The following is a 246,663-nucleotide window of genomic DNA, read 5'->3' as shown; positions in this document are numbered from 1 at the left end:
CTCTGCCTGCTGCACAGCTGCCCTGCTGGCATGTCTCGGGCTTCAGGTAGACCGTGAACTTCTTGAGGGCAGAGAGGGGCTTGTCCTCCTTTTCTGTCCTCTACCATACCTAGTATAGTGCTGGAACCACAGCACGGCCTCAGCAAGCCGCTTGTCGGGTATTTTAAGTGCAGAATCCTAGAGTGGCTCCGCTTGCAGGTGGGTCGGTTCCAACAGTCACTGCCACTCAGCGGAACCAGGTCCTGGCTGTGCTCGCACAACACAGTCATCTAGTGAGAGTGCCCTGTCTCCGCCAGTGGAAGACAGACCCTCACTCGCTCTATACACGCTTGGTGAGAAGTTGAACCACGAAAACCTCCTGAATATTCAAACTACGAGGTTTGTGTGAAGCTAGCGTTCTCCCTCAGGCTCGGGATAGAACATAGGTTCCTCCATCAGTGTTGGCATGACCCTTCTACAAAATCATGCAGCTTTGAGATGACGGAAGCATCCAATTTGGTTTTCTTTTAAAGGCAATTTGAAATTTACCAGCTTCCTAATATTCTCCTCCAACCCTCTCCTACTTTACAGGAGACAGACTCAGGATCCAAAAGAAATGCTTATGGATGAGTTCTAGAAAAAAATAAATGAAAAATATATGACTTGCATTAAAAATGTAACTGGAACAAAATAGAATAGGGAAAACATGACTCAGCCACAAGACATGGAAATGAAGTGGGGATTAGAGTTGACGGCGACATCAATGTGAGACTGGGTGAAGAGGAATGTCTGCTGCCCTTAGGACGAGGTCCTGCTCTGCCCACCCTGTGCTCAGTTCTGGGAGCTGCACCTAAAGAAGCCTTGGAAAGGAGCACTGAAAGCGGCAATGTCAGGAATAGTTGAAAAGTTTGGGAACACTGATTCTAGAATATAATGGAAATTAATTAAAATACTTAGCAATATTTAGCTGGAGAAGTGACATCCCGAGGGAGTCAAACTAGGAGTCTGTTTTCTTCTCTGCATCCCACCCGTCTGAAACCTCTCCTCCTCTCCGCTTTTCCAACTCCTACCCTTCCTTCAAGTCATACTTGAAGTGCAGGCGCATCCCTCGGATTCTTGGGACCTGGGGGAGGAGAGCAAACGGACACCCACACACCATATGTTGAAATGTTTCAGAATTAAATCAAGCTAACAAACTATTGAGTTAAATATGCTTTACCCTCCTACCTTGGTCATTATGACTTATAAGCACCCAAAAGGCCGGGTTCAAACTTCCAGTTCTCAGATTCCTTACATTTCCTACCAGAACGTGGTGGCATGGAAAGACTTGACCTCTGACCTCTCCTCGCCCTCTCTTCCCATGCTCAGCTCCATCCTGCCTCGTGTGTGCCCATGTAGCTGTCCTAGCTCTCATGTCCAAGCATCACAACTGCAATCAGCTGCACCAGGAGACCAAGGTAGGCCCTGCACTTGAGCTTGGAGCCATTTGGGCAGGGGCTTCTGGAATTCTGGGGTCTGTGGATTCCTTACTCCCTGGAGAAGGGCCTGGACAAAGGAAAGCCGGAATGGGACCCCTCTAAAACTGGGGGCCCAGAGAAGGGGGCCCTATTACGTGAGCTTTCAAGCAATGTTATTTAAGTGACTCCTTTTCCATGAAGCTTTCCCAGCATCTCCTCTCAATAAGTGTTTCTTCCTCTGACCTCCTTGACCATTTGATACTTGCTATATGCTTCCTCAAGAACAAAACAATGGAACTTTTGGAAGGATGCACCCCGTGCCTTACTGCTGGGGGCCAGCTCTGAAATCACGCTGCACTGGAGGGCAAGAGGCAAACAGAAATACTTAGTGAAGGCTGCTGTCTGTTTTGACCCCATGATCCATTTTCAACGGAAACTTCAGCTTCTTAGACCCCGTGTCTTATTTTCTTTAAAATTTAATTAACTGCAAGTTTAATTCTTTTATCATCCTATCCGTATTAGCACAGCCATACTTCAGGAGAGAATGCAGTCAGGCCTTCCCCCAAAGTAATCACCTTATGGGGGAGGGGCCCCTAATAATATCATTATACATTTTTTAAATGAATGTATTTTGGAATTGACTTACTGGAATTTTAGGAATTGATTCATTACCCCTACGGAAGCCTTAATGTCTAAAGTTTTACTATTTATTTTTAATGCACTGTGATGTTATTAAGCAAAGTTTCCCCTTCGGCTTACTCATTTATCGTTTGTGTCTGGGGTTTAACTTATGTGCCATAAGCACTTCATTACAGGATGAAGTTCCGTGAGACTCACTTTCCAATTTCTCACGTCGTTAGCGCCACTCCAGCATCCTTAGTCACTTAGGAGTGCGCCTGTTTGCCGGGAGTCTGCAAAGCCCCGAAGCCACGCACCTCAGACTCTTTTGAGAACTCACTCACTTCCGCTCTGTTTCCAGGAAAGAATATATAGAAGCCCTCTTACTGTGCCATGCTGCTGCTTTACAATTTCAGAGAGTAGCAAAACGCTAGAGCTGATAGGGACCTTCGAGCTTATCTATCTAGTTCAACCTACTCGTTTTACAGATGAGAGAGTTTGCTGTGTTCCTTTCCTTGTTCCGAGAAGGATTGAGACCAAACGTCTGGTATTAAGAAACCCATACATGAAGAAAAGGCATGAGTTCTCTGTGCTACAGTGAACATTTTTCTCACCCAGGTGTGGAGAAGCGAGGTCTATTTGCTTTAATGCAACCAAATCTATCATCCCATTCATTTATGCATTCTAAATCTCTCTATTAATCCTTCACTGTGACCTCATTGGAAGGAATGTTCTCATACATGGATATATTTTTAAATTTTTTTGGAAAATTGTAAAATTTACCACGTTAACTATGTTTAAGTGTACAGTAGCATGAAGCACACTCACAGTGCTGCCTAGCTATCACCACTGGCCCGTTTTCAGAACTTTTCATCATCCCCAACAGAAACCTTTTACCTATGAAACAATAATCTCCCATTCCCTCCTACCCGCAACTCTTGGCAATATTTATCCTTTGTGACTGGCTTGTTTCAGTTAGCAATGTTTTCAAGGTTCATCCGTCCATATTACAGCGTGTATCGGAATTTTCTTCCTTTTCAAGACAGAATACCATTCCATTGTATCCATACCACATATTGTTTATTCATTCATTCAGTGATAACATCTGAGTTGTTTCCATCTTTTGGCTATTATAAATTATACTGCTATGAACATGGTTGTGCAAATATCTGTTTGAATTCCTGCTTTTAATTCTTTTGGATCTATACCCTGAAGTGGAATTGCTGAATCATGGGGTAATCCTGTGTTTAACTTTTTGGGGAACTGCCATACTGTTTTCCATAATGGAAAACATTCCCACCAGCAATGCACAAGAGTTCCAATCTCTACATATCCTTGCCAACATTTGTTATTTTCTGATGTTTTTGCATTTTATTCTTTTATATAATAGCCATCCTAATGGGTATAAGTGGTATCTCACTGTGGTTTTGTTTAGTATTTCCATAACGGACGGATAGTGATGTTGAGCATTTTTTCATGTGCTTACTGGCCATTTGTATTTCATCTTTGGAGAAATGTCTATTTAAATCTTTTGCCCACTTTTGAATTGAGTTGTTTTGTTGTTGTTGAATTGTAAGTGTTCTTTTTAATATATTCTGGAAATTTAACCCTTATCAGATATATGATTTTGCAAACACATTATCCCATTCTGTGGGCTATCTCTTCACTTTCTTGATAGTGCCCTTCGATGCACAAAAGTTTTTAATTTTGAATAGACCCAATTTTATCTATTTTTTTTCTTTTCTTGCCTTATCTAATAACTCATTGCCAAATCTGATGTCATGAAGATTTGTACCTGTTTTCTTCTAAGAGTTTTATAGTTTTATCTCTTAGGTTTAAGTCTTTAACTCATTTTGAGTTAATTATTGTATGTGTTGCAAGGGCAGGCTCCAACTTCATTCTTTTGCATGTGGATAACCAGTTTTCCCAACATCACTTGTTGAAAAGATCATCCTTTCTCCATTGAGTGGCCTTGGCATCCTTGTCAAAAATTAACTGACCATATATACGAGGGTTTATCTTCGGCTTTCTGTTTTATTCTTTTGGTCTACATGTCTGTCTTTCTGCTAGAATCACACTGCTTCGATTACTGTAGCCTTTATAGTAAGTTTTGGAATTAGGAAATCTTAGTTCTGCAACTTTGTTCTTCTTATTCAAATATATTCTTTTTAAATTGCATACATTTCTGAAAGGTATTTTCAAGAGTGGCAAAATCAGAATCTTTAAAACTTTAATACAGAAACTAAACTGTTTTCTTTCCTTTCTTTGCTGCACTAAACAGGCTAACTGACAATACATCTTGCTTCCCTGTTCCAAAACCCACCTCGTCTCCCCACAATCTCTCTGGAAGTGTTATAAGAGTAAGGGAGGAGTTGATTCTGCGTGAAGAAGCAGGAGAAAAGGTGAATAGGTAGAGGAAGGCAATGCTCCTGAGAAGGAAACGAGCTCCCTGCTAAAAAGAGGATGGAGGGTAGGATATTGCTAAAAAGAAGGAAGCAGACGGTTTACTGGAGATGGCTCCCAGGGTCTAGGAGTAACTCCAGGGATGTTACCAAAAATAAAGAGGACCCTCCTGCCCAGGTTGGTGGAATTGGCACAGGACCACTGAGGAGCATCGGTCAGGCCCCTGTGCCAGGTTCTGGTGTGTGGCAGTGCTGAGTGGAACTAGTTGGAGACCAGCTCAGCTGGAACAGTGGTTTCTGATGACACCTCTGCTAAAGTTCACTCACTACATCGATGTTCCCCATACCCAGTACCATCACAGGAAGAAAAATATTCCTAAAAATATTTTATTTCTGGTATAATTTTCACTCTCTCCTCCTACCTCCTTGCTTTTTAAAAGTTTGCATCAAGTGGCAATCAGTGATGCCTGCAATCTGGGACTTCTGCTGGAGCAGAGAAAGAGTTAGATAACAGGAACAGCCAGCTGCTTAACTCCTCCTAAGTGAGGATGAGGTAATGACTTTCAGGCTGGGCAATGAGACAAGGAAGGGAACAGAGCAATAAGTAAGGCAAGGAAGGCCCAAAGTGTGCCAAGGGCCAGCAATGAGACTCCCAATCAGCCATGAGAGCCAGGTCCGGGCTGTTAGAGGAGGCAAGAAAGCTGTAATCAAGGGGAATGGAGCAGCAAAAAAGGATAGCAGGGAGGCAAGCAAGAATCAGAAGTTTGGTTAAGACTGGCTTGGGGGAGTGGGGGAATTACTGGCACCAGGCATCTACGGCAAGAAGGCAGTTGGCTCAATCAATACCTCCTGAGGCCAGGAGAGCATATGTGCTCCAGGGGGGAGGAAGAGAACTCAGTAGGTACCCAGGGAACATGTTCAAAGAACTGCTGACAATGCGAATCTGTAGGCCAGAAGGAGGTTGCCCTGGAGATGTGCTTGGGAATCATCAGCATCTAGATAGTAAAGCCATCATGGATAATGGATGAACTCACCCAGACAAAGTATATGGAGAAGGGAAAAAAGAGGTCAAGAAAAAAATCCTGCGGGTACACCAGCATTAAGGAGCAAACTAAACAAAAACCAATGTATGAGAATGAAAAAGACTAAAGTGGTAGTACGAGGGACTTCCCTGGAGGGCCACTGGTTAAGACTTCACCTTCCAATGCAGGGGGTGCAGGTTCAACCCCTGGTGGGGGAGCTGAGATCCTACATGCCTTGTGGTCAAAAAACCAAAACATAAAACAGAAGCAATATTGTAACAAATTCAATAAAGACTTAAAAAAAAAACAAAAGGCCCACATCAAAAAAAAAAATCTTAGGGCTTCCCTGGTGCCGCAGTGGTTGAGAGTCCGCCTGCCGATGCAGGGGACATGGGTTCATGCCCCGGTCCGGGAAGATCCCACATGCCGTGGAGTGGCTGCATCCGTGAGCCATGGCTGCTGAGCCTGCGCGTCCAGAGCCTGTGCTCTGCAACGGGAGAGGCCACAACAGTGAGAGGCCCGCATACTGCAAAAAAAAAAAAAAAAAAAAAATCTTAAAACATAAAGAGGTAGTACAAGATTGGAAGACCATGGTGCCATTAAAATAAAATAGGAGAGGAAGATGACCAGTCTCGGATGCCACAGAGATGCTAAGTGAGGTGAGGGCTGAATTTGGCAGTTAGAAGGTTATATTAGTCAGGATTTTTCAGAGAAACAGAATCAATAGGAGATATATATATATATACAGGTATATATATAGAGCTATGTATATAATGATATACATATGTGTATAAAGTGTATAATGATGTGCACAGCTATGTAGATGGAAATAGATACAGTTATATATCGATACCTACATATCCATATGTTATCTATATTTATTATAAGGTATTGGCCCATGTGACTATGCAGACAGAAGTGCCCTGGTCTGCTGTCTGCAAGCTGGAGACCCAGGAGAGCCAGTGCTGTAGTTTGAAGACCCAAGAGCCTCAGGGGCTGCTGGTGTAGATTTCACTGGGGATCTGATGGGCTGACAACCAGGGATGCTGAGGGCATAGGAGATGGATGTCCCAGCTCAAGCAGTCAGCCAGAGAGGGCGAATCCAATCTGTCTCCACCTTTTTGTTCTATTCAACTCTTTAGCACATTGTGTGATGCCCACTTACCTTGGGCAGGCCATCTGCTTTACTCAATCCATCAATCCAGTTGCTAATCTCTTCCAGGAACCCCTTCACAGGCACATCCAGAAATAACGTTAATAAGATATCTGGGCACCCCATGGTCCAGTCAAGTTGCCACATAAAATTAACCATCACAGGAGTTGTAGGTCACTTTTGCAAGAATAGGTTCACAGAAGCCAGCCTGGGAAGTACTGAGAGAGTGGCAGTGAGGAAGTGGCATGGCAAGTGCCCCAAGGATTTTTTTCTTAGAAGCATCACTTTTAGGAAAAGGATATACATTTGAAAGAAGTTTCTTTCTGTTTTTTTTTTTTTTTTTTTTTTTTTTAAATGGAGGAAGAGGCATGTTTTTAGGCTGAGAGGAAGAAGAAAGAAGAATATAGAAACTGAAAATCCAGAAGAGAATGAACAGTTCAAGCTGTAAGATCCTGGAGAATATGTGTGTGCTGGGGGGAAGGTTTATGTAAAATAATAACCTGACCATGAATGTGGTTATCAGCTCTGTGAAGGATGAGGAAGAAGTAGCAGGTCAAGAAGCCTGAGGGCTCTGGGAGGAGTGCAGCAGCCCTGAGACAGTCAGGGGGGTGGGGGGCGGCTGGAGGGCAGCATGACAGGCGTGCAGAAGCCAGGGAAATGTGCAGGGCCACCAGGCCAGGACGCAAGCCAGAGACAGGCCTGAGGGAAGACATCAAACAGGTATTAAGCAGGAGAGTGATATGATCCGAATCCTTGCTGGATAGTTTCAATGTTCTTCTGATAAACAACAGTCACTTACTGAGAGTGAGAAGGGTAGGGGTGTGAACTGGGGGCCTGAGGAGAGCGCATAGAATCGCAGCCCCCTTGGAGGATGAATAAGAGACGCCTGGGAGCCCTCTCGATTCCTCCTTCAGATATTACGACCTCACAATTCATCCAAGAGTGGTTTCCTTTTCTTTCTAAAATTACCTCTGGTACTTTATTACCAAAATCTAAATATATGTATGTATATATATATATATATATATATATAAATATTTCCAAATACAGATTTCTTTATATATTTTATGTCTCTAATTATATATACATTTCTAAATATATATAATTTATATTTCTGAATACAAACACACGTGCATGTCAGATGACTAAATTTTTTTTTTAACATCTTTTTTGGAGTATAATTGCTTCACAATGGTGTGTTAGTTTCTGCTGTATAACAAAGCGAATCAGTTATACATATACAGATATCCCCATATCTCCTCTGTCTTGCGTCTCCCTCCCACCCTCCCTATCCCACCCCTCTAGGTGGACACAAAGCACCGAGCTGACCTCCCTATACTATGCGGCTGCTTCCCACTAGCTATCTATTTTATGTTTGGTAGTGTATATATGTCCATGTCACTCTCTCGCTTCATCCCAGCTTACCCTTCCCCCTCCCCGTGTCCTCAAGTACATTCTCTATGTCTGCGTCTTTATTCCATCCTGCCCCTAGGTTCTTCAGAACCTTTTTTTTTTTTTTTTTACATTCCATATATCTGTTAGCATAAGGTATTTGTTTTTCTCTTTCTGACTTACTTCACTCTGACAGTCTCTAGGTCCATCCACCTCACTACAAATAACTCAATTTCGTTTCTTTTTATGGCTGAGTAATATTCCATTGTATATATGTGCCACATCTTCTTTATCCATTCATATGTCAATGGACACTTGGATTGCTTCCATGTTCTGGCTATTGTAAATAGAGCTGCAATGAACATTGAGGTACATGACTCTTTTTGAATTATGGTTTTCTCAGGGTATATGCCCAGTAGTGGGATTGCTGGGTCATATGGTAGTTCTATTTTTAGTTTTTTAAGGAACCTCCATACTGTTCTCCATAGTGGCTGTATCAATTTACATTCCCACCAACCTTGTAGGAGGGTTCCCTTTTCTCCACACCCTCTCCAGCATTTATTGTTTGTAGACTTTTTGATAATGGCCATTCTGGCTGGTGTGAGGTGATACCACATTGCAGTTTTGATTTGCATTTCTCTAACGATTAGTGATGTTGAGCATCCTTTCATGTTGGCATGAAAAACGATTAGTGATGTTGAGCATCCTTTTTTGTTGGCAATCTGTACAGCTTCTTTGGAGAAATTTCTATTTAGGTCTTTTGTCTATTTTTGGATTGGGTTGTTTGGTTTTTTTAATATTGAGCTGCATGAGCTGTTTATATATTTTGGAGATTAATCCGTTGTCCGTTGATTCATTTGCAAATACTTTCTCCCATTCTGAGGGTTGTCTTTTCGTCTTGTTTATGGCTTCCTTTGCTGTGCAAAAGCTTTGAAGTTCATTAGGTCCCATTTGTTTATTTTTGTTTTCATTTCCATTACTCTAGGAGGTGGATCAAAAAAGATCTTGCTGTGATTTATGTCAAAGAGTGTTCTTCCTGTTTTCCTCTAAGAGTTTTATAGTGTCTGGTCTTACATTTAGGTCTCTAATCCATTTTGAGTTTATTTTTGTGTACGGTGTTAGGGAGTGTTCTAATTTCATTCTTTTACATGTAGCTCTGCAGTTTTCCCAGCACCACTTGTTGAAGAGACTGTCTTTTCTCTATTCTATATCCTTGCCTCCTTTGTTTTAGATTAGTTGACCGTAGGTGAGTGGGTTTATCTCTGGGCTTTCTATCTTTTTCCATTGATCTATGTTTCTGTTTTTGTGCCAGTACCATATTGTCTTCATTACTGTAGCTTTATAGTATAGTCTGAAGTCAGGGAGCCTGATTCCTCCAGCTCCGTTTTTCTTTCTCAAGATTGCTTTGGCTATTCGGGGTCTTTTGTATTTCCATACAAATTGTGAAATTTTTTGTTCTAGTTCTGTGAAAAATGCCATTTGTAGTTTGATAGGGATTGCACTGAATCTGTAGATTGCTTTGGGTAGTATAGACAGTTTCACAATGTTGATTCTTCCAATCCAAGAACATGGTAAATCTCTCCATCTGTTTGTATCACCTTTAATTTCTTTCATCAGTGTCTTGTAGTTTTCTGCATACAGGTCTTCTGTCTCCTTAGGTAGGTTTATTCCTAGGTATTTTATTCTTTTTGTTGCAGTGGTAAATGAGAGTGTTTCCTTAATTTCTCTTTGAGATTTTTCATCATTAGTGTATAGGAATGCAAGAGACTTCTGTGGAATTATTTTATATCCTGCTGCTTTACCAAATTCATTGATTAACTCCAGTAGTTTTCTGGTAGCACCTTTGGGATTATGTATGTATAGTATCATGTCATCTGCAAACAGTGAGAGTTTTACTTCTTCTCTTCTGATTTGGATTCCGTTTATTTCTTTTTCTTTTCTGACTGCTGTGGCTAAAACTTCCAAAACTATGTTGAATAATAGTGGTGAGAGTGGACAACCTTGTCTTATTCCTGATCTTAGAGGAAATGGTTTCAGTTTTTCACCATTGAGAATGATGTTGGCTGTGGGTTTGTCATATATGGCCTTTATTATGTTGAGGTAAGTTCCCTCTATGCCTACTTTCTGGAGGGTTTTTATCATAATGGGTATTGATTTTGTTGAAAGATTTTTCTGCATCTACTGAGATGATCTTATGTTTTTTCCCCTTCAGTTTGTTAATATGGTATATCACATTGATTGATTTGCATATATTGAAGAATCCTTGCATTCCTGGAATAAACCCCACTTGATCATGGTGTATGATCCTTTTAATGTGCTGTTGGATTCTGTTTGCTAGTATTATGTTGAGGATTTTTGCATCTATGTTCATCAATGATATTGGCCTGTAGTTTTCTTTTTTTGTGACATCTTTGTCTGGTTTTGGTATCAGGGTGATGGTGGCCTCATAGAATGAGTTCAGGAAGGTTCCTCCCTCTGCTATATTTTGGAAGATTTTGAGAAAGATAGGTGTTAGCTCTCTTCTAAATGTTTGATGGAATTCACCTGTGGATCCATCTGGTCCTGGGCTTTTGTTTGTTGGAAGATTTTTAATCACAGTCTCGATTTTAGTGCTTGTGATTGGTCTGTTTATATTTTCTATTTCTTCCTGGTTCAGTCTCAGGAGTTTGTGCTTTCTAAGCATTTGTCCATTTCTTCCAGGTTGTACATTTTATTGGCATATAGTTGCTTGTTGTAATCTCTTATGATCCTTTGTATTTCTGCAGTGTCAGTTGTTACTTCTCCTTTTTCATTTCTAATTCTATTGATTTGAGTCTTCTCCCTTTTTTTCTTGATGAGTCTGGCTAATGGTTTATCAATTTTGTTTATCTTCTCAAAGAACCAACTTTTAGTTTTATTGATCTTTTCTATCATTTCCTTCATTTATTTCTGACCTGATATTTATGATTTCTTTCCTTCTGCCAACTTTGGGGTTTTTCTGTTCTTTCTCTGATTGCTTTAGGTGTAAGATTATGTTGTTTATCTGAGATGTTTCTTCTTTCTTGAGGTAGGACTGTATTGTTATAAACTTCCCTCTTAGAACTGCTTTTGCTGCATCCCATAGGTTTTGGGTTATCATGTTTTCATTGCCATTTGTTTCTCGGTATTTTTTGATTTCCTGTTTGATTTCTTCAGTGATCTCTTGGTTATTTAGTAGTGTATTGTTTAGCCTCCATGTGTTTTATTTTTTACAGATTTTTTTCCTGTGATTGATCTCTAGTCTCATAGCGTCGTGGTCAGAAAAGATACTTGATACAATTTCAATTTTCTTAAATTTACTGAGGCTTCCTTTGTGACCCAAGGTATGATCTATCCTGGGAATGTTCTATGAGCACTTGAGAAGTAAGTGTAATCTACTGTTTTTGGATGGAATATCCTATAAATATCAATTAAGTCCATCTTGTTTAAAATATCATTTAAAGCTTGTGTTTCCTTATTTATTTTCATTTTGGATGATCTGTCAATTGGTGAAAGTGAGGTGTTAAAGTCCCCTACTATGATTGTGTTACTGTCAATTTCCCCTTTTATGGCTGTTAGCATTTGCCTTATGTATTAAGGTGCTCCTATATTAGGTGCATAAATATTTACAATTGTTATATCTTCTTTTTGATTGATCCCTTGATCATTATGTAGTGTCCTTCTTTGCCTCTTGTAATAGTCTTTATTTTAAAGTCTATTTTGTCTGATATGAGAATTGCTACTCCAGCTTTCTTTTGATTTCCATTTGCATGGAATATCTTTTTCCATCCCCTCATTTTTAGACTGTATGTGTCCCTAGGTCTGAATTGGGTCTCTTGTAGACAGCACACGTACGGGTCTTGTTTTTGTATCCATTTAGCCAGTCTACGTCTTTTGGTTGGAGCATTTAATCCATTTACATTTAAGGTAGTTATCGATATGTATGTTCCTATGACCATTTTCTTAATTGTTTTGGGTTTGTTATTGTAAGTCTTTTCCTTCTCTTATGTTTCCTGCCTGGAGAAGTTCCTTTAGCATTTGTTGTAGAGCTGGTTTGGTGGTGCTGAATTCTCTTAGCTTTTGCTTATCTGTAAAGGTTTTAATTTCTCCGTCAAATATGAATGAGGTCCTTGCTTGGTAGAGTAATCTTGGTTGTAGGTTTTTCCTTTTCATCACTTTAAATAGGTTTTGCCACTCCCTTCTGGCTTGCAGAGTTTCTGCTGAAAGATCGGCTGTTAACCTTATGGGGATTCCCTTGTATGTTATTTGTTGCTTTTCCCTTGCTGCTTTTAATATTTTTTGTTTGTTTTTAACTTTTGATAGTTTGATTAACATATGTCTTGGCGTGTTTCTCCTTGGATTTATCCTGTATGGGACTCTCTGCGCTCCCTGGACTTAAGATTGACTATTTCCTTACGCATATTAGGAAGGTTTTCAAGTATAATCTCTTCAAATATTTTCTCAGTCCCTTTCTTTTTCTCTTCTTCTTCTGGGACCCCTATAATTTGAATGTTGGTGTGTTTAATGTTGTCCCAGAGGTCTCTGAGATTGTCCTCAATTCCTTTTATTCTTTATTCTGCTCTGCAGTAGTTATTTCCACTAGTTTATCTTCCAGGTCACTTATCTGTTCTTCTGCCTCAGTTATTCTGCTATTGATTCCTTCTAGAGAATTTTTAATTTCATTTATAGTGTTGTTCATCATTGTTTGTTTGCTGTTTAGTTCTTCTAAGTCTGTGTTAAATGTTTCTTGTATTTTCTTCATTCTGTTTCCAAGATTTTGGATCATCTTTACTATCATTACTCTGAATTCTTTTTCAGGTAGACTGCCTATTTCCTCTTCATTTGTTTGGTCTGGTGGGTTTTTACCTTGCTCCTTCATCTGCTGTGTGTTTCTCTCTGTCTTCTCATTTTGCTTAAGTTACTCTGTTTGGGCTCTCCGTTTCGCAGGCTGCAGGTTTGTAGTTCCCGTTGTTTTTGGTGTCTGCCCCCAGTGGGTAAGGTTGGTTCAGTGGGTAGTGTAGGCTTCCTGGTGGAGGGGACTGGTGCCTGTGTTCTGGTGGTTGAGGCTGGATCTTGTCTTTCTGGTGGGCAGACCATGTCTGGTGGTGTGTTTTGGGGTGTCTGTGGACTTATTATGATTATAGGCAGCCTCTCTGCTAATGGGTGGGGCTGTGTTCCTGTCTTGCTAGTTGTTTGGCATGGGGTGTCCAGCACTGTAGCTTGCTGGTCGTTGAGTGGAGCTGGATCTTAGCGTTGCGATGGAGATCTCTGGGAGAGCTTTTGCTGTTTGATATTACATGGGGCTGAGAGGTGTTTGGTGGACCAATGTCCTGAACTCAGCTCTCCCACCTCAGAGGCTCAGGCCTGACACCCGGCCAGAGCACCAAGACCCTGTCAACCACCTGGCTGCAAACATAGAGTCATTTCCAATCTCAGCTCCCAAATGGCTAACTGTTTACTTCAGATGGGTAATTGCTGCCTTAAGCTGTTGGTGGCACTGTACCACCTATGGGTAAAATGCATACAGCACCATCAGGAGTTAGTCTTTGCCTTTCAGTGAGGGGCACTGTGTTAGGCCTGATGTATATGAGGATGGAGAAGACAAGGTCACCTTGCCAGGAGTTTATAGAGTTTGTTTAGGAGATAAGATGTATCCACAGGAATCAACATTATCCCAAGATGGTGACAGCCAAGTGCAACTAAGGAAGTTCTTAGTTCAAAAGGAAAGTGACACTAAGGAAAGAGTTAATATTAATTGAGCAGCTGTCAGTGTATTTGCTTATTTAAATCCTCCCAAGGGATCCATGGGATTATATTATCCTCTTTCTTGGACCCAAGGAAGCTTCAGCTCAGAGAGGTTAATTTGCCCAAAACAAATCAGGTGGAGAGATTGTGCAGGCTCCCTCTGTTGCATGTCGTGTTTTCATTAGTTGCTGTCTGCGATGACCCCCTCCCCCCAGCCAGTTCTTGATTAAATTGTGTTTTTGATGTCTCTCTATGTTCTCCATCCTGGATTACTAGCACTGCTGGTTCTGCCAACACTCCTTACGTCTGTCACCAGTCAGACCAAGCTGACCTACCTTTATCTGAACTAAACCTAAAGGTATTGACATAATTGAGCCTTTGGTTCTGTGTCTTCACTCTTGCTAAGTTAGGTCGCCCTTTTGTTTTTGTTGAGATACTGTGTGGTGTTTTGTTCTAGTATTCCTGTTTTTAATGGGCAAAGCTGCACTATTTTTACTGTTTGTGCCTCAGCTGGAAATGAGGCTTCAGCTTTAATTAACCCGAGCAATCTGCTGCTGCACTGACCAGAGTCTTCAAACCTACCTTTGAAACTTGACTGTGATGCTCTGGAATTAAGTGATGATGAAGTGGACAATGTTGTTGAGATTTAAGTGGGATTTAAAGATGGAAGAAGGATCAAGTCCTCCCATAGTTTAGAGATACCTTTTGAGGTTACTTTGAATTACTGGAAAGTTAAAAACTACACTGATGTAAAAGATGGAGCTTTAAAACACAAATAAGAGCATAGTTTATTACTGTATTACCAATTTATCAGTGTTATTTTACATCTCTTTATAATTATTATTATTAATGGTATAATCAAAGTTTGATGTTTTCTTTTTTTAATTACTCCCTCCTGAGTGGATTGTCATGTCAAGGGTTTTTAAACAGTTGCTAACATTTTAATATTATATTCTCATCACATGATTAACTGTCAATATGTTCCTTGTGTGGAAAAAGTTTACGTGAGCTGAGTGTTCATTATCTTCACTTCAGGCAGTTTCAACAAGAAAGGAAATAAAAAAGAGCTTGGCAAGCATGTGGGCTTCTTGTCTTATGTAAGCTGGCTTACATCCCACCTCCTGTGGGTAGAGCAGAAAATGGAAGGGCAAGAAATGGTGGTGCTAAACTCCTACCCATGGTTCCAGATGGAAAGAAGTAGGAATCCATCATGTTTATAAACTAGTGAAAGAAATGAATACATGCTCCAAGGCCACAATGTTTGCCCTTTCTGCTCCATACCTCCGATGGCTTACACATTTTAAATCCCCAAATGCTCTTCAAGAAAGAGGAGCAGTTTATCCTGGTCAAAGCACTTAGATAGAGTTATACAAACTTCATAGTCAAGAAATGAGACCTAGGACCTGGCTACATTTCAGAATTCCATTGCTGGCTTTTACTCTACAAAGATTCCAGGAGGTGGGAGACTAACAGGGTGTACTCCTAGATGTATACAAGATCCTGTAGGACTCAGGAAGCCACAAGGAATATGTCCTATGAATTTATCTGAACAATTAAATCCCTCAGCGTCCTTCCTCCAGGAGAGGGTGTCCTGGCAGGGATCTTGGCCTAAGCATGAAACCTTTTTTTGTTTTTATTTTAAATTTATATTTTGTTGTTTTCCCTTCATATTTTATTAAATTTCTAAACGGTTATTATAAACATTATTTTCAATGTTTCCCCCTTTTTCTTTTTTAAAATTTATTTGGTTACACCGAGTCTTAGTTGCAGCAGGCATACTCCTTAGTTGTGGCACATGTGCTCCTTAGTTGTGGCCAGCGGGCTCCTTAGTTATGGTATGTGAACTCTTAGCTGCAGCATGCATGTGGGATCTAGTTCCCTGACCAGGGATCGAACCTGGGCCCCCTGCACTGGGAGTGTGGAGTCTTAGGCACTGAGCCACCAGGGAAATCCCTCCCCCTTTTTCTTTATCTTGAAAGGAAAGAAATACTGAAAATGGGAAGGCCTTGAAGAATAACAAAGAAGTGTTGCCTTTCTTGTCCAATCTCCCTGATCTCATAATTTTCACTCACAAAGAAGAGCAGAAGAACGTACCAGGCAGAGTGAATTATAGGAGCTAAGAACCAATATACATGACATGAAAGGAACAAAGGGAGTAAAACATGAAAACTTGGTCTGGGGACAAGTTGTGAAGGGTCTTGAATGCCATAATAGTTGGAATTTGGACTTTTTTCCATGAGTAATAGGGAGCCCTCAAAGCTTTCAAAAGAGGTGGGATCATACTTTTCCTTTAATTAACTGGCTTTGGAATTAGTGTAGAGAATGGATTGGGAAGGCGTCCAGAATACCAGTTAGGAGGTGGTTGAAATAGTTCGGGAAAGAAGATGACGGCACAAATTAAGGCAGTTTTGGTATAAATGAGCCATACTGGAAAAATTATGTTGGAGAAAGTATTTATGAGACTTAGTCATATGAGAGGCAAAAAGATAACTTGGAGAAAAATAATGCCCTAAATGATGAGACTGAGAGAAAAGCCTCATTAATCAAGAAGGAATTCATTGTAGGAGAGAAATTTAGTGTGTTTTGTGTTAGAAATGTTGAATTTGAAGTGTCCTTGTGACATCCAAATGAAGGTGTCCAGACAGTTAGAACCTTGGAGTTGGGGTTCAGCAAAAACGTTGAGACTGAAGATGAATATTTGCAAGTCATCGGTATAGTCGAGATAGGGGAAATCTCCTAAGTGGATGAGGTTGCCCATAGGGAGAGGGTCTAGCGTGGAGGAAGAGATGGCCCAGGACAGAACCCTGTCGTGGAAGAGTTGCCAGGGGAGACTAAGAAGGTGCCATCTAAGATAAAAGGACCACATTGCAGAAGCCGAGGGAATCAACTCAAGAAGGAGCAGTTGTTGAGAAAGCACATTCAAAGGAAACGCTAAGTTTTGGCCGTAAGGAAGTCACTGGTGGCCTTTTGAGAAAGCACTTGTCAAGGAACGAGAGGCCAGAATGGGGTCTTAGTTGTTGAGGCATGAACGGGAAGCAAGGAAGCATACAGGAGCACAAAGGCTGCTCTTGGGAGACTCTGTAGTGAAGGAAAGAAGGGAAATGTGGCTTGAAAGGAAAAAATTGCTATTTTCATAGTTCTCTAGTTTTTAAGCTTAAGGCATTAAGCTCCTTCTTATAGGGGTTTTGATCTTATCTGGGGGGTAATGGGGGGCCACCGGAAGGTTTTGTGCAAGAGAAGGACATGTTTAAGTCAATGCCCGAGGGAGACAAATCTGGCAGTGAGGTGTAGGTTATCTTAGCGGAAGAGACACCTCAGGGGTAAACCATTAGGACGTGGCTTCAAACTGGGACACAGCTTAAATAAACATCAAATTACATGCTGAGAAAGTTACTTCCCATTCAGTTCTGTGGATCTTCTGTTTGTGTTAAGGAGAGGGACTCAGCTTGCCAGTATCTTTTTACACCCCTCAAACACTCTGTAAGCTCTTTTTTTCCCCCTAAATTCCCTTTTGAACAAAGAGAGAACAAGCCTCAGGCTGAGAACGTCTTCAAGAAACTGTATTTTGCTAGACCTGAATTACATCGTTTTGTGTTCACTCTATTTTATGTGCACTTTCCAGTTGTGACAAGTAGTACTGATTCCTCACCTATTACAATGATAGAAACATTACTATCAATACATCTAAGTAAAAAAAGTCAGATTACGGAAAAACATTAAGTCAGTTTTGAGACAAATAGTGCATACATATGGGAAAGAAGCACTACGAACGTGCATTCTCATGGCTATAAAGTTGGGGAACTTCTGGTCTTGGAGACTTATAATAGGAGTAACGAGAATTTAGTCCAGGGTGGGATGGTGGCAGTGGAAACAAAGGAGGCTCTGATAGACATTTTAGAGGAGAGGACAGTTATCTATGTGGGGTATTTTCTGCATAATTTCCCAGGATGCTTATGGCTGCAATAAGAGAAAACTTAAATGAAAAAGGCTTGTGCGATGCATTGAACTTATTTTCTAACAAGAAGCCCCAAGGTAAGGGGGCTCCAGGATTGGTTAAATCAGTGGCCCTTTGACATCACTAAGGACTCAGCTTCGCTCCACCTTCCAACCTCAGCAAATAAGCTCTGTCCTCAGGGCCGCAAAGTGGCTGACGGTGGTTGGAGCAGTCCTATCCTGACATCTGATGCTTCAATGCAAGACGAACACATCTCTTCGGGAGATGAAGAGCAGAGGATGAAGAAATCTTTTCTTGAAGGCACCTCTACCAAAAGATTTTCCTGCAGGAATCATGTCACATATCAGGTGTAAACATTCACCGCAAAGGAGAATAAAAGTAGCATAACTAATCTAGACTAATTAGGATTTATTCTCTGAGCTAGGGATACAGATCCTTTCCTGAGGGATGGCTTTCTCAAGGTAACAGGAGCTCCATTAACAAATATGGCCGGTAGGCAGTCAACCATTTACAAATTATACCAGTGGTTCTGAAATTTCTCGAATTAACCCTTGAACATAAGTGGGAAGTTCTTGAGGCTTGTGGTTCTTTATTTTCAAAAAATTATTTGTCTTGGCTCTCCATGTGTTGGATTACGGCAGAACGGAATACTTCCACTGCAAAATCAACTTCTGGTTTAGTGATGCACATCGAGGGTGCGATGCGGAATGTCTGAGGAGATAAAGTAAAATAGAGCGACGGATCATCATAGACTCAACTATGACTTCAAGGAAATGCATTAGATTAAGAATCGAACACCTTGTTTTCATGACATTCCTTATGTTTGCCTCAAGGGTTTGTCTCCTCCCTCTCCAGTGCTGTATCCAGGCCATTCATCCTCTAGTCTCAAAAATTCTGGTACCATCCGCTCGGCCCCTTTTCCTTTTTGTCACCTGCTGACCTCCTGGTCCTTCCACCACCTCCACTGAGGTCTTAGACCTCTATCTACCCTCCATTTCGACCATCACCGAGGTTGCCTTCTGTGGCCCCGTGTGCAGCCCAACAAACTAGCGTCTCAGTTTCTTGATCGCCACGACGCCAGGAACCTTCATCTGTACCCACTCACACCCCAGGCCAGCACCACGGGCCTCCTCTTCACTAGGGGTTCTTCCATTTCTGATTCCCACTGCATCTGCCCTTCGCATGAAAACTTCAGTCTCCTCCTCCCTCCATGAGCTTCAGGTCCGTCACCCCACTCAGATCTCGTCCTCCTGTTCCTACCCAGCTTGGAGCACAGGCTTGAGGACATGACCCCCTCTCTCACCTGCCCCCTCACTCTGCTTGCCTTCCTACCCTTCCGCTGCTGCACACACACAGCCAAGTCCCAGGTCCCGTCAAAGCTCTAATAGAACTGTTTTGCTCCAACATAGAGAGCTGAGAAGTGGGAAAGAAAATCACACCGCTGGTGGACAGACACCACAAGGAATGCAGGGTCCTACTTCCGCTGGTGTCCTAAATGTTCAGGTCCTCTCGCCTTTGCCATTCTAATTTCCATTCCTCTCGCTTTCCTCACTCAGTTCCTACACCCCTCACTCTGTTTCATAGACAGTCTTGCCTCACGCTCCTCAGACACTGTCAAGCAAGACCTTTCTATAAACTTGCTTGCTCCCACGTGCATTCTTATATCCTAGGCTTAAGGTTCAAGGAACAAACCATCTACGACACAACTCCAAATTTTCTACCTGTGCCTTTGGCCCTTGCTTCTCCCATCACCTTCCCTCCAGGAAATATCCCTGCATTCTCTTGCATCTTCACCTTCTCCTCAACTTCCCCTCAGCCTATAAACAAGCAGGCTTTGGGCTTCCCCAGTGGCGCAGTGGTTGAGAGTCCGCCTGCCGATGTAGGGGACACGGGTTCGTGCCCCGGTCCGGGAAGATCCCACATGCCGTGGAGCGGCTGGGGCCGTGAGCCATGGCCGCTGAGACTGCGTGTCCGGAGCCTGCGCTCCGCAATGGGAGAGGACACAACAGTGAGAGGCCCGCGTACCACAAAAACAAACAAAAACAAAAAACAAAACAAAAAAAACAAGCAGGCTTACAGCTCTCATAATCTAAATCCAAACCACACATAAAATCACAGATAAATATGTGTTGGCCCTCCTGGTCTCTTCCAGCTACCATACAAATACTATCCTTCCTTTCATCAAACTTATAAAAATAAAAGGACTGGTTGATGCTATTGGCCATTATTTTCCACTCTGCCTTCCCTCTATTCACATCTCAACTCATTGCAGCCTGGTTTGTGTCCCATCAACCTTCTGACCCCACCCTGGGGAATCTGATGGGCACGTTCCAGCCCTCATCCTTTCTGGCCTTCTCCTGCATTTGGCACTTCTGTCACTCCCCGTTCCAGAACCTCCCCACACTCTGGCTCCCATGACTCCACACCCTCCTAGCTCTCCTCACAGCTCTCCACCCATTTTGTGTCTCCATCTGGGTACCTCTTATTCCACCTGCCCTTTAAAAGTTGACGTGACCCAGGTGTCTATCCTCATCCCTCTGCATTTCGCATCTAGACTCCTTTCCCAGGAGATTTCTTCCTCTCCCCACTTCTATGCTGATGACCCCCAAATCGTGATCCTCACCTCGATTCTTTCCTCTGAGCTACAGACTTGTCTATAGATAGAAGGAGAGCAAGTTCAAAGCAGCACTCATCCCTTTATACCCAAGTCCTGGGCATTTCACTGCCACATTGCTCTCTGGATGTCTCCTCTATCCCTATGGCTGCTGGTCAAGTTCAGACAGCATCATTAGCCTCCACCTGGACTCCCGGCCTCCAGTCTCGTTCCCTCGGGTTTACTCTCCTCCGAGGACAGATTCAGAAATCAGACTGCCTGAATTTGGATCCTGGTTCTGCCACTTACTAACTGTGTGACTTGGGCAATTTACCTAGCCTCTCTGTGCCTCTTTTTCTTCATCTGTAAAATAAGGATAAGAGTACTTATTTCATAGGTGTGTTGAGAGCATTAAACGAGTCAACATATGAAAAGCATTTAGCAGTGTATACTATCCCTTCGTGTGGTTATCGGCAAGCTTACTAGATTGTATTATCATTTTCTGTTTAAGTCTTTCTCCTCTGCCAGTTCCGTGGAGGGAGGGACAGATCTTATTTCTCATTGTAGCTCTAGTATCCAGCCAAGCAGCGGCTGCTTAGGACTCAAGGGTGTGCCGGACGACTAAGGACTAACTAAGCAAGTAAACAATGAATTGTTTTCTGTCTTTATAAGTAGCCCGTCTTAGGATTTTGAATCATTAACTTACTCTGTCTGATTCATATAGAAAAATATCTGGGACCAGGACTGGAAAAAACTCAGCATTTCCCAGCAAAAGCGCTCATTCTGGTTTTGTTTGCTATGGTTTGGTTTGGGCTGGAAGAGCTTTCAGTCTGTTTGTTCACAGGCTGAGGGGAAGTTGAAATAAACTGCAGAAACAAGAGAACACAGACCTGTTTCCCTAAGTGGAGGGTCAAGAGCACGGAGAGACATCTCATTCTCTAACCTTTAGGAAAGGAGGTGGGAAAAGCCTCGGGGGACAGATGAGCTTCTATAGGGATCTTGCCTAATAGCTTCCATTTTCTCTGTGAAGCACCAGGCGAGGGTGTTCGCTGAAATCAAGTGAGAGGCAGCAGTGAAGGAGGGAAACTAGGAAGAATGACGCATATTTAAAACGGGAGAGAAGGATGCCGAAGGCCGAGAACAAAGTAGGGGATGAGTAGGAGTGACCCTACATCTTAAATCTCGGCCCCGGAGCGAATCCCTGGAGAGGGTCCTGCTGTTGTGACGGATGGAGGAGCAGATCACTTTACAGTAGCAGCCCATGCCCATGGCAGGGCCACACCAGGGTCCCGACCGTGGGGCTTGTACTTGGCTTTCCCAGGAAGGGGGCGGGGAGAGCTTGTTCTCTGCCTCTGCCAGCCTGAGAGTGAAGGGCACTGGGAGTGGCTGATTTTGAGTTCTGCATTAGGGACCTGACCAGGCTGCCAGCACCGTGACGTTGCTCCTGGCCACAGCGGCCACTAAGGCTTAGCCGGCTTGCGGGTCACGGAGTCAGAGCCCAGGGCTGAGTTAAAAAAGACTAGGACTGAGTTTCAGAGGTTAGAACTAATTGACACGTGAGACAAACTGGGTACGCATGACTGTTATGACACTATTATGACCTGTCGTGTAAGCCCTCTGCTTTGTCTGTGCTGCTTTTTCTGCCTCCTTATACTGTCCCCTGTGTATATTCCCTGCCGAGCCGCGGTAACCAAACCATTTCACACAGCGCCCTCTAGTGGCCCGAGGGCTTCACTGTCCCTTTCTTTTGAAAACGTGTGAGCGCTAAGCCTAGAGGAAGCGGAACTGGGTCCCCTAGCATAAGGGTGAAGAAAATGGGCCAGCACTGGAACCTCAGGGAGATGCCTACCTAAAGTGATAGGTAAAGGCCAGCCTTCTTGTTACCTGAGAAAAAGTGCCACCCCTGCCAATCAGAAGCCCCATGCGTTTGCAGTCCTGGTGGATTTGATTTACTTCTTCACGGGGAAGAGGCTGGCGGCTCGTCTGCAAATACATTTAAAAAACATCTGGCATTTGAATGATTCAAGACATTATTTCTAAGAGGAATAAAAAGCAACCCAAGCAATCAATGCTCTTCTCTCCCTCTCAACCTCTCTCCCCCAGTAATTGAATAAAGCTATTCATTGCTGAATTGGATTTCTTTCTGGGGGGGGTGTAATTGAAAATATTTGTTTTTATCCCAGTTCATCCCAAATTCCCAAAGACAAGATGAAGCCAAATGCAGACCGTCAGTGAATCTTGGCTCTGCAGTTGGTTACCCTGGGAGCTTGGTTCTTTAATTTGGAGTTTGCTTTATTTATGTGGAAATTGTCCTCGGTTCTTCGCTTTGTTTTGTCCATGTAAAAAATTCATTTCAAAATCCAGGAAATGGCTGTGAAGTTGCACAAGGGCATAAACGGTCCAAGCTTTCTCTGGGCCATAGTAGGGCCTGGGCAACTGGGGTGGGTCTGTTTGTCCTCATCTTCCCTACTTGTGGAATTTGCTCTTTCTCACCCAAGACTTAATCCTCCAGGGTCAGGAAAGGTAAGCTCTCTGGAGCCTAGAGGCTGTTTCAGGTCACCTGGCATCTGAATGTGGTCCCTTCCTGTGGGCCCAGGTATTCCAGTACCCTTTTGATGACACTGGGCTGGAGACTTCTGAGTCTGTGAGCACAAATGCTCCAACTTAGTCAAGTCTGTTGTGAAGCTTTAAGATAAAGAAAATACTATTCAGACTTTCCCACTACTAGATAATGGAGGAACAGGATGGGGAAAAGACCAGCATTTCCTCATTGATCCTAAAATGTCATCCTGCTTGCCCCTTACGTTCTCATGAGGAAAGTCTAAAACATGACAATATAATTTAGGGCTAAACTGTGAAAGCTGGAAAGAAGTCAAATATGGTTTGGGGGATGAGAGGTCAGAGGTCAGAAAGGGTTCCTCAGGGGCAGTTGGGTTGGTGGGCCTTGGTGGCTATCAAGGGTCTGGAGAGGTGGACTTTGTTTGGCTTTTGGCCTGGTCTGGGCCAGCACGCTCCCTGCTCCTTTGTCCATTTTATTACCCACAGGGCTCAACTGCTATGACTAGTTGAACATCTTGTAGGCATTCCGAAGAGAAAAGCACGGTCAGAAAAGCTAATGAGGCAAAGCCACAGGACAGCCTGCCCGGGCCCTGTGCTCGAGTCTAAGTCCCAATTACTCCATAATCAAATGGGCATGTTAGTAACTAACCTCTTCTCAGGGATGTAACGTAGCTTCGTGTTTATTTAGTTATTTATTTATTGCTGTTTTTGAGGGATAAATCTTCATTTAAACAATTATAAAAGTAATGCAAGGTTATTGGGAAAAACTCCTGAAAGCGATATGGAAATGCACTAAGTAAAAATGAAACGTTTCCCCTTCTCCAATCCTACGCCTAGGGATACCGCCTGTTGGTAATTAGTGGGAACTAGACACTTTTTCTATGCATATCCATACATTTAAATGCATACTTTTTAAAATGTCATACTTTATAATGTTCTGCAATTTGCTTTGAACAATTTACAATGTATCCCGAACATCTTTCCATGTCAGTGTATTTGGACCTAGTATTCTTTTTTTTTAAATTTTATTTAGTTATTTTATTTCTTTTTGGCTGTGTCAGGTCTTAGTTGCAGCACTCAGGATCTTTCGTTAAGTCTCCCGGGCTCTTCGTTGTGGTGCACGACTTCTCTCTAGTTGTGGCTTGGGGGTTTTCTCTCTGTAGTTGTGGTGCGCGGGCTCCAGAGTGTGTGCGCTCTGTAGTTTGCGGCACGCAGGCTCTCTAGTTGAGACGTGCGAGCCCGGTAGTTGTGGTGCACGGGCTTAGCTGCCCTGCAGCATGTGGGATCTTAGTTCCCTGACCAGGGATCAAACCTGTGTCCTCTGCATTGTAAAGTGGATTCTTTACCATTGGATCACCAGGGAAGTCCCTGGACCTAGTCTTTTTAAAGATTACCTAGTATTTTGTTGTTTGTTGGTAGAGCAATTTGTTTAATCTCTTATTTTTGGACATTTATGTTATTTTCCATTTTTGTTTATGATCATAAGGAATGCTGCAAACATCCCCACTCATTTATATCTTTACACACTTCTGTGAATATTTCTTTAGGACACATCACTCTAAGTGGAATGGCTAGGTCAAAATGTATACATTTAAAATTTTGATAGATACAGACAAATTTCTGTCCAAAGGGCTGTATCCAATTCACATCCTTACTAACTGCTCATGGGAGTTTTGATTCTGGGTTATACTGTATAGCATTAAAGCCAAGTTCTGAGCTGTTTTAATTACATGAATGTGGTCTGAAGTGTTGCAGGGGCCGGAAAGCAATCAACAAACATGGATAAAGCACTCACCGTCTGTGTATTTCCTGGCCTCGAAAGTGTACAGTTTATTTAGGAAAAGAAGGTATTTATACTCGTGAAAACCGAGTCAACAAATACATGATTTGAAAGAGCCTTTCAAAGGAGCTCTTTAGACGGTGAGTGTGAGAGAGATTTTCTGAAGGCTGCAGCCCCTTCTACGGGAGAAGCAAAGGCAAGCTTCAGGAGATGTGGTGAGGAGTTGGATCTTGAAAAGGCCTAGGATTCCCATAGCTAGAGACAGAGAGGAGAGGACTGTATTCCATGCTTAGGGAAAAGTTTGAGTGATCTTTGGATGTAGGAAAGTGAACGGTATTGAGGGGACAATGAATAGAATTAAGGAATGGAGAAGCTTTTTCAGAGCCCATGCTTAAAACTACTGAAGGGCAGGGGGAAGAGAAAAAGAGCTCATTCTATACATACTATTTTATAGCCTGCTTAATTTTTTCCGTAATACAGTTTGCACATCTTTCCATGTCACATGTATTTCTGTGCCATGTAGTATGGACGTACCATCCTTTAGCTTGCTCTGTATCAATGGGATTCTGATGTTTTACCATGACAACTCAAGTTCTGAAGGGCATCTCTGTTCACACGTCTTGGAGTACACAGAAGTTGGCTTTGGATTAGTGGGAAGGGGACCAACGCCTCCTCTTTCACTGGGCTTTCTTTGGTGGAGTCTGGGCTTTGAGGCATCTAGGTATCCTCGAGGGACCTCTTGCGGGGGGGAACTGGAATGGACTCTTCCGAGCCTTAAAACAGCCCTTGATGGAGCCCCAAGCTGAAGGTATGTTACGGCCTGCGAGCCGGAGGGCCTAGTCTCATGTTACTCTTATTTTCCTGCTGTCTTCCCTTAGCTTTCAAATCTGGTTCAAACGTTCCTGCTTTTCACGGGCTCTGCTGTGTGGTACTAATGGGAGAGTGTTATATCCATGGTCTAGTCTGAATATTGAGAGAACTGAACACAGTCCTTCTAAACTAGGGTGGTGTAGTGAGAGCCAACAGCAAGAAGTCACCCACGGATAAGAATTAGGGTGAAGGGGCTGGTCTGACTATTGATTCCTGTGCCAAGATTCCCCTGCTGTCACTCCCCTCAGAGGATCTAGAGTTTGCATTTATGGAGGATTGGGACAATTTCCTACTGACATGGACCCTAGGGGCAGCAGTAACAACAGAGGGAAAGATTTGAGAAACACAGCAAAGTAAGAATCAATAAAACTTGACGTTAGAACTAAGGAGAGGGAAGGGGTCACAGATTATCTTGTGGTTTTGAGGCTAGGGAATTGGGAGAACAGTGGAGGGTGAAAAACAGACACAGGGACCTTGCGAAGAATCACTGGCTTAAGGGCAATGCTGAGTTCAATTGTCATATCGAGTTTGAGGTCACCTTGCAGTAGGTCATCAGAAAGTCACATTCCGCCCTTGTTACTTGGGAGATTGAAGTCCATTCACAAACAAACAAACAAATACAAAACCCTATAAATCTTTAACATCCTCACCCCAAGACAACACCACAACCTTCTCCTGGCCCTTCCCCCTTACTTCCACTAGCTCTCTGTCCCCCTGCCCCTCCCCCAATAATTTCCTCCCTTCCTTATATTTCTAATTCAAAATATTCTAATTCAAAATATTCGTTACCATTGCTCTTTGCCTAGTCTGGCAAGAATAACATCAACTCCCTTTTGCAAATGCTCTTCTGCACTCTAGGACTCTCGATGACCGGCTAGCCTGTCCTTCGTACTCAACACTCCCGACTCATCTCTAATGAGCTTTGCTCAGTCTTGCTGTCCTTGTGTGCTCTCTTCCTGAGAATGAATGAGCTTGTAGCTGAGGCTTCCTACTTTAACTCTTGCTGCCCCGAGAAGCTGCAGAGAGAACAGCAGATCACAGCCTACCTTATCCTTCACCATCTCTATTCCTATCATGAGGCCTTTGCCTCGGACGTCTCCAACGATTTCAAATTCATCCCTCAGTTTAGCAAACTTCAGTAACATATAGGTGCCAACTTCCTGGCTGTTTTCTTGTAGATTTTCTTCTTTAATTACCTGTTGAGAGAAAGCCCCAAATGACCTTGCATTAAAAAAGTTTTAAAATGGACTGAGAAACATGGAGAAATAAATGTATGTGACCCTCTTTACAAAAACTTGACCAGACAAATGGAACCCAAAGTCTAGTATGGCCATAACTTGTCCTACAAAAAGATCTGCTGCAGGGAGAAAAAAAATTCTTGGTAGAGGGGATGCTTCCCCCCTACCCTCCTCATCTTCAGGGGTGGGTAAAAATTTAGGAAAAAATAAGAGAGACGTCTCAGTGTTGAGCTCTTTGTGGGCCCAGAGTCAGGGCACTTGAGATATGTATTCAGTAAAAGGCTTTTCACCTACTTCCACCCATAGCAGAGACCTGTGATTCCTGACCAAACACAAGCAGTATACTACACTTATAACCAGCTGATAATAACTGTATGACTCCAGGCAGAACCCGATGTTTTTAAGACCTACTTGTTCGCCTAAATCTTCTCTATCTGCTAAATTGGTTGAGGCGACACAGGACTTAAAAAATGTAAGCTGGCAATGTCTACAGAATGAAATAAATGACACATCCTACTTACACTTTCTCATTTTGAGATTTAATCATATTTGAAGATACTTTTTAATTTGCAAGGGCAGCTTTTACTTACTTGTTTTTATTGAAAAATAGTTTTAAATTTAATTTTTTTGAATAAGTGAATCACGTGCCTCGTTCAAACATCAGAAAGTACAGAAGCGTAGAGTAGAATGAGCCTCACTGATCCCTGTTCCCCAGCCACCAAGTTTCCTTCCCCACAAACAACCATTGTTATTAATTTCTTGGACATTATTCCAGAAAGACGTTACACTTTTAAGCAAACGCTATTATGCATATAAGCAAGGGCATCTAAAAAATCTTTTCAACAGATGAGACCCCAGGCAAAATCAATGGCCTGGAGCTGAACCACAGCTGAATCACCTTGTTGGAATTGCATAGAACTCACTTGCTCTTTACTCTTTTATGACAGTACAACAAAAATAAGGAAGCATATACAAGACAGGACCAAAATTAAACTGAAATCAAGGATAGCCATTGGTAAATATCCATAAAATACTGCTCAAATGACAAAGAAATTTCAGTGCTACCAGCTAGCTAGGGAAATTCTTGTATTTCCCATGTGTGTGAGTTTATTACATATTATTTCATATCCAATACTTGAAGCACACACAGTAGATCTTAAAAAGGGGGAGGGGGCAGAATAATAACTGGAAATCTAACGTAAATTCATGGACTAGGAATTAACTCTTCACTTTAATCATGAAATGTGATAGAATTCTGATAATGTGTGTGTAGTTTTGAGGTAGTTGTTTGGTGAAATGAGTGATGTTGATGCGGTTGCTGGAAAGTACCTCAAGCACCGATGATCCAACGGCGCAGGCCATGGGGTTCCCTCCAAAGGTATTGAAGTGAAGCAGGCGTTTAGCCAAAGACTTGGCAATCTCTGGAGGGGGTGGAGAATAAAAGTGGGTAAAGGGTGACACATTCCTATCTATAATCTCCCATCATGCATTTGGATTATATTTACCTTCATGTTGTATATGTACGTGTAATATATTTCATGGCGTCCAATTCATTCTTCACTCACCAGATAGTGGATGTTATGGTTGGAATTGTGTCTCTTCCCTCCCCCACCCCAATTCATACGTTGAAGCCCTAACCTGCAATGTGACTGTAATTGAAGGTAGGGCCTTTAAGGAGGTAATTAAGGTCATAAGGGTGGGGCCCTAATCCAATAGGATTGGTATTCTCCTAAGAAGAAGAGACATCAGAGCCCTTTCTAGCTGTGGAAAAGGACATGTGAGGACACAGCAAGAAGGTGTTCACCTGCAAGAGAGATCTCACCCAAAACCAACTCTGCTCATACCTTGATCTTGGATTTCAGCCTCTAGAACTGTGAGAGAATAAGCCCAAGCTGACTAATACAGTGGATAAGGAAAAATTGCTTATTTATTCAATGAGAAGTTTAATAATATAAATCTTTAATGTGTTGTATGAATTGAAAAGTACTTTAAAACTTGATTTATGGGAACATACATGGAACTTTCATTAGCTAAGCCTTTTTTCTATATTCCACTCTTGGGACTAAGAAGGAAATATTTTTTTTAAAATCTCATATCAAGGATTTCATAATATAATTCAAGATTGTTTCAGGGTTAGTATATATTCAGTTCATTATACTTCACATTCTACATCCACATTTTAGTAACTTTCTTCATTCAATAAAAACACTGAGGGATTCCCTGGTGGCACAGTGGTTGAGAGTCTGCCTGCCGATGCAGGGGACATGCGTCTGTGCCCCGGTCCGGGAAGATCCCACATGCCGTGGAGCGGCTGGGCCCGTGAGCCATGGCCGCTGAGCCTGCACGTCTGGAGCCTGTGCTCCGCAACGGGAGAGGCCCCAACAGTGAGAGGCCCGCGTACCGCAAAAACAAAACAAAACAAAACACTGAGCTCTTACAAGGCACTTAATTATCCTTTGGAGCCTCTCAAGTATGCTTACTATTGGTTGGAAAAACAAATGAAATAATTTTAAGATTTTCAACACTAAATGATTCATAAAATTCTTTTCTGTAAAACCTCACTAAAATGGGAAATACAGTTAATTCTAATGTTCATTTTATAGAATGTTATAGCAAAGTGAGATTGTATTGTCTTTAGCTGTGTTGTTGATGATCAACAGAAAACTATCACCTGGACCTTGAGTCTATTGCTTATTGGTGTGGCAAGACTAGGTCAGGGTGTCCTTCAAGGATATGATTCCCTTGGAAACTTCAGCACTGGCTTCAAGTTGTTTAGCAAGGATCTCTTGTGTTGGTTTTTTTTTTTTGTGGCACGTTTGCCTAGACATTGTCAGTAGAGTAGAACCCTGCATTTCATTGTGGGTCTGGGAGAATTAGTCTTCTCTACAGCAAGAGCAAAAAGGGCTGGTTTTCTTCCATCTCTTCCACCATCTGGCAGACAGTTTCCCTTTTTCACTGCCTGGGAATCCCATCACTGTCTCTAGCCCACACAAGTTCATACACATGTTTTCTGCCATTGCTGATGCAGGAGACCCAGAAGCAGACAAAAACTGCCTGTAGTTCCTACCTGGAGTTGTCACAACTGCTGCCATGGGAAAGCCATTCCCAATCCCTTTAGCCATGGTGACAATATCCGGCAGGACACCGTGCGTTTGGAAGCCCCAGAAGTGAGAACCCAACCTTCCAAATCCTGTCTGCACCTGTGAAAACAAGTCCCAAATCATTGGAAATCTTTCAAAGAAATGTTGGTTTTTTCTTGACTCTCTGGTCTCTTCTCTTTTCTCCTCTTCCATCTCCTCCTTCCTAACATCATCATCATCATCATCATCGTCAGTCATCGTCATCACCATCTCATACTATTATGGAGAAAGCACTTATTCTGCACCTGACCTTTTATTTTTATTTTTTAAACATCTTTATTGGGGTATAATTGCTTTACAATGGTGTGTTAGTTTCTGCTTTATAACAAAGTGAATCAGTTATACATATACATATGTTCCCATATCTCTTCCCTCTTGCGTCTCCCTCCCTCCCACCCCTCCAGGCTGCACCTGACCTTTTAGGCACCAAAAGCCGGTTACTAGCATTGTGTGGTTCTAGACATGGTTTTTAACTCCTCTGAATCCATGTTAACTCTGTTGAGTGGAAACAATAGCAATACATCACAGGGCTGCTGTGAGGGTCATATACATAATGCATGTGAAAAAGGTGATTGTGATTAGCAATCCTTGATAAGGATCTCCTATGTGTAAGGCTGCGTCTGCCCCAGGCTGGATGAAGCAGGAGTTACAGTAAGCAAATTGGCGCTGGGGTGCCCACCACCCAGCCCAGACAGGCTGGTTGTCCTCTTCCCTATGATTTCTTTTTCCTCCTGAGAATTAGTCATGAGGAGGACCCAGCTGAGTCAGTTAAGTCAGGATGGAACTAAGTTGAACTTAGTTGTTTTGTGCATGCTGTTTCCTCTTTCTAGAAAGCCCTCTCCCCGCTTCTTCATCTCACTGACTCCTCTTCTCCTTCAAGACACAGTTTCATCATTATTCGGGATAGGAAGATTCTCCTGAGCCGCACTAGGGCCCCCACTCAAGGCACCTAAGCTGCCGTCAGAACCTCTCACCTTGGACTACTATCACCAGCATACACGTATCTTATTTTTCTCTTTATCCACAATATGTAGCAGAGTGCCTGTTAAAAGTAGACACTTAGTGTTTGTAGAATGGATAAAAAAGTGGCGGAAGTGCTTAAGTGAATAAAGCCACACAAACACTTCCATGCAAATTTTCGCCAGAGCCTTTTGGTGAAGGTTCCTTGATCTCCTTCTGGTTCTCAGTCTCCTGGGCTGTCTGTCTATCTCTCTCTCTACACATACACACATTGCAGGTCTGGGGTAGAGGTGTGGGCACTTGAAGCTGATTCTGAAATGCACTTGAAAGAGCAAGGGTCCTTCTCAGGCTTCCTGATTATTTTCTTGCTCTCTCCAGGGTGCTGCTGCAAAGGCAGATGTTGGGGGTTACAATTAGACGAGAGTGAACAACGTAGGAGAAGAGCTTAGACGTGGGAGTCAGACAGACGTGGGCTCGAATCCTGGGTCTCCGACTTCCTAGTTACAGGCCTCTGGACAAGCTGATGAATTTGCCCAAATGAGATAACGTAGGAAGAGTTCATGGCAAATCCATCCATTTTGCCTTTCTGCCTATCTTAATTTTTCATTTCATCTATCAAAGTACCATCAATGAATGGTGAAAGATCAGACTGCTTGGACAACACGTGAAATTATGTAGGACCATAAACCGTGTTTAGCCACCTAGGAAGTATCAGTTCCACAGAATCTTTTAGTTGAACAGGGATGATTCATTCTTTTTTTTTTTTTTTTTTTTTTGGCGGTACGCAGGCCTCTCACTGTTGTGGCCTCTCCCGTTGTGGAGCACAGGCTCCGGACGCGCAGGCTCAGCGGCCATGGCTCACGGCCCCAGCCGCTCCGCAGCATGTGGGATCCTCCCGGACCGGGGCACAAACCCATGTCCCCTGCATCAGCAGGTGGACTCTCAACCACTGCACCGCCAGGGAAGCCCAAGAGATGATTCATTCTAATGTTCATAAACTCAAATGTCTTCAGGGATGAGGAGCATATCGTCTTGAGAGAAGCAGGCTGGGTCTACATCAATGAGTGGGGATGGAACTATGGGCGTGCACACCCTGCCTAAAAGCAGTGAATTTAAAATTCAAACCCAGCCCATGCCAGACAAGCAAAGACTGAGTGCCCATTGTGGTCCTAGCAGTGGCCTATTTTTATTCAAATTCCATATTCCTCATTTTAAAGAAGAGAAAGCCAAGGTTAGCTAATTAAGAAGACACGTAAGATCACTGAGTGGCAGCACTGGCCCCACACTCAGGATTTTCTTCTGTTCCCTCATTTTCTGCTATCTTTGTCTTTCTACACTGCTGTTCTGTCATTCTTTTTTTTTTTTTATACAGCATGTTCCTATTAGTGATCAATTTTATACACATCAGTGTATACATGTCAATCCCAATCTCCCAATTCAGCACGCCACCCCCCCCACCCCCCGCCGCTTTCCCCGCTTGGTGTCCATACATTTGTTCTCTACATCTGTGTCTCAGTTTCTGCCGGTTCATCTATACCATTTTTCTAGGTTCCACATATACGAGTTAATATGCGATATTTGTTTTTCTCTTTCTGACTTACTTCACTCTGTATGATAGTCTCTAGATGCATCCATGCCTCAACAAATGACCCAATTTCGTTTCTTTTTATGGCTGAGTAATATTCCATTGTATATATGTACCACATCTTCTTTATCCATTCATCTGTTGATGGGCATTTAGGTTGCTTCCATGACCTGGCTACTGTAAATAGTGCTGCAATGAACATTGGGGTGCATGTGTCTTTTTTTTTTTTTTTTTTTTTTGCGGTACGCGGGCCTCTCATTGTTGTGGTCTCTCCCGTTGTGGAACAGAGGTTCCAGATGCGCAGGCTCAGCGGCCATGGCTCATGGGTCCATCCGCTCCGCGGCATGTGGGATCTCCCCAGACCGGGGCACGAACCCGCGTCCCCTGCATCGGTAGGCGGACTCTCAACCACTGTGCCACCAGGGAAGCCCACATGTGTCTTTTTGAATTATGGTTTTCTCTGGGTATATGCCCAGTAGTCGGATTGCTGGATCATAAGGTAATTCTATTTTTAGTTTTTTAAGGAACCCCCATACTGTTCTCCATAGTGGCTGTATCAATTTACATTCCCACCAACAGTGCAAGAGGGTTCCCTTTTCTCCACACCCTCTCCAGCATTTCTTGTTTGTAGATTTTCTGTTGATGCCCATTCTAACTGGTGTGAGGTGATACCTCATTGTAGTTTTGATTTGCATTTCTCTAATAATTAGTGATGTTGAGCAGCTTTTCATGTGTTTCTTGGCCATCTGTATGTCTTCTTTGGAGAAATGTCTGTTTAGGTCTTCTGCCCATTTTTGGATTGGGTTGTTTGTTTTTTTTGATATTGAGCTGCATGAGCTGTCTATATATTTTGGAGATTAATCCTTTGTCCATTGATCCGTTTGCAAATATTTTCTCCCATTCTGAGGGTTGTCTTTTTCACCTTGTTTATGGTTTCCTTTGCTGTGCAAAAGCTTTGAAGTTTCATTAGGCCCCGTTTGTTTACTTTTGTTTTTATTTCCACTACTCCAGGAGGTGAATCAAAAAAGATCTTGCTGTGATTTATGTCAGAGTGTTCTTCCTATGTTTTCCTCTAAGAGTTTTATAGTGTCCAGTCTTACATTTAGGTCTGTAATCCATTTTGAGTTTATTTTTGTGTATGGAGTTAGGGAGTGTTCTAATTTCATTCTTTTACATGTAGCTGTCCAGCTTTCCCAGCACTACTTATTGAACAGACTGTCTTTTCTCCATTTTATATCCTTGCCTCCTTTGTCATAGATTAGTTGACCATAGGTGCATGGGTTCATCTCTGGGCTTTCTATCTTTTTCCATTGATGTATATTTCTGTTTTTGTGCCAGTACATATTGTCTTGATTACTGTAACTTTATAGTATAGTCTGAAGTCAGAGAGTCTGATTCCTCCAGCTCTGTTTTTTTCCCTCAAGCCTGCTTTGGCTATTCAGGGTCTTTTGTGTCTCCATACAAATTTTAAGATTTTTTGTTCTACTTCCGTAAAAAATGCCATTGGTAATTTCCTAGGGATTGCATTGAATCTGTATGTTGCTTTGGGTAGTATAGTGATTTTCGCAATTGATTCTTCCAATCCAAAAACATGGTATATCTCTCCATCTGTTGGCATCATCTTTAATTTCTTTCATCAGTGTCTTATAGTTTTCTGTATACAGGTCTTTTGTCTCCCTAGGTAGGTTTATTCCTAGGTATTTTATTCTTTTTTGCAATGGTAAATGGGAGTGTTTCCTTACTTTCTCTTTCAGAATTTTCATCATTAGTGTATAGGAATGCAAGAGATTTCTGTGCATTAATTTTGTATCCTGCTACTTTACCAAATTCATTGATTAGCTCTAGTAGTTTTCTGGTGGCATCTTTAGGATTCTCTATGTATAGTATCGTGTCATCTCTAAACAGTGACAGTTTTACTTCTTTTTTCCAATTTGTATTCCTTTTATTTCTTTTTCTTTTCTGATTGCCATGGCTAGGACTTCCAAAACTATGTTGAATAATAGTGGTGAGAGTGGAAAACCTTGTCTTGTTCCTGATCTTAGAGGAAATGGTTTCAGTTTTTCACCATTGAGAATGATGTTTGCTGTGGGTTTGTCATATATGGCCTTTTTTATGTTGAAGTAGGTTCCCTCTATGCCCACTTTCTGGAGAGTTTTTATCATAAGTGGGTGTTGAATGCTGTTGAAAAATTTTTCTGCATCTATTGAGGTGATCATATGGTTTTTCTTCTTCAATTTGTTAATATGGTGTATCACATTGATTGAGTTGTGTATATTGAAGAATCCTTGCATCCCTGGGATAAATCCCACTCGATCATGGTGTATGATTCTTTTCATGTGTTGTTGGATTCTGTTTGTTAGTATTTTGTTGAGGATTTTTGCATCTATATTCATCAGTGATATTGGTCTGTAATTTTCTTTTTTTTAGTATCTCTGTCTGGTTTTGGTATCAGGGTGATGGTGGCCTCATAGAATGAGTTTGAGAGTGTTCCTTCCTCTGCAAATTTTTGGAAGAGTTTGAGAAGGATGGGTGTTAGCTCTTCTCTAAATGTTTGATAGAATTCAACTGTGAAGCCATCTGGTCCTGGACTTTTGTTTGTTGGAAAATTTTTAATCACAGTTTCAATTTCATTACTTGTGATTGGTCTGCTCATATTTTCTATTTCTTCCTGGTTCAGTCTTGGAAGGTTATACCTTTCTAAGAATTTGTCCATTTCTTCCAGGTTGTCCATTTTATTGGCACAGAGTTGCTTATAGTAGTCTCTTAGGATGCTTTGTATTTCTGCCGTGTCTGTTGTAACTTCTCCATTTTCATTTCTAATTTTATTGATTTGAGTCCTCTCCCTCTTTTTCTTGATGAGTCTGGCTAATGGCTTATCAATTTTTTTATCTTCTCAAAGAACCAGCTTTTAGTTTTATTTATCTTTGCTATTGTTTTCTTTGTTTCTATTTCATTTATTTCTGCTCTGATCTTTAAGATTTCTTTCCTTTTGCTAACTATGGGTGTTGTTTGTTCTTCTTTCTCTAGTTCCTTTAGGTGTAAGGTTAGATTGTTTATTTGAGTGGTTTCTTATTTCTTGTGGTAGGCTTGTATAGCTATAAACTTCTTTTTTAGAACTGCTTTTGCTGCATCCCATAGGTTTTGGACCATCGTGTTTTCATTGTCATTTGTCTCTAGGTATTTTTTGATTTCCTCTTTGATTTCTTCAGTGATCTCTTAGTTATTTAGTAACGTATTGTTTAGCCTCCAAGTGTTTGTGTTTTTTACATTTTTTCCCCCTGTAATTCATTTCTAATCTCATAGGGTTGTGGTCAGAAAAGATGCTTGATATGATTTCAATTTTCTTAAATTTACTGAGGCTTGATTTATGATTCAAGATGTGATCTATCCTGGAGAATGTTCCATGCCCACTTGAGAAGAAAGTGTAATCTGCTGTTTTTGGATGTAATGTCCTATAAATATGAATTAAATCTATCTGGTCTATTGTGTCATTTAAAGCTTCTCTTTCCTTATTTATTTTTATTTTGGATGATCTGTCCATTGGTGTACATGAGATGTTAAAGTTCCCCACTATTATTGTGTTACTGTAAATTTCCTCTTTTATAACTGTTAGCAGTTGCCTTATGTATTGAGGTGCTCCTTTGTTGGGTGCATATATATTTATAATTGTCATATCTTTTTTGTGGATTGATCCCTTGATCATTATCTAGTGTCCTTCCTTGTCTCTTGGAACATTGTTTATTTTAAAGTCTATTTTATCTGAGTGTAGCTACTCCAGCTTTCTTTTGATTTCCATTCACATGGAATATCTTTTTCCATCCCCTCACTTTCAGTCTGTATGTGTCCCTAGGTCTGAAGTGGGTCTCTTGTAGACAGCATGTATATGGGTCTTGTTTTTGTATCCATTCAGCAAGCCTCTGTCTTTTGGTTGGAGCATTTAATCCATTTACATTTAAGGTAATTAGTGATATGTATGTTATTATTACCAATTTCTTAATTGTTTTGGGTTTGTTTTTGTAGGTCTTTTCCTTCTCTTGTGTTTCCTGCCTAGAGAAGTTCCTTTAGCATTTGTTGTAGAGCTGGTTTGGTGCTGCTGAATTCTCTTAGCTTTTGTTTGTCTGTAAAGCTTTTGATTTCTCCATTGAATCTGAATGAGATCCTTGTCAGGTAGAGTAACCTTGGTTGTAGGTTCTTCCCTTTCATCACTTTAAGTATATCATGCTACTCCCTTCTGGCTTGTAGAGTTTCTGCTGAGAAATCAGCTGTTAACCTTATGGGAGTTCCCTTGTATATTATTTGTCATTTTTCCCTTCCTGCCTTCAATAATTTTTCTTTGTCTTTAATTTTTGCCAATTTGATTACTATGTGTCTCGGCATGTTTCTCCTTGGGTTCATCCTGTATGGGACTCACTGTGCTTCCTGGACTTGGGTGGCTGTTTCCTTTCCCATGTTAGGGAAGTTCTCGACTGTAATCTCTTCAAATATTTTCTCAGGTCCTTTCTCTCTCTCTTCTCCTTCTGGGACACCTATAATGCAAATGTTGTTGCATTTAGTGTTGTCCCAGAGGTCTCTTAGGCTGTCATGATTTCTTTTCATTCTTTTTTCTTTATTCTGTTCCACAGCAGTGAATTCCACCATTCTGTCTTCCAGGTCACTTACCCCTTCTTCTGCCTCAGTTATTTTGCTATTGATTCCTTCTAGTGTAGTTTTCATTTCAGTTATTGTATTGTTCATCTCTGATGGTTGTTCTTTAATTCTTCTAGGTCTTTTTAAGACATTTCTTGCATCTTCTCAATCTTTGCCTCCATTCTTTTTCCGAGGTCCTGGATCATCTTCACTATCATTATTCTGAATTCTTTTTCTGGAAGATTGCCTATCTCCACTTCATTTAATTGTTTTTCTGGGGTTTATCTTGTTCCTTCATCTGGTGCATAGCTCTCTGCCTTTTCATCTTGTTTATCGTTCTATGAATGTGGTTTTTGTTCCACAAGCTGCAGGATTGTAGTTCTTCTTGCTTCTGCTGTCTGTCCTTTGGTGGATGAGTCTATCTACTCTCCTGTCATTCTTGAGAGGCAGGTTTACCCAGTGGTTAGTGTGGTCTTGGCTTAGTGTGGTTTGAATTCTGGCTCTGTCCCTACTAACTGCATGATCTCAACAGGCAAATTAACCATCTTGGACTCAATTCACTCATCTGTAAAATGGGCATACTTACAAACTGGACACTCCTTACAGAACCGTGATGAATATCAACTTAGTTGTTACATACAGAGCATTATGAACAGCACCTGACACTTAGTAAGTGCTCAGAAAGTTCTAGCTATTCTTATCTTTACTACTCATTAGGACAGTCCTTCTGAAGGTCACCTGTGTTAGTTTCCAATTAGGTTGTTGAAAATGATAAAAACATATACCATAGGAAATTCTGAAATCCATTACTTTCTTTGAATTCAATCTACCTTCCCGCTAATTAATCCAATGGTGGCAGCTTCACTGTGGCTGATTCCAAAGGTTAAAGCTTATTCTCTTCACCAGTGTAGATAATTATAAACTGACTGAATAGACTTTTCTTCTTTTAATAGCAGATTAACTTTCTTCAGGACTTTGGTTCACTTTCCCTAAACTTGTACGGGCAGGATGGGAAAGGGAGGATGGACACAACGGGAGGGGCTGGCCCACGCTTCTCTGTGCAATGCCCAGGGGTCATCCAGTTCATCTGGGGATCACAGAGACCTGGCTGCACGGGAGGAAACTGCAAAAGAATTCTGCTGAGGAGGCAGCCCATTGTCCCCTATAGGGGATGTTTTAGTTGAAGAAAACTCTTTAGGCAAAGATGGCAGGACTGAAACAGGTATGAATCATTCAAGTTCTCCACCTGTTTTTTGTGGTCTAACCAGTTGTTAGAATCAGGACCCAGAAATGATTCAGGAGCACTTTGGAGGCCGTGGCAACTACCCTCTGGTCTTTTGATCTCCATTGCTATTCTCAGGAGGTAGAAGACCAGATACACTCCAATAAGGGATGTGATTATAATGTAAATTAATCCCTTTAGGAAAGACACAGGCTACAGCTCACAGAGCCCATGGATTTTATTCCCTTAAAGTGTCCCCTTAGAGGTACTGTATGATTATTCCAACAATGTTGCCATAACTATTTTAGAATTTACTTTTTGGAACTACTTAAAAATTTTTTTAAATTTTTTTGGCCATGCAGCATGGCATGTGGGATTTTAGTTCCCAGACCAGGGATTGAACCCATGACCCTGCAGTGGAAGCATGGAGTCCCAACTACTGGACCACCAGGGAAGTCCCTGGAACTACTCTTTGAATATCTATGATGGTGGCCCTCTTCTAACTTAGAGGTGGGACCTTTTCTTTTTAAGTATGATTTCCAAACAAATTTTGTTATTAAGGTAAGATGAATGCTTCCAGACTGGTTAATACTATTTTGACAAAAATTAAGAAGAAAACTTGGTTATGAGATTAAACTAAGGTTAAGCTGCTCCTGACATGCACTCCCCAAAAGGAATTTTAAAAGTATGTTGAGGAATGGAAGCATCACCTATGCCTGTTAACAATTTATTTGATAGAGTTCAATTTGGATGTTTAAGTTCTGTTGTACTTGATTAAATGGGCAAACTAATCCAATAACGAACTAACCAGTCAACTCGCCAAATCTTCATTAACTTATACCCACGTCTTGGAATCCCCAGAGTGGTTGCTTTCTGCCTGGACCACAGAGGAGGGTTTAAAGAAGTTTCTCCTTGTGCTTTTCCTGTCCCGGCTGCACTGAATCGCACCTATTCCATGACCACTCACTTCATCTGCGATGCACACGCCTCCCCGCTCACGAACCAGCTCGAAGGCTTCCTTTAGAAACCCCTTTGGGTACTGGACAACGCCATTCACCCCCTGCAAAAGACCAAACCAAGAAGACTTAGAGTAACAGCACAGCCCTTGAAAGTACTAAAAGAGAATTGAAGATGGATTATGATCAATATTAGCGTTAGTGATATTAGCAATTTTTAAAACAGTCTCTAGAACTGATTCAACTATGGGTGAAAAGAGGGGCCATTACTCTTATGCCATGCCTGCTGAAAAAGGATGCAAACATATTCTTTCCTGAGAGTAGAGGAAAAGTAGATTAGGGGATTTAGTAAGATTATAGAAAGGCTCCCCCTGACAGTGTGGGTGATAAAGAACTAAAAATTGCTGGGGTTGTCTATTTTTACAGATTTAGGGATTCAATAGTTTCATCTATCTCTCTGTTCAGTCTGGGAGTGCAGGAGATGGTTTCTTCAAAGGTCAACTGAAAACCAGTGCCCCCCCCCCTTTTTTTAAAGGGAACCAATGGAATGAATTAAGTTTGGAGAGGGACATAGCAGTGGTCACTTAAATAATTTGGAATTCTCTAGAATGTATGAGTTTAAAATCTGATAATTTAGAACTGAGCTCAATTAATGTTTGGTTAATACACTCACTTGAATCGGCTCTGCAAAAAATCCAGCAATTGATTGGCCACAGAAGTGTTCAGAGTATCTTTGAATTGTTCAATATACTGGTCTTTAGCTTGGCAGCAGTCTGCAACAAACAAACAACAGCAACAGAAAACACAGCATTTGAAGATGTGAGAATGGCATCCAGAAGGAATGGGGGGAAAACAGGAAAAAAAGAAAACAGGACAGTAAATTGAATAGAGTCCCTCAAGATACAGTAAACCAGGATATGAGGATATAGGTTTCTGGAATGTTCTGAACATTCTGTCAGAATGACTCATACTTTGTTTCAAGCAGCTAGACTAGCATAGCCACAAAAGTATAAGCAAACCACTTCAGTTGTTTCCACCTGGAGAAGCAGCGCTCCAAAGCATCATTGAGTCTGGTATCGATAGCTGTTTTATCTAAGGATACTGATCCTCTCAACGGTGTAGATTTAATTCAACGTAACTGCTGTGTGGATTTAATCTATTTGGAAATAACCATGTTTACCTTTCATTGCTACTTAATCTGGTGTGCAATTTTAAAGCGACAAAGTATCTCAGTCTTTATGGTTAATAAATATGTTTATATAGCAATCAGAATTCAGTCTAAAGAGGAATGTACTACAGTCAGATAACTTTCATCCATTATAGCAGGCAGAGAAGCTTTCTCCTCTGGAATACCAAAGGTCCAAGATCAAGTACATCCATATATGACTGAACCTTCAGAATTTTTATCCACACCTGTAATTTGGTTCTAAACAGCATCACATAGTCCTCTGAATCTAAACCCACATCCACGGATAGCAGAAGAGATGCAGAGAGAGAGCTGGGTGTGATGGGGGGTTTCTGCTGAAAGCAGTCTGGGAGGCAAGTCACCATCTACCGACATGAGGCTTGCTTAGAGGCATGGATGCGATCCTGTCTGCTGAAGGCTAGAGATAAGGGATGGAAACCTTCAGTTATCGTCTTCAAAAGTGAACCATAAATATCTTTTATATTGAATACTTCAGCTCTTCATTAAAAAGTGGGAAAAACATGACCTGGCCCAAACATACTTTGAGGATACATGCGATGTTTGGGAAGCTTGCTTGACAGAATTACCTGATCTTTAGTTAGTTGGAATTGAGGTTGGGGGGTTTGAAGAAGGAAGTAATGACATGAATAGCAAAACCCAGAAAGTACATTTTTTTTAGCATCACTTATGTTGTATGATGGGTAGGATATAGTAGACAAATAAATCTGTTGCCCCTAGAGGTTGAAATTTCCTATTATTATTAAGAAAGGAAGAGAAAACAACCTAGGATGGCCCTAAAGGATGAATTAGACATATGTTCAAAGGATATAATTTGGGAATTTTAGATCATTTGTAACTAGAGAAATCAAAGGGTGGAGCAAAATCAACCCTAATGGCTTAAATTTGGACAAAACCAAACCATGGAGAAGGTTTTGCTTGAACCTGCGCTAGACCTTTCATAATCCCCCCCCCCACTGCCCATAAATTCAGTGATGAGAGGTCATCAACTGTCATTGGCTTTTTCCTTCATTTCGCATTTACTTCATTGGCTCGTTGCTGTGGCTTCAGGTCAGGTCGCCTCTGGAGAGAGAATTGGTGCAGTAGTGTCACCATGACATCAAGCGAGTGGAGAGGGGATGCTCTCCTGGATGCCATCCAGGCAACGGAGTAGAGAGGGAAGAGTTTTCATTTTAGCTGGTGGTAAAGAGAGAGTTAAGCAGAGTGAGGAGGCCAAGAAAGAACAATTTTTTTTAAGAAAAAGGAAACTTGTCTTGCAAAAGGAGAAAGAGAAATGACATGATCAGTACCAGGTTTGGAACATTGTGGGGTAGTGGGTTGGGAGGTGCTTTTCATCCCAAGTTACATCTGAAATTCAGGGACTGGAATGACCAGTGGGAAAGAAAAAATCCTGAGGAGGGGGTGGAGGAAGGGAATGAAATCTACCACATAAATATCTATATTAGGCTAAAAAATGGATGCCTATGTGGGGAATGATGACATATTTTGAGGTGAAAGAAAAGCCCCCAACCAAGACTGGCACCTGGATGTGCCCACTGAATGAACTCTAAGAGGAACGGAGAACTGGAACCTTCCATACTCAGAATAATTCACACTTTGGGATGCATTTATAAACATATATGAATATGCCTTTTTACAGCAAATACCAAACTCTTCTCAGGCCCTAATAGCATCAGAGGAGGCTGAAGTCCCTTTTTTTTGCGATACGTGGGCCTCTCACTGTTGTGGCCTCTCCCGTTGCGGAGCACAGGCTCCGGACGTGCAGGCTCAGCGGCCATGGCTCACGGGCCCAGCCACTCCGCAGCATGTGGGATCTTCCCGGACCGGGGCACGAACCCGCGCCCCCCGCATCAGCAGGCGGACTCCCAACCACTGCGCCACCAGGGAAGCCCCTGAAGTCCCTTTCTGTATAAAGATATGATATCAGTCTTGTCTCTTGAAGATATGCCTTAAGAAAACAGCTGACTTCAGACGTGCCAAAGATCACAGTTCCGAGAAGCAGAAATGTCTGCCTGTCACTATCATTTAACCTCTAGAGGCCACTAGAGAGATGACCCTGGGGCTCTGGTATATTCCAGTTGGCCTGAGGGAGAGAAGACCTCAGAGAGGGAGGGACACAGAGCTGGGAGGGAAGGAAGTGACCATGTCTTGAGGGCTTCTGTCGCTGAAGCTCTGTGCTGGTGCTTTTGATGTCTGTGAGGTTCATCCAACTGATCTTAGTTGTTGGTGCCACGTGGATATGAGATACAGTCATGACTGTACTTGGCATCACTATTGTCTGCCTGCCTCTACAAAAGCTCTCTTCCTTGGTCTCTTGAAGGCCTGGGATGAGGGGCCATGGGGGCAGGTATTGCCGCCTCCATTTCATAGATGAGAAACGGAGGCAAAAGATGGAACTTTTGCTTGCAGCTGAGCCACTGTAGGGCTAAAAGTCCAATCCAGGGCTCCTGACTTCATGTGTCTCTTCAATCCTGGCCAGCAGAGCAGGAATCATGTTTAAGCCTGGGTTCCTCCTGCTGGCATATCGATGTGAACAAGGGTGGTCATGGCTGGGGAGTACTGGCTTTGAGGGCAGAAGAATTGGGGTCAATTCCTAGCTCTCGGCCTCCTAGGTGTGGACGTGTTTCTCCATCTTTAAAATGGAGAGTGTGAAAGATAGCTTTAAACTTCCCTATGGTTTTAAGTTCGGTGACTATGACATCTTGTTCTAAAGCTCATTCTTTCATCCTCCTAACTCCGTATTGCCATTATCCCGTTTGAATTTTAAGATGACTGCGAATTTTCTTCCTTTCGAAGCTGATTTTTAAGGCTTCCATTTGCATTCTTCCTCTCAGCCCAGTGACACCCTGTTCCATTAAAGATCTCTCGGCTGGAGCGTTTAGTGATTTCCTTCAGCACTGCTTAGGCGCAGCTGTCCAAAGGGTCCTGCCCTGGGATGACAAGTGCGAGGTGGGCCTTGCTGATGAGCAAAGAACAGATGCTGACGCCTTTCCAACTTTTGAAGAGATGTCAGCAGCCTTCAGGAACGGTCTTCTATTTTTTTTTTTTTTTTTTTTGCGGTACGCGGGCCTCTCACTGTTGTGGCCTCTCCCGTTGCGGAGCACAGACTCCGGACGTGCAGTTTCAGCGGCCATGGCTCACGGGCCCAGCTGCTCCGCGGCATGTGGGATCTTCCCGGACTGGGGCACAAACCCATGTCCCCTGCGTCGGCAGGCGGACTCTCAACCACTGCGCCACCAGGGAAGCCCTGGTCTTCTGTTTTGACAAAGGCTCTCATTTGGCTGGTACTCTGAGTCCCTGGGGAACTTCCTCATTGGAGTTTTGAGATTTCTAAGTGTTCTTTCCCCTTTCCCCTTCTCCCATTGGGAAATGGCAAATAATGCCTCAAAAAACCCCTTGTTTTCTTTTAAAATTGGTAGCAGAGCTATTGCTGGGAGAGCTAAGAGAGCGCCTTTAGTGAAGGACCAGGTGATAGTCTGTTTTTGGCTTAGCTCTGATAGCATGAGATGCAGAGATGAGTTTCCTAACAGGAGATGGATGCTCTGATGGTATAGTGGTCATTGGCATAAGAGGTGTTAGTTCAGTGAGGGGTGATTTCCTAGTTGTATCTGCCTTGGCTTTCCCTTTCCCACTTTTTTGAATCTGTTCACCCAGGAATGGTTCTGCCTCTCTCCACATTCCTTACCCCTCCTGACCTTCCACCATGTGCCTCCCTCCCAGCCCAGCTGAACCTGGTGCACAGCTGCATTTCCTAATTGTTTGCACTGGAGAATCTCGGCAGTGGCTTCCTCCCCAAGGGCCACAGAAAACATCCGGGCACATCGTCTGCAAATGACAAAAGAGGGAGTTTAGCAAGATGTGAACACAAGACAGCCAATTTGGGGCAACCTATGGTGCCAGTTAAGGCAAGAGGGCTTCTTAATTTGATACTAAGATTCCTCCTTTACTCTTCTCCCACTTAGGACAAAAACCTAATATTCTGCTTTGAAGAGGTAATTTTTTTTCTTGGAAATCAATTATGAGGGCACTCTACAAAGCAAACTGATTTCAGTGTCAGCCTGGAAACAAGTTGCTCAAGGGTCTGGTCGGTAAGGGCATCTGAAAGGATAAGAATAATTAGGTACCCGATTCTGATGCTGAAAATGTGGAAACAGCGAGTGAGAACAGAAGGTGAGTACAGGGATGACTCTATGGAAATTTTATGCATTCAAGGCTCTGGGAAGTTATTTCAGTGCATTCATTTGCAGTTGACTTGATTTTATTTAAAAGCAAAACAAAACTAAAAAAATCTCTGTCATTAATTATTACTCAGACTCTGAAGGTCTTCCTAAGAAACATTTCCCTTAAATGGTCTTTAATTCGATTAAGTCAAATTGAGCCCCTGATTCATTATAGTTATGTAATATAAGCTAATTTGTATTAGTTTCTAGTCCTAATGCCTGGAAAATCTGATAAATGATTCCACACACCCAGGAGTTTTTAGAGAAATATGACAAAAATCTCACAACTTACTGATTGGCAGCCCATCCCACTGGGGAGTTCCATTTTGTAGAACCCTACATTTGTCAAGCCAAGTGTGTAAGGACTACATCCATGGTAGGCTCCTCTGCAGACAGAAAACAGTGGGAGGACTGGGTTAAGTTTACTTTTCTATGATCACTGGCCTGTGGAACACTGGGTAGGACAAAAAAGAAAGTCCATGTAGGCTATTCAGGCTATGGCTCCTTACCATAAGCAGAGATGAAAGTGGCCCAGTGTCATATGGCAAAGTCATGAGCTTCTGGGGGTGCAGACCAATCATTCACTATTTGGCGTAGGTTATAGTCAATGCCATAACTTTTTTTCAACTTTTATTTTTTTTTATTTTAATCTTTAATTTTTATCTTATATTGGAGCATAGTTCATGAAAAACGTTGTGTGTTAGTTTCTATACCATATCTTTAAAGTGAAAAAGCTGTCATGTCACCTTCTTTTTAATTCCATAGGAGAAACTATGACAAAACTGGGACTCCAAACTCTTGGTTACCTCGGTCAGGGACCCCTACCTTGGATCAGGCCAATTTGGATGGTGTTATCCAGACATAAAATTCATTTGACTGACCCTACCCTAAAATCTAAAATTAGAAAAACACCCCAGGAAAGCCCCTCTCCTGCTTTAGGCTATATTTTAAAGATAAACATGTAATATTGGGGTGAGTCGATGTTAAAGTTGAATGTTCCAAGGTGTGGTTACCTGAAAGAAATGATATCTGTGTTATTTGAGTGTGCTCTGGCCATCAGCATGGCTAGGTCATTGGCTTCTGAGCCACTGTTCATCAGGAAAATGACCTGGAGAAAAACAAAAGACACATGGTCATGATTACCCAATTCATTCGAAACTGTTAAAGACAGTGTATCCCAGCCTCTGATTATTAAGGAGAGTTCCCTTGGTACCAGCAGTCCCATCATTGAATTACTATATTAATTCTACAGCTATTCACTTAGCAGCTGCTAAACACTAGAGATACAAAAATGACTAAGGGATTGTCGGAGTTGTGAAATATTCCAGATTTTCATTGGTTTTACCTGATTCTCTGCAGAGTGCTAAGATGGAGAGACGTGCTGAGACATACAGTGGTTAGTGGCTGAGGGGATCTGAGGACCAGGTCTCTTGGTTCTTGAACCTGAACTGCCCCACCTGATTCTGAAGGCTTGAGACAAGACAGGCTCCCAGAGGAGCCTGTTCGGTGTTTGTGAATGTTAAAACAAACGAGCAACAAACAAAAAAGTGCAGCTCATCCTGGTTGAAAGAAAGGGGAGAACTGAAGGGTACTGGATCCTCCAGGCTCGGGGACTGGGAGGCTAGGGCTGTGCCCTCGCGGGCTTCCTCGCCTCTACTCATCCATGAGTGGTCTGCCCTGAACTGAGGTTGCAGCTCTTGCAATGTCCTCCATCTCTTGTAGATAACATAGTAAATATGGTACCTAAATAATACAGGAAGATGATCATAATAGCTAACACCAGGTACGGCTCACTGTTCTAAATATGTATTAACTCATTGAATCCTGAAATGAAAACCTCGGCCAACACTGTAACATCTCAATTCAGTTAAAAAATTCAATCATTTCAGATGCAGGAAAACATCTCATTTAGCAAAAATATCAAAGTGCATCTCAGACCAAATGAACTTAATGGTATATTAATTTTCTAAAAAAATGGCTCCACTCTTTGTTAAAGAAGAATGGTTAACCAACAAGGACCTACTGTGTAGCACAGGGAACTCTGCTCAATATTATGTAACAACCTGAATGGAGAAAGAATTTGAAAAAGAATAGATACATGGTTATGTATAACTGAATCACTTTGCTGGACGCCTGAAACTAACACAACATAGTTAAGCAACTCTACTCCAGTATAAAATAAAAAATTAAAAAAAAAAGAAGAAATTCCAATGACTTTGCAGAGGGGCTCTGGAGCAAAGAGATGAAAACTTCCTGAGGAACACAGAGGAGAGTGTCAGGAAGCCTGGGGCTCCCGCTAAGTGATTTCTGCAAAGATGTGGTGGTGAGGAGAGTGACCAAGGAGAGGCAGATGTTTGGAACTGATGAAGTGAACATCGGCTGGTTTCACCAGTAATTCATCAATTCCTTTCTTCTCCTAGAGTGCTTTCCGATATGGCCACTAGCGCACTCATTTTGGATGTTCAAAGAACAGACCTGATTCCCACCCATACTCTCATTTCCTAAGCCAGCTTCCCTGAGATCATGAGACTCCTATCCCTTTGAACTGGAAGCATCAGACCTTCAGAGGTTCAGGAAGAAGCGCTGAAAGCTTCTCTGCATATTCGTGAATCGGCGGGTGGAAGAAGACGGCACTTGTGTGCCACAGGCGGCCAAGCTGCTTTTGTGCCACTGCGTTTACTTTCCTGGATAAACAGAAGAGCAGAGTTAACCACAATGCCAGCGGGCATGTTCCTCCCAACACAACACAGGTCATTGAACTCAAACCCACGGCTATTTCTCAAAGCGTTTCAAGAGGCTGATCTAATCCCCACACAAGAAAGAGTTTCTCTCACCACCAGAGGCATCTGGCAATGGGATATGTTGCCTCAAAATGTAATGAATTCCTCACCAAGAGGAGTGTTCAAAAGGAGACTTATGCGCTGGGGATTTTATTTTATTTTTATTTATTTATTTTTAACATCTTTATTGGAGTATAATTGCTTTACAATGGTGTGTTAGTTTCTGCTTCACAACAAAATGAATCAGTTATATATATACATATGTTCCCATATCTCTTCCTGCTTGCATCTCGCTCCCTACCACCCTTCCTATCCCACCCCTCCAGGCGGTCACAAAGCACCCAGCTGATCTCCCTGTGCTATGTGGCTGCTTCCCACTAGCTATCTACCTTACATTTGGTAGTGTATATATGTCCATGCCTCTCTCTCGCTTTGTCACAATTTACCCTTCCCCCTCCCCAAATCCTCAAGTCCATTCTCTAGTAAGTGTGTGTCTTTATTCCTCTTTTACCCCTAGGTTCTTCATGACATTTTTTTTTCTTAAATTCCATATATATGTGTTAGCATACGGTATTTGTCTCTCTCTTTCTGACTTCACTCTGTATGACAGACTCTAGGTCTATCCACCTCATTACAATAGCTCAGTTTCGTTTCTTTTTATGGCTGAGTAATATTCCATTGTATATATGTGCCACATCTTCTTTAACCATTCATCCGGTGATGGACACTTAGGTTGTTTCCATCTCTAGGGTATTGTAAATAGAACTGCAATGAACATTTTGGTACATGACTCTTTTTGATTTATGGTTTTCTCAGGGTATATGCCCAGTAGTGGGATTGCTGGGTCATATGGTAGTTCTATGTGTAGTTTTTTAAGGAACCTCCATACTGTTCTCCACAGTGGCTGTATCAATTTACATTCCCACCAACAGTGTAAGAGGGTTCCCTTTGCTCCACACCCTCTCCAGCATTTATTGTTTCTAGATTTTTTGATGATGGCCATTCTGACTGGTGTGAGATGATATCTCATTGTAGTTTTAATCTGCATTTCTCTAATGATTAGTGATGTTGAGCATTCTTTCATGTGTTTGTCGGCAGTCTGTATATCTTCTTTGGAGTAATGTCTATTTAGGTTTTCGGCCCATTTTTGGATTGGGTTGTTTGTTTTTTTGTTATTAAGCTGCATGAGCTGCTTATACATTTTGGAGATTAATCCTTTGTCAGTTGCTTCATTTGCAAATATTTTCTCCCATTCTGAGGGTTGTCTTGTTTATGGTTTCCTTTGCTATGCAAAAGCTTTGTAGTTTCATTAGGTCCCATTTGTCTATTTTTGTTTTTATTTCCATTTCTCTAGGAGGTGGGTCAAAAAGGACTTTGCTGTGATTTATGTCATAGAGTGTCCTGCCTATGTTTTCCTCTAAGAGTTTGATAGTTTCTGGCCTTACATTTAGGTCTTTAATCCATTTTGAGCTTATTTTTGTGTATGGTGTTAGGGAGTGATCTAATTTCATACTTTTACATGTAGCTGTCCAGTTTTCCCAGCACCACTTACTGAAGAGGTTGTCCTTTCTCCACTGTACATTCCTGCCTCCTTTATCAAAGATAAGGTGACCATATGTGCGTGGGTTTATCACTGGGCTTTCTATCCTGTTCCACTGATCTATCTTTCTGTTTTTGTGCCAGTACCATACTGTCTTGATTACTGTAGCTTTGTAGTATAGTCTGAAGTCAGAAAGCCTGATTCCCCCAGCTCCATTTTTCATTCTCAATATTACTTTGGCTGTTCGGGGTCTTTTGTGTTTCCATACAAATTGTGAAATTTTTTGTTCTAGTTCTGTGAAAAATGCCAGTGGTAGTTTGATAGGGATTGCATTGAATCTGTAGCTTGCTTTGGGTAGAAGATTCATTTTCACAATGTTGATTAATCCAATCCAAGAACATGGTATATCTCTCCATCTATTTGTACCATCTTTAATTTCTTTCATCAGTGTCATATAATTTTCTGCATACAGGTCTTTTGTCTCCTTAGGTAGGTTTATTCCTAGATATTTTATTCTTTTTCTTGCGATGATAAATGGGAGTGTTTTCTTGATTTCACTTTCAGATTTTTCATCATTAGTGTATAGGAATGCCAGAGATTTCTGTGCATTAATTTTGTATCTGCTACTTTACCAAATTCATTGATTAGCTCTAGTAGTTTTCTGGTAGCATCTTTAGGATTCTCTATGTATAGTATCATGTCATCTGCAAACAGTGACAGCTTTACTTCTTCTTTTCTGATTTGGATTCCTTTTATTTCCTTTTCTTCTCTGATTGCTGTGGCTAAATCTTCCAAAACTGTGTTGAATAAGAGGGGTGAGAGTGGGCAACCTTGTCTTCTTCCTGATCTTAGTGGAAATGCTTTCAGTTTTTCACCATTGAGGATAATGTTGGCTGTAGGTTTGTCATATATGGCCTTTATTATGTTGAGGAAAGTTCCCTCTTGCCTACTTTCTGCAGGGTTTTTATCATAAATGGGTGTTGAATTTTGTCAGAAGCTTTCTCTGCATCTATTGAGATGATCCTATGGTTTTTCTCCTTCAATTTGTTAATATGGTGTATCACGTTGATTGATTTGCGTATATTGAAGAATCCTTGCATTCCTGGAATAAACCCCACTTGATCATGTTGTATGATCCGTTTAATGTGCTATTCGATTCTGTTTGCTAGTATTTTGTTGAGGATTTTTGCATCTAAGTTCATCAGTGATATTGGCCTGTAGTTTTCTTTCTTTGTGACATCCTTGTCTGGTTTTGGTATCAGGGTGATGGTGGCCTCGTAGAATGAGTTTGGGAGTGTTCCTCCTTCTGCTATATTTTGGAAGATTTTGAGAAGGATAGGTGTTAGCTCTCTTCTAAATGTTTGATGGAATTCACCTGTGAATCCATCTGGTCCTGGGCTTTTGTTTGTTGGAAGATTAAAATTTTAATCACAGTTTCAACTTCAGTGCTTGTGATTGGTCTGTTTATATTTTCTATTTCTTCCTGGTTCAGTCTCAGGAGGTTGTGCTTTCTAAGAATTTGTCCATTTCTTCCAGGTTGTCCATTTTATTGGCATATAGTTGCTTGTTGTAATCTCTTATGATCCTTTGTATTTCTGCAGTGTCAGTTGTTACTTCTTTTTCATTTCTAATTCTATTGATTTGAGTCTTCTCCCTTTTTTTCTTGATGAGTCTGGCTAATGGTTTATCAATTTTGTTTATCTTCTCAAGGAACCAACTTTTAGTTTTATTGAGCTGTGCTATTGTTTCCTTTATTTCTTTTTCATTTATTTCTGATTTGATTTTTATGATTTCTTTCCTTCTGCTAACTTTGGGGTTTTTCTATTGTTCTTTCTCTAATTGCTTTAGGTGCAAGGTTAGGTTGTTTTTTCGATATGTTTCCTGTTTCTTAAGGTAGGATTTTATTGCTATAAACTTCCCTCTTAGAACTGCTTTTGCAGCATCCCATAGATTTTGGGTCATCGTGTCTCCATTGTCATTTGTTTCTAGGTATTTTTTGATTTCCTCTTTGATTTCTTCAGTGATCACTTCGTTATTAAGTAGTGTATTGTTTAGCCTCCATGTGTTTGTATTTTCTACAGATCTTTTCCTGTAATTGATATCTAGTCTCATAGCGTTGTGGTCGGAAAAGATACTTGGTACAATTTCAATTTTCTTAAATTTACTAAGGCTTGATTTGTGACTCAAGATATGATCTATCCTGGAGAATGTTCCATGAGCACTAGAGAAAAATGTGTATTCTGTTGTTTTTGGATGGAATGTCCTATAAATATCAATTAAGTCCATCTTTTTTAGTGTGTCATTTAAAGCTTGCATTACCTTATCTATTTTCATTTTGGATCATCTGTCCATTGGTGAAAGTGGGGTGTTAAAATCCCCTATTGTGATTGTGTTACTGTCGATTTCCCCTTTTATGGCTGTTAGCGTTTGCCTTATGTATTCAGGTGCTCCTATGTTGGGTGCATAAATATTTACAATTGATATATCTTTTTCTTGGATTGATCCCTTGATCATTATGTAGTGTTCTTATTGTCTCTTGTAATAGTCTTTATTTTAAAGTCTATTTTGTCTGATATGAGAATTGCTACTCCAGCTTTCTTTTGATTTCCATTTGCATGGAATATCTTTTTCCATCCCCTCACTTTCAATCTGTATGTGTCTCTAGGTCTGAAGTGGGTCTCTTGTAGACAGCACATATGTGGGTCTTGTTTTTGTATCCATTCAGCCAGTCTATGTCTTTTGGTTGGAGCATTTAATCCATTTACATTTAAGGTAGTTATTGATATGTATGTTCCTATTATTTGGGTTTATTTTGCGAAGATTTTGGGTTATTGTTTTGGGTTTATTGGGTTTGGGTATTGTTTGGGTTTATTATTGTAAGTCTTTTCCTTCTCTTGTGTTTCCTACCTAGAGAAGTTGCTTTAGCATTTGTTGTAAAGCTGGCTTGGTGGTGCTGAATTCTCTTAACTCTTGGTTGTCTGTAAAGGTTTTAATTTCTCTGTTGAAACTGAATGAGATCCTTGCTGAGTAGAGAAATCTTGGTTGTAGGTTTTTCCCTTTCATCTCTTTAAATATGTCCTGCCACTCCCTTCTGGTTTGCAGTTTCTGCTGAAAAATCAGCTGTGAACCTTATGGGGATTCCCTTTTATGTTATTTGTTGCTTTTCTCTTGCTGCTTTTAATACTTTTTGTTTGTATTTAACTTTTTATAGTTTGATTAATATGTGTCTTGGTGTGTTTCTCCATGGATTTATCCTGTATAGGACTCTCTGCACTTCCTGGACTTCATTGACTATTTCCTTTCCCATATTAGGGAAGTTTTCAAGTATAATCTCCTCAAATATTTTCTCAGTTCCTTTTTTTTTTCTCTTCTTCTGGGACCTCTATAATTCGAATGTTAGTTTGTTTAATGTTGTCCCAGAGGTCTCTGAGACTGTCCTCAATTCTTTTCATTCTTTTTTCTTAATTCTGGTCTGTGATAGTTATTTCTCCTATTTTATCTTCTAGGTCACTTATCTGTTCTTCTGCCTCAGTTATTCTGCCCTTGATTCCTTCTAGAGAATTTTAAATTTCATTTATTGTGTTGTTCATCATTGTTTGTTTGCTCTTTAATTCTTCTAGGGCCTTGGTAAACGTGTCTTGTATTTTCTCCATTCTATTTCCAAGATATTGGATCACCTTTACTATCATTACTCTGAATTCTTTTTCAAGTAGACCGCCTATTTCCTCTTCATTTGTTTGGTCTGGTGGGTTTTTGCCTTGCTCCTTTATCTGCTGTGCATTTCTCTATCTTCTCATTTTGCTTAAGTTACTGTGTTTGGGGTCTCCTTTTCACAGGCTGCAGGTTCATCATTCCTGTTGTTTTTGGTGTCTGCCCTCAGTGGGTAAGGTTGGTGCAGTGGGTAGTGTAGGCTTCCTGGTGGAGGGGAGTGTGTGTGTGTCTGTGTTCTGGTGGATGAGGCTGGATCTTGTCTTTCTGGTGAGCAGGACCACGTCTGGTGGTGTGTTTTAGGGTGTCCATGAGCTTATTATGATTTTAGGCAGCTTGTTTGCTAATGCATTGGTTTGTGTTCCTGTCTTGGTAGTTGTTTGGCATGGGGTGTCCAGCACTGTAGCTTGCTGGTTGTTGAGTGGAGCTGGGTCTTAGCATTGAGATGGAGATCTCTGGGAGAGCTTTTGCCATGTGATATTACATGGAGCTGGGAGGCCTCTGGTGGACCAGTGTCCTGAACTCACCTCTCCCACCTCCTAGGCTCAGGCCTGACACCTGGCAGGAGCACCAAGACCCTGTCAACCATATGGCTCAGAAGAAAATGGAGAAAAAAAAGAAAGAAGGAAATAAAATGAAATTAAATTATTAGAATAAAAAATTATTAAAAATTAAAAAATTAAAAGTAATAAAAACAAAGAAAGACAGAAGAGAGCAACCAAATCAATAAACAAATCTAAAAAAAAACAAAAAACAAATCTACCAATGATAATAAGCTCTAAATACTGAACTAAGATATACATAAAACCAGAAACAAATTAGATGCAGAAAGCAAACCCCAAGTCTACAGTTGCTTCTAAAGTCCACCTCCTCAATTTGGGATGATTCGTTGTCTTTTCATGTATTCAACAGATACAGGGTACATCAAGTTGATTGTGGAGATTTAATCCGCTGCTCCTGAGGCTGCTGGGAGAGATTTCCCTTTCTCTTCTTTGTTCGCACAGCTCCCGGGGTTCAGCTTTGGATTTGGCCCCACCTCTGCGTGTAGGTCACTGGAGGGCGTCTGTTTTTCGCTCAGACAGGACGGGGTTAAAGGAGCAGCTGATTAGGGGGCTCTGGCTCACTCAGGCCGTGGGGTAGGGAGGGGTACGGAGTGTGGGGTGAGCCTGCGGCGGCAGAGGCCGGCGTGACGTTGCACCAGCCTGAGGCGCGCCGTGCGTTCTCCCAGGGAAGTTGTCCCTGGATCCCGGGACCCTGGCAGTGGCGGGTTGTACAGGCTCCCCAGAAGGGGGCTGTGGATAGTGACCTGTGCTCACACACAGGCTTCTTGGTGGCAGCGGCAGCAGCCTTAGCGTCTCATGCCCGTCTCTGGGGTCCACGCTTTTAGCCGCGGCTTGTGCCCGTCTCTGGGGTCCGCGCTTTTAGCCGCGGCTCGTGCCCGTCTCTGGAGCTCCTTTAAGCAGCACACTTAATCCCCTCTCCTCGCGCACCAGGAAACAAAGAGGGAAGAAAACGTCTCTTGCCTCTTCGGCAGCTCCAGACTTTTCCCCATACTCCCTCCTGGCTAGCCGTGGTGCACTAACCCCCTGCAGGCTGTGTTCACCACGCCAACCCCAGCCCTCTCCCAGCGCTCCGACCGAAGCCCGAGCCTCAGCTCCCAACCCCGCCCACCCCGGCGTGTGAGCAGACAAGCCTCTCAGGCTGGTGAGTGCTGGTCAGCCCCGATCCTCTGTGCGGGAATCTCTCCGCTTTGCCCACCGCACCCCTGTTGCTGCGCTCTCCTCCGTGGCTCCGAAGCTTCCCCCCTCCGCCACCTGCAGTCTTCGCCCGTCAGGGGGTTTCCTAGTGTGTGGAAACCTTTCCTCCTTCATGGCTCCCTCCCACTGGTGCAGGTCCAGTCCCTATTCTTTTGTCTCTGTTTTTTCTTTTGCCCTACCCAGGTACGTGGGGAGTTTCTTGCCTTTTGGGAAGTCTGAGGTGTTCTGCCAGAGGTCAGTGGGTGTTCTGTAGGAGTTGTTCCACGTGGTGTATTTGTGGGGCGGAAGGTGACCTCCGCGTCTTACTCTGCCATCTTGAAGTGCCCCCCTTAACTGAGGTTCTGAATCATGAACATGATCATTAGCCTGTTTATCGTATATTTTTCTGGCGTGAAAATCCCAGAATTTTAAGCATACTCACGGGTGGCAGTGACCAACACTGACAGTGACAATCCCAGAAAAGAAATCCAGGTATCTGTTTCCTTCATAATCAAAGAGCCACTCCATGTGCCCCTGGTGGAGCAACAAGGGCTCTGAGAAATAGGCCGTCAGCACAGGAGAAAGATGTTGCTTGTGGATCTCCAGGACTCGATTATAGGCAAGGGACTGTAGGTAGGCAAGATTTAAGCGTTGAACATCTTCCTTATCCCCACATTGCTTACAACATCACTAGCAGGTCCGTATAGCAGTGCCTGGCCTCCCACCACCCCGGCACGGGGCTGCTGCTATTTGCCCAGTGACCTCCTTGAGGGACAGACACTCAGGTCCTTCCTCTCAAGTGGAGGAAATTATTCATGTAGCCCTTTAATTCCTTTCTAGATCAAACATGGAGAAGGGGGATGGAATTTTCTACCTCTCAATGGAAAGCCTTGGCTTTGAGTTAATTCTAGCTGTGAAAAAAAGTAAAAGACTTCGGAAGTAAATCTCTGAAATAATGTGTTTTTTTTTTTTTTTTTTTTTTTGAGAATAAAAGAATGGGGCTTCCCTGGTGGCACAGTTGTTAGGAGTCCGCCTGCCAGTGCAGGGGACACGGGTTCGTGCCCCGGTCCGGGAGGATCCCACATGCCGCGGAGCGGCTGGGCCCGTGAGCCATGGCCGCTGAGCCTGCGCGTCCGGAGCCTGTGCTCCGCAACGGGAGAGGCCACAACAGTGAGAGGCCCGCGTACCGCAAAAAAAAAAAAGAATGAAGTGCTTGTGGTGTTTATGTCTTTAATTACAAAGCCTCTGTCCTATAGTTCTCTTCTCTGTGGGTGCCTCCTGACTCTATTAATTCTACAATTTCTAACTTATGAATATCATGTAGGATGAAGGGGCGTTGGGGAGAGAGGGAGACAGAGACAGAGAGAGAGGGAGAGAGAGAATGAGTCCAATATTTATTAGCCTGAGAGCAAAATGATAACTTTATATTTTTTGGTGGAGGACTCAGGAAGGTCAGATTATGCATTGACATATGAGATAGAATAAAACGTGAGCCTTCACATTTGTGATCTATGTATTTCTTTGTGTGTGTACATCTATGCCTACATCCCTGTGATACATATATTGCCATGGACAGTCTCTTCCTTGTACTCTCTGTCTGCTTCTGTTTTGTCTCTCCATCTCTGCCTCTGTCTGTCTCTGTCTCACACACACACCAACACCTGCAATGCCACTGAATGGGGTAAGAGAGTCCAGATGCTCCCAGTGACTTGACGGATAGGACATCTGAGACGGATGGCTCAGTGGCAGGCAGGACCGTCTGTGGGTCCTTCTTGAGGAAGCAACTACTTGAGGCCTCCCAGGAAGAACCACCTCGCTGGGGTATTCCTAAAGCTCTTACTCTCACCTGGTATCTTTCAGGTGTGAAGTCACACGGAGGCATGCTGGGCTTTGTATGAAGACCGAGCTTTGTTACAGATGTCCAGAAAGCACCTACTGAAAGTGAAGTGTTAGTGTCCTCAGCTAAACATCACACAGGCACGTTCGTAAGAATCATCTATAGTTACTTGAATCAAAGTCCTGATGCACTTTTATTTCTTATTTAAATCAGCCTTTGGATTTAAAACTGAGGTTTTTTTGTTTTGTTTTGTTTTTTTTTTTTTTTACAGCTCAGAAAGAGTTTTACTCACAAGGCAGCCAAGCGAGGAGACTGGAGGACAAGTCTCAGAACTGCCTCCCCAGTTGGGATATTTATGGAATAAGCAGGGTGGTCTTAGATGTGGGGAAAGGTAATCGGAGGTAGGGAAGAAGGTGAGGTAATTGGTGCTCTGCGCAGGTGCATCTCGGTTACGAAGTCTGCATATTCAAAACGGAGGCGCCGAGCGGCACGGATGGTGGAGTTTCCCAGCCTCTGACGTCACCAGGCCAGCGAGCGCAGGCCCCAAACTGAGGTATCTCAATAATGAATTTTCTTAAACCACAAGGTCCTACTGTACTGCACAGAGAACTATATTCAATATCCTGTGATAAACCATAATGAAAAAGAATATGTAAAAGAATGTATGTGTATAACTGAGTCACTGCTATAGAGCAGAAATTAACACAACATTGTAAATCAACTATGCTTCAATAAAATTTAAAATTAAAATTAAAAAGTAATGAATTTTCTGGAGAAAAAAAGAGAGCTCCTCTCAAATCTAGTCAGGAAAGGCACAGAGGATACTGGGGGAAGTCATGGTTTCTCCCACCTTGGTCCCTCACAAGCTTGAGAAGTTCCTCCCTCTGCTGCCTGTATGGATTGTAATTCTCTGTTCAGTTCAAACTTCTGCCAGGGCCGGGGGTTGCAGGAGTCCATTCTCTGTCAATAGAGGTGCTTTCTAAGCTTTGACCTTCCTAGTCCCTGAATCCTAGTGCCTAGCCCAGTTCCCAGTACCGGGTTGGCTCCAATAAACAAAGAACAAATGGCTTTTGACTATTCTTGTAGAGCATGAGGAGAGAGAGGTGCTAGGCCATGTGCTATGATAATAAATACATGCAAGGAGATCTGGAAGACAAAACCTTCCTGTAAAACACAACTTGAAGTCCGTGACAACACAAGACCGTGGCAAAGAAAAGATAAGCTGAGCCAGAGGAATCATTAAATATTTGGAGCTAGAAGGAAGTTTAGATTTTTTTTTTGCGGGGGGGGGGGGTGTCAAAATGCTCATTTTATAGATGTAGAAACCAGCCTAAAGTGGTAAATTAATTTGTTTAAGATCACCAAGCTAGTTAGCTGCAGAACAAGAACAAAACTCCCAGTTTCTGACTCCCAGCCTGGTACCGTTTCGCTCATTCACTGGCCACCTCCATCCTCCCCTGCCAGCGCAGATTTTGACCCCTTTATAGCAGTGGGATGGAATAATAGAATCAGAGGACATCGGGGCTGGAAGAGACATCTAGAAACCTTATAAGTACTCTTAGAAAAGAATGCTGCTAATTTTGAGGATTCAAGGTCAGTATCGAGAAAATTTTACAGGAGAACTGAGAAATGATGTCTCTTGTTCAGCATGAAGGTTTGAATCCATGGATGTAATGTTGGTGTTTTGTGTGGCTATAAAGTCACCCTCCTGAGAAACACAATGAACAATTGTGTTTTTAAATGAATCTGGAAAGTAATGACACTGACTCTCTTTCTTTCAGAGAAAACGCATCCACTTTTCTGCTCTAAATAATCACAAATGTCGTTCATTTGCTTACTTTAAAAGCAAGTGGCTTTTGGCTATCCATACATAGAAATGACCCAAAAAATAATAGCTAAGTTTTCTGAGAATTCCACATTTTCAAAAGCTTTTCATTGTGTCTCTCTACATTAGTTACTGTTCTGATATGGGGAAAAAAATTCTGAGTGTTCTAAGAATTCGAATTCTCTTCACTCCCGCAGTCTCATTTTCCTTTCTGCAAAATTGGAGTTACCCATTGAGGAGGCTGAAAGGTCTCTTGACTCCAAAGTTACAGGAAATTAGGAAAGTAGTCTGGAGGGGGAAGAAAGAGAGTTGGAAAAATTTGATAAAGAAAAGCTTGAATTTTAAATGGTCAAGTTAGGTATACTCATTCATTCATTTGTTTGTTCACCAAACTGATAGGAATATGATGGCTGAATGAGTGCTCAAAATGAAATACATAAAATTCTGCTCTCAGGAAGGATGGAAGGAAGGAAGATTAGCAAGCAAGTAGGAAAAATAATAAGTCAGTAAGTGAAATAAGTCTCGATTACATCTCACACTTGTATGTGGAATCCAAAAAATGAAACAAATGAATGACTATAACAAAACAGAAACAGACTCACAGATGTAGAGAACAAACTAGTGGTTACCAGTGGGGAGAGGAATCAGGGGGAGGGGCAAGGTAGGGGTAGGGGATGAAGAGGTACAACTACTATCTATAAAATAAATAAGGTACAAGGATATATTGTAGAGCACAGGGCATAAAGCCAGTATTTCATAATAACTTTAAATGGAGTATATCTATACAAATATTGAATCGCTATGTATTGTCAGTCAACTGTACTTTGATAAAAAAAGGAAAAAAGTCTACACAACATCTTCAAACAGCTGAAAACCTGTCTCGCTAAATAATCCAAACTCAAACATAACAGTACATATAATAGTTGATTGACAAAAAGACAGAAAATGCTTCTGTTTTCATTATTTGCTGGAAGAAATTCAAACCTAAACATGTTGATGGTCGCCTGCATTCTTTATTCAAAATAGCCTATGCTTTGAGGATGACATAGAGTTGAGGGTTGATAAAGCTTCTCTTGGGCTCCTGGAAATTGTGTGTGCGTGTGTGTGCACCTGGCTGTTTGCACGCCTGGGGCCCGGGAGGGTGGGGCTAGTGGTGGTGGGGAGAAGGCAGCACCAAGGGGGTCGGGGAAGGGAGAACTGAAATATGGGTTCATAAAACTGAGTCCCACGTCTATTTCAGCATAGAAATTTTTTGGTCTCTCTTTTATCATTTTGGCTGGTCTGATGCTGCCTTTTTAAGCCTGATGCTGAACATGGATGACAGCTAATGATTTTCATTAAATTCATCAACTTTCACTCAATTCATTTGAACAACTCAAGACATTTAAAGGTGGCATTTGGTGTGGGGAGGGGGAGGAATAAATTAGGAGCATAGGATTAATAGATACACATCACTATATATAAAACAGCTAAACAACAGGGATTTACTATATAGCACAGGGAACTGTATTCAATATCTTGTAATAATCTATAATGGAAAGGAATCTGAAAAAAAGATACATGTATAATTGAATCACCCTGCTGTACACCTGAAACTTATACAATATTGTAAACCAACTCTACTTCAAATAAAATGATGGTTTGGTTTGGTGACCACCACCACTCTTGCCAAGTGGGTAACTAGGTTTAATTTTCCGGCTGCCTAATTGTCACCAACAGAGTTCCACAACAGACAAGTCACCTTCGCTCTGTGTTCTTTCCCCCCAAATCATAGTATCAAAAAGTGAAAACCTGTTGGGTAAGGTAAGTGAGAGAAATCCGTTTCTGTAGACATTTGAAAATTCTAGGGGAAATTCTCTTTGTAATGACGAAGATTTTTCTAATATCCACAACCAGCTTTCAACACAGGGTGGGTATTTATTAAGAGCCTGTGACTCTTTCAAATAAAAAAAGGGTTATAAAATATTTGAAAATACACAATGGGCATACCTGGTAGAACATTAAGGGGATTTATTAAAGTGCTAACGATGCCTTATTTCTGCATAGAATATTAGGTCACTTAAAAAAGCTTGTCACTTTGGGTATCTCATCTGATACACGGGCTAGCCAGCGAGTTAGGAGAAGAAGATTTTATCACTCACCTTAGAGCTGAGGCCGTGATTAAACGTGAGGTGTTCGCAGTTTTGAGACCCACCCTCACCCCCCATGGGGCTGAGGGCCTGAGACCCCTCCTTTCTCCCTTCATAAACTGCCCCACAGTCTGCAGGAAGTTACGGAGGGTGCTCACCCTTGATTGAACTGTGTGCTCTAAGTGACCGGATAATAACACCAGCTGCCTGTCTCCCGCCAGGGAAGCCAAGGGAAGGGCGTGAGACCTCTGAAGGTCTCACGTCTGAATCGGATGTCCCTGCTTCTGGATCTGAAGTCTTGAGCAAAGGACCTGGATGGAGGGAGTAGCTGGAGGTCCTCATTAGAGCCATGATGTGCTTCCGAGGCTGTTCCTGTATGGAGTTCCTGCTGTTTCCATGGGGCTTTCCCTGGTATCTTTGCAAGTCCAGTCCTGCCCACCTCCTCACCTTCCTATTGATTCTTATAGCCCCTCCCACCTTCCCTCTGTATCCTTCCAATAAATGTCCTTTGCCCTAAGTAAACCAGGGCCAATTGCCATTGTTCACCAGCAAGAGCTCTGCCTGATTCCCAGGCTGGTGGCGCCATCCATCCTTTGGTACTTTTGGGAGCAGGCCTTCTCTGAGCCCCTCCTGGTCCTCTGCTGGGCTTAGGTCAGTCCGCAGATGGCAGCAACGATGGCCTGGAGGAGCAGGCGGGACACCTACCCTTAGGGCTAATTTGAATGTTTTTCTTAGAAAAGGCTTTGCAGGAGGCTTGGGATGTTTCTCAGGTGGAAATGGGTGTTATTTGCAATCCACTTGCTCTCCTGTGCACCCCTCCTTGTGGGAGAGAAGGCAGGTGATAGCACCATGGTATGTTTGAGCATATACCCCACCTGCCTAGACGTGTTATAAATTTAATAATCTTTAGCTAATTAGTAAGAAAAAAGGCATGGCTGAGATATTTTCTCCATTCTTTTATCCTGAAAGCAAATTGCCTCTGTAACTTTGTGGACATAGTCAGCCTAAAGTGATTGTGTCTATCAAACAGAGGTAAGGCTGAACATTGTATGCACACATACATCACATAATATACATGCAGGTGTTCTACAAGGATTGTGACATACTCTGATTTTTGGCTGCACCATGTGGCATGTGGGATCTCACTTCCCCAACCAGGGATTGAACCCTCGCCCCCCGCAGTGGAAGCTCAGAGTCCTAACCACTGGACTGCCAGGGAAGTCCTGTGACACATTTTTATTTGTGCATATCTGACAGCTTTCAACACCAGGTGATCTTCCTGTCTAACGTGGCCCCTGCCTCCCCCTCCACCCATTTTAGTTTTCTATTGCCTCACCATGATTTGGTTTGATTTACAGCATGTATCTCGACTGGATTTCATCTTTTACATATTTACCTGTTTATCTGTTTATGCTCAGTCTCCCCCACTGGGATACGTAAGGGCTGAGATTTTGTTTTGCTCAGGTGTGTGGTAGGTGCTCACATACTTATTGCCTAATGTCTATTTGCACCCCACAGATTCTTAAGAAGGGTGTGTTCAATGAGTGTGTGTTTGGATGAACAAGCAAGCAGGCAGGTATTTAGGACTAGCAGGTAAGAAAGTAGAAGCCAAGTCCCAAAGGTTTTGGAAAGACCAGGTAAAAAGTATGACATCCATGTCTACGTGTGCTGGGTTTGCAAGATTACTTTTCCCCCGTAGTGTCCTTGGTGGAGCCACGTGAAGAGGTCCTCAGTGAGCTGATCAAGATCTCTAGGCACCGAGCCTTACCTGCCATTTCCCGTCCCCTGCTCCCACCATCAGCCCAGCTCCACAACCCTCAGGGCAGGGGTGGGAAAGGGGAAGAGGCAGCAGAGAGGGCATTTCCTCTTACTTTGTCAACAACCGGTACTTTTAGGGTAGCGTCCTCTTTACTGAGCATAAGACTCTGGGTATAATTCTAGCTCCTTCTCAGGAAATGCTGGAGTTAAATAGTGTTCTGGCGAAAGACCCATGAATGAGGGAAAAGACAAATCCAAAAGGGTGGGTAAGAAAGGGCCTGGTGGAATCGCTCTGACTTTGGAGCCAGACAGGCCTGGCTTTGAACCCCAAGTTGTCACTTCTATGTTTCTGCCTTTGACCAAATTTCTTAATTATCCTTTATTTTTCTGTCTCCTCATCTGTGAAATGGGATAATAGTACTCCCTAAGAAGTTTGGTTGAAGATGAGAGGAGATAATGCATTTAAAGCATCAGATATGTATTACGTTTCAAAGAATTGCAATTGTTAAGGGGGAAAAAAGCAAATGGAAGAGGAAGGAAGGAGATAGGAAAAGGAAAGATGAGGAGAGAATGAAGATAAAATTCATCATGATGGGCAATGGAAAAGGGTCCCTGTGTTTGTTTGGGGCCTGTGGGGCACAGGGTCCCACTATGACACCTCAGTGTGCAAACGCCTACTTACGCTCGAGTTTACAGCAGGGAAATTGGTGAGGAGTTGGTAGGCTCCTAGTGAAACAAGATAGATGTGAAAAATCAGAAACACAAAGGCACATGAAGCCACCACCAGACCTGGCTACCCCGGGTCTGTTCCTGCTGGAGAAAGAGGAGAGTCTGAGGGGAAGAAGAGGACTCAGGGTTTAGACCTGGCTTCAGTGACTTTGGGTAAATGACTACACTTCTCTGAGGCTGTTTCCTTGTTAGTAACTGAGGGGGTGGTACCACTTTCCGGAGGCCTGGCGGAAATTTGTGTAGATGCTTTATGTTTTTTAAAACAGTTATCCTCAAGCATCTGTACACTACAGTTAATACTTTATTATTTTGAATTGCTTTCTTTTTCTTTCTTCTTTATGTTACCGTGACTGTTTTTGTTTTGAAATTGTGTATAGTCAGGTTTTATTATCCATGAATTTCATTTCGGGACAAAAGGAAGCATTAGAAAATATTGGACAGGAGAAGGGGGCACTGGGTCTGACAAGGTGAGGTCTAGTTCACAGGTCTTAGTGGACTTGTCTCTAAGACCCTATCCGGGTCTAACATTCCAGAATTCCTGAGCTCAGCCCTTCCCCTCTCGCTGACCCTCTGCTGACCCACGTCCCTCTGGTTTCCACTCACCTTTGGGGGAAGGGCATGCCTTGGGAGTCCTGGGAGTTGAGGTCTCCAGGTACAAAGCTCTCAGCAAATGTCTCCAGGCTAGAGTCATCTCTCCCAGTCAGGGAGCAAATCCCCGTGGAAGCAGGTCTGAGGAAGGGCTCCACTGCTCACTGACCAGCTGGACTTTGAGATTAGGACGGAAGGGGAGGAGCTAACCGAGGGGTTCCTGCCTCCACTTCCAGCGGGTGCCAAGGAGAGAGAAAGAGAAAGCTGGTGGGAGAGAGGGAAGGAGGGAGGGAGGGAGGGAGAGAGAAAAGAGAAAGCAGGCAGGCAAGCAAAGCAAGGGGTCTTCTGGCTATTTTGCTAGTTTTATATCCCATCGGGGCCTCATCAGGATGAGAGTTTCTCTGCGGAAGGGTGGTGATGGGCCTGGGGGAAGGGTCAGGATATAGTTGCAGGGGTCAGAGACTTAGAAAGGAGAGGAGAGAAAAAGAGAGAGAGAAGGAAGATATCCGTGGATTAAATGGGTAAAGACACTGGTTTTCGTACTGGGGGTCTTGAAGGAAGACAAGAGGCATAATGGGGAAGGAGGTAGTCCACAGGAAAGGAGAAGGGCACCAGAAAGCTAGGGACGGCTCTGGACAGCTCCGTATCCCCTTAGGTATCTGAATAGGGCAAGAAGGTGAGAGCTGAGGAGTTAGGGTGCTTTATTTTTATTACGTTTTAATTTCTTAAATTCCCATTTTTCACTCCTGACTCCCCTGCACCCCTAATCTCCATAAACAACTATTTTGTGTATTTAATATATACCTTTTTGTTGAGATGTATTCTTGTAAAATGTTTATTGTTTGGGGTGAATGCATTTTTTAAAAAAAATTATTTATTTTTGGCCGTGTTAGGTCTTTGTTGCTGCATGCGGGCTTTCTCTAGTTGCGGCGAGCGGTGGCTACTCTTCATTGCGGTGCGCGGGCTGCTCATTGCAGTGGCTTCTCTTGTTGCAGAGCACAGGCTCTAGGTGCGCAGGCTCAGTAGTTGTGGCTAGTGGGCTCTAGAGTGCAGGCTCAGTAGTTGTGGTGCGTGGGCTTCGTTGCTCCACTGCACGTGGGATCCTTACGGGATCGAACCCGTGTCCCCTGCATTGGCAGGCAGATTCTTAACCACTTCGCCACCATGGAAGTCCTATGCCTTTTTAGTTTATGTCAATAGGTGTGCTTTTTTTTTTTTTTTCACTCAGAACCATGTTTTAAAAATCCATCCAGGTTGCTGTGAGTAGATCTCTTCCAGGTTTCCAGCTGCTCTGGACTGGGTGTCCATGTGCCTTTGCAAGGCAGTGCCTAAGAAGGGAGAGTGACAAGGGCAGTAGGAGCTGGGAGGGTGAGGGGGTGTTGGGTTGATAACTGGCTCCCATCCACAGAGGGCAAGGAAGAGCTAGGCCTCTCCACAGTGGTAGGTGGCAGATTTAATAAACAGGGGAACTTATGAGGCCTTGTCTTGGGAGAGTAGGTCTCTGCATCTGCCCACTGGAATCTTAAAATTTTATATAGAGGCCTTAATTGGGTTCAGTAACGTACACCGTCCAGTCATGTACACATTACTCTCTCAAGGCTGCATCCTTGGACCAGCTCTCACTGTGCGAATGATGGGAAGAATGTATATTCCAAGGACAGAGGAGGGGGTGAGAGCCTCTGAGTGCGTGGATCCAGCTCGCAGGTCAGCCAGTGGTCACGTCCTCTCAACTTTCTCCTCCAGCAGGGTGGGACTGGGGGAACAGCATACAGGGTGGACGTCTTGTATCACCTTGCACAGGGGACAACTGGCTTGGCCACATCCCCCACATCTGGGAAATAACCTTTTATCCCAAATGCCTGTGAGAGGTGAGATTACCAGGTAAGCACAGAAAGGTTTTAAATTCAATGTCAAGTGTCCCCTTTTGCGTGGGCTCCCAGCTCCCAGCCCATCCTGCTCTGGGGCTGTAGGAAGTGGTTTTGTGATCTGGCTGGTCAAGTGCTGTGGGAATGACACATGTCAGCAAGGCCAGTGGTGATGCAGCCTCTCCCTGGGGTGCCCATGCTATCACGGTGTTGGACTGAGGTGAGAAAATGCTGAGTTCCTGAGGGCTGGCATGTGTTCCTCAGCTCTACTGGGCTGTGATCTATTTTGCTCCTGCGAGCCCTGGAGGCTGTAAACTCCTTGGATTTGAGATTTTTCTTGGGCTGTAAGTTTAAAGGCTGTTACGGTGAGAAGTGCCCAACAGCATCAGGGGCTGCCTAGGGTGGGAAAGCAAAACACAGCATATTCTGAGCAACTTCACGGTGAGAAGTTGTACCTTCTTTATTTAAAAGGAAATATGTTTATTTTGATCACTGTAACGTAATGTATGCTTTTCGTGAAAACAACAAACTCAAGCCTAGAAAACATGAGAGAAAGTAAAAATCACAAAAAAATCTAACCTTTATATTTTAGTAAAGATTCTTTCAGAAATTTTTTTGCATGCGTGTACCTGTGTATATACATGATGTTTCATAAACCGCTTATAGTCAGTAATATAGCTTTTCACTCACAAAATGTCAATCTGGGTCATCACTCCTAATTCTTTCATAATATTTCTTGATATATTTTATTTAATTTTGGAAGATTCTTGGCCACTGTTACTTCAATAGTTTTCCCCCGTTCTTTCTTCTCCTTCTGATATTTCAATTATACACATATTACACTTTTAGAAATTGTCCCACAGTTCCTGGAGGTTCTGTTATTCTTTTCCCCCCACTCTATTCTCTCATTGCATTTTAATCTGGGAAGTTTCTCTTACCCATCTTCAGAGTTCACTGATTATTTCCTCAGCCATGTTCAGTCCACTGATGAGCCAATCAAAGACATTTTTTCATTTCTGTTTGTTGTTGTGATGTGTTTTTGATTTCTAGCATTCCTTTCAATTCTTTCTTCCAGTTTCCATCTCTGTTTACATTACCCATTTGATATTACATAATATCTGCCTTTCCCATTAGGGCCTTGAATGTATTAATCATAATTATTTTAAATTGTCTGGTAACTCCAGTATTTGTGTTATAGCTGAGTCTGGTTCTCATGTTTACTTTGTCTCTTCAGACTGTATTTTTTTTTCCTATCATTTTAGCATCCCTGCAACTTTTTAACGAAAGCTGGTTGTGACGTATTGAGTAATAGGACCTGAGGTAAATAAGCCTTTACTGTGAGGTTTTATGTTAATCTGGTTAGAAGCTGGGATGTGTTTGTTTTCTGTAGCTGTAGGTGCCAGAGGATTCAAATTCCTCTAGTGTCCTTGTTTTTGTCCCCTGTTATCTTAGGGTTTCCTTAAGAAGTTCTCTTTAAATAGAGCCAAGGCAGCTCTTTCAGCTGTAATCCACTGTTACTACACTGGAGGCTTAAAACTCTTATGATTAGATCTTAGTCTTTTAGTGGGCCTATGTCTCTGGACTGGGCTGTGATCTTCACAAGTATTTCTCTATAAATTCTCTGTAGGTATAAACTAAAAAAATTTTCCGCCCTCGACTCCCTCCCCTGGCTTCCTTTTCCCAGTTTGTTTCCTTGAAGCCCTTACCCCTTTTGACTATGTTCCTTTTTTTCTCCCTTAGGTGAGGTAGGAAGCATAGGTGGCTGCAGTGGGAGCGATGCCCTTCACACAGCTGATATAGGGCTCTGACAAAGTCATCTTTGTTACATCTTTGTTAACAGATCTTTGTTAAGGTGAAGTCTCCGTGCACATGGTGTGATAGTTACTCTTCCCCTTTCCCAGCCAGAGCAATGAAGGAATCTTCACCATGATAAGGGATCTTCACCTGGTGGTGTTCCCTTAAGTAAGGCCCAGAGAAGTTAAGGGTCCTCCTAACACTCTGGCAACCAGGGAGTTTCCATTCTCACGATAGGCCACACTCAGCCTCTAGCAATTTGTCAAAATTACTGTTTAATGTTTCTACCAGTTATGGCTCCAGGTTAAGAAGGTCTTGTCTGTGACTTTGAAGATCTGCCTGTATTTCTAGATTTCAGAGTGACAATTCACTGTGCCACCTCACTTCTCTGATGGGTTCAAGAAAAGTCACTGGTTTTCAGTTTGTTCAGCTTCCTCTTGTAAAAATGGGAGTGATATCTTCCAAGCCCTTTACATGGTAGAGAAGCTGGAAGTCTACATATATTTTATTTAGTGAGTCCCTATAGATGGACAGCTGTATTTTCTCCAGCATCCTAGGACATAGAACTCTGTGCACTAGATTAACTGCTTTTTCCTTTGGAGAAATACTTGAAGAGGGATTTCTAGGTCAAAATGTATGTCTGTTTTAAATGCACTCCAGTAAGTTGGCAGTTTATAATTCAACTAACATGGCACAAAGTTGTTTTCCAAGATGCTGGGTCTTTTGATCTTTTTAAAATTACAATGATATCCACTGAGTCTGAAAACTGGGATGAGGAAGGAAGCTTGGGTTCCCTCCCGATCTACGAGGCATTTGAACTAACACTCCAAGATCTTCCTCTAGTTTCAGAGGTAAAAAGACTATTAAGCAGAAATTATTTCCAAGTTATAAGGGATGTTAAGAGACTTCTGCTCTGGTTCTTTTTGTTCTCTCTCCCTCAAGCAGATCAGGTGTGATTTTCTTCATTTTCTATAGGACCAGAGAAGATGAGGAACTACCCCATGACTGGTAAATAGGAAGGACAGGATATCAGTCAAGAGACTTGCCATCTCTATTTCCCAAATAATGAATTACTTTGAAGATACAGAATATACTTCATCAGCTAGGAAAATATTGGAATTTCTCTTTGAAAAAGATAATTGGCAAAAGAGGAAACATGGAAATTCTGTTGTCATGTTAATGATTATAGGTTTTTTTAAAATTTGTACACAGGTTCACTAATGATCTATCAGTTAAATCCTGAGTGAACTTTACTCTTTGACCCCAATCCTTCTGCCAATACCAGAGCAGGGTCTGTAAGATAACAGCTTTTCCAAAGTGATCCTTTCTCTCTCCTAACTCATTTAGGAGTGACGGATTGAAGGAAAGGGAAACATTTTGGAAAGATTTCAGATAAAACCCAATTTACATGAAACCTTCTATGACAGGTATTCCATTTCAGTGAACGGACTCTGAAGGAGGGCATGTGCAGGTGTTGAGACTGAGGGGCAGAGATGGCAGGTGTGCTGGGGAGAAGAACTGCATGGAGATGAGGCTCAGACACTGCAACCCTTCGAGTTTCAGGTAGCACTGATTTTCTTGAAAAATGGTGCAAAGTCCTTCAATTTAGTTATTAGGATGAACTCTTTGAGCAAAGCTCATCTGGAATTATTAGAGTTAATTTTTTGTTTAAATAAATTTATTTATTTATGGCTGTGTTGGGTCTTCGTTGCTGCATGCAGGTTTTCTCTAGCTGCGGCGAGCGGGGGCTATTCTTTGCTGCGGTTTGGGCCTTCTCATCACAGTGGCTTCTCTTGTTGCGGAGCACGGGCTCTAGGTGCACAGGCTTCAGTAGTTGTGGCACGTGGGCTCAGTAGCTGTGGCTCGTGGGCTCAAGAGCACAGGCTCAGTAGTTGTGGACCAAGGGCTTAGTTACTCCGTGGCATGTGGGATCTTCCCAGACCAGGGCTTGAACCCGTGTCCCTTGCATTGGCAGGTGGATTCTTAACCACTGTGCCACGTGGGAAGCCCCGAGTTAATATTTTTTTAAAGTCAGCCTGATAAGACTTGCGGACACAGTGGTTACCCCAGCCTTCCCACTAGACTGTGATCCCCGGGAGAGTGGAAAGCACGTCCCTAATGCTTCCTGAATCCTAACACAGTGCCTGGCACACATGCTCATCAGGTGTTGTTCAACAATGCATGTAGTTGAATGACTAATAGACCACTTAATGAGGAAGTGTTAAAAGGGGGGTCTTGAAGGTTCAGATTAATTCCTTTTTGGTAGAATGTATGGCAGAAACATTTTTGTGCATAGGCCCCTTAGCAGTTGGATTTCTCCAGTTGTTCATTCCCTTGAACTTCACAAACAAAGCATGCTGTCTCCCTAATCCCCGCAGGATGAGATTTGTCAGAATTCGGCTCACTGTGACCGGGGTTGCTTCTGCGGGGGAGAGAAGCTGCCCTGAAGTTTGGGCCCTCAGATACAGTGAATTAGCTGACTAGGACCTTTAATTATATCCCATTCCTATGATGATTGTTACAGAATTGTCTGATTTAAATGACAAATTGAAAATAGATTCAGATTGCATCAAATATGAACAAGGGAACAGACTTATCACCTAAAAGAAAAAATTCTCAAGTAGAACGAGAAAACAAAATCTAGCTATATCGTGTTTATAAAAGAAACATTTAAAACATAATGACATAAAACAATTGAAAGTAAAGGAATGGAAAGAGATTCATCAGAGAATTACCACCCAAAATAAAACTAGTGTAGCAATATCAGTATCAGAAAAGAAAAATAAGGGTTTTAAGACAGAGTCATTAAGGATAGAGGGGATCATATTTAATGACGAAAGGAATAATTTGTTAGGAAGATACACCTAATAATATGGCCTCAGAATATATAAAGCAAAAATTGATAGAATTACAAGGAGAAAGAGGAATTTCCATAATCCTAGAAGATTTTAACTTATTTACAAATCACTTCAGAAAATTATATCTTAAGCAGCACAAAAGATGAATCTCATAAATGTAAAATTCTTAAATAAAATGTTACCAAATTGAATGCAGCAGAGATTGCAAAAATACATCATGACCAAAAAAAAAAAAAAAAAAGAAAATACATCATGACCAAGTAGAATTCATTCCAAGAATGTGAGGGTAATTTAATATTAAAGTATGTTCTCTAAATAAATTCTTTGTTATAATTTACATGTTAACTGAATAACAGAGAAAAGTCACATTATCATATAAATAAATTTGAGAGCCTTTAACACCAATTCAAGATAAAAAAATATTATTAGCAAACAAGGAATAGAAAGGAGTTTCCTTAACATAGCCAAGCGTATCTGCAAAAACCTACAGGAAACATACTTAATGGTGAACTTTTAGTAGCTTTTTCTTTAATGTCAGGATCAACAAAGAGCGTCCACTATTCTGCTTCTATTCAACCTTGTACTGGAAATCCAACCCCAAGAAATAGATCAGGAAAAAGATATAAGTGTTATAAGGATCAGAAAATAAGAAAACCCAGTTGTTACATTCTGATGATATAGTTGTAAAAATGGAAAATCCAAGAAAACTTACAAATCACAAGGATTAATAATTAGAGTTCAATAAGGTTTCAGGATATAGGATCAATATGAAAAAAATCAGTGGTTCCTATATACAAGCAGCAACCACTTAGAATAAGATAATCTTTAAAAAGATACCATTTGCAGGGCTTCCCTGGTGGCGCAGTGGTTGAGAGTCCGCCTGCCAATGCGGGGGACACGGGTTCGTGCCCCGGCCCGGGAGGATCCCACATGCTGTGGAGCGGCTGGGCCCATGAGCCATGGACGCTGAGCCTGAGCGTCCGGAGCCTGTGCTCTGCAAGGGGTGAGGCCACAGCAGTGAGAGGCTCGCGTACCGCAAAAAAAAAAAAAAAAAAGATACCATTTGCAATAGTAACAAAAATATTATGGTGCCTAGGAATGAATCTAATAAAACACATGTAGACATTTACGAAGAATAGTGTAAAGATTTATTAAAAACAAAAGTAAATGAAGTGATAAACCATGTTCATGATTAGGAAGAAACAATATTATAAAGATGTGATTTCTCCCAGAATTAATACATAAATTCTATTAACAACAATTTGAATCCCAGAACAAGTTTTTAGGAAAGTTGATAGGCTTATCTCAAAATTCATGTGATGAGTAAATGGCCCAGAATTGCAAGAATAATTTTGAGGAAGGTATGGAGGTGTAGGAATTAATTTACCAGATAGCAAGACTGCATAACACTAGAGTAATAGGGCTTCCCTGGTGGCACAGTGTTTGAGAATCCGCCTGCCGATGCGGGGGACACAGGTTCGTGACCCGGCCCGGGAGGATCTCACATGCCGCAGAGTGGCTGGGCCCGTGAGCCATGGCCGCTGGGCCTGTGCGTCCGGAGCCTGTGCTCCGCGATGGGAGAGGCCACATCAGTGAGAGGCCCGTGTACCGCAAAAAAACAAAACAAAACAAAACAAAAAACTAGAGTAATAAAACAGGGGACATTGGAGCACGGATAGATAAAGAGACCACTGGACTGGAATAGAAGCCCAGACTTAGGACTTGTGCTTATGTAGAGACTCAGATGGCATAAAAGATAAGCAAATCAGGGATGAGTTATTCAGATCCAGAATGGATTCATTAGGACAATGAAAATTAAAATGGCAACAATAAATTATTTTATGCTCATCAAATTGTCAAAAATTAAATATCTGACAATACTAGATGATGATTAAGGAGTGAAGTCCTACACTGCTGACTGGGATAGACATTGGTACCACCGCTTTGAGAGCAATTTATCAGTATTGAGAAAATGTTAAGATATGTGTCTCATATGATCCAATAATTTCACTTCTAGATAGACATCCTGGAGAAAGTCTTGCAAACACTTAAAATGTGAAACTTGCATAAGAATATTCATTGCAGAGTCATTTATAATAGTGGAAATGGAGAGTTGATCAACACAGGGATTAACAAATAAATTTTACATAGGTACACAACTGCATACGGCAGATAAAAACCAATCAACTGGAGCTATTTGGATCTCAAAAACCCAATGCTGAATGAAAAAAAATCAAGGTGAGTAATGATCTATGTTATTATCTATGTAAAATTTATAAACACCAGAAAAATTATATATACTGTTTATAGATACATATGTATGAAGTAAATGCATTTTTTAAATGGCCAGGAGGATATACAACTGCAGGATTGTGGTCACCATTGGAGAGGGAGATAGAGAATTTGATTATTGAGGGATGCCAGTTCCTGCATCCATCATGTTTCATTTATTAAAAAGAAAATGTATGCAAATGTAAAATAGATAGCTAGTGGGAAGCAGCCGCATAGCACAGGGAGATCAGCTCAGTGCTTTGTGGCCACCTAGAGGGGTGGGATAGGGAGGGTGGGAGGGAGGGAGATGCAAGAGGGAAGAGATATGGGAACATATATGTATAACTGATTCACTTTGTTATACAGCAGAAACTGACACACCATTGTAAAGCAATTATACTCCAATAAAGATGTTAAAAAAAAAAGGCATGGAAAAAAGGTAATATTTGTGAAATTTGGGTGTTGGTAAGTGGATCTTTGTTGTATCATCCTCCGTAATTTTCAAGTGTGCATGAAATATTTTATGCAATAGACAAAATATTATAAATGGAAGAGTCAATTACAGCTGGAGTTCTAAGTGGAGACATGGGATAATTCCAGGTAGGAGGAAGCAAACAAAAGAAAACGTGCATTGTCGGTGCTGAGATTTGTGGCTTAAACTTCATTTGGGAGAGTCGGTTGTTTATCAGATTTGGAACCTCTCATCTTTGCTGTTCCCAGAAGGCCCAAGGAACTTCTGAGTGCTTCCGAGCATGTTTGCATTTTTAAAGCTTGGGTCTGGCAAATGGCTGAAGACTGGAGGAACTTGAGGGCAGTGGAAAGAGAAGATGTAGAATTTAGCTGGGTTGGAAGCAAGATGTCAGTTTTGATTTAGAATTAGTAGGAAATAAAATCAGAGAATATGTTGAGAGAGGAGTACAAGAATACATGCCTGGGAAAAAAACGCCTTGGATGAGTATTCTAAGCCGAATATTTTAGCGTGTGTCTGCGTTAGTATTTAGATGGCTGTTTTTTTCCTTCTTTAAAAAAAAAATATGTCCTAATAAAGTTTGCTGAAACAAAGAAAACCGCCCCCCCAAACTTACATTATACATAAAATACGTGTTTCACATATATAGAAAAAGACCCTCCAAAAATCATTGCTTAGGAAGTAATTTATTGATTCAATTGAAATTAACAATTGCTACCATTGCAAAAGCAGTTGCTCTGAAAAAGTATTGAAAAATGTATCATGAGATTACATAGTTCAGTAACAATATCAATATTGATCATGTGAAGCAAAACTACTGGCAAATGTCATTGAAGCTCATTTTATAATTTCTAATAATTTATGCAGCGAATGTGTGTCACCTTAAAAATGTACCTGTGACGTTTACAAATTCTTTCAAACACATTTATAAATACAGTAATAAAAATTCCTGAGCTCCCTTAGCTTATACCAGTGTTCGCCAACCAACAATCCATGTGGTGTTTGACTAACACCCTCTAGCTTTTACTTAAAAAATATTTTAAGTAATAATAATAATAATCGCATTCGTAAAAGTATCTGTGCTTCAAGTCTTTGTAAGTGTAAGTTTTAATGTGAACCTGATCATAATAAGAGAAAAATGCTTAACACTTGTATGGGCAGCAGGAGTTGAGGGGTGAGGTGCGTAGGTGAGGTTGTAGACAAAAGAATCCTAATTTAAGTGTCGAGACCTCCAAAGTAGAATATGTTTTGTAGTACGGGTTTTGTCTCATTTGCATTCTTCAGAAGGATTCTCAGAAGTAAATCTGCAAGAATCTGCTTCCCTGGCCAGTAAGGTCCTATTGGAGGCTTTTCAAAAACCCCATTTGCTATAGTCCTGCCCTATCTGCCAGCCCCAAGATTTCAAGGTTTCTGTTAAATAGATATTATATCTCCCAGTCCCTCAAAATAGTGGGGGATTTAGAATGTGTAAAAGTTGGTTAGTAAGTTGTAGAGTTTAGTGGGGTTAAGGTTTCAGATATGGTTCTGGCAAGATGTGGCAACATATAATTTCTGTTTTCTTTTAGGAAAGCACATGTGATAATTTTGGAAAATTAGCTACACATTACTTTTCCAACTCGTCATTAATTATATGAACACCGTGTCTGGTGACTAACACTACAATTTTTTCCAGCTTAGAAGTAAAAGTGTGTCCAGTAGTTAAAGGCAGATGGCACCAATGTAAGCATGGGGGAGTCAGTGTTTCTTTGACAGAAGCCAAGTTTTAGGGAGTGATACTCACTAAATGAGAAATTTCTCATTCCTTGGTAAGACATGGCATTAGGGGATTTAGGAGGCAAAGAAGAATTTGTAAAGCAAACCCCACACCATCCCACAGTTCTGTAACACAAGCATGAACAGTAGGTAAAGATTTCTAGATCTAGATCCATTAAAAGTAAAAAGTTATCATTTTACACTTAATCCAATGAATTTGGTCAGAAAAGATGTTGTTAGTAATATGGATGAATCGTACTGTTCAAAAGCATCCCATTTTTTAATGGCTTGGTTTTACCTTTATTTTATAATACTTAAATGAGCTTCTCTGATCTGATCTCCATGTGCCTGGTTCCATCTCACGTTATTTTTTAGCAGCTTCTTGTGTGAGGGATGGGTGAAGGAAGGAGATTATGTTTTGCAATCATATGGAAGGGTGAAGAGAAAGGGGGAAAATTGTTTTGGTCCAATTTACATAAACAATTTCTGGATTATAGATCCTTAGCAGCAAAAATCCATCAAGAAAATTGTTTCAGCCATGAATGTGTTATTTTGCTATTTACATATCGAATAAAAATAAATAGAGGAAGGGGAGGCAAGGGGAATAAACATTTATTGAGCCAGGCACTGAGCTGGGTGTTTTCAACAGCATGAATAGAAATATAACGATCATATGCTACTGGGATGATTTTGTTTGGCAAGCCTTGTTTCTGGCGTGCAGTAAAAATGAAGATATTCTGGCAATAGCAATTAGCAGAATCTCCCATACTGCTGACAAGGATTTAACTGTCCATGTTGCCCCCTCAAAATGGAAGGAGACAAATGAATAAATCCATGGGAAAGAGAAAGCACAATGTGCAATAACCAGAGATTTACAGAATTAAAGATGCAAGATGAATCAGATGACTATAGTCTTCTATATTCTTTAAGGCTAAAAAATAGGCATTACAATAAGTTATGTAGAAATGAGTTTTTAAAATCAAACAAGATTATTTCTGATATATGGCTGATTTTCCCATACCATAATATCTTTGATAGTTAAAATCAAATAAGGAGGGGCTTCCCTGGTGGCGCAGTGGTTGAGAGTCCGCCTGCCGATGCAGGGGACACAGGTTCGTGCCCCGGTCCGGAAGATCCCACATGCCGCGGAGCGGCTGGGCTGTGAGCCATGGCCGCTGAGCCTGCCTGTCCGGAGCCTGTGCTCCGCAACGGGAGAGGCCACATCAGTGACGGCAAAAAAAAAAAAAAAAAAAAAAAATCAAATAAGGAAAAGATTTATTTCTAGGGGCTTTAGGGAAGTCAAATTGTGAGAAATGTCGCTATCGTGGCTTTGGGTAACCACTTTGAGGTGACTTATGGTTGGGAAAAAATCTGCATCTATAGTTTTGTTGGTTTTTTACCTGGTGAATTACTATGCATTCTTTCTGGCTCTTATTCATCAGCCAGTTTTTATAAAAGGGAAAAATGGTTATTGAGAAAACCTAGCATAAACCTACTGACTGGTGAATTAGAAGGTGTATTCTCATGTAAAAACAAACCCAAACCCCAGTAACATATTATAACAATCACTTCTAATTTCCTATGTAATGTTTAAGAATTTTGCTTGGCATTTTCTAGGAAGAGAGAAAAAGCAGAGGTAGTGGTAGCTTTGAAAATATGGAACCATTTGCTATTCCATAGCCTTCACTTCAATATGGCTTTACAGGAGACACAGATCACCTAACAGTCCGGTTCTATAGGTTGCTTCGGTTTCCGTGTGAGACACAGAAATTGTCTGAAATGACTGATCAAGCAGAAGGACAAGCCTCAAGACGCAAGTAACATTCAAGAAGTATAAGAGGTCACGTGAAGCAAAGCTGGGGGGGTTGACTTTTAAACAGTTGTTGGATTGTACGTTAAACACTTACCCCAGAGCAGCTGTATGAGGGCAACTTACACTACTTCCAGACAAAGATTAAGAAAAGAATGAGTACATTCACGGTTTCATCAGAAAGATATGATTACATATTTTTTTCAGTTTTGTTTTCCAGACATAGAAACAATCATACTGAAATACATATACATAGATTCTAAGTCATTAAATAATTATTTTCTTTTGCATTACATGGTGAGTTTCACAACAGGAGGATTATATATTTCAATGTGTCATACAGTTTTTGAACCACATAAAGCAATATAATATAAAATCATATAACAGTTACTTTAAAGTCAGGAATATCACATGGCAAATACACAACTATGGCACTGAAAATAGTCGAAGTGGGAGATGTGACATCTTTCATTTCTAAATGATAAGCAGTTTGAAGGAAGGATATTAGAACAAGAAGGGAGGTAGTTACTTTTACAACTTCAAAATCATTTTATCAGGAATTTTATAAAACAAATTGCTGTTCAGGAAAATCTTTGCCATATAGTTTTTCAATTTCAGATAACACAACAACAAGGTATTTTCCCCCCTCAGGATTTGTGAAATTTGCATGGAAAAAACTCAGACTGGACTTTGAAGTGTATCCAGGTGAAACATAATTTGACCATAACTATTAAACTATCATTTTTGATATTACTACTTAAGTAGCTAAAGTTTTTAGAGTTAAGTGTTTTTTCTTTTTAATTAGCAGCAGGTAAAAAGTTAACTAATAGACTGTGATTATCTAAGGGTCTCTCTCTTCATTGACAACAACCATGTAAACAGTACATGTTTTTCCCCTTTACACACCTCAGTGCTTCCTGACATGAAATCAGAGCATAACTCAAAGGAATCAATGTGGACAAAACAGTCATGGGCATATGGTATTGTGAGTTACGTGCAATCTCTTAGCCATAAGCTCAGAACACTGAATAGATTATAGAGTGACTATGTCCAATAAAATTTGGGTTCAGCAGGCTACTCTCGGCATTTTGTGGAATCCTAAACTGCCCAAACATTTGGAAACACTCTCTCTATCGCTTTCTTTTTATTGAAATAGATACCAGGTAATGGTCTCAGACCAAAAATCGCCTTCTTGAAAGACACAAATCTAGGGAGAGAACTCCTGTTTGATTTGCAGAGGACATGTATACTGATCATGAAATAAGTCCAGGCCATAACTATAAGTAGAACTTCTGGTTAGGTCATAAGTTCTCAAGCAATCATTTTGTATTTTTTTTTTTTCATTTTGTATTTTTAAGTTTCTGATTAAGACCTCCACGGCCGAGTCGTCAATGTAGCTGGATTTATTAATGGCCCTTGAATGAATGAATTGGGCTAGAATATCTAAGCCTGAGGACCTTTAAATGGGGTAACTTGTGACCCTCAATCTGGGCCTTGATATCTGTGTGGCTGACTTAACATCTGACTCGGTCCTTTGACTCAGGCCAAAGTCATCGTTTATGTGTAATTTAGTTTCTTGCAAATCCTATGGTTGCTACCGCACATAATGAACTCTCAGGGAAAATAAAGGCCCTGGGGTGAGAGCATAAGAAGCCTACAAGATGGACAGCTAAGCAGAAGAGAAGAAGCAAGGATGCTAACTGAAATCGATCTGACTTGGAGGAATGGATCTGTTTTTCTCTTCAGCGGTGTCACAGCCACATTGTCCACTGCTTCAGGTTAAGGTCACACCAGCAATATTTCCCTGCACTGTCCCTGGGCCTTCTACGGAAACCCTGGACTTCACTTAGATCATGAGCATCAAAGATAGTTAGAGCCGGAAGGGGTCTTAGAAACATTTAGGCCATGCACTCGTTTAACAGGTGAGGGAACTAGTGGCTAGAGTTCAAAGGACTTGCCTAAGATCACACAGCCTGTTTAGTGGCAGCAGGATGACCTCGACCTGGAAATTGAGTGCTCAGCCCACTACCCTAGCAACAACACAATGATGCTTGGGCTGAAAAAGGAGAAAAAGAAATTGGTTCACTGAAGTACACGCGAGGCTTTCATCAATGACAAATCTACGTTAGCAACCCTGCGGATGGTAACCCAGAGGCCTTTACATCTTTCTGCATGTGTGCAAGTTTCCACGGTGCACGCATTGCCCTTCTCAGGCCCTGGCATGCAAGTCCAAGCTATTCAGAAGTACATTAATATGTTTCAAACTGAGGGTCTCAAGTAGCAGGTGGCAGGCTTATTGCAAAATCCTAGCCAGAGTCAATTTCTTGTCAAGTAAGTTACACTATTCACATCAGCTCTGTGGCAATTCAATTAAACAATAAATTAAAATCCACTCAATAGTTGCTGATTGGACCTTAGACCGTTTAGTCATTCTCTTTCTGGCTGTTTCATTCATTTATCTAAAATGTAAGAGTCACTTTCTAATCGATACACTTTTCTTGTGAAAATGAAACTTCAAAAAAACAAAAAGGAAGAAAGGCACTTTGTAAGATATGTACAATCTGTTTCTTTCACGTCCTACTCTAAGGAGATAGTAAAATTACTACAGGCAGCGGCAAGTCTTTCTGCCAGTGATGGGCAGTGGCGGGCAGCCTGGAGAAAGAGGCAGATTTGGGGACGGACCCTCCTTAGCCAAGCTGCACCCTGGGGCTCAGGTGCCTCTGGTTGTTCATCGGATTCTCCCGTTCAGTTGGGTCACTACAGGACAGTCAAACTCCTTCAACTCGTACAGATGGTAAGGGATTGACCAGCTTTGGACCAAACCAGTGAAAGCAAGTATTTAGTACATAACTGCCTACCAGGATTGGCCTTAGGCACTTAGGAGATGGAGAGTCTGTTAAATGTCAGTGACATGGCTGATTATAACTTGTGCTCATTTGAGGTGCCTTGTACCCATTTGCTAAAACTGACCAGAGAAGATTTTGCAGTTTGAGTCATAAGCTTCCATAAATCATCCATTGGCTATCCTTTTCCGTGTGCTACGTAACGTGAATATTTAGGTGTTTGTTTATAAAATATGACCTTTATAATTAAGAACTTAAGGCTTTTAAAGCCAATGTGCAATGGTGGTACATATCCATGGAGAAATAAACAAACCAGAATCAGCCGCCTGTATAAGAAAAGTGTTTTCTTTCTAAAAATCAAAGCCTCTTTCAACGTCTTTAAAAATATCTCATGCCTCTTCTCTCTACACGCATATTTGCACATAATCTTAGACTATGAGTTCTATACCTACATGATTGTAGTAAAATGCATGTGTGAGTATGTTAAGATCAGTTGGACTTGATGATTTGCGAGTGAAATAAAATGAGCACATCCCTGAAGAGGACTTGTATTTCTATGATAAAGGGTAACTATTTATTAGCTTAATTATGATACAAGGCATTGGTTAATTATCTTTGCAGGACACTATTCAGTGAATCATGGAATCAAGGAGTCGGAGTTTAAAAGGACATTAGAGATTTTCCGGCCTAACATTTCCTTCAGAGGAAACTGAGGTCCAGAGAAGGGAGTTGATCTGTCTAAGGTAACATAATTAGCATTAGAAGCTGGGCCTCTTGACCCCCAATCTGCATACTTTCATTCGACTAGGGGATTCCTTAACAGAAAATAGGCTAGACCATGAAAAAAACATAGTTTGTTAAAGAGTGCTAACTGACCATAGACTTATAGCCTTGGCTTTAGTTAACAAGTGGTAGTAATTTACTTGCTAACTGGTGTTTTCTTTAAGGATTTAGTTTGAGTCTTCAGCCATGACATTTTTTTCCATATATGCCAAATTATATATCAAAAGCAGACTATTTTTGAATTTTCATACTATCAGACTGATTGATACACATCTTGGAGGAGATTGGATTATCTTTGGGAAAGGTTTAGCCTGTACCGGCTGTGAAGAGCAGAGTCTTTTGTCAATGCCTCTCAAGGTGGAATATATTCCCTGGACCTCTTAGAAGTTGTGTACTTTTTCAGGTCATTCTCTACCATTATGGGAATCCTAAACCACTAATAAATTTTAAAAATATGTTTTAAAAAATGATGCCTTTTTCTTACAGTACCGTTCAGTGCAAGTCAAATAGACTCAACCTGTACTTTCCAGGAGAGGATCGCTTCATGCACTAAAATAAGCTTTAGTGGAAATGATCGTCTAGGGCAATGCTTCTCAAACTTCACTGGGCACATGAATCATCTGGGGATCTTAGCAAAATGCAGATTCTGAGGCGGGGGTGGGGTGGAGATTCTGCATTTCCAAGCAGCGCACAGGTGATGCTGATGCAGCTGGTCAGACCATATTTTGAGTAGCAAGGATCTAGGGGATTGAATAAACTTGGACCACTTTCCCAAATAGCCCCCTTACTCTTAACATGTTGTTTGCATATTGGGAGAATAGAGCCTCAGATTTATTACTTTTGCATTTCTGGAAGCTCTGGCAATGTGTTCACTTTCACACATCAGGCCACTTCTGAGTCCAGTTCCTATCCACATGGACTTATTGGGCTGGAATATTTAACTCACAGAGGGAGCTCAAATTCTCTATGTTCCAGCTAGTGAGCAGATACAGAAATGGATTTGCTGTCAGGTGAAATGGAAATAGAGGCAGGCAGTTCGATGAGTCATGGATGTTCTCTTTAAAATGGAGATCCAGGCTTTTGACCGCTCTTGGAGAGCCTGCCCTTGGAACTGACTTGGGGCTTCCAACTACCATACCCTGGCCTTTGTAGTGGTTCCCACTAATCCACAGATGCCTGGTTTCTTGGAACTTTTCTTTGGATACTTCTGACGTGAGTGCTCTCCCTGCCCCTGCCAAAATTTTGCAAGTGGATCTACTGGATCTACTCCAGAGAGACACGAACTCCTGGCTTTACTTAAAATGTCCTTGCTGTCCAAGATTGTTCAGAAAAGCAGAACAAGAACCCTCTCTCTTGGACAGTGCGTTAGATGTTACCACTCTCCTTTTTCATTGTAGCTTTATGAATATTCATCCAGAGAGGAGCAGAAGCCCCGGAGTAGCCCTAAATTACAAGAGAAGTAATTTCTGGTCTGTGGAGAGCCCTAAAACTCTAGCTCTATGATTGTTGTTTAAAGTATCCTGGAGATAAAAAGAATCAGCTAAACTATACTACACTGTGTTGGAAACTGAATATTGTCATCCGCTTCATATTCCTCAGTGGGCTTTGGTTTGGTGTGGCATTTTATTCCACAAACAGGGACTGCATATATCACTCTGTACTGTAAATACTCCTTATAATCACATAACGGAAAATACTGTACCCACTGAATAGGTAAACAGCTGTACTGGGAAGGTAGAAAACAGTGTTTTACTTACCTAAGTGATAGAAAAATAGTCTTCAAAAATACATTGTTCAACTTACTGGTTTATATTAAAGTAGAATTTGTATGTACAGTAAGGCAGTACTTCCGTTAGCGATGATCTTTTAAATTAAAGTTAGCCTTTGGGGATTTTTTTTCACTAACAGAAGACTAGGGTGTGTAATAAATTATCATGCTGAAATGAAGGAGGAAAACATTTTAGAAGGATTCACCACATGAAACTCATTTGCCTCTTATGTAAGAAAATTTCACTTTCTAAAACTCTATCCTCCAGAAACTTCAGAATGAAATACAATTTAGCGGCGGGTGGGGGGGGGGGGGGGGCGGGGGGAGGAATCCATGCTTAATAAATTCAAACTATTTTAAGAAAAAATCGGAGGCATCCTTTTTATTTGCATATTGGCAATGCGTAATTAAGGTAATAGGAACGGATGTAAACAATTTGTCAGGTGTTCTAGAATGCACTCTTTTTTTAAAATGTGTTTAATTTGGTTAATCCTAATAAAATGAGAGAGGAGTGCTAAAGGTTAAGCAGTTGGTCTTCAAAAGTGGTTTTCATGGCATTTTTCTCATATCTACCATCTTCCTGTGGTAAACAGTTTTGACTAGTCGATATCCTTCTGTCATATACCAGACCATGAAAGCCTGTTCCAGGGGATTATACCTATCGGCACGGTCCCTCAAGATTACTAAGCAATGTGCTTTTATTTCATTGAACACATAATTTTATAACTGATAGCAAAACGTAACTCTACAAATCACACGAAACTAAACGATTTGTTCTGGAATCAGCTGTTGGAGAAAGAGGCAACTGGTTGAAAATGGATCATGAAGACGAGTGACCTGGGAGTTTGGTAGTGTCATTCTAACCCCGTTCTCAAGCCTTCTCTGGTAGAGTGCATTTCATGTACTCTGTAGTGTTACCTGAAGGAAAATCACATTTTAACCCATCCTTCCATGAATCAAGCTCTCACTGAAAGGGGTGCATAAAACCTGTGGGATGCAGGTAATCCAGCCCACCGAGCTGGAGTCTGCAGTTGCTCGGGGCCGCGGGGAAGGAGGCCAGGTCTACCGCGGCTGGATTCTGTGGCAGGGGTGGCGGGGCCTCCTTGGCTGGTTCTTCAAACGGAGCCAGGTTTTGCGCTCGCCGATCCTGCACCAACACCAGGATGTTGCTATCCATCACCCGGGACACCTTCGAGTACTCCTTGCTGGTTTCAGGGGTGCTGGTCTTCTCCGCCTGGCCACTGTTCTCGTTTTGTTTCGGGAGCAGCGCCAGCGCTCCATCTTTGCTGACTTTGTGGATCTCCACGTACTCCAAGGGTTTAGCAGAGGTCAAGGGGGTCTTGTCCTGGGGCAGCAGCCGTGCCGCATCTTGGTCAGTCTTGGAACGGAAGCTTTCTGACTCCCCGTGCTCAGCTGCTTTTCCTTCCCCGCCAGTCTCAATGGTTTGCGAGGGTTTTAAAGCACGTGTGTCTGTTTTGTCCAACAAAGTGGATGCAGCACCTGCCGTGCCCAGGCCCAGCTTACACACATCAGCAACGCTGTGGTAAGATGACCTGGAGTAGTGCAGGCCGGGGGGCTGCAGCAAAGGCCACGTTGAAGATTGGGATCCGCTGACATGAAAAGAGGGGATTTTGCCTTCCACGCTTGTGCTCTGAGGGCCTTGGGGCTGGGTAACGTTTGTTTCGGGTTTCTCTGCCTTCTCAAGGCCCTCAGGAGTGTGGAACTTGGAGGGATTGGCCCGAGGTTCATCACACTTTTCAGACAAAAGGGAAGGGCTGTCGCAGCTGCCCCGGCCAGAGTCACTGTCGGGATCCGAGTGCGTGGGCTTCACGCCTTGCCCCGGGTGTTCTTTGGAGTGAGCTGGCATCAGCTGCTGGTCCCCACTGTCATCCACCTCTAAGAACTCCACCAGTAAGTCCTCGCAGTCGGAAGTGGGAGGGAAGTCTTGGCATCCCAGGGCGCTCAGAAGTTCCTCGGACTTGCCCTTCTATTAAAACACAGACACAAGGCAAGAAGGCTGTCAGGTTCATAACATTCCAAATGGACATCGTAGCCAAGTCTGTGTTCCTGACTACGGGCAGGTGGGATGTGGCCACGGCCTCGCAGAATTTCCCAAACGTCAGACGTCTGTGTCCCAGGCCATCTAGAATCACCTCCTGGACTATTACTCACCTAATATTTTTCTTTAAGTCAATTCACGATTTTAACTTAGTCTTTCTCTAAGCAATAATGATCACGAGTTGAATGGGCAAGTAGTATATGTGCACATAATAAAAATATAACTATTAAATAAGAAAAGCTTGGGAAACATCTAAACCCATAGCGCTCATGCGTGCACTTGGTACTGGGACTCACTAGTTCTGAAATCGGGTTGCTGGCCTCCTAACTGGCTCCCTCACCCCACGTTCTGGAGTCTGGTAGTGGGAAGCTGATTCTCATCTTTTCCTTCTTCTCTCCCTTCTCCTCTTCCTTGCTTCTCCCTCCCTGTCCCTCCCTTCCCCTCCCATCCCACTCCTTCCTTTCCTTCTGCTCCATTTCCCCTCCCTCCCCTCCCTCCCCCGCTTCCTGCCAGCCCATATTCCCTCCATCTCCTTGGGTTCCTCTCCCTCCTCCTTCTCTCTATCCTCCTCTCCCCCGACTTCTCCTCCGGCCTCCTCTTCTCATTTTCCACGCTTCTCCAGATGCTCTGACTTAGGTCAGGGACTGGTGCCTAAGTCTTGGCTCTATTACTTATTAAAGGCTCTGTGACTTTGGATAAGCTGTTCTGTGATCCTCAGTTTCTCCATTTGTAAAATGAGAATAATAGCACCCATCTGGGAAAGTTCTTTTGAGAATTAGGGGTAATGGCATTAAAAATCCAAGAACGTTTTCTTCTGACACGAAAAGCAGTTTTTAAAAGTCATTAAGTCCCTGTGGCTACAAGGTCAAATTGCGAGCTAAACAATAATTCATTTAGTTAGCTGAGATGTTCACGCTGGGTCTATAAAGGTCAGTGCTAGAGACTGGATAGCAGAATAAGAGCCCAAATTCTGGGGCTCTAGTTCCTGCTCTGATATCTGCAATCAGAGTGAATGCCGTCAAGCCAAATTCCCCAGGACTCACTCTTCACCTTCTTGTGCTTTTGGCCTCACAGCGGCTGGGGTCAAGCGACAATGTGTAGGGGACTGCTTTTATACACATCAGTGTTAAGCAGAAGGTCAAATTGAAACTATAGATTTCAACCTGCAGAGAAATTAAAAATGTTCTAACACCTCTTTTCATTGGAAACACTTAAATTTCATTCCCACTTGAATCGATCTAAATGGGCCCTGGCAAACACCAGTTCCACTGTACTGAACCAGTCTTAACTGAGCTCTCAAACTGAGCAAAAATTGCAATAGGATATTCTGTTACTATGGCCTTCTGTAAGGAACATTCGAGTGAGAGCTTACACCAAAGTATGACGGAGGGGCTGGTGGTAGGTTCCTCTTTGGTATTCATCAAAACATTCACCCTCTTTCTCAATTGATTATTTGTACAAAATGTTTTAGATGGGGCTTATGAAAAGAGCTGATAAACCTAGCAAGCATTCCTATGTGTTCTGAGGTTTTCTTGGCTTTCTTTCGTTGTCCTCTGGCACTCAGTATCTGATGGTAAGTACCCTCATGCTTCCCACATCTTTCTGTAAACACACCTGCTGAAGAGGAGGGACAGCTGGTCAAGGATGGCCGAGCTGACCAGGCCACACTGATGGGAACTGTGTGCTTATGTGTAAAGATAACGAGTATAGAGAAGCTGGTCACAATACATTCTTACCTCTGGTACTTACCTCCAGCAGATGAGTATCAAATCCTTTTATTTTTGGCCCAGGAACCGGAGGGAGGATGCAGGTCACCATGCTATAAAAAGATTTGTGAGATAAGATAAATGACACATGTTTTCACTTTGTAATTTTTGAAAGATTAGCGTTATCTCCAAATAGCTGCTACATGGACTATGGTAGATAGAAGTTAGAGTTCCGAGGCTACGTGAAACTAACAATCAGTGGTGAAGACAATGAATACTTCTAGAGGTCAACATCAAAATGAATTCTAGCGGGCTTCCCTGGTGGCACAGTGGTTGAGAATCTGCCTGCTGATGCAGGGGACACGGGTTCGTGCCCCGGTCTGGGAGGATCCCACATGCCGCGGAGCGGCTGGGCCCTTGAGCCATGGCCGCTGGGCCTGCGCTTCTGGAGCCTGTGCTCCACAAGGGGAGGGGCCGCAGCAGTGAGAGGCCCGCGTACCGTAAAAAAAATAAAAAAAAAAAAATGAATTCTCGCTAATTAACTCTGGCTGATTCTGAAGTGACTAGGGGATTATTTGTTGTTCTTGCCAGATTTTTACTATTTCACAACTGTGAGCCTCCATTTGATGGAAAGAGCATCAACTTCAAATGTGTCTATTCTACTTTTGCTAGCACTGATCAAAGTTTTTAACGGTGAACACACTGCAATGAATGGCTAAAATGAGGTGCTTGAATTATCTGTAGGTTTCCATCATTTTTGTATTGTCTTTCTTGGCCATTATCCCTGACAACCATGATTGGGAGGAGGGTTGATAGACAGTGAAGTACCTGTAGCCCTTCAAAGCCACTGCCCAGACCATAATCAAACAGATGACAGCAGAAAGAACGGCCACAAAGATCCACACGGTTGCATCTGTCATTGAGAAGTCTAAAAAGCAAACAGCCAGAAAGTTTTGATCACATACAACATCATCAAAAACAAACAAACAAAACAAATCAATGAAACTTTTGAACATAAGTTCCGCCCCTCCACACCTTTTCTGATTTGAACATCAATCCAGAGTAACATTAATGATGGATTTAATTTTTTCCAATATCATTAAATTTTAAAGTGGCCTATATTTTATAGTTCTCTAAAATTTTCAAGATCCTTAAAAATATTATTTGATTTGATACTTATATAGGAAGTCCAAGGGCACATGGTCAGTTGCAGTAATAATAATTTAAAAAGCTAACATTTATTAAGTTCTCAGTAAAAGCCATATGATGTTAAGCTCTTTACATACATTGCCTGTATGTAAAGATGAGGAACTGAGACTGTAAGAGTGGTTTACCCATAGGCATGTAGCTATAAAGTTGTAGTCTGGGGTTTGAACCCAGGGCTTCTGCTTTTATTTAGTAAGAGCCAGGGATGGACTGGATGCACACTCTTATGGCCTGTAATGCGGTGCTCTTTCCAGTATGCCAATGCAAGCCCTGATACTTTGGCCAGGCAAGTTGTCACAAGAGCTAGGTTTCGCCATGCAGTTCTGGGCAAGACTTCTAACTCCACTGACCTTTAGTTTCCTCCCTTTCAGTTCCTAATGGCAATTCTGTTCTCTCTGAATACTTGAGATGGTTGGGAGGAACAAACAAGGTAAAGACTTTGTAAACTGTAAAGTACTTGGAAATGCAAATGATTCATTCCCTGTAGAATGCCAGCCGCCATGTTTAATGGCACTTAAAGAATTGCGTGCCTTTTATACACTGTTCCTTGACTAACAGACCAACATGTAATTGTCTTCAAGGACTGAAAATCAATTCATGCTTTTCAGATGGGATAGCGGCTTACAAATTTTGGGAGAACTAGATGATGACCTTGAATGATAGGAATGGGGCAGATGGGGAGGGCAGAATGACGGACCATCAAGCCCTCTGAGACATTTCAAGCCCATGACTGCAGACTTATCCTAGTAACTGGTCCTCACTGACAGTGACCCAGGGAGCAATGCTGTACTTACAAATGTCTTTGTGTTGAGTGGAGAGATGATAAACTCACCTCTACTCATTCTTCTGGCTAAGACTCAAAATAGTTTCTCTGTTAGTAGTTACTACATACAAATTTACCAAACTCATTCTATTTAAAAAAATATTTAGGAGTATAAGCAAAAGGGAGCCAAGACACTCACCATTAGGTATCGGGATGGAGCTCTCTGGGCTCCACTCACTCCAGAATCCATGGTCTGGCTTGCAGTGAACCTGAACAAGGTATTTCTGCCCTGGATATAAGCTGAGAATCTTAAACTGAGTCTGCTGCCCAGCGAAATGAGTCTAAGGGAGGCCAAGGAAAACAGAAGTCACTCTGACTTGTGTTATGAAGAAAGAGACTTTTTCTTTAGGCAGTAAACTATTGGAGGAGTGAGACCAAATGATCACACTTAGTAAATACCCTGTTCACACCATTCCACCCTCTCAGCCCAACCCTTCCTCCTGTTAAATACTGCTCACACAAAAATCAACAGGCTTTCTATCTCTCCATTGGGAACTCTACTTCAGAAAGACAAATGTTCTGCTCCCTACACCTTGCTTTCTAAATTCTACATTATGGAAGGTGACTAGTTAATAAAATTGGAAAATTATTCTTTTCTAAACTCTAATAAAATAATTGATTCAAGGATCATTCACTGATGTAAAGCCACTAGGTGGAAGAGAACTGGGAATTCATAAACACTGAAGCAATTGTGCACAAATTAAACATGACTTTACAATCAAGGGATCAAGATGTGACCTCCCCGATCCAGGGGCCACTTTTAACATCATTTATGGTAGGTTGACCAGATGGTCTTTGTTTCCTGATATGATGGAATATGAAGCATATATATCACCTCTGAAGTTTTCTTACCAAAAATTGTTCACCTGGAATCTGATCAAGTCTTTAGATCTAATGTCTGGTTACAGGAAATATGGGGGCATAGAAATTGGTTAAATGACCTCACAAAGAACTAATCAAACAAATGCAGAAGGTGGGGCATTCTATGTGACAAGTGGCCCACTCTCCTGAGCACGTTGAGAGTGAAGGGATATATCAGCCAGCCACAGTGAGTGATCCTGGAGTGGATTCTGGTTTGAACAAACCAGCTGTTAAAAATATTTTTGAATCAATTGGGGGAATTAAAACATGAACTGGCCATTAAATGATATTAAGGGATTCAAAAAGATGATATTAAGGAATTTCAATTAATTTTCTACGTGTGATCTTATTATTTAGGCTATATTTGGAAATATTCCCTTTTTAAAAGAGACATATACTAAACTATTTAAGAGTAGATTATCATAATGCCTATAATTTATTGTACTATTTGCTTACAATGAAGTATTTTAAAGTGAATAAAAATGCCATTAGCCGTGGACTGGTTACACTGAAATTTTTTCCTCCCACTTAGTGCCATTTAAGTACTCTCACAGATGTTAGATCTAAGATATCCTGAGGGAGGTGGGTCGAAAACTTGGCAGAAGTGGCTGTTCAGTTGCAAGGAGCTAGTCATGGGAGAGCTGTGAAGATGAGCCCCCATCCATCCCAGTGGAGGGGAGAAGGCCCTTCCACACATGGGTGGGTAACATCAGCATCAGGAAGGCAATGTGGTGGCCCAATAGTTAGGGGGCATGACCTATTCTCAGTTGCAGTACTTCATCTTTGCCAAAGGACAGGGTTCCCTCCAAAAGCTTCCGGTTGACTCACCTCCCACTCAGCTGCCTTCTCAGGTTTTAATCGAATTTCATACTGGAGTGTGAGCCAACCAGATCTTACATCAACCAGGGTGGGTGGAAACCATTTTATCCACAGATATGGTTTTCTGTCTTCTGGCTGTTTTAATTCCAAAGTCAGGTTCACAGGAGGGTCTGGTTCAACTGTAGATATGAAAGAAACTCCATATTTAGTCAAATATGGGTATTTGAATCCAGAACTATATGACTTAGAGGCAGATCTCTCTACCTTTTTTATCTCCATGGTTATGAGACACTTGGTATTTGATGTCAGGTTCCTTTAAGTACAGGTCTGTGAACACCTCCTTAAGAGTGAGGTGCCTAGACCATACTCCCCAAAGCAATCTACAGATTTAGTGTGACACCTATCAAATTACCCATGACATTTTTCACAGAAGTAGAACAAATAATCCTAAAATTTATATGGAACCATAAAAGACCCAGAATTGCCAAAGCAAGCCTGAGGAAAAATAACAAAGCAGGAGGCATAACCCTCCCAGACTTCAGACAATACTACAAAGCTACAGTAATCAAAACAGTCTGGTATTGGCACAAAAACGGACATATGGATCAATGGAACAGAATAGAGAGCCCAGAAATAAACCCACACACCTATGGTCAATTAATCTTCAACAAGGGAGGCAAGAATATACAGTGGAGAAAAGACAATCTCTTCAGCAAGTGGTGTTGGGAAAGTTGGACAGCCACATGTAAATCAATGAAGTTAGAACACTCCCTCATACCATGCACAAAAATAAACTCAAAATGGGTTAAAGACAAATATAAGACATGACACCATAAAACTTTCAGAAGAGAAAGTAGGCAAAACATTCTCTGACATAAATCGTACAAATGTTTTCTTAGGTCTGTCTACCAAGGCAATAGAAATAAAAGCAAAAATAAACAAATGGGACCTAATCAAACTTACAAGCTTTTGCACTGCAAAGGAAACCATATACAAAATGAAACGACAACGTACAGAATGGGAGAAAATACTTGCAAATGATGCAACCAACAAGGGCTTAATTTCCAAAATATACAAACAGCTCATACAATTCAATATCAAAAAAAAACACCAAATAACACAAACCAATTGAAAAATGGGCAAAAGACCTAAATAGACATTTCTCCAAAGAAGAAATACAGATGGCCAACAGGCACACGAAAAAATGCTCAACATCGCAAATTACTAGAGAAATGCAAATCAAAACTACAATGAGGTATCACCTCACACCGGTCAGAATAGCCATCATTAAAAAATCTACAAATAACAAATGCTGGAGAGGGTGTGGAGAAAAGGGAACTCTCCTACACAGTTGGTGGGAATGTAAATTGGTGCAGCTACCATGGAAAACTGAATGGAGGTTCCTCAAAAATCTAAAAATAGGGTTGCCATATGGTCCAGCAATCCCACTCCTGGGCATATATCCAGTCAAAACTATAATTCAAAAAGAAACATGCACCTCTATGTTCATAGCAGCACTATTCACAATAGCCAAGGCATGGAAACAACCTAAGTGTCCATCAACAGATGAATGGATAAAGAAGATGTGAGACACACACACACACACACACACACACACACACACACACACACACACAGGAATACTACTCAGCCATAAAAAATAATGAAATAATGCCTAGAGATTATCATACTAAGTGAAGTAAGTCAGAAAGAGAAAGACAAATACCATATGATATTACTTGTATGTGGAATCTAAAATATGATACAAATGAACTTATCTATGAAACAGACTCATAGACATAGAGAACAGACTTGTGGTTGCCAAGAAGGAAGGGGGGTGGCAGAGAGATGGAGTGGGAGTTTGGGATTAGGAGATGCAAACTCATATATCGAATGGGTAAACAACATGGTCCTACTGTATAGCACAGGGAACTATACTCAGTATACTGTGATAAACCATAATGGAAAAGAATATAAAAAAGAACATATATATATATGTATGTATAACTGAATCACTTTGCTGTACAGCAGAAATTAACACAACATTGTAAATCAACTATACTTCAATAAAATAAATTAAAAAAAAGAGTGAGGGTCCTAGGGTGCTAGCTTGCCTTACCCTAGTCTCAGCCCCGCTGGCCAGTCACATTTTCTCCATTCATTTCTTACCTCCTCAAATCAGTCTCCACTACAGGTGAGAGCAGAGTGAGTGTAACTCTAGTGGACTTGGCATTATACCTTACAGTTGCCTGAAAAAATAGCTTTAGAAAATTTGCCACTAATCCTAATGCTTGTATGTTACTAAGTAAATACCTAAGAAAGATTGTTTTATATGGCCTTACTAAATAAATATCAGTTACTTAATATAAGTTTTAATTTGAACACAAGACTGAGAAATGCTGATCAAAACATCTTTGTACAAAGGTGCAAGTAAAATGTTCAAGATGAATCCTTGAAAGCAAAGTTTCTCAACCTCAGCATTATGTGTATTTTGGACCAGATAATTCTTTGTGGTAGGGGCCTTCCTGAGCGTTGTAGGACGTTAGCAGCATCTCTGGCCTCTCCCCATTAGAGGCCCTCTCTCCCTGTGTTGCAAGCTTCAAAAATATTTCCCACCATTGCCAAGTACCCTATGGGAGGCAGAGAGCACCCAGCTGAGAATCACATTTCAAGTGTCTTCAGCATAGCTAAATATATCTCAGTGACAACAATGAAATCTATTTCTGAGAGATTATGTGCCAGTATCTTGTACTGCAGGTTATCACTGGATGAGATTCAAGTTGGTAGACTTTACTGTGGTTAAAACTGCGTTGTAGGGCTTCCCTGGTGGCGCAGTGGTTGAGGGTCCGCCTGCCGATGCGGGGGACACGGGTTCGTGCCCCGGTCTGGGAGGATCCCACATGCCGCAGAGCGGCTGGGCCCGTGGGCCATGGCCGCTGAGCCTGCGCGTCTGGAGCCTGTGCTCCGCAGTGGGAGGCCACAGCAGTGAGAGGCCCGTGTACCGCAAAAAAAAAAAAACAAACAAACAAACAAAAAAAGAAACACAACCAAAACTGCGTTGTAAATGAACTTCTGTGGCCTGTCACCAACACGGTATGCTGCAGGGTTACATGAGAATTCCATGAACACTTCTTTCATTATTTTGAAAAGTATGGCCCAACACATTCTTTCACCAGAGAATTTGTTTTCCAGAGTCACTATGAATTTGATTCATTTCACTTTTTAAACATACTACTTTTCTTTAGTGATCCCGTTTTTGTTTTTGTGGATAATCTTCATTACAGCAGTTGTGCATTTCAGAACTTCTCTTGCTTTCACTGTTTTGACCTTAAATATTTTAACACTTGAGGGCAGAATATTTGAGGACAAGGAAATTTAAGAAAGAAACTATGCAAATGGAATTATTTGGTGTTTAGCATTTTAAAGACTTCATATCTCAAGTAAATTTATATGAATGGAATTTATTTTATTCCTACTTGTCAGTGGGGTTACTTTTTGATTTTCTTAAGCTAAGATCAAATTCTGTTTCCATCCCCATGCTCATTGCAATAATTTGCTGGGGAGAGACAGAATTCAAATGGGTACCAGTTGATGTTGCAAGCTTTTCTAGTTTTTAAGGATCAATCACTGATAACACGCCAATGGGATGACATACAGCCCGATACTTGAGAGTCCTAGCCTGATTTTCCTTGTCGGTTGGTGTTAGGTAAGTCAGGAAGACTTGGGTGACCTTGAACCTAATTAGCTACTCCTTAGGTTAGCTAAGGCCAAGCCATCTCTTGTCCTAAGCCATCTCTTGTCCTAAGATTCCCTTTGTTGTCCCTGCTAACCCATACAGATCACTGCAGTTATGTCTCATGGCTCAATGTTGATCACGCAAAGCAAGAAGCAGCTCTCAGGTCGATTTTGCTTCACTTTGCTAATGACTTCTGCAAACATCGTGGCTGTGACCCTGGCCTTCAGCCTTCTGTTCAAGCAGCACTATTTACTCCCCAAATTCTTTATTTTGAAAAGAATAGCTCCAGTTGCTAAGAAACATATGTATATTGAGAATTGAATTTGGGGCAAAGCAGTTTGGAGCAATTCCTGTGGGTGGAGAAGCAGATGAGACTCTTCTAAGAGCTGCTACTCCATGAAGCAGCTCTGTCTTTCAGGGAGAGAAATCTCAGAAAAGAAATCCCAGCTTGCCAAGGGAGAAGGGGACATCGGTCGCAGGGGGAGGGCTGGAGAGAAGGATTGATAAGGGAAGCTAAGTAGAACATTCCTGTTGGGTGCAAGGGGATGGGAAGAAGGGTCAAAGGAAGGCATAAGGATTTTACTGTCTTACCATCGTAAATAAAAATTGGTTTACTCAGCCATAAAAAAGAATGAAATAATGCCATTTACAGTGATATGGATGGACCTAGTGATTATCATACTGAATGAAGTAAGTCAGACGGAGAAAGACAAGTATTATATGATATCACTTATTATGGAATCTAAAAAAAGGATACAAATGAACTTATTTACAAAACAGAAATAGAATCACAGAGGTAGACAACAAACTTATGGTTACCAAGGGGGAAGGAGGGGGAGGGATAGATTGGGAGATTGGGATTGACACATACACACTACTATATATAAAATAGGTAACTAATAAGGACCTACTGTATAGCACAGGAAGCTCTACTCAATACTCTGTAATGACCTATATGGGAAAAGAATCTTAAAAAGAGTAGATATATGTATATGTATAACTGATTCACTTTGCTGTACAGCAGAAACTAACACAACATTGTAAATCAACTATACTCCAATAAAAATTAATTAAATCCAAAAAATTGGTTTAAAACACTCAGTTGGCAAGGATGGTGTGAATTTTCTCATCTTTCTTTATGGGAATCTATCCATAAGCCAAGAAGACTCAAACTGAGTTTGACTATTGGTAGATTCATATTGGAGTAACAAATTCCTCACCAATCACCCTTCCCCTTACCTATGTAAGTCACGTCCACGTAACGTGGATCCGAGGAACTGCTTCCCATCTGGTTCGTGGCGTTTACTGTGATGATGTATATCGTCCATATGGAGGTGTGCTTCTTGTTAAAGTAGCAGGAGTTGGGACCACCAGTTTTGTAGTCCGGACATTCATGGGTGAATGTCTCTCTGCAACGAGTAATATATTAGGAGTCAGTAAGAAAGTGATAAAAAGAGTCTAGTTTTTTCTTAATAGATCAATACCACTGGATTTTGGGGAACAGGCATTCCAGATGCAAAAACCAGAGCTGAAGAAGGTCTCCCCAAGTTCTTCTGTCCTGCCCATGTCAGCTGGGGGTGACAAAGGGAAGAGAGTGCTGGAGAACGGGTGGCAGGGTCACATCAGAGCCCCAGTGACTCTGTTTCTCACCAACCCTTCCTGTCTACAGGTTGCTGTGGGCTTTGTGATATATGCCCCCTGCCAATGAACACTTGAGTTTTCTGTGGCCAATGCACCGCTTTCCTCAGGGAACCACCATTGGGTCATCTCAGGACACTGGGACTTTCCCCTGCACATACACACGGGGTGGGGGTAATGCACGAGGCAACACTTATTGCACATATGTTTTGAATTACATTTCATTAAAAAAAGATTAAAGGGAATACAAGCTGCAGGGTATTTCCAATTACACTAAGTCAGCCACAGAGAAAAGGGCCTCTGAAAGGAGATATTTCAGGCCCAAGAGGCTCCTTAGGCTGCTCACGTTTAGACTTGGGGGCCTCCACGCAAGACTCACCACAGAGGTGTGCAGGCGTATTCCACTTTGCTCGCCACTTTGAGTTCCTGAGATCTGTTTGCCTGACACCCCTTTGGGTCCCAGAAGGGATGGCAGCTTTGTGTACCAAGTCCTGTCACTGGGAAGTGAGCCAGCTGTTTCTACTAGTAAATATTTTCTTCACTGGGGAAGGATACAGCCGTCCCTGGATTTCCAGGAGGGTCTCATTGTAACTGTGACGAACTCCTTGCCCAGAGATCACCCTGTTTACTCTGCACTGCAATTTTAGCTCCCAATATGTCTTCTGGGAGATCATGGGTCCATGGATTTCCTAAGGAAAACACCTCATCTTCCTTTTCTTGTAGGGCTTGTTATTTTCTTGCACAAGAATCAAGTTCGAAAAGCTAATGTACCACGGTTGTCAAAGATTACATGATAATACTCTTAGGTTACAAAAGTAATGACTACAAAAAATGGCACAAGGTTGATAGATAAGCATCTAAAATTAACTAGCACTTAGGAAACACTTATACGTGACCTTGGGCTACAGCCTAAACTTACGACAGGCAATGAGAGCATTGCTGGATTGTGTTGCCGAGGTGGTGGCTGAGCTTATGTGCATGAGGGAGCTCGGCACGGACATTAAGAGGAAGACGTGGACGCGTATGTTTGATTCCCTTCCTCCAGTAGCAGGAGTCTTATCGGTGTCCGTTCAGGGAAGCGTGGCAATTAACCCAGAGTCAGTGTTCCTGTGGCCTGGAGAGTGAGGACACCCAGGTGCGCTTTGCTAGGAGAGAAGAAAACGTTTACCCTTCCTTGTGGTAAGTCAGCGTGTAATTGGTAGGTAATCCTCCGTCTGCCCCAGGCTTCCACCAGCAGGTGAATGTTTCCTTTTCGGGAGAACGACATTTAAAGATCTCAGGTTTTCCAGGAGGTGACTGTCCTAGAAAAAGCCAGAAGCCACTGGCGTCAATATTAAGGTCTGTTCAACTCTCTGACCATTCTGCTGGTGACAGAAGCAGACTGACGGGGCCAAGGCCAGTGATGAGGTCTCGGCGGGAGTAGTCCTAGGGGTGGAGGGCTCAGAAGTGCCAAGGTGTCAACATCCAGCAACACTCCTCTGTGGGCTGCGTCGAAGTGGGCAGGACTCAGAGAGCTTTGCGGTGGGGGGTGTGTGTGCGTGTGTGTGCGCGCGCGTACTGTGAGATGGAGATACTACACTACTGGAGATACTACACTACTACACCATGTAGTTTCAACAACGGTGAGCATCAAGAGTGCTAGGGATACATATGGACTGAGAAAGGCTGTGGCCCTTCTATAATCCCATGGAGTCTACGGAGTGGAAACACACCCACAGCCCCATAGAAAGAATTCTTCCCCAGGCACAAGCATCCTGTAGTCATTTGCTAATCCAGTGCTCTCTGGGCCCCTCCCCTCTGGCTCACTAACCACCATCTTTCTGCCATTCCCACATGATGAACCCAGCTCTCTTCTCTTGTTCTTTCACTGTATCACCGAGGCTCCCCCTTGAGCTGCTTCCTCCCCATCTTCTCTGTCCCTTCCTTTTCCCCTTCACTCTTCCTTGATTCCATTCTTCTTCTTTTTTTTTTTTTTTTTTTTTTTTTTTTTGCGGTACGCGGGCCTCTCACGGTTGCGGCCTCTACCGTTGCGGAGCACAGGCTCCGGACGCGCAGGCTCAGCGGCCATGGCTCACGGGCCCAGCCGCTCCGCGGCATGTGGGATCTTCCCGGACTGGGGCACGAACCTGTGTCCCCTGCATCGGCAGGCGGACTCTCAACCACCGCGCCACCGGGGAAGCCCTCCATTCAGCTTTGACCTCCGATTCAGCATCACAGTCTGGCTCCCCATCCTCCCTGCCTCCATTTCCTAATTTGGGTTTTTGGTCCCTTTTCCCTTATATTTCTCCCTCTCCCCCTGGGTCTTTATGGGTAGGAGGCATGGCAGCTCCTACAGGTGGCTGCTCTTGCGGTTACTAGCTACCATCATTATCTAGGAGCTGTACTTAGTCCCAGCTGGAAGCTAGCAGGGCTGAAAGAGCTGATGTGGAAAACCCAATGCCAAGTGGATGAAGGTTTTGAGTTCCCTAATCCCCAAAGCTCTTGGTGAGCTGGCTCCCTCTTCTACTCCTTGTCTGTCAGGTCCAAAGAGGGAAACAGTGGCCCTGATGCTGCTGGGCTGGGGGCCCCATCCACAGCGAGCCACGTAACCCCAGTTGGTGTTTAGTTCAGGAAATCAGGAGCAGAGAGAAGAGCTTCCAGGTGGTGGTCCCTCAGGCTCTGGGGCTTCTCTGTTTTCTGCCACACTTGCCCTTCACCCCTCACGCTGCCTCCCGGGTAGAACTGCTAGCAGGTCAGAAAGAGCAAGTTTGGAGGAGAACACAGGTGGGAAGACAGGGCACTAGGCAAAACCGCTGGAAAGAAGAACTGAATGGAATGGGACGATGCGGTGCACAGGCTGGGGCCGAAGTCACCAGGCTGCGTGTCAGCCGGAGCCCAGCCACCTCCCAGCCCCCCGAAAACGGTCCACGCCAGACAGCCTGGGGCCAGCTCTGCCAATGTTTGTAATGTTGCTGTCCTCTAGGGCACATTTCTTCAGGGTAATTTCACAGGATGAAGCGATCTTTTGTTTGTTTGTTGTTGTGGCTATAGGGAGGAGTATGTGAGGTAGAAAGGAAAGTTTACTTTTAAAAAAGCACAAAACTTATGGCTCAATAATGGGCATATTTAGAAACCAATTAAGGCCACTGTTGATTATTTGAATACTTAAAATTTCCTTATGGATTATACTGATCTCTGCGGTCCTTTTTCTCTGAAAGCTTCTCTCTCTCACATTTCACTGGTTATTAATAGTACCTGGAGGAAGCTCAAGAGAGGAGGGTAAAGTTGTGAAATTATAATTAGTTAAATGTTTCTTTCACCCACTTTAGAGGAGATGGTTACAATGAATGGACTGTCTCACTATCCCTGTAAAATGCACACCACACACAGGCACACACACACACACACGCTCAAATAGAGCCCATATCAGAAGCACACCCACATACCACAGAGGAGTAATATACACAGGTGCATACTTGTAGAAGTATACACCGGTACACACACAGGTACATACACAGAAATATACACCCACAAATGTGTACATAGACAGGTATACCCAGAGAAGCATTTGCAATCAGGCACATATAGGGAAGTTAAGATATACACAGGTATACAAAAGTATACACACCCAGAAATACGCAGTGGTAGATACACTGAAATGTACACACACAGGCTCACACACTCTAGTCTAGTTGTGAATTTCATTTCCCCATAACAGAGTTGGCTCTCTACCCATTTCCCACCACGTAACAGCAATCCCCTTATAACTCTTTTCAGGTTTTCAAAGATTTTTGTCACACACCTTTTCATCTGACGTGGAAGAAACATCACTATTCTCACTTTGAAAATGTATAAATCCAGAGAGGTTAGGTAATTGGCTCAAGGTTGCACAGCTAGTAAGGGACAGAACCTGAACTGAAACTCTGGTCTGTTGTTGGTAGAACTCTTTCCCTGCACTCCCAGAATGAGGATGGAAGTCAGAGCATAGTGACAGGATTTTGCACTAATTGCATTCATTCTTTTGCATTCGTTTTAATCCCCAAAATATTGTAAATAATTTAATAGCCGCAAATGACATGGACATTTTCATTTCTCGTAACTGCATTGCAAGAGGACTGTGATGGATTCTCCCCTCCTCTCATATAAACACCCCAGGGAATGAAAGAGAACAGGACTGTCTCTTACTTACCATTCAGAAGGTTGGTGTTGAGAAACAGTAGCAAAATGAAAACCACTGTGGATGCCACATTTTCCTTCATGTTGGCTCCCTTCTCTTTCCACAGGAAATGGATCAGAGGTTCACTGAAAGAGAAGGCACAGGCAACTTTTTTGAAACGACAGTCGGTTAGACACATGCACCCTCTGGGTGTTTGCAACTGATTCTTGCTCCTTGCTGAACGTGAATAACAAAACAGGAGGAAAGGAATGTAGGAAAATGTGACAAGGATGGCTTGGCTCAGAAGCGTCGCTGCACACATGCTGGGAAAAATGCCACCACCAGAGGTCATCAGATGACAACGTTCAAGGGCAGCCCAGCCACAGCTGGCTCTTTGCACACACCCCAAGGAAAAATTGTTCTCTTTGCACCCTACAGTCACCTAACGATAGATCACCTGTTTTACGTGACATAGATTGTAGTCCCTACAAAAGAATTGTTCTGGGAGGGCTTTGATCCTCCAGCCAAAATTAAGCCTGGCTGAAAAAGTCAGTGCATTCAGTTTAACTCCAACCTGGCCTCACGGATGCCACCAAGTAACGGGGGGCTTCGCCTGAAGGTTCAGGTTGAGAAGACTCTGGAAGCCTTCTGGGCTATGGGCATGGCTGTGAACGATGCAGTGAACTCTAGTGAACCTCCACATGGTTCCTTTCTCCCCTTTGGAAAAACCCCATAAACAAGAAATGACAAATCCCAGTAATAATTCAAGTCCCTTGGGTTTGAAGAATTAAGCAAATTTTGAACCTGCAGGGGTTGAGAGTTTTGAGAAATTTATTATATTATTATTTTTACCCTTGGAACAACTTTTAAAGCCTCTAAATGTTCTTCTAAGAAAAAAGGATTTTTAAAGACATTTGGAAAAGGCTCATTAGTCTTTTTGGACTCCACACAACTCTCAGAAAACAATAGATTTGATGAAGTAAGTGTAAATTCTTGGAAACCCATGGCTTACATTTTCCCTTTAAAATTTATGGGTTTTTTTTTAAATCAGGTGAAGGGCATCCAGGGGCAAGGCTGCCCATCTAGGGACGTTGGAAATGACTGAGTGCTGTTTGATGAGCCCTGAAAAGACCAGCCTTCCTTTGTCCATTCCTCCCGGTCAGAGGGTGGATCACCATCTGCCAGCCTCACACCACCTAACAGACAACTTCTTGAAGCCTTCCACCTGCTACTACTCCCTCTGCGATGTACTCGGAAATAGAAATCTTAGTGACAGTAGAGGTTCGGTGCGCACGGGCGCCATCAAGTGACTCTCTCATAACTGGAGCTCCTGGGTCAGTAACAACTCCTGTGAAGTAGCCAGTATCCCGTTCTTTGGGAACCTTGTAGTTGCTTTTTCAGTATTCTTTTTGAATATCCTCCCAGGTTACACGTTCTAAGCCACCTGCTCTATCTAACCCCTCAGGGTCATCTAATTAAATCAAGATGCTAAAGGCTTATAATGGGTTTCAAGTCATTCCCCCTATGTATGGAACACTTACCATGGGCCAGGCATTGTGCTGAGTGTCTTAAAAAATTTTTTTCGGCTGTGCTACGCAGCATGTGGGATCTTAGTTCCCTGACCAGGGATCGAACCCGCACCCCCTGCATTGGAAGGGCAGAGTCTTAACCACTGGACCGCCAGGAAAGTCCCTGCGCTGAGTGTCTTAATCATCCAGATTGCACTGAGCCCTCACAATACCCCTGTGCGTAACGTGGGCTATTACAATCCCCCCTTTTTTAAATTTAATTTTTATTTTATATGGGAGTAGGTTCATTTACAATGCTGTTTCAGGTGTACAACAAAGTGGTTCAGTTATACGTATACATATATCCACTCTTTTTCAGATTCTTTTCCCGTATAGGTTGTTACAGAATATTGGACAGAGTTCCCTGTGCTATACAGTAGGTTCTTGTTGATTATCAATTTTGTACATAGTAGTATGTATATGTTTATCCCAGCCTCCTAATTTACCCCTCCCCCCAACCTTTCCCCTTTGGTAACCATAAGTTTGTTTTCTAAGTCTATGAGTCTGTTTCCTTTTTGTAAATAAGTTCATTTGTATCATTTTTAAAGATTCCACATATAAGTGATATCATCTGATATTTGTCTTTCTCCATTACCACCCCTTTTAACAGAAGAGGAAATGGAAGTGTAGAAAGGCGTAGTAAATTGTCAGTCACGTGCCATTGGGAGAGAGGAATCTGGCAAATCTGAGAGCGTCTGACGAACCATCCTCATTTGTGGACAGTGTGTGATGAACGTGCAATTATTCCCCATTCTATGGGGGAGACGGTGGAGACCACAGTGACTGAGTCAAGGTGAACAGCACCCCAGCCTCGAACGGGTGTGGAGTCAACAGAGCCAAGACTCAACAAGCTCAACCGCCATACTTGTGCCTGAGGATCTCAAACACTGCTGTTCTCCCTAATCCAGCTTCACTGGATCCATCTAGACCTGAAAGAGTTTTTTTGTCCTAAAGATCTGATCTCAGCCTGGCTTGGGGATGGGAATTTTACCTACTGGCTGAAGAAGTTCCATAATATCCTTTTATTGAAACTTCCCTTCTCTTTTTGCATCAAAATACTTGAGATCAACTGCTATAAATCACACCTTTTGGGCGAGGTCACGTACTAACTAGACAGCTCTTCCAAATCAGGGCTCCACGGGTTTTGAAAAAGAAATGCCTGGATGGGGAGCAGGGTGGAGCAGGCAGGAGCAGATACTTTCATTACTTATGCTTCCTGGTATGCTGGTCCAGCCTCAAAGAAACTCTCCTAAATAAAGTTTTCCAATAAAAATGCTTTCAGGAAGCATTTTATAAACTAAAAAGAAGTAAGCTCCTCTGGGATTTCCTAAGGTATCCTGGAATCTGTTGACTAGCCACGGGTAGTTTCTGACGCCTTGAAACCCCCATGTTAGGGAATTGGACACACTCCTAGTGGTCTCATTACTGTGTTTCAATATATAATGATTCCCAACTCATCCTGCAACTGACTCTCCAGCAGGGTAAACACAGTGGGGTAAGTAAACCTTCAGAGAGAAAGATAACCTCAACTGCCCACTTTACTGTGCTGACTGTTAACCTGACCATCTGTTGTGGTCTCTCCCCACACTAGGCATACCTCCTGCTGTCCACTGATCATTTTTATGGCTGGTGGACATGAGGCTGGGGATAAATTTGGTTTTTGTCTCAGACTAAAAATAGAGTTACAGTATGATCCAGCAATCCCACCCTTGGGCATATATCCGGAAAGGACAACAATTCTAATTTGAAAAGATACATGCACCCCAATGTTCACAGTAGCACTATTTACAATAGCCAAGACATAGAAACAATCTAAATGTCCATCAACAGATGAATGGATAAAGAAGATGTGGTGTATATATACAATGGAATATTACTCAGTCGTAAAAAAGAATGAAACAATGCCATTTGCAGCAATGTGGATTACCTAGAGATTATCATACTAAGTAAAATAAGTCAGACAAAGACAAATATAATATGATATAACTTACATGTGGAATCTAAAAATGTTGATACAAATTAACTTATTTACAAAACAGAAACAGGCTCACAGACATGGAAAACAAATTTATGGTTACCAAAGGGGAAGGTCGGGGGGAGGGTTAAATTAGGAGGTTGGGATTAACAGATACCACTATACATAAACAACAAGATCCTACTGTATAGCACAGGGAACTATATTCAATACCTTGTAATAACCTATAATGGAAAAGAATCCAAAAATGAATATTTGGGTCAGATACTATATTCAGATCTGAAGTCTGACTCACTTTGCTGTTTGCTGTATACCAGAAACTAACACAACATTGTAAACCAACTATACTTCAATAGAAAAAGTGTAAATAACTAAAAAAAAATTTTGTTTTTGTCTGAGTCAACTCCCCCATTGCAGCAGGATCTTGGTCAAGATTATTCACTCTAAGTGGGGCTGGAACATCTGAAGAGTGTCCACAGACCGCTTTTAGTGATGGTTATAGTGGTAAATGGCTCCGAATATTTGGAGTCCAACTAGGAAGAAGTTAGCCCTATACTCCCACCAGAGGACAGTTATCTTGGTTTCACTCCTCTGCTCCCCTAGTGTGACTGTGGTTTAAAAATGCAAAAATTAAAACTGAAAAGCAGGTCTGTAGCAAGTCAGCAGCCTCCACGCCTTGCCCATGACAAACTGTCTTAGCTTCCTCGCTTCTGAATCCTCAGAGACCCTCCCATCTTTATGCTCCTCAGTAATCTTACTCAAATATGCCTTCTCACGGTGCTATGTCCCACTCTGGTATGACCCCACAAACCCTCTTCTTCCTCACCTTGCCCTGCATTAATGCTCATCCGGTTCAGATTCTCTGTCCAAACGCTTCCCTTAATCACTCTTTTCCATTAAGCCAAGTCTCATCAACACAGGCCAAGAGTTGAGAAAGCAGGGGCAGGACAAGAGTGGAGACGCAGACGTAGAGAATGGACTTGAGGACACGGGGAGGGGGAAGGGTAAGCTGGGACGAAGTGAGAGAGTGGCATGGACATGTATACACCACCAAATGTGAAATAGATAGCTAGTGGGAAGCAGCTGCATAGCACGGGGAGATCAGCTCCGTGCTTTGTGACCACCTAGAGGGGTGGGATAGGGAGGGTGGGAGGGACACGCAAGGAGGAGATATGGAGATATATGTATACGTATAGCTGATTCACTTTGTTATACAGCAGAAACTAACACATCATTGTAAAGCAATTATATGCCAATAAAGATGTTAAAAAAATATAACAGACCTGAGCTTTCACCCTTTACCCCCTGGTAGATTTTATCTGCATATGCTGGCTCACCCAGACCCTGAGCCAATCCCAAATGCCAGAAATCTCAGCCCTACCATTTTGTGGGACTTGCTCCCAAGACCTGGTGTCAGGTGGTCTTGAAGTGAACGCAATTCTCACCTTGTCTTGCCTCATCAGCTACTGTTGCCCCAATGCTCTACTCAGACTTTGACTCAGTTTCCCTGACTCTAGAAATGAACCTAGCATGCTGGGCAGGGATTCTGAAGACCTACCTAGCTCTTGGAAGCCCAACTCCCATGGATAAGCAGGGCCCCATCCAAGATTTGAATTTCTTTAAAGAATGTCACACATGGGAAATGCACAAATCATAAGTGTTCTGCTCAATGAATTATCACAAAGTGAATATGTCTATGTTACCATCAGGTCAAGAAATAGAACACTAATAGCATCCCAGAAATCTCCCTGGTGCCTCCCCCCAATCTCTACCCACCCTTCCCAAGAGGAACCACTCTTCTGACTTAACACTGCAGATTAATTTTGCTTACTTTTGGACTTTATAGAAATAGAATCATACAATATGCATTTTTTTGAGTGGGTGTGTCTGGCTTCTTTCATTTCACATTGTTGTATGATTCAATCTTGTTGTTACATGGACTCATGCAAAATTCATTTTCACTTCACCTCATTCATCTTCATTCATATTACATTGAATGAAAGACCATAATTTATTTCCTCATTCTACTCTTGATGGACATTTGAGGGTTCCAGTTTTTGGTAAACTTTGGATTTTGCTAAGATCGATCAAGACTCCGATGGCAGGGGAGCCCTGCACACCTCATACCCACTTTGCGCTCCTCCCCAATTTTCAGTTCTCTACCATCAATGGTTAGGACACCACCTGCCATACCTCCTGACTATAAATGCAAATTAAGTTCCAAATGCCTGTCTGGTCCTAAAAATGCAAACAATCTCATTTCTTGCAAACAAATTTGAAATACATTCACCCATTGTTTGAAATGTTGGGGATTGTGTTACCTGCTCCCTTTGGGGTCTGCTGGGTTGGTGTACTCTGCCCTCTGGGTCTCCTTACCTGTTGCTCCACCTGTTAGATGGCCTGAGGCTAAAAAAGCAGGGCCAGAACCCCACAGGTACCTTTTGACTTCCAGGAATCTGGCATGTCTTTCCAATATAGAATGCTAATATTTAGTTTGGAAAGCAGAGGACATAATCTGCTAAGGGTGGGGAGAGCAGCAGGAAGGATTAGCTATTTCACACCAGGCTCAAGATTAAGGCCGTTTTACAAGCTCTGCCCCAAATCAATGGTCAATGACTGTGGAGAGAATAAGTGAATCACTGAAGTTTTAAAGTAGAAAAAGCAGAACAAGAATCTAAGATAGGGGATGCTAATCTGCACGCAGAAGAGCTGGTCCTGTGCTAGTATTGTCAAACACTGGACTTGGAGCCAGTTTAGCGTTCTGTCTTTACAGGGGAATCTGAAGATGTTTTCAGGATAACATGGCAGCCACTCCTGAATGCAGACATTGAATGTTGCAGATACAGTGCTAGGAGAACCCTGGCCTGAGGGTGGGGAGGTGAAAGTCCTAGCTCTTCCTGCGTTGCATGAAAACATGTGCCCACAGCACTGAAGTGTTTATCTGTCCATAGCCCAGAAATCATAGTTACACATTTGTTTGTGAAATTTCACAGAAGGACGTTTGCTCATATGTCATCCATTATTATTTTTCTTTTCTTTTCTTTTTTTTTTTATCACTGCAGTGATCAAGTTTACATTTTATTGCTTCTCAAACAGGTTGCCTTCTCATTCCCTGTCCTGAGATATCCTTTGGTGGGAAACATCTGGCACTTTCCATAAGGGAATCACTTCTATGTAAAATGACCATCCCAGTCGAACCCAGCAGTTTAGTCAGAACATCATGGCTGTGTGGATGTTACTAGAAACAGTAGAGAGACAGTTAGAAAATGTCCACCTCTGATTCCAGACACCCCCTCCCTCCTCTCGTGTGAATCCCAGCACTTCTCGAACTTCTTGAAGACTCTCTGTCTGTGAAAATGCATCCAAGCAGAGGAAGTATGCTGTACATGACCACAGCTGTGTGATGTAAGAGGTACGCGATTAGCAGAGATCGGATTTGTCCAAACTGGAGCCAAATCAGCGTTGGTACTGCACCTGGGGACTTACATAGCAAGATCTCCTGGCCGCTAACCTAATCGGGGTAAATCGCTCACGGTGATGTATGTGCCTTTGCACGGGAGTCACTTTAATAAAACAGGACACTGAATGCTTCCCCACGGCTGGAGGCATCGCTTCCACATCCAATTACACCGACTCCTCTCACTGACCGCAACATCCCAGCAGCATCTTTGCTCTCAGAGAGGCTTATTTTCACTCAGCCTCCTGGGCTTGAAGGCAAGAATAGGAACTGGGTGAGTTTCAATTTTCCCCAGTCAGTGCACACTTCAGACAGATGGTGGAAATTGCCCTTTGGCCTGATTTTCAGAGGAACTAGTTCCTCATAAGACCATAATTAAAAAAATCCACAGGGCTTCCCTGGTGGCACAGTGGTGGAGAGTCCGCCTGCCGATGCAGAAGACACGGGTTCGTGCCCCGGTCCGGGAGGATCCCACATGCCGCGGAGCGGCTGGGCCCTTGAGCCATGGCCGCTGGGCCTGTGCGTCCGGAGCCTGTGCTACACAGTGGGAGAGGCCACAGCAGTGAGAGGCCCGCATACCAGAGAAAAAAAAAAAAAAATCCACAAATTGTACATGAAGTTTTGCAGCTTACAAAGCTTTTCCAGACTCCAGTGGTTTTCAGTCCAGGATTCACATTAGAACCATGTAGGGAACTTCTTAAATGAACAAACTCCTATGTCTTGCAAGAGGTTCTGATTGATTCAGAATTGGGTCCACTGGCACATGGACATTTTAACAAAGCCCTCCAGATGATTTCAATGTAAAGTCAGGGCTGGGAACCACTGATGCCGCCTAACACATATAATGTCTCTGCTTGGAGGTTTCCCTCGATGGGAGAGGAAACCGAGGCTCAGAGAGGTAGCTGGCTTTGCCCACCATCACACAGCTCAGCCAGCACAGCAGAAATGGGAATCCAGTCTTTAGACTGGGAGTCCTGCCTCAAATTAACAACAACACCAAAGACAAAATGACAAAACATTTACACGGTGATCTGTAGTGTTTAAAGCACTTTCACATCACGGTCATACTTTATTCTTACGATAATCCTGTGCGGGCAGGAAAGCTATTATTGTTCCTACTACTACGTCATGGCTCCCGTGTCAAAGATGAGGAAATGGAAGCCCAAGGGGATAAGCGGTTTAAACCAACAAGCTTATCTTAAAAGCCTCCAGTGTGCTCAGAACTGCGTGGTGATAAAATCAGCAAACCCTCGTGTAGGACACACTACATGCTAGGCACTGAGATGTAAGTTCTATGAATACGTCCATTTTACAGATGAGGACACTGGAGCCCAGAGAGGCTCCATGAGTTGTCTGAGGTCACACAGCTAGTGAGCAGTGTATGGAGGGAGAAGAACTCTGCAGCTGGGCTCCATGATCTGGGTTGTTAACCGCCATGCTTTGCACTTCTGATGGCTACAAAGGAGTAGTGGCCCCTACCTTCAAGAAGCTCCAACGCACAGAACCCAGCCCAGCCATGGCTTGGTGGACAGGTCAGAGGACCTTGGGACCACGGGTTCTGAGCCAACTAAGGCATCCCTCTTTCTGATAAAGGGCTCTCTCAGCACACTCTCTCTTCCCAAAGTCGGCTCTGATACAGGGTGCTGCGGGGATCTAGGTATGGTCCTTCAATAGCAGTGGATGTTCCTCGGGCACTGCTTCTAGAGTCTGTTCTGAGCACCACTGCCCATCCCAGATACAACGGGTCAACATTTTTGGAGGGTGGGACCTAGGAAGGGGCATTTTTTAAATTAAAAAATGTTACTGGAATATAACTGTGCAGCAGTAGCTAAAACCTCTATCAAGTCACATAACAATCATTTCCGTGATGGGAACAATTAAGATCCAGTCGCCTAGAAACTTTGAAGTTTATAATACATTGTTGTCTGTAATGACTACGCTCTGCATGAGATCTCCAGGGCTTATTTATCTACTGATTGCAAGCTGGTACTGGAAGGGGCGTTTTTAACAAGCACTTAGGTGATTCTTAAGGAGCCCTGATTATAGCATAAAGGACTAGGCAAGGCAGCTACTGGTTAGGAGGTAGGATTGGATCCGCCTCCATCCTCTGGGTCTGGAAAGGGCATTTTCCTAAAAGGACTGCCCTGAGCTGAGGGTTCCTTGTGAGGAGGGCTACGAGGTCAAGGGCACTCTCCCCGGGGGTGTAGGTCTACACCAGGCAGCAACTGTTACATTTTCAAGGAATGTTGTAAGCCAGCGGGCTTCCTGTTGTTAGCTTGAAATCAGCCGTAGTGGGAGTACTTCTATGGTGGGAATTGGCAAATGCTATAAATCAGAATGTTTCTTTCTTTTTTTTTCTCCTGGAAGAGCAGTTGTTAAACTTTGACCAGCATACCCCTCGCTCCACCTCTCTGGGCTCGGCGTCCCACCATGGAAGAGGAGGACTCGGGGGCAGTTGAAACTTTCAGGCCAGCTTAATGCAGGCTTGCAGGGAGCCCTTTCTGACTGGGGGAGACCTCGTGAACCCAGGATCCCTTCCCTCCTCCCTTTCCTCTCATCTGCCTCCCTCTCTGTGCTGACTTAACCCGGCCTTCCTCGGGGTCCTGGTCAGACTCCCCCCATTGCTGCCTTTGTTTGTTGAGGCTGCAAGGTTATTATTTTGCTCCTTCCTGTTGACAACTGCATCGGAGGTTAGCGGGACCTCCAATTGCTTAACACGTTAGCTTTCTAGATATGGTACGCAACACCAAAATCAAACAAACGAACCCCCCGTAACCGTAAGCTAGAAACTCGGCTCACCTTGACCCTCGTAAGTGCACCTCTCACGGTAGCCTGGCGCTTCTGTGATAGAACATTTTCAGTGTGTGTCTATTCACCCAGCCCGGAGAGTGGCCTGACCTGCCTGCCACAGCTTTCCATAGCTGGGGCCACTTGAGCTCCACCTGCAGGCTCTGGGCACAATACCCATGCAGTGAGAGAAGCCCAGGGAAGGCTTGCATCGGGTCCTGTTCTGTTCCTGGTGCTGGAATCTTGCGTGGTCAACTGTTAAGACCCCATTTCTTCCATAACAGGCCCTTCAGGCCCTGGTTCTCTGCTCAGTGCCCAGATCAGTGGCTGACTCCTAGGGCCAGCCTGCATCCCCGTATTCTGTTGGCCCCAGCATCCATGGTGCGTGGCTGGACCGTCTTTCTGAATGCCTGGCAGAATTCCCAGATGCTGCCTCCTTACAGCTCTGCTTGTCGCCTGACCCCTTCCGTCTTGCGCTGTCCCTCTCATTGTCGACTCTCCTGCTCTTCTTGGGAGGAATGATAGATTTCAAGGTCCTGGCCCCTTCTCATTCTGGTCCGTCTCATTCCTAGAGAGCAGTAAAGCGCCCCTCTGCATTCTTCTTTTTCTAATAAGTTTATTTATTTATTTATCTATGGCTGCATTGGGTCTTCGTTGCTGCACGCGGGCTTTCTCTAGTTGCGGTGAGCGGGGTCTCCTCTTCGTTGCAGTGCGCGGGCTTCTCATTGCGGTGTCTTCTCTTGTTGCGGAGCACGGGCTCTAGATGCGCAGGCTTCAGTAGTTGTGGCTCGCGGGATCGGTAGTTGTGGCTCGCGGGCTCTAGAGCACAGGCTCAGTAGTTGTGGCGCACGGGCTTTGTTGCTCTGTGGCATGTGGGATCTTCCCGGACCAGGGCTCGAACCCATGTCCCCTGCATTGGCAGGCGGATTCTTAACCACTGCGCCACCAGGGGAGTCCCCTGAAGTCCCCCTCTGCATTCTTGATATCAACCAGGTTTAATCTCTGCACACTTCCGAAGGTTTCACACCTTCTCATTTACCCATTTTGCTCAGTATTTCTATTACCTGTCTGTTTTCACATCTGGCTCACCTCCCTGTCAAAATATGCTCAGCCTCATCCAACATGCATGTGCAGGCACACAGACTAATAATAACAGCTCAGATCAGCCCCCTTCCTCCCACCCTGCAGCCCAGAGCAGGTGAACAATTGCTACCATGTGACTCCTGCACATTCCCAGAAAAATCCCTCGGCCATCTAAAGAGATCATGGGTGTGTCCTCTTCCACCTTGGAGGAAATTCATTGGTGAAATTGGAAGCGGCAGCAGCCACATGATGGAGGAAGAGCACCTGGACTCAACCAGAAGATCAGCTTGAATTTTGCCAGGGGAGGGCGGGCCCGGCCAGGTCTGAGTAATAAGGTAACTTTTTTTTTTTTTTTCCTGTTTCACCAGGATACTTAAATATGGTTGAATATTCATTCATTCATTTATCAAATATTAATATTTATCTCCTTCACCTTCTTCAGGCCATTGCTTAAATGTCACCTTATCAGCAAGATCTTCGTTGACCACTGTCTTCAAACCCCATCTCCAGCACTGCTCCACATTCTTCATCCCCCACCCCACTTTACTGTTCTTCACAGCTCATATCATCAACTGACCCGTGATATTTTTCCTCATTTGTTTTGTTGATGGTGTGTTTCCCTCCACTAGTCTGTAAGCTCCATTAGAGCAGAGACTGTGCAGGACAGTGCCTAGGCCAGTGGCCTAAATCCCAGTCATCTCAGAATGTTCAGTTTTGTCTATGTTCTGGAAAACACATCATGTCTTACTGAAACAATGTCTGCCCCTCCCAGAGGAAACTGGTTTCCTTGCTCCCCTAAAATTGTATCATATCAGCAACTAGCTAATCCATGGTGCTGGAATCCTCCCATTTCTCCTCCCTTCAGAGTATTTAAGAAGAGAGATTTTGGAGCCAAATTATCTGAGTTGGAATCCTGTTCTGTCATTTACTAGATGTGTGATCACAGGTAACTTACTTCTCTGTGCCTTAGTTTCCTCATCTGTAAAATGGGAATAATGCACGGATCAACCTCACAGAACTAGGATGAAGATTCAGCAAGTTGGTATTGGTAATGGGCTTAAGATAGTGCCCAGTCTACAATGAAGACTATATAAATGTTTGTTAAATTTCCTCCATTCTCCCATTGCTGACTGCTTCTCCCTCCTAACTCTCTCCTACCCAAGAACTTTCCACAGTGGAAGAACTAAGAACTAAGGTAGGGTGGCATCCTTTCTATGGGAAATGTTGCCATTAGAATTTCAGTGGAGGCAATAGGGGTGTGAGCAGATTGGATTATAGTCCCCAACTCTTTGCTCCCTCCCAGTCAGAGGATTCCATACCCCCATACATTGTCATTAGACACACTCGTGTAAACAAAGAAGAACAAAGAGTTTGCTCACTCCCCAACTCTACAAAGATGAAGTTGTCAGCCACTGCAGTGCACCCTAAGAGGAACAAAGGATGAAAAATGGGATGAGGCACTTGGTTTTGGAACAACAGCCCCTTGGATAGTTGGATGCACAGATCGGGGAGAATTTTAATGAACCCAGATTCTTGCATCTTCCCACACGTAGAAGAGCAAAAAAATCATTAACTTGAGATATCCATTCTTGGGACCAGCAGTAATCTTTTTTTTTCTCAATTTTTATTGAAATATAGTTGGTTGATTTCCAAAGTTGTGTTAGTTTCAGGTGTACAGAAATGTGATTCAGTTAAATCTATCTATCTATCTTAGATTCTTTTCCATTATAGGTTATTACAAGATATAAGTATAGTTGCCTGTGCTATGGAGTAGGTCTTTGTTGTCGGTTGTCTATGTTATATATGGTAGTGTGTTCACTTCAGCATTAATCTTTTACAAGATGTATACTGAATTGCATGTTTCCTAGCCAAGAATCATATATAAACTCTCTCCTCCTTTACCTCTTCAGAAAGGTTCCCTCTGAGCTACTGAGGGGCTGTCTCCCAGGTTGTAGTCCTCAGTAAGGTCCTTGAATAAAACTTAAACTCACAACTCTTATGCTGTGCGTTTTTCTTTAAGGCTTCCCATGCGCCCTGTGGGTGGAGTACACATCTCATCTCAGTGAATTTGGACTTGGCCACATGAAAAACTCTAGTCAATGGAATGTGAGTGGTTGTGATTGTTTTTGCTGTACCCAAACAGAGCCTTAAATACAATTGCATGGTATTGTATTTATTGGCTGAGGCCTTCCTGCTCTTGTTCTCCATATGTCCTCCGGATGTGCCACATGGTACCTACTCCCTCCATCTGGGTTCCAGAATGAGAAAACAGGTGGAGCCCAGATAAGCTCAGCTGAGTCCAGCCAATCCCAGCAGAGCCACGGCCAACCTGCTGCTGAGCCACAGTCCTTACGTAAAGTGAGCAAAAGGGAAATGTGTTGTCAGCCACTGAGAGAGCACCATTTGTTACCACTGCAGAGCTGACTAATCCAGGGCAAGAGCAGTAGGAGGAGAACATATGTCTCACAAGACTGTTCAGACGAGATTATGTTTTCACAGAGGGATCTCTGTGTGTGTTATATATGTGTCTGTGAATGTGCTGTTCATCCAAACACAAAACAACTTAAATAATCATCACTCTTACATTGGTAACAACCTGGTCTACTATGTATATTTCCATTTCTAGAAATGTGGTCTTGGGAAGTGAGAAGGGAAGTTAAAAATAAAATTAAAAACAATAAATTGTTGACCAACTGGCATTACCTCTCTGGCTCCCTGGTTATTTGTCTCAAGAGGAAATGAACAGCAGGAGTTCTAGAATCATGGCATTTTGGATATGAAAGGAGCCAAAAGACATGGAAGGATTCTGATCCAACCTCTCCCTTTTACAGGTTGGGCAACTAAGGCCTGGAGAGATGAAGTGCTTTGGCCAAGTGCCTGATGGGAGAATCTTTAGAGCACTGAAAGCGGGCTGTGTGCACACCTGAGAAAGTTGCAATATCTAAGAAGAAATTCTCAAGAATGTGTCGAAAGCATTTTTCCTCTCTAATTCCTGCTTTTTTCTACATCTTGGTTAGAATTCTGGGAGACCACAGGAGTAGCAAAAGCTTCCAGTGTCCGTCAGAATTTGGTTCTCCTTTTCCTTCTGGGCAGAGAGTTCAAGTTTGCTTCATGGGCTCTCCTGTAGTTAGAGGCAGGTGAAGGAGTTGGGGCCTCTGAAAGTGGGCAGAAATTATGTACTTTTCGTCTAGTCCTGGTCTGTAAGATATTCACACATTCTCTCTCTCTCTCTCTCTGATCCATTACTGCCCAGAGGATGATGAAATGGAAGACTTCAGTCGTACGGGCTTAGTACAGCCCATAGATGGAAGGGTCCTGAGTCCTCTTCTGATGCCCACCGGACTGGGACATGGGTGAGAAACAAATTTTGGTTGTTAAGCTTCTGAGACAGAGAGAGGTTGGGTGTTATAATGACTAGCCTTACCTAGATGACTAATCCAGGGATAATCCAGAGACAATCAGTGCAGCTTAGTTTCGATGGTAACTACCGTATTTAACCAAGTAGAAGAGCTGTAAATAAGAAGGAAGTCCCTGACATCTGGCCCACTGCCACTGTTCCTTCTTGAATACCATCATCCAAGTCTCCGAGTAACCTGTGCCTTGCTTCCTCTGCATTTTCAGCCCCACACACTGTCACATTCATACGTGTCCACAGGTGTTCAACAACACTTGTTGATGGCTGACTGACTACCTTTATAAAGCCATACACAATATGTTATTTTGATTCACAGATCCGTTGAAAGAGCACTTGACTTGAGCTCTACAATACATTCTTCCCATTAAGCAATAGGCCCTCCATATTACTGAGGGCTATGTTCTGAGACCTTATGGATTCTTCCAATAAAGCTGCTTGTGTTCATGGATTCGAACTCTAGGACAGATGCGGGACAAAGCCAACTGAGATGTGGTTGCTGGATAAGTGAGCTTTGAATAGCGATGCACTTGTGTAGCCCAAAGTAAGACAACAGCACTTAGAAAAAGAGAATATAATATGCTTAACACCTTAAAACGTAAGTGCTATTGTCAATTATAAAAGAATCTCTCTATGGATTTCTTAGTAAGTCCACCATCCTATTAGTGTATATTAACAACCAGTAGGCCTAACTCCCAATTGGTTGCTAGGTTTCCTGTGTCAGTGCATTTGCACATGGAAATAGAAAGGCCCACGCAAACGTCTGCGTATTTGGCTACCGTGACATTGGCCTGGCAGAACCCAGTAAACCATCGTTGACTCACTGCTTTACAATAATAGCATCACCTCTTTGTGCAACCTGTAGTTGATGGTGTGTCTTCCAGACAACCCTCTCTGAGATTACCAAGGAAAAAAAAAGATTAGGAAGTCCGTATCTAAAAGCTTAGTCAATTTCTCCTTATCTTTGTAAACATTCTTGTAATATTATCCATAATGATTTTTCATCCTTGGCCTGGCAGACATCTCATACCATGCTTCTCAACTCAGCTTCAGAGACAGAAATTAATTTTAATATTATGACAAGAACAATATAATTTGGAAGGGACGTTTGTGCTTTGCTGATACCTCCAGTTCTGTCAATTACCAACTTATTTACAAGTCAAAATATAAGTGGCTTGGGATGCTTTTATGGGAGTGCCTCAGCAGAGGGACTGATCTGCACCTGGGTGTCTGGAATGCCTTTCTGAATGTCCTTGATTGCTTAAAAAACTAAAAATAGAACTACCATATGACCCAGCAATCCCACTACTGGGCATATACCCTGAGAAAACCATAATTCAAAAAGAGTCATGTACCACAACGTTCATTGCAGCACTATTTACAATAGCCAGGACATGGAAGCAACCTAAGTGTCCATCGACAGATGAATGGATAAAGAAGATGTGGCACATATATACAATGGAATATTACTCAGCCATAAAAAGATACGAAATTGAGTTATTAGTAGTGAGGTGGATGGATCTAGAGTCTGTCATACAGAGTGAAGTAAGTCAGAAAGAGAAAAACAAATACCGTATGCTAACACATATATATGGAATCTAAAAACAACAACAACAACAAATGGTTCTGATGAACCTAAGGGCAGGACAGGAATAAAGACGCAGACGTAGAGAATGGACTTGAGGACAAGGGGAGGGGGAAGGGTAAGCTGGGACAAAGTGAGAGAGTGGCATGGACATATATACACTACCAAATGTAAAATAGATACTAGTGGGAAGCAGCCGCATAGCACAGGGAGGTCAGCTCGGCACTTTGTGACCACCTGGAGGGGTGGGAGAGGGAGGGTGGGCGGAGGGGAGACGCAAAAGGGAAGAGATATGGGGATATATGTATACATATAGCTGATTCACTTGGTTATAGAGCAGAAACGAACACAACTTTGTAAAGCAATTATACTCCAATAAAGATGTTTAAAAAAAAAAAAAAGACCCATTATAATCCCCGCCTTTTCTTTCAGACTCTGTGCATGTGCCAGACACACAGAGCTAAAGTGTGGCCAGTGAGTCAGTCTGGGAAGAGCAGCAGATAATGTTCCCTTTAATGCCCTGTGCAGTTCAGAAGAGCGGTTTCCTGCTGAGGAAAGTCCTTGGGAGCACTTACATGCTTACTGAATGAGGGATGAGTGAACCAAGGGTCGCAGCCTCCAACGGGTTGTCTTCGTTCTCAGTCTTTACCCCTCAGGAGGTCACATTTAGCCCCATGTCACTTCATGGATTAACAGGAACAAGGATTTTGTGGTTGGACAGGTTCCACATATCACGGCAGACCCTTGGCCAGATTCCTTATCAGGCATCTCCGTCTTCCCCTCCAAAGTTCTTCTCCTTGTCAGTTACTTTGTCTTGCCCCTTTATCTCCCTTTCATTCCGCTCTAAATCCCCTTGGCAGTCCCAAGCCATCCTGCTCTCGCTCAGCTTCTGTGTCTCACAGACTAAAATACCAGGCTGATATCTAGAGAAATAACCATGAGCATTCCTCAAAGTATGCCCCGTGGGGCAAGTCCTCCCACCACGTGCCTTGTTATAGCCTTTGCCCCACAGAAACGGCTCCCTTTCTATGCAGGCACAGGGTTGCATGGAAAATGTGATCTCTCCATGCTGTTTCAGAAGCAATAAAGATTGACACATGGCTGCCCACTCAAAAGCCCAGCTGCCTCCTTCGCCTCAATTTCAGCTTTCCTTCCTTCAGGCAGGGACTTCCTTGGGTCTCCCCAAAGCGGGGGATGCCCTGTCCACAGAGCACCCAGGACCTGACCCTATCATAGAACTGATAATGAAACCTGATTTATCTTTCTTCCTGAACCTGCCCGGGCTGGTAGCTCATGGATGTCAAGAACAGTGTTTATTATTTTATTAGTTTTTCTTCTATGTTCCTCATCCTTAATATAAATCTCAATAAATGTTTTTGAATAAATAAATGTATTGGGTGCCAGCTGCATTTAGAGGGAAGTTGGTAAGGATTTTATTCTCTAATGGGCTCTAAATCATTGGCGTACGTGGTTGAGAGGGTAATGCCTTGTCTATATTGGGTGGTTTAAAAATTGATAATAATGGCGATGTGTTTTTTGATAGGATTTCCAATTTTCAAAGTATTTTCTTATAAAATATTTATTTTATTCTTTTCCCAACACCGTGAGGTTTCTGGATGGTATCACTGAGTTTGCAAATGCTTGTGGCTATTCAACAGTAGAGGCGGGGCTGGCAACTTGCCTTCTGAGTGTAAATTGGTGAAATCTTTCTGGTAATACATGTTAAAAGCCTTAAGAATGTAGATACACTTTTTTTTTTTTTAGAACAGTATACATAGTTGCCTGTCATTTTAATTTTTTCTCTTTATTTTTAACATCTTTATTGGAGTATAATTGCTCTACAATGTTGCGTTAGTTGCTGCTTTATAACAAAGTGAATCAGCTATACATATACATACATCCCCATATCTCCTCCCTCTTGCGTCTCCCTCCCACCTTCCCTATCCCACCCCTCTAGATGGGCACAAAGCACCGAGCTGATCTCCCTGTGCTATGTAGCTGCTTCCCACTAGCTAGCTATTTTACATTTGGTAGTGTATATATGTCCATGCCACTCTCTTTGTCCCAGCTTACCCTTACCCCTTCCCATGTCCTCAAGTCCATTCTCTACGTCTGCGTCTTTATTCCTGTCCTGCCCTTAGGTTCATCAGAACCATTTGTTGTTGTTGTTTTTAGATTCCATATATATGTGTTAGCATACGGTATTTGTTTTTCTCTTTCTGACTTACTTCACTCTGTATGACAGACTCTAGGTCCATCCACCTCACTACAAATAACTTAATTTCGTTTCTTTTTATGGCTGGGTAATATTCCATTGTATATATGTGCCACATCTTCTTTATCCATTCATCGGTCGATGGACACTTAGGTTGCTTCCATGTCCTGGCTGTTGTAAATAGAGCTTCAATGAACATTTTGGTACATGACTCTTTTTGAATTATGGTTTTCTCAGGGTATATGCTCAGTAGTGGGATTGCTGGGTCGTATGGCAGTTCTATTTTTAGTTTTTTAAGGAACCTCCATACTGTTGTAGATACACTTTGAATTGGAAAATACGCTTCTAGAAATTTATCCAAAGGAAAAGAAATGTGCAAAAACAATTTTCTATGCACACAAAACATCCTCCCTGTGCTATTTATAAAAAAATAAATATTGGGAAATATTGGGAAAAAAATCTAAATATCAAATCATAAAGGCTTATTTAACTAGATCATGGTATAGATATTCAGCAAAATATTGTTTAATTTTAAAAATAATGTGATAAAACTTTTAATGATATGGAAACATGTGAAAGAAAGAAGATAACTGGGTACAGAAAGTGGATGTGTTTGACCTCAATTCTAATATATGTATCTCCATATGTGCACAGAAGAAAAACTGGGAATATATATATGCACCCGTTATATTAGCAGTGGTTATCTCTGGGAGGATGATTCTAAAATTAAAAAAATATTATTTTTGTAATAAAATAAAGTGTTACTAAAATACCTAAATAAAATTAAAAGTTATTACTTTTATAATTGCGGGGGAAAATCCCAATAAAAATTTTAACTCCATAAAAACAATCACTTCATGGACACCTGGCTCTTTGGAATGTAAATACATGGACGAAGTCCCCACTAGGGTGAGGTACAGACATTGGTTATATGTGTCATGGCACAAGTTTCAGTTGTTGACAGCCAGCCTCCCCGTGTTAATTAGTGGCTGTGTCTGAGCACGTGACCCATCTCTTGGGCAATAGCAATAAAGAGGGGTTGCAACATTTCTTGATGTCCTGCTCACTTGTTTTTAAGAACTCCCTCCACTTCTCAGAATTCCATTATTATGTCCATCTTAGGGTTATTTTAAATCCCCTGGGGCAACTAGCTATTATTTGCCATTAAGCTTCTGACAAGTGGATGAGAGGCAATTTCATGGAAAAACCCCTTGCACTGAGCCTCAGAAAAGGGTGCGGTCATCTTATTAAAACAGAGTTTAAGAAGTTCAGCTGGGTTCTCTCTGCGAAGCTGTGTACTTGTTTTAGCCCAGCCCCTCAGCTTCTGGTCATCCTTGGGATACGAAGCAAAAGGAATTAGAAGTTTAAAGTGTGGAAAAGAGGGAAAGAAGGTGGAGAAAGTGGGAGAATCTGGAAGTCCAAAGGGTGGTAAGGAAGAGGGGCAGCTGGTGGACTCAGGGGTTAAAGCCCCACTCTCTTGCCTATGGCCAGAAATCTGAGCATCTCTGCCACATCCTGAAACCACTCCCAGTGCCAAAGTCTCCCTCTCCCCTTACCTTGCTCCATCTTGTACCTGTACCGGCACATCCTGTCCCTACCTGATTTAATCACCTGTTCTCACTCTTGTACGATATGTTCTTTCAAACTCCTTCTTCGTTCAAAGCATCTGGGCTACTTACACAGCAAGATAATTACTTGTCTCTCTTACTGGCTTATATTTACTCTATTTTTTCTTCTTTCCCCTTTACTCAGCTTCCCTCAGGAGCCCTCTCTTAGCAGAAAAGCCACCTGTCCAATCAAAGATGTAATGGCCAGGGATCTGAGCTAGGCTGGATCTGTGGGGAGAGCAAAAAGTACTCCCAGTGCAGACTCCTTGAGAGAAAAAGGAAGGAGGAATGAGAACCAGGGTTCACCCCTTTAAATGCATTTTCAGAAAACTTCAGGATGACTCTAGTTTAGTGGCTGGAACACCTATCCATCCATCCATCCATCCATCCATCTTTCAAACGTCCACTGAGCATCTCTGATGCAGCAGACATGGGCAGGGCCCTGATAATTTAGTCTTGTGCTAAAGCAACCCTCCTAGTACTTAGGCTGGTAGAGAAGAGAAAAGCTAGTATAACACTTTAGTGTAAATGACAGAAGTATTAAGAAGGAGCTCTGCAGGGGCCATGAGAGCCAAGAGCAGGCAGATTTGACCTACTCAAGGAGGTTGGGGCTTCCCTGGGGAGGCTACCTGAGGGATGACAGTAGAAAGTCCCTCTTCTCTCTCTATTCACAGCCCTGCGTATAAATGGGTATGCAGATGCTCCTGGTTGCTTCTCCAACAACCATTTCCCCTTTGTTTTTGTACACAGAGCCCAGTTTTGTCAGCTGTCAGCTGTCCAGTCCCAGTGGATGGGGTGTTATCATTCTAAGGTAACTGTGGTAATCTCACTTCCCATTTATCTGTGATTGGTTTAGGACTGGTTATTCCACCCAGTTCTGGGCACTAAGACATGGCAGAAGTCTTCTGGGGTCTGCTGGGGAAGATTTTCCTCCCTAGTCAAAAGAGAGAGGGTGGAAAAGAAGGGTCCCCAGATAAAGAGTCTGGGTCCTTGGTTGTATTATGAGCTCCTAAAGCAAACCTGGGACTGGTTTTCTCAGGACTTTTTTGGTGAGTGTTACACGCCCATGGTTTAGTCTGCTTTTAGCCAGGCATCTGGCCTTTGGGGGATGATTTCATCAGCGTCTGGCACGGACAGCTCAGTGGTCTAATTGGTGAAATGGGTATGTTTTCAACCCTAGTGGCCTACGGGTGGAAAAGGTGGGTGTGAGTGAGAACTCTCAGTATGCTGCTGTGAAGGGAAGGAACAAAGTAGCTTGTGGCTGGGGTATTACTTTATTGGGCACGTTCAAAGTAATCATATCCTCACTATTGCTTTATCTGTTTTTTTTTTTTTTTTTTTGCGGTACGTGGGCCTCTCACTGTTGTGGCCTCTCCCCTTGCGGAGCACGGGCTACAGACGCGCAGGCTCAGCGGCCATGGCTCACGGGCCCAGCTGCTCCGCGGCATGTGGGATCTTCCCGGACCGGGGCACGAACCCACGTCCCCTGCACCGGTAGGCAGACTCCCAACCACTGCGCCACCAGGGAAGCCCTACTTTATCTGTTTGAATATCCTTTTGATTTTTTTCTTTTCAGTTCTCTGGACAATGGCAGATTTAGTGCTAGGAGTCATTAAAAGTGAAAGTCCAATAATTACTCTGCTTAACTGTTTTTTGATGTGCATGTTCTGTCCAAGAAAATACGGAATCTGATTGGTTATTTAGCCATGTATGTAAATAGCTCCCACATTGTGAGACATTTTCTCAAATTTGAGGAAAGTCATAAATATTTGGCACCAACCACTTTAAGTTCTATAAATGGACTAATCTGATTCAGTTTTCTGGATACTTTTCTAGCAAACAAAAGCCACCCGCATGTTCCAGGGTCTCCCACTGTAGACTCAGAGTTTTGGGAGCCAGGAAAACTGTATCTTCCTGCGTCTTGGGCACAGGAAAACAGACTTGGCAGCTCTGGTGCCCAGGCTGTCACGCGTGCCATTTCCTCTTTACCATTAATGTTTGTCTGGGAGGGGGTCTTCCAGGAAAAGTCATATCCTTGTTCTCAGTCTAGTCCTCTGCTTGGCCGTTCGCAAGTGTTATTTGGTAATGAAGAGTCCACAAGATGGTCAGGCCTTGGGGCTGGATGTGAACTGAGGTTGCAGTATGATCCAGGTGGAGGTCACACACTTTGGGGCTGGCACACTTAGGGATCTGGACAGGTACAAAATAACCCTCATTCACCTGAGAGGCGACGCAAGCTGCAGAAAGGATTGGACAGTGGTTTCTAGAGCTGGTTCTGCCATTTCTCAGTCAGATCGATTTGGGCCCATCTCTTCCTCTTTCTGAGATGAATTTCTTTTAATAGAAACTGTCGAGCGGGTCACATCTGTCTTGCTTTCCTCAGCCAACTATTGTGGGGATGAGATGAATTAATGTTATGAAAATGCTCCACGGGACTGCAAGTTCTACGTGAGTGTGAACCAGTGGTCAGTAAGAGGTGAATGCTCCCAGATCCTCCACGTCTCTCTGACTCTTTGAGTGAAGGTCTAATTCCAGATGGAGAAGGTTCTCCTTTCTCCCTGAATGTCTTTTGATTTAGGAACTCCCAAGTATCCTTGCTTTAGGACTCTTGGTTACTGAGGGGCTGCCATGTGCCGCCATGGTGATGATATCCCTTTGGCTGGGAGCCCAGTGACCCCTGTGTCCCTCTTGGCTCCAGATTCAGGACAGGGTCATTTGCTCCACAAGGAGCTGCAGATCCCAGGGGCCATACAATGGAGGAAATGGGGCCCAAAGCCAATGCCAACTGCTCCTTTATTTGCAGGTGTCAACACCAAGAGCTTTGTGGTGGGGTGGCTTCATGTTTGCTCAGGGCTGGAGTCTGGGGAAAGCACACAGACTCCTTTGGTGCCCTTTTGCTTTCTCTTTTGAATTCTGTTCTCTCTCCTACTCCTCTCTGTCCTTCCCTACACAGAGGTAATTTCAGGCTCCCTCTGCTTCCCAGAACTCTGCATTGGCAGTACCAGCAAAGTCAAGAGGAGTTCCACACAACAGAACTCCCTACGGTGATGGAAATGGTCTATGTCTTCTCTGTCCAATACGGCAACCATAACCATATGTGACTGTCAAACATTTGAAATGTGGCCAGTGTAACCGAGGAATTGAATTTTTAATATTATATAATTTCAATGAATTTACATTAAAATTAACACTTGAAGCCAGTGGCTAGTATGTTTGACGGTGCAGGTCTGGAGCTCAATACCTCAATCATTTCAGTCCTTCCGCTCCAATCACAATTAACCTGTCCTGCAGATGATGGATAAAGAAGATGTGGGACACATATACAATGGAATACTACTCAGCCATAAGAAAGAATGAAATAATGCCATCTGCAGCAACATGGATGCAAATAGAGATTATCATACGAAGTGAAGTAAGACAGAAAGAGAAAGACAAATACCATATGATATCTCTTATATGTGGAATCTAAAATATGACACAAATGAACCTGTCTACAAAACAGAAACAGATGTCTGAACACAAAAAACAGACTTCTGGTTGCCAAGGGAAGGGGGTTGGGGAAAGGATGGAGCGTAAATTTGGGGTTAGGGGGGACCTTCAAGATGGTGGAAGAGTAAGAGGTGGACCTCACCTTCCTCTCCACAAATACACCAGAAATACATCTACATGTGGAACACCTCCTACAGAACACCTACTGAACGCTAGCAGAAGACCTCAGACCTCCCCAAAGGCAAGAAACTCCCCACGTACCTGGGTAGGGCAAAAGAAAAAAGGATAAAAGAGACAAAGAATAGGGACGGGACCTGCACCAGTGGGAGGGAGCTGTGAAGGAGGAAAGGTTTCCACACACTAGAAGCCCCTTGCAGGTGGAGACTTTGGGTGGCGGAGGGGGAAGCTCCGGAGCCATGGAGGAGAGCACAGCAACAGGGGTGCGGAGGGCAAAGCGGAGAGATTCCCGCACAGAGGATCAGCGCCGACCAGCACTCACCAGCCCAAGAGGCTTGTCAGCTCACCCGCCGGGGCGGGCGGTGCTGGGAGCTGAGGCTCGAGCTTCGGACGGCTAGCCGGGAGAGGACTGGGGTTGGCGGCGTGAACACAGCCTGAACGGGGCCAGTGCACCATGGCTAGCCGGGAGGGAGTCCGGGAAAAACTGTGGACCTGCCTAAGAGGCAAGAGACCATTGTTTTGGGGTGCGTGAGGAGGGGGGATTCAGAGCACCACTTAAAGGAGCTCCAGAGACAGGCGCCAGCCACGGCTAACAGCGTGGACTACAGAGACAGGCATGAGACGCTAAGGCTGCTGCTGCTGCCACCAAGAAGCCTGTGTGCGAACACAGGTCACTCTCCACACCTCCCTTCCGGGGAGCCTGTGCCCGCCACTGCCAGGGTCCCATGATCCAGGGACAACTTCCCTGGGAGAACGCACGGCACGCCTCAGGCTGGTGCAATCTCATGCCGGCCTCTGCTGCCGCAGGCTCGCACCGCATCCGTATCCCTCCCTCCCCCTGCCTCAGTGAGCCAGAGCCCCCGAAGCAGCCGCTCCTTTAGCCCTGTCCTGTCTGAGCGAAGAACAGATGCCCTCAGGTGACCTACACGCAGAGGCGGGTCCAAATCCAAAGCTGAACCCCGGGAGCTGCACGAACAAAGAGAAAGGGAAATCTCTCCCAGCAGCCTCAGGAGCAGTGGATTAAATCCCCACAGTCAACTTGATGTACCCTGCATCTGTGGAATACCTGAATAGACAACGAATCATCCCAAATTGAGGAGGTGGACTTTGCGAGCAACCGTAGACTTGGGGTTTACTTTCTGCATCTAATTTGTTTCTGGTTTTATGTTTATCTTAGTTTAGTATTTAGAGATTATTATCATTGGTAGATTTGTTTATTGATTTGGTTGCTCTTTTACTTTTTTTAATTTACAAATATATATATATATATATTTCCCTTTATCTCTTTTTGTGAGTGTGTATGTGTATTCTTCTTTGTGTCATTTGTCTGTATAGCTTTGCTTTTACCATTTGTCCTAGGGTTCTCTCTGTGTGTTTTTTTTTTTTTAGTATAGTTTTTAGCACTTGTTATCATTGGTGTATTTGTTATTTGGTTTGGTTGCTCTCTTCTTTCTCCCTTTCTTTTTTCTTTTATTACCTTTTTATTTTAAAATTTATAATAATGTTTTTATTTTAACAACTTTATTTCTTTTTATTTTCTTTCTTCCTTCCTTCCATTTTCTTTCTTTCTTTCTTTCTATCTTTCTTTCTTTCTTTCTTTCTTCCTTCCTTCCTTCCTTCCTTCTTCCTTTCTTCCTTTCCTCCTTTCCTCCTTCCTTCCTTTCCTCCTTCCTTCCTTCCTTTCTTTCTCTTTCATTCTCTTTCTTTTTCTCTTTATTTCTCCCTCCCTTTTCTTCTGAGCCATGTGGCTGACAGGGTCTTGATGCTGGCTGTCTTCTGAGCCATGTGGCTGACAGGGTCTTGATGCTGGCTGTCAGGCCTGGGCCTCTGAGGTGGGAGGGCAAAGTTCAGGAAATTGATCCACCAGAGACCTCCAGGCTCCATGTAATATCACATGGCAAAAGCTCTCCCAGAGATCTCCATCTCAATGCTAAGACCCAGCTCCACTCAACGACCAGCAAGCTACAGTGCTAGACACCCTATGCCAAACAACTATCAAGATATGAACAAAACCCCACCCATTAGCAGACAGGCTGCCTATTATCATAATAAGGTCACAGACACCCCAAAACACACCACGGGACGTGGTACTGCCCACCAGAAAGGCAACATCCAGCCTCATCTACCAGAACACAGGCACCAAACCCCTCTAGCAGGAGGCCTACACAACCCACTGAACCAAACTTAGCCACTGGGGGCAGACACCAAAAACAACAGGAACTATGAACCTGCAGCCTGTGAAAAGGATACCCCAAACACAGTAAGTTAAGCAAAATGAGAAGACAGAGAAGTACACAGCGGATGAAGGAGAAACGTAAAACCCCACCAGACCAAGCAAATGAAGAGGAAATAGGCAGTCTATCTGAAAAAGAATTCAGAGTAATGATAGTAAAGATGATCCAAAATCTTGGAAATAGAATGGAGAAAATATGAAAAACGTTTAACAAGGACCTAGAAGAATTAAAGAGCAAACAAACAATGATGAACACCATAATAAATGAAATTAAAAATTCTCTAGAAGGAATCAATAGCAGAATAACTGAAGCAGAAGAACAGATAAGTGACCTGGAAGATAAACTAGTGGAAATAACTATGGCAGAGCAGAATAAAGAAAAAGGAAAGAAATGAATTGAGGACAGTCTTAGAGACTTCTGGGATAACATTAAATGCACCAACATTCGAATTATAGGGGTCCCAGAAGAAGAGAAAAAGAAAGAGAATGAGAAAATATTTGAAGAGATGATAGTTGAAAATTTCCCTAATATGGGAAAGGGAATAGTCAATCAATTGCAGGAAGCACAGAGAGTCCCAAATAGGATAAATCCAAGGAGAAACATGCCAAGACATATATTAATCAAACTATCAAAAAAAAATAGAAAGAAAAAATAATAAAAGCAGCAAGGGAAAAATAACAAATAACATACAAGGGAATCACCATAAGGTTAACAGCTGACCTTTCAGCAGAAACTCTGCAAGCCAGGAGGCAGTGATAAGAAATATTTAAAGTGGTGAAAGGGAAAATCCTACAACCAAGATTACTGTACCCAGCAAGGATCTCATTCAGATTAGATGGAGAAATTAAAACCTTTACAGACAAGCAAAAGCTAAGAGAATTCAGCACCACCAAGCCAGCTTTACAACAAATGCTAAAGGAAATTCTCTAGGCAGGAAACACAAGAGAAGGAAAAGACCTATAATAACAAACCCAAAACAATAAAGAAAATGGTCATAGGAACATACATATTAATAATTACCTTAAATGTAAATGGATTAAATGCTCCAACCAAAAGACATAGACTGGCTGAATGGAGACTAAAACAAGACCCATACATATGCTGTCTACAAGAGACCCACATCAGACCTAGGGACACATACAGACTAAAAGTGAAGGGATGGAAAAAGATATTCCATGCAAATGGAAATCAAAAGAAAGCTGGACTAGCATTTCTCATATCAGACAAAATAAACTTTAAAATAAAGGCTATTACAAGAGACAAAGAAGGACACTACATAATGATCAAGGGTTGAATATAAGAAGAAGATATAACAATTGTAAATATTTATGCACCCAAAATAGGAGCACCTCAATACATAAGGCAAATGCTAACAGCCAAAAAAGGGGAAATTGACAGTAAAACAATCATAGTGGGGACTTTAACACCCCACTTTCACCAATGGACGGATCATCCAAAGGAAAATAAAGAAGGAAACACAAGCTTTAAATGATACATTAAACAAGATGGACTTTTTGATATTTATAGGACATTCAATCCAAAAACAACAGAATATACATTCTTCTCAAGTGCTCATGGAACATTCTCCAGGATAGATCATAGCTTGGGTCACAAATCAAGCCTTCGTAAATTTAAGAAAATTGATATCCTATCAAGTATCTTTTCAGACCACAACACTATGAGACTAGGTATCAATTACAGGAAAAAAATCTCTAAAAAATACAAACACACAGAGGCTAAACAATACACTACTGAATAACCAAGAGATCACTGAAGAAACCAAAGAGGAAATAAAAAAAAAACCTAGAAGCAAATGACAACGAAAACAAGATGACCCAAAATCTATGGGATGCAGCAAAAACAGTTCTAAGAGGGAAGTTTATAGCAATACAATCCTACCTCAAGAAACAAGAAACATCTCAAATAAATAACCTAAACTTACACCTACAGCAATGAGAGAAAAGACACAAAAAACCCAAAGTTAGCAGAAGGAAAGAAATCATAAAGATCAGATCAGAAAAAAATGAAAAAGAAATGAAGGAAACAATAGCAAAGATCAATAAAACTAAAAGCTGGTTCTTTGAGAAGATAAACAACAATGATGAACCATTAGTGAGACTCATCAGGAAAAAAAGGGAGAAGACTCAAATCAATAGAACTAGAAATGAAAAAGGAGAAGTAACAACTGACACTGCAGGAATACAAAGGATCATGAGAGATTACTACAAGCAACTATATGCCAATAGAATGCACAACCTGGAAGAAATGGACAAATTCTTAGAAAAGCACAGCCTTCTGAGACTGAACTAGGAAGAAATAGAAAATATAAACAGACCAAACACAAGCACTGAAATTGAGACTGTGATTTAAAATCTTCCTACAAACAAAAGCACAGGACCAGATGGCTTCACATGTGAATTCGATCAAACATTTAGAGAAGAGCTAACACCCATCATTCTCAAAGTCTTCCAAAATGTAGCAGAGGGAGGGACACTCCCAAACTCATTCTACGAGGGCACCATCACCCTGATACCAAAATCAAAGATGTCACAAAGAAAGAAAACTACAGGCCAATATCACTGATGAACACAGATGCAAAAATCCTCAACAAAATACTAGCAAACAGAATCCAATAGCACAATACAAGGATCATACACCATGGTCAAGTGGGATTTATGCCAGAAATGCAAGGATTCTTCAATATAGGCAAATCAATCAATGTGATAAACCATATTAACAAATTGAAGGAGAAAAACCATATGATCATCTCAATAGATGCAGAAAAAGCTTTTGACAAATTCAACACCCATTTATGATAAAAACCATGCAGAAAGTAGGCATAGAGGGAACTTACCTCAACATAATAAAGGCCATGTATGACAAAGTCACAGCCAACATCGTTCTCAATGGTGGAAAACTGAAACCATTTCCTCTAAGATCAGGAACAAGACAAGGTTGTCCACTCTCACCACTATTATTCAACATAGTTTTGGAAGTTTTAGCCACAGCAATCAAAGAAGGAAAAGAAATAAAAGGAATCCAATTTGGAAAAGAAGAAGTAAAGCTGTCACTGTTTGCTGATGACATGACACTATACATAGAGATTCCTAAAGATGCTACCAGAAAACTACTAGAGCTAATCAATGAATTTGGTAAAGTAGCAGGATACAAAATTAATGCACAGAAATATCTGACATTCTTATACACTGATGATGAAATATCTGAAAGAGATATTAAGGAAACACTCCCATTTGCCATTGCAACAAAAATAATAAAATACCTAAGAATAAGCCTAGCTAAGGAGACAAAAGACCTGTATGCAGAAAACTATGACACTGATGAAAGGAATTAAAGATGATACAAACAGATGGAGAGATATACCATGTTCTTGTATTGGAAGAATCAACATTGTGAAAATGACTATACTACCTAAAGCAATCTACAGAGTCAATGCAATCCCTATGAAACTATCAATGGCATTTTTCACAGAACTAGAACAAAACATTTCACAATTTGCATGGAAACACAAAAGACCTCAAATAGCCAAAGCAATCTTGAGAAAGAGAAACTGAGCTGGAGGAATCAGGCTCCCTGACTTCAGACTATACTACAAAGCTACAGAAATCAAGACAGTATGGTACTGGCACAAAAACAGAAATATAGATCAATGGAACAGGATAGAAAGCCCAGAGATAAATCTATATACATATGGTCACCTTATATTTGACAAAGGAGGCAAGAATATGCAATGGAGAAAGGACTGTCTCTTTAATAAGTGGTGCTGGGAAAACTGGACAGCTACATGTAAAAGAATGAAATTAGAATACTCCCTAACACCATGCACAATAATAAACTCCAAATGGATTAAAGACCTAAATGTAAGACCAGACACTATAAAACTCTTAGAGGAAAACATAGGCAGAATACTCTGTGACATAAATCACAGCTAGATCCTTTTGGACCCACCTCCTAAAGAAATGGAAATAAAAACAAAAATAAACAAATGACACCTAGTGAACCTTAAAAGCTTTTGCACAGCCAAGGAAATCATAAACAAGACAAAAAGACAACCCTCAGAATGGGAGAAAATATTTGCAAATGAAGAAACTGACAAAGGATTAATCTCCAAAATTTACAAGCAGCTCATGGAGCTCAATATCAAAAAAACAAACAACTCCAATGCAAAAATGGGCAGAAGAACTACACAGACATTTCTCCAAAGATGATATACGGATTGCCAACAAACACATGAAAGAATGCTCAACATCATTAATCATTAGAGAAATGCAAATCGAAACTACAATGAGGTATCACCTCACACCAGTCAGAATGGCCATCATCAAAAATCTACAAACAATAAATGCTGGAGAGGGTGAGGAGAAAAGGGAACCCTCTTTCACTGTTGGTGGGAATGTAAATTGATACAGCCACTATGGGGAACAGTATGGAGGTTCCTTAAAAAACTAAAAATAGAACTCCATAGGACCCAGCAATCCCACTACTGGGCATATACACTGAGAAAACCATAATTCAAAAATAGTCATGTACCACAATGTTCATTGCAGGTCTATTTACAAAGCCAGAACGTGGAAGCAACCTAAGTGTCCATCGACAGAAGAATGGATAAAGAAGATGTGGCACATATATACAATGGAATATTACTCAGCCATAAAAAGAAATGAAACTGAGTTATTTGTAGTGAGGTGGATGGTCCTAGAGACTGTCAGAGTGAAGTAAGTCAGAAAGAGAAAAACAAATACTGTATGCTAACAGATATATGGCATCTAAAAAAAAAAAAGGTTCTGAAGAAGCTAGGGGCAGGAGAGGAGTAAAAATACAGACGTAGAGAATGGACTTGAGGACATGGGAAGGGGGAAGAGTAAGCTGGGACGAAGTGAGAGAGTGGCATGGACATATATACACTACCAAATGTAAAATAGATAGCTAGTGGGAAGTAGCCACATAGCACAGGGAGATCAGCTCGGTGCTTTGTGCCCACCTAGAGTGGGCACAGGGAGGGTGGGAGGGAGATGCAAGAGGGAAGAGATATGGGCGTATATGTATATATATATATAGCTGATTCACTTTATTATAAAGCAGAAACTAACACACCATTTTAAAGTAATTATACTCCAATAAAGATGTTAAAAAAAATAAAGTTTGGGGTTAGCAGATGTAAGCTATAATATATAGAATGGATAAACTACAAGGTCCTGCTGTATAGTACAGGAAACTATATTTAATACCCTATGACAAACCATAATGGAAATGAATATAAAATAGAATGTGTATATATATATAGATATATATATATATACCTACATACATATAACTGAATCACTTTTCTATACAGCAGAAATTAACACAACATTGTAAGTCAACTATACTTAAAAAACCCCAAAAAACAATTAACCTGTCCTGTGTCCCAACCTCATGGTCCCCTTCTTAGAGAGGTACCAACAAGCTAATCTGACAAACAAATTCCTATCCACGTATTAATTTCTTACCCTTCTTAGGTAAATGTGTAGGTTTTGAACAATGCCCTGCTTCAGTCAATGCAGAGGCTCAAATGATAGGCATTTGAAGGACTCTGGTAGGCAAGCACGGTGGGGGAAAACATTATAGGCTTAGAGTTTTAGAGTGACCTCAAAGCATACTCTATGGATGGGCCCATCCTCCCCAGTGCCCTGGGCTGCTTCGAAGTTCCTCCTAGTCTCTTGCAGTTTGGGGAGAGTTAAGGTCAAAGATGTGTAGATGGGAGCCTGGGAAAGAGCTGGACGTGGGAGGGTTGGAATGGGCAGAGCCTAAAGGATGCCAACCTCCTGCAAAAGAACCTGGCATGCCATTCAGAGTGGCATTCTGTTCCACTCTGGGGAGGAGGTGCCAGGGAGAGGTTGTTAGTGCGGGGTCATTACCACTGGACAGGATTGGAGGGTTAACAGTTCAAAAAGAGACCAGAAACCAGACTGAAGGCCACAAAATGGACTGTGGCCCTTCCGGTGGGGTCTCAGACAGGAAGTGTGATTCTACTCTTAATTCTAATCCTCCTTTATAGGGACCGTTTTGTTTCCTCTGAATTCTTTTATGAACATTGCTTTCTGGATGTTCCTTTCACCCTGAAACTGAGCAGTGTTTCTGTTTCTCTTGGACAACCATGGGACTGCTCTCAAGGTCTTGCCTGTGTTTTCACAGATACCTACTGGCATCAGAAGCCAACACTTTCACACCAAACACTAGGCTGGGTAAAGGGTGGAGGATAATGAGGGGTGGATGTAGTTTGTAAATAAGTATACATATAAATAAAAAAGAGTAGCCAACCCGCCCTGGTGCTTTGCAATGCAATTTAGACCATGCTGTGCTTTTCCGGACCTCATGAAGGGAAGGATTGCTCAAGCATTTAGTGTTACTCTGTCCTCTCGTTTGCCTTTCATTCAATCAAACCTCATGAGGCATTTGGCATCAAGGGGCAGAAGCCTAGGAAGAAGAAAGAAACTCCGAGAAGCTGGTGGTTTGGCTGGGTTGATTCACCGGCTGCAGTGTTACCAAATACTCCTGGGCTTTAAGCCAAAGGGTCTTGCTGTGAGGAAGCAGTTTGACAACTTATGGCATCCCTTCTGCAAGTCCTTGCTAATGTTTACTCTGAACACTGTAAATTTCAGTCTACTCGCGTGAAAAATACAAGTCTTGCTGGGCTGAGGTAACTTAGAGCAGGGGTTTTTCTTGTGGGGGATTTTGTCTCCCCCAACCCAGGGGACGCCTGGCAATGTCTGGAAACATGATTTTATTGTCACTACTGCGGGGAGGACTTTCTCTTCTCTGGAACCCTAGGTGACATCTGAAGACATGGTTGATTGTCACAAGTGGGGTGGGAGTGGAATACTGGCATTTAATGAGTGGAGACCGGGGTGCTGCCAAGCATGCTACAATGCACAAAACAGCCTCCACGACAAAGAATTATCTGTCCTAGAATGTCAGCAGTGCTAAAGGTGAGAAACTCTGGCCCCGAGGGAAAGCCCAGGCTCGGTTCTTGACACTGACGTATCAGATGGTCCTCAAAGGACCATCACTTTTCAGTATTGGGGAACAAGTACCCTGGAGTGACCTCAGGAAATCCTAGGATAATTCTCATCTACCCATGACCTAGTCAGTTTCGTATCTTCATGAGTCCTTAACTTAACATGCTCTGAAAGAGAGAGTGCATCCTCAGGGTGACACGTGCCAAGTTGGTCTCAGAGGTCAAGATCCCATTTTTCTGTAGTACATACAGAGGGTAGCCTTGAGGCTTGGTTTCTCCATCTGTCAAGTGGACTCGTAATACTTCACGACCTATTTATCAGCTAGGCCTGGTATCCTAGGGAGATGGAGTTGGAGCATGGTATTTGATCTGGCATGAAGGGGGAATATGCGAGTTAAGTACTTCTACCCAACTCCGACTCCAAAATGGCAATAGGATATTGTAGGTGGGGAGAGGCAAACAACAACCTGTGAGATCCAAGTCAGTAGATTGGGGTTCAGTGGGTCATGGGACCAGGAAGTGATTTGCCCTGACGATGGTAGATAGGGAAGATGCAGAGCCCAGCATGTCTGAGTCTTTCCATGAGGACTGTCAGTGGGCTGAGAGGAAGGGGACATGCAGCTGTGACAATAGTAGGGGCTGAAGGGGACACAGAAAGCCATGGCAAGAATTTATGCAGAGCTGCTTGGGAAAACAAAAGCAAATACAATATTTCTTTTTCTGATTTTAGAGGAATAGCACAGTCATTGTTGAAATTGTCTCAAGTACAGACAACTATGAAGAGAAAATTAAAATCTCCCATAAATGCACCGCGAGGAGATATCAGCTATTAATAGGTGTGGTATTTTCCTTGAGAAAAACAGAGAAGGGTTTTCTGGGCAGAATAGGCTGGGGAGATCAAAAAGGTCTTTGAGAATAGCAGAATGCAACAATGTGGATGTTGACTGGTTCGGAACTATTCTCTCTGTGAGCCAAGAGAGAAGAGTCCTTTCCTGAACCTGGATGAAGCACACGGTAGGACAGTTGGGCGATGTGTCAAGTTCCCCTTACCTCAAGGTTCATGTGGAAAGCATCCTTAGCGTTCGCCTCCATGAATAGAAGAGTTCTTTAGCTGAAAGAGGAAATGACTTATTTTAGCTCAAAGATGATGAAACAGGAGATGCCATTTCTTACTCACTTTGCAGTAATAGCATGACTGAAATCACTGCACTTCAGTGATGGCATAAGACACCTCTAGTTTGTTTTTTTTTTGAATTAGTTTTCTATCAACCTTATTATGAAGTAATTTCAAACGTAGAAAAGTTGCAAAAATACTAAAAAAAGTTATATTCCCTTTACCCAGATACCCTAATTATTAATACTTTACATTTGGTTTATTATACTCTTTCTTCTTTTTGTTTTTGAATTTTTTGGCCACACCATACAGCATGTGGGATCTTCAATCCCAACCAGGGATCAAACCTGCATGCCTTGCAATGGAAGCCCAGAATCTTAATCACTGGACCGCCAGGGAAGTCCCTACCATCCTCTTTCTTTTCTGTATACACAAATGATTACTTTTATTGAATCATTTGAGAATAAGTCATGATGTCTCTTCACCCTCTAATATTTCTGTTGTGTTTTCTTAAGAGCAAGGGAATTCTCTTATATAACCATAATGTAATGTCCAAAATCAGAAAATTAACGTTGATGTGGTACTATTATCTTATCTACAGATCTTCCTAAAATGTTGCCGGTTATCCTAATTGGGATTTGACTTTGTGAAATTTGGCCCTGGAGACCTTGAATGAAATTTATTGACATATCCTGTCATAGCCATGGCTGAACTGGGCTGCTCCAGCTCAAAGCTCAAGTTTGATTCTATCTCATGGGTTCATATGAGCACTGGCAGAAGCCTGCCTTTCGAGATGTGAATAATTTTTGGTAGTGACAGGGCTGTTCCCTGGGCTGTTGCGTGTTGCGTGTGGGCTTATATCAGCTGGGCTATGCCCATCTGGAATCATGGTTCCCATCTTGTTCCTTCCAATGTATCTGGCTCTAGGTTTTGTCTAAGACACCTTAAACTCTGAGGACTAACTGGCCTGGGTCTGTGAGGCATGAGATGACAATTGCTAATAGTATGGATCTGAGTTAGAACAAAGATGATTTCAGGACTTGAATACAAAATAGGCTCCTATATGTGTGCAGTTACTTTTTAAAATTTGCTTTGATATATAGACAACAATTCCTAATTTAGTGCTCAGTTTTCTCTTGCACATTCCATGCGAAAACAAACACTCTAACCAGAGTAGCAGGCCAAATAATACTTTTAAATAATTTCTATGTCTTCAAAATCCAGAATCTTGGGGATTATTGTTCAAGGAATCCAGGGCTGAGTGTTCTCCATGCTGACACCCATGGAGAAGGAAGTGGAAGGAAGGCAGCTGTGGATTGCTAACAGCGGCTTCAAGCTAACACGAATCTCTCTCATACACCCCCAATTCCTCAGCATCACCGCTACTGGCCTAATGAAGGCAGAGTCCAGACATCTTTGCAATAAAAACCTATGATGTGACGAGCCCATTTGAGCGTAAAACGGCCAGCCCCAAGGCATCAGATCGTGAGGTGTCTGGTGAACCCAGAGTTCATAACGCAACTGTCTGGGGCAGCTTTCTCAGAAGCCACCAATTTTTCTCCATAGATACAGTGATGCTGAATTTTTCATTTTAAAATTCTGAACATTCTAGAATGTATTTTAAATTCTGGGAATCATTTCAGGACTTAAAGCCCTCTCTTTGATAATGTTCTAACTCTGGTTAAAACAACCCCTGCTCTGCTCTGTTACCTCCCAAATTAAATTCAAACTTTTTACTCTTTGGCGGGAAACGCTGAGGGGTCAGCAGAGGCTAGGGGAGGGTGCAGGGGTGGGGCACAGGAGGAGGGCTGCGTTGGGGGGGGAAAGTCTGGAATGACGAGCAGCAGTAGTCAGGGCTCTGCAGCAAGAAGAAGTAAAGGAGATTGTGGTCCTTTCACTCCTGCAGTTCAGCAAACATTGACTGAGTGCCAGGTCTTGGACTCACTTCATTCGTTCGTTGTTTATTCATTCAGAATTTTAAAAATTGCCTGGCACACCATTTAGCCCTTGTCACTCTCTACCCCGACTCCCACACCTACTCTCAGTCCTCTTCTGTGCCCTGTGAGCTGGCTCCTGTGATGCTCTTGTCCTCCAGCTCTGGTTGGGTCCCACCCATGGGAGGCAGAGGGTGGGAGCAGAACACACCAGGGTATCTGTTTCCCAAGCCCCCTGTCTTCATACTGGCCTGCTTCCAGCAGTGGTTGTGTCTCCACTGCCACAGCTCCAGGTGGGCAGCCCCAGCTCTCACTGGGTCCCAGCAAAATCCCTCCCTCCCCATTCCCCTCTAGGCAGAGAGGGTGGTGACAAATTCCCTTGTTACGTTTCTCAACTCTGCCCACAGGTATGTAAATTATAAGATGACCTTTTCTTTCTTTTTTTTTTTTTTTTTGCGGTACACGGGCCTCTCACTGTTGTGGCATCTCCCCCCGCGGAGCACAGGCTCCGGACGCGCAGGCTCAGCGGCCATGGCTCACGGGCACAGCCGCTCCGCGGCATGTGGGATCCTCCCGGACCGGGGCACGAACCCGCGTCCCCTACATCGGCAGGCGGACTCTCAACCACTGCGCCACCAGGGAAGCCCAAGATGACCTTTTCTTAAACATCCTAGCTAAGTATGTCATCTTTTTCCTTTCTGACCCTGACTGCTACAGCCCTTGAATATATGCTGAATTGTTTTCTGATTGCTTGGGACAGACTGGAAGGATTAAAGTTTTGTAGATAGTGTCTGACACTAGGTTTCACCAGTGCAGGGTGGGGAGGCATAACTTAACAGAAGCTCCTGGGGGAGAAATCTCAGAGGTTTAGTCCCTGATAGACTCCAGTATTGTGTGTCAAAGACTGACTTGATCTCTGGCCACATAATTAGAAGTATTATGTCCAGAATAAGGGAGGTGATAGTGCCATTTCATTCTGTCTGTATTTAGAGTTCTAGGCTCAGTTCTGGGCTTTCCACTTTAAGAGGAGACATGTTAGTTGTCTTTAAGTGTTAGAAGTTCTGTCATATAGAGCAGAGGTTGAACAAGTTTTTCTTTAAGGGCCAAATAGTAAATATTTTTGGCTTTGTGGGCCACATGTTCTCTGTTGCAACTACTCTATAGTGCAAAAGCAGTCACAGACAATATGTGAATGAATAGGCTTGACTGTGTTCTAATAAAACTTTATTTACAAAAATGGTGAGCTGGATTTGGCCTGTAGGCTTTATTTTGTTGACTTCTGATATAAGGGGAAAAACACGGATTTTTTTTCTGGGTGTTTCCAAAAGGCAGAAGTTAGATACACATGTAAAAATTGTAGGGAGGTCGATTTGTGCTAATTTTAAGGAAGATCTTTCTAAAGGTAATGACTGTTCCCAAACAGGATAAGCTGATTCATGAGGCAGTAGGTTTCTTGTTATTGAACGTGTTCAAAGGAGAAGCTGAGCGTCGCAGAATAATTTTCTGCAAAGCACACAGAGTAACTCAGATGATGAGGAAGGTAACAATACCTCCTATATCTGTATACTTAGTAGAGTACCACACACAGTAAGTCTTCTAGATTTTATACTCTTAGAGGGTAGAGACTGTGCCATATCTATCTTTGCATCCAGCCCACTCCTGAAAGCCTAGGGTAGTGCTTTAAACACGGTGGGCGTGACCAACACAGGTTTTGTCAACTTGGCTCTTTAAGTAATCTTGCTGACAGATGAATTAAACTAATTTGTCTTTAGTACAGTCATCACTACTAGTCACGTTGAATTAGTTCAATTACCTCTAATAAGCTTCAATATTGAGGATTTTCACTGAAAAGAACAGACATCATAGTGAACATTTATTGAGTTCTAAAAGTATGCCAGCTGCCGCGCTAAGAAGTTTACATGCAAGATTTTAAATCTCCCCAAACCTATGAGGTAGGTGCTATTATCACCCCCATTTTATTGATGAAGAAATTGAAATCCAGAGAAGTCTCAAAGATGGGAAGTGGCATAATCAAAAATCGAGCTGGGATCTCTTTGATGTCAAAGGCTGTTGTCCAACCACAACGCTATCCTGCTTCTCTTTCATTTGTTCATTCATTCAGTATTCAACAAACACCCATTGGCGGCCTGCTATTTGCCAAGCACTTTAGCTGTTGAGGACAGAGCTGTGATTATAAACAGATCAAGTCCAGGCTCTGAGGGAATTTACACTGCGGGTGGGATATATCTGGGATAGATGTATCATCGACAAAGGAGACGATATTAAATGGTAATTCATCACAAGACACAGAGATTAAAAAGAGGATCGATATTTCTGTCCACATCAGAACTTCCGGTATACTCCTAACTGATGAGTTTATCCAAGCTCTTTCTTTGTACTGGCATTGGCCCAAGTTTAGCCTTTAGTCTTTTGTCAAATTCTCAGATGGGTTCAGAGATTCAGAAGGAAGCTTCAAGCATTTTGGGAACTGATGTAGATCACTATGGTAATTTGTAGATATGTGAATGAAGCCCTCGAAGGGAAGAAAAAACTCACGAAACACTCAGGTATCACTCTTCCAGGGCAGGTTCAATCTGAGCATCATCAAACTGAGAGACCAGAGGCAAACAGATGAAAAGAGGTAGAAAAAGCCAGTTCAGTTAACACAAAAATAAAGAAAAAAAAAAAAAACCTCTTGGCAATGTTCCATTTTTTCCCTTTCCTGAAACACAGAAATACTAAGAGCCGAAATTCTAACTCCCAGCTCCCAGTATCCAAAAAAAGGTCAATATTTATAACAAATGCTACAATGTTGAACGGAAAACACACCAACTTGGGTCAAGCGATGGGCCTTATTTAGAAGGAGGAAAGCTACCAGGGGGTAGGCAGGGGAGTGGAGGGAACCAAAGAGAAATCCCAAAACCTTGAGTGAGATTGAGATTGAGAGAGAGAGTAAGAGTGCTAAGGTTCAAGCAGCACAAAGCCAAATAAATTGTCAGGTCCAATAGGCAAGCGCTCACTGGAATGGGAGGCAGAGCCCAAAGGTCAGGGGCTGAATAAACAGGAGCCCCGAGGAGGAAGTGATAGAATTCAGGACTTTGTATTGTAACTTTTTGGGTGCTAACTGCAAGGTTTGTATCTTGTGCTAACCTCAAGGGGTGGGCACTGATGGCCTAGTTAAAATCACAGGATAGGAACTGACAAATACTAGTGACACTTTTGCAATTCCAGAATTCCTTGTGTTAGTAGATTGCAAAGTGATTTTCAGATTGGTGAGTCCTTATTGCATTAGCATGATCTCGTTGCTAAGATCATGGCTAGAAAACAAAGAATGATAAGTAGTTAACATTTACTGACTGCCAGACACAGCTTTTCAGCATTTTAATGCATCGTCTCATTTAATCTTCACATGTACATTTTGAAAACCAAGCTCTTTAATGGAGACCTAGTTAAAAAATGATTAAAAACATAGGTACATCTGGAGGAAACCATAAAATGTCATCAGAAACAAGTACTAGTCATTTATTCATTCTTTTGTTTCCTGGACTATTTCTTCAGCCACTAGTGATCTAGCCCCTAATATGTATTAAGGGTCTGTGCAAGGGTGGTGTTACTGATTTCCCTCATTGTTTAACACACAGGCAGTAGAGGGAGCAAAAGGCTGTGAGTGGCAAAATACCGTTCCGTTTCAGTCCTGCCTCTGACTGTTCCTGTGGTCCTTGGATAGGTCAGTTTCTTCTCTGTTTAATGTCTTCTAGTGTAAAACAAGGAGCTGGGACCACTTGATGCTTGAGGTCTTTTAGAATTTAATGGTAAGGTCTTCAGTAGCTTTATAATACATTGTATTTTATAATGAACATTCACTTATATTCTATCATTATTCTCTCCCATCACCACTGGGTAAGTAATAATACTATGAAGCTTTAGGGAAATTTGCCAGGGCTTGAAGCAAGTTCCTCTGCTCTTTCCACTAGAACCCTCTGTCTTCTGTGTATGAGTTCATGCTTAGTTTCCAGAAGAATTATATGAGAGCTGGGTGCAGATATCAGAGGAAAAGGAAGAGATATAGGTGATACAGAAGACAAGGAGAAGTTGTGAGTAGGAAGATATGCCAACACTCAGGGGTTTCGTGTGTTGTCTCTGAAACCATTTAGGGCTGCTGTGATCACTGAGGAAGTGTATCCAAAGGCACAAGAAGAGAAATCCTCTAACTGGAGTAAATTACATGGAGGTAGATTCAAGTTCAATGACTGGGGAGTGAAGGGCCTCCCTGGACATTCCACTTGTCCATTACTGAATAGAACTACAATGAATGGGTCTTGTAATAAGGCAGAAGCCCTGGACTCAAGAGGAAGAATACCTTTCACATGATTATTATGCACCAAAGATGAGGTGGGCCCCTCTGGTAGGAGACGAGCTGTTTAAGCAGAGACCATATGAAACCCTACAGGGGTTAGCAACTTGGATCAGGCCTGGAAGACCAGTAAGGGGACTTCCAACTCTGAAATGCTATGGTTCTGGAGACTGGTGTCTTACAATTTAAGCTGTAGTCTATCATTCCTACTCTAGAGTTTAGATATTCCTGCAATCATCTGTTGGGAAAATTCAAGGTCCTTTTCCAGCTACTCATATTCAGGACAAGTTCCTCAATTCATTTCTTTCCAGGAAGTTCCCTGTATGGATCCTTGCCGGCATATCCACCCTCACCTCCTGGTCTTGGTGCTTCTGATCTCCCATTCTTGACAAATATCCAGGATTGGACCATCTTTGGAAGCCAGAGTTGAAATCAAACATCATTGTGTTGGACCAACACATTGAAACTCTAGTCTTACCAGTCTATTGATTAACAAGGTGACCCTCGCATTTGTCCAGTGTCCTTATTTTCCAAGGTGTTTTCCATCTGCCAGCTTTATCAGAAGCGTATAAGTCAATTGGTATCCTGAGGGTAATCACTTTCACAAGAGAAGGTACATGGAAGTGCTTTGTAAAAGTGAAACACTGTGAAAGGTGAGATTTTTATTATTGTTATAACATGCCCCGGGTCACAGTAAGCAGAGCCATATCTAAAGCATGTTCCTTCAAATCCTTTTGGGCATGAGTGTAAAGTAAATAAAGAGTACTATGGATAATTTACAAAGAACCGAAGTCCAGATCTCCTTGACTGATTGGCAGGGAAGGAAAGAATTTAGAGCTGGATTTTACAAGTGTGATAGCACCAAATCAGGCTCACTTAAAAGCAGGCTGGCTGTTCCAGTCCAAAGAATAGCCACGGCATGAATATGAATCCGCATAAATTGGCCAATGGTCATTTTGAATGGGGCAAGCATGGGTTGCATGAGGTAGCCACCAGCAGTGGACCTGAACCAAAGGGCTGTCTGCTTATTTTAGCTCAGAGACCACAGGTGTAAATCCACCTTCCCAGAGAAGCTTGTAGCATCTAACAAGCTAGAGTTACACTCCTAATTCAGAGGACAATAGAAAACAACCTCCAACGATGAAAAGACCTTAGCCAGAATTCTCAAGGAATTGGCTTAAAAAATAATCCCCAATTGATTGCAACATTAAGAACATTCTTAAAATGTTACCTTTGTCCTGATGTCTAAACCCCCATGAAGGGGTTTACGAAAAGGTTCTTTATGCATTTGAAGCCACTAATACTATAAGTGGGGAAAGAACACACTCTTTTAATTAAAAGAGCAGATTGTTATGATTGTGGTAATCTGAATCGAGAACACCGTTTTACCTAGAAATATGAGAGAATAAATATTTCCCGGAGTTAGTATCCAAAGTTTGGGATTATTTAGGATTAGTAGCCAAAATTGTTACTTTACACTGTATAATTAGGAAGGCTATTTAGAGGAGAATGTTAGAAGGAAAATCCGTTTTAGGTTTCCTGTTACTCCAGCCAGTCGGGGACCATCTAAATGCCATTTGTCTCTAACCCTTGAACTGTCTTCTCCCCCACTCTTGGGGCAACACAGCCAATGACCCTCTTGGAGCAGCAAATAACTGGCATGTATCAAGGCTAACACTTCTGCTTTGCAGTCTAGTTGTTTGCTTGACTATCAGATGTTGCCTTTTTTAGGTAGTTGAACTTGGCAGGATGATAAACTGTGCTTCTGTTTACTCTTTTGTTCTCAAGGCTAATTTAAAAGTACTCTTGGTGGGTGAGTGGTGATGATAATGGAAACATCTTAAACCATTAGGTTGAGAACTGAAATACCAACATGGGCACAGGAGACTAATTCCCTAGCGGATGGAAATGAGTCAATGTACCTTCTTTAGCCTGAGTACCATGTGCAGTGTTCTTTTAGTTCAAATAAACCACAGGGTCTGGTTCCCCAGAGTTGGGAGAATATAGCATCTAGCCAGAGGATTTGCTTTACTTTGAGGTTCTTTAAGCCCCATGTTTGTTCCAACAGCCTCAATTCAGCCTCTTAGTACTGTTTTCTCCCCATGGGTTTTGGTCACATCATTTTCCAAAGTGGCCCAATTGCATCAATCATTCCTTTTTATTAAAACAAATGTGTGTGTGTGTGTGTGTGTGTGTGTGTGTGTGTGTGTGTGTGTGTGTGTTATAGCTATATCCCACTATATGGCATATTGGCTAACATGATTCATTGCATATAGGCACCGTGGTCCAACGAATGTGTTAAGAACCAGAACCAGACCAAAACATATATAAAAGTGACTTGTGCCATTTTTTAGCCATGTGACCTGGAGGAAGATACATAACTTCCTTGAATCTCAATTTCTTCATCTGTAAAGTGAAAATACCTTTTGCTACCTTTTTGGATTGCTGTGAGGATTCGATGCACAGTATCGAGGAACTAGCAAGTAGTGAATACATGCTAGTGATATTAATGGTTAACACTGTTAATTTGTTATGTGCCAGGAATTACGGGCACCCTCAAAGCATCTCTAGGAACTAAGACCCATTATTATCTTCACTTTGCTGATGAGAACAAGAGAGACAGGTTAAGTACTTGCCCAGCAACACAAAGATATGAAATGGCCATGCCAGGATTCCAGAGTCCTCCGTATGGCCACTACTCCCCATGTAAGAAGAGTGGGCAGCAAGGGCTTTGACACCTTAAGAAAGTGGAACCTTATTTGTTCCCTCTCACACTTCTTTTCCATGCTTCTTCATTCATACCTGAGTCAGAAGCAGGGAAACAGAAACTGATACAATAGGACAGTGTAACCAGTAGACCTCTGGCAGACCAGCTATGGAGCTTGGCCTTAAACTCAGCTGTGAACTTGTTGGCTGAACACAAAGGCAGGTGCTATATTTCATGTGCATGTAGTCAAAAGATTTCAAACATTCTAAAGTTATTTTATTAGAAGGGAGGAGTGAACACTCTTCTATACAGATCCACTCCACTGAGATCACGGAAAAGCACAAATATAAATATCAAGACATTATTATACTATTATCATTAGCTCATCCTGCAAGCATCTACTCTCCACAAACTTAAATAGAAATCATTTTTGCTATCAATACTAAATCTTAAATCCCTTAAATCTAAGATATTAAGATCAGGAACCGTTTTATTAACTCAAACCTACAGCAAAAAGCTGTTCAACTTGGATTGCCGAGATCGTGACAATTTGCTCTTTTAATTAAAATACTAGGGTGACTAGTGTGTTGTCCAACAGCTGATGAATGGACAAACAAAATGTGGTATATCTACGATGGAATCTTATTCAACAACCAAAAGGAATGTAGTACTGATATATGCTACAACATGGACACACCTCAAAAATATTATCTCAAATGAAAGAAGCCAGTCACAAAAGACCACATATAGGGCTTCCCTGGTAGCACAGTGGTTAAGAATCCTCCTGCCAATGCAGGGGACACGGGTTCAAGCCCTGGTCTGGGAAGATCCCACATGCCGCGGAGCAACTAAGCCCGTGCTCCACAACTACTGAGCCTGTGCTCTAGAGCCCGTGAGCCACAACTACTGAGCCCATGTGCCACAACTACTGAAGCCCGCGTGCCTAGAGCCCGTGCTCTGTAGCGAGAGAAGCCACCGCAATGAGAAGCCCGCGCACCGCAAGGAAGAGCAGCCCCCGCTCGCTGCGACTAGAGAAAGCCTGCGTGCAGCCACGAAGACCCAACGCAGCCAAAAATAAATTAAAAAAAAAAAAAAAGACCACGTATGGTATGATTCCATTTATACGAATTGTCCAGAAAAAAGCAAATCTACAGTGACAGAAAGTAAATTAGTGGTTGCCAGGGGCTGGGGGTAGGGGAGAAAGGGGAAAGGGGAATGACCGCTAATGTGTACTAAGTTCCTTCTCTGGTTGTTGAAATATTTTAAAATTAGGTTATGATGAGGTTGCACAACTCTGTAAATATACTGAAAACCACTGAGTTGTATACGTTAAAGAGGTGAACTTTATGGTATGTAAATTATATCATAATAAAAACATTTAAGAGAAATGGTGTGTTATTTCCCCCTACTTACTTCCAAAAATAATAGATATTCTTTCATGTTCAGCAATCCTCATTATTAGCAACACTCTTTTTGAATAAACAGTGATGAACATGAAAGCATTTATCTCCTTCCTCCCCCCACCCTCCCAAGAGCCTTGATAATTAATCTTGTCCTTACTTTTAACCTCTCTGTCAAGTATTTGACTGCTGGGAAGTCAGAGTTCTAGAGCTAACTGGCTCTCTATTTAAGTACAGTTTTCAGGCCAAACCTTCAAATCTGCCTACACCTCTGGCCCCTTCCCTGTGTTCTCTTTCTTTCTCTTCCAAAACCTTGCTGCTGAGGACCCGGTGTTCCAAATCAGAACTGACCTGGAACAGGGCCTCTACACTGCAAAAGGAACAGAGACAATTGTTAACGAATACAAAGCATTATAGACAGAAACTGGTGGGGAAAAAAAAGGATGGTGCCTCATCCTTTTGGATGTTGGTGGTGGAAACGTAGGCAGCTTTTATTTCAATATGTGTGCCTTACAACAGGAGTTAGATGGGAACTGGGATGCCAATTAAGAGAACTGCAAAAAAATCATGATTGGCATTTAGGCATCAAGAGAAAAAAGTTCTCTCCTTAGTGTTCTTGATTTGCTCCATTTATTGTACAAACAACAAAAGCAATGGCAAAATCGTATCCTTTGGATAGAAATCCCAGTCCAGTTTCTAAATATTGAGAGTTCTGTTCTCCACTCAGCTTTCCTGCCAGGAGATGTGCCACATGGATTTGTGCAACTCTGACAAAACCCTTCCTTTACGTTCCATTCCTCTGGTCCAAGGAGGTTAGGGAGGATTTACCCATAGGTCAAGGGATTAATCTTGGCAAACATGGAGTAGAGGCTGAACTGGTTTTAAGACAGGAGGAGGCCCTGAAATCTGGAAAGATTCCAGTATCTTGGCCAAATCCACTCCCTCGGTCATTCTGAGACCATTACCTCAGATAATACTAAATCTTCTTTTTTTTTTGGTACACGGGCCTCTCACTGTTGTGGCCTCTCCCGTTGCGGAGCACAGGCTCCGGATGCGCAGGCTCAGCGGCCATGGCTCACGGGCCCAGCCGCTCCGCGGCATGTGGGATCCTCCCGGACCGGGGCACGAACCCGTGTCCCCCGCATCGGCAGGCGGACCCTCAACCACTGCACCACCAGGGAAGCCCAATAATACTAAATCTTGCTCATTTTACCCACTGCTAATTTTTCCCCCCTTTGAAGCATACTTCCCCTTTCTTTTCTTTCCTTCCTGCTCCCCTCACCTTCCATCCTCTGTCAGTGACAGAGTAGCTTACCTCCTTTACCTACATCAGAAGGCAGGTAATATGCCAAGCAGTGGGGTGAGAGTGAGGTCAGGATTCTGCAAACACACTTTCACTGTCCCCTCACCCCCAGAGGACCTGATCCTCATCCAGAGAGAGAGAGGGGGAGAGAGGAGAGCTAGTGGAATCCAAGAAGCCCAGTGACTTACCCTGGGCATGCCACAAGCCAGGTGAAGTTTGGGCCCTTTCTTCAGAATTCAGAGGGCGAAGGCACAGAACTTGCAAGATTTACCGAAAGTGCCTGCTAGGGTTTCTTTCTGGCTCTGAACATCCTCAGAGACCAGTGTGTGCAGCTCTGATGAGCAGCAACCCGTTCGCTGATTACCCCTAGGCAAGCTGATTCAGGCAGATTAATATTTGCCTTGTGAGATATAAGGCCCTTACTGCCTCTCCCCCTCACTGCAAAAAGCAATAATTGGATAAGTCGCTTGTGACAGTGGTTGGATTTGCTTGGTTTGGTTTAATTTGGTTTACAGTTCACTTGCCACTGAATCAAAGATTCAAAGCAGCTATTGTTTCCCCGCAAAGCAGAGAGGATGAGCAGGGCGGAGGGGAAGACTTGAGAGGGGGAAGGGCCAGGGCAGCAAGGGCCAGCTACAGTGGGTGAGCCATGAATCCTGCACCGCCCTTCCCACTACAAGCTTGAGTTTACCCCGCCATCACTGCGTTGCCAACGTCCGATCACTCGGGTGCTGTGAAGCGTGTCACACGGGATGCGACGTGTGTTTCCGAAGGGGCTGGCACTGGCACTGGCCACGGCTGTTCTCTCAATCCTTCTTGCCAAAAATCACTTTCCAGACAGAAGTGGATTTTTAGCTCTAATATTGTGTAGAGTCAGGAGCCTAGTCACAACAGTAGACGCAGATGGAAACCTCACAATGTCATTTGTTTGGATGGTATAATGGGTTGAATCGTGTCCCCTCAAAAGAGATGCTAAAGTCCCCCAGGACCTCAGAATGTGACCTTATTTGAAAATAGGTTCACGGGAGATGGAATTAGTTAAAGCGAGGTCATACTAGTAAGAAGTAGAGACACACAAGGAGAATGACCGTTGATGACAGAGGCAGAGACAGAAGTGATGCAGCTGTAAGCCAAGGGACTCCAGGACTTGCTGGCCACCATGGAAGCTGGGAAGTGGCAAGGAAGGAGTATCTCCAGAGTCTCAGAGGGAGCATGGCCCCAGTAAAACCTTTGTTCCAGACTTCTAGCCTCCATAACTGTGAGAAGAGAAATTTCTGTTATTTTAAGCCATCTAGTTTGTGGCACTTTTTTTTACAGAAGCCCTGAGAAACTAATATAGAGGGTTTGTATCTCAGTGAGCTGGTGTGCTTATATAAACACCTTTTCTGTGACTAATTCATACTTCTTTTCTGCACCAATGCAAAGTTTGATTGCACTTTTTTTTTTTTGCGGTACGCGGGCCTCTCACTGCTGTGGCCTCTCCCGCTGCGGAGCACAGGCTCTGGACGCGCAGGCTCAGCGGCCATGGCTCACGGGCCCAGCCGCTCCGCGGCATGTGGGATCCTCCCGGACCGGGGCATGAACCCGTGTCCCCTGCATCGGCAGGCGGACTCTCAACCACTGTGCCACCAGGGAAGCCCTGATTGCACTTTTAATCAGTGAAAAGAGTTGGATTGTACAGGATTTGGTCAGCCTGACTAATGTAGACACAGCACAGTCCTATTCTAGGGCAGCATCTATGTTCCTTCCAGTGGGAAAGTTGCTAACGTAAGAAGCCAGCGACGGTGTTCTGAGTTCACTGCTATGAGGTCTGGTTAATTTTTATTTAAAGGAGAGCTCTAACCACTAGAAGGAGCTTTAAGAACGATTAAGGAGACTTGAATACTGGACGGACACAAAAACCCTACAGGAAATATGGTGCCCAAAGCATATTTACACTTTTGGCAATTCCCCAGCAGGAGTGGAAGGAGATATGGAAATGAGGTAGTCATGGAACCTCATCCTTCAAATCTCATTCTGGCTTTGATGTTGTCATTAGTTATGTGTCCCCAGCAAAGGCACTAAAACCTCTCAGGGCTTCCATTTTTTTCAGGGGAAACTGCTTTCAGCTTACCGTCCTATCCACATGACATGGAAGAAAAAGGTGAATTAATTCAACCTCCATATTCCAGATCTTCAGAGAAAGCTTTGTGTGGTCTCTAAAGCATCAAGTCTCTTGGCTCTGTGTCTACAACACTCAAGACCATCCACATCTGCTTACTCCAGCCTCCTGAATCCTTTTTCTAGAACATAGATTCCATGCTTAGAAACATTGTCAGCTCAAAAGAGATCTGGATATATTATTGGATATATTACTTTATTATTGTTTTAAAAAGCAAATCTCAGGCATCATGTTAGTTTACACCTACCTATTTCAGTGTGATATCTAACAATTATGACCATATTCTCATACAACCATAGTGTTATTTTCATTATGTAACTGGATTAGTAATAATTCCTTGATATCATCTGATACGGTCCTGATTATATTTTTGCAATTCAAAATAGGAAACAAAGTGGTCAATTAGTCTGTAACTTCTTGAGTTGGAAGGAACCTCAGATAATCAGCTTCTGTTAATATCTACTCAAGGCAGAGATCTCCCTGTCCTGTTTTCAAATATCACAGAGCATTAGTGCATTAGGAAGGACTGTGGTGATCTCCCAGCTCAACTTCTCACTTGACTGATCAGGACATTGGGGGTCTGAAAAGTCACATAACATGCATGGTCACATGGCAAGTTAGAGGTCAAGGTAGGATTGTGATCCATTCCTCTGATCCCGATTTCACAGCAGACTGTCTCTGTAGCAAGAAACGCCACGGACTTCTTCTAAGAGTCAGAGCTATACTTTAATACTGAAGTTATGGTTTCGGGCTCACTAAACTGCCAATTATCTGTGCTTTAAGCTTGTTTCTTCTGTGAAAATATCGACCAACGAGCCTGAATTTTCTTTCTGTTCATCTGTCATGCTTTTGGAGACCATCATTAAGTTGCATTTTAGGCTATTCCTGCGAGACTGAGCAGCCCTGAGTCTGATCCTATCCTCACAGAGTTTGCTTTCTCTCCTGAACTAGTAAAGGACACAGTTACTAGAAGCATGAAAAAGGTCTTGCTCAAATGAGGCTACGTTCTCATTTTTTGCCAAGTGGTCATGAGAATATGCCATCAAAATAGAATGCACTCAGAAACAGGCCCTAAAGTCTTCAGCTATGCTTAATTAAAAACAAACAAAAAAACTCTTCACATGTCAGATGAAATAGAAACCAGGAAGCTGAGACAGAGTTGGAACCGGGTGAGCTCTTGAAGTGTTTGCTGAGATGGTGAGGTGTGCTTGAGGGCATCTGGTGGCTACTTTCTCCTTAGATTATCACACAAAGATCTGCTGTCCTGGAGACCAGATTGCCCTCTACTGACTCTGGAGAACAAGGTGGAGAATAGGTTAGAAAATCCCCAGGGTCCAAAACTGTGTCTGAATAAATTAAAACACCAAGTTACGGAGCTGAAGATTAAACTAACAACCCGAAGTCAGTGAAATCGACTGTTTTGACTACAGGACGTCAAAATGCTAGTCTGTTATTTTGACTGACGTAAGCCATTTGCCCAGCTGGTTGCCTTCTGGCAATACATTAGAGCACAACCTCAATTAACTGGGATTTAATTCAGTTAATTGAAAAAAAAATGTGTTTTCTGTCATATTTCACTTTTTGGTAGAAAGTGGCAAGATAGCAATCCAGTATCAGGGCTTTATTAAAATATCCTCTATAAGGCAGTGGCTTCCAAAATCTGTTGCACATTGAAATCACCAGAAAACCTTCAAAAATACTGATTCTCGGCTTCCCCCGCCCACACTCTGACTTAATGATGTAGGGTGCCACCTGAACTTCAGAATTCTAATGTATGACAAAGTTTGCGAACCATTGCTCTAAGGTATTTTGAGGGGTGGGTATGATGCATCTTTGTCACCCAAACCATTATATAACATTGGGTGGAGGAAGATTTGTTTTTCCCTCTTTGGATCTACTGAGCCAAAGAAGAACAATCCATTTAAGGCTACATAAATACAAATACTGTATAATTTAATGTGGTTTAGAGAGTTTTGTGTTATTTTTCCTTAGAGAGTTCTGTTGGTTTTAAAATTAAAAATTAGGAAAGGGGCTTCCCTGGTGGCGCAGTGGTTGAGAGTCCGCCTGCCGATGCAGGGGACAGAGGTTCTTGCCCCTGTCCGGGAAGATCCCACATGCCACGGAGTGGCTGGGCCCGTGAGCCATGGCCGCTGAGCCTGCACGTCCGGAGCCCGTGCTCCGCAACGGGAGAGGCCACAATAGTGAGAGGCCCGCGTACCACAAAAAAAAAAAAAAAATTTAGGAAATAAATACTTCTTTACTATTCAGTCAGACAAACAAAATTCTGTCCTTGTGAAACCGGCTAAGAGAAAAAGCTAAGGGGCAGGGAGGGATCAGAGAGAGAAGGAACGAGAAGCACAAAGGACAAATCCAGTTTCTCCGCGGCCCCTTGGCTTCCTCGACAAATGCAGCTTTTCCGGCTGTCTTGCTCTATAAGCCTCTTGACCGAGTTTTTATGTGGATGAGCTTCTGATGAGAAAGGAAGAGAGTAAAGGCAGCAAGGGAGACACAAGTGCCTTGCTTTTGATGTTCATTCAGTTTTATTGGCTTGTTTCTACTTCTGCACCTGAGCTTATCCTGTCTTGATTATGTGGACCCCGTGAGCCCTGACCCTTCTTGCTTGACCCTGGATTACCTCCCCAGCTCGATTCCAAGTGCCCTTGTCACAGGCTTGCTTGTCCTTGCTGTACCCTGCGTTCTGTTTGAGATCGACTCCATGCTCTTCCTACTTTTCCAGACACCATGGTGGCTTCTCCAGACAGAACCCAAGCCCTGGATTTTCTTCTTATCATCTTAGTTAGACACGGCCACTGTGGTGCCCCAACCAGTGCCTATTCTGAGGGTGCCTGCCACAGACAGTCGTGTATGTACTGGCTGACACGGCTTCCCCCTGGCCTTACCCGTCTCACGGTGGATCTGACCAACTATTGCATTGGGTTGTCAGAGGCCCACAGGGGCGTCTGGTTTGAAAAACTCTGTCCAAAGAAGGGAGAGAAGTGACAATCAGATGTTTTATGCTGGGGATTTGAACTGGCCAACAGAACAGGAAAAAGACAGCAGCAGTAAGGGTAGAAGTTGAGAAGTTATGATGTAGAGGGAGGCAGAGTGGCCATGATTCCAGGAGGAGCTGAAACCACCAGCAAACGGTAGTGGGGAAGGAGAGGAATTCTGACGTACAGAAATAATACATGGAATTAACAAAGAAAAAGCCTTTTGAGAACCTGATGAAAGCTGTGCACAGCCCCTTTCCCAAACCTTGCCTTACACACAAATAAATAAATAAAGGGACCATATTTTGTAAGCCTTTGTGGGAGTTTACCGACTCTCTGAGGCCCATCCATGGGCCCGTGGAGGGTTCACAGAAGCCAGTTTGAGAGCTTTAGGGTAGAGGGTAAAGAAGTTAGTAGTTGGTTACGGGAAGAGAGGCAAGTGTATCAGGAGGAATATCTCTAGAGCAGGGTTTCTTAACTTCGGCACTATTGACATTTGGGGCTGGGTAGCTTTTCATTGTGGGGCTGTCCTGTGCGCTGTGGGATGTTGAAGAGCATCCCTGGAGCCTGCTCACTAGATGCCAGCACTAACTCCGCAGTCATGACAGTAAAAAATGTCTCCAGATATCGCCAAATACCATGGGGAAGCAAAACTGTCCCTGGTTGAGAATTATGGCCCTAGAAGCTGACTGATTCATGGGAAACGTAGCGTCACAGTAAAGACGTATCACTGTCAGTTTCTGAGGTCCTTGGAACTGAACTTGGATCTGGTTTCCAATCCTTAAGAGACCCAGCTATTATTCGACTCCTCTCTCTGCCATGGGATAGGAGTCTCAGAGCGTACCCCATACCTCTCCTGCTCTCACTTGAGCTGGCTAGTCCAAGTGAATCGATTCTTTTCAGTGGTTTTCAAACTTCAGTGCACATCAGAATCACTTGGAAGGCTTAGTAAAACAAAGATTGCTAAAATCCACCCCCAGGGTTTCTGACTCATAGGTTTGGGGTGAGGCTTGAGATTTTACAATTCTAATAAATTCACAATCATGCTGAAGCCAAAGTCCACACCTTACAGGAAAAAACAGGTGTCTGCTTACAACTTTTTCTAGAGCTCTTACAGCAGAGGCAGAAGGGCAGAAGACAGAATGAAAAAAATGTGACATCACATCCATGACTGTTGTCAGTACCCTGCAGGGTAGCAAGGGCACCCATTCACCGAGGACGTGAACTTCATGTGAGACATACTTAATACTGTACTCTATTTTATAATCCTCTCAGTGACTTGGAGATAACAATAGCTAAGATTTTACTCACAAAGAAAATGAGGCTTGGAGGTTAGTGATTGGTCTAAAGACCTCACAGATTTTAAGGGACTGGGCTATAATTTGAACCTAGATCTGTTTTTATTAGTCTGAACTTTCTCTACTCTTCAAGACTTTTCTTTAAAGCAGCACAACTTTCTCTTTCCCTTATGTAAAATCTATATGGGATCTCAAAATATAAAACCGATAGGAATAGTTGAAAGGGGAGAAGGAAGAGTAGGTGACCAGTCCCATCCATTTGGCCTCCTGTTTGTACCTTTTGGCCCACCTGGAGGCACCAGCGCAGAGGTCTAGGGCTCTTAGAAATCCAGTGGGAAAACCACTGTCTTACCTAATTCGGTCTTTCCATTAGTTCATATATTTCAAAACAATCTCCTTCAACAAGGATCCAGTTATCTGATTCATCCACACACTTGAATGCATACCATGAAAGGCTATTCTCTGACTCGAAAGAAGCGTACCATCAATAACAAGGCAGGGCTTCCCTGGTGGTGCAGTGGTTGGGAGTCTGCCTGCCGATGCAAGGGACGTGGGTTCGTGCCCCGGTCCGGGAGGATCCCATGTGCCGTGGAGCGGCTGGGCCCGTGGGCCATGGCCACTGGGAAGGGATATCACAGTAGTTCCAGTTTTGCCAGATGAAAAGAGTTCTGGAGATTGGTTGCACAACAATGGGAATGAACTACTAAGCTGTACTCTTCAAAATGGTAAAATTTATGTGTGTTTTACCAGCATTTTAAAAAGAGAAGATATCATGGTAACTACAACATTCTTGTTGAGTAGCTAAGGCGGCCAGGAAGTTAGTTATTTAGCGATTTGTTTGCTGTTTTGGTGGGGGACGAGTGGAAGGAGGATTGGAAATTTATAGAAAACAGGGTGTGCTTTAACATAGATGTATACTTTGGTTTTGCGAGTCATTTGCAAGGCATAAGTCAGTGAGATTCAAAAACTGTAGTTGAGAAAAACACCCCATGTAGAGAATCAAAAGGAAGAGTGTTCATATACTTACTCTTATTTCCTATTTTCAAAGACTTAAACCTCATTCTGGTTAGAATATAAGACGGCACGAGGCAGGAACAACTATATGGTTCAGGGCAGATTCCTGGATCATTCAGAAGTTCTTAGAAGTACACTGTACTGTTGGAGATTATTTCAACGCATGTGAGAATCCATCAGTTATTTTATTTGCTACTGTTATTTTATTTACTGCCAAGAAAAGAAAACCTCCAGCTAAATCATGATATGCCAAAAATTTAAAGATGTATCTCAATCTCAAAGCTAATAAAATGTATATTAAGAAAGTGCATCTTAGAATTGAAAGTGTATGGTATAAAGAAGATAACCCAACATACTGTCTTAATTAAGTTAGTCTGGCAGAAACATTAAAAATAGATTTCCCTAGAGGACCAAGAAAAGATGTAAGTACATACCTCAAATATTAAGAGAAGCCAAAACAAGAGATTAAAGGAATGAAAAAAGGCACCCACTATATTCTAACCTTTATTACTCCATGGAATCATTTTCATTTGAGAGATGTTTTAATGGAAATGATGATTCAAAGATAGGTCTTTCCAAAGCCGATTTGGAAATTGGATATTGCATATACATGTTTTTCTTAGTAGCCCATTAATTCTTCAAATAGTTTCAGACATATTTGTATTGCATTTCAAGAAACACACAGAATGGAGAACAAACTGGGGAAGTAGAGCAAATGAAAAAAGTGTAGTAGAAACTGAAATATCATTTAAAAAGAGTAAAGCAGAGAAAATAAAGGCACTTGAAAAAAATTTCATTGATTAAAATTAAACTATGAACATAAAAATCCATCTTTTTTTAAGAATAAGGATTGATTCATGAATTTCTGAGTTAATCTCAAGTTTATAAGAAAATTAAATTAATTAAAATGCTCCATCCCAACCTCTGAGCATTATGGTTACTCAAGATGTGAATGAAAAGAAATAATACACTATTAGGTTTATTACAGGCTTTAAAAACTGGATGCAGCTCTTTAAGGAACTGATTTTTAAAAATTCTTTACGCTAACAGGATGGGGGTGGCTCCTTATTAATTCTATTCAATCTAATAAATGGAGGAAAAGGTCTTCTGAACCTCTATTATGCCTGAAACTTTTTGCTTCAGGCAATACCTCTTTTTCTTAAGTCTATAATAATCCTTTTGAATAGTTGTAAGAGATCTGGACAACTTCAAAGCCCAAATCCATCTGCCAGTTTTATAATCAATTGTACTGTGGCATTTAGGATATACAGTCACCATTCATAGGAGTTATTCATTCATGAAGAAACAGAATAGGTAATAACTTGAATACTTCTTTACTTGGTTGTCTTATCCTTAGATTATAATATGAATAATTCAATTCCTTTCAACAAAAGTGAACCCTTACTCTATGTAAATGTCACTTTCTTGGGGAATGGAAAGAGTATACATAAAATATAGTAAGTCCCCTACATACGAATGAGTTCTGTTTCGAGAGCACATTCATAAGTCCAATTTGTTCATAAGTCCAACAAAGTCAGCCTAGGTACCCAACTAACACAATCAGCTAGAACTGTACTGTAATAGGTTTATAATACTTTTCACACAAATAATAGATGAAAAGCAAACAAACACAAAAAATGAACGTTGTTAATCTTACAGGACAGTGCCTTGAAAAGTACAGCGGTACAGTACAACAGCTGGCATCCAGGGGCTGGCATCGAGTGAACAGGCAAGAAGAGTTACTGACGAGGAGGGAGAAGGGATGGGAGATGGTAGAGCGGAAGGATCGTCAGCAATAGGGGACTGCGGGTGGGAGGCAAGCTGCAATTTCACTCGTGCCTGACATTGATGGAATGCATCTTTGAAAGTTCGCAACTTGAAGGTTCGTATGTAGGGGACTTACTGTATAGTCTTGTCCTTGATGGACTTAGGCTTTATTATGTGGGGGGAAGAGGCATGATGACTATAACACCAAATAGAAAAACGTGAGGCCAGCTACTCAGCAGGCATGTAGTGCTACAAGGTTCTGGCCAGCATCTGTTCTGATTGGTCAGTGGCTATGCCAGTCCTCTTTTAAAATATTTTGAATATTACATCTGAATAACCTTCAGAAAATGATGCAAGCTGCCTATCCAATATCCCTTCTCCCTTTCCTCCTTATCAACACAGCCCTCATTCTGTTTAGTGTATCAGTGTGACCAACCAAAGGAAAGAGCATTTCCCAGACTTCCCTGCACCCAGGGGTAGCCATGTGACACAGTTCTGACCAATGAGTTTTAAGCAAACGCCACTAGGGCAAAAAGCCCTTTCAAAGACAGTCGATTCAGCCAGCCCTTGACTTGCCCTTCTTGATATCCCTTCTTGCGTGGAGCCCAAACTTGAAGTTTTTAGAAGGAGCAGCTGTCTTGGAACCATGGATGGCTAAGAAGAGAGTTTGAAGGAACTTGGGCCCCCGATGTCCTTGTTTGGCTACTTCATCAACCATGGGCTGCCTACCTCTGGACTCCTTAATAAATGAGAAAAATAAAACCCCTAATTTGCTTCAGTTCCTGGTCAGTCAGGTTTGGTGTGACACACAGTATAATACGGTTCTAAAAGACACACCATCCTAAGGTTCAGAATTGGGAAATTCCACATGAAGCCACAGAGATTAGTAAAGCATTATGAAAAGGACAGGAATTTAAAAAGTAGAATTTTAGAGGTGGAAGGAACCACAAAAATCATTGTGTTCAGCATCGTTGTGAAGGTGAAAGGGATGGGGCCGAGTAAAGTTGAGTTCTTTGTCCAAAATCCCACAGCTGGTTACCAGCAAAGTGAGGCTGGATTGATTCTCTTGCTACCTTGAAACACCGGAGCATCCATGAAACATTGCAGAAGGTGTGCTAATTTGAATGGATGAGTACCAATTTTGAAAGTGTGTAGAAATATATACTGAGAAAAGGTTAATAATTCAACAAAATGTGGGTGATAAAACCAGATGTCTTCCTCGACTCCTTAATTTCCAATCTTCCTTCCTACACTCCAATTCTGATAAATTTTACCTTCTAAGTTTTATCTTGTAGGGAGCCGTCCTTGACTATGCCCTCTACCCTCAACTCCTAGTTGGGTGCCATGGCTTTGGACTGCTCTATCATCCACACTCTGTATGTCATAACACTCACTACATTGTATATTCATTTTCTCTTTAATGGTCCCTATCTCCACCATTCCATGAGGATGGAAATCAGGGCCATCTGTGTGATAAGGTACTGTTTAGCACTTTGTGGTTACTCAATAACTATTCATAGCCCATACTTGCACTTGGAAAAAAAAAATGGCAATTCTCTAATGTTTACTGTTTTCATTGGGTGTGTAAGTGTTTCAGTTCAAATGACTTTTGGAAGCTTATACTGACTTATGGGAAATCTCTTCAGAAGTGAATAGACTGCCAACAAAAAGATACAGACATATAGACGTCTTTCATAGAGATTAGCACATATAGTTTCAGGGATACTGCTGCTAGCCTAGGTTGAACTGAACATCATGAAATTTGGGCTTTCTGAAATAGATTTTTCAGCTGAGTTTACACATGGTTGTACCAAGGATATCTAGGATTTTAGTGGAAGTCACCCAGAAATCCAGGGAGGGAATGCTTAAGTTACACTGGATCCTTAGGAAATGGGGAGAAAAGGAAGGGTGACAATGGCTCCACTGGTACCTCTTACAGCCAAAACAAGAGAGAAGGTTGCAGAATTATCTGGTACATTTAGTAATAAGCACATTTGGGTAATTAAAGAAACAGTCTGGATTTCCAACATGGGCATTCCTAAAAGAACCAATTATTTACCCAATGCTTCTCAATGAAGCTTGAGATGAAATCACTTGGAAACGTTCTTTACATTCTGAATGCTAAGCAAGGAATAGCTGTAAAATTTGTCTCTAAAGCAAGTTATAAATTCTTTGAAGCAAGATGTTTGCTTACTTGTGCAAATTAGGAATAGATAGGTCGTTTAAAAAAAATAAATTCATTTATTTATTTATTTTTGGCTGCGTTGGGTCTTCATTGCTGTGCGCGGCCTTTTCTCTAGTTGCGGCAAGCGGGGGCTACTCTTCATTGCGGTGCGCGGGCTTCTTGTTGCGGTGGATTCTCTTGTTGTGGAGCACAGGCTCTAGGTGAGTGGGCTTCAGCAGTTGCAGCATGTGGGCCCTAGAACGCGTGGGCTTTAGTAGTTGTGGCGCAGGGGCTTAGTTGCTCCGCGGCATGTGGGATCTTCCCGGACCAGGGATCGAAACCGTGTTCCCTGCATTGGCAGGTGGATTCTTAACTACTGTGCCACCAGGGAAGTCCCAGATAGGTAGTTTTAAGCCATGGGGTCTGTTATGGTGGTGGAGTTGCAGAATGTTAAATCACAAAGGTAGTTTTAGGACAGTGTTCATGACCCAGGCTGTCTGGCTTTACTCGATGCCACCACTTCCTTGCTGTGTGACATCAAGTGAGTCACTTCTCGGTGTCTCAGTTGCCTCATCTATAACCTGGAGTGATAATCGAACCCACCACGTAGGGCTGTTGTGAGCATTAAGTGTGATGCAATTCACATAGAGGGCTTAAAACAGTGCCTGGGACATAATTTCACTCAATGAATGTCAACTGTCATCACCAGGTGCAGTTTAACAGGGTTTCCTGTAAACCGTTGAGTTGATCTCACAGAGTTAAAGACAATAGAATAAAAAATGATCACAAATGTAACGATTATACAAACTGGTGACTTAGATCAGGGGTTGGTAAACTTTTTCTTTTAAAGAGCCCCATAAATATTTTCAGCTTTGTGTGCCATGGGGTCTTTCTTGCAACTATAAAGCTCCGCTGTTGTGTGAGAATGGCCGTAGACCATACGTAAAAGAATAGGCTTGGCTGTGTTCCCAAAACACCTTATCTACAAAAACAGGACTAAAATGTTTTTATAGAAACAGATGGCCGGTGGAATTTGCCAACCCTTGATTTAGATAACTGTATACTGCTTTTGTCCAGAGCCATCTTTTGTAAACAATAGGTAAATATTCTGTTTTCTGCCTCAAATTCTTTTCCTCCCCTATTTGCATGATCGGCTCCACCTGATCACCTTATGTAACGTACCCTTTACACACACTCACATTCTCACACTCGCACGTGTGCACACACACCATTCCTTTTCTTCATAGCACAATTTCTAATATCTGGCATTTTTTTTTGTCTATTTATTTATTCGTTTTCATTGTTTTCTTATCCAGTGTAAACTTGAGGATACAGGACCCTTAATTCTCGGTGCTTAGAACAACAACTGACTTATTCACAGTAGCAGATCAATAAATATTTGGTAAATAAATAAATAATTACTGACCACAAAGAACTAAAACATTCTGACAGTTTAAATATACATAAATTAAGTGCTACTCTCAGTAAAATATCCTTATGCATTCACTTCTCTCTTAGTAAACTGATCTATGCATCTGCTTTCAATACCCCAGGTCTATAAATGGGGTTTTCGTCCCCAGATCCATGGGCCCAATCATGCTGTTTCCAGCTTATCAGTTTACCCACGGCTACTGATTGAAATATGTATTCTGGAGAGCTTTTGAGTCCTCTCATTCATTATTAATCCACTTTTATTTAAGGCATCTACTTCATGTTCTCTTTTGTCTTTAGATGATGCCACGGTTTTTGGAAAAGTTTGAAAAAAAAAAAAATTCCCTGAATGAGGTGCTTCTATCTTCCTCATTGTTCTGTGTTTAAGATTGAACATAGGGTCAGGCACACAGCGGGTACTTAATATATATTCATAAATCAACAAATGAGTCTTCGTTGAGTTATTCTAGAACATTCCACAGTAAGAGTATGAGCAAAGGGGTTGCACAGTCTAAAAACACTGGTCAAAACAGAGAAGAATGTGCTATGTGTGTTGTGTGGGCACCAGAAAGTGAGAACAGGAGGAATGTAAAATCCAATTTTGAGGTAACCTTGCCTTTGACTTTTTTGCAGCATTTACAAAAGACAGAGAAATTTCCAGGACTAAATAAAAAAGAGCAATGGGAACACTGTGTTTCTCAAATTACCATATGCATATTATTTACCAGCATGATGAGGCAAGTTATGAATAAATTAGGAGAATAGCGCTCAATCCCTTTGTATACGTGATACAATATCAGCCCTGGCAAATCACCCAAGAATGAATAGGATGGTTGTGGAAAGCTAGTTCTCACATTAGCCTGATCCGGCAGATACAGAAAATTGATTTCATAAACACTATGCTGGTATCAGAGCACAGACTCTCTCTGACTGCACAGAAATACCTATCTTTTGTTTTTCCCTGACATCTATTGCTAGAGCATTCAGTTGCCCTGAGGATGACTTAATGAAAAAAGCAAATAAAGATGAGAAGAGAAATGTTACTCTTCAGGGTCTGCTCCTCTGATAGATTCATGGCAAGAAAAAGTGGACAACACCCAATTTATGTCACCTGCACACTTCCTCCCTGGTTAAGGGAAGAAGCCCCCCACTTTACAAAGCTCGTAGAACCTCAGGGTTGGATGAATGTTTGGAGGTTGCCTGCTCCTATCAAATGTACCCTGTAAGCAACTTTTTGTGGCACACCACATATTAGAGGGTTTTCTGAACTCTGTTTGAGCGTTTCCATCGCTTTGTCTATGCATCTACTCTACTTTGTACACACTATTATTATTGCATTATTGCGACTCAGAAAAAAAGTTCGCCTCGACCATTTGACCGTCTTGAAGACAGGGGTCTTACTCCACTTTTGTGCCTCCAAAACTTTGCCGAGTGCCTGCTCATGGCAGGATCACAACAAATGTTTGCTGACTGAATAAAACAATAAATAAAAGGTTAATATGTCAAGCAAAATTCATTTCTCTGCTTAGAAACTTCTATTTTATAAAACAGTATAAAAATATAAGAAATAGCTTGTATTTCTATTTCTCAACAACTAAGGCAACTGCAGTTGAGAGAGAAAAACAAAGCCCCCATCACAACATACTTGTTATTAAAATTTTATTGTGTAAGAACACTTAGTATGAGATCTACCCTCTTAAATTTTTTAAAAGTGTACAACACATTACTGTGGACTATAGGTACAATGTTGTACAGAAGGTCTCTAGAATTTAATAATCTTGCTTAACTGACACTTTATTCCCATTGATTAGTAGTAACTCCCCAACCTTCCTCCCCCCAGGTACTGGCAGCCATCATTCCATTTTTTTATTCTATGAATTGATCTATTTTAATACCTCGTATAGGGGGAGCCGTGCAGTATCTGTCTTTCTGGGACTGGCTTATTTCACGTAGCATAATTTCTTCACATTCTATTAATGTTGTAGCATATTGCAGGATTTCCTTCTTTCTAAAGGCTGAATAGTATTCCATCATGTGTATATACCACTTTTTTTAAAAACATCTTTATTGGAATATAATTGCTTTACATTGTTGTGTTAGTTTCTGCTGTATAACAAAGTGAATCAGCTATACGTATACATATATCCGCATATCCCCTCCCTCTTGCATCTCCCTCCCACCCTCCCTATCCCGCCCCTCTAGGTGGACACAAAGCACCTAGCTGATCTCCCTGTGCTATGTGGCTGCTTCCCACTAGCTATCTATTTTACATTTGGTAGTGTATATATGTCAATGCCACTCTCTCACTTCTTCCCAGCTTACCCTTCCCCCTCCCCGCGTCCTCAAGTCCATTCTCTACATCTGCATCTTAATTCCTATCCTGCTCCTAGGGTCTTCAGACCACTTTTTTTTTCTTTTGATTCCATATAGTTAGCATACAGTATTTGTTTTTCTCTTTCTGACTTACTTCACTATGTATGACAGACTCTAGGTCCATCCACCTCACTACAAATAACCCAGTTTCGTTTCTTTTTATGGCTGAGTAATATTCCATTGTATATATGTGCCACATCTTCTTTATCCATTCATCTGTCGATGGACACTTAGGTTGCTTCCACGTCCTGGCTATTGTAAATAGACCTGCAATGAACATTGTGGTACACGACTATTTTTGAATTATGGTTTTCTCAGTGTATATGCCCAGTAGTGGGATTGCTGGGTCACATGGTAGTTCTATTTTTACTTTTTTTAAGGAGCATCCATACTGTTCTCCATAGTGGCTGTATCAATTTACATTCCCACCAACAGTGCAAGATGGTTCCCTTTTCTCCACACCCTCTCCAGCATTTATTGTTTGTAGACCTTTTGATGATAGCCATTCTGACTGGTGTGAGGTGATACCTCATTGCAGTTTTTTCTTTTTAAATTGAATTTTTACATAAAAATGCTGATGAATCAATCTTGACCCATTATGCTAACAATTTTAGTTAGCTCCCTGTGCCATTGAAAATCTCTTCCTTAAATGACTTAATGCATTTTTTTTCTTTTTTAAGTTTCAATTTTTTTGTTTTTTAACATCTTTTTTGGAGTATAATTGCTTTAAAATGGTGCATTAGTTTCTGTTGTATAACAAAGTGAACCAGCTAGATGTATACATATATCCCTATATCTCCTCCCACTTGTATCTCCTTCTCACCCTCCTTATCCGACCCTTCTAGTTGGACACAAAGCACTGAGCTGATCTCCCTGTGCTATGCGGTTGCTTTCCACTAGCTATCTATTTTACATTTGAGAGTGTATATATGTCCATACCTCTCTCTAACTTCATCCCAGCTTACCCTTCTCCCTCCCTGTGCCCCTGAGAAAACCATAATTCAAAAAGAGTCGTGTACCACAACATTCATTGCAGCTCTATCTACAATAGCCAGGACATGGAAGCAACCTATGTGTCCATCAACAGATGAATGGATAAAGAAGATGTGGCACATATATACAATGGAATATTACTCAACCATAAAAAGAAACGAAATTCAGTTATTTGTAGTGAGGTGGATAGACCTAGAGACTCTCATACAGAGGGAAGTAACTCAGAAAGAGAAAAACAAATACCATATGCTAACACATATATATGGAATCTAAAAAAAAAAAAAAAGGTTCTGAAGAACCTAGGGGCAGGAAGGAATAAAGACACAGACAAAATTGTAGTTTTGATTTGCATTTCTCTATTAATTAGTGATGTTGAGCATCCTTTCATGTGTTTGTTGGCAATCTGTATATCTTCTATGGAGAAATGTCTATTTAGGTCTTCTGCCCATTTTTGGATTGGGTTGTTTGTTTTTGATATTGACCTGCAGGAGCTCTTTGTATATTTTGGAGGTTAATCCTTGGTCAGTTGCTTCATTTGCAAATATTTCCTCCCATTCTGAGTGTTGTCTTTTTGTCTTGCTATGGTTTCTTTTGCTGTGCAAAAGCTTTTAAGTTTCATTAGGTGCCATTTGTTTATTTTTGTTTTTATTTCCATTTCTTTAGGAGGTGGGTCCAAAAGGATCTTGCTGTGATTTATGTCACAGAGTATTCTGCCTATGTTTTCCTCTAAGAGTTTGATAGTGTCTGGTCTTACATTTAAGTCTTTAATCCATTTTGAGTTGATTTTTTTGTATGCTGTAAGACAAGGGTTCAATTTCATTCTTTGAATGTCGATATCCAGTTGTCCCAGAACCATCTGTTGAAGAGACAATCCTTTCCCCATTGTGTATTCTTGGGACCCTTGTCAAAGACCGATTGACCACATAAATGTGGGTTTATTTCTGGGCTCTCTATTCAGTTTCTTTAGTATATATGTGTGTCTTTATGTTTTGATTACTATAGCTTTGTAATATATTTTGAAATCAACAAATATGTTGCCTCCAGCTTTTTTCTTCTTTCTCAAGATTTATCTGGCTATTCATGGTCTTTTGTGGTTCCATATGAATTGCAGAACTTTTTTTTCTATTTCTCTGAAAAATGCCATTGGGATTTTGATAGGGATTGCATTGAATCTGTAGATTGATTTGGGTAGCGTGGGCACTTTAACAATATTAAATCTTCCAACACATAAACATGGGATAGCTTTCCATTTGTTTGTGTGCTCTTTAATTTCTTTCATCAGTGTTTTGTAGTTTTCAGTATACAAGTCTTTCACCTTCTTGCTTAAGTTTATTCCTCAGTAGTTTATTCTTTTTGATACTATTGTGAATGGGATTGTTTTCCCAATTTTCTTTTTAGATAGCTTGTTTTTTGTGTATAGAAATACAACTGATTTTTTATGTGCTGATTTTGTGTTCTGCAACTGTACTGAATTCATTTATTAGTTTTGACAGTATTTTTATGGAATCTTTAGAGTTTTCTATATGCAAGATCATGTCGTCTGCAAACAGGGACAATTTCACTTCTTCCTTTCCAACTTGAATGAATTTTATTACTTTTTCTTGCCTAATTGCTCTGCCTAGAACCTCCAGTACTATGTTGGATAGAAATTGTGAGGAATAGGCATCCTTGCCTTTTCTCCTGATCTTAGAGGAAAAGCTTTCAGTTTTTCACCTTTGACTATAATGTTAGCTATGGGCTTTTCATATATGGATTTTGTTATGCTGAGGTACTTTCCTTCTATTCCTTGTTTGTTGAGGGTATTTATCATGAAGGGATGCTGAATTTTGTCTAATGGATTTATTACATTTATTGAGACAATCATGCGGTTTTTGTTCTTTATTCTGTTAACGTGATGTATCACATTAAATGATTTGCATATACTGAACCATCACTGCATCCCAGTAATCAATACCACTTGGTCATGGTATATGATCCTTGTAATGTGCTGTTGGATTCACTTTGCTGTTATTTTGCTGAGGATTTTTATATCCATATTCATCAGCGATATTGATCTGTAGTGTTTTCTTGTGGTGTCTTTGTGTGGCTTTGGTGTCAGGGTAATGCCGGCCTCATAACAGGAGTTTGGAAATGTTTCCTTCTCTTCATTTTTTTAGAATGGTGTGAGAAGAATTGGCATTGATTCTTCTTTAAAGGTTTGGTAGAATTCACCAGTGAAGTCATTTGGTCCTGGGCTTTTCTTTGTTGGGTGGTTTTTGATTACTGGTTCAATCTTTATGCTAGTTATATCTGTATTCAGACTTTCTATTTTTTCTTGATATAGTCTTGGTAGGTTGTAATGGTTGTAGGAATTTATCAGTTTCTTTTAGATTATCCAGTAGTTTGGTATATAACTGCACATAGTAGTCTCTTATACTCCTTTGCATGTCTGTGGTATCAATTGTAATGCTTCCTCTCTCTTTTCTAATTTTATTTATTTGAGACTTCTTTGTTTTTCTTAACCAATCTAGGTATGGGTTAGTCAATTTTGTTCATTTTTTTCCAGAGATCAACTCTTAGTTTCATTGATTTTTTTTTTCTATTGTTTTTGTATTTCATTTATTTCTGCCCTAATCTTTGTCATTTCCTTCGTTTTGCTAAGCTTGAGTTTAATTTGTTCTCTTTTTTATAGGTCCTTAAGGTACAAAGTTAGGTTGTTCATTTTAGATTTCTTCTTTTTTAATGTAGGAGTTTATTGCAAAAAACTTCTCTCTTATAGCACACTTGTTATTTACATGGACTTTTATTTTCCAAAAGTCAGATCATGCAATGGTAACTTTGCAATGTTAGGTTAGCTTTTAACTGCTTTTAGCCTTTCCTGGCCCACAGTGGCATAATAAGTCTGAGCTTTCTTTTGTCTCTATCTTATTCGTTTAAGGTTTACTCATTTTTGATTCATCAATGAAAGAGAAAAAGCATTAATGAGGACTGGCTTCATGGTCTTCACACTGTTTTTGAGTATAGTTACTTTATTCACAATCAACATCTCCTTGCAATGTGCACATTGTTTCAATACACTGGAGATTAAGTCCCTGCCATAAAGGTCTTTACATTCCTAAAGCCATTTCAATTTTGAAAGCAAATTTTGTTATATTCAATGCCTAGTGTGGTTAACTCATCATTAAGGGCCCTAGAGAGCCCAGATACTGTAAGTGTTGTAGCTGAGGCTCTTGGTGAGTTCTAAATCACTTTGGAATCTGGTTGACTCTTCTGCTGGTGGAGGAAAATGTTCACAGTGAAATAAAACCACTAAAATGGAGAAGGAAACAGTAGTTGCCCTGGGCTGGTTACTTCATCACTCACTTTTCCCAAATTTAATTAGTCCTAAGTACTACACATGTTGACTAAACATCTCACAGTAATAATTTTCAGAAGGAGGAGCCTGGAGGGGGAAAAGTCATGCACAAACCAGAATTCTCAGTGAGAGTTAGAAAGGCTGGATTCCATACTGAAATGTTTTTCAAAATATAGCCAAAGCAGATGGTATTTGAAAGCTGTTGAGTGGAGGAAGATCTTCCCCCCAATTAATTAGGTGATACTAATTGCTTTAAACATGCCTGTTCATAATAGTCCGCATAAAATTTCCTTAAGCTATTGGTGGTGTGAACAAGTTGACAGAGAACTTCCACAAATCCTTCATCATGATCTTCAAATCTAGGATGATGGAATTCTTACAAAGCTAGACTTGCCAAGTCACTGCCAGAGTCTGGTTCTATCAAGTAACCAATCAATCAAAGTAGGCATTCAATGTGACATGTTTAGTGCCAACTATTCAAAAGGGGCTACACTAGCTGCTGGGGGGTGGTATAATAAGTAGCATATATAGATGTAATAAATGAGATGTTTGCCTTCAAGGAACCTACAGTGTAGTGGGAAACAGACATGTAAACAAATCATTTGCAGTACAGTTTTGTAAGTGTGTTTTTGAGTATAGTTACTTTCTTCATAACATACATCTCCTTGCCATGTGTACAATGTTTATTACATTGGAGATTAAGTTCCTCTCATAAAGGCCTTTGCATTCCTAAGAAGAGACACCCTTCAACAGAGCTCTTTCTCAAACAATATTGTACTCAGTATGTGGGTGGCAACCTTATTTCCTAATTGAGGTTTGGGGGACACCTGAATGTCTTCCCCATGCTTGTGGGGATTATAACTATAAACTCCTCCTGAGAATATGAAGTCAAGCACATAGGCCCTGGGTGAGCACCACACATGCTGGAAGTGGTTTAGAAACGTGGAAATTTCATTCCTCTCTCTGCAGGGAAGGATGGAGTTCTCAGAATATAAAGGTATAGGGTAATGAAGGACAACCCCAGTGCTTGTCTGAGAGCAGTGCTCTTGCCAGAGCAACTGTGTGATTAACCAGGGCAATCAAGGCAGCTTTTTTAAAAAAGCAAATCCAGGTTCTGCACTTATGTAGTCCCCCTATATCTTTCTGAAGCAAGATTTCTTTCACTCTTTTGGAAAGGCGCTGGAGAAGAAGAAAAGAAGAGGAAAGAGGAGTTATCCAACAGGCTTGGGAACAGAAAAGAACCTCCAACCATCTCATCCCCGCACCCCGGCACCCCCAACTCTTGTCCCTAAACTTCCAGGGACCCAGAAGAGGAATGGATGCTGTGGGGAAGAGTAGGATGCTAAAGCGAATCTCAGCCCCTCGTTCCAACACTACCTCATCTGCCAAGCCATTAAAAGTCAGTCCCTTTTGTCTCACCATAGGCCACCGATTCTTCATATAGTTTTCTGTTTCACAGTTTCTTACATCAACCCAGCTAGAAAAGCAAAGATTTAATGCAGTCATGGCAGGGGGACAGCCATAGCTGGAAAAATGACTGGTCAGGTCTGTGATTGGACCTGACACTGTGAGACCCACTTTTCTGCGCCAGTCACTGTATCGTTCAGCTTTCTCTGAGATTTACTGCCCACTCTAGTTGCACTGTCTCCAGCTGTGCCCGAGAAGCATCGTGGCTTCATTTCTACCCTCATTTCTGGAAGATGAAATGCCTCCTCAGGTTCACATGAGTCTGCTATAGTCTCCATTTCTGAAACTATTAAACCACAGCTTTAGAAAGCAGATTTCTTTCCTGTGTTGAAATAAAACACAGAGGCAATTCAACCATTTTTTTTACCCAGAGTAGACGTTGACAATCAGAATGTAAGGCTTGGGAGGCAGGGTTTAATCAAGGCTGAATGGTAATGGAACTCACGATAGCTAAAAGCTCTGATTATCTGATGTGTGTACTCAGGGTTTGTGGAGAAAAATGCTTTTGTAAAAATCAGAGCCAAAATAAAAGATAAATTCCAAATCAGAAGAGGCAAACCTAAAACAACCACAATTTAGAAGAATCAGAATATAGACAAAATTCCAAGCAGTACTGACTTCCTGAAAAAAGGTCTTGGGCAAATATATTTTAATCCTCAAAAAAGAACACACAATGAAATGTGGTAAAAACCTGTAGAAAACCAAAGATTTGTCAAATACATATATTACTCCTTCTGGAACCAACTGATTGTCAGAGGTGGTACATGTCAAAGCATTTACTATGGTAGAATTAGAAGAAAATTGCTTTTAAAAACTCTCTGAGAACAGTAAGTTAAATATATTTGTGTTTCTAATATAGATAGGGAAACAACAGAGAATTCATCACAGATTTAATTTTTTCATTCATTTTTAAAGAAACGAACTCAGAAAGGTGTTTTGGCTAAATTCTCTAAATTGACAGCACTAACTTAAGTTGGACAATTTTACAACCTACTCTCTGAAATATTTCAAATTGTCTTTTCCTTAATAGCAGTTATTTTGATCTTAATTATCTAGAAAATTGTTTCAATCTCTACTTCACTTTGGGGCATCAATCTTTAGGTGTGGATCTACTACCCTCTACATACTGACAATATCCCAACAATTCCGTTTGGGTTGAACTTCCAGGGTGTGGGCTTTTTGAGAATTAGTGATACTTTATGTAATGCCAATAAAGGGAGCCCCTCCTGAGAAAAAATAAAAGGCTTAATATTTTGTGGTGTGGATAGTCACTGTTTACTGCAAATCGTCATGTGAGCTGAGGAGGGGCAAAGATGGGAGAGGGTGGGCTTTGATGCTGGACAGATTTGGGGTGGAATTCCAGCTTCGCTGCTGATTGGTCATGGGAAAACAATAACAAGCTTTTTAGCTTTTGTTTTGTTTTGTTTTGGCCGTGCTGCGCAGCTTGCGGGATCTCCCCTGACCAGAGATTGAACCCCGGCCCTCGGCAGTGAAAGCACTGAGTCCTAACCACTGGACTGCAGGGAATTCCCTGAACAAGCTTTAATCTTTAGGAGGTTTGGGTTTTTCATTTGTAAGAGAAGAATAACAACATTGACCTGATAGGGTTGTCGTGAGCACAGGGTGCATAGTATATGCCCAATAAAAATGAGTTCCTTTCCTTCTCTCAGAGAAGGGAGAGAGCCTAGAAACCATTTAGTTCAAACCTTGATTTTAAAAGAGACAATTTTAAAAATGAACATTTTACAGGACTTTGAGTAATGCCAGCAAGAGAGATCCTAGTTTCAGATTTTAAAATGCCATTATTTGCACTTAAGTGTGAAAAGGAAATAAAGTATAGGTAGCATGTATGTGTGGGAATTTTTAAAAGTATGCATACATGTAGAATTCTAAAGATGTAAGACATATACATCAAATATATACATACATATAGAGTTTCTTTAATTTTTGAGAACTAGTAAGCCTTCAAAAGTTTTAGAAGAATGGAAGAATGTGACTTTAAGAGTATAGCTTTGGGCTGTAAAATAGTGTTTTGGACTCCAAAGCACCAAATAAATATAGTTGGTAATCTCTATCTGCCATGATGTAACTAAAATTCTTAGAATTCAAAATGTCGAGCTGCTTGGTAATTTCCTTTTAGTATAATCATCATCATCTAGCTTAGTTTACATCTGACTGACCTTAAAAGACCTGAGATTTTATTAAAAGGTAAAGTCATCATCAGAATACCTATTGTCAGTTTTGCTTGTGGTTTTGATAATATCTCTGTTTATTTCTTTTGGCTCAGTCATATATGGTATACTAGGTCTGAGGGCTAACTGGTTGACCTAGTTTGGAAGACCTAAGGAAACCATATAGTTTTAGCAAATTAAAACCTATGTTAATCATTCTATAAAAAACCAGTTTTCGCGCAGCTTACATGTAAAATACTGGGATAGACTAGCAGACAGCTAAGTTTCTTACACAATTTCTACAAGGGTTCTTGTCATTGTGGGTGCACTTCAAAATTTCAGGGTCTCTGGTGAAGAGTTTTAGCAGTCCTGATTTTAATTTTACCAACTACACATTTATTTAAACACATCTTGAAGATATTTTTAGTGTGCGCCTCCAATGATTTCCATTATTTATAAATCCTATTATTTGCTTTTAAATAAGAACTTGCCCTAAGTTCTCAATACATTAGAAAATTTCAGTGGGAAATTCCACAGTATGATTTGCTGTATGGATTGACCATGGTTAAGAGTGATTTCCCACTTACCTCGACAGCCATCGAGGCAAAAACACATCCTTGCTTTAGTCTATCGTAGAGCTCATTTCTTCCTTTTTATTCTTTCTTACCAGAGAGTAAGGGTAGTTCTATGGTTTTCCATTAGAAACACACACTTTCTAATTGAAGACTGAGACACAAACGGGCCCTGAACAGAGCTCCTGCTGGTTTTTGTTCCTTTTGTTACTGAAATGTAGCTTATGAGCTCTGCTTTTGGAAAATAGGAGACTTCTGGCCACACTTATCTACTGTTTACAGCCCTGATGTCTAAATTTCCTTTAAAACAACAACAAATGGAATCATGCCGTCAGACTAATGATGTGTGATAACTGTAAACTGGATTTAAAGCCATTTAATTGGTCATACATTTTATTGCTATGGCAGTGTCCAAATTAATAGTCACCATCTGCATTTTCTAGAAATACAGCTGCATCGTCAACAGTCTGTAATCAAATTAAGGCCTGCAGAAGGGGAGAGAGATGAGGAATATTGAAAGAAAAAGGGTTCTGTCTACACTAGTGAATGAAAATGATAAAATCGATGAAGCGGGAGGTAAGGAGGAAAAAAAGTTTTACTTCATAGGCCTTGGAGGGGATAGGACAGTGTAGGATCTGAAAGAGGCATCCCCCTGCCCCCATAGGAGTCAATGACAAAGAAACTGAAATTTCAGTTGTGTTTCTGGAGTAATATTATATGCTTTTGGGGGGCAGCCGAATTCCCACCAGGAGCTAGCTACTGACGTGTTGCACATAGTAGGCATCTAAAACATATTTGTTAGATGGATGAAGGGATGAAGGAGGGGCTTTGACAAAAACCAGCATGGAAAAGAATGACAAGGTTTCACTACTCAGGCAGTATCTCTGAGGCTGTAATAAACACCACTGCTAGTTGCGAACATTCCTAGCTCTTTTCTTTCTGGGCACACCGGAGGGCCACACTTGCTTGCTCTCCTGAATTTAGGCATGGCTGTGAGAACCACGAAATGGGAGTAGACATGACTTCTGTCCCTTCCAGATGGTGGCCTCTAAGAGCTGGTGTGTGATTGTCCGTGCTGCTCTTACCCTGCGGCAGTGGTTGTGGAATCACGAGTCGATATGGAGAGGCTAAGCCAATAGGAGGACACCTGCTCTGGAGAACTGCCTGGATCCACAGAAGACTTTGAACAAGAAGTAAACCCTTGTTGTTGTAGCCAACACACGGCAGCTGGGATATTCCAAAGACCATCAAGCTGGCCCATAATATCTCCCATCCAACATGCTCTTCTTCAGTGTGAATTGGCCACTCTCCCATCCAGAGTGCATGCTATTTCCTTTCCCCTTTGATTTGGGTTGTGGAAGTGATGCTGTATGACCTCTGAGACTAGGTCAGAAAAGGCCAGGAAGCTTCTCTTGGAGCATTCACTCTCCTGGAACACCTGCTCTCTTCACGCTCCCTCTCAGGATCTAGCCACTCACACGGAATATCAGCCAGTCTGAGTCATCTCAGCCAAGCACCAAACATGTAAGTGAAGAAGTTTCTAGAAAATTTCAGCCCCAAGGCATTTGAGAGTTCCCGGCTGAGATCCCAGACTACATAGCAGATACAAGACATCACCACTGTGTTACATCTAATCTCCTGACCCACAGAATTCGTGAGCATAACAATATAATTATTATTTTACACTACTAGTTGGGGCAGTTTGTTATAAAGCCACTGGTATCTGGAACATAGCAATCTGGAATTTGTTACCACACCATAATTTAGCCCATCCTGATACAAAGGTGATTTCTGGAAAGTCAGACAACATAAATAGCGAAGTAAGGTGAACGATAATGTTTTCAGCTTTTTGGTAGCAGTGCCCTACAGGGTACCACCATAATGCGGGAGTTATACGGGCCTAGCCTGGCATCCATTCTCCTTAACTACAAATCGCATTCCCAGCGCCTCATTCACGTATGCGAGGTCTAACAACCTGAATTTACTGGTACACAGTAACAGTACTTATTCTTTCATCCAGGCAAGATCTATTCCACAAATCACCGTATCCTTCTGTGCCTCAAGGGAACGAATGATACATTAAAACATATTTACACATGGCAAAATGTTAGGAGGAAAACTGGGAAGCTCATTTGTGGCATGATTGGTTGACATTACAGAAATGGTTGGCGTCTAAGTCAGCTATGTTACACGTACGTTTCAGATATTGCCATGCAAGTCTGGGAGATTTCTTAGTAAATGCTGCTCTTCCCCTTCAAATTATTAGTACAAAAAATTTTAACCAAACGACTAGAATAGCTTAGGAGTCCACATCACATTATATTAGGAAGTGTGGATGCAAGGAATGAAAAAGCGTAGAAGAAAATTGCCCACATTACACACAACTGTAATACTGATTAATTAGCTTCATTTTAAGGTTCCACAGTTCTAGGCACAAATGGACATCATGAATCCTCACTAGTGCAACTCAGTCTCACTTAAGGTCTGTTTCACAGCTTCTTAATTAAACTTCATGGGCCGATTTTCATTATTCATAACGTGTTGGGAGATACATGTCCCAGAGAAAATATAAAATGTACATTAGTAGTTTGCATAGAAGGCAAAATAAATATTCCAACAGAGGAGCAAACCAATCCAGAGCAAGGAACCAACTATACACAGAAGACATTGATATATGTGATGACTTCCACTTCATGTCATGTGATGACTTCATGTCATTCATGTCTGACTCATAGCAACAAGACAGGCAGAATGGAGAGAAGTATGTAAGGGTCCACATACTAGGGTCATGCACGTGTTCACTAAGTATCACACAATTTAAAAGAGGTGAGCTAAAGGCCATGGGGCTTGCCATTGGCAAGACCTGGAATTAAATTGCAGCTCCTCTGTAACTTGCTGTTGGACCTTGAGCAAATAACTTTTCTATGTCTCAGTCTCCCTAACTTTAATATGAGGATAATAATTTCCATCACGCAGGGTTATTTTGAGGAGAGGAAATCATGTGTATAAAATAAAATGCCCGATATATTGTGAGCACTTAATAAAGGGTGGTTATCCTTGTCATATTTTAATAAGAAGTAATAGCAGTCTCGTCAACACAAAAGGGTTTTGTAAACCCTTGGATTACAAAATCCAGCAGTCAGTTTGCTTCTTGGTGGTCTGCTGAGAGAGCATTTGGATTTAGGCAAAGGCTTCGGATTGTCTCGTTTTGCTTTCTCATTTTGTTGCCAGGGTAAACTCATTAGGGAATTCTTCTCTCAAAAAGCTTTGTAAGGACCAGTCTCAAATCTGCCTGTTCAGGTCTGTGGGCCAGAGATATAGATCCCCACGTTTGAAGCCTTTTTCCACACAATAGCCATATGCAAAACTAGCCGGTAAGCCATGATTCCCTTCTGGGCTTTCATCGATGATACTAAAATGATTGTTATTATATAACAAAAAAAGAGGGAGGAAGTGATTTGCAAGCCAATAATTCACACATAGCCAGTGCTGCATTCTAAGAAACTCTTTGATTTGCTCAGGGTGGGTTGCTGTTTTTACAATTGTCTTTCTTTTTCCCATTTCTTCCTCATCTCTCTGCCAGCTGTCCTCCCTGCCCCCATCCTTTTACTCCACCACACACACACACACACACACACACACACACACACACACACACACGCACACCGTTATTTCTCCAGTACTGTGGGAAGCCAGCCGCCTGCCTTGTCCCCGAGCAGTCCCCTAGACCCATGGCTGATGGTTGCCTATTTATTAAGTCTGCAATAGTACCCAAATCCCAGGTGCCAGCCTAGGTTGCTTTATTTACCACAGAGTCTGTTGATCATGAGTTTCCTTGCCTCTAGAGAGAGCCCTGCGGACAGATTTCAAAATCAATCACATAGAATTGATGATTCCTTTCACTGGGTTTGATCATTATTTTCTCATATCCCAGAGGATCTGTTGACAAATTACTGCAGTTCACCAAAACTGGATTCTAAAATTTAAGGTTAAATAAAATATACGTGAAGATATTTTCTATGCCAAACAGAAGGAATAGTTTCCAGGTAGAAGACTCATAGAATTACAGATCTCTTAAGCTGGAAGACCTCTTTGAAGTAAAGGAGCCCAACTTCTTGGTTGACATTTGAGGAGGAAAAGATTCTGACAGCCAGCACTGGAAGCTCAAATAATTTAAGGTGTAGAAACTCTTGGAGGCCATGAAAATAATGTCACAACCATTTTAGTGCCTAAATACTTCATGACACATTTTCAAATTTACAGTTATTCGGTCTCACACTGTCCTTCCTCTATTTAACTTATTTTAAAAATGTATTTATTTATCCTTGGCCATCATCACAAGGCATTCAAGGCTGTGTCTTTCCAATACGAAGAAAATATTACTCTCAGCAGGGACGCTTGTTTTTTGAACTGTTTTCTCAATGGCAGAGATGGATTTACACTCTCTTGTCTGTTTCATTTTGTAATGAATTCCACTCATTTGTGAAGCTGAGTGAGGTGCGTGGCCAGGAAACAGAGTGAAGCTAACTTGTGAGAATACAACCAGTTGAGCTAACTGGTTTCACCTCCTTGTTCACATAAACCACAGCTAAAAAAAAAAGCCCATCACTAACTATTTATAGCAAGGAAGAACAATGAACAAGTGTATAAATTAGAATAAGGGTAAGACCAAATATTTGTTTAACTAAGCTTCTGCTTAAATAGAGGCCATTAGGATTTAATGACACCTGAGATTCGGATGCTGTGCCAGGGTTGACAAAATGGGCAACCATCACCCTCATTTTTAAGATGTGGGAACTGAGGTTTAAAAGAATTAAAGAACTTGCTGGAGATCCCAAAGCTAATAAGAGCCATTCCCAGGACTTGAAGCCAGGACCAAGGGTTCATCCCCCTGTACCCTAATCATTTAAGGTGCTGACCTATTGATTAAAGGCACAAAATGAAGTTCAAACGAGAGATAATTCACAATTTTGCAAAGTTCTTTCCAGCTGTGAATATTAGTGTACTGAAAAATATACATGTACACATTTTTATACATTGCTTGCCTATGAAGAGCAATGCAAGTTCATCTCCCTTCTCACTCAGAAACTTTCATTTTTACTGTACTTCAAATCATCCAGGTGCCTTTTCTTGACTGCCACCAGTAGGATAGTTTATGACTATGTCCACCCCTATGTTACTGAAAAGCAAAGTAAATGAAAATACTGACTTTATCTTTCCAGTTGCTCAAACTGAAAAGTCCTGGAGTCATTCTTGACTCCTTCCTTTTTCTTTTATGCCATATCCAATCCATTGGCAAATCTTGTTGATTCTACCTTTACAGGAGATAGAAAATGCAACCGTCTCTCACTTTCTTCACGGCCACCACCTTGGTCTAAGCGATTGCCATCTGCCTGGAGGATTGCATTCACCTCCTGGCCGATCTCCCTGCCTCTCTCCTTACCCTTTGCAGTCTATTTCCAATATAGCAGCCAGTATGATTCTTTTAAAACAAGTTAGATCCCAACACTATTCAAAACCAGTCAATGGCTCCCCATCTCGCACAAAGTAAAAGTCAAAGTTACTGTAATGACCTACGATCTGGTCTCCAGGCAACTCTGAAGTCACCTCATACTATTCACCCCTCCCTCCCGCCCCCTCACTTGTGCCACTCCTGCCACTCTGGTCTCCTTGATGCTCCTGGAACATACCAAGCATGTTCCTATTTCAGGGCTTGTGCAGTTGCTATTTCTACTGTCTACAGCATTCTTTCCTCAAATATCCTCCGTGGATTGCTCTCTCAACTCCGTTGGGTCTTTGCCCCAAATTACCGTGTCAGTGATTTCTTCACCAGTTCTGTCCTTTGACTCAGGCAAGAAGGGCAACTGTCCTGGCTCTCCCATTTTAGAGGGCCCTGCTCTGATTCATCCTCCCCAGTGGGGCAGAGAGTATGCAGGGCTAAGTTGTGTTGCCTGATTAGAGCTCGCTCCCCTCTTCCCACTTCTAGACAACATTCTGAGTACCCATAGTTCCTGGTCCAATGGCCCTGAGCCCACTTCCAAGACAGTGCAGCCAGTGGGCACACGCCTAGGCCTGGGAAGAGGGCCAAGCAGCAGCTGTGTATGGGGTATGTGGTTAGAACTTGGACTTATGGGCTCACGTGTTCACATGCATGTGTTTGAGAGCCCTCATGATGCAGGACATTGCTGCAGGTAGAGAAGGAACAAGTGAACTCTTCACTTTCTAGTGCAGTACTCGGAGGGGTCTGAGAGTGCCAAATTTGAACATGGCCTTCTAAGATGTAATGAAGGTTTATGGTTAAGGAAGGAAGATGATCCATATTTGATTTCAGAGTTTATCAAATATTTAGACATTTGGCGTGAAGTCCTTCATTTGTAATTTTCCCCCAGGCCCTGCAAATATCAGGGGCTTGTCTGGCTCTCCATGACCGCTCTATTCTTAATTGCTTCCCTTCCCATGGACACTCCATATCGCTCCTCCCTTCTTTTCATTTATCTCCTTAGCACTGACTACCATCTGGCAGGGTATTTGTTCAGTTTATCTCCTACACAGAGCATGTAAGCTCCACTGAGGGCAGGAGTTATTTTCTGTTTTGTGTATTGCTATTTCCCTAGTACGAAGAATAGCCCTTTGCACATGGTAAACACTCATTAAACATTTGTTGAATGCATGAATGGCTGTTGGCTATCTTCTAATAAGCACCTACCGTTTTACATGTGTTATGTCATTTAAATCTAACTAACCCTATGAGCCTATTACAATAAACCCAATCATTATTTCCATTCTACAGTGTAGTCTTAGAGGGTTGAAATAAATTCCCTGAGGTCACACAGCTTCCAAATAGAATTTGATCACAGGTCTCTCCACTTCCAAAGCCCATGTTCTTTCCACCATATTGCCTTTGGATATGCTAAGATCCAAATAGGAGCTCTAGAAGTTTTGTGATGCAAGGATTTCCAGCCCATTTGCCTGGCTGGCTGACTCTCTCTTTAAACCCAAGAGAGTACTGAATTGACAAGAGAACTTGAAGATGGTAGAAATTTTTCTTTCAGCAATTTGAATTTATTTATTTTCTTTGTTTAGCCTGGACAGGTAGTGATGATGTATATTAGTCGGGGAAATTCACATAAACATGGTGTTTGGACTGAAAATATTCTGAAGGAGAATAAATATTTTCTACTAGTCAGATGTGTTCAAGATGGATGACTTACACAGTGATTCAGGGTGGAGGTGGGGCAATTATCAGTGGTCCATAAGATAGCCTGCACTTCGGAACAAAGGCAGAAATTGGAGGAAGAACAGGACTTTGCTGCTGTTTTTCCCAGTGTTAGGTTTATTCATAACTGTTTTCGCTTGGTTAGGACTATGAATACTTCGTTCTTAGAGCGCCACGTGGACTGTGGGTTGAGATGTCATGGAAAAATTACAGATGCCTAGGTGGGGCTGCTTCTCACCAAAGCTTCCTCAAGTCTTGTGACTGCCTTCTTTCTCCCAGGATGTCTCATTAAATCCCCAGTCTAGCTCCTGATTCAAAGCCAATCTCATGTTCCAGGAAACAGTCCAAGATATTTCCTGCCTGGGGTCCTGCCCCTGGATACATTAACGCCAGGCTGCCCTTTTCCTGTAAACCATCCTTGAAGCTTTCCTTTCGAATCACAGCCCTTTGGGCTCATTTTGGAAATCATAAATCTTCTCTGGATTCAAACAAGGTCTTATTTTATTTCAGAAGAGGTTGTTGATTCCTTCTGTGCCAGATTTGTTTACTATACTACTAATATATAGTATAATATGTATAGATAGTATAATGCCAACCTTTCATACCATTTTTTTAAACTTCGCCACTCGGAGTTCCATGAATAGCATTCATTCATTTTCTATTTATGTACCGAGAGCCTGCTACATGCTGCGGCTGGAACAAAAACCTGAAATTAAATGTAGTCACCACATTCACAGAGTTTACAAACAGACTTAACATGGAAACAAATACAACAGTTATCTAGGGACAGTGATATTTTAATTGGGTTTCTCAGTGTAAAAGAAATGATATCCAAGGTGGCTTAGACTCGGCTTTCCTCAAAATGTCAAAAACGGGGCTTCCCTGGTGGCGCAGTGGTTGAGAGTCCGCCTGCCGATGCAGGGGACACGGGTTCGTGCCCCGGTCCGGGAAGATCCCACGTGCCGCAGAGCGGCTGGGCCCGTGAGCCATGGCTGCTGAGCCTGCGCGTCCGGAGCCTGTGCTCCACAATGGGAGAGGTCACAGCAGTGAGAGGCCCGCGTACCGAAAAAAAAAAAAAACCACCATTAATTCCTTTATCCTTCTGTAAATGGATATTTGTGTAGCTGGCTAAGGGCAATATCTTGGATCTGAAATATACACTTCCTACCAGGTCTGGGGACAGAACTCACTGGCAGTCCAAATTTGTATCAGCTCAATATCTTCTTAACATTTTATGCAAGGCATGGAATTTCAGGGGGCCTCGTGGACACTTCCAGGGGGCTGAGTTGGAGATGTCACCATATCCAATCTGAATAATCACTTCCTGGTTGATGAGATGTCTCATCCAGGAGAGGACTTGACCTCTTCCCTTAACAGAGCAGAGATTGGTGGCTCTTATGTCACATCCAATGTAAGCCCAGAATAGAGGTCAGGGAGGTGGGCACAGGATCACAGTGTGGACAGGACCCTGGGCCTTCATTCATCCAAATGCCTAATTTTATTCATGGGTGTCTAATGTTCCAAAACCCTCAGGCTTCTACTCTGAGTACACACGGCCTCATCTCTTGAAAGCCATTGGAAAGCCTGACGAAGGTAAGGAAGGAACAAAAGAGTGGAATCCTGATGGCTTTATTCCCTTTTTCCCTGCAGATTGTAATTTCTCTTCTTGAGAAGTCATCTGTCCTCATATTTTAATATTGCTTTGGGTGAGTTTTAGCAGTCTTTAAAGGCTACCTTGAAAATACTTTTTTGGCGTATTTTATCTAATACCTCCTTCCCAGCTGAGGAATCTACTGATTCATTTGCCATTAAAACATCAACTGAAAATTCATTATTTTCTCGCTCTGTTCTTGCCATGGTGTGAGGCTCCCCCTGTAAGCCAACTATTTGCTAGCTCCACTCCTTGGGTATGGGTATGGGTATGGCAGTGATGTTAGTCCTCACCTCAAAGTCTTTCCACTGTCTAAACCTTCACAATGGCAGAGGGAGATGACCTCTCTTATCCCTGCTGTATTTGACCCCCAGCAGAGTGGATCACCAGTCACTGGAGCAAATACCACAATCTGCTGTAACGACTTGTATGTGCGCTGTTTATGGGTTGCCTTCCTGAACTAGACCATGAGAATACTGAGAGCAAGGTGGGGTCTTTTCCATTTGTGTTCCGTCAGCTCATAGCCCAAAGAAAGGAAGGAAAGAAGACAAGCAGGGAATGAAGAAAGAGTAAAGAAATGTCTAGGGGTAACTAATGATTCACCAGGTGTCTTCTGATTTGCTTACTGTTGATGAAAAGCACATTCTTACTAAGTACAGACAAGTAATTTACTAGCATAGTACACAGCTTTCAGTTTTGCATCTGTCCCACATTCTTCCATTTTCAGAACTTCCTCCTGATCATTCCACCTGATTCTAGTAAGACCAAGCAGGTAAGCATGTGACCCACACAAGCCAGTCAGAGGATTCCTGCGTCCTGGACTCATGGATTAAGTGAACATAAGACTCAAGCAGGGACGTCAGGATCTTTTCACAGAGACAGAAAGAGATGCTGGGAGGGATGCTCTCTCCTTTGGAGACTGTGAGTTGCAAGGACCCTACGAGTCTGGAAAGGCTGCAGCCCATCTTCCCTTCCACATGGAGAAAGCTCCTCAGTGCATGGGACCAACACAGATGAGAGCAGAGAGAAGAGAAAGAAAGGGAAGGAGAGATGATGTTTGCTGCGTGGATACTGGATACAATGGTCTGAAGATCAACCTATAGTTTTTTCAGACTTTGGAGCTAATGGTTTTTTTTTTTTTTTTAAATGTATTTAATTTTGTTTGGGTCAGTTTGAGTTAGGCTCTATTACTTCCAACCCAAAAGTCTTGATAACAGTAAATATTATAATAGGCAACATTGTACCAAAATAAGTGATTCTAGGGAGGTATCATGTGTGACAATACTGTAGGAGCAAGCTGAGTTAGTGGTCCTCAGAGCCTGGCACCCCGGGGAGGCGTGTGGATTACAGCTCTAGTGTTCACTATAGCCCCTTCATTCTGTGGTGGCTCCAGCCAGAAGTCACTACTGTGACAACTAAATGTTTTGGCTTCCTTCAGCCTTCTCTTGGCTTCCAGAAAACCTTAATGGCCCACTCTTTTCCTCGGAGGGCACTCCAGTCAAGAAAGGAAAAAGAGCACAGAGCATTCTTCCCTGAGCTCAGACCTACTGCCCTCATCCACGTCAGAAAAACCACAGACCTGCATCTGCTTCTTCTCAACCCAGAAAAAACTAGCGAGTGTTACCAGAGGGCAGTCCGCTCCACTGATAGAAATAAACAGTGTCCGCAGGAGAGAAAGCCCTTGGATTTCAAGGGGTCACTTGGCTGTTATGTCAAGCGAGTAAACAAATGAGGCCTGTTCAGGGAATGGGCCACCAGAGCTCGTACTGATCCAAGGAATGTGGCAAATTCCTGAGGCTGTCATTTATATACAAACCCAAGTATTTCCCTTCATGGTAAACATGTAGTTAGTGATCTTAGCAAGGAGTTTGGAGCTTTTTCTGTATTTCTCACTGAAGTGATGCTAAAAAGCAACATTCATATTCTCTTTTGCCCTGTGTTATTAAGTGCAGCCCGAGCCACCAACAGCTACCGAGGATGTAATGGCATTGTGGCGGGGTGTGTGTCAGAAGGAATTCTTCCCCTTGGTCCTTCATCTATGTGAGCCCTGTGACTTTAGTCTTACCTACAATGACTTTTATTAAATGAGACACTTTAGAGACGGAATGCAAAAGTGACCTCATTTCAGTGTCTAATGTGACAGCACGCACACAGAGGAAAAGTGAGATCTGAGGTTCTGGGGTGTGGAATGGAGCCAGAGACGATGACTGCTACCCAGGATATAGATTCTCTCCTGGGCTGGCTGTGTTTACTGTACAACAGAGATAGACAAGCACTGCCCTTGGGCCAAATCCAGCCCACCATGATCTAAGAATGCTTTTCACATTTTTAAATAGGTGGAAAAAAACAAAAATGGAATAATATTTTGTGGTGTGTGAAAAGTATATCAAGTTCGTATTTCAGTGTTCATTGATAAAGTTTTATTGAAACACAGCCATGCCTGTTTTGTTACGTACTGTCCATGGCTGCTTTTATGTTACAATGACAGAATTGGGTAATTGTGGCAGAGACCATATGGCCTGGAAAACCAAAAATATTTACTATCTGGCCCATTACAAACATTGTTTGCTTACCCCTACTCTATAGAGATCTTTCTTTCAAGGCTACGGATTATATCGTTATCCTTTGCCAGTCATCAGAGAGGCATAATGATCCCACAGAAGAGCAAGCAGGTCCCCATCCTGGCTTCATGCCCAGCTACCTGTGTAACCATAGAAGTGATTTAACTCTTGTAGGGCCTCGTTTCCTCCCTCTAATCCCTCATTACAGAGCTAATTCCAGCTCTCAAATGATTTGCTCTCGTGAAGGCCTGATGATGGTTGCCAAGGGATGGATTGGATGGCTTAGAGGCCCCTTCATCACAACCACAGATTAGTGCCCGGGAAGGGATCTCTGCAGAAGAATGCAGTACTACATCCTTAAGAGGCATTCTGATCCCTAAAAATCACAACCCTATCCACATGACTTTATTTTCAAGACTGTGGCCGTAATTACAGAAGCAAAGTGAAGCAGAAAATTGAAGGAACTGGCTGGATGGTATCCAACTTGCCAAATGCTTTGTCCTGAAAATATCTGCTTGTGGTATAAGTCACAGAGGACGCATTAAATCTATCTAATGGTGGAGGCTCCTCACTTCAACAGGCAAGCTTCTTTTAGTTTTCTGAAGGGGGTAGCTGATTTGGGATTATCTGGATAAATGCCTCGGCTGTCCTTCTGACTTGGCTAATGAAGATCTGGCCAGAACCAGCACCCCTGGCAGCCCAGATCCATGGTGGAAGATCCAACTTGCACAGAGGATAATTTTGCAAGTGACAGATCCTTTTCCTTATGAGTCTTTAAACACTGTTGACCCTAGTCCTGTTCCAATAGTCTTGTGAGAAAGAGAAAGCTTGAGGTTTTCCAGATGATACTCTCTAAAGCCAATTTTCCCAGGCTTTAAAACCCTTGAGCTGCTGTGGTTAGCACCTAGTCATATTCTTCTGTGGATGTGATACATGGTCACAATAAATGGCTGTCCCTTACCCAGTGAGCATTCTGCATAAAGAAAAATTCTGGGCATTTAATTCTAACACTTATCCAACCTTTCATCCTTCCCAGTAACAAAAGGCTTGTTAAGGATTGCGGTGAAAAAAGTTCTGCTCACAATTTAAGCGCAGCACAAAATAAAATCTAACTCAGCATCACTGTTTATAAGCTTCAATATCATTTAACATTTCTGATAGATCACGAAAGATCTCAAGTTCAAGCTTAGTCTTCAAAACAAACCACAAAGCTCAAATAGCCCACATTCATTGGCCCCAACCTTGTCTTTAACCAAAGGAGACTGTTGGCCTCTATGGTTCACTTCTCCTATTTTCTCATCCATGTTTTGAGGAAGTGTATACAAGGATTTTTCCACTCAAAATAAGCAGGAATACAAAAGTAGCATAAAAATGAATTTCACTGGATATGAAACTCTGTGAGAATACTAAGTATGTAATTACATACTCAAACTTTTGAGGAGATTCTTGCTAGGGACTGCAGTTTCAGAAGACAATCGAATCAGTTTCAGAGTTGACAGGGATCTCAGAGGTGAATGGTCCAGCTGTTGTATATTCCAGATGATAAAAAGGAGGCCAGGGAGGGGAGGGACCTGCCCAAGGTGAGCAGCACACTGGTTGTAGGACTGCATTCAGGTTCTACCTCTCCATATGCCGAGTCTCTGTGTATACTGGGCCGTTTCCTCTACCCCACCTCCATTTTGACAGCTTGTAACTCAAATGACTAACTATTTTTAAGACTCATTGCCATGTGAGTGGGAAAAGGGTACAGTGGTATATTTCAATGGACACCTTAAGTGAACACATCTATATTATCTACCACTTGGTCTTGTCGGATCAGACTTTCCTCTGCAATTGGGAGTTCCCTGGACTTATTTGCACTACCCAGACAACAGCGTCCTGAGCCTTCTGGAAAGCCTGCCAGAGTGATGTGGGATTTGTATTGCCCAAACCCTGGAACTCAACAGATCCAGATGAACACCACTTCCTGAGGAGAAGCCAGAATGTGAGATAATGACGAAGGGAAACATGCATTGAGGCCACGTAAAAGAAGGGCTTCTATGAACATGAACAAGAGCTGAAGGAGGGAGGGCTGTGCCTCCTTTTAGTTCTGTTCAAGGTTTCACTCTCAGAGTGGAATTTGCAAGGCAAAGGGTCAGAAACATGGTAAATGCTACCTGGGATGTATTTGCCTACATGAAGCATATGTATTCCTGAAATCCTACATGTAATTGAATCACAGATTTCCATTATAATAGCAGAGAAGGTTTATGTTAATTTCCTAATGCTCTTCAAATACAAAAGTTTCCTAACTTTTTAAACTTCCAGTTTCTCTGGCTCTCACATTCCTGAGAGTTTCATTCATTCATTCATGCCTGCATCAAATATTTACTGATTGATTACTATGTAGAAGTATCGTACAAGGAAAACTGTGATAGAATTAAGTTAGGGATCAATATCAGAGACGTCACTAGAAAATCCCCAAACATCTACAAATCAAATATTTACTTTTAATAAACCCATCAGTCTAAGAAGAAATTACAATGGAAATTAGATCGTATTTTGAACTGGAAATAATGGAAATATTTCATTCCAAGAGAAGCAATGAAAAGACCGAGAAATGGTTGTCCTTTCTGAAAAAAAAATAAGGCAGACTTTTGAAGATCTTGTTTTATTTATGGTGTGACTACATCACGGATTGACACGCTGCAGATTTGACAAAATGATGCTACATGTTCCGATTTGACATCTCCTTTATTCACTTGATATATAATGTGGATATTGGACTTCGATATAAACCCACAAGTTTGTCCTCTGTTCGTATCTTGGTCAGAATGCCAGTGAATCAGGATCCCACAACTCAGATCCTGGAAAGCAGGGTCTTCGTGACGCTCTGGATGATAGCAGAGGCAGAGCAAGTTCTTTTTCTCAAGTGCTTAACTGAAAGCCCTTCATTAAACGATGACTAAGAAACCAATTCTAGTGGGTGGTGATAAATCAGTAATCGATCAGAGGTCTCCGACTAAGGATGAGTTCCTGCAGTAGCAGTGTAGCTAATCAATCTCATATTAGTTTGATCAGTGCTAAGTTTTGCATAGACTTTTCTTCCGGGAAGATCAACGAGGAATGGAATGACCCAAGGCACGGTGTGGATGCTTGTCAAATGTAGATGGAAAGTGTATCAGAGTCTCCACCTGACCGTGTGGCTCTATTATCCATAATCTATACAGAAAGATTTGATTTTATTAGATATTCAAGGTTTTCTTTATTAGTTTCTCACTAAGGCAAAAAGACATTTCATGCTTATAAGTACTTGGTGTGGTAACTGGGTCAATATAAATCTCAAGACAGTGACTTTGGAACAGCAGGGGTCCTAATGATGTAAATTACTAATGACGATATGAATTCACAGTAATGTGAAATGGATCTGTACCTAGAGCTTAACCACCAAGGAGCCACACTGCATAGCCCCCCATGACATTAACAGTACCTCTTGTTTGACCATGGCCATCTTGGAGTGCGGTGTGGTCACTGAAACAACTTTACTAAAGACCCTTATGAGGCAATATTGCGAAAGATCTCAAATCAATTACTGATTTACCACTACACACTGGATTGGCTTCCGCTTTGTTTGTTACCCTAAACTTTCTGAATTATCACACAACTCCTAGACACCACTGAGTACTCACAAATCGTCAGGTGGTGTGGAATGCTTTCCACTTCTACAGTGCGCTCTTTCACGGTGGCCACTTTGCTTGCAGTCTGCACTTAGCACTCCTAAATGCAAGCAGCCTGAGGCACTTCTCTGAATTCATCTATAGCATGAGTTTCCTGTGTGCTGCCTACTGCTTTAGTCTAAGGCTCAGTCTCTATGACAGGGAGAGTATTTCTTTCAGATGCCACTTAATTTCCTATGGTGTAGTGTTACAGAATATCACTAAGGAAAACTGATTCATGGAGGTTTAGAAGAATGTAAAATTTTGGCTTAGTCAAGAGGTTCTGTTGAGAACATAACAGTTATGATCCCATAATCCATTTAAGAAATCACCCAAATTGAAGTGATAGGATAGATGCTATGTGCTACAATACAAGGAGCAGTGTGTATGCTGTGGATTTTGATTGTAAAATTTGAATCTCAGGAAAAGAACTGATCTGCTGGTGGAAACAGACTTCAGACATCATTAGAAGCTCATCATATGCATTAGGTGAAGTGGCCTTTCTTTTTTTCTTTTTAAAATATTATTTATTTATTTTTGGCTGTGTTGGGTCTTCGTTTCTGTGCGAGGGCTTTCTCTAGTTGTGGCAAGCGGGGGCCACTCTTCATCGCGGTGCATGGGCCTCTCACTGTCACAGCCTCTCTTGTTGCGGAGCACAAGCTCCAGACGCGCAGGCTCAGTAGTTGTGGCACATGGGCCTAGTTGCTTCACGGCATGTGGGATCCTCCCAGACCAGTGCTCGAACCCGTGTCCCCTGCATTGGCAGGCAGACTCTCAACCACTGCACCACCAGGGAAGCCCAAAGGGGCCTTTCTTAAAACGTCTTCCCTAGGGACCACCAGAGTTTCTAAATAAGCCCTTGGTTCCACTCTGGGAGATAGCTTTTAAAGAAACTTCATTTTGAAAAAGTAAAGGTTTCTTTTCCTTGGTGTAAATAATCTCATCTAAGTGTGTGTTTTGAAACACCAGGGTTTCTTAAACCAGAGCAAAGCTGTACTACGTATTCAATAAGTTATGGCAATATCAAAAACAAACTATCCGGGGGAGACCTTCAAGATGGTGGAGGAGTAAGACGCGGAGGTCACCTTCCTCCCCACAGATACACCAGAAATACATCTACACATGGAACAACTCCTACAGAACACCTACTGAACGCTGGCAGAAGACCTCAGACCTCCCAAAAGGCAAGAAACCCCCCACGTACCTGGGTAGGGCAAAAGAATAAAGAGACCAAAGGATAGGGACGGGACCTGCACCAGTGGGAGGGAGCTGTGAAGGAGGAAAAGTTTCCACACACTAGGAAGCCCCTTCGCGGGCGAAGACTGGGAGTGTTGGAGCCGGGGAGCTTCGGTGCCGTGGAGGAGAGCACAGCAACAGGGGTGGAGAGGGCAAAGCAGAGAGATTCCCGCACAGAGGATCAGTGCTGACTAACACACCAGCCCGAGAGGCTTGTCTGCTCACCCGCCGGGGCGGGAGGGGGCTGGGAGCTGAGGCTCGGGCTTCGGTCGGATCGCAGGGAGAGGACTGGGGTTGGCTGCGTGAATACAGCCTGAAGGGGGCTAGTGCACCACAGCTAGACGGGAGGGAGTCTGGGAAACAGTCTGGAACTGCGTAAGAGGCAAGAGACCATTGTTTCAGGCTGTGCGAGGAGAGGGGATTCAGAGCACCGCCTAAACGAGCTCCAGAGATGGGCGTGAGCTGTGGCTATCAGCACGAACCCCAGAGATGGGCATGAAACGCTAAGGCTGCTGCTGCAGCCACCAAGAAGCCTGTGTGCGAGCACAGGTCGCTCTCCACATCTCCCCTCCTGGGAGCCTGTGCAGCCCGCCACTGCCAGGGTCCCGTGATCCAGGGACAACATCCCCGGGAGAATACGTGGTGTGTCTCAGGCTGTTGCAACGTCTCACCAGCCTCTACCACTGCAGGCTCGCCCTGCAACCGTACCCCTCCCTCCCCGCCTGCCTGAGTGAGCCAGAGCCCCCGAATCAGCCGCTTCTTTAACCCTCTCCTGGCTGGGCAAAAACAGACACCCTCAGGCGACCTAAACACAGAGGCGGGGCCAAATACAAAGCTGAACCCCAGGAACTGTGTGAACAAAGAAGAGAAAGGGAAATCTCTCCCAGCAGCCTCAGGAGCAGCAGATTAAATCTCCACAGTCAACTTGATGTACCATGCGTCTGTGGAATACCTGAATAGTCAACGAATCATCGCAAAGTTGAGGCAGTGGACTTCGGGAGAAATTGTAGACTTGGGGTTTGTATCTACGACAGACTAGTTTCAGATTTTTAGGTTTATCTTAGTATAGGTTTTAGTGCTTGTTATCATTGCTGGATTTGTTTATTGGTTTTATTGCTCTCTTCTTTTTCATATTACTTCTTAATTTTTTAAATAATATTTTTTTATTTTAATAACTTTATTTTATTTTATTTTTTTCTTTCTCTTTTTCTTTTCTCCCTTTTCTTCTGAGCCATGAGGCTGACAGGGTCTTGGTGCTCTGGCTGGGCGTCAGGCCTGAGCCTCTGAGGTAGGAGAGCCAAGTTCAGGACATTGGACCACCAGAGACCTCCAGGCCCCATGTAATATCAATCGGCGAGCACTCTCCCAGACACTTCCATCTCAACGCTAAGACCCAGCTCCACTCAACGACCAGCAAACTCCAGTGCTGGACACCCTATGCCAAACAACTAACAAGACAGGAACATAACCCCACCCATTAGAAGAGAGGCTGCCTAAGATCATAATAAGTTCACAGAGACCCCAAAATACACCACTGGACATGGTCCTACCTATCAGAAAGACAAGATCCAGCCTCATCCACCAGAACACAGGCACCAATCCCCTCCACCAGGGAGCCTACACAAACCACTGAACCAACCTTAGCCACTGGGGGCAGACACCAAAAACAACAGGAACTACAAACCTGCAGTCTGTGAAAAGGAGACCCAAAACACAGTAACTTAAGCAAAATGAGAAGACAGAGAAACACAGCAGATGAAGGAGCAAAGTAAAAACCCACCAGACCAAGCAAATGAAGAGGAAATAGGCAGTCTACCTGAAAAAACGTTCAGAGCAATGATAGTAAAAATGATCCAAAATCTTGGAAAGAGAATGGAGGAAATATAAGAAACATTTCACAAGGACCTAGAAGAACTAAAGAGAAAACAAACAATGAGGAACAACACAACAAATGAAATTAAAAATTCTCTAGAAGGAATCAATAGCAGAATAACTGAGACAGAAGAACAGATAAGTGACCTGGAAGATAAAGTAGTGGAAATAACTACCACAGAGCAGAATAAAGAAAAAGGAATGAAAAGAATTGAGAACAGTCTCAGAGACCTCTGGGACAACATTAAACACACCAACATTCGAATTATAGGGGTCCCAGAAGAAGAGAAAAAGAAAGGGCCTGAGAAAATATTTGAAGAGATGATAGCTGAAAACTTCCCTAATATGGGAAAGGGAATAATCAATCAAGTCCAGGTAATGCAGAGTGTCCCATACAGGATAAATCCAAGGAGAAACACACCAAGACATATTAATCAAACTTTCAAACATTAAATACAAAGAAAAAATATTAAAAGCAGCAAGGAAAAGCAACAAATAACATACAAGAGAATCCCCATAAGGCTAACAGCTGATCTTTAAGCAGAAACTCTGCAAGCCAGAAGGCAGTGGCAGGACATATTTAAAATGATGAAAGGGAAAAACCTACAACCAAGATTACTGTGCCCAGCAAAGATCTCATTCAGATTCGACAGAGAAATTAAAACCTTTACAGACAAGCAAAAGCTAAGAGAATTCAGCACCACCAAGCCAGCTTTACAACAAATGCTAAAGAACTTCTCTAGGCAGGAAACACAAGAGAAGGAAAAGACTTATAATAACAAACCCAAAACAATTAAGAAAATGGTAATAGGAACATACATATTGATAATTACCTTAAACGTAAATGGATTAAATGCTCCAAACAAACATAGACTGGCTGAATGGAGGCAAAAACAAGACCCGTATATATGCTGTCTATGAGAGACCCACTTCAGACCTAGCGACACGTACAGACTGAAAGTGAGGAGAGGGAAAAAGATATTCCATGAAAATGGAAATCAGGAGAAAGCTGGAGTAGCAATTCTCATATCAGACAAAATAGACTTTAAAATAAAGACTATTACAAGAGACAAAGAAGGACACTACATAATGCTCAAGGGATCAATCCAAGAAGAAGAGATAATAATTGTAAATATTTATGCACCCAACATAGGAGCACCTGAATACATAAGGCAAATGCAAACAGCCATAAAAGGGGAAATCGACAGTAACACAATCATAGTAGGGGACTTTAACATCCTATTTTCACCAATGGACAGGTCATCCAAAATGAAAATAAATAAGGAAACACAAGCTTTAAATGACATATTAAACAAGATGAGCTTAATTGATATTTATAGGACATTCCATCCAAAAACAACAGAATACATTTTCTTCTCAAGTGCTTATGGAATATTCTCCAGGATAGATCATATCTTGGGTCACAAATCAAGCCTTGGTAAATTTAAGAAAATTTAAATAATATCAGTATCATTTCCAACCACAATGCTAGGAGACTAGATATCAATTACAGGAAAAATATCTGTAAAAAATACAAACACATGGAAGCTAAACAATACACTACTAAATAACCAAGAGATCACTGAAGAAATCAAAGAGGAAATCAAAAAATACCTAGAAACAAATGACAATGAAAACATGATAGCCCAAAACCTATGAGGTGCAGCAAAAGCAGTTCTAAGAGGGAAGTTTATAGTGATACAATTCTACCTCAAGAAACAAGAAACATCTCAAATAAACAACCTAACCTTACACCTAAAGCAATTAGAGGAAGAAGAACAAAAAATCCCCAAAGTTAGCAGAAGGAAAGAAATCATAAAGATCAGATCAGAAATAAATGAAGAAGAAATGAAGGAAACTATAGCTAAAATCAATAAAACTAAAAGCTGGTTTGTTGAGAAGATAAACAAAATCGATAAACCACGAGGTAGAGAGGGAACTTGCCTCAACATAATAAAGGCCATATATGACAAACCCACAGCCAACATCGTTCTCAATGGTGAAAAACTGAAACCACTTCCTCTAAGATCAGGAGAAAGACAAGGTTGTCCACTCTCACCACTATTATTCAACATAGTTTTGGAAATTTTAGCCACAGTAATCAGAGAAGAAAAAGAAATAAAAGGAATTCAAATCGGAAAAGAAGAAGTAAAGCTGTCACTGTTTGCAGATGACATGATACTATACATAGAGAATCCTAAAGATGCTACCAGAAAACTGCTAGAACTAACCAATGAATTTGGTGAAGTAGCAGGATACAAAATTAATGCATAGAAATCTCTTGCATTCCTATACACTAATGATGAAAATCTGAAAGAGAAATTAAGGAAACACAGCCATTTACCATTTCAACAAAAAGAATAAGATAACTAGGAATAAACCTAGCTAAGGAGACAAAAGACGTGTATGCAGAAAACTATAAGACATTTATGAGAGAAATTAAAGATGATACAAACAGATGGAGAGATATACCATGTTCTTAGATTGGAAGAATCAACATTGTGAAAATGACTATACTACCCAAAGCAATCTACAGATTCAATGCAATCCCTGTCAAACTACCAATGACATTTTTCACAGAACTAGAACAAAAAATTTCACAATTTGTATGGAAACACAAAATAACTCAAATAGCCAAATCAATATTGAGAAAGAAAAACAGAGCTGGAGGAATCAGGCTCCCAGACTTCAAACTATACTACAAAGCTACAGTAATCAAGACAGTATGGTAGTGGCAGAAAAAGAGAAATATACATCAATGGAACAGGATAGAAAGCCCAGAGATAAACCCACACACATATGGTCACTTTATCTTTGATGAAGGAGGCAAGAATGGAGAAAAGACAGCCTCTTCAATAAGTGCTGCTGGGAAAACTGGACAGCTACATGTAAAAGAATGAAATTAGAACACTCCCTAACACCATACACAAAAATAAACTCCAAATGGATTAAAGACCTAAATGTAAGACCAGACACTATAAAACTCTTAGAGAAGAACATAGGCAGAATACTCTATGACATAAATCACAGCAAGATCATTTTTGACCTAGAGAAATGGAAATAAAAACAAACAAATGGGACCTAATGAAACTTAAAAGCTTTTGTACAGCAAAAGAAACCATAAGCAAGATGAAAAGACAACCCTCAGAATGGGAGGAAATATTTGCAAATGAAGCAACTGACCAAGGATTAATCTCTAAAATATACAAGCAGCTCATGCAGCTCTATATCTAAAAAACAAACAACCCAATCCAAAAATGGGAAGAAGACCTTAATAGACATTTCTCCATAGAAGATATACAGATTGCCAGCAAACACATGAAATGATGCTCAACATCACTAATCATTAGAGAAATGCAAATCAAAACTACAATGAGGTATCACTTCACACCAGTCAGAATGGCCATCATCAAACAATCTATGATCAATAAATGCTGGAGAGGATGTGGAGAAAAGGGAACCCTCTTTCACTTTTGGTGGGAATGTAAATTGATACAGCCACTATGGAGAACAGTATGGAGGTTCCTGAAAATACTACAAATAGAACTACCATATGACCCAGCAATCCCACTACTGGGCATATACCCTGAGAAAACCATAATTCACAAAGAGTCATGTTCCACAATGTTCATTGCAGCACTATTTACAACAGCCAGGACATGGAAGCAACCTAAGTGTCCATCGACAGATGAATGGATAAAGAAGATGTGGCACATATATACAATGGAATATTACCCAGACATAAAAAGAAACGAAACTGAGTTATTTGTAGTGAGGTGGATGGACCTAGAGACTGTCATACAGAGTGAAGTAAGTCATAAAGAGAAAAACAAGTACTGTACGCTAACACATATATATGGAATCTAAAAAAAAAAGGTTCTGAAGAATCTAGGGGCAGGTCAGGAATAAAGACACAGGTGTAGAGAATGGACTTGAGGACATGGTGAGGGGTAAGGGTAAGCTGGGACGAAGTGAGAGAGTGGCATGGACCTATATACACTACCAAATGTAAAATAGATAGTTAGTGGGAAGCAGCCGCATAGCACAGCGAAATCAGCTTGGTGCTTTGTTACCACCTAGAGGGGTGGGATAGGGAGGGTGGGAGGGAGACACAAGAGGGAAGAGGTATGGGGATATATGTATGCATCTAGCTGATTCACTTTGTTATACAGCAGAATCTAACACAACATTGTTAAGTAATTATACTCCAATAAAGATGTTAAAAAATAAACAAAAAACAAACTGTCTCTTTCTTCTCCCCCAACCACAGCAAGCAGGTTGTTTACCAAGAGGGGTGAGGTGCCTGTGGGGAGTATGCTTCTAGAATAGCTAAAACGATGCCTCCTGCTCTGGCTATCTGGATTGCTTCGAGGGGCTCTCTTGCCTTCTGACTTCTAGGATGAATTTGGCCCACAGGCAGTCTTGGCAGGAGATGGAGGGAAGGAAGGAGTGTTTGGGGCATTTTTCCCCCTGCTGCACTACTGTGAGGTCACCTGGGGCTGACTGAAGGTCATTGCTTCCCTCCAGTTGGTCCTTTCAACACAATTCTCCCTTTGGGAGTTGGGGTAGAACTGTTCTCACCCTGATACTCCATTCTCCTGTAGTTCCGAATGGTCTTCTCACACCATGGAGCCCTGCTCAAACTGCCCCTGTCCCTGCAGGGCCCCTGTGCTGTGAGGACCACTCCAGTCTCCCCAGTTTCCGCAGCAGCAAGAGGTCCCTCCCCACACTGGATGGACCCTGTTGACTGCGACCCATAGTGGAGCCTCGTGTCTGCTTTCACTGCTGAAAGCACTTTGTCCTCCAGAGTGACAGGACTTGATTTGTTCTGAGGAAAAAGTTAATATTTTTATTGAAGCAGAAATGGCTTCTGGTTCAGGAAAGGAGTCTATGAAAATGTAACCAATTCATTTTGGCTTTAACTTTGTGGATAATAAGAAAGTTTCTGATACTTAGGCTGTGTGGTTTAGATTTTCTTTTTCTCTTATTTATTTATTGCCTGGCTTTCTTTTTAAGTTTTAATTTTTTTAAATTGAAGTATAGTTGATTTACAATGTTGTGTTAATTTCTGCTGTACAGCAAAATGATTCAGTTATACATACATATATATATATTTAATATTCTTTTCCATTATGGTTTATCATAGGATATTGAATATAGTTCTCTGTGCTATACAGTAGGACCTTGTTGTTTATCCATTCTATATATAAAAGCTTACATCTGCTAATCCCAACTTCCCTCCCCTGACCCTCTCCCCCTTGGCAACCACCAGTCTGTTCTCTATCTCTGTGATTCTGTCTCTGTTTCATAGCTAGGTTCATTTGTGTCATGTTTTAGATTCCACCTATAAGTGATATCATATGGTGTTTGTCTTTCTCTTTTTTCTTTTTTGCGGTATGCGGGCCTCTCACTGTTGTGGCCTCTCCCGTTGCGGAGTACAGGCTCCGGACGCGCAGGCTCAGTGGCCATGGCTCATGGGCCCAGCTGCTCCGTGGCATGTGGGATCTTCCCGGACCAGGGCACGAACCCGTGTCCCCTGCATCGGCAGGCGGACTCTCAACCACTGCCCCACCAGGGAAGCCCTCTTTCTCTTTTTGACTTACTTCACTTAGTATGATAATCTCTAGTTGCATCCATGTTGCTGCAAATGGTATTATTTTGTTCTTTTTTAGGCTAATATTCCATTGTATATATGTACCCCATCTTCTTTATCCATTCATCTGTTGATGGACATTTACGTGGCTTACATGTCTTGGCTATCGTGAATAGTACTGCTATGAACGCGGAGGTTGCATGTATCTTTTTGAATTATAGTTTTCTCCAGATATATGCCCAGGAGTGGGATTGCTGGATCATACGGTAATTCTATTTTTAGTTTTCTGAGGAACCTCCATGCTGTTTTCCACAGTGGCTGTACCAAGTTACATTCGGCTTGGCTAGTTGTTGTTTGTTGCTGCAATTGTTCTTAAGATGGTCTCCAGAAATGTGAGCCTTGGAGAAACTTGACTGGTTGGGGAAGTATGTCTTATTCACACTTTTTGCCCCTTTTGTCCTTGCTCTGTCTCCCACCCCTCTTTCCTCATCCCCACCCCACATCCCATCTGTGGTTTATTTATCAGTCTTGATCTCCAGGGACTTTCACCTGGATGCTGGATGATAAAGTTCAATATCTTTCAGGGCTGGGTTCATCTTTATTAGGGCCTCTTACAATCTAGAAATCCCTCACTGTGATAGTGGGATGGCAGGCAGACAAAACGAAATTATTATTTTAGGCACAGGATCCTTTCATCACCTGCCTTTTCTCTTAGCTTTGATCTGGTTCCCTAGGGAGAGTCATTCCAGCGAAGGAGAAACAGCCAAAGCAGGTCTCCTGGACCCTGCACAACTCAATTCTAAGGGATTTGGCAGAATCATTTAAGAACTCAAGGGGCAAGACTGGGCTGAATTCCACGGCTATTTATTTAAGGAAAAAAAAAATTGGGAAACAAAATGCAGAACCTTACCCTCCTCAAAGGCCGCTGGCAAGAGTGACCTTCTAGTTCAGAAGTTAAATTCTTCCCAGTTTCTCTTTTATTTTTGGCAGCTGAAACTTGTCTGCCTCTTGTTCCTTCAAAAAGACATGTCACATTCAACCAAAAGACACGTCAACTGATGTTTCAGCAAACAAATTGTGAAAGAAAGGGGAAAGAAAGAAATGATTGTCACTATGCGTTCCTTTTAAGGGTAGTTTTTTGTTGTTGTTCATTTCCTATGTTGACCCATGCTGTTCCGGTTTATTAATTTTCCATGATGATTTGAACCCCACGTCCCCAATCAACTTGTTCATTCCTGTTGATGGGTGTTTCCCACATTTTTTTCTTACAAACAATGCTGCTGTGAACCTCCTCTAGCTCAAAGCCAGGCCCAGATGCAGAGACCCTGCCATTTCGCCCCATCCTCTGTCACTCCCTTTCTTCCACCTCTTTTTCCAGGGAACCCTTTGCCTCTGCCCCACACTGAAGACACTCTGTTTGGGCTCCATCTCTTGGCTCCTATTGTCTGACCAGGCCTTGTTTCCATAACCTGTTTTGGGACCTACCAACTTGACTTTACCCTTGTGAACTCCTCCAAGATGAGGCCCTTGTCACTCCCCTCCAGCTTCAGACTGGAGAATATGGGTAAGAGCCCCACCCTGAGCTCCACAAAGCCTGTGGGACGTGTCATATGTGGACTAGCTTCTTCCTGGCTCCTGCTTGACTAGACTGTAAGCCCATAGATGCAAGAAGGGGTCTGGCTTAGTCAATGATAGATGCTCAGCTCAGGTGAAGGGCCTGGCACGTGTATAATCTTAAGGGTGATTTTAAAATTATTTTATGACTTAGCAAATTAAGTTTCATGACTTTTAGGTGTCAACTGCTTTGTAGACATAATAAGATTAAAGATAGATAGATACATAGATGATAGATATACAGAAACATAGACACATAGATAGATACATAGATAGATCTGTAATAGGCCAAGTACCTAGTGGCTTATATAGAGTATACATATGGATGCCTCAAACCAAGGGAGAACCTGGTAAACAAGAGGAAAAAGACTGTTGTATGCTTTGCCTCCAGAATTTCTAAGAACAAGCCTTTTAAGCATTAGCATTTCAGAGGCCTTGCCATGCCAAAGTCTTCTGCAGTGATGCCCACCTTACTCTGTTTTCTCCCAATGTGACGACAAGTCTTCTCAAGTAGGGCATTATTAGTTAGCAAGACTTCAAAAACTGCCCCTACTTTCTTGGTCTGATCAGAGAGTGCACTTTCTCAAGCAACAGCCTTCCACACTCACTTTTTTCACTTCCTACTTAACTATTACTCTATGATCCCTGCACACAAAGTAAGAGAATACTGAGAAGCAAAAGGAAGAAGAGGAATTAAATCACCCAAAATCCCACTAAATAGGGACAACTGCTGTTAACATTTGGGTGGTATATTTTTTGAGAATTTTCCCCATGTGAATATATATACATATATATATACATTATATATATATATAATGTATATTATAAATATACATTATAAATATACATTATAAATATATATATACATTTTATATATATTAATATACATTATATATATATACATCTATATATATTATATACATTATATATACATACATACATATAATGTATATTATATGTATATTATATTATAAATATATATATTTATATATATATATTATAAATATACATATATTTATATATATACATATATATGTATATATATATATTGTATACATACATATATATAATGTATATTATAAATATATATTATGAATATACATTATAAATATATATATATACATTATATATATATAAAATTATATACTATAGCATCAAAGGTATAATATTATACATGTGCATTTATATATTACAAATACACACACACACCCTCCTCATATAATCTGCCTGATTGTTTTCATAAACCTCAACTTAGTCTCCCTGTGTACCGTATCTTGTTATCATCAAATTCTTTCCCAGTCTTCTTTGACTCATCCATCTCTTTGTTTATAACTTCTCCCAATTACAATCTATTTTCATGGCTTTCCCCAAAACCAATAACTAATTTCACTACATGCTCATCTGCTTCAAAAAACCATCAACGATTCCAAGTTTCGTCTTTTTAAAAGTCCTTTTTAATTTTTTAAATGAAGAAATAATTCACATACCACAAAATTCACCTTTTTAAAGCACACAAGTCAGTGTTTTTTTGGTATGTTCTCAAGGTTGAGCGTCCATCACTACAATCAATTTCACAACATTTTTATCCCAACCAAAAGAAACCCTGTAACATCAATAGTTGCTTCTCCCCATTACCCGCTCCACAAGTTCCTGGCAACCAGTAATCTACTTTTTGTCTCTATGGATTTACCTATTCTGGACATTTTATATAAATGGAATCAGCAAATATATAGTGTTTTGTGATTGGATCCTTTCACTTTGCATAATATTTTTGAGATCCATCTACGTCATAGTATGTATTGGTATTTCATTCCTTTCTATGGCTGAATACTATTCCATTGTCTGGATCATTACATTTTGCTTACCCTTTTATCCGGTGATAGACATTTGTGTTGTTTCTTCCTTTTGGATAGTGTGAATAGTGCTGCTATGAACATTCACGTACACATATTTGTTTGTGTATCTGTTTTCAATTTTGCGGGTACATACTTAGTATTGGAATTGCTGGGTCATGTTGTAACTTTATGCTTAACTTTTTCTTTTTTGCGGTACGCGGGCCTCTCACTGCTGTGGCCTCTCCCATTGCGGAGCACAGGCTCCGGACGCGCAGGCTCAGCGGCCATGGCTCACGGGCCCAGCCGCTCTGTGGCATGTGGGATCTTCCCGGACCGGGGCACGAACCCGTGTCCCCTGTGTCGGCAGGCGGACTCTCAACCATTGCGCCACCAGGGAAGCCCCAAGTTTAACCTTCTTGAAACCAGATTTTTGCCACTGGTTGCCACTGGTTGCAAACTAAGCCTTCAGGAAAGATGATATTAAGGCACATTTCCACACTGGACCTTCTCCATCTTCCCACTTGCCCTTAGAAGCCAAATACACTTGGCTCTTATATGTCATAAACACCTCATATCAAGGTGGTGTATATCTGTGCCGTTAGCTATATATAGTTCGCATGATTCATGGGGCTCAAGGATAGTTATGTGGCCTGTGAAGGAACTAGCTTGCAACCAGAATATACACTGTTAAAATCTGGCTGCCTATACAAAATGCAAAAATTCACTGTATGTTCCATAGGAAACAGTATTGGGAAGGGGTGGTTTAGTTATTGATGTTCGTTGTTACACTGTGTGACTTTACATAAATGTAATGGAGCGGATGAATTCTAGCAAAGTGTGCTCTATGATGAAAGTTCCATTATTCCATTGAATTATATTAGGAAATGAAAGTGTAGTCTGCTAGAAAAGACTTTTGTCTATGAATATATTCAAACACATTTTAACAATGCCCTAAAGCTTCTTAGAAATACAATATTTAAAGAAAGAAGCTGTATTTATGAGAACATTACAAATCACTGTTAATATTAACATACTGGTTAAGTAAAAATGAAATAGAAGTGCAAATATAATCCAGCCCTGGAAATTCTGACTGGGTGAATATATATCTCATGGAAAGTTTTGAGATAGCAATTCTTTTTTTTTTTTTTTTTGCGGTACGCGGGCCTCTCACTGCCGTGGCCTCTCCCGTTGCGGAGCACAGGCTCCAGACGCGCAGGCTCAGCGGCCATGGCTCACGGGCCCAGCCGCTCCACGGCATGTGGGATCTTCCCGGACCGGGGCACGAACCCGTGTCCTCTGCATTGGCAGGTGGACTCTCAACCACTGCGCCACCAGGGAAGCCCGAGATAGCAATTCTTAAAGTGTGTGCATCCTGGCTAAAGTTTCCATCAGTAACGAGCTGTCTCCTAGCAAGGATGTCATAAGAACTCCTGGGACCTTTCCGATGACTTTTCAACCTTCCTTAGTTTAAATTTTTTACTGGTTTTCCCTGTCCTCAGGACAAAGCTCTCAAGGCTCTTCCTACCTAAACTCAATTCCTCACAACTCTGACCATTTCTAATCCCAGTCAGCCCCGTCCCACCTCACACCATCTGGGCTGGTCTCAAAATCTCTCCTCTGCCCACAGGAATGGTGTTTCTTCCCCTTGGTACCCATTCTGTCCACGCAGTATCCAGCACACAGTGAGGGAGCTGCAAATGTCTGCTGAGAAAATGAAAGGATATATTTGCCATGCTAATCCTTGCTTCTTGGTTTGGTTCATCTGTTCATCCTGCCATTAAACTTCCATATGTGTTAAAATTTTGCCCATCCTTCAATATTTACTTCCTCTATGTAGCTTCATCTGCATGACAGTCTTTTACTGATTGCTAGATACAGGCCAGGTGAATAGAACAGACATGGTAATAACAGAGTTACTGGCCCTGCCCTCATGAAGCTTCCAGTCCAGCGTGGTGGTACAATTACACACAAGTGAGCAGATGAAGAACCAGCTATCCTTGTAAGTGCTTAGGGCGCACTGGCGGGGGTGGGGGGGGGTCACACAGTGACTTCATATGGCACTCCTCTATGCTTCTCATTTGGACATTTATTACACATAGTTCTGCAGTTATTTACTTTTTAAAAGAAAGTATGTGTCTCCTACCTCCTCAATTCAAGATTGAAAGTGTTTTTGAAAGCAGTGGCATATGGTAGGTATTTAAGAATATGTTGTTGATTAGTATGTCCTCAGGCAAAAGCACTGACCAGCACATTCAGTTAAGTCCTAAAATGTTCAATTCTTGAGGTTCCATAAAAATGACAATTTGTCCTGATATTTGTACTGGGATATGTAGTTGAAGGTCCAACAATTTTTACATTAGAATGCCACTGGCCAAGAGTGATCTCATTAGGGGCTAGGATTTATCAAAGTCATGATGAATACTGGCACTGATTAGTCAGGCATTAGAGTCTACCTATTGGTAGATGAACTAGACCCTCCAGCTGGTGAAGTAACAGCAAGAGAAGGGTGATTTGGCACCCTTAATTTTAGTAAGGTAGTGGGGCAGAGATGCTGTGCACTTATATTAATTTTGAATTATTTAATGGACCCATTAAATTCAGAAACATTTCTAGGAAGAAAATTTCTTAATAGGCATCTCTATGCCCATTAAGTGAGAGATGCCACTCAGACTGCATTATTCTTCTAAAAGAGAATCCTTCCCTCTCTCTTAATAAGTTTAATAATACCCATTTGCAACATTCAATTCTCATAACATCAGAACTCATTTACAGATTACGTGCAATCCTTTGTGAAATAAGGAATAAAGTCAAAACTCAAATAATTCAACCCAGTAAATTCCTTTTTTATGATTAAGGGGAATAGATCTTAAAGCCTTCCTAAGTGGGAAAGGCTCTTAGGAGGGAGAGAGCGCCTTGGCAACTACAGGCTCTGTGTGTGCAAGACGTTGGCTCTGATGCTCTCTTCCTCTGTCCACACTCACTGAAATGTTTCTGTAGGTTCTTCTTTCTGGAGATCTCCTTCCATGGAGTCCTGACAGCTGTCTTAAGGTCACTGTTGTTAGGTAGAGTTGACAAGTGATCACACGTGGTTGAGACGAGACTTTGAAGATGTCACACTACATCCCACCTGTGTTTACCATCACCCTGAATGTTTTCATGACATATTCTCTATCTGTGAGAACATAACATGCTGGTTCACAATCTTATGCCAATAGACTTCGTGGGCATTCTTTACAGGTCAGTATGCAGAATCTTCCAGACAAAAATCTTTGTGAAGAAAATTCTGCCGAATTTTACCACCATCTATATATGTGCTAGGTCAAATAAAGAGACAGAGAAAGACAAATACTGTGTGATATCACTTATACGTGGAATCTAAAATATACAAAAAAACTAGTGAATATAACAAGAAAAGGAGACTCACAGATAAAGAGAACAAACTAGTTGTTACCAGCGGGGAGAGGGAAGGAGGGAAGGGCACTAGAGGGGTATGGGATTAAGAGGTACAAACTATTAGGTATAAAATAAGCTACAAGGATATATTGTACATCACGGGGAATATAGCCACTATTTTATAATAACTATAAATAGGGCATAACCTTTAAAAATTGTGAATCACTATATTATACACCTGTAACATATTGTACATCAACTGTACTTCAATTAAAAAAATAACAAACAAAAAAAGTAACAAACAAAAAGAACAACTAATAATTATTGACCTGAGGAAACTGGGGCACCGATTCTGCCTGAGTCTAAGTCACTAAGTTAGCTGGCCAAACAGCGCCTCTTAAGTTAAATGTTACTATTGCCAGAAATATTTTTCCCTCTGTGAATTAAGTGATGTTGTGTTCTATATAGTGGATAGATTTCCACGCAGATAGATTTTAACGGCTAGTGTTATCAGTGATAAAAGAAAGAAATAATAAAAGAAAGAACAAAGCAATCAGGAGAAACAACTTTCATCTCACACTTGATTCTCGCTCGTGTTTCATCTGCACTCAAAATTTGAGGATAGGAGTAAGTTTGAAGAGTGCTACGAAATGCGCATGTGCAGATGATGATGGCGTATGACCCAGTCACTGAATCGTGATTCAGGACCACACTAATAAAGCGTAACCGTTCTTAGCATTTTGTAATAATATTGGTTTTAGAGACAATCCAGGGAGAAAGGAAGCAATTTACATGGCCGTTCTTGACAACATCCAGCTTCCGGAGAGACCATCCGGAGTTGTCTGCGGTCTCCTTGTTGTATTTACTGGGAGCTGAAAAATAAGCTTGTCCTATCACATGCGATTGATCACTTAAAGTTAGGACAGAGCTGCCTTACTTCACAAAGAAACAAAGTGATGTAACTCCCAGGACTGGAAAACATTTTGTTCAACAGCTGACCTCTGCTATTCTCCCAGAGATCTATTTCATTTGGATAAATGAACAGGTAGAATCTCAAGATCTGCATAATATATCCTGAGAGGGATGTTTGAAATCTTTCTCCCCTTCCTTTCATTAGCTGCCAGCCTAAAAAAGTGATGACAGCCTGAGAAATTCGAAGGACCAGAAGGGGATGAATGGCTCCTTGACCCCAACAAGCCCTCTCAGTGCAAATTATCGGGCAATTATCAAGGTGAGAAACTAAACCCTCTTTTGTCTTTTTCTCTTCTTCCCCCCCCCCCCCCCCCCGGTCATGCAGGTGCTCTTAGGATAAGAAAAAAAAAATTAAGGGAGAGATGATTAAGTTGTCAGCCAGATATTACTGCGTTTTCAACATGGGGGCAGATGAGCAATCTGAATGAAGCCTTGATCTTTATTTCTCTTGGGGAACCAAGGAGCCAAAATACAGCCACAGGAAACGGTGGAAATCCCAGGGACTTGGCTACACTTCCATTCTCTTTGGGCTCCACTACTCAAAAAAAAAAATCACTGGACTCTATTTTTTCCATTGCTTCAGGGGCTCAGCTGTCATTCAGTCCTCTTACAGGATTTATCACTCCTGAATTGGCCCTAAAAATGTCCATTTTTACAAAAAAGCAGCCATATTTAACTCTTCCTTTTCATGACATCACAAATCAAAAGAAACATACACGTTTTTGTTGCAAGCTGATGCCCTGTTGTTTAAATTCTCTCATGGACCTAAGAAATGATAATGATTTCTTCGTGTCTAACAATCATCACTAACCTTTACTGAGCGCTCACTATGTACCTGGCATAGTTGTCACATTTTAGGTGCATTCACTGACTTCAGGCTTACAACGGGAGGAGGTGGCAAGGGTTAACCTTTCCATCTCACAGCCGCACAAGTGAAGGCATAACTAAGCCGCACAAGTGAAGGCATAGGTGGCCCGTCCAAGTTCACGGAGCTTAATGAGGGCAGAGGAAGGATTTGAATCCCTGTGGGCTCTGATTTCACGGCCCACTCTCTCACCCACACCGTGCACTGCCTTTTGTGATCCAATCGCCTCCCAGAAAGTATTTTTAAAGTACCCTGCAAACTTCTTAGCTTTCCTGTTTCTCAAGCTTTCCATGCATGAAATAGTTAATGTGGGAAATGATAGTTTGTGGAGTACAGAGACCATAAACCCACCTTTATTGCTCACCCACTTCAAAAAAATCATAAAACCATTCTCTTTACAATTAGCAACAACCTGAGTAAATCTCTAGTCCAATCTCCCACCCAAAGGAAGGCATCCCTCTTCAACCTCCCCTACTGGCGTCTCCTTCTCCCCCCGCCACTGAACCAACACATCAAGCACCAGGAAAGGCACCAACCTGCATAGTGTTCGTGCACTACAGACAGCTCTGCTAGAGAAACCTGGCTGTCCCGTAATCTCCTTCCACTGGTCCTACTTTTCACAGTTGGAACAAAGAAGAATTCCTCTTCTTCCTCTTCTATATGAGTGCTTTGAAGAGTAGACAGCCGTCCCATTCCTCTGGGGCTTTCTCTTCTACAGGAAAGAACATCCCAATTCTTTCTCACATTTTTCTGGTTTTGTCAATCTGCTTCCTTGTCGCCCCCTACTGGACACACTGTGAGTTGCCAATGCCCCTTGTCAAAGGTCCGTCACAGAACAGGGTATAGGGCTCTTAATGTGTCCTAGCTTTAAGTCTTGGGTTCTACAATAAAGCTGGCAGGTCTATGGCATGCCATCCACGGGCAGAAGGTGTGGCCTGATCCCAGGTCCCATGTCTCTCTCCTATGGATCCCATCACATTTGCTTCATTTAGGCCAAGGGTCTCCAGGACACAGAAAACAAGGTCCCTTAGACTCCATGCATTTTCCCTTTTATTTTATGCATGGAGAAGGGCCATACAGCTCAAATGAAATCCTGGTCCTGAGTCACTCCATCTGTGGTCAGCTGTAGACACATATGTTGGCATGTGATTGTTTCGATTTAGAGAGCTCAGAACTGAGTGGAGCGTTGAAATCTCAGGGTTATAGACTGATAAATCACTAAGAAAAACAGAACAGGCATGGTATTTGAAGCATCCTGCCATCTGCTTTTGCCAAGTCACTCATTCAGGGTTATAAGGTTTTTTCCCACCTGAAAGAAGGCAACCCAAGAAGACCTGAATTTATTCTTATCGGAAAAATTCACTCTGGAGTAGATCAGACTAGATGTCAAATGACCACCTCTTATGGTCTGAATTCTCAGGCATCCCATCTGAGGCAACCTCAGAAGCTTGGCCTTTTCTTGTGCCTTTACCTATATAATCTTTTATTTTCTTTAACAACTTTATTGGGGTATAATTGCTTTACAATGGTGTGTTAGTTTCTGCTTAATAACAAAGTGAATCAGTTATACATATACATATGTTCCCATATATCTTCCCTCTTGCATCTCCCTCCCTCCCACCCTCCCTATCCCACCCTACCTAGATAATCTTGATCTTTTAGTTTCGTGGGAAGATGTAAAAGAATTCCTGATAATGTTTGGCTGATTCAAAGCTTATCCCTCAGAAGAGTATTTGCCTTTAAGTGAGGCTCCCTTAAACTTTCAGATAAAAAAAAAAGTAGAACCTGGTAGACTAGAATGAATTAGACGTGGGCACAGGGGCCGTCGCACCACAGAAATCCCCAGCAATAGGGGTCTACCTGTAAGTTCAGCCCTGCCTGCACATGACCTCCTTCCATTCCTCACAGGGCGTCGTTCTACGTGGCCAAAACAGGGACGCACTGAGGCTGTAGGTGAGATGGGGTGGTGGCGTTCTAAGCACTTTGCATGTATTTATTCAGTTTTCCAAATAATACAAGTATCCGTAAGGCACCTGTGAGGTACGTCACCTGACTGTATGCTCAGTTCAGCATAGTGTTACACATATAGCAAATGCTCAGCAAATGTAGGTGTTACTATGAGGTCAGAATGATGATATTTTGGTATGAGTTAGGCCAAGGTGCACTTTTGTTATTGTATCAATAAAGGAAAGTTTTGTTTTGCATAAAAAAATTCAGGGGACTGTTTGAATGTCTTTAGAGAAACAACTGTTATATAAGTCATTATAAAGCACCCTAGGCTTTCAGATCTCCTTCGGCAGGAAGCAAACTGACCTACGAGTCATTACTCTTGTTCTCTAGACTTGCAACTTCCTTTCGTGTCAGACACTTCATCCATATACTGAGAAAAGACAAAATGAGTTCCCACGTCCCTTCCAACCAAAATTCCGGGATATGTTAATTTCATGGTGAGTATAGTAGCCAATGAATCTGAGAGTTTACCATTATTTAGAGTTATCTTGAGCAATGAATAAGTTCTCTTTAGATACTCCCCAAGTCAGGCCAGACTACCCCAGTTCCTTATAAGGTAGTGTGATTTTATTCTCTCAAAACACCTGTTTGGTTGAGACGTCAAATCAAATAGTCTACCTTCCAAGAAAAATCTTCCAAGTGAGTTCCCTGAGGTTTTAGGCTTGGGTCTATTCTAACCAAAATGACAGGACCAGTGTTTTTCTGTCTCTCTGTCCTGGGCCCTGAGGAGGAATCCGATCGGGGCAGAGTCCTCATGGAAATGTGCTTCTAGAAAATGCACAAGTCCCTGCTCGCTGTGAATTTCTTTGGCTGTTAATAATTAATTCTGGAACTCCTAGTGGGGGCAGTCACACAGGTAGAAGGCAGAAATTCTGTTTACACGTACACACTGCCGAGAACTAGAGGTGGAGCCTTATCAAGGGACGAGAACAGTTGTTTCCACTTTGACCAGGTGTCTCTGAGGCTCCAAGACTAGCCTGTTGACCCTTCTGAGAGGCTGGGTTGGGGAGTCAGGGAGTCGGGGTTATATTTTGTGGCATCTGTTTCTGTTCGGAATACGGGGAGCAAGAGGAAAGTTTTCCCAACCATATTAGTACATTATAGGTCTACTGGGCAGTGTTGCTCTAATGGGTACCAATAACCCCACCTCAGCGTGATGTGATGCTGACCTGGTGCTCAAGACTTGCTGTAATGCTGGACGGTGCTGCCGAGCATCAAGCCTAAACTTCATCTAGACTCACCCTGGAGAGACCTTAGAGAACTTAGTGAGCTCAGAGCGTGTCTCTTCTCCACCCAGAGGAGGCACTGGTGTCTCAACTGAGGCCTCAGTTTACCCAGAGGGAGCGGCTCTCCCCTAAGACCCTGAGAGGTGCTGGCACTACTTGGGACACCTGTGTTCCAGTGCCTCTGGCCCTTTAGGTCAGGGATGACAGGGTGAGGGCAAGAGAGTCAGTATAAAAACCTCACTGAAGCAGAGAGGCAGCTGCCACTCTGCTACCCTAGCGTGGACCTGGCTAACTCCTTTGCTCCACTTTTGATGAAACAGTTTATCTCTACTGTCACATATGTAACATTTTCTTAAAATCTCATCTGCCTGTCGCAAACTAGTTCACACTGGGAAGACGGATATTACTTTTCTGCTGCTGTTGAGAATAAGTATTCCTGCTTGCCTGTTCCGACTCCTGAGATGGACCCATATGCTCTCAAGAATCAGGTCCCTGCTCTTGCCGAGGTTGGCGCCAGGGCACCCAAGGTGGCCTGTGGTTGGGATTTTCGGCGGGTAATTGGAGGCAGCTGGTGTGCAGCGGGAAGTGCACCAAACTAGCAAAGTCCTGGCTCTTCTACTCAGTAGCTGGGAATCTTGGGCAAGCCAGTTCCTTACTTATAAAATCGGTATAAGAACATCTACCTCAGAAGGTTGTTCTGAGGCATAGATGTAAATACTCTGACACTATAAACAGAGGAGGGATCACTGTCGTTAACAGAATGGGTCCCAGGTAGGAGTCAGGACACCTGAGTCCTAGGTTCCTGTCCCCTCATTAATTCAATGACTGTGAGCCATTCACTTAACTTCTCAGCCTTAGGCTCCTTACCTACCAAATGGATCAGACTGGATTCCTAAGATCCCTTTTAACCTGAAGAGTCTATGACTGTCATGACTCCAAGTCCCTCAAATAATAGATGAGGGAACTGAGCCCAGAAAGGTTAAACCACTTGCCCAAGGTCACACAGCCTGGGGGCAGCAGAATCAACAGGCGTCCCGCCTCCCAGTCTAGGGTTTTCCTACTGGAGTGCAGAAGTCTTTCTATTCACCTACTGAAAACAGACAGGAATTTGAGGGGCAAGAGGGAGAGAGCGACCTTGCCTTGGCCTTGGCGGTCAGGGAGTCTACCCCTTCAAAACCTCTGGTATTTCCCTCCACTGAAACTGTATATCCCCAATCTTTCTTCTTCAGCAGCTCAGTTTGACTTTGGCCTGGGTCAGCTACCCCCTCTCCCGGGCCCATGCTGTCTCCTTCATCCCCTGCCACGGCAGTCACACGGCAGCCGCCAAGAGGGGTCAGGGGGATTGCTAAGAAGAAGGACCATGCGATGCCCAGAAAGCTCTACAGAGGGGCCACTGGGTCCTCCAGGCCCAGCTCTTGCTGATTTCAGCAGCTTGCCATCTGATATTTCCTCTTATTCTTCTTTACCTGGAATTCATTTGGGGCCACCAGATTTGTTTAGCCATCCACACACAAGATCAACACACCTTATTTATTTTTTAAAGGGCTCATTCTAATATGAACTGAGGTGAGCAAACACTTTTATTCACGTCAGTGGCTCCCCCAGGCAGCCTGGGGTCAGCCCATTTATGACATCCTTCAGTAAGTTTCATCTCCAAGGCCCAAGGTGCTGGCCCCATCCCAGTCCCCAGGGCTGAGACATCGACAGTGGGAAGTTTCCTTTTGTGGGTTCATCAGGAAGACAGGGTCTTCTTTGGTTCCTTGCTAAAAGAAATGAGAGTTGCTTTTTTCCCCTCTGGGCTACTTGCATTGTCCAGTATACACAGCTTGGAGAACAGGGAAGCAAAAGCACCGACCTCGTTGGATCTACACATTCTCATCTTGCACCTGTTAGCCAAGAGTATTATCCAAAATACTCACTTGGTATGGTCTAAGCCCTGACCAAAAAAAAAAAGACACAAGTGGTAAATAATTGGTAAGGCCATACTGGTGCAAACCGGCTGAATTATAACCCTGCCATCCACTAACCTGGGAGTTTTTAAAATTTATACCTAGCATCATCTAACATTATTGAGAGCTGCTAAGTGCCAGGCACTGTTTTACAGGTATTAATTCATTTAATTTTCATTGAAAATTCTATTTAGGTGGGGTGATGGGTTAAATTGTCTCCCCTGCCAAATTCATGTGTTGAAGTCCTAATCCCCCAGTACCTCAGAAAGTGACCGTATTTAGAGATAGGTTCATTACAGAGGGAATCAAGTAAAAAATGAGGTCACTAGGCAGACCCTAATCCACTATGACTGGTGTCCTTATAAAAATGGGACATTCTTTTGTAGACACTCATTTGGAGAGGACATCACGTGAAAGTGAAGGCAGATATCGGAGTGATGCATCTACAAGCCAAGGGAACACCAAAGATTGCCAGCAATCACCAGAAACTAGGTGACAGGCATGGAGCAGAGTCTTCCACATAGCCCTCAAAAGGAATCAACCTTGCCAACACCTTGAGCTCGGGGTACTAGGCTCCAGAACTGTGAGGCAATACACTTCTGTTGTTTAAGCCTCTTCGTTAGTGGTACTCTGTCATGGCAGGCCTAGCAAGCTAGTACAGGTGGGCAACAGAATTATCCCATGCTACGTGTGGAAACTGAGGCACAGAGAGGTTAAATGCTTCCCTAATGCCACACAGCTCACAAATGGCAGGTAGCATGCTCCGGAATCTGTCTTCTTACCTACGTTAGAAGGAGGTATTTGCCCACTGCCAGGAGGCTCCGGGACCCAGCTGTCTGGCATATACTCACAGCCTCTTTGGGGAGGATGTTTCCTCTCGGATTAGACACAGGGACACAATTATCCAGACACTTGTTCTAGCACAGGATGGCAGAATGACATGGGCTGGACTATGGCCTTGCTAGGAAGGGTCATGGACCGCCAAGGAGTTCATTTATTTCTTTCTCTTTACTATAGGACTACGCCGAAATTAAGCTTCATTTCAAAGGAAGAGCATTCGACTGTTTAAGACCAAGACAGAATTATTTTTAAATACTGTAATTAAGAAGGCAGATTCTGAAACAAGCTGCCCACCACTTCTTAGCCGTGTTGCGCTGGGTAAACACTTACTCTCTCTGCGCCTCAGTTTCCACATGTAACATAGGATCATTAGACTTCCCACCTGTGTTGGTTTGCCGGGGCTGCCACACCAAAGTACCCCAAACTGAGTGGTTTACACAACAGAAATTTATTTATAGCCTCCCAGTTCTGGAGGCTAGCTTTTACCAGGAGGAAATATTTGCAAGATGCTGATTTTACACGACTGTAAAACAAAGCATAATAGTCACTGACAGCAACAAAACATTGCAATTAACGAGTGAGCTATTTTCTCAAAAACCTGTTTCGCCAGCTTGCTTTCCCCTGACAGGAAGCCTGAGGTAGACAGGTGTGGACATAGAGACTTCCGAAGAACATCGTTTTCAGATGATGTTATTGCGACAGCCTGCTACGTGTTCTCCGTGCCTCTGGTCTCGTTCCTTCCAAACTGATCTCCACGTTTCAGCCAGGACTTTCCTTCTGTAAATGGGAATCTGATTGCACGTCTCTCCCATCCACAGTCCTTCTGTAATTTTCCGTAGCCTCAGCATCCTTGCTAGCCTCAAACTCCATCCTTAGCTGCCTCTGCCTTCCGGCCTCAGGTCTCACCCATCTCAGGGTTCCGTCTACTTTACACCCTGGTTTCCCCATTACCACCTGCTCTCTCGGTGCCTCTGCTCTTGCACTGGGCCCCTTCTGTCAGGCATATGCTCTCCGGTGCCCTACTCCTCCCAACTTTACCTTCAAGACTCAGTTCAGGCATTAAGTCCTTGCAAATTCTTCCCAGATCAACCCAGCTGGGTCCCAGACCTTCTCCTGCACACCCACTGCTCTTGGGTCTCTCAGGACCACCGACTTCTTCACACTTGTTATCGCCATTTCTGGTCCATGTGCCAGGGTGACCCATAAGCTTCTTGGGGACAAGGACTGGCTTTCATTTATACTTCCTGTTATATAACTGGTGCTCAATCAACATTTGTTGTGAGAATGAATAATTTGTTGAGAAATGAATGAGCCACAATTTAATATTATAAATAATAAGGGCATGGCTCTGTACTCTGTCATGAGTGTCTATCCCCTTATGTTCCCAAACATTCAGGGGCCCTTGCGAAGGAGCTCTGGCCATTCTCAGCTCTGTGCCCTCCTCTCTCCCAACTCCCAGTTTCCTGGGGAGCCTGGACCCCTTGCTGAGGCTTTACCTTTGTTATGGGTGGATATTTAAATGTGCTTCAATGTGGGTGGCTGAGAACTACAGGGTGGGTGGGAAGAAAGGGCATAAGCTAAGATAGAAGGAGGTTAAGTCTAAAGAGTGTTCTGGGGCTTCCCTGGTGGCGCAGTGGTTGAGAGTCCGCCTGCTGATGCAGAGGACACGGGTTGGTGCCCCAGTCCGGGAAGATCCCACGTGCTGCGGAGCGGCTGGGCCCGTGAGCCATGGCCGCTGAGCCTGCACGTCCGGAACCTGTGCTCCGCAACGGGAGAGGCCACAACAGTAAGAGGCCCGCGTACTGCAAAATAAATAAGTAAATAAATAAAGAGTGTTCTGGAAAGCTGGGGAGAAAAACTGTGAGTGGGAGGAAGAGAGAGAGGAAGGCTTTGTGTTCTGAGTCCTAGTTCCAGGACAGAGTAGGACCGAGCCTAGCACTGCCTCTTCATTTTCTCTCCACTATTACCAAATGTCGGACTTTGCCCTGAATTTCCACAAGCAGTCCCCCTGATGAAGGCAAACGCATGTAAGCAAGAAATAAAATAAAATAAAAGTTCTGTGCTGGTGAGCACCCAATAGCAGATGCCCTGAGCAAACAGATTGTAGTGAGACGCGGGAACTATCTTTCTCATAGAAATGTTTGGATACAGAGAACTTAGTGGTCATTCTCTGGAGGCCCATTTGTGCAAGAAATGCCCCAGGCTCAGCAGATGGGGCCCGATGCTGGTGTGTTAGTAGAGGCCAGCTGTCCCAACGCCAAGTGAAGCTAGGCTCTCCCCTGCTTTCTGTGTTTCTGGCTGCCTGGAGGTGTTGGGGCCACTTCTGCCGCCCCATGGCCGAAAGAGCACTGACGCTGAGGTCTTGAGAACACACAGAATCAACACTGGGCCATCCTCGCCTTGGGGTGTGTCCCCCTTCTTCGGGGATTGCCATTTAGGGGGCTTCAAGGTGGGAAGGCAGCTACTCCTTGCACCTCGACCCTCTGCATCTGATTAACTATTCACCATCACCCTCAACTCCCCCAGTAGAGATGGGGAGCCATATGTGTGTCTCTGGATAAGGCGCCCTGTTCAAAACAGGCTTCAGGCCAAGCAGCCCACGTTCTTTCCCTCAGATAAGAAATTCTCGGGAATTCCCTGGCGGTCCAGTGGTTATGACTGCACGCTTCCACTGCAGGGGGCACGGGTTTGACCCCTGGTCAGGGAGCTAAGTTCCCACATGCCATGAGGCGTGGCCAAAAATAAATAAATAAAATAAATAAACTGGTGTTTCTCAAATATTTAAAAAAAAAAAAAAAATTCTCAAGTGTTCTCCACCCTGGTGCTGACTCTGTAAGTCATATGGGCACAAACATGGGTAGGGTATGGACAGATCCCAAGCAAAATACCCTCATTGTCTTACCAGGCTCATTCAACCCTTTCATCACAGGAAGAGAAAGTGCTATGGGTACCAAGGAATGCCAGTATCACACCCTGGGAGAGGACCTGATTTTAAGCAGTGACCTTGTGCAAGACAAAGGTCTGGTTGGTAAACTCTTTTGTCCAGGGAGTACTACCCAAGTGGTGAATTCTGACTGGTGAATCGCTATTGATCCTGCAGTTTCTGAGCTGATTTTCCAGCTCCGCTGGAGGGCTATCCCCTTTCACCCAGACTGTTAGCTGCACTCCCTTGGCTGGGCTCCCGCAGCTCCCATGCGTGGGCTGCTGCTATGTGGCACAGACCTTCTCTCCTCCCAAATGGGAACATCTGGAGGGCATGGCTCGTATTCCTCTCACAGCTGTTTCTTAGCACCTGAATCACCCATTTGGTCCTCCTGTCTCCAGAGCAGTTGTTTGGGCTAATTCTGCTGCCTTGTGATTGTGTTGAAAAGTGAGTGCTTGGAGAGCTGGATTCTGGTCCTTTGATGACAGTGCCTTTTTACCTGGGATGTTAGGTTAGCTTGAATCTCCCTTGGTTTTCCTGGCTCCCTACAGCTTGCCTCTGCTTCTGTCCACAGAACATCTCACAAGGCAGGGGCAGATGGTGGCAAGAGAGATGCATTCTTGGTTGAGGAGGGGAATGTCCCAGGCAAGCTTTGCCCCACCACAGAAAAGGGCTCAGCCGAGCGAGCGATGAAGACCTGCCTGAGGTGACCGGCCAACCTCAGAAGCTTCAGATCTTCTGGTGTCTGGGCAAACTTGCTCTTTAGGAAAGGTCTTGGAAGGTTTAATGGGTTCAACAAATATTTATTGGATGCCTGCATCACACTGGGCTCTCGGGATGAGACGGACATGGTTCCTGGCCTCATGAAGTTTCTGTCTATAAGAGCAGGAAAGGCCTGGTGGAGGGTCAGTGAGTAGCAAGCTTCTCCCATCAAGCACTAGTCTCAAGAACCTGCCTTAGGCCGGTTCAGGCCTCTGCGCTCATGTTTAATTTCCCAGTTCTCCAAACCTTCCTCCTTCTTCCTTCTATCATGTCCTGTGGACCTTGCTGCTTTCTCTGCATCCACCCTTTCCATTGTTCCTGCTTTTTCATCTTACTGAAAAGTCTGCCCAAATGGATAAAAATCCTGTTGCACATCCATACAATGGCAGATTACTTAGCGCTAAAAAGAAATGAGATATCAAGCTGTGAAAATACATGCAGGAACTTTAAAAAGCATATTGCTAAGTGAAAGAAGCCAGTGTGAAAACCCTACATCCTGTAGGATTCCAACTATAGGAGGAAATTCTCTGTGGAAAAGGCAAAACTATAGAGACAGTAAAAAGGGTCACTGGTTGCCAGGGGTTTGGGAGAAAGGAGAAAGGGATGAATGGGTGAAGCACAGGGGATTTTTAGGGCAGTGAAACTATTCTTTATGACACTGTAATTGTGGATGCACGACCTTATGCATTTGTCAAAACCATGGACCTGCACAACACAAAGAATGAACCCTAATGTCAACTATGGACTTTAGTTAATACTCATGTATCCATGCTGGTAATTGTAATGACTGTACCACACTAATGCAAGATGGTAATAATAGAGGAATCTGTGCATAGGGGAGAGGTGGGAAATGGGAATTCACTATATTTTCTGTGCAATTTTTCTGTAAACCTAAGATTGCTCTAAAAAAATGAAGTCTGTTAAAAACAAACAAACAGGAACCAAAAACCTCAGCCCAAATCACCAAATTTCTCTTGATCCTCTGGTGTGGGCTCCACTGGGTCTTCACAGTTCACTGCCTGGCCTCTCTCTGCCTCCAGTGAGATCCAGAGATGTTCCGGACATCCCATCAGTGCCACGCATCCTTGTCTCCGCCATCTTTTGCTCTCCCTTCCCACAGCCTCAGGACTGATATGTCATGTGACCAAGCCGCTCTGTCCTCGTGCTGCCCTTTTGATCTTCGCTCCCATGCCAAGCCCACACTCTCTCCCTGGAACACCCGGGGTCTAGAGGGGCCTTCATGTTGGTTTTTATGTTCACATGCCAGCTCCTCGCTCATCTCTTCTTGAAACAAGAACCTTCCCCTAAGATCTTTGTGCAGCCATTGATACCTTAATCATAATCCGTGCCTTCTGCTCATTTCCAATCCCAGAAGAGAAAAACCAAAAGGAAAGACTCAAACCTGACAAAGAGAGCTGAAAGTCTCTCACCGGTGGCCTTCCTGCCGTCTGTCACCCCACTCCCACTCCCGGCTGGAGCCTGCCGCATCTTTGTTATGTGTCTTCCAGGACAGTGGCCTGAGATGACATTCTCCTCTACAACTCCTCTCCTGACAAGGAGAGCACTGGGACTCTAACCAGTCATCTTTTTACAACCTGGGAAAAGGCACAACCCACTGTTAATAATTTATTTGCATATTAAAGTATGGAGGATTGTTAATCATTGTTCAGTTATGGGGATAGGGCAGGCCAGACAATCTCTGGCTAAAAACATGAGGGCACACTTTGTCTCTGCAGGTTTCAAGGGTCAGAGCTTGGGGTCAGGGGAAGGCTTGCTCATGTGTGTCTATTGGGTTTGGCTGGGGGTGAGGGAAAGGACCTTAGTCTTTTAACAGGTTCTAAGTGAAAAGTCAAAGTTGATTTTGAAGGAAAATACTAATCCTCAAATTTCCAGAAAAGGCAGTCCATTAACTCCTGTGAAACAAAGGCACTGAAAAAGACCAAGAGAATGGCTTGGTCTGAAACCACAATCAACGGTCCCATACTGAGCCCGCACTCCACGGAAGGCCACGCTGTGGAGTTTGAGCTCAATCCTGCAGGCGGCGAGGCGCCTATACGCTTCCTGGGAGGTGACAAGAGTGTGGCAGGATAAAAGGACAGGAAGTGAAGAGAGGAAATTCAAAGGAGAAAAGACAAAGGGAATGAAGGAATAGTCCTACTTTCTTAAAGGTTCTCATTCACATGCTATCTGCCTGCTCAGAAACTGGACACACATAGACAAAGGGGACTCATACGAGAAGCACATTTGGGGATGTCTAAGGCCAACTGAGACCCTTGAAGGAATTCTCCAAAGGCTGGTTTCCCTGGGGAGGACCACCTCCTCACACCCTCATTCCTCATACCTTATCCCTTCCCCCTACCAGAAGAAGCCAGCAAGGGGAGCAGTTCCCCCACAGTGCGGGCTAACGGAGGCCAAGGGACACCTGCCCTGAGCATAGAAGCCTCACTGGCCAGGAGGGTCTTGCTCTAGACTCTTAACTCCCCAGGCTTTGCAGAGAGAGAGAGTAGTGCCATGCACTTTGTAGCTCTAGAACCTGGTACATAGTAGTTGCTCAATAAATGCTTAGGGAAGAAATGGCTGTATGACACTTAAGCCGCCGCTTTAGGATAATCTCCTTCAAACTGCCTAGGCCAACTGTTCTCTCTTTGGACGTCGCAGCACTAAGGATTGTAATGCGCCTATGAGGCTGGGCATGGAAGGGATGATATGAAAGGCCTAGATTTCTCTTCCATCTCCTCCACCAACATAAGAGGATGCTCGGGGCACAGTAAACTGTCACGCTGCTGGGAGAATAGCTCCCAGTTTTCTGAAGGAGACACAGCAGGGTTGTGTGATATTTTTAGTAATTCCCTGGATCCCTGAGAGAAACACAGCAAAGAAAAGCAACCAGATTTTGCTCATCAGAGTAGAAATCCCCAATGTGTTCTGACTGTTCATGCCTCTGGCGGCCACAGGAAGCCATCACAATGGCATTCGAAAGAAGAGAAGTCCTCTGTTCCTTTGAGGAAGTTGCAAATGACTGCCCTACTTGGAAGTTCTTACAAAATCATACTCTGAAATGCGAAACTGTTTTGGGGTTGGCCTGTTGTACCTGAAGGTGGAGTCTTGAGTGGGAGAGAGGAATACTCTCTGTCAGGGGCTTAGAAGGAAAGTCAATATAGGGCAGGCGGAAGGCTGGGACCCCAGAGAGCAGAGCAGAACGGAGCCATAGCTGGTGAGGCTCGACTCCTTGAGCAGATGGTTTCTGCTGAGACGACACTCCGTCTCCCAGCCTTGCCACCAGCACTGCTGTGCAGGAGGGAGACGTGGGCCTCCTGCCTGGGAGCCTGGGCAGTGGCCCACAGACCCCGGCAGGACTCTCCAGCGTGTGTGCGAACAGACTAACTGAAGGCCTGTTAAGACCTCCCCCAGGGGATGGATCTCCAGGGCCGGGTGTGTAAGTTCCTGGGAACAACGTTCCTCTGACCTCAACATTTTTTTTTTATTCAAGATCGATTAATTTGTCAAGAACTTCAGCCATGATGGGAAATAAGATGTCACAAGTGGGAAAGGAAGAGAGTGAGGCCGCTTCTACCCATGAGCTTTGCTAGAGGGTAGCAAATCTTTGGAGGGATTCACAGGCTCATTAGGAGTGTCTGAAGCTACAATCAGTTTTCGGTTTTCTTTTTGCTTGCTTTGAACTTAATCAGCCACAGGGCCAACTCCTCCCCTTCTGGCTGCTTCCCCAGGTCAAACTAACTGCCGGGCTTCCCCTTGGGAGGGTTCCCTTGCGGCTCAGATCTGGGAGCGACCGACTCAGGTGAATGATTAGGGTGAACGATTAAGACTCTGCCCAATGCCACCCTCGCTGAATTGGCATAGGTGCCACCCCTCGGCAGCTCAGCTTCTTCTGTCACTCGGGACTACAGCTGCTCGGCCTCTCATCACGCCCTTCAGTCTTTGAGGCTGGAGAGACGAACCTACACGGCATAAGTCTGGGAGGAGGCTCACAGTAAATCCGCCAATTCACCTGGCACCATCCCTGAGAGCGCTCCTGGGCCCGCGGTGGAGACTCGCCCGCTTTGGGAAGCTTCTGTAGCCAGTGAGCGCGGCTCAGAGCACGCAGCCTTAGCCAATCTGTGGACAGGAGCAAAGCTCCCTGAAGGCAAGTTTCATTCAGGGTTCCACCCCTCTTGGGTTTGCCATCTCGCGTCTGCATCTGGCCCTGAGGATGCTCCTCGGGCAGGCAAGGGCACAAGGACTGAGGCCGGTGAGCTAAAGGAGTACCGCCCGTCCTGGCGAGAGGGAAAACCAGCCTCGGATGCCTGCCCTGACGATGGCGGAGCAGCGCAGGGGTGTTGCACTGGAGATGCTGATGGGACCATCGCTCTAGCCAGCCCTTCAATTCCTTTACAGCATCCTCACCCTCCCTTCGGATCCACCAGTGACAGGGCAGCATTCTAGGTAGCCCAGCTCTACTTCGGGAATTTGCCAAGGATGGTGAAACATTTTACACTCCTGCTGTGGACATCTCAGGGACCCTCTGAGAGCAGGAAGGTGGAGAAAACCTTGTCCCAGAGAAGAATTCCCTTCTCTTGCTCAAAAGGTGCTGGCCCCAGGCCCTATCAGAGTACGGCTTAGCGAAGTTGTCTTACACCTGCCAAAGTAACAAACAGAGCACTATTATATCGTGCCTTTGACTCCCTGGAGTATTCCTCCAGGTCCCAGGAGGCTGCAAAGCTGGTAACCTTCAATAGGCTTCCTTGGCATTGAACAAAAGGGGTGTTTCTGTGGGATGCTTACAGAAATCTCTTTTTATTTCATCAAACAGACACTGGCATTTTCAACTTCTTCTCTTTGCCTCTCTCCTCTCTCAAAGATAAGAGGCTGAATTCCTGACTCTGATCTCCTTGCCTCTGCTCTTCAGTCAACTGGCCTTTTAATCTTATTTAACTTTATTCTTTGTTATTTGTGGTTATGCAGGAGACACTGGTTCTCTAAACAGGAAAATATTTTGGCTGCTGAAAACAATATTCTTTTGGTTTCTTGCTTCGTATCACTAAATTGCATCACGCGGTCTTTTTCCTCTCTTTCCTCCCTGTCCCTTCTTTGCCATTGAAAATTACATAATGCCTACCTGGTTTGGGTTATAAAATCGGTCACTTGGACTGTGTCTACAGCAGCTCTGACTGTGGTGTCCTCAGTGAACTGCAGACACTCTACAGGTGACTTGTTAGTCCGACGATCTGCTTGTGCTGAGAAGCCAGAAACCTTCCGGGCAGCCAGCTGATCTGTCCCCCTTGAAGTCTTTGCTCCTAAATCACAGTCACCACCACAATAACAGCAGCAAAGTTCAAACGAACTGAATATGTGTTGTTTGCCCGTGCCCTGGGTTGTCCCCTCCAGGCTGGGTTCTGGCTTTTCCATAGAGCTGGCGCAGAGAAAGCAGCATCCCTTGGCAGGAAGCTCCAGCACTGGAATAGAGGTTCTTTTTCTCAGAAGCAGGAAAAGTAAGAGAGAATGCACAGAAATGTAGTCCTAAGCCCACCCCCCAAATTCACCAAAAGTTTCATACAGTTCCCAAGTCAACAGGGCTCTTTCTTTTTTTTTTTTTTTTTTTTGGTACGCGGGCCTCTCATTTGTGGCCTCTCCCGTTGCGGAGCACAGGCTCCGGACGCGCAGGCTCGGCGGCCATGGCTCACGGGCCCAGCCGCTCCGCGGCATGTGGGATCTTCCCGGACCAGGGCACGAACCCGTGTCACCTGCATTGGCAGGCGGACTCTCAACCACTGCGCCACCAGGGAAGCCCAACAGGGCTCTTTCTTCAGTGTAAAGAAATTTCTACAGGAGAAAAAGATCAGCCAAGAGACGGAATTCGAGGCAAACCCTCTATCTTTTCTCCCCCTAAGCCAGGCTGTGCACTTTGTGGACATTTTCAATTTAAGATATCCCAGATATGAAAGTGGTTGTGATTGTGAGATAGACAACATACCCGGTTGAAAAATGTCATTTCCTCTTTAAGGAAGAGCTGTGATCTATTTCGTTGTACCAAATGGCTAGGAAGAATAATAATTCCCACTAATCTTCTGTGATTAGGGTTATAATAGAAAGGTTTCCAAGGTGTCATTTTTATAGCTATAAATTTACCCTAAAGGAGATGGAATTTCAGGAAACAAAAAAAAGTTTTCTAAAAACATTTTTCAGAAATTGAAAATAGAAAATAATCCAACTCATTTAAAATATGTTCTTCCCCTTTACATTTTACCTTTACAGTTTTCTAAATAAAATCTGGTTATTTACATGAGCAATGCATGTAACCTATCTTGATATTCTAAAATGGGGTGATTGTAAACCTGTAAATGAGACTGAAAATTAAGATTTTGTGTATTTCAATTCCCACTACATTTTGCAGCTGTCTTACTCCCCAAAATTCCAAATTTGTACTCCAAGGCATCAAAATTTCCCAAAATATATCTATCATCATAACTAAATAGAAACCCTGGACTGAATGAATATAAGAAAAGCAAAGGCTTTGATAAACTGTCCAAAAAAAAGCAGGGGTAGGGGTTGGTCATAGCCCAAAGCGTGGGTGTGAGTTTTAGAAAATGCAGCTCTCTTTCCGGCCAGCATGGTCCTCCAAGCCCTGAGCAAGAAAGGAATGGTAGGGCTGGATGAGGAAAGGGTGGCACTTGGAAGATGGCTGGTTGTTTAGGTGACATGGAATGGATGACATAGGAAGAAGACCAGTGCAAAACTGACTAGCTCTGAGGTTCTGGGCAATTCCTGCAGTTTTCTCCTCTATAAAATGGGAATAAGAATACTTCACGTGGCTATGGTGAGGTTTAGAAATAATATACTTAGTGCATGTGTCCCACTGGAGGCACTCGGTAAATGGCAGCTCTCCTGAGAGTCAATGACCCTGAACACAAGAACAAATCAATTCTGTCTTGGCCACAAGCTACCAGGGCCTTCCCTCTGTTTACTCTAGGGCAGAAGAGGTTGTTAGTCATTCTCAGAATATAAAAACCCTCAGGGCAGTGATTCTATCCCCCTGGTTTGTTGACAGACAATTGCTTTGCCCAGCAGCCAAAGCCAGGGTGCTCAAAAATATACTCTTCGTAAATTTCACTCAACGAGTTTCTATACTATAAGGAAAGGGAGATACTCTCATGGACACATTCTGTAAGAACAAACCTTTTTTTTTAAAAAGAAAAAAAAAAAACAAACTGATCTGGCAGCTTTTGAGAGAATATGGGACTGAGGGAAGAGCCCAGGTTTTCTGGGCATTGCAATGAGCCGTCAAGATATTAGGGCTGTAGTTCCAATTCTAACACAAAGAATGATGCCTCACCTTCCTACCATTCTCTTCAGTTTAGAGAGCCCCTAGGTATGTCTGGCCTGATGGATCCTCCTGTGTGAGATATCAGGCCAAATAATACTGATAGGGATAGATTAGGATAATTAAATAGTCAGTTTTTAGAAATCCCAGTAGAGGACTAAGGACAGAAAGGGAATTTCAACAGAGTTTGGGAGGTTGTAAACTAATGACTACTCAAAAGAAGAATCCAGTAACCTAGCAACAATCTATACTACCTTGAAGGAAGACCAGGCGTAACCAAGAGCCAGACACACTCAAGCCACAAACCCTGATAATTAAAACACAAGACAATAGATATGGGGCCTGAGTCTTGTTACGTGAAATCAGATACGTGAAATCAGAGAAGTAACAGTCCTTGAAGAGTAGCATTTCTGCATGTGGCCAAGACAGAAATATGGGTGAAAGGGGAAAGAAATTAGGTGAAAGGGGACATTATATCGAAACCTGAGATAAATTACCATATTTTAGTATATGTTACCACACTTTTGCTAATATACATATGATTTAAATAGCACCATGACAGTCCCGGTTAAACCATATAGGGCCACAGGAGAGACTAATGATGTATGCCTTGAGATCTGCTGAAGAATGAGAAAGAAGGTGGTCTTCTCTTCTCCTCACTTTTTCTTTGATCACGAAAATGTAGCCCTCCTCATTCTCAGCGCTGCCGTGCTCCTTTGCCAGCCCGCTTGTATCTCTCACAAACGTCCTGTGTTAATAAACTCATTCTTTGCCTGCGGCTTTGCCTCACGCTGAATTCTTTCTGTGATGAGACAAAAGAACCCTAGCTTCAGTAGCAGGTGAGCAGTTTTAATCAAAAGACAGTGGGTTCGAGACCCCTCCTAGTCAGGGGTCATGGATTCAAGCCCCAATCTGAGTTTTGGCTGGGTTCGAGTCCCATCCGAGAAGGAGTGAGGTTTCAGCAGCAGCCCCATTTTATAAGAAGCCAAGAGTCCAAAGGGTTAACAGATTTTCCCAGGATCATACTGGTGAATAGAAACAGAGTTAGAACTCAGACTCAGATCTTTTATTCTTCATAAGACCCTGCCTCTTCTCCCAGATTTCACCTATATGGTACTAGCAAATACCATGGCTCAATACCTAGGTCTGGAGATAGATTCAGTCTCTACCAATCTGTATCTTCAAGCAAGTCATTTATGCTCTCTGAAACCCAGTTTCTTCTTTAAATGGGGATAACAATGACAGCCCTCAAAAATTACAAAGAGTAGAAGCAATAATGCATATGAAGTAATTAGTACAGTATCTAGCACATAGCAAATGCTAAAAAAATCAGTTATTAATTTTACTATTATCCTTGTTCCAGACTTTGATTCCCATCCTGAAACTAGGAAGGCAGCCATGGAGTAGAAGACAGCACAGGACATGGCATCTGTCGGAAGACCAGAGTCTGAGCCCTGGCCTGGCTGCTTCTCAGCCATGGGGTCATGGACATGCCATGTCACTGTGGTGACTGAGTCTCTTCATCTCTGAAAAATGAGGCTATTAATATATACCTACTGGAGGACATCCCTGTTGGTGCAGTGGTTAAGAATCTGCCTGCCAATGCGGGGGTCATGGGTTCGATCCCTGGTTTGGGGGGATCCCACATGCCACAGAGCAACTAAGCCCGTGCGCCACAACTACTGAGCCTGTGTTCCAAAGCCTGAGAGCTGCAACTACTGAATCCTGTGTGCCTAGAGCCCGTGCTCTGCAACAAGAGAAGCCACCGCAATGAGAAGCCCGCGCACCACAAGGAAGAGTAGCCCCCGCTCGCTACACCTAGAGAAAGCCCGCGTGCGGCAACGAAGACCCAATGCAGCCAAAAATAAATAAATTAAATAAATACATTAAAAAATGTATATATATATATATATATATATATATATATATACCTCCTGGAGTCGCTATGAGAATGGAATGAAAAATACAGTCCCTTGAAATACTCTGCAAAGGAAAGGTAGCGTGCAGCAGTGAACAGAAATCCAACTACTGCAAACTTTGTCTACTTCTCTATGTTTTAATAATGAAGTATGTTGCCAAAGAACCTTCTATCTCACAAGAGTAGCTGAAAACTTGGATCCTTCTTTTGTGACTCAAGGAAGCTGCATAAAACAAAGATATGAGTTTAATCACTCACTCTGCTGGTGCCATCATTTTTTTTTTTTTTTTTTTTGCGGTACGCGGGCCTCTCACCGTTGTGGCCTCTCCCATTGCGGAGCACAGGCTCCAGACGCGCAGGCTCAGCGGCCATGGCTCACGGGCCCAGCCGCTCCGCGGCATGTGGGATCTTCTCGGACCGGGGCTCGAACCCACATCCCCTGCATCAGCGGGTGGACTCTCAACACACTGCGCCACCAGGGAAGCCCTGCTGGTGCCATCTTGAGGAACTACAAGGACAGTGGCATAAGCATAGCTTTGGAGCAAGGGAGTAAGATGAAAGAGAGGAAGTGATAATTACCTGGACCAAAAAAGGGTGGAATCTTCAGCAGAGTTGGCACAGGCTCATTTTGGGGGGTCATCTCAGCAGTGAAAGAGAAGGGCAGCTAGCATTGATGTGTGCTTGCCTAAGTTAATAGCTGGAGAACGACTAATGAGGACTACAGCTGAATCTTTGTGGCAAGAGATAAGACCCATGCTGCCTCGAACACAGACAGGCACTAGGGAGTGAGCTCACTTGATTTAGTGTCTACCAAGATGCCTGGGAACTCTGGTGGTTCTAAGAAGACACTCAGTTCTTAGGGAAACCATTGACTTGGGAGAACATGGCCCATTCTCTTGCAAAACCATGACCCCCAACATATGTAGTTGATCTTTGAGTGAGATTTCTTGTACAAGTAAAGCCAAAGCAAAAAGAAGTTGACTCTTCATTTGAACTCATCTCCAAGTAGAAGACTTCACATCTTTTTTTTCAGGCTCTCCAGCAGGACCTAGCCGAACCATCATCACTACCTCTCAACACTGCAAAAAGAAAACAAACCAACTCTCTTTTCCACCTAGCAGTTACCTCTGCTTTATACAGCCTCCCTAAGGCAACAAGTGCTGGATCCAGTTTGGCAAATGCTTCTGAGAAATATATCCTCTGACCCAGGCGAGAGCTGATATATGGAGTGAAGTCCACCTTTCGTGTTTATCTTGTTACTTCTGTCATGTAGCATCACATTGTCTGAAATTTGTCTTGCTATTGGGACACTTTGACTTGTAGCTGCTTCATCAAATGTAAATCATGTGTCTCCTTTGGACTGTGAACAACAAATTCTAGGGTAACAAAACAAAAGATAAAATCTCCCCATAGAAAGTAATCCAAATGCCTCATGGCCCCTCCCCATAAGGAGTTTTTATTATAATTAAAACCAAACAAAGTGTCCACATGTAAACTAAAGGACTATTCAGAGGGCCATTGCCAATAAGCATAGGAGACAAGGACGTGGAAAGATGCTGGGCCCCGTGTTTCATCTATAATATAATCATAGGAATACTTCTTCATGTTCTACCTTGTAAATATGATCAGAGGATTAATGAAATACTATTAAAGGTATGTGCCATATACACACACAGACGTATAAATCTATATATCTTTATCTAACTCAAAGTACATGAAAATTTTGGAGGTATAAAGATGGACATGAAGGTGACAACTACTTCCAAAAAGTGGACTGAATATCTTTTTCCATATGGGATGGGTGAGCATGATAAAACAGAATACTAAGGTCTTGGTGCAAGCCAGTACTTGTAAATTATTTCATACTTCTTTCGAGCTAGAGAAACCTTCTGAGACCGTTCTCGTCCAGCCTCAGACATCAGGCTCTTACTCTGCCTTAGCACCAACCTCCAATAGTTATTCAGTCTCTGCTCAAACACTTCAGGGGAAAGGGAGATGAGTACTTCACTCAGCAGCTGCAGTTATCACAATCCTAGTTAATTTGAAAGCTTTTCTTTCGATTGCTAGATAGGTCCTGCTGTAACAATTCCCATTGTTCTGGATGTAGCCTTTAAAGGCTCCCTCCTCCCGCACAATAAATCTTTGATGTTGAACTTCCAGCAGATCCTGATTCTTAGTAATGTATTGAAAAGCTGGGGATACTCAAAACACAGTAGGTGATTTGTAAAAATCACAAAATTTGAGTGATGTTGTAAGAGTATACTTAGCATCTGGGCTTCCAAGAAAAATGATATCCTACTCTTCTGGTAAGGGCAAAGTAAGAAGACAGCCCTAAGGCCTGTTTGGATGTTATTAATATCAACGCATAAAGAGAAACACTTGCAGGACCTGTCTGTCTGGTTCTGACTTCAGCTTACACTCCAATGTCTCTTTTATTCACTCTATGAATATTTAAACAAAACCAAACAACCAGTATTTATTAAGCACATAATATTCTCTCTTAGATTTTTAGCTTTTACCTTTCAGTGTCTTGGGTGGTAAATGCAATTGCAGTATTTGTAACATCTCAGAGGTCTCATCAAATCTGTTAATATTCCTTTGAGATCTTTCTAGTACTTCTCCGTGCTTAACAGGAAACCAGTTTCAGATATCTGGTTTCATATAGCCATGAAAGGGTAAGAAAAAGATATCTGGAGACATGACTAGGGATTATCCTTCATTCCTTGACCCTGAGACCTATTATCATAAGCATTAATCCAGCGGTCCCCAACCTTTTGGGCACCAGGAACCGGTTCCATGGAAGACAATTTTTCCACGGATGGGATGGGGGTATGGGGGAGGGTTCAGGCAGTAATGCGAGCGATGGGGAGCGATGGGGAGTGGCAGATGAAGCTTCGCTTACTCACCCGCCACTCACCTCCTGCTCTGCGGCCCAGTTCCTAACAGGCCACGGGCCGGTACCAGGGGTTGGGGACCCCTGCATTAATCCTTTCAGTTTCAAAACTGATCAGTTATCAAAACTGTCCTGGAAGGCAGGCTTTACTTGTCAAAACTAGCATCAGTAGAACACAGACAAATGCATAAAGTTTGCTAGATCAAAGGAAGATAAAGTGTTGTTAAAACTACAGACTCTGCAGTCAGACTGCCTGGGATCACCGAACTAGTTGTGTGACATTGGACACATTGCTTAACTTCTTTATGCTTTAGTTTCCTCATCTGTAAAATGGAGATAATAACAAGAGAACTCACCAATTGCTTCTAACAGGTAATTTATATATTTCCATTGGGTGATGTTTAGTCAAATCCAGGGTGGTGGTCCCTAGCTCTTGGAGGGATGAGTGTAATCTAGCAGAGAAAACCAAGCCTCTGAATCAAGAGACCTGACTTCAAGTCTTCTACTAACAGTGACTCCCCCAAATCACAGATCAAACCACTTAGCACAGTACTCAAAACTCTTAACCATCTGACCCCAGCCTACTTTTTTAGCCACACTTGCTGTCACTTCCTATTTCTTCTCTGTATGTTCTGCCCATCAGACTACTTGCAGTTGCCCAAAATATTAGGGACATGTGAATCACTGTAGGTTTGTGTGTGTTATTTCCTCGATAGAATCTCCTCCTTACTCTCTTCCTGCTTCTTCAATAAGTGCCCTCGCTTCTACCCGTGACTGTATTACCGCTCTCTCCTCCACTAGACTGTGTGCTTCTGGAAGGTAGACAGTGGTCACCTTTTCATCTTGGTGCCTAGCATAGCATCCAACATGGTGGGCAGGCAAGAGCTGCTTGCAAATGATTGAAAGAATAAATGAATATGTTTTACGAAAGTCTCTTAAGAACGGTGATCATAATAGGGCTCCTTTCTCCGTTAGAAAAATACATGAGGGCATCACTTTGAATATAAACTAATAATACAAGATATACGATCAATGAAACCTTGACTAAAGACACGAGTGCAATATAGCCTTAGGCCACTCCTACACTCCTTTGAAAGCCTGAAAAAAACATTCAAGTGGCAATTATTTTATGTGTCCCTGGAAATATCAGTGGAAATTCCTCTGTTAACAGAGCATCTGTCTTCTGACAATATGGGGGATGGTGCATAATGACCCCATTCGTGGCTTTGCTCTTAAACACATTATAAAGCCCTGATGACCTCTCATTGTCAGCTGTGCCCTGGATAGACCCCACCCCAAAGGGCAGTGGGGACCGGAGAGGATCTGAGTCAACCACATCTCTCATCTGGCCCTGGAAGGAGCACCAGTTGCGAGGCCACCTTGTTGACATGTTGCCTCATATGCTCCCTGGTTTGAGAACAATCCTTTTAGAAAGACTGAGCTGTCCTTTTCAACAGGCAATAGAAAACTCAAAGTAGATTCTTGTGCTATAGAGGTTGGGCTTTTGGCAAAATATTGTTTAAAAAAATCTTTAGGTACCATCAAATATCTGGTTATGCCAGAGGTGACAGTGGTGACAGAAGATGCCTTGCTCAGCAAGACGTTTTCCTGAGGATGTAACTAGCAAGACCCGCTAAGTAGAAGAAAAGAGGTGAGAGACCAACATTTCTTGAGCTCCTACCATGGCAAAGTGTCATTAGGTTGTGTCTGAAATCACCACAAGAAGGCAGATAGCATCCTATGGTGCCAAAACTTTGGATCACTCTGCCCATTTGTGGTCTGAAGTATTGTCCACCACTCATGGTGCAGAGGGAAGCAGATATTACTAAATGATGGTCCAGTGGCTGGAGGGGTTAATGTAGATCTGATGGGGGCTTTGTGCTAGTCTAACACAGCTTTGCTAATAACTTGTCAAACATCTGTGTCAAGACAGCAATAATTTATATAGAGTATTAGTGGGACTAACTTCTTGAATATGGTTTCCTAATAACAAGGATCGTCTTTTCATCTAGTGGGAAAACATGGGAAATTTGAGCCTTTACCATGAGCTCGGAATTGCTGTACTAAATATTTTGGGCAGGTAGTTAATCTTTCTCTCCTTGAACCTTTCTCTTTGTTTGGTATCCTTGGTGTCGTAAGCCAATATTGAGAAAGTTGAGATTGATTTTTCTGAGGGTCATGAAGAGAACAACACAGCTCTTATTTTTATTGGTTGTGATAAGAAAAATCATCAAGATGAGGACATGCGTGTTTCTTAGAAACACTGTTTTATGGGACAATGTTTTCATGGTACTTTAGGGAATATATATTTCAAAAGCTAATTGTGTGAAACTTTTCTCTCAAAAGAAGATTGGAAATTAACATTGTTGTCTTACTTCTGGATTAGAAAAGTATCCTGGGCTGAGAGTATATAATACATACTCATAAGCAATGATGAAATGCTTAGTTACATTTTGAATCTTATGACTAGGGTGGATCTATTTTCTGAGGGAGCAGGTTTTGGGATTTTTCATTGTACACAGCAGAGGGTACCTACCAAATGCCCACAGAGCTGTGCTGAGATTTAGTCTTAAGTTTCTGAGCCTTTTGGTGTCATTCTTCAAAGACTCTCACCTCTTCAATCTTAGCATCCCCAAGGAACAATGCAATATAATTCCAGAGTCAAAAGCTTTCCTGGTAGACATAAAGGACATAATTCTAAGAGATTAAAAATACACTTGTATGAGAGTCAAAAGATTTTTAAACAATATAGGAGACTCTTCCCAATTCCAAAGACTGGACTCACCATTTCCATACAGGACAGCGGTAGAGGTCAAAGGGAGAATTTGAATTACCCAGTGTAGGAGATTGTGTCTTACACATCTCTGTATGGCTAATTTCTAGAATGTGCCTGATACATCACAGGACCTCAGTGAAGATTAGTTGACTTGAATTCAAGTGTCACTCAGAGATGATAATGCCACATCTTTCCAGACGTACACCTAATCACCTTTTTAAGAAAGTAACAAAAATATGATTAACTACCTTCCTCTCACCTCTTTCCCCAGGACATTTGGTCATCTGTAAAAGGGTTTTCTTGGTGAGACAGCATTTGAAAATGCTAAAGACTTCTAGAGGGTTCATTATGTATTTGCCGTTATTTATGTGTATAAAATAGAGAAACATGTTAGTTGTTCATACAAACTTGGATTTGATTAAACTGAAGGTATAGTTAAGATTTGTGGGGGAAATATATACAATGATAAAATCTTAAAACTGGAAAGAATTTAAAAATACACTTACTAGATTTCTGGAGATATGTCCCTAGCTTTTATTACTTGTAAAGACATGGGGTGGAGGAGGGGAGAGAAGGAAAACTAAAAAATACCCAAAACCAAGACCTACAGTCAGTCTGTAGTCAGAAACTTGAAATGTTAAGATGAACATAACCCACGGCACTGAATTGAGAATCATCATTATTAAGCAACATGTGATTTGCTGCTAGAAACAAAGCCAAACTGTTGGCTTCAAAGAAGGTAGGGAGTGTGTTCGTCCCTTTCCTGAAAACTGTACAGCTATCCCTCTGCTAAATGGAGCCATCTTCAACCCAGCTGGGTGCCCCTTCCATATCTGTATAAAAATCTCAATCCCCAGAAATCAATGAAGTTGGTTGTTACAAGACTGAGTAGTGGCACAATGAATCCTGGAACACACATTCAATAAGAAAAGGCTACAGGGGAGAAAGGAAGAGCCCATGGAAGAAGGGCCTTCTAAAGATGATGAATTTTTGTGTTCTCTATTTTGAGTGCAGGAGAATAGACAGTGAGGGAAGAGAAGGTCCTAAATCAATACACAGAGCTCTATCAGTGGCATTCTTGTCAGGAGCTGATCTTGAACTAGGACATGTCATTCTGCCCTCCAGCTGTGGACCAGAAAACTTACAGCCCAGTACATATTGAGCAGGTCCAGGAACACACCGCACATGCTATGTGTTCACAAATATTGGGTCTAAGGAGATTTATTTTCATTCCTGGATGAATAAACATGAAAAATAAGTAGCACAGCTAGTGGAAAAAGTGCATAACAAGGGAACTGAAACATCATCTCAAAGACAATTTTAGAAAACTCTTTCTCACCCTCAACGGATGTAGAAAAAGGACACTGTGGAAAAGGACAGGCAGCCATTCTGAGATAAAGGGATGAAAGAAGAAAAGGTGCTGGGTGAGATAAGGAGGGATTGTAGGGAAGCAAAAAAGGAATAGCATTAATAATAGCATTAATATGTCCACTGAAGGCAGTAAGAGGTAAAGCTGACACTATAAGAAACAGAATCAGACACTCCCTAAAATATAGAAGCTATACACATTGTACTCCCTAAAAGGAATAAACATGGTAAGAGATGGTAGATACATAAAATGGGGCACAGAATCAAATCAGTGTTAATTTGTACTCATGAAAAAGAGAAGAGTTATCACCATGAGATACCACTACATACCCAATAGGACAACTAACATGAAAGTAACAACACCGTATGGTAGTGGGGCTATAGGACAGCTGAAACTCACATGGCTGGTAGGGGTGTTTTACACAACCACTTTGGAAAACTGTTGGTAGCTTCTTACCAGTTAAACCTATTCCCACCCTTTGACCTCAAAATTCTACCCCAGGTAATTAGTTATACAAAAGAAGTGAAAAATATGTCCACAACAACCCTTACAAGAATATTAATAGCTCCAAACTGGAAATAGCCCAGGTATCCACAAATAGCAACATCAATAAACAAACTGCAGTGTATTCATATAATAGAATTCTACTCAGCAATGAGTGAAATGAATTACTGATATAAGCAATAACATGCACAAATCTCAAAAAACATTAGAAAAAAGTGAAAGAAGTCTCATACATAATATTGTAAGATTCCATTTATATGATATGCAGAACAGGCAATACTAATCTAAGGTGATGGAAATCAGATCAGTGGTTACTTCTGGTCATTCGATTGTCTCGGAAAGAACATGAGGGAATTTTCTGGAATGATGGAAATGTTCTGTATCTTGATAGAGATGTGGGTTACTCAGATATTTGCATTTGGTAAAACTGCTACAACTATACACTTTAGAATCTTTGTATTTTATCAGATGTAAATTACATCTCTAAAAAAGCATTCAAATTTTAAAAATATATTTTAAAGAAGAAAATATTCTTTTCCATTATAGGTTATTACAAAATATTGAATATATTTCCCTGTGCTATACAGTAAGCCATTGTTATTTATCTATTTTACATTTACTAGCGTGTATCTGTTAATCCCGAACTCCTAATTTATTCTTATCCCCCCGTTCCCCTTTGGTAACCATAAATTTGTTTTCTATGTCTGAGTCTGTTTTGTAAATAAGTTCATTTGTATCCTTTTTAAGACACAACATTGTAATTCAGCTATACCTCAATTTAAAAAAAAAGAAAAAGAGAATAAAGAAAATATAACCAAAGAAATATTCAAAATTATAAAAACTTTTAAAAAAAACCTTCCCAGTGCTAATGCAAGATCTGACTCTGGAAATTGAATTGATTCGGCAAGTACTATGCAGAATCAGTAAAAAGAGCTCACACCTAGTTACATTATGATAACATATTTGAATTAGAATGTAAAACCCATAAAACCCAGGAAGAAAAGCTGATGACTAAGAGACAAAAATGTGGATTGAGCTCAGATTTTTCTACCACATGACTAAATACGAAAGGCAAGAAAGATGGTGAGATAAGAATTCTATACCCAGACAAATCATTATGCTGAAATCTGACAGAAATTTGTTCATGCTAACCAAGGGATTAAAAAATATATATATGACCTACTTGCCCTACTTACAATAATTCTTGAAGACATCTTTTAGCTGCCTGAGAGATGAATTAAAATAAGAAGTCAAAAGTAAGTAACTTGTGCTGTAAAATGACAATACCTATGGACACAGAAATCAGATGACCATAGAACTGTCCAGGAATATACTGTAAATGATTACCTGCTGAGCAGGTAAAATAATTCATGAAAGAGAAGTCATGTAATATAAAATACTGACAGTAACTTGAATGAAAATGTTAAATTATTCTTATAAATACTGAGAAAAGGGCTGGAAGGAAGTAAAAATGGATTAAACTTCTCATCTGTGAGGGGGTAATTCAATCACACCATTTCATTCTGAACTTGATTAGAAAAGTGGATGTTCCTGTCTTTGACTTTGGTAAGTATAAAGTATAGGTAGAAACGTCTTGAAAAATCTTAAGTGCAATCATTTGTAGAAATAAAAAAAGAGAATGACAGTCCTCTAAATTATTGGAAAAAAATAATAGCAAAACCAAACCATAGTCCACATGGCAAAAAGATAGAGATAAGGGTGCACAAAATATTGAAAAAAGTAAGATCAAATTAATATAATTTTGACTGTCATAACTGATGTAAATTTCCAAATGAGAGAAGAATACTTCTGAGGTCAAATGAATTTTAGAAATGCTCAAACTCAGTAGAATGTTTCTTTACTGCAGATCTCAGACTCTTAACACATTAATATAAATAATGAACCCCTGAGGGACAGGATTTCATTTGGAGCATTTCCCAAGTTTATTTTATTAGTTCTCACAGAATGTACTTTGAACTATGTTAAACAAAGAGGCATTCTTCTTAAAATTGGTATTAAGAAGCTCACTGTTATCATTATTATTTACTAGAAATTATAATCAATATTGTACGACATCAAATAGAAATTAGATGCAACTATTAGAAGGAGAAAAATTATCACTATTTACAGGCACCATATTACGAACTCTTATAATCAACTAAAAACTCATAATTAATTACAATGAGTTAAATAGATAGAAAGAAAATATACACACATTAGTATTTTTCCTATATTTCAGTAATATCAGAGAGAAGATATGGAAAAAAGATCCATTCATAATGAAAAACTAAAATTATAAAATGCATAAGAATAACCCTAACCCTCCTAAATGTGAGGATCTATATGAAACAATTTGTAAGGTTTTGACAAGAAATATAAAAGATAATTCAAATAAGTTCAATGCTTCCTGATGGGCTGACTCAGTACTAAAGAGAACGCCATTTCTTCCACAACTGAACTACAAGTTTATCACATTCCCAACCAAATTACCAATGGGAAATTTTATGTGTGTGTGCGCGCGTGCGAGTGTGTGTGTATATGTAAACACACACATACACACATATACACATATACAGATATGTATTTACCCACATATATGTTATATATATGCATATACTCTTCAAATTTTTCAAAATCATTTTTGAATTTATCTAAGAGAACACACTGGCAAGAGTAGATTTTGAAAGTAAAAAGTGATCAGAGGGTACATGCCCTACCGGTTTAAATGTTTCATAAAACTCAAAACCAGTAGATACAGTGATGCTGTAACTTGGGTCAGTGATGCTGGCCCAAGAATGGACATAACAATAAACCTAAATAAATCATTTTGCTTTAGACAGTATGATGTGCATAAGAACGTAATATATACAGCTGAAGCACTGCTTTTCAAATGAAAAGGCATGAGTTATACAGCACATTCCCTGCCCATCATCATTACCTCTCTCCTGGACCATGGCAGCAGCCTCCCCAAGGGTCCTCTGCTCATACTGTTGACCGCTGCTCCCCTCACCCCATGGTACATGCACACACACACCCGTGCTCTAAGCATAGAGCGCATTTAGCATTTAGGTGACTGAACCTTCACACATACTGTTTCCTCTGCCCCAGTTCACATTGTCATTGTCACTTCATTCTCAGCTAGGAAGCCGCTTTCTTCCAGAAGCCTTCCCTTACCCCCAAAATCCAGATTAAGTGTCTCAAACACTCTGTACTTCCCTTGCATAGCTTACAATAAGCTATATTATTTATAAAATGGCCTGTGTTTTGTCTGTCTCCCTCATTAGGCTGTAAGGTCTGAGGAGGCAAAGTCATCCCTGTCTTGTTTTCTGTTTTATCCCCAGTATCTTGCTTAGTGCCTAAACACACAGCGCTCTATAAGTACCTGTTGAATGAACAGCCAAAAAGTAATCACAAAGGAAACATGTGATAGACTTTGAGCCACAAAAATTTACAAATTTGTTTGTCAAAAATATTTTCAACAGAATTAAAAGACAATCACCAAATCAGGGAAAATAGAACAAATATTATAGAAAACAGATTGATATCCTCCAAATATTGAGAGTTCATTTTTAAAAATTAAGAAAAGTTTTTTTAAGAAAACAAAACAACCCAATCCAAAAATGGGCAGAAGACCTAAATAGATGTTTCTCCAAAGAAGACAAACTGATGGCCAAGAAGCACATGAAAAGCTGCTCAACATCACTAATTATTAGAGAAATGCAAATCAAAACTACAGTGAGGTATCACCTCACACTAGTTAGAATGGGCATCATCAGAAAATCTACAAACAACAAATGCTGGAGAGGGTGTGGAGAAAAGGGAACCCCCTTGCACTATTGGTGGGAATGTAAATTGATACAGCCACTATGGAGAATAATATGGAGGTCCTTAAAAAACTAAAACTAGAATTACCATATGATCCAGCAATCCCACTACTGGGCATGTACCCAGAGAAAACCATAATTCAAAAAGACACATGCATCCCAATATTCATTGCAGCACTATTTACAATAGCCAGGTCATGGAAGCAACCTAAATGCCCATCGACAGACGAATGGATAAAGAAGATGTGGTACATATATACAATGGAATATTACTCAGCCATAAAAAGGAACAAAATTGGGTTATTTGTAGAGACGTGGATGCATCTAGAGACTGTCGTGCAGAGTGAAGTATGTCAGAAAGAGAAAAACAAATATCGTATATTAACGCATGTTTGTGGAACCTAGAAAAATGGTACAGATGAACTGGTTTGCAGGGCAGAATTGAGACACAGATGTAGAGAACAAACGTATGGACACCAAGGGGGCAAAGCCGTGTGGGGTGGTGGTGTGATGAACTGGGCGATTGGGATTGACATGTATACACTGATGTGTATAAAATTGATGACTAATAAGAACCTGCTGTATAAAAAAATAAAATAAAATTCAAAAATTCAAAAAAAAAAAGAAATCACATTAGAAAAAGAAAAAAAAGAAGAAAAAAAGGAGGTCCCAATCACTGGCCACTTCGTAAAGTAGGCCTTCATGAATTACCATTGCGGGGAGAAATTGTTTTACACTTGAACATGTATTCATCAAGTTCTTACATACACAGTCTCCTGATTACTTTGGTGAGAATCCATAAGCATTGCTTATGCTCCATTTGAAGATGTCCCTAAGCCACAAGGAACTTCTGTTTTAAAAGGAATCCACAACCTTTAAATGATTACATTTTGATCATGCCTTAGATTTCAAAGTATTCCCCGTGTACATTACTGATGTTCACCTTAACATAGGACATGTGGAGCCCATGTTACTGCAATTCCTAAAGTTATTTTAGTCTCTTACAGATTTTCGCTACTGGATTCTTACTACACATTTGTTCTCAAATGAAATTCTATCACTAATCACAATTATGTTTTAAGAAATCAGAAATAAACGGAAAGAACCCAAATTAAATAGCGAATAATAATAAGCCTCTAAACCTGACAGTTTCTTCTGGTGCACACACAGTTTCATCTGGTGCACACAATCCAAGTCTGAAGCCCCCTCCACGTGGCCAAAAGAAGCCAGGCACTTTGCTTTCATTAATTGTTTGGCCTTCCGAGTGGGTCAGTGAGTCACAAACCCCATATCATTTCATTGCTCAGAAATGGAAACAGGCCGGCTTTATTAGGTTGGTTTTCAATCCTCGGTGCCTAGGGTCCAGTTCTTGCAGAGCCCAGTCTCTGGCCATTCAGGGCTTTGTCCAGTCTGAAGCCAGTCTGACAGGCTCTCTAGCATCAGCGGGGAGCAGTGCTTTCCCCAGCGATGTGAGTTTTTGCGGCACATTAACTGCCTTCCCTCTTATGCTTGACAGTGGTGCTGATATATTTCTGAGCTTTTCCATTTTCCTTGGCTTTACTAGAGGAAGAACAGGTACTTCTGCCTTCTCCTCATTTCTCAGAATTGCACACTGCCCAGCGGGCTCTGATTTGCCTGTGGCACCAAAGGTAAGGCAAATGGAGAAGGTATATTCAGCTGATCGCCGAGCTTCATCTCTCTTGAGTCTTCCTGAATACTTATCAGATCTGGGTACCAAAGGCTCATAACCCAGCTCCCCGGTTAAGTATTTGGGAAGAACAATGGCCTTGAAAGTGTGCCATTTGTGGTTGGGTGTACAAAGCACCAAGTCAACAAACTATCTGTTATCATTCCAGAGCCTTCCCTCCATGTGTGACGCACGGTTCAAACCATCCACATACATGGCGTCACGGGAGAAAGGAACGAGCTTGTTCTGAGGACGAACTATATAGACTATAGGTCATCCATTATCTTAGTTCATCCTCAATCCTGGAATAGGGCATTATCTTCATTATCTTATTTTTACAAATAAGGAGACTAACACTCAAAAGAAGTTAAGCAAACCTTTCATGAGTCACGTACCTGCTCTGAGGTACAGCCTCAAAGCAGATTCAGCAGAAAGAAGGAATATGCTGCTTTTGTATCCAGAGAAGGTAACTTCTTTTATAAGGGTTGCCAACCGGAAGTGCCATGTTGGTCTGCTGGTGCGAGAAGGAAGGGAAACGGTTGAACCGAGTGGTCCATACAAGGATTTCTGAGGACCTCACAAGCTTACTAATGCATGCTAAGCTCACACTCAACACTTACTCCATGCCCTTGGAATTTTGCCTCGCTGACTGTACATTTGTTGGTCTCCCAGTAAGCCATGAATTCTCTGATGAAAGTGATACTCCCATGAATTGGGTGCTTCCTTGGTGCCAAGTGTTTTTACATACTTTATCTTGTCTTATTTTCCCAGCAACCCTGGAATGTAAGTTTTAGTGTCCTCACTGTACAGATGAGAAAGTAAGGCACAGGGAGGCAACTAACTTGCTCCACAGCCTTGTCCCTGAAAGGGTAGAGCTGAGATGTGTGCTAAGTCTATCTGATTCTAGTGAATGTTTAGAAATAAGAGTAAGGGCTGGGCTTCCCTGGTGGTGCAGTGGTTGAGAGTCCGCCTGCCAATGCAGGGTACGCGGGCTCGTGTCCCGGTCTGGGAAGATCCCACATGCCGCGGAGCGGCTGGGGCCGTGAGCCATGGCCGCTGAGCCTGCGCGTCCGGAGCCTGTGCTCCGCAACGAGAGAGGCCACAGCAGTGAGAGGCCCGCGTACCGCAACAACAACAAAAAAGAGTAAGGGCTTACTTTTGGCACCGAGGGCTTACTTTTAACTCAGCTGGATAACAACAAGGCTTCCATACTTGTAATATTACACGTCACACGTGATTCGAGGTCTTCACCTGCCCCAAATATGTTTCTCCCACTTAGCTGCTAGTAGTTCCCACCAGTACAGATATTAGTTTGAACCATGGCTATTAAACTGCAAATGCTGGGAGCGTTCACTTCTTGAACTATGGGGGCCTGAACGGCTGACCAAGTTCTTTAATACATTCTTAGGAACATTCCGTTCAGAGGAGGACGGTGTCTGACAGAGGAAAGCAGACAATAGAGTGTGAGTGGGGACACAAAAATTGGGGGGCTTACATGGGGGTATCTTAGTGTGGTAGGTGGAGACAAAAGGGAATTCTTTCTGGAACAAAGTGAGGTGATAGTTCAGGAGAGATGAAATAAGGAAGTGAACTCATTTCTTAGGCCTTCCATGCTCTCCTGTGTGATCCGCTAGAGGAGAGATGCATATAATAGTCATTAGTGAGTGATGACCATGGACAAGCTGTGCCCTAGGTCAACACAAAAGACGGCACTGAGGCTCGGGGAATGCCGGGAGGAGCTTATACCATCAGCCTTCTGAAAGTGGGTATGTGTGGCAGCTTTGGGGGCTAAGGGAACCCCAACACCCTAAGTCCCTGCAGAAGTCTGAGCCCAAGAAGGCTGAGACCCCAGGACTCTTATCCCGATACTTAATGACTCCATCTGCATTATTTGTAAACTCACCACAGAAAATACATGCCCACCAATACCCAGGGTGGGCATGTCATGTAATTGCATCTTCTCCTCTGTACTTGGCAGGTGAACCCTCCTCTGAAAATACTGCTGTGCTTCCTCTAATAATACACTTGAGCTGAGCTAGGAAGCTCCAGGTTCAATAAGGGATCAGTGCTGGTAGGACTGGGAGGTCCATAATAGAATGTAGGTCCTGGCTTCCCAGAGCACAGCACCTCATGTGAAATAACAAAAAAAGGACACCTAGCCTATATTTATATACATAGTGTATTTTTGCAAAGGTATAGGATATTTTTATAATAATATGAGTGATTGCCTTTGGGGGCACTGGGTAGCCATGGGACAGGAGAGGGAAGGCCTATTTTTTATTGAATATTCTTTCTTACCTTGAATTTTAAACCTTATACAAAAATAAATAAAAAATTTAAAAGTCACAGATATGAACAATGTTATGGTTTCAGCGATGTCCTTTGAAAAGTAAAATTAGAAACGTTTCCTAAAAGAAAAAGAAAACTCTTCTGGTCAAACTGCAAATGAAGCAATGGCGTCACCCCTATGATCACATAGCTTCCATAACATTTTTCTGATCTTTGAATGACTTGGTTTTAAGACGTATCTACATTTGATACACATTTACTCTCACTTTCTGCTGAGTATTTAATCAAAACCATCCAATAAAGGAGGAATTTACCTTATAGATTTGAAGATAAAATTAAAAAAGAATTATGCTGTTTGCAGAATTCTGGGCTATTTGGAGGATATTCAAAGGCCTGAAATGGCTTTCAAGCTTTCTGTAATTAATTGATGTTCCACTGAAGTCTTCCTGACTTCAGTAAGATGATAGCCTAATGCAAATGCAACTATATTTCTTTGTCTCCTTTGTAGTTTTGAATTTGGAAGTTAATATAACCATAGGAAATATCTGTCATGTATATCATTTTAAAATAACACGTTTATTGAAGTCAAACAGTTGAATGAGCAGATTGATGATTTGATTAGGTAAATTCAACAATTCCCATGATTGCACATCAATCTGAATAGAAAGTTACCCTATGGCAACTGGAGCAAAAAAAATTGCCTTCTATTTAATTAAAATACATAACAAGCTAAAACTTCTAAAAGAGGAATTGCCACAATTACTGCCTTTATGGTCATTGCTGGAGAATTCATTAGTGGAGTTAAAGAAACTTTAATGAGCTTCTTTGTAAAAACCTCCATTCTGTTAAATTCATTGTCATTACCACCATTAGGAAGAGGGGAAGGTCTGTTACTTTCACGCTGATTATTGGAAAACCAAGTCACTTGAGAGAAGACTTTCCTGGAGCCGATATTCAGTAGAAGGTACAGAAGACAGCATGACCTCCTGTGTTCACCAGACTTACTGAACTTCTAATAATACAACTCTAGGGAGACTCTTCAATATTTTTAAAGCAAAACTGTGATCACAACTGAATTAATGACTCCTTTTCGGTTAGTTTCTGAAGGCCAGCCTCAGATGACCTGGAGAGCTACTAGAATTTGCTGCAGGGCTTACTGAGTAACTTTGGTATTTTCCATCCTTTGAGAGGGGACAGGTAGGTGGGTACAACTACAGGCACTATGCATAGCGGGCAGAAGAGGGGGTGTGGAGAAGAGGGAGCATTTCCTCAAGTGTCCTCTAGTGTCAGCACCTTTGTCCAGCCAGCTCCCTTGGTGGGCATTTACCCTTCCACCTTGGCAGATGGCAGGCGGTTCAGATGCGAGGCCCTCCTGGAGGCGGCTGGATCATCCAACCTCTGAATTATGCCATTTCTCCAGCAGTCCCACTCCTGGAAGCCCTGCTCAGTTGAAGTGCCCCCTAGTGGTACCTTTAGGTTTTTGCAAGAGAAACAAGTTTAATTCCGAAGTCGCAGCTTCAGTGATATAGGAAAGACTGAAAAGGAGATCCATGGAAAGTGGCACAGCCAAGCTCTGCAACCAGACTCTTTTCAAAACCTGGCTTTGCGACTTACCAGCTGTGTGATTTTGGGTGAATGACTTAAACTATTTTTTTGCCTCAGTTTCTTCTTTTGTAAAATGATAATAATAAGGACACTAACTAAAGGATGGGTAGGAGGAATAAAGGAGTTAAAACATGTGAAATTCTTAAAACAATGCCTTGATATATATAGTAAGTGCTCATTAAATGCTTGCTATTATGATGTTAGAGTTTATATGGAGAAACTGACCAACTGCAAAAGGCCACGTGTAAATGTCCTACAGCATGAAGGGCTCAGTTAATATAGCCCAAGAGTCAAAATACTCGGAAAAGAGATAAACTAGCAATGTGAATGTGACACTTCCAGCACTTACGAAAAGCACACTAACGAGAAACATCAAAACCCATCAAAACAGTCTTAACGAGACAGGATGAAAGTTTTCTGGTTAGGAGGTAAAAACACAACAAACAGGAATTTCTCCTTGGACAGGAATTTGGTTTTTTTTCCCTGCTTAAATAGGTTAAGGCCAAAATCCCCCATGTTTTCAAATAACACTAAATGTTTTTCCATTTTGGTTCAAAACCAGTGGCCCAAGTCGAGACAGGGCAGGGGCAATGATCTCAGACAGGACTAGGTCTGGTATCACTTTCACTGGCCTTATCCATGTGAAAGCCATGCTGGCCCTACCTCCACATCCTGAATCCAACACTTCTTCTACCCACTGCTACCCCTTAACTGCCCCAGCATCACCTCTTGGTGGACTTCCTGACCAGCCTCCCAAGCTCTCCCTCTGCTTCCAGTCTACAATGCACTCTACACATAGGAGCCTGAGAGACCTCTAAAATACAGTGTAAGACACATTACTCCCCTACTTAAAAGCTCCCAGTGATTTCCTTAAAGCACTTAATCCTAATTCCATGCATGACCTCGGGCCCTCAGGGCTGTTTTCCTGTCTGACTCTATCCCTTCCTCCCTAAGTGCCCAGCCACAGCGGTCTCCTTTCTGTTTCCTGAACATGCCAAACCTTTTCCAACCTCAGGGCTTTTGCTCTTGCTGTTCCCTCTGCCTGGTTCTTTCTCCCGATCTTTGTGTGGCTTTCTCGTCAACGCTGATGCACTAGCTCAAATGCCACCTCTGCAGAGAGGGCAACTCCTGTAAACCTATTGAAGGCAGCCCTTGTTGGTCTGATCCCTTTACCTCACCTCGCTTTTCTTCATAGCACTAAGTGATTTTAGTTTGTTTATCTGTTTCTTACTATGGATATCTGTTTCCTCTCACTGCAATGTAAACTTCAGATGAACAAGAACATCATCACTGTATCCTGTAACGGCCCCTGGCACAGAGCAGACCCTCTATAAATATTAGTTGAGCGAATAACAATTGCTGACGCCCATGATGCTTGGCTAAGAGTAGACCTTTGCCTATCCTTCCCTCTGCAATCTCCTTAACACCTTCTCATCTCCTAATCCTGCAACCTCAGCACTCCAGAAAAGTGGAGTGGTCCATCCTCCCCCCTCCCCCCAAATCTAACACAAGAACTTGGTTACTTTTTGGTATTCATACGACCTTCTGAGAAAGGTTGGCGTCTTAGACTTAACCGGACCCTGGATAGTTATTCTCAGATTGATTCTAGAATCACCTTCCATAACCTAAGTTCTTCTCTATTTAGTGTGACTTGTAACTGGCTCTTTCCAAACCCAGATTCATGACTCCTTTAGCCCGGTCTGATGCTGGTGGCCTCTGCAACACAAATGATTTCCTGAGACCGAGAGAGTTTTACACAACCTAGTTAGTTCTTGGCCAATTCACCTAATAAAGTCTACCCAATAACAGAGAATACTGCTGTAATTATATTTTTAATAAGGGTGTGAACGGGAATGGAGTCATTTGGCTTTAAAATGGCTGAGACAGGAAAGCAAGCGTTAGGTGACTAAATACCGACATGGCAACTGGGAAATCTAACACATGGACGGCAGGGAGGCTTAACCTTTATCTTCCAATCTCACAATTATCAAGCTTCTGGCAACTTGATTTCCAAACTGCACATACACAAATTTTAGTCATGAGGACATGCAGGGCCACTCTGAATATGGAGTTAGTTTATATAGGTAGAAACCTCAATTTTATGCTAGAAATCCTGCTTCCAAAGAGTAGACTGATGAAGTTGCTACCCAATGAAAATACGGTTTGGATGCTTCTCTGGGGTCCATGACACTTAAAACAAGGCAGAAGAAGAAACAGAAATAAGTCATGAAGATTTGGACCTTAGCTGAGAAGTAAGGTCAGCCTTTAGCGGAGATCACCTGGAGAACTGTAGATAAATACGATACCCAGGCTCCACACTCAGAATCTTGATTTAATGGGTTTAGGGATGGGGCCCGGGCAGCCTTATTTTTTAAAGCTCCTAAGGTGATTCTCATGTGCAGTCAGTGTCAAGGACCACTGTTTTAGAGGCTTGCTTTTTGCTATAGCTAAAGAGATTGGAAATTGTTTTTAAATCAGTAATGGATTTCAAGACAGAGAAAGAGAAAAGAAAATAACCATTTTGGAATGGCACAAAACTGCCCTATCCTCATGTCCTAAAGAGGAGGCAATGCTAAGACTCTAGCTCTGTTCCATTACCCTTCATAAAGACCTCCCAGCCTCACCATTGGCAATAAACCCAGAAGTTAAGACATACATGGAATTCTTTAAAAAGGCAGCTTGTAAAAATTGCTGGGCTTTCTTCTCTTTTTTTTAGGTGTGTAACAAAAACCATCATCCTTTCAGTGAACAGAAGCTTCAGAGAAGAGAAATCAGAACAGCCTGAAAGCTCTGGGACCACAGAGACTTCACTTCCCACAGGTAAGAGTGGGTCAGATTGACCACGCTTTCACTTGAATTCCAAGATGTTAGGGCTGCGGCTCCTGGGACCACCGCAGCTACCTGCGGGCTGCTGACACTTATAATCACAGTGATGCCAGCTGGGGAAGACTCGTCATCCTTTACCTACTGATCTGTAACATTCATTCATTGAAGAAATAACATGGCTAAGTACAGAGTTTTCTAACAGCAGCAGGAGATGGGGCACACACGCCTTAAGATAAGGGGAATTCAGTGGCTGAGAATCCTCATTTCATTCTGTTGCCAGCAAGTCTCAAGGCCCAAGGCAAGTAATTAAACTCCATTTCCCAATTTGTAAAGTTGGAAAGGTGAGGCAAGGTTACAAGACTGTTAAACAATAGCTACTGTGGGCGCTAATGGGCATGATAATGAAGCCCTTTGCAACGACTACACAAAGCCTGGTGGATACAAAGAGCTATGAGATACCAATTGTCTCACACTTAGCCAGGGTTGACTAAAGGGCACCGCTAAAGCACACAGCGTACAGGAGTGGGCAGTTGGCTACACCATTCAGCCACAACATCCAAGTCGACAGAATCACTACAAATATTGTCTGTGAATTAAAAGACTGCATTCGTGTATATAAAACTCCTACAAAATAAAGACCATAAATCTTAATTGTCCACTTCATTCCCTTGAAAATATTACCCTTTTAATTTTATTGTCCATGATGACAGGACAAAGACTTTGTGTTTTTGCTCGGTCACCTTCAACTCTGGCTTCACGTTAGAATATTCTGGGGAATTACAAACAACAAACAACAATAACACCGGCACCCAGGCCCCATTCTTAAATGAAAATTCTGGAATGGGCTGGGGACCTCAATAACTTTTAAAAGCTTCCCTGGTGATTCCAACTGTCCTTTTTCACATCACTAAACACTCCAGGCACATTTTCATCGCCAGGCCAGGTGTGCTCATCTCCTTACTTGGAGTGCCTTCCTCCCACCATCCCCTACCCCCAGCGTCCATTGGTCTACAGCCCAGTCTTACACCCTTCAGTGTCCATCTCTTACCTTGTTTCTCTCAATGTACTTTAGGGCTTGGGGGCACAATGCCCTCTGGAATCTCCGAACTCTAACTGTCCGTTTCTAAGCGTCCAGGTAACACTTAGAAAATTTCATCTTACATTGCTCCTGGTATTTCATGTTTATGCCCATGTGTCCAGTGAGATAACATGCTCCACCAGTGCAAGGACCTTGTTTTAAGATTTTTAAATTTTCCCCATGGAGCCTAGCACAGACCGCTTGGCTTAGAAGATGCCGAAAAATACGTACTACTGTTGAGGTAGATACACTAAAATTCGCTCCTGTCAGCTTCTTACTGCTATTTCCCCCCAAGATTTAGATTTCGAGTGGAGATAAACAAATGCCATTCGTATATCTCAAAAAGCATCTTGTACAGGCATACCTCATTTTACTGGTCTTCGCTTTATCGCACTTTGCAGATATTTTGGGTTTCTTTTTTTACAAATTGCGTTGCCAGATGGTGGTTAGCATGTTTAGTGATAAAGTATTTTTAATTAAAATACGTGCAGTGCTTTTTAGACAATGCTACTGCAAACTTAATAGACTACAGTAGAGCGTAAACATAACTTTTATATGGACTAGGACACCAAAAAATTTGTGACTCATTTTGTTGCAATATTTGCTTTATTGCAGTGGTCCGGAACCAAACCAGCAATATCTCCTAGGTCTGCCTGTATACCCTGTAGAAAGCTGCAGAAAGGAAATTCTTCCCTGTAGCAAATGTCTACAGTCCATAGCCAATCATTTTATTGTACATTTCTCCATCAGCATCTTCTGTGGTATTATCTCATCAACTCTGACCTTTCTACAAGATTGTTGGGGGAATGAGGGTGAGGGTAACATACAAACCAGTAGACAAAAGTCGAATCCAGGCCTCTGACATCCCCAGGCCAGAGGCTTCCCCTAACAACCCCAGAATCTGCATGTTCTTCCCTTTGGAATACATCAAACCAATCATATCTTCACTGCATTGACATATTCAAGGCCACTTTAGCTAGTGGACAAGTCAAAATGGCCTTCTGTGATGTCCTTGGAACAGCCCTTCTGGAAACTTGGACTGCATCTTGTTCAAGCTGTTTTAAGCGAAAGCACAGAGAGGGGGAAACATTTATCACCACAGTGAGATAATTTATTTAATGATCTTCGCACACGGACATGAAACCCTGGCTGTCTGCCAGGCTGATTTTACAAAGTCTCGGAATGACAAAAACATTGTCCTAGGAAATGATTTTATGGTAAAAGTATATCCAGGTTCAAAATGACCCTTTGGTCATAGGATGCTTGAAAGCTTCAGATTTGCCTGGGTAAGGGAATGGGTCTTGGTGATGAAAGTAACCACTGAGTCTATTTCATCAAATCCCATAGTGGCATGATGTAGTGGGCTTTGAATGATCACCCACTCAGCAGAATAATGAGGGTGAGGGAGGACACAGAGGGACCTCTTTTTCTCTTGTCTACTGTTTCACCGAGAAACTGTATTAAGGGATAGACCGGCAAAGGAGCCTCAGACAAGAATAAAGGGAAAGTTATGCTAAGAAGAAGGAGGAAAAATTTCCTATCCTATCTCTGTCAACTGAGTAGTCTATAGCAGTGCCGTTTGATGGAAATACAATGCGAGTCACATATGTGATTTAAAATTTTCTACTAACCACATTAAAACAAATTGAAAGGAAACAGGGAAAATTAATTTTAATAATATATTTCAACTAAACCCCTACAGCTAAAATACTACCATTCTAACATACAGTCAATATAAAAACTAATGAGATAGACATGTATTTTTTGGTACGAGTTTTACGGTACATCTCAACTTGCACGAGTCAGTCACCTTTCAAGCGGTCAGTCGCCACATGGGGCTAGTGCTACGGCACTACGTAGTGCAGGTTTAGACATGCTGACTGGAAACTGGGACATCAAACAGAAATTACTGGTAGCATTTAGCTGCCTAATAGACTTGATATTTTCTTTCTGCTAGCTCTTTCGCTATCCCCTAGAAGAGATGATCTCAAAGGCCACATGCCGTGTTAGCAAAAAGTTTGGGGCTTTGCTGCAAAACAGACTGTGGGATTCAAATACCAGCTATATAGCCTTGGACTAGCTGGTTACCCTCTATAAGTCTCGGTTTCTTCAACTATTAAATCAAGACAGAGTAGCTAACTCACCAGAATGCTGAGGAGATTCAACTAGGCAGAAAGTACACAGAACAGCCTAGAAGAGCATAATGAGCAGTCAGACAGTGATTTCTCCTTTATAAAACGCGACTTGATTTCTAAGGGGCTATGGCATTGTATTTGAGGCTCTACTGTTTCATTTATTCACTTCCAGAACTCTCCCTCAAGGTTTCTTCTGCTAAGGCAGCCTTTCCCCAGATTTTCATGGGGCTGGCTTCCTCTTACTCTGCAGGTTTAAGTTTAAGGGTGACCTTCTTATGGAAACCTTCTCTGGCTGCCCTATTTAAAGTTGCCCCCAAGCCCTGTTACTCTCTGAGCCCCCAGCCTCTCTTTACTTTCTTTATGGCATTTATCAATATCTGAAATTACCTGATTTATATATCTGTTCACCTGTCTCTCATACATCTCTCTAGCATAGCCACTTTACAAGAGCTAGGGCCTTGTCTGTCTTATTCAGAGTTCAGCAAGTATTTGTGGAATAAATGAATGAATGAAAGAATGTTCAACACACGGAGGCAAATGTAAACAGTGTCCTGATTCTAAAGGCAATGGAGAATGAAAATTCCAGAGCTCTTTTTTTTTTTTTTTTTCAGAGCTCTTTCTGACCTAAACGAATTGCTCAGGAAGTCAGTGGCCGAGAGCCAGCCTCGCCTGCTGGGGGTGAGTGTTGTCTTTCTTGAGTCTAACAGCTGGGCTGGGGAAGGGGCAGGAAAATTATTCTCCACAGGTGATTTTATCGCTACCTGTTGATGTGTATCACATGCAAAGTGTATGTTCACGCCACTTAAGTCACCCAAAGGATTTGGTTATTCCTGCCCTTTGAAAGAAGAACTAGGCTGGGACCCAGTTAGCATGATGAAACTTTCGGACTGCAGGGAGTCTGGAACAAGAGTGGGTGTCAAAGTCAGACAGACCTGGGCTTGTATCCCGATTCTGCCTTTTACCAGCTATGCAGACTGGGCAATTCATGTAAATTTCTCTAACCCTCAGTTTCCATATCTGTAAAGCTTTAAGTGATAATCCATACCCTGCGATGTTACTGTGAGAATTAATTGAAGGAATGTAGGAAAGTGCTCAGTACACCTTGAAGACTCAGTGAATAGTAGGTATCAATATTGTCATTTTGCATTCAAGAATGCTTTGCCAGAATACACTGATAGATCTTTGGAATGGCTACTTAGAAGGAATACATTTTCCTTCTAAGATCCTGATAGTTCTTTCCCCCATTTCTACGTCATTCAATTCTTGCAACTGAGGGGCCAGAACCACGGAGAGAGACAGAGGGTATTAGTTGAGTTGATTAAATCTGTGCCGAGCTGAGAAAGATGGAAATGGAGACATTTCTCTTTACAGAGACAGTTTGTGGCGTATCTGGAGACGGATGCAGCCATCAGACTTCTCCAGTTTCCATACCGAGACGCTTGTAGCCAAAGGCACAGATCTAGCTGTTTTGTATTCGAGATTATGGGCCAAAAGAGAACTCAGAGAAAGGGTCAAGAATCCACTCCAGTCTGGACACATTCACTTGCTGGCAGCACAGAACGCTCTGCTTGACAAAGGTGAAGCAGTAAACCCAACATTGTATTCTGAACCCACCACTCATCTTTTAGAATAACTCGACCAGGACTGATTTTCCTCATTCTTCTGCTGACATAAGCCCTAAAGGAGACCGTAAACTGTTCTAAAAAAGCAGGAGTCTATTTACCACTAACTTATAACCTCACATTAATATCAATACTAGCAGTCTGTCATTGACTATAGACTAGGCATTTCCAGTTTTTATTTTTCATTTTCCTAACAACTGTGCAAGAAAGCAGTATCGCTCCCATTTCACCAATAGGGAAAGTGAGACTCAGAGAAGTTCAGTGACTTGCCTGAACTGTGAGAGCCAAGCTTTGAAGCCCGGTTTGTTGGGCTCCAAAGCTCCCTGTGTCCTCTGCTACACCTTGCTGGCATTGCCAATGGAAGACCCAGGTCCCACGAGGCATGAGTCCCTAGTACCTTAAAGGAAAAGTGCAGAGGTCCCAAAGAGGACCATTACTATTCCTACTATGCATCGGAGAGCAAATAGCACTTCGTTTCAAAACCAAGCCTTGGTCTCACTGTCTGACATCCAGCTAGGGGACAAGCAGAGCTCTTTTTTGAGACAGTGATCCTCTGTAGGTGTTCTCCAGTGCTGTTTGTAGGAGTGAAAACTAGGAAAGTCATCACAAGAGCTTGTAAGGAGGATTCCCCACAAGGCAGAGACTGGTGAAGCCCTTGGGAAACAGCGTCCCGGGAGCTCGCTCATGAAAGGAAGGCTCTCCCTTCAGCAGCACGGCTGACTCCAGACCCCCAGGGAAGCCTGCCAGATTACTCCCACAGCCAGCCCAGCTGCCTGCAGAGGTTTGACTGGATGGTTGATGCAGGCCGTTGAAAGGAAGGCAAGGGATGTTCACTTGGGGTTCAGGCAGGGTCTTCAGGGGATGTCCAAAACCCCCCAGGGATTGCTTTCAAAACTTTATGTACATTGCATAAGAATATTCCCCCTCCCCACCCCCTGCTCCTTTGGGAGAGGACTCATATCTAATTCTCAAAAGGACTTATGATCCCCAATTTTTAAGAACCACTGAAATTTAAAATTTCATCAGCTTCTTTCTTACACTGTTCTGCAGCATCTTTGTCCACTAATTTTACATATATTCATATATAGGTAGTGATATATATATAGAGAGAGTAGATGTGTATGTATACACACATATGCACACATTTAGGGCAATATATATATTGCATTAAATGTTGCACACACATACAATGTTAGTGGTATATATATATATATATATATATATATATTGCCCTAAATGTTGCAAGGAAAACTGAGGCCCAGAGACCATAAGTGTCTTGCCCAAGTTTGCACAGCCAGAGGCAGAGGTGGGATTAGCAACACTCCCCCGACCAAGAAGCATGAAACTCGGGTGGGAAATCTTTGCCAACCAAGTTGATGAATGAAAACAAACGAATCCCTCCAGATTAATAATACTGTTTTGCAACCATTTTCAAGGCCAGTCATCGAAAATCCTAAATTGCTTGCTATTAGGGCAACGTGGCTGCTTGCCCAGGACACAGGTAGAGGCCACTAAAAGGATTTTCTCCCACTCAAAGAGCTGGAACTCCAGCCCTCGCTGCGGCAGCGCTCTGGCTCCCCAGTTACCTGAGTTTGCCTGACTTCCCCTCCTCTCCTCCGCTCTCCTCTCCTCTCTGGTCCTCTTCCCTCCAGCGGCTCCCGCAGCTGCCTCTCCAGCTGGAATTCCTTTGCTGAGGTCGGGCCGCCTCCCTTCGGCTGGGCTCCGGATGACAGCCAGGAGGCTGCTTACCTGCCACTACTCCCACTGCCTTTTTTTGGTGGGGAGGGAGCCACGCCTTTCGGGTGAGCACGGGTACCGCTCAACTTTGCACGCCGGATACCCGGGACGTGGCGCGTGCTGGTGCTGCTGGGAGAATCCTCAAGCCCGCCGTCAGCGCATCACCTGTCTGAGCCCCTTCCCCCTCCCCGCTAGTTTTTTTGTTTTCAATTTGATGTAAATAACGTACCTTCTGAGAATCCCACAGTCACGCCGAAACTCATTCTTAAGGGTGCTTCTGAAGATGCCTTTTATAAAGACTAATGCGTGCAGTTGTAAAGGCGGCAGGGGTGGGGGGCGGATAGAGTATTTTTAGTTCCTCTGAGGGGGGACCTCCCTGCTGTCAGAGCCCCGGTTCTCCGCCAGGCTGCCGCCGGGCGGTTCCGCCGGGTTTCTGGCGTTTTCCGGAGCAGCCCGCGCTCGCCTCCCCGCACGCGGCCTCGAATCCGCGGCCCCGGCGCCGCCCGCGCCATGCCCCGTCACCCCTGGGCTCTCGGTTCAGCCCGCGATGGGTACTCACTTTTGCCGGGGAGCAAAGTCTGCCATCTCAGTCCGTGAGCACTTCCTGTAAAAGGACGTGAAGATCCATCGTGTGTAAAGCTGTTTCAGGAACAGCCGGTAAAATCCAGAAAGAGGGAGAGGAGCGAGTTAGACCCAAATGGAAGGGGGCGGGCGGGCGGGAAGCCCAGCCCAACCGGGGGGTGTCCCGGGATCTCAGCCTTGGCTCCCCCAGCCCGGAGGCTCTGGGAGAAGAAGCCCAACAAGTGCACTTGTTCACTCTTTCTTCATTAGAGGAGGAGTCAGGGTTGCAACATTTCTGTTCCTTGCTGGAGGCGAAACGGTGATTTTCTTCAGCCTGCAAAACGTCCAGAGCCAGCCAGCTTTGCCAGGTGAGGAAGGAAGCTGGGGAAGCCGAAATGCAGCAAAGACGTGGAGAAGAAAAAACGGATTCTCTCCAGATGGGTTTCGCACGAGCAAGACCACACGTCTTCCCCTGAGACTGCAACAGAAAAATAGACGGACAAAACAATAATAAAAATGTCTTCATGAATGGCATGACCTCAAAGATGGTATTTCTCCTGGCAGCCAAGATGTGGGGTGGCTTCTTGTCAAATTTCTTTCCTTATTTCTGAACAACACTGAACGGCAGCTTGACAGCATTGGAGGGGGGCTCCAGAGA

At 42.3% G+C, this 246,663-nt stretch overlaps 2 protein-coding genes across 3 annotated transcripts; both read right to left on the bottom strand.

The window, feature by feature from the left end:
- Window positions 1-17,309: 17,309 nt before the first annotated feature.
- Window positions 17,310-63,427, bottom strand: AGXT2 (alanine--glyoxylate aminotransferase 2). Its single transcript, XM_032627152.1, is given in 15 exon segments — window positions 17,310-18,431; window positions 22,198-22,296; window positions 26,569-26,718; window positions 28,090-28,181; window positions 29,828-29,960; window positions 39,261-39,353; window positions 39,923-39,957; window positions 39,960-40,022; window positions 44,185-44,278; window positions 44,966-45,059; window positions 45,687-45,781; window positions 47,234-47,357; window positions 54,880-55,064; window positions 56,284-56,369; window positions 63,319-63,427. Coding segments are annotated over 15 exon segments (1,539 nt in total). The 5' UTR covers window positions 63,407-63,427; the 3' UTR covers window positions 17,310-18,323.
- Window positions 63,428-81,870: 18,443 nt separating this feature from the next.
- PRLR (prolactin receptor) lies at window positions 81,871-246,086 on the bottom strand. Of its 2 annotated transcripts, XM_032628362.1 has the most exons (10): window positions 246,004-246,086; window positions 132,154-132,214; window positions 98,533-98,645; window positions 95,533-95,665; window positions 93,966-94,135; window positions 89,000-89,169; window positions 87,450-87,591; window positions 86,110-86,209; window positions 85,325-85,394; window positions 81,871-83,503 (listed from the first exon to the last, which is right to left on the bottom strand). In XM_032628362.1, exons 3-10 carry the CDS (start codon window positions 98,600-98,602, stop codon window positions 82,481-82,483), a joined length of 1,878 nt encoding a protein of 625 aa, XP_032484253.1. In that variant the 5' UTR covers window positions 98,603-98,645; window positions 132,154-132,214; window positions 246,004-246,086; the 3' UTR covers window positions 81,871-82,480. The 2 variants fall into 2 exon arrangements, with proteins under 2 accessions (XP_032484253.1, XP_032484254.1); XM_032628363.1 differs by lacking the exons at window positions 95,533-95,665; window positions 132,154-132,214; window positions 246,004-246,086 and having other exon boundaries at window positions 98,533-98,574.
- Between the last annotated feature and the right edge of the window lie 577 nt (window positions 246,087-246,663).

Source organism: Phocoena sinus, chromosome 3, assembly GCF_008692025.1.
Source record: "Phocoena sinus isolate mPhoSin1 chromosome 3, mPhoSin1.pri, whole genome shotgun sequence".
In the NCBI taxonomy this organism is placed as follows: Eukaryota; Metazoa; Chordata; class Mammalia; order Artiodactyla; family Phocoenidae; genus Phocoena; species Phocoena sinus.
Note: the sequence above shows the minus strand (reverse complement) of the source record. Positions and strands in the feature narration are given on the sequence as shown.

Excerpts from the sequence above, each read along its gene's own strand:
- PRLR (XM_032628362.1), bottom strand. The coding sequence starts at position 98,602 with ATGAAGGAAAATGTGGCATCCACAGTGGTTTTCATTTTGCTACTGTTT. Across the intron at positions 87,592-88,999 it reads AGAAGGCAGCTGAGTGGGAG|ACTCATTTCGCTGGGCAGCA; the intron begins GTGAGTCAACCG and ends GGCCTCCCTTAG. Across the intron at positions 83,504-85,324 it reads TTGATACTCATCTGCTGGAG|AAGGGCAAGTCCGAGGAACT; the intron begins GTAAGTACCAGA and ends GTGTTTTAATAG.